Raw genomic sequence first — 243,793 nt, forward strand, 5'->3', positions numbered from 1 at the left:
AGTGGTGTTACAAGAACTGTAGTGGAAAGACTGAGGAAAAACCTTGAGACACTGGAATAGCATTTTGTAAGGCTGAAATGCTTCTGTTCAGCTCTTTTGGAATGTGAACGCCTCAACTGTTGTGCAATACTTGTAATTTCTTAAAAAAGCTGTTTTGAAATCTGGACCCTTTTTTTAACATTAGCATGTCTGTTCTGGTTTTTAGTTCTCCTCATAAAATTTGGATATGCAAAACTGGACTAAAAATTGATTGATTTTAGACAAAATTTGGAGGTGATTGTTGTTGTTTTGGGCTTTTTTTTTCTTTAAAAAAATTTAAAGGGAATGATGCAACAGGAGAACTGACTTTCACATTAATGTTTCTGTTGCAAGGTCAGGAATAAGGTTTTGTGCTTTAGAGTATTTTTTTAGTGTGCTGATAGGAACTGGCTGAAAGCAGTGCTAACACCATGTTATTTGCTTATTCTGTTTACCTCTTGATAATTTAGGCTAGCAGAGTTCTTTCTAAATAACATACTTGCCTACCAGATTTTTTTTTCTTTTTAGTTTAGTTCACTTGCCTGGAAAAAAAAAGTTTATATTATTTGTTGCCTGCAAGAAACCTCTGTGTGGATGGGTCATTTCACAACAGCAGGAAATAATCTTCACTGCATCAACCATTTGATGCAGTGAGTACAATGTATTTTAATCAAAGAAGATGCTTGTAAATAGCAGTGTGCTGGAATGTTTCTTCCCTCACTTTATGTCAGTTTCTCTGTTAGCAGCCTGGCACATGGGAACTTTGTGCCTAAAAGAGCTGACATCATCTTCCGATGTATATTTGATTAAATGAAAGCAGTATGATGCAACTATGTCTCTATGATTTGAGACTGAGTGTTCACCTTTAAAACTCATGATAAAATATCATAGTATGAGTGGGTTTAATAGAGAGGATACAAAGGCAATTAATTCTAGTAACGCACATAGGGGAAAGGGAAGGCTAAACCATGTTATAATAAGATCATTGTAAAACAAGGAAGGAATGAAAGTAAATGTTCTTCTTTAGAAAAGCAAAGTAAAGCAAAAGCATCATGTCAGATTATTATATTAAGAAAGAGTTCAGCTTCAGCTAGTTAAGAAAATACTGAATGTTGTTATCTTATCCTAAATACTGTCATGCAGTTTAATAATGCCAAATCTTAATGGAGAAAATTTTGTACAAAAGTTTTCTAAAATGTGAGGGACAAATTATAATCCTGCAAACTTGTGAAATTCTATCTTGTCATGTCAAGCTTTTACCATGGTTCCTTCTCAATTCAGTTATGCCTGATTGCAGTTAAGACTCTACAGCATAGTTCTGTTTTGGTTCTTACAAATGAGTTATGTGAAGCATGGATCATGGAGCCCTGGATTGCAATATATAGTTACACTGCTTGGAGCCAGTTGTCCATGTGAGTGCAGGACTCAAGTGGTGTGAGCTTGTGTGGTAGTTTTGTTTGTCTATTCAGACACTGCTTTTCCCATAATATCTTCTCAAATTTAGAAACAGGTTATTGGTTTTGTCTATTTTTTACCTGTTTGGCAACCTGACATTTTTCAGTCGCAGACGGGATATCAGCAGTGCCTGTGTAAAGGCTGTGAGGGGATTGTCTGCCTTTCAGGTCTCTGTACAGCTGGCCATCTTGTAAGGCATTGTGCCATCTGTTCCCAGGGCTGCCCACTTGGCTCCCCACAGGCCTTGGAGCGGAAGGAGCCTTGTTTGGAGAGCCTCAATGGAGAACAGCTGTGCTTCAAGTGGGCCGGCTGCTAGCAGCAGAATCCTGATGGGCTTTGTGTGACTGATGCAGCTGGGTAGGACTGAGCACTTACCCTGTACTGGGAGAAACTCTACAGTGCACCCCATCAGGTGTTCACTGCCTGTAGATAAAGTTTTTCCCCGTTCTTTAATCATATAATCAGATCTGTTTGAAGTTCCTGCATGATTGGACCCATCCACTTTTTCTTTTGCGGCACTTTTTTACAAAGCAATATTAGGTGAAATGTTCTCTGTAGATTTGTATGGTGTTAGTCTTTGAGAATTAATGAATATTCCCTTTTAACTTATGCCAGATGCTTTATATTCTTTGCTGACATCTTTCCCCCTTTTTGTTCTTCTGCTGCTACTGCGATTATGCTGCCCCAGTTACCAGTCCTGGATTCTGTTGTAGCACACAGTGGAAGAGAAAAGGAACAGAAACTGATCACTACCTGCTTTCTTCTGCAGATCCAAGCTCACAGAAATTCACTAGCTCACTATAACCTGTGCCATCACACTGTTAGAGCTGCTGCCTAGCTGTCCTAGAACAGAATGACTTGCATTTGCTGTCCTCTTTGCAGGTTCTGTGGCCATTACCACTCTAAATATCACTGCTGGAGTACTAAAACAGGGATGAGAAATCATAGGAAAACTCAGGAGAGACATTTACATCCTATAAGAGCTTTAAGAATGATAGGGCCATTGTTTGTGCACATTGGAGTTTTGTGTGAAGGCATTTATCAGCACAGGAGGGGACAAGGGGCTGCAAAGTATGGAATGGAGTCAATGGTGAGCTGAAAGCACACCCCAATTCTTAGGGACTTGAATTGCTTCTTGGCGTTGTAATTTCATTCTAGCTCTGTCAAAGCACTGCTTTGTCAAATATCCCAGTGAATTCAGGACCTTTTAAATTACAGGCCTGTCTGAAACTTGCATGCTACTTGCATGTTAATACTGAAAAGTGCATTGTAAGTTATACAGCCAAATTTTACACTCACAGTTGAGGCTTCTCCAGAAATTGACAGTGCAATAGTATGGACTACTGCAGAGTTCCCGTGTTCTGCTCTCAGTGGCTTTGTTAATGCAGGATTGGCTTACTATGCTTTTACAAAATAAGGGATGTGGGGTTATTTACTGAAGTACATAACCACAAGACATATCTACAAAGCACTAAAAAACACTTTCTTCCCTTCCACCCTCAGGCTGTGAATTTTATTATGGTAAAATAAAACAAAATTCCTCTGTTGAACTTAAAGGATGTTCTGTAAGTGTGTGTGTCTTCAGCCCTAGGACTGGAAAGATGGGGATTTGAGTTATCACTGGAGCACTTTCTAGCAAGTGTGGCGTGTCAGACCAGGAATTTCATCCTGAAAGACTGGTACAAGAGCTGTTGGCCTGCCACATCTGTTTCCCTCCCCTTTAGGAGGCATAAACAACTCATGGCTCTTGAGCACTTAACAACCTGCAGATATTGAAGGGGTACCAATCAGGCCTGTGATGATAGGGGCAGTGCTGTGCATCCCTTCTTCCCTGCTGTGGGTGAAAGTGGCTTAGCTGGGATGGTGCTCTGCTCTCCTGTGAGCTGCTCCTTCCTTTCCCCAGCACTCCTGCCCAGCTTTCCATCGCAGTTGGCATGCATCTTGTTGTTTTTGCCATCCTGTAGATTTTGTTATGGGGTATATGTAGGGTCAGGAAGATTGGCCACAGCAGGACCCATTGAGTTCTGAGTGTGGTACTGCAGGAGACACCATGGGAAGCCATGGAAAGACAGCAATGTGAAACCCACCTTCAAGGAAAGGGTTAAGACTGAGCTGGAGCACTGCTGTTTTCTGTGGGAAGATAACAAGAGTAATGAACAACCTGTTCATAGATTGCAAAATGAGAGCATATGACAACTGAGTAGAATGGATGTAGAGAGTATGGGAAGATCTCAGTAGAATTTGTTGGATCTGGATGTGAACAGACTAGTCCCAGGAGTAGCAACAGCATGAGTTCTCTGTTGTGTGTGAACACAAAATTGCAAAGGTCATGATGCAGCTGCTCTAGGGGAATACTGATCATTGCTCTGAGTTACTGAGGAGCTTTATGAATCTGTACCATTAAGGAGATGCATCACTATCACCTGAGATGGTGGTGAGGACAGATGTCTGCCAAGGAGGTGCTGCAAGGACAGACAGATCACGCAGCAGAGGCAGTCTGACGATCTGTGTGCATCAGAACAAGGAGCCCAGCTCATTCTTCTGTGCTCGTGGATCTCTTGTGCTTGTCCAGCCCTTCCTTGCTTGTTCAACTGACAGAAAAATGGTCTGACAAAAAAGGGAAACTTTTTGTTCCTATTTAATGGCTAAATTAACTCACTGACTTGGGATGGGTGAGAGAGAAGGATAATGGGCAGGAGAGATCTGCACTCTTTCTTTCAGTGGCAGCGAGTGGTTAAACTGTCTTATTTGTCTGCACCTTGCAATCTGTTTTTTAAACCTTTGACAGCACAGAAGTGATCCACTGAAATATTTCATTTCTTAAACATGTAACATGTTCTTCAAGTGCAAGTTTTCAGTATGTTCCAGAATTCATAACAGTGCTTGTGGATACTGTGTCAACAGAGCTGACAGCTGTTTTGAAGGAAATTAATCATTGTATGTATAGCTAACTTTGTACATTTAACAGTCAATTGTTGAGCATATCTAGCTTCCTTCATGCCTTCACTTTCAAATAAAGTATTTGATTAAAAAGAAAAAAAAAAGGAGGGGGTTTTCCTATTTGTCATCAGTCATTTCCTTTTTCTTGTAATCTCAGTGAGTCTCTTTGTAGATGTTGAAAGAAGATTGTGAAATATTTTCTGTGTAAAAAACCCTCAGATGTAATTCGTGGCTTAAAAAATGAGGGACTGTTAAGACTGCCAGTAAAATCCATCTTCTGTGCCCTTTGAATTCCCAGAAAACAGAAAAAACTAGGAACAAAGTTTTGGTAATCTGTTTAACAGTTTGAGAGTGTAAAAGACTTAGAGCTCTGAATGCTAAGAGCTAAAAGATCTAAAAGTTTGGTGGATTTTTATTTTATTATTAATATACACAATTCTTAAAATATGAGAAGGAAATGAGTGGTTTGAGGAAATTACAGGAAGACAGGATAGAATATATCCTGTGTTTATACTGTTAATCCAGTTTGTATTTTCAGTTACAGAGTTCACTTGTCTGACTAATTTGGCAATTTTAATTTCCTTTGAATAGCTAGGATTAAAGTTTTGAAGAAAAGTCAGTATAAAAACATGTTTCATAGAAGGAGCACTGAGGAAGAGATTTCACTTTGGTCTCAGTGGCCAGAGTTTTCCTACTGATATGTCAAATGGGTCTGAAGTATTTCCAAGTCACTTTGAACCAAAGTTTTCTGTGCTAGGTCTGGAACCATTCTTCTCATGATGCCAAATTCAAGCTGAATCAGACTTGGAGGTTGTTTTTCAGTTTTTGACAGTTCTGGCTACTTGGATATGGTAATTAACACCTATTGTTTCAATGATTTTTTGACATTCTTGTCATGCTTCAGAGTTTTCTGTTCCTGAACTGGGCTGTATTATGTTAGGTATTGTATATTTCACATATTTTCTGGCTGAAAATCTAGTGTTGTGTAAAAATACAAAATGAAAAGTCTTATTGTGTATTTACATTTTTAATTTATTTTAAATTCTGAGCATGTGTGACTTTTTATTGAGACATGACTCACTTTTTAACTGTTGGTTGTGAAACAATGACTCAACTGCAGAGCTAAAGAAGATGCTGAAGGTATGGAGATGTTTTCCAGAGGAAAATGGATCCTCAGAATCACCAAATCATTTAGGTTGGGAAAGACCTCTAAGATCAAGTCCAGCCTTTGACTGACCACCACCCAGCTAACTAGACCATAGCACTAAGTGCCATATCCAGGTGTTAATGAAATGAAGTTGTAATGATTTAAGGTTTCCACAGGCCAAATACAGAGCTTAACATTATTTTTAAGAGGTGTCTGAGGAAGGCAGTGTGGCAGTCATTACTTTTGGCTATGTGCAAGCAAGATGTGATTTTTGTATGTAGTTTTTTTCAGGGACAGACCTGGGACACTTAAGGTCTCATTTGCAAAGCAGCCCCTGAAATTACAAGGGAGAAATAAGAGGACAGAATGAGTGATTCGATAAATTACAGCAATTAGGGTTTGAATAAAGAAGCAAATCTCCCTTTTCTGTGAGGAGGTGTCCCATGTGTCATAATTTGGGAATCATAACCAAAGAAAAAGAATTTCTGCTGACAAAACTGAACATTCTGTAGTGTAGACTAGCTTCACTTTGAAGACCAACTGAAGTGCTTAAAAACAGAGATTTACAGAGAATCTGATTTTTACTTTTTGTGGTCTATTATTTTTCAGCTGATATGAGAGACTGCCATTATATCCGCGTGAAACCAGTGATTATTGTTATTATCTTTATTACAAAAACCCACAAACTATACATAGGGGAATGCAGATGTCATTCTTTCTCATCAATCCTCTTTACTAAAAAGAGGTGTGAAAAAACCAGACTGTTCCTTACATGAAACAAGAAAGCATATTTCTTTTCCTTTTGTCTGCTGGATAGAAAGTCTGGGAATGTGCTCTGGGCTTAGTAAGAAGTCATTCTGCCAGGACAGGACAAGAAAGTTGCAATGGTTCATGTGTTTTCTCAAACTTACATCTCTTCTGTTTGTTTTTTTTTCCAGGAAGCAATTAGGGTTGGTGTTATGATGCTGAACACCAGTGGAGAACTGCACAAAGTACAGGTTTGTCTGGTTTTTCTATTTATTCAGGGAATTAATATGCAGCAAAACAAAGTCTGCAGCAGCTGCAAGTCCATCCTTTATTCTGACATCAGTCAGTATGGAGTGTGTCCCTCTGAGAGCAGGATTGCAGCACAGGGGCAGGAAACATGCACTCATCCTGGCTGTCTTTCTTTCAGGTTCTTTTTAACATCACCTATGTTAATGGACAAGTATATCTAAATGACTTTCCTATGAAAAGCGGGGTTGCCCACATAACGTGCCAAACAATAATATGTGAGTATTCTCTTTTTTTTTAATTTTCCTCCCTCCCCTGGGGTATTTGGCTTCCCTGTTGTCCAGTAACCAAAGCTTACAATGGCTATGTGTTCTGTATTTTGTAAACCAGAGCATTGTGGAAACAAAACATTTCCCAAGGTAGAACAATTTTGGTATTAAAATGGATCAAAAAAATCTTACTGCCTTCATCTCGAGTCACATTAACAGGCTTGTGTGTAAATGGTCTAATCTGAAATCCAGACCCTGCCCATCTTTTCAAAGGCATGTTTTGCACTACAAGCTAGACAATGTAAACAGAAGGATGCAACCCCACCCTGCTAATGGCTGTGTCCCTAGGTTGGTTGGCATATATCCAGAAGGAGATTCAATAACAAAAGTATGAATTGTTGTTAGGAAGATCTTTTAAGGACATCCCTTCTCTGTTGGACAAACAAGTTTCTGCTGGATAGGATATTATAGCACAAATACTGAACTTTAATGACTGCAGTAGTTAATGATTTCAAATTGTCTTGAACCTGCTGTTTTTCCACTGATTCAATGCTAGATTTTTTTGTGAAAAGAAAGTACTGTGTGATTTTTTTGGAGATCCACAGAGCATATTGTATAATGAATTAAACAAGGATCATTATTTAAGCTTCTGTTGTATTGAGAACAATCTTCTGCTGCATGAGATGCAGTCAGTCTCTAGGTTGATACCTGAGGTCATCCTCATCAGGCTCTTAGAGAATACTAACACTTTTTCAAATTGCTTCTCTGAGCTGTGACCTTGTTGCTTGAACCCTTCTTTCCCAAGGACGATCAGTTATTAATTTGACAGTATTTCTTTTCTGGAGAGGGAGAGCAGTAATGAAATTCTCTTTTACTGGTACAAAACCATGGCAAAATGTCATTTACTTGCAAAATAACTCACTCCAGAAAAATAGGTATGATTTTATTGACTGATTCTGAGAGCTCCTGAGCACTCTTCTGTAGTTCCTATTAATTTCCCAAATCATAGTTGTAGCACTTGCAGTGACTTGTTTTGAATCTGAAACATTGAGGAAAATACTGATTGGACTTGGGAACTAGAAAACAAACTCTTTATCTCCATGTTTGGGTCTGAGTCCCCAGCACGGTACCTCTCTCTGCTACCTGTAATGTAATGTTTATACTGTTTAGTTACTAATTTATTGACGACAGATTCAGGTAGTGTTTGTAAAATGCCAAAGAAATATCAAGATATTTATAAATAGAGGGGGAAAATGCTCCTGAGTGTATATAAAAACAAAACTTGACGTTAATTGTCATGCTTTTGAATATTGGAGACCATATACTCTGACATCGTTGTCAGATCATTCTTGGCACCTGCATCCCCACTTGAAGCTCCCCCAAGTGTCAGTTTTGGAAGTGTATGTGTCACTCCTGTGAATGTAGAGGTGATTGAACAGCCTGACACATGGGAAAAGCTGGGAACACTGGGAGCTCCAGCTGCTTGGCATCTCAGAGGCTTTGGGCCTGCAGTGCATGCTTGCTGCTCCAAGTCAGAAAACATTCTGCAGCCAGGTTAGTGCCCTGGCTCACACCTGCAGGGAACTGTCCTTCTGCCACTTATTTTGGCAATGGAAGACATTACTAAATTATGCCAGAAGGTATTTTTCTATATTTTAAATAAGAAAAATGGCTTTATGAGGACAGGGATCACAGCATAAAAGTAGTGGACACACTGAGTAGTTACTGTGTGACTGAGAGACCCAAGTTGAGCCTTATCCCACATGACCTGACAGTTTCAGAGCTGCAAGTGACACACACACAGCACCAGTGGCTTAGCAGCAGGGATGGTTTGGTCTCAGTTCATGTCTCTTGCTATCTGCATGCTGGAGAGATCCCCCACCTCCACTCTTGTGCTTCAGGACTTCAGTTCTAGCATGCCCTCACCTGAAGCAGAGGTGTGGTAACTGGGAGAAGGATACTGAGACTATGCAGAAACAACCAGGGTAGAAAGGCAGTTTTGTGTGTACTTGCAGAATATTAAGTTGTTGAAATAGCTGAAAGCTTTTGGGTAGGAAGAGAGGTTGAGGTGCCACCAGTCACATGTGAAAACAGAGAGGGGGACGGAAAAATACGTAGGAGGGAACTGGCACTCATCTTGAGCAGGAGATGCAGTGTGCCTGGAAAAGACCATATTTGTTTCTGTATTCAGAGGAAGGGGAATGTTGTGCAAATGAAGATGTTTACACAGGTGGCTGGTGAGGCTGGGGCATTACTCTTATGAACTCCTTTGGACAACTGAAATAAGAATACAGCAGTAACCAAGCCAAAAAGCTCTGCTTAGAGTGCTTAAATGCAAACCTCAAAGGCAGGGATGTGAGTACAATCCCTGAGTCAGGGGATTGTACAGCTCTGCTGTGTTATGAGACCTGCTCTGGGTCTGATTTGGTGATATACTGGTAAAAAAATCATGGCACCTGTTTTAGCTGTTGCCCAGATTACTGCTGGTGGTAAAAGCAGTTATGGAAGTGTTAAGGACATCAGCATAGCACACCTGTTCTGGCATCTCTGGTGTGATGCTCGTGGTGCTCCGACTTCTCCATTCAGGTGCTGCTTGTGCAGAGGCATCTGGGTCAGAGCTGCACCTCTTTTCTCTATGGCTGGGTACTGCTTTCTAAATGAGATGGTTTCTCTTTGAAAATCATGACGTTGTGTGTTAACAGTGGAGAACAGAAGCTTGGATAACTTACCGGAGCAGCAGCACCTGGGAACCGTCAGTGTTCGAATCATGGTTCACGAGTGGCCTTTGGCATCCACTTCTGATTTGCAGCTGATTGTCATTCAGGAAGAAGTGACAGAAATTGATGGGAAACAGGTAAAAAAAGCCCTGCTACAACATTCTGCTTGTTTTTAATTTAGGAGAGGCAAGTAGTTCCCAGGGATTACAAGGTTTACATGTATCTGGTTGATGATTAGAACACAAAGTATATAATTATTGTTAACTAACACAGTACTGAGGGAGACAACAGCAGAGTTGGCAGCATAACAGTGGGGGTATCTCATGAGGAAACTTCATGTTTTAATGCTTCTTTTCATATTTTAATAATTGTCATTAACTATATCGCATGCACTTTGAATAAGTGAACTTGTGCAAGCAAAGCCAGACTCACAAGCAAGAGCTGATTTATAAAATAATGTACAAAACTAACAAAAGGGGTGTAGGCTCATTCTGCATCTTGAGGTTTTCCCCATTGTTTATTCCAAGCTAACAAAAGGTTTCAAGCAGGTAGCATGGGGAACAGCTTGCAGCAGGAAACTCTTATGGCAAGTGGGCTTACTGTGAAAGCCCACAACACCTGAGAGCTTAGTCTTAGAAGACTTTGCATGTAAGACAATTTGAATCTTGATAATGAACACGGATTTTGAGATGAACAAGCACCTCCACCCCTCTGATTCTAACTATTTGCACAAATAGCAGTCAGTGTGAGGGGCTGCAATTCTAGCTGAGGTTGAAATGTGCAGAACTGAGTTCCCAAAATCACCTGTATGGTGTAGTTGATTTACTAAATAAAGAGATTCTGTAGAAAAGATCCAGCTGCTGAAGCCAGCAACTGGCTTATTTCTGTGTCATATTTCTGTTTCTGCATGTCTGCATCTTACATGTAGCCAGGCTTTTTTGAAGGTGGCTTGTGTTCTGCTGCCTTTTTCTTTCTTTAAAGGATAATAATCATAATACCATTGATCCTTGATTAATTGCATGGTCAGCATACAGTAGTTTTTACAGGGATCTGTATCATGTCAGAATCTTAGTCTGTTAGTGGAAAGCCCCACTGAGAGGTCTTCAGCTTTTCCAGTGAGGTCTTTATGCCACTGCTGATAGTTTAAGAATTGTGGTTTGATTCAGCTGTTACACAACGATGGCATTTTGTATTTCAGGCCTCAAACTAGACACCACAGTGCAATTCAGATTTTCATAGGGACCTAGTAAAAACAAGCAGAAAGCCAATGCTGTTTTCTTGATTGTTCCTTTAAGTCAAAAGCAGTCTCACATAAGCACAGCAGAGGAGCAGAATCACCTCCCTCAACCTTCTGGCCACACTGCTCTTGCTGCAGCTCCAGGACAGAGTTTGCTTTCTGGAATGTGGGTGCACATTCCTAGGTCATGTTGAGCTTTTAATCCACCAGCATTCCCAATTCCTTTTCTCTAAGGCTGCTCTTTATTCATTTGCTGCCCAGCCTGTACTTGTGCTTGGAACTTGCCCCGTCCCACGCACAGCACCTTGCACTTGGCCTTGCTGAACTTCATGATGGGCTCACCTCTCAGGCCTGTTCAGCTGCTGCTGGATGGCTTCTCTTCCCTTCAGCAGGCTGACCACATGGTGTCATCAGCAAACTTGCTGAGGGTGCACTCAGTCTCACTGTCCGTGGTGCCAGCAAAGTTGTTACACAGCAGCAGTGCAAATACCATCCCTGAGGACACCCCTTGTCACTGATCTCCATTTGGATATTGAGCCATTGGCAGCATTTCTAGAGTGCAAGCATCCAGCCAGTGCCACACACAATGCCTGGTCCATCTGTCAAGTGCATGTCTCTTGGTTGGAGACAAGGAGTTCAAGCAGGACACTGTCAAATGCTGTGACACTTGGCTTGCACTTGTTGAAAACAAGCAATGTTCTGGCAAAAGCAGAAATGTCAGTCTTGCCTTAGCAAGAATTTCACTGTTTACAAGTGCTTTCACTACAAATCTGAGTTTTCCATGCCCTAAAATGCCTCCCTGCAAGAGGACAGTGATGTACCATGTAAGTGATTAAAAAAGCCCATGGAGTGACTACCATGTGCTTTTGCAGGGAGCAAGACCCAGTCTGTTCAGCATATTTTCTGATGTGGCATAGTCTACAGAAGCATAATATGTGAAAACAAAGAATACCAGTTCATGTTATAACAGCTCTGGGTGTACATCTTAGTGGCCTGGAGTTTTCTGGGATGTACTGTTGGCCTCTGCCAGGCTGCTTCAGTCTTGCTTTAAACTCAGTAATGTCATGTTTGCATCTTTTGTAGGTCCAGCAGGAAGAAGTAACAGAAATAGATATTTTAGTAAAGGACCTGAGAGTACTTAGACATTCCAACTACACGGTCCCTTTGAAGGAGAGCATGCTGTACTCCATGCCAAGGGACAACGACGTGTTATTTACACTGCCCACCCTCTCAGGAAAAGGTATCTCTCAGCTCTTAAGTAGCATTTTCATCCATATTCAAAGTATCACTTTACAGGGTAAGAGAGCATCATTTATCCCTTGTTCTACATAGTGAAAGAGTTTATTCATTAACAGGGATGGGTTCTAATTTATAGGTCTTGGTTTTTATTTTTTTTGAACACCTAAATTCAACTCTTCATATTAGATATATTTGTTTGTTTTCAAATCTGTTCTCCTTTGAAGTACTTGATAATTGGCAGCCTGCAATCCAGACATCTGACAGGAATAAATTTCTCTCTCAGATCTGCGATGGAAGTTTCTCTACAGCTCCCCCTTTTTCCTGAGAATGAAAGAGAAAACTGTAGAGGAAATACCTGTCTGGGTCAATTCCAAACCACAGAACAGTTTTCTGTTATTAAACTTGAACAACTTAAAAGCAATAGAAGTTACTTGATGCCTTAATTTTATTTCAGTTTTGTTTAATCAAAAACTGTCAAGGATTTAATTGGAGTAGAATATTTTAATCTAGTCCATCACCCTTTAATCTGATGACAGGTGAAATTTACAGCTAAGGGCACAGCTAAAGGCTGCATTGTAACACTGTTTCTGCTTCTTATCAAGTTCATTGCTCAAGTTAAAAAAAAAGCCTTCTGTGTTCCTGCTGTAAATGTGTGAGATCTGTACCCTCTGAGGAGAAACATGTCTCTAGCATGTCTTTATTTTCCTTCAGAGTGGGTTGAACAAAAAGCAAACTCTGCCCTAAATCTAGCTCTCCTTCTTCAGATACTCAAGATCCACTGCAGACTACCAGTCAGTACCTCATCCAGCAAGTAGAAACTACAGTGGATGAAGACACATTACCTGGCAAGTTACCAGAGACCCCTCTTAGGACAGAACCTCCATCTTCTTACAAGGTGCTTTTGCTGTTTGTTTGCTTGCTTAAATTATTAGTATAATTATTACTATATAAATACAATTATTTAAAGATAGACAACCACTAAGACCAGTGGATTTTTGCAGACAAACCCCAAATAAATCAACCACTGTCAGCAGTGACAAGTCCAGTAGGAATCCACTGGGCTTCTAAGTCTTGCCACGTTGTGACCACACAGATTCTTCACAATAGTCAGTTGTGACATTTACATTATGCCAGGCTAAGCATTTATGACAATTTCAAATATTGCTTAGCTTTGAATTCCACCATTTTCTCCTGACTCTGCCCAAGTGCTTACCCCTCTGAGAAATGGACCACTGGTCTCACCTGCTGTAGGAAACACAGTAACAGCTGGAGAAGTTCAGTTCCAGCTTAGGCAAGGCTGGATTTTATGCCCTCCTCTGTGGCCAAAACACAGTTACAACCACTCTGTTCAAGTGTCCGTCATTTTCCAAAGGGGCCTTTAATGAACAAAGACCTAAACCTTCACCTGTTTCAAACTTTGAACAATAAAGATAGCCAGTTGATTCCACCATGCTTTTACATATGTTTAAGTAAAATTATCACCATGTAATGTGATTTAGCAGTAGCTAAAAAAAAAAAAAAAACCCAAAACTCAGCAGTTGCTTTGTTTTGCCATCTTTGTGTTTTTATCTGTTTTGTAGGTGATGTGCCAGTGGGTGGAAGACTTGAGAAAAGGGTTGTGCAGATTCTGGTTTCAATCTCTACCTATCTTGTTTAGTTTCATGGAAGTTGTTGTTGTTGGAGTTGTTGGAGCAGCTCTCATTATCAAAGTCTTAAAGCTGATTCTCCCTTCATGTGAAAATAAGTAAGTAATATTTGTAATTCTTTTTTTTGCTTTGATAAAGGCAAAATATTGACTAAAAGAATCTTCCAAGAAGCAGGCTCATTCTGTAGGATAGTTGTAGCAAGAATTCAACGGGAAAGCTACTGGTAACTTTCCATTCCAAGTGCACTTCTGACACATAGGCATTTCAGAGAGACATGGGAAAGTATTTCATTGGAAATGTCTTCAGCTGAGCTGTCATACTGCCAAATTTTTATCAAGTCTTCTAAGGGCTACATTGTGAGATGCCATTAACATAGTTCCAAGAAAGGAGGGTAGAAACTAGGTCTAAACAATTCCAACATCTCCAAGTCTTTTCATACTCTTACTGTGTTGGAGTTTTACAGTACAAAGGCCTTAAATTTGGCTTTGCAGATTTGCTTGGGAATTCTCCAAGAGGGGGGGACCTACCTCTGTAGGCAGCTTCCAGGCCAGAGTGACTGGTGAGAGGCTGCATCCACTTGCTGTGTTAGCAGCAACATTAACAATTTTTGGGAGAGTAAGGTCTCAGAGCAAGGGGCAGAAAGATGAATTAGTAACTGCAAGTCACAAATCAGTGTAGATTTAGTGCTGGAATGGACAAGGACATGAACTTTAAAGCAACCTAAGTCAGCTCTGGAGGAGCTGTCCCTTGGAACTTCCTGTTCCTTGGGAAGTGACTGAGAGCGCAGTGTGCTTCATCAGCCCCAGGCACAGCTGATGGCTTCAGCTGATCAGCTGTGCCTCTGAGTGGCCCTGCATGCATTAATTTATGTATCCACTCAGGTGTTCTTGGTCCTTCTGACAGACCAGGAAAATGGAGGGTTGGAAGATCAGGAAGGTTGGAAACTGCAGTGACAAACGAGGCAGTGCTTCCCCTGGCATTTCACACTGTGCTGTCAGATGGGAGTGCCCTGGTTAGAGCAGAGACAGTGGAGAAACACTTTGTACTTTCCCCAGCAGTAAGCAGCTTACCACTGGCAGTAAGTAGCTTAGCACTGCCATGTATGAAACGGAACTAAGTGGAACCGGGAAGAAAATTCTAATCCCAAAAAACTGTTCAGCAAAGTGGATGATAACCTGTCTGTAGCAGAGGTCAGTATGGAGCAGAGGAACCAGCTTGCAGTAATTTCTCTTCCAGATGAGGAACATGGGGCTTGCTCATGCCTTGTTAAGAGTGTGTAAAGAAATTGAACTGCCCCATCCATTAAAAAAAACCAAACTAAACCCCCCCAAAAAACAACCCCTAAACCACACAGTTATTTTCTTGCTACCTGTGTAAAGTGGTCCTCTAAAGAATGGTAAAGGTTTAACTCAGGATTGTAAGCCAGTCAGAATGAGCAGAACATCTCATCTGGTGAATGATAGTTGCAGATGTGAGTTGAGACCTCATCCCAAGTCTTCAGTACCATTCTACATTACACTGATAAAACTGGAGGCTGTTTCTGAGTCCTGGAGAATCAGGTACAGGTCCTGACAGCAAACAGTTTTAGGCTACTGTGAAACTGAGCAGCTGAGCCTGCACTGCTGACATTTCAGATGTAGAAACTGGGCAAAGGGAGCCCTCAGAAACCACAGCCACCACATTCTGGAAGCATTTTTCCTTGCAGCTGCATATAACAGATATTATGAGAGTAATACTTAGTTGATGCATTGATTTAAACTAAGTTTGGGGAGTTTAAGAATAAGTCTAATTTTTAGAACACAGAATTGTTTTGTGTATTGTTTTCTAATGCCAGGTAACTTTACTTTTCAGGGGCATCCTTCTCCTGGATCAAGTTGGCTTTGTACCTGTGACTACCATCAGCCTGCCTTCAGACCTTTCAGACAGGAAAAATAATTTAGATGAGAAAGCATGTACTTAATACACTATTTACTTTGGAGTTACTGGTTTTTAAAAACACACTTTTAGTTGATCTGATATTTGGCACCTGATCTTAATACCTTGTTTTTTTCCTGCTAAGAAAACTAAGTCAGTTGATTAATTGATAAAAGGCCACTCAGGCTGAGGCCCAAAGCTGACTTCCTTGTGCCTCTCCATAACAAGCAGCCTTTTCAGAAGCTTCAAAGTAGAACAGCTGCCTTTTCAGAAGTTTCAAAATAGAGCAGCTTTCCACCCTGAGGGCTACCATTGGTTTTAACTTCTGTGAAGTCACTTTTCCACACCTCAGACAGGATGCTGGCTGCCTTCCTGCCCATAAACCAAGTCAGCTGTCCTGACTAACAAGATGATGAAATTCAGGGTGTCCTTAAGGTAGCATTCTTTTAAAAAATATGAGGAAATACTGCAAACATCAGCTGTGCCTGCAAACCTAAGTAAAGCTGCCCCACCTGGTTCCAGGTCTCATAGGGTCGAGTGTGTCTTGCCAGGAAGATACCACTACCAAACATTTGTGTTACTCAAAAGATCTGACATTTTGTATATGCAAAACAAAAATTTGAACAGAAGATTTATATTTCAAGCACTTTACATTTTTATGGTCCCTTCCACTCATAAAAATTGTCAGCAGTTGTAACCAGCTTGCTTTTTGTATCTGTGACAGCAGTACTCTATCAAGTCCCAAAAGAAAAATTAAAATTCCATTAAATTCTACAGAAATACTGGCTTACTATTGCTGAGTAGGCCCAGTCTGCTCATGCCAGTTTGTACTGTTAACATTTTTCAAATAAACATTTAAATTGTTTATTACACTGTGTTCATGTGTGCATTTCTAGTTAGGTGTAACAGTGTTTTGCCAAACATTTCAGGCTCAGGACACCGTCTGTTTCTTAGCTTTTCATTGTTCTTACTTACAGAAATGGTTTGTCAAAAGAATGAATAGGAAAAAAACCTCACATCTGTTAACTACCTGACAATAGACTGAGCACAGTTATCATCTGAGTGATCAGAATTACCTGTGTTCAGCTGGAGTTGTTAGCGTGAGGGAGAAAAGCTGGGGCTCCCCCCTGCTCCTGCCCTAAGGAAACATCGTGTGTTTAATGAGATCCAAGTTACTCAGATGCTGCTCTGTGACAGGAACAGCTCTCACTATCTCACTGAGCTGACAGCACTGCAGTGATAAAAGGAACCTTTCTAACATTGACGTTGCCTTGTAAAAACACCAAACCAAACTTCACCACCCAGCAGTGCAGTGTGGTACACACCACACCAGCTCAAGGTCACAGGAACACTGCTCAAACTTGTTTTGTTTTGGTTTTTTTTTTTGTTGTTGTTGTTGAGTGGTTTTTTTTGTTGGTTTTTTTTTTTTTTGTTTTGTTTTGTTTTTGTTTTTTGTTTTGTTTGGTTTTTTTTGTTCTAGTACTTTGTGGGTGGCGGGGGATTGCCACCCATGGCTGAGCAGGAAACTGCTAGGATTAGGATTAGCACAGGAGTGGTGACTGCGCAGAGAAGAGCAAGTATTCAAATTCAAACAGGTGTAGACAAACTTGTCTGGTTTTGATATTGCCTGGCCCCTCCATTAGCATAGTTCGAGAAGTGATGTTCAAGACAGAAATTAGCTTCTTCTGGGAAAAAAACAAATAGGACAGACAAGAAACACAGTAGTTCTCCCTTAGTGCATAAACACAGTAGGAATTATGCTGCAGATGGAAACTTGGCAGCTGTTTGCATGTGCTCTTTGCATCCCTCCTTATGAAACTGGAAACCAAGCACCTGCAACAGCCACAAGGAGATTTAGCTGCTCCTAACAGCTGCCACAAATGCATGGTTAAGCCTGAAAGTGTTGGTACTGCTTCAAAACTTGGCTGATTTCTGTAAAGTTATAAAGCAACAGGAAAGAAGTATCACCATCATGTTAATGGAATTCTACAAATAGTGCAAATCTTGAGCACAGTAACTGCCACAGTTTCTGCTGCTTTATGGAGCTGGAGTTATCAAGTCTTTAAGTTAAAGCTTTTGTGTTTCTGCTTTAGCATGCACATGGTTTTCCCAAATCACAAGTCACACACCTTTCAGAGGAGTGCTACTCTGGACTGGCACCACTCTGAACTATTTTGTAAATTGATTAAAAAAATACCTCACCCAACTAAGACAGTAAGCAAAGGGCAACTGTCCTGCATGCTGGTCATGGTACGTTTCATTTTTCCAGGACTGATGTGCCCTCTAGGGGAAGGTCTGTGAGGGGACTGGGAACTAAAAAAAAAAAAAAAAACAAAAACAAAACAACAAAACCCATCTAAAAAAAAAAAATCCCTGGTGGGATAGTGGTAGGTTCCTAGAAACAGGAACATCATCTCCTCACAAGCACCTCACTGCAGCCCTGCCTGCCCTCAGAACTGTGTATCACCACACTGTGTGCTCCAAACCAAAATGCAAAATGAACCTCTGAGCTACAAATTCAGCCTCTATCACTTTTTCTTTCCTGTACAATGCATTAGAGATGTCAGTTTTGTTCAGTCTGAGTGAACAGGGCTGGTTGAGTACTAAACTACTGCTTTCAAGTTGAGGTTTACTTTAGGAGTTCTCAAAATATATCACACTTAGTCTAAGTGGCCCCTCAATGGACTGCTGCCAAGATCCAAAGCTTGCTGACTCTCCCTGCTTATGTGGGAGACAGATTAAATGTTCTGGTTTGTTTGCAGTGAATTAGGAGAAATCTGCAACAACACCTGACAGCTACACTCTCATCCTTACATACAAACAGAAAAATCAGTAGTAAGAGTACCCACATCTTCAAAATATTGCACATTTTTAATAACTCTGACACATAAGACTATCCGAAAATAGTAAATTTGTTTTCCGTTCTGGAAATGGAAGAATATAAATGTACACATCTGTATACTCATCTCAACTTTTTCCTTTCATTTCTGGGCTCATCATGCCAGGTCCACCCAGGGATTCAGGAGCTCTCACAAGATCTCAGTGTTTTAATTGAGTCTCTCACTGTTGGAAGTCCCTTTTCAGCGTGTCCAGCTGTCACTCACAACATAGCCATGAATGTCAGGCACAGGAACAAGATGCTCACAATAATGGCATTTACACAGCTGTTCTCTGAGATGCACTTGCCTCCTACTCAGACTGCAACTCTGCATTACCATTATGAGCAGGAATTCCACAGCCAGTTTTATACAGCACGGATCTACCAGCTGGAACAAGTCCAGACCTATTTGATTCATGAAAAATAATGAAGTTTACCCATAAGCAGAGCTACAGCTGGCTGCACTGGGAGGAGCTAGCAGGAAGAAATGTTTCTCAAACAGCAGAAGATGGATAGAAATTAAAGGCGGTTTAGTTACGATTACCATTGTTCAGCACAATCTAAAGTTATTACCTGGATGGTTACTGCAGACTCAGACAATAAGTGGCATGGAGAAGCAGTTAAGTAATGACAAATGAGAATTAACACTTTAGGTCAATTGTAAAATCAGGGTTATAAACTGAAAACAAACACAACATGTGCTGCCTTACCATAATAACCATGTAAACCAGGACCCAACTCACCAGTCTAACATTTTACTTCTTGCAGTACCAGTCAGTCAAAGGAGAAACACCTATTGCAGAATTAATGCCAGAAAGCTTTTGATTTCTCAGACTAACAAGGAAACTACACATGGGACAGCGTCACTGCTGGCTGCACAGAATTAGTTTACACCAGCTGGATGTATTTTAATATTATTTAACAGCTACTGTAAACCCATGATGATCTTAACCCCTTGCTCAAATTTCACTAACTTCATTGACTGTTCCAGCATGACCATTGCCGTTCCACATCTCACCATTTGCACAGGTTCTTTAACAACAGTTTAAAGGTAGAGTTCTCCAAGATTTAAATCTGTGTAACTGCATCTTGTTTGTCCCATTTTCAAGTTCCCAGCATCCCTGACTCACTTAAAAGTGCTAGCCTGGTGGGTTTTATTGACACAAAAGCAATTTTCCAAGAGTAAATACTGATGAAAGGAGTCCGAGTATTAAAGTAATTTTAAAATATCTTGAAAATCAAATCAGATACCATCAGCATTTGAGAAAAATGGGTGACTTCTGAGCTAGTTCAAAGAGAGCTAGGCAGAACATGCATTTTAGAAAAAAAATTTATTTAGAATCTGTTGCTCTTAAATTACAAAAGTTAAAAAGAGCCCGCAGTGCACTGACATATCACCGATTACTTCTAAAGCTGTTTTAAGACATAAGGTGGTTTCTTCCAGAGAACACAACTCAACATGATCCAAACTCAACTATCCATTTCTCGTATTTCTCAATGTCCGCAGCAGAAACAGATTTAGAAACTTTCTTCAAAGCTATTTCAAAGTCTTCCATAGTTGTTGGCATGTGCATTTCATCTCGAGGAAGATTTCTGATTTCTTCTGGTGTCAAGCCTTCAATACGCCTCCTCATAGCCATCAATGATGCATCTCTGGTCAGGAGGGTGAGAAAATAAAATCATTACTCAATGCAGGATGGTGAGTTCAGTTGTTTGAAAGGCTCAACACAGCATTCCAGTTAAGCTGCTGCATTCAAAAAGATTCAATCAAGAACTGTAAACTTTTATGGGAATATCTCCAAGTGCTTGTACAAGCTACAATACCATGTTATCCATATTTTTCAAACATGGCATTATCCTTACTGGATATCTGAAGAGCTACTATTCATAGGCTAGGCAAAAGAGGTAAAGACAAACTGACTGAGGTAAAGACAAGCTGATGTCACTGCATGCCTATGATGCAGCTGCTGTTTACAGTATTTCTAAATAGGAACAAGGCAATAACAATTACACTCCTCCTAGATATAGAAGGAGTAGCTGGAGTGTTTTGAATGCTTCCTGGTTTGAACAGGAATCCCACTTCAAAGATAGGGAAGTCAACAGTATCTACCTCCAACCTCTACACTCAAAAGCTAAATGTTAAATAACAAAATCTGTTCTGTCTGTAGCTCCTCAAACTTCAGGCCCTAATGAGCACTAAGCACTTTTACAAGTGTGTCATTTTCTTTAGTGTTAGGTTTGACTAAATTTAGATTTCCAGCAGTAACTCTAGTGGCAGCAGGTGATAGCTAGTGAAGTGATAATTAGGTAACACTGGAAGGCTAAAGTTCCTGCCAATTCATTGTTACAGATCTAATAATAACAAGAAAACGCTGCTAATCTAACAGTATAAAAGATGGAGCTGTAATCTGGGTGATATCACAATGGTATATTGTGTCATGTAAGAAGGTGAGAATCCAAAGAGAGAAAAACTTAAACCTTGTCTTCCAGAAGGACTTAGAAAAATGGTTTGAGTATGTTCTGTTTCAGTACCATCCCCTCCTCCTGCTAAAAGAAACCAGAACTGTCCGACTTCAGGAATTTACTAAAGAACTCACAGAATCACAGAATATTCAAGCTGGAAGGGACCCACAAGGATCATCAAGTCTAGCTCTTAAATAAATGGCCTGTACAGGGATTGAATCCACAACCTTGATATTATTAGCACCATGCTCTGAGCTCATCTCAGTGTTAAGTAATAAATTAAAATCTCTTAATACAGGAACTAAAATTTCAGAACAACCAAAAGATTGTCTCGTTGAACTCCATCTCAACCAAGTATCACCACCCTTCACTGTTACAACATCATTTGTAAACCATAAGCTATTGTTACACAATGGGTTGAGGGGACACTCCATGCATCTAATTTGCTTGCAGACAGCAGTTAAAAAACCCAGAAAGTCCAGCAAAAACAATCCAGCCAACCAGCAACAAGCCCATCATACACCTTAACACACTGATAGAACAGAAGTGCAGCTGCCACCACTTCCCTTTGTGAAGTCATTTTATGGACAGTCATTCCAAACTGAACTCCTGGTGCTTTCTCAAATGCACTCTTGGTGCCTGAAAAAGCATCAAAACCCTATTCAAAAAACAGGCAGCCACCCACTGCCAGACACAGCAGGGACCAGTTCTGTTCTAAAGGCCTTTCAACACTGACAGTCCACCCAAAACAACCATCCAAAGTTAGTTCATACTCACAACTAATCTGCAATTTGGGTGCATTTTGTATTTCCTGGATTTTAAAATGAAGGTTCACCTTCATTTCCCCCTGGTTATATGCTGACTGCTACCAACTGTAGTGTTACCTCTGACTGGTTTTCACTCTGGCTCAGCAAACTTTGGACTTCACCTCCAATTCTTTAAGATAGGAGGGTAATTTCAGTAGACCAGAGCTCTTGGCTTGTGCCACTAGCAAGGACTGACAGCGTATACAAGTTTGAACTTTACCCTGCTTCTATCCTGAGAGCCTGAACCGCAATAAAGCACTTTTAAATCATCCACATATTTTTGTCTCAATGGAAATGAAACAATCCTATCCAAGAGCTATTGCTCCTGACACCATGAACAAAGCGTAAATACACAGTAATATGAGTACTTTCTTAGTGATTTCAAACTATGTACATCCAAATCTCAGTTCATCTGGATTTCTGCTTGCTGCCACCTCAGTCATCACTTCAGAGATGGCCACAAACAGAAGATTCAGATGTTTCCTGTGGTTTTTTTATCTGTTTGCCTTTTTTTTTTAATAGTATTTGTACAAAGGGGCTTTGGTTAAAAAAAAATCAAAATTAATTATGCACAAATACATACACACATAAATTTCACTGAAAAACATTACAAGTATTTTCATTTCTAAAATAATCATATTGATATTCAGTATAAAATTAATTACAAACAACAAACACTGAACAGACTGGAGGAGACAAACTGCAGCTAAAATGCACAAAGCAGCAGACCAAATAAATTCTCTTTCATATAACATGAACCTATTAGCACAAACTCCTTTCAAAGCAGAACCAAAGATCAAAAGAACACCAGAAATTCATCTCACAAACCTACAAAATTAAACAAATCTCCACAACACTGATTCAGAACAACTAACATACCATTCTTTTCCCAGACAGTGTGCAAGGTTTGTTCAGGAAACTCCACTGAGGCTCCAAACTTTTAGCTCAGCCTGCAGTGGCCCTGCTGACAGAGCCTTGGTGGCAGCTTTGTGTACAAGCTTTGCTTTCATCCCTGTGGCACAGCACATTCCTCTCAGCTGTGCTGACACTGTCCGCAGAGCCGCGTTTACAATCTAGGCAAGAAACGGAGCTGCGTTGGAGGGAGCAGCCAGAGGGGCTTTTACTCCAGCTCTCTCACCCTGCCCAAAGCACACACAGGTTGGGCTGGAGCAGCTGGGAGCTCAAGCCCTGCCCTGCCACACTTCAGTGCTACCTCCAAAGCCTGAGAGCAGCTTTAGACAGGTGCTCCAACAGCATCTAAGCAGCTTCAGTTCTCTGTCCCCTACTGCAGGTCTCACAGCTTGCCACTGCCACAGCTGTGCCAGTGCAAGTCTTTGCTGTAAACAGGACAGCTGACACTCATCTCTTAACAGATCAGTCCTCTCCTTCCCTTCCCTTCTATTTTCTTTGAAAAATTGGAAAGAATTAGAAGATATTTTTAGTCAATTATTTCAGGAATCTAGGCTAGAGAACTGGCCCACAAACAACCGTATGCCAACAGTACTGAGGAGACAGGGAAATGAAGGAGGTAGCAGAAAACTGTAGTCAGTCTCATCACAAAACCAATGTGCTGGGTACACAGCTCTTGTACCATCACACAAGATTGTACACCTTTTCCATATCATGAAAGAAGAAAACTCCATGGTTTTACTTTAGTTATTCCAACCTATATCACCGTTGTCTCTCACATGGATTTCTGCAGCAATCATATAGCCCAAGCAGAATGACTGCAACTCCACAAATTAACCATCCTCTGGATAATCCTCATGCATGGAATTTAGTCTACGTGAAGGAAGGTGGAATTTTACCTAAATCACAGCTTACTAGATTACTAGGTTGCAACTACTCTCCAAATGGAAATTTAGGTACATATTAATGCAGTATTTCACCCTTTAGCCATATATAAAAGACAAGTTACAGTCTATTTTTATCCAATAACTTTAATCATGTAAACTGGCCACATTACAAGCAGTTTTCCCAAAGTTTGCAGCAGTAGTAACACAAATGATGCAATGCCAGCTTACCTGCATACATTGGTAATGTCTGCACCTGAATAACCCTCCATCTTCTCAGCTATGTTTGCAAGGTCAACATCATCAGCCAGTTCCAGCTCTCGCAGATTTATTTTGAGGAGTTCCTCTCTGCCTTTGGCTAATCACAGAAAAGAAAATTGAGTCTGTACAATTTCCTTTTTGAAGATAAACAATAAATTGAAGGAGGATAAGAGGAAAGAATGAGAAAAAGGACACTGCACTTGCTACAAGGGTAAATGTTCATGTTTAGATTTCAGCTGGTCCTGAATCCATAAGTGAATTTGCATACATGTATCAATTAGATTTTTAAATCAAGTGATCAAAACTAAAGGAATGTTAATAAAGTTTAGATTTTAGAATTTTTACCATTCCTCTCCCCAATTCTTCATACCTGATGGTAAAGGAATGTAAATTCTCTTTTCTAGTCTCCGTCTTAGGGCTTCATCAATATCCCAAGGAAAATTAGTAGCAGCAAGTACCATGACCATCTTAGAAGGATCATCATTTTCAGTAGCCCCCCCAACACCTGCAGTGAAGAAAAGAGGAGGTAAAATACACATGTTTATTGAAATTTCATGTATAGAGAAAACACTTCTGCAGTACCGAAGCAGAACTGTACTCTATTGCACTTTGATGAGCCCGAGCATAACAGAATCACCAAGCACAACAGAGTTTGCTTTTCCATCTCTGTGAGAGCCTGCAAGCATGAATGGAAGCCTGGTTTGAACAGCAGCAGGGGCACAGGGCACTGCTCAGACCAGGAAGTTCCTCCTTATCATGGCCAGAATGGTTTTACAGCAGAGTTGTTTGTTTGTACTTCTGCCACAAGAGTGGTTCCATTTTCACACTGACATCTTGTAGCAGCCGGTGAGGAAACAAAGCAACGCCCAACACCATCACCACACCAAAAACCAACAAACATCCCCCACAGTATTCACCAACAGCCACACCAAGGCAGCATGATTCCCCTACAAGGTGCCTTCACTTCTCAAGGCTGGCCAAAGGTTTCACATGTACAGGTGGACTGTGCAAACTGCTGAAGCGAATGTTTAAATTTGGTGGACTAAATCACAACTTCTTAGAGAGAACACCTCAGTTTATAAACACTATGAATCTGTTACAAGGGGAAGAATGTAATTTCATTAAAGTTGCTACTCTCTATATCTACTGCTTTTGCTTAGAACAACGGGACTGGGCTGTGGGACAGCTGCTGCACCTAGTCTGCCTGACAGTCTGCATATAAAACACAATTTATTAATGCTTAAGTAAATGGATTGAAATAGTTCTTACTAATAAAATCAGATTATGTACATACTTGATATGAGAACAGTATTAGAGCTCTGCTGCTCTTTAAAGACAAAAATAAAACAGTACGAACATCAGAGAAGGAGAAATAAATATGCAAATCTTCTCACTCATGGAATTCTATCACAAAGCAGACCATAGATTAGCACTTCTCAGTAGTTCCTTTCCTTCCCTCTGCTACCCAGAATATAAAATGGAGGCTCTCTGTAGCAACTCTGCATTGTTACCTACTTTTGAACTTCGTTATTTTGTGAAATTTTAGCCACGTATTTGTAGTGAAATCAGTATTTTAAAATGAAAACTCTCCCAACCTTCTCTTCCATAAAACAGAAGATCTTCATTTGTTATTTATGTTTTTTAGGAGAAAAAGAGATCCCAAAGAAGTGAAATGTAATGCTGCCTTTGAAGTTTAAATAAAAATAGGTAACAGTTCTGTTGAAGCAGTTTTTACTTAATTTTGAAGAAGTGAGTGAAATGCCAGGCAAAGACTGAGAGAAGCAGGTTTTTTGGGGTTTTTTCTGCTGCTCTTTTGAAATCTTCTATTTTCCACTTAATCTTCCTTATTCTGAGTCACCAATACAAGATCATAGCTCAGAGGCCAAAAGATCATTAAATAATGTCACTTGTGCCTTTTAACCCCGATTTCATGTACAGCTTTTGAAAAACTGCCTCTGAAGAATGAAGTTTTGTTTTGGTTTTTTTTTTTTTTTTTTTTTCCCTGTCCCTCAAGTTTCCTGCAGTCCAGTAGTTCCCAGTGATCAGGTTATTTACCATCCATCTGAACTAGCAGTTCTGCCTTCACACGTCGGCTGGCTTCATGCTCCTCCGAAGTTCCCCTGCGGCTACAGATGGAGTCAATCTCATCAATAAATATGGTTGTTGGGGCATAAAATCGAGCCTGGAGAAAGCCAAAGATAAAGCACAAGCTGAAATAGCAGTTCACTCCCATTTAAGAAGTAGCAGCATATTCAGAGCTGAGTAATGATGTATTTTCCCCAGGTATCAAACAATCCCCACCATTCCCCCTCAGACCCCAGCCCTCAGGTACAGAGCAGCTGTGCATTCATTCAGAGCCTTTGAGGAGAAGGGCTTTTGGCAAAGTTCTGTAGTTGCTAGAGCATAAAACAAACATTTCATAAGCCATAGGCTGTTTCCCACATTAGGAGTAATATTTTAAACTGTCAAAGTCGTCACAGATTGCTTGAATAGTATTTCAGTTAAAGCCAGGATGAATGTTAAGCTGGGACATCAGGACATGGAGCCTGTCCAAGAGACAGGTCAACTGCAAAATACCTGACCTTTTTGAAAACAAGAGCATTTAAAGACAAGGATCCAGGATAATAAAAGCTATTGTATTAGAGCAGTTGAGATGCTGTTCATTGTGTTACCTGCATTTTTGAACAATCACATTAAATGAGCTGGTATCCTGCCTAACAAACTATAATGTAAAATATCTTTTATTTCTTGCCTTTTCTGACTATTGTAATTTTAACTCTGCTGTCCCCTTCAGTACTGGGCACCCTAGCAAACACTGCACACACACCTGGTAACACATGGGAAAAAAAGACAACTATTTTCTGAGTATTATTTCAAGTATTATGTGCTCCGAAGCCAACTACAGTTTGGAAGGCCACTTCTTTTAACCACAAACAAAAAACCACCCACAAAAACAACAAAGCACACAACCTAAATAGGTTCTCACTCAGAAAGCAATTAATTCCATCCCTAAATTTCCATTAAGTCTGTTCTACAGCACTCACCAGCTTATAGTGAGCTACCTCTAATGTAGCAAGCTAACCCTGAAAATAAAAGACTACTTATTTTTCAGCTTTTATAAATCCATTTAGGAATAATCTTGAAATGCAAATGGGCAAATCAGAAATGCCTCCAAGCATTCCCAGCTTGGGGAGCTGTTTATATATGCTGTAAGTTTGAAACCTTGGTAAGGTTTCACTGTTCCAAAGGTGAATCTACTTCATTATCTCCCTGTTCATGTTCAGAAACTTAAATCACCATTTCAAACAGCAGACGAACAAGTTTCTCAGATTCTCCTCTGTATTTTGAGGTAAGTGTGGAAGAAGAAACATTGAAAAAAGTTGTCTTGCATTCAGTGGCTACAGCTTTTGCTAGGAGGGTCTTTCCAGTACCAGGAGGACCAACCATCAGCACACCCTATTAAAATAAAAAAGAACCACGTTTAGGACAAGAATCAAACCAGAGAATTTTACAGTTTGTTTAGTGTAATAGTAAACTACTGGATGTAAGTTTTCCCTTGAAAAGTTATTCAGAGGTAAGTAATTAATGTCATTGCTCACTAGCAAACACCTAGCTGAAGACAGTGTGCAGGTATCTGACTGACATCTTTATTTTGTTATTACTTACAATAAATTTTGTAACTCAAACACAAGAGGAATTTATTTAAACTGTGAAACATTTGAAATTTCTTTTTCTGCCAAGATCCAATCTCAAAATCCTACTTATGATCACAGGAGCACATTTTTTCATACCTTCCACGGTCTTCTAATCCCCTTGAAGAACTCTGGCATCCACATTGGTAAAACTACAGCTTCCTTAAGCAGCTTTTTGGCTTCTACTAAATCAGCAATGTCATCCCTGACAAGAAATAGAAAGTTGTTTGACAGATTCAGACAGCAGGCAAAAGAATCACTCCACAGCTCAAAAAACCACACAATTAAACTTATTACACATTGGTTCTCCCATAAACCTAATTCATTTTCCTGAATTATTTATGTTCTAAAGGCAAAAGCCTGTAACAGCTACAACTGGCATCTGCCTGGCAGACTCTGGATGGATGCAAAAGCAAAAGCAACTGTGAACTATTTCATTAGAGCAACATTGTTAGTATTCAGAGAAAGACAAGCAGAAGAAAGCAGGTTGGTAAAACCTAGGCTAACTACCAATTATGCTTTCTTGTTTTGCTGAGAGGTTAGATGTCCCTGAAACTTAAATACCATCTTTCATTGTTACAAGAACAACTTGCTGAAGATGGAGCAGAATTAAACATGATTTTTAGAATTATTTTTCAGAGTTACAAAAGTATGAATTCTTAGATACCTTATAGGCTGGTCTTATTTCCTTGAAAATAACTTCCAGGGCATTCCTCCTATCAGCATGTGCCCAAGTAACATTTTGGTTTCAAAACACATCTATATGAAGAACTAGTTTAAAATCTGAAGTAGTAACTTAAGATTCAGTATAAAAACTGAAACATATATTTAAATATTAAACTGAAATACAAGGCAGTTGCATGCACAAAAAGTGTTTTGTGGGACTGTTGGATTTTTTTTAAAGCCTACTTTATTTGCCAGAAGAATTTTGCTCATTTAATCCTCCTAAGCTTGGAAACATTTGGAACACAAAGCAACCTTTATATAAGGTTTATATAAGGTTTAATATTTAACACATTTATGTAAAGGTACTGGCACAGGGTTATATTTTATACTAGTGGCCACATTGCATCCAGCAACATTTCAAAGGGTTCCTATATTGACATAACTTATTTGTTAATCAGTTTTCTGTCTTGATATGCCCCAGAGTAGCAAAACAGATTTCAAATAAAGATACTCTTTTTCAGTGTAAAAGTTTCTAATTTCTGTCAGTGTATCACAAAAACTGATCTTAGGACTCTTTTTGAGAAGCTTTGTATGGCCAAGTTGGACAAGACTTTAGGCAACCTGATTTAGAGAAAGATGTCCCTGCTATGGCAGGGGACTGCTTTAGCTGATCTTTAAAGGTCCGTCCAGCCCAAACTATTATATGAATATAAATGGGGAAAAAAGTTTTTTGAGTTCTAGAAGTATTCAACTACATAAAAAGTTTAGTTGCCTGTTTAAAGGCAATAAGGAAAACCTGTATGTACCTTTTTATATGTAAGTATCTGTTAAAATGCTTAATTCTTGTCATATCACATGAGAGGAAACAGAAACAGCTCAAGAGATTAGCAGCAGTACTCAAACTTACCATCGGATGTTGGGATTCTGAGAAATGATATCTCTTTCCAAAGCTTCTACTAAATCTTTGTCATATCCAGTACTATCAAATTTCTTTGGTTCAGACTCTGAAATCTCAGATGTGGATTTGCTCTACATATAAAGGATATAACAATGTAAATACATAACAAAGGTCATGCTACTAATGAATTTTTACCATAAGTCCACAATAGCATCGTATTTTTAGGTGGCAACATAAACCAGCATGAAAATGATGAAGCATCTGTACTACAGCTACACTGCAGGATGGATCTGCGTGTTTCACCCAGATTTCTGTACTGCCCTGGTTCCATTTCCTTCTCCCCAAAGCCAGCAGGTTGTACTGATGCAGTTTCTTTGTTTTGGTACCTCATCAAAACTCCATACACCTATCCCAGTGTAACAATTTCTGCCTCTTCTCCCACAGAAATCTGAAACTATCTGAGACACAGTAAGGGAGAATTATGTGTAAGACTGGACCAAACTGTCACACTGAGAGTATCTCAAATTCTCAAAGTGTAACAAATATGTATGTGTGTCCCACAAATATGGGACACAAAAAAAAAAAAAAAAAAAAAAAAAAAAAAAAAAAAAATTAAGCATGATTTCCACATGTAGAATGAGCAACGGTGAGACCAGAGGGGTAAAACCAGAGCTAATTAACTGATACAGAAGCATGGACATGAACAGCAGAGAAGCAGCTCTGCAGCAGAGTCAAAGCAAAGAAGCTACATAGTAGAAAGGGCTCAAACAGCAGAGACCATGCAACTGAAAGCAAATAAAATTCACTAGACATACCCTGGTTTTATACATTTAACAGCAAGCACTGGTGATGACAGAACAACTGTAAAAGAGAAAAAGAGACCTATCCTGTCTCTCTGCGGTTATATTTGATGGGGAGAGGATTATCACTCAGAGGCAATCTAATTTAGCTCCTAATAAAGGTAGTAGCTTACACAGCTAAACAACTCCACCCTTGTAGACTATATTTTCTCCACAGGCCATGCACCTTGCCACAGCTTAAGGCTGCTGAAGGCAACAAACTATTGCATGGATATCTGATTTATTTAGACCCTGGAAAGCAATGAATCTACTGTTTCCTGTATGGTCTCTTACCTTGGTCATCTGCTAAATTTATGGTGACCAGAGCACAAAAATTAAAGCACTCTGCCAAGAACAGATCATAATTCAAGAATACTGGTGTTTTGTTCATTTACAACTAAGAGAGCTAGCAATGTATCTCAAAAGAAAAAAAAAAAAAGAAATAAAATCTCTCATTTAGAGATTAAGTTAATCTTGATATGCTTTGGAAGAGGCAAATCAATCTTGGTTTAAATTATACTCAAAGCAATTATGCCACAAAGACATTCCATGTGAATGATCTCCACCAGGCTCAACTTCAGAAATTCAGTGATACAATTTTAAACAACTGCCTTTAAGCTGCAGTAAAGATGTCACAGAAGCACAGAATGGGTCAGGCTGGAAGAAGCCGCAGTGGGTCATCTGGTCCAACCTCCCTCCTCAAAGAGCATCATCCCAGAGCACGTGGCACAGGATTGTGTCTGGACAGTTCCTAGTATCCCCAGTGAGGGAGACTCCACAACCCCTCTGGACAACCTCTCTGTTCCAGTGTGTGGTTACCCACACAGTAGAAAAGTGCTTTCTCATGTTCAGGTAGAGCTTCCAGTTCCTGCTGGCTGCCTCTTGTCCTGTTGCTTGGCACCACCAAGAAGAGCCTGAAAATACCCTCTTGGCACCCACCTTCAGATACATTTACCAGATCCCAACTTCCCAGAGTGATTGTTTGTTTTTAATTAATCCATAACCAGCACTGTGCACAAAGAAAAGACACCTTACAAGGTGAGATTCAAATCAGCACACTGACACGAAGAGAAGAAACATTTTATAGGCATTTTACAATACAGTCAGTAGTAAGAACGCACAACTGAGCTTCTCAACGCCACAAAGTTAATTTTCAAGCTTACCTTTTCCTCTTTTCCTTTGTTTTGCTGGTCCTTCTTCTCCCGGCTGCGGACTGCCTTCCCTTTGTCGCTGGGGTTGCGAGAGGCCGGGCGGTGGGAGGCCCTGGCAGCTGCACCCGCGCGGTTGCTGTGCCCTCTGCAGTCGCTGCACGGGGCCGACTGACGCTTCCTGGGCCCGGGCGAAGCTCTGGTTAGTTGTAACATATGCAAAAGCCTCAGTGTAAAGCCACTGGTGAGCACCACATAACCAAATCAGCTGGCTACAAACTGAAAAGCCACATGGCTCAAGATAAAAATCTGTACGTCAGAAACAAGACGGGCATTTTTAGACAGTGACTGAGAATCCATTTTCCTTGTGCTACAAGCTCAGGGTTCACCTGGTTAAAACAAGTGCCTTGCTTTGCATATTTCATCAGTAGAAGTAATATGGAGATTAAAAAACATTAACCAGCAAACAATGATTTGTCAATACAGCTAAAGTAATCTAACAACCACTTTCTGTCAAAATGCACAGGTTCTGTGTCTGCTTTGCACATACTCTTGTCTCCTCCTTCATGCTACCACTGGCATGTGTTAGAACTTCTAGTGAACCAAGTCAGATAGCTACTCACAAAAAAAGGCAAAAAAACCAAACAAAAACCACTAGACACACAGAACAATCTCTTTAGCATCCTGAACCAGCTAATTAACACCAACAGAGAGAAAAGTGAAATAAAAACTCAAAACCAAAAACCAAACAACTCAGGGAACAGTGTGAGGGGGGAAGAACCTTGACATTAGCCAGGACTATGTAAGATAAAACCCTCAGAACATCCACCTGACACCTCCTTCACCACAAATGGTGTCAAGCTACTGGTGCGAGTGTTACACACCTAAGCTCAAGAACAAGAATTACACCACAACAGGCTGAAGTCCAAGCACACTTTGTCCTGATAAATATTAATTTAGGTCTCCAGGTTTCCTCTTACCTACGTTCAGCAGGTACTGGCAAAGACCACACTTCTGCATCCTGAGCTGGTAATTCTTGTTGTGAGGCTTTCAATGGAGTATTGTCTAGTTTAAAACTCTCCAGTGTTTTCATTATATCTTTCACATGCTTAGCTTCCACACTTATCTCCTGCCAAACCTAATTTAAAAAAAAAAAAAGGTAGATGAAGCAGATTGGAAATAAGTTTGTAACAGTCCTCTGTTCAAGCCCATGAAATGCCTGGATGGATTCCACAGGGTTTAATGAGCTACCTAATTCTACTTCAATAAACAAGAAATATGCACATTAGATATTAAGGAGGCTTTTCTGTCTTCCTCAGCACATTTAAAGAACAAACGAAGAGATTTTGGATTTAATATCAAAGAGACTTTCGACAAATTTTGCAGACTAAATAGGTATGACAGAACCTAACAGACTGAATATCAATCAAAAGTATCAACCTAATAGGCAGAATATCAGTAAAAACAAAAGAGGGTTTTTGTTGAGGAGAAATTATCAACTTGCTGTTAAGGACCTTAGTCCCACTAAAACATTGAGGGAAATAAGACCCTAAAGAGATCAGGCTAAAATCTTGAGCATAGCAGGGGTACTCATCAGCATAGCTGTCAGGGCAGACAGTGCACAGAGCCATGTTCCACTGACTGTTCTGCCACTGTCAGACAAAGAAGTCATTAAGATGACTTAAACAAGTCTATATAACAAAAAAGAAGCCTATATATAACAACACTAGTATATGAAAGAATGGGGTAAGTATTTTTACATTTTTGTTTGCAGTAAGATAGGCAATTCCTGCTACTTCAATGCTTTTCCCTCAAAATGCCCCAGAAAAGTGCTATTTACCTGCTGCCACTTCTGTTGCAGATAGGTATCTCTCACAGAGTACAGATACTTATTCATTTGGTCGAGAACTCCCTGGTAGTAGACCATGGCAGAGTCGTAATTTCCCAGTAAGGCATATTCACGGGCCAACTTCACATTCTCAATGATCATAACAAGGCTCATGTTCAACATGAAGCTGAAAAAAAATAGGAAATATTAAAGAAGTAAAAACCAACTGAGGACTGAAACAATTTTTTGCAAGTATTTTCATATGCTTATTACCTCATTTGGTATATCAAAACATAGAAGATGAGAAAACACTGTTTACAAAAAAAGATCTAAAATTAATGTCATACATATAAAATGCTAATTGATGTTCTATTAGTAGAAATTAAGCTTTTCACATCACAGCTTTGTTTCTTGTCATGGAGATTCTGTCAAAAAGCCCATGTAAGATATACAGATTTAAATATATTATTACAAGTCACAGTTGCATACTCTCCTTATCTCTTTATTCCACTGTAAGGTAAACTAGTATTTTACTGTGTCTGGCCTGTCTTGTGTGGTTTAAAAAAAAAACACCAATCAAGCAGTAAATAAAAGCCCTTCCTCCTAATGCATTATGTTTTGTTAATTTTTTTTGCCTTAACATTCTGTGCATGTGAGTTTTAATAGTCTGATTTTGCCTTGTGAAAAACACTATTCTTCTATTAGCTTGATTTTACAATTCTGCATTTTTATTTAATGTTTCTCTGAACAAATATCCACCTTCCATGCCCAGCTTGCACCTTCCTATCACCTTCCTTCTTATACCTACAAAGAAATCCCTGAAAAACATCAAGGCTGTTTAAGTTATCATTGAAAGGTAAGTAAAAGCCACAATTAAACATTTAGTGTGCAACCACCCATTCTATTTAACACACTGTTCAAACCATGCTGTTTTTCCCTGTCGGTGATGCTTGTTTGTGGTTTTTTGGAGCAAACATCATAGACTGTGACTACTTCCACTTTACAGCACTAACAGAATCTGCACTTTTAGATTAGAATAGTACAGAAATATTATTTATACAAGTACAGTGTAAGCAGAAGCAGCAGAAGTAGACTCATTCTTTACAGTGCCATTGTCCCTGTGGGAACAGTTGTCCCACATTACTGTCAGTTTCTTACATACCCCAGCCCCTTCTTCTCCAACACACTCCTGCTGTCTCCACTTTTCTTGTCTCTTACACACCAAGCATTTCCCCACTCTCCTCATAATTTCCTAACCAGGCACAGAAAACATTAAAATCGGCAAAAAAACACGCCTGCAAGAGAGTCATCCTGCTCTCAGTTTGGTACCTGTACCCAGTGCCAGGAAGAAGCAACTGCAGACAAGCAACTCCAGCTAAGCCCCGGGATGAAGCATACTTGATACAGATCAACTATTTAAAGAATGTAAGAGGCACTAAATTCACATGCGCAATGAACAGACTTAGGCTGAATATATTTCAGGACCAGGTCAGGGTCAAGATTGGACATTTTATCAGAGGTTTCAGAAGCCACCCTTTGCACACACCTGCCAACCATCCTATTGCTAAAATGTGAGCTCTCCACTGTAAAGAGGGGCTGCTAAGTACAAATCAAACATTTTAGAGCTCTCACTCCTTTTCCTGTCCCTTCCCAAGTAGTTTCACACACAGAAACATAGCTCAGGCATTCCTGAGCCACCATCCTCTTCTTTATTTGCTTCCTTCCTCTTCCTTCCCCAGCTTCCATGACAGCAAATAGCTGCTGTCAAAATTTTCAGTCCAGAGCAGCAAAAGTGACAGCAGCAGAGCTGAAGAGGGGCCTCTGAGAGCCCCCAGCCATCCCTGCAGAGGGGACCCGTGGGCTGAGAGGGAACCTGCTATCACAGAACCTGCACGCTGTAATCTCACCCCAGCCACACACTCGCCCAGCTGGCCATGATGCCTACAAGCTGATACAGTAAATGTGACCACCAACTACAAAGATTAACGTGTCCCAAGCTAATTAGGCTTTGGAGACCCAGTTTGGCTTGGGAGTTTTGTTGGTTTTAACCTCAGGAGAAAGAGCCTGAGGATGTTTGCCAACTGCTGTATGGATATCACACAGATGTCAAAGTCTTCCCTGCTGTATTTAGGAGCGAGCTTTTCCACTCCTGCTCATCCTACCAGATACACCTGTTTGCCTGTGCCGAGAACTCAAACCGATGACTAACACTGCTGAAATCACAAGTTGAGCAAGATGCTAATAGACATTTTAAAAATCAAGTAATAGCAAGTTACTAAAACCAAACTAGACTTTTAAATACAGAGGGAAGTCATAGGTAACTTTTTTCACTGAATGCTGTAGGAGCAATCCAAGCAGAACAGCAACTTTATATATACAGAAAAAGAATAAAAAAGTTTATATAAGAATAGTTTTCATCTGGAAATGTGAAAGTAACTAGAATTAGGAAAAAGGTAACAACAAAACTAAAGAGGTTAAGTCAGAAAGCTTGGGACCAAAAGGATAGCACTGCACATAATGCAAGAGTCAAGGACATTTTCAGGTTAGAAAGCACAGAGAACGTAAGGACAGAAAGCAGAAACAGAAATGTAAGCACACTAAACTAGCAACTTGTGGGAAGAAAAAAAAGAAAAAAGAAGGTGCTCACTCAAGCTTATAGTGCTATTGGAATCTACCTGTGTCATTAGTACTATTGAAAATGCAAGATAATTTGGTTTAAACTAGAAAACCAATTTAATTTGTTGCTTCATCTTGACTCATAAGAGCAAAAGAGCTTGAAGTGGCTTCCAAACACAAGGCTCTTGAGTACAAGAGAGGCAGAAAAAGCTGCTGGCTCTGCTTATGTCTGGACACGCCACTGCTGCTGCCACAACTTCAGGCAGTGTCAGATCTGATACGCCAATGAGAGTCCATGGGTCTGCTGCACTTGTAAGTGAAGATGGTGAAGCAGCTCTAAGGAGGAAAAAGAAGAGTTACAGTACTAGTCTGAAAGCAGACTGAAGTTTGTGGCAGAAGGTGACAATACACTGGGGTAGCTCAGCAGGGTGGAGGACATGGGAGAGGCATGACTACACACGAATCCAGAGTTAAACCAGAACTGAAGGGATTAAAACTCTCACAAAACTAATCCTGCACTACTTAATAATCTTTAAAGTATTTACAAATACTTAGCAGTATCACACGTGTTTACAAATACTTGGTGCTATCACGTAACAGGATGTCAAAGCAGCACTTATCAGCCACAACCTTCCCATGAATCATGACTAGTGAAATTATCTATGTTCCAACAGCCACTGAAACAGACAAGAGCCCATAAAGTTTACAGTGAACAGGATATAAGGAAAATAACCTAAGCACTTGGTCTTGCAAGTTTAATTCTTCACTGTGAACAAACACACAGACTTCACAAGAATAATCGCTCTTCACACCAGCTGTGGGTATATAAGGTTCCCTGAAATTAACCTACCTCTAGTTACAAAATACATTTTATCATTTGCTCCAAGGACCTAAAATATTTCCAGAGTATAGAACAGCCAAGTCCAGCAAGGGTTGAGCCTAACAAAAGTTCAAGATCTCTTCAGCTTTGTTAGGTTGAAAGTAACAAAAAGCTCGAGATCCCTACAGCTTGTGAGAATGAGGTTTTGGAACTTATTTTTGTATTTCATTTGAAAGATACCAGCCATTATCAAGAACCATTATAACCATTATCAAGAAAACCCTGGGGACACTTCACGTTATCCATATTAACTTCAAGAAATCATCAGTGGAAATGACTGCAAGTAATTTCTGCTCACAGTCACACGTTAGAATCCAGAAACATTGCATCAATCTCGTAACACAAAGAAGTCCCCCAAACTTTAAAAAAGAAAAGAAGAGATTGACTGATAGTGTGTCAATTACCGTGGTGGACCTGCTGACTGGAAGGCACGAACCATACATGGAAAATACTTTCAAGGAGTTCTTCGCTCCAACCTTAATGTGTGCACTAAGCCAGAGCCTGAATTTTGGCAGAGCGCTCATGTTTCCATTATTTCATCCTGCTATACAGGCTCTGACATCAAAGCAACCCTGTAGTATTTGCAAAGTTCTCTTGGCAAGCCAGATGAGAAAAAAACACCCCAAAGTAACAGCTTTCAGGAATCAGTTTTTGCTGATGACACGATAGCCTGCATCACCTCTGAGATCCCTTCCACCTTTAATACTCTTGGTCATAACATCCACGGCATGCAACATTTGGTGTCAACAAGTGACTGTGTTGATTCCTTGGGAAGGAGAGCTGCCAGACTTAGTGGATACTAAACAAAATGGTTCTCACCCAGTTGCTGTATTTAACAGTAACGGTTGGCAGAAGAACAACCAGCAGCCACAAACATAAGCGTGGCTGGCTGGCAGTTTGCGGAAAACAAAAAACATTACAAAAATCAATCAACAGATAGAGATACATGGGCGGCATGTGATTTTATGTTTTCCAGGCTAAACCTTTCAGAAGGCTTTACTAAACAGGCTTCTCCTCACTTCATGGGGGCTGGCATTCTTTTTGACGATCAGTGTTAAATTAACAAATTTCTCTGGCAGTTTAGAGAGGTTCGCGGGTGAACAGATAGCAGAAATCGCTGCCTGCGATTTCAGCTCCGCAGAGAGCTTCTCTCTCTCTGGAGAGAAAACTTGCATCATCGCAGATTACTGCACATTAACAAAAAACTCCCAAACAACACAGCAGGTGGAGGGTGAAGGGAGACATAGGAAGCAGAGCTCCGCGCCCGGGCCAGTGCCAGCAGCCCCCGGAGCCCGGGCGGGCGGGCTGCGGGGCCGGGAGCGCCGGCCGCACCTGCGGGCAGCGGCAGCCCCCGACGGCGCCGAGCACGTGTGAGCCACAGCCCCGGCACAACGAGCTCCGTGCTCACGGCTGTGGGGTCAGCAACCCCCGTGGCCCCTGGCCCTCCGGCCGCGGGGCAGAGCAGCCGGAGCCCGCCCGTGCCCGGGAACTCTCGGGGTGCCCCGCCACACGGGGCGCGGCTGTGGCCCCCCCGTCCCGGACCCACCTGTCCCTGCGGCCCGGCCGGACCCGCGGGCCCGTCCCGCTCACTTACTCCTCTCCGGAGCTGGCACTCGCGGCGGCGGCAGCAGCTCACGGCGGCAGCAGCCACGACCCCTCCAGTTCTTCCGCCCCCTTCCTCCCGCAGCGGCGCTGGCCCCGCCCCGGCCCTGCCCGCCGCCTCCTCTCGCCGCCGCCGGCAATTTTTGAAGGCAAATCCGGCTGCGTCACTTCCAGCCTGGTGGGACGGGGGAGAAGGTCCGCGCAGCCGGACCGACAAAGAGTTGGTGTCTCTTTGAGCGTTATGACTAAAAGCGAAGAGCTGGTTTGGTTTTAAATGTCAACAGCGGGGGAAAAAAAAAAAAATTAACAAGGCGGCGAGAAAAGAGCGGCTGCATTGGCCGGGAATCGAACCCGGGCCTCCCGCGTGGCAGGCGAGAATTCTACCACTGAACCACCAATGCTTCTGCCGATAAAACTGTTTACTTCCGCAACTCGAAGGTGATAAATGCGAATTTCTTTGTCCCATTGCACTCGCCTAGAATTCCGTCCTGATGATCGAACGCGTTTCTTTGGCTATTTCTTTTCCGTAACAAATGTGAGTTATGCCAAGTGAATAGTAAGCACCCACTTTTATCTACGTGTTCTTTGCTTGTGACTTGTCTGCACCTCTTCAAGCTTTCATAGATGGTGTTGTTCTGGGGAAGAAAACGTGTCTGAGCGTGCTAAGGAAAACCTGCAGCCGAGCGGAGTCAGACCAGGAAACTGCCCTTAAGTGTCCCTGATGCAGCAGTACCTCGTCACCTGTCTAAATAGACTCAGCTGCTTAGCAACAAATAGGATCTAAAGGTTCGGCACAAGGCAGGAGGTTTATGATAGTCCTTCAGGTGAACTCCAAACCCCCACAGCAGTATGGCATCCTTTAATTAAGCTTATCACATCCATTCTTACTCGTCTTGTTACTCTATTTCTACCCATTCTTAAAGTGGAAGTTTTAGTCTATCCCTTTAACAAATGTCTATGTTTAAAACAGCCATTCCTACGTCGCTTCAGCTATAAAGACACAGAAAGCTGCTGATGAGTTTCTAAAATTTTAAGTGTATCACATCACTTGATTGATGATAGCTGGAGGAATTTTTCCCCCCTTTTTAGGTGGGCTAATGAATAAAGAATGGTGCTGTACTTCCACAACCTCCTCCCCAAGCGCGGAAGGATTAGGATATAACTCAGTCTCTCTAATAAAGCAGAAACCAATAAAACATTAGTTTCTGCTTTAGCACTTTGAGATGGGCAGGGATTTTCACAAAGACAAATACAGATGAAAGCTGTGATACATTGCCCTCTTAAGGAACAGCTTCACAGTACATAATGTATGCATAATAAATAATAAAAATAATAACAGTAATTAATAAGATTTACTTATTTTGATGAAAGAGGGAGCAGAGGACATGGAAAGAGCACCAAAAAGTTGAACTCTTGAACATCAACATGTCTCCTGAGAACAGGTTACAAACATGAGGTGACAGCCAAGTACAATAGCATTCCTGCTCTTACACTTGTGCCATTTTACTGTTAAACAGAAGAGCTGCTGCAGCATAATCGGGACTTGTGGAGGAGGGATGTGAAGGAGAAAAGAAAAATAAATGCAATTGGGCAACTAATGTTTATATTTCATGTCTGAATAGCCAAAATAACAATGTGATTTTCACTTCTTATAAAGATCCAGTGTGGGATTTATTATTCCATCAAGTGTTACCCTACAAACACCAATTGTGTGTTTTCCTGAGAAAACAGGAACAGTTTCAGTAACTCAGGAATGTCACCAACTACCAGTAGCTGATAATTCAGTCAGGCTGCTCATGAGAGCTGGAATTCCTTCTCTTATTCTAAAATAACTTTTAAGAAGGTGTCAATGCAACCACCCACTCACATCCTGTCCCCAGATCAAACACACATGCTGTGTGTTCAGTCAGCAGGGGCAAGGAATTCTCCACTGCTCAACTGCTGGGCCCTGACAAACTGGAAACCTGGCACTCCTGGATGAAGTGGATGAATGCTCCAGTGTACCTACTGGAAAAGTCAGCAAAGATGCACATTCCTTTCATATGAACATCAGGAGCCTTGGAGATCATGGTCCAAGTCAGCACCCCGTAAGCCCCTAAGACCCAAAAGTGCAATGGCCATTCAGAGATCATACGGCACACATGTAGCTGGATTGCAGGAATGCAGAGACCTGGCAAGAGGGGATGCCCACGTCAGGTTGAGACAAGTAAAGAATACTCAAAAAAAAGGTGAATAACTTACTATGGCCATGAGATAATGTGAAATTGTTACGTTTACCAGCTAGACACAGAATAAATGAATGATCCGCTTAAGCAGAATTGTGGGATGGTTTTTAATAGGAGAATCCAAAGGAACTGACAGTCTTATAATACAAAAAGGACATTATATATACATATACACACAGAGTATGTCTATATATATCTATAGAGATATATATATAAATCAGTAAACTTGAATAGTGCCTTTATCATGACCATCTTAAGGCATTCAAAACATTTTACTATGACATTGACCCAATTCATTATCTTTTTTGCTTTGGCTGAAATAAAGCAAACAGATTTAAAGGTCTGATCTGAAACACTCACAACATCTGAAACAAAAGCCTAATAGTATCTTCAGTGACAGCAGCATAATCTAAGAACCCACCCACTGCACTGCCTATCAGCTGAATAATATTAAAAGGAGTCTAAATAAATCATTCCCACTCACAGTTTTTGCAACAGCGGAAGATACATCAGTCTCAAAGAGACGTTCTAGCTATAAATTCTATAGATTCTATGACAAATTGAGGATAGAAAAGATACAGCAAGAGGGCCTGCCCAAGGATAGAATGCCACTGAATAACAAATAGTATTTACAATACAAGTTATAGGGTTATAGAACATTTTATAAATACAATTAATATGTATACAAGGGAACATAAAAGAGAAACTTGTTTTCATGTTTTACAAAGTAAAGGTAACCTGAACTAAAACTTACTGCAGAATTCTACAGCTGCTGGCTGGGAGCCTCTCTTCTCCACTGCCTGTACAAACCAATCCCCATTGTAGGTCACCAGTGAAACACCCATGTTTTAAGCAGCAACTACGAAGAATCTCAACAGACTCTGAATCTATGTATGAAACGTCAAGTTTCAAAACATGGGTAAGGCAGAGTGTGCTGGAGAGTTGTGACAACAATTGTGTGTAACTAACTTTCTCAGAGGAGAACCTGGACTGTAATGAACTGCACTTTTTGCAAGGAAATACATAATACTGCAGCATATAGGTGTGAAATTCAAACAAGGAACATTACAACTTCTAACACATGATATTAGAAAATGCCAGAAGCATCTACCAAATTTTAAAGTTGTAAGCACTTCCCGTATTTGTTTAAAAAAGGCAAAAGAGTATTTAAGATTTCAGTACTTGTACATGTCCTTAAAATAATCAATTATTTCCTTTAATAAAAGCAATTGGTTTTTCTTTTTAGAATAATGGTGCCTTTGCAGGACACTTATTTATTGTTTTTTAGAATTATTTTTAAATTGCCTAGGATCAGTAATAATATTAAACAGGAATACACCATAGTATAGTGCAGGCAGAGGAGAGATATACTCAGATGAAAAAGCAATTTTAAGAGTCACTTTAATGAATTGATATTATTTTCTCTGCACACTTCAAAAATGGTGAGGCAGGCTTGATTAAATTACCTTTAACCAGCAATATATTACACTTTGCTCCAAGACAAGTAGACCAGTTTTACTGGGATACTTACTATGAAGGAGGATAATCTTTAAAGTTTATTTACATGAAAAGCAATCTTTTTTACATAATATATAAAATGGAGTAGTTATGCACTGCAGCCATTTTACAATAATTAAGCTAAATGAAATTAATCTTAAAAGCTACTCTATTTCAACAGCTGTGGGAAAGGCAGAGCAGTGATTGTTTTATTAAACTGCAAACTCATTTTCATTATAGTAAGCAACTAACTAACTACTTGTTTGACAAAACAACTTCTCATAACCATCTTCTAACCATTATAAACACTTCAGAGCAGAGGGGTGAACTTCCACAAACATTTTCTTCTGAGCCAAAGTATGTTTAAGAAGCTTCCTCACTGCCAACCTGCTGCAGTTCCCTCAGTTATGTCAATAAAAATCATTTTTGGACCACACCAGAAGCTGGATAGCTCAAATGACCACACTCACAAGAAAGGAAACTCCAAATGACAACCAACAAGCACTTTCTTCAGTGATCAGTATTTAGGACAGCACTAGAGACAGTTGCACTGGCACAAACAGAGACACGGACCGGAGCACAGAAAGACAACAAATGGCCATAAGCAAACACACCAGCCTGGTGAGAAAAGTAAACTGGTAACTGATGTTGGCTGCAAGAACAGCTATGAACACCAGTTTCATGATGTTTAGATAGTTGCAATGGCACAAATAATAATTTAGGAAAGCAGTAATGCTTACATGCATGTTATTAGATTATCCATTGGAATTAAATTCCAATGAAGAAGTGTTTCAAAAGACATTAAGTTTACTAAAAATAGTGCATTCTTTTTTTTTACCACTGCTTTTATTTTAGGAAAAAAGAAGGATAGTGGCAAAACCATAATTCTTTCTGCCTTTCAACACTTAACTCCTGGTCTTGTCTCAGTGAAGCTGCTTAGAGTGATGCTCCCATCCCTGCTCCAGATAACCTCAACAGGCTCAGTACCCTCCATGAGACCCTAAGAGACACCTGAGCATCTACTGCTGGAAATTAGGGAAACTAATGCAGAAGGCACAGTTGTAAGTTCCTAATTCTGTTCTGAACCAGGCTGTGAAAGACAGAGCATTGAAACTGTACTGCCAGCTCAGACAGACCCATGCACAGCCCTTCTCCTCAGTGCCTGTGTAACCAGGAGCAAACTCTTCCTGCCAAGGCAAATGGGTCTCCACAACAAGTCTCAAAAGTCATAATTTAGAATATTTTCCCATTACTATCTCAAATTTATCATAAAGACACTACTCTAAAATTTATTTTTTAAACTAAAAATTCCAACTAAAGCAGCACTGTACACATTTTACAGTTTGGTTGTAGTCAGAAAATTGAACTAGATTTCAGAAAGTGTTGTTTCTAAGGCTTCTTTTCCTCTTCCATCTATAGGAGAACTGATGACAAGAGACAATCAAGTTGTTTCTGAGTGAGCAGTCCTGCTTTGAGAGTACCAGTCACATGCTACAGTGTTACTAATATCAAATCCAATTACTATTTAACAAAACACTAGTTCTAATGTTTTATTATCTTACAATCATACTATAGCTAAAACTGACACTTTCTTGTTTCAAAGCTTAGAACTAGGCCACTCCCACAGCAGCTGGAAACATTTCACCAGGTACATGACTGTTTTTCCAACACTGTGAATAGTAAGGCTAAATACAGTGAGAAGTGAGGGTAGCAGCCTTTTTTTTTCCTCTTCAGAAATGTATCAGAGAATATTATTAGTGTAAAGTTTTATATTTGGTCAATGCATGGAAAAACTGTGATTAAAAATTCTGAAGCACAGATTTGTTCTCTAAAATTATTCACTATATGTATAAATAGATACCAGGCATCTCAGGGAAAAAAATCACTATTTCCTATTTTGAGTACTTAGAGTACAGAGGACCAATATCAATATTCAAGTGATTTAATATTCAAGTGATTTTTTTTTAAACCTAACATCAAATCTCTTCTAAATTAAACAATTAACATCACTGGAATAAATTAATTCTCAAGAAGCATTTCCCTGTATTCTAGGGAAACAAAATATACAGAGAGGGAAAGTGAAGAAAAAGAAGTGTGCACATATTTACCCTAGCAATCTTCTTTCAGTTCTCTTAAAGGAAGAGACTTTTCAAAATCTAAAGCTGCAGAATTGATTATTTCATTTTTGACCTTTATTGCTCTACTAAACATAAACCAGATCACGACTCTGAACTCCTCTACTTGCCTGTTGATCATCATCATCATCTGACTGCTGTTCTGAGTTTTGGGAATTACCATACTCATACTCAATGGGCTTTGGATTGTTGTATGGGTAGCCATTGTCATCAAAAAACCTTCGGAAGGTGAACTCATAAAAAGCGTGCTCAGGATGTTTTCCGTTTTTGTACCACCCATTGAGGGTATCATTTCTGTTCCCCTCCTTATCATCATCACTCCACAATTTATCTGGATCAACCGGATCAAAGTTGGATGTGTCCGTGGGATGAGCAATTTTGGGAATGTAGAAAGCAGACTGTCGCCGCAGATCGCTGGAAAAATCAATTGTTTTGAAAAATGGATGAGCTTTAATTTCATCTGCGCCGTTTTTGCCCAAACGATCTTCTGGCCCTCGGCAGAGCTTAATAATGAGGTCAGAGGCCTCGGGAGTCAATTTAGCCTGAGGTGGAATATGAAGTGCAGTTTGCCAGTTGATAACCTTAAAAGCAAAAAGATGTGTTATTTATTTATAATTAAAAAAAAAAAAAAAAAGGAAAAATACATTAAAACGACAAAACAAAAGACCACAAAGAAATAATTCAGTATGTCTAAGGTTTTTCACAGTAGAGGGGAAAACATGAAACTGCTCTTTCAGAAAGACAAGGAATATTTTGTCTGGAAATCTGGCAAAATGCAGGCAAAGTTTATTCATGTTCCAAATCTAAACTAGAATCTGGCATGGAAGAGACAGCTATAAACCAACAAAGATACCATAAAATCCAGCACCTGGTACCTGAGATTAGGCACATGGCTTACAATCCTAAAAAGATGAGGCAGATGAGTTTTGAGTTATTTGATGTACTGTAAAGCCTAAGAGATTTCAAGTTAAAAAAACAAAAAAAATAACACTGCCTACATTTGAGCCACCTGAATGCAATTTTGCAAAAAATGACACCTGCAGAAGACTGCCTTGATGCTTTCTCTGAAACAGTAGGGGCTCAGGAAGGAAAGGACCAAAGGCTCTGAGCTGTCAGCGGCCCTGAGCAGGCAATCATCTGCTGCTCCTCCACTTTCCTATGCTAAACACCTCCAGGTACATCACCAGAGGAAATCCTCTGCAGGCAAACAAGCACGGAAGTCAAGAGGTGAGAAAAGAACACATAAATACTGGAAGAGGGAAGGGGAACAACAACTGGAACAGATACAAACAGTGAAAGGCTGAGATGAGATGCTGTTTTTAGTTTGCATGTTTACTGTACGACCAGGTAAAGTTACAAATGTGATTCTAGAAGTTTCTTTATAAATCAAGTGCACCTCCAAAATAACAAAGTTGAAAATCTTCAGTTTATAACATGCTTGGATAGGCAGTGCCCTCAAACATCACCTTTCTTTTCACTACAAATTAGTAAGACTATGTAAGTTTCAATCCTTTTTCAGACTGTTAATACCAGATTTTAAAGTTACCTTCATTTGTGTTTCCAGTGGTGTCTGTGCCAGGAATGGAGGCTGCCCCACCAGCATCTCAAAGAGAATTACTCCAACACTCCACCAGTCACACAACTGTGTGTAACCTGAAATAAAGTTCAAACAAGGTAGTCAAGTCTTTGTACAGTTCTAATCTTGAATTTCTAAGAACTAAAAAGTTCAGCAGATAATTCAATGTTTAAAATTTCCATATTAACAAATATATTTTTTTTTGTTAAAGTATCACATCCTGGGGAGAAGAGAAGCAGGACACCTGAGTAGCAGCCACTCTGCAGTGAGACTGCAGCACAAAAGCACACTGGTTACCTGTCCGTAACAACACTTCAGGTGCAATGTAGTTGGGAGTGCCCACCAGGGAGTGGGCCAGGCAGCGCTGGTGCTGCCGCGCCGCCCTGCGCTCCAGCGGCTTCAGCCGATCCCCACACCTGCAGTTGGCCGGGTCACCCCACTCGCTGCTGAAATCCATACTGTCCTGACGGGCGTGGTCACCTGCCAGGGAGGGACAAGGATGCCAAAACTGAGTATGGTTACTTTAGCTCTTCTCTAGTATGAAATTTGCTTTATCCATTAACATTCTGTGTTACAAGACAGAATCTGTTTCAGTTTCAATACTGAAGCTGAGAGTTAAAACAGAAATCAACATCAAGGTGTTGATTTTTGTTTAGGATATAAAATACTAACCTCTGAGGACACAATTTTTTAAAGCAAATTTTTGACATAACTATGAGGAAATACCAATCTCAATACTTTTCAGATTTTTCCTAACATCGCTACATTGTGTGTATAAGGTGTATATTGTTTTAACACTTCCGTAAACATAAACCTCTAACATATAAATCGCAAAAAAATTTACAAAATCAGATTTTAAATCTTGATCTTCTCACCAAAGACTGTGTAACAGTCTGGGCTAAGGTATGTAACATTTTGAGAAAAACTAATCAGAAGTAATTTCAATCTTGTTTTTGAAGGTATGTTTTTATTTTTGGAAACTCACATAATCTGTATTTTACCACTCTCAAAACTGTGACTTCTCTTTAACTCCACCTTTTTCTTTAGCTGTTGCTTCAAGTAATCAAGTAGGATTTTGAAAAGCCTACTTAAACCTTTTCATAAAGGAAACAGCATAGTCATCTTTCTACTCATTTATAATTTAATTCCTTGTAAAGGATACTTGTATCTCTCTTACCGCTCTGGTAGTACTTGGAGTCATGGGTCCACCGAAAGCCAGTACAGAGCCCGAAGTCAGTCAGTTTGATATGACCATCACGGTCTATCAAGATATTGTCAGGTTTAATATCCCTGTGGATGAAGCCCATTTTATGAACACTCTCAACTGCACACGTCAGTTCTGCTGTGTAGAACCGTGCCAGATTTTCTGGGAAGACACCCATTCTAATTAGGAGACTCATCATATCACCTCCTGGAATGTAGTCCATTACAAAGTACAAATTGTCCTTATCTTGGAATGAATAGTACAGTCGAACTACCCATTCATTATCAGCTTCTGCAAGGATATCCCGCTCAGCTTTAACATGAGCAACTTGATTTCTAAGCAAGACATCTTTTTTCCTCAGAGTCTTTGTTGCATATAGAGCATTAGTATCCACCTTCCTTGCTAGGCAAACTTCTCCAAATGCACCAACTCCCAGGGTTTTAATTTTTACAAACATTGACTTGTCCATTTTAGCTCTTCTTAGCCGAATGTAATTTGACTCTTTCTGGCACAACATTTTCCTCATTTGATCCCGGGCCTCTGGTGACAATCCAACCTGTGCAGCAAACAGAGTTAAGTCTGAAGAGTGAACAGTATTCTAAATTCTTGGTGATCTTCTCATAATTAATTACAAGGCTTAGGCAAAGCAAACCAAATACTTATACACAGCACAAGAAATACTACTTAAAGGGATTTGGTTTTGTTTTAATTTACACATTAGGATTCTATAAAAACATATAGGAGTGATAAAAAACTGAAATGTGATAATTTTCAACAGCAAAATGCACAAGGTGCCATGCACCAGGAGGTTCTAGAGAAGGGACTACATTCTTAAGAATGGTAATTTACAAATTACTGATAAAAACCACTGCAAATAATATTATCTGAGTAAGAGTGTGCATCAGCTGCCTCCCTGATTCTCTTTACAGCGTTAAAGAAAGCCAAGACATGTCTAGGATCTGTAAGTTGCTGAGGGCTAAGGAGCTGCCATGGGAAAAGCAGACTAACTGGAGCAGAAGTCACTGAACTTCCTGACCATGCTCTACAATTTCAGCTGCAGGAGGGAGTATGCACTCCCTCTCACTCTCTCACTTCCATGTGTAGCCACCCAAAACAGACCCTACTGGCACTGCTTCCCACTGCTTGCCAACACCTCTGCAACATGCCTGAACCAACTGATATTCCCTCTTATCACACAACACACCCCCTTCTAGCACTCTCACCACTGCTCTCCACTCTGCCTAAGAACCAGCTGAGCAGAGACCCTCCTTCTGAAGTGGCTCACTCCTCCCAACAGAATCTTTTCTTGGCGCCTATCTGCGTGCATATCCCTATCTTGACTGAACATCCCTGCTGTTCCAGCCAATGCCACCAACATTCTGACAGCTGAAACACTCACAGACCACACACAACTCATCACCTACAGCGTGGAAACCCTTATCTACAAGAACCACATTGATCACTCTCATTGTGCTCCAACCTGCGTGACCCCCAGTATATTTTTGCTGGTTTCAATTCCCTTAAGAATCCCATTCAATTCTGCTGCCATTTTTCTTGGCAAATTTCACAGCCTGGAATCACAATAATCCTTCTTTGCTTTAATGTGAATAGAATCCGTCTTCAATTTTTTAAATTTTTTTCTCTGTGACACTATCACTACGTAACATGACATTCATTCCCCTTCTTTTGTTTTCTGACAGCATTTTCAAATTACTATATGCTACCTTTCTCACAGCATCCCAATTATTTTATCTGCCTACCTGGCTTGAAATCACCATCCCACACCAATGATTTCCAAGTTCAACCTATAGCATACTTCCTTATTTTTTCATGGACATGTTGATCATAAACTCAAACATGGCCACACTGAGCCCCTGCAGACATCTCAACTGTACTCAAGCACTATTCTAAAAGCTTTCCATTTCTTACTGTAACATGTTACTGATTCTTGATACCAAGTCTTGCTGCTTCCATCTCTTTAAAGCTTCAAATATGTGAGATACTGTCGGCATAGCAGTATTCAGAACCATCAATAGGACTAAGTAACTAGTTTAGGCCTGTATAGACTGTATGTTAATAGATGACTTTGGCCTTGCCTGACTTGCAACACACCTTGAAACAAAATATAAGAGATGCGACTGACAAAAAAGGCAAAAAAATTCAATTAGATATCATTCAGTATCTTAAAAATGCTTTCACAAGTTACTATATGCCACCTATTAAAGAAAATACTGTTAGAAAACATAAAACTTCTTACAGGCATCATAGCAAAAATGGATCCAAAGGAGATGCAATTAGGAAAAGGCATACAATATGCTCATCTACCCAAATGAATTTCACAAGTTATACAAATTTGGTAGGACTGAAATGGGGAAGGCTGTCTCAAATTTGAGACAAAATTTTTTGTAGACATCAGATAGACAGTAGTTAGGACTGGTTAGCTGCAGTTTCAAGACTGGTGTGGGTAATAGGTTCAACTGCATGTTTTGAATCAAAAAATTGTCTTATTGTAGGAACATGCGTGTACTGTCTCCCAAGACAGAAGCATTCTCCGCTCTCGGCCTGTTGTCTCTGCCCGGTTAGGCATAGGATGGCCTTGGGACAGCCCGCGCTCCAAAGGACGAGTGCACTCTTCAGATTTTTCGGTCTTCAATATTGTTTATTAATTCTTATCTCTAAAGTCATCTCCCAGCCTGACAGAGGTCTGCCCAGCAAGACAGCCATGGGCACACTGACCTCCCACTGGAAGGTCGTCTATTTTTATGCTAAAAACTACGTATAAGATATTTACCTTTATCTTCCAATACCTTTTACTCTTATTAACAAGTGCAGATTTAGTGTGAACCAATCCCAAAGTGCCAGCACCACCATCAAAGATGGATGACAAGAAGAAGAGAAGGACAGGGCACACCCTAACTCCTCCATCTTGCCTCCTAAGAACCCCCCTGTACCAAAATCCCAAAACCTGTGTTTTCACCCTGTCAATAATCAATTCCTTCACCACTTATCCCCAAGTGATCCTCTTGTCCTCATATAGGTGGCACATCCCGTGCAGGGTCAAAATCCAACCACCAAGCACTTCTGGCAACATTCCAGGATTTCTGAGCCCCCCCAAGGGTTACCTTGGCAACTCTGGACATCAGGAGTGATGTGCTGAGTTCCCACAAAACATCTGAAGTTTTCCACGAATGAACAGACTTAAGGCACACTTCAACACAGAAGGAAGGATTTTTTTAAGACTTATAAATGTCAAGAAGACAGCTGAAGACCTGAGCCTGATAAAGTTCAGACAATGGTAGGTCACCTTCTTAAGGCCCACCTGAATCCTAAAGCTCCTGAACCCCACCAATCATCGACAAAACTGGCAAAGAATAAAACCTACATAGCAACACCCCCTAGGAGTGAGAGTCAATACAGTGATTAATCACTGCAAGACATACAAAGAGTGTCCAAAACCCTGGTTTTGGAAAGCTTTGCTTTCTTCTACCTGCTCTCTAGCTCTTGCATCTGAACCGTTTTACAGTAAAAAAAAGTAGCCCAAGTACTGCAATTTGTCATCTCTTCCCTCAACCCACCTTCATTTTTCCCTGTCATCCACTAAACCAAATGTTAACTACAAACTTTCTGTCTGAATTGTTGTATTTTCCCTAGAACTCTCCTCAGTTTCAGCATTTACCAAAAATTACCAAACTGTCAGCTGCACAAACCTTTCTGCACATGTATCTCCAATTATTTCACGAAGATGTCAGACACCAACACTTTCCTGACTGGCTCTCTATCATCACACAGTTTGCTCTCATTCTGCTTCCTTCTCATCTTGCTGTGCCTTAAAGGACGACTTAAGCTTCTCTTTGCAGGAAAGACACCTATTGTAACTCTTGGCCAAACTCACACATCTAAATTAAACACTTTTGAGACCACTGAGGTCCTAGGAGACCTGACACCATAGAAATATGTCACATATGCTAGAAATACAGCATCTGGTATTTTCACAGGTGCATTCTGAGGTTTTTTCTTTCAAAATTCAAAGGGCAGAAAAGAAGGGATTCAATACTTGCTTAATCTTCTTAAAACTTTCTGAAAATAAATAATTTCCCTTTCTCCTTCTCATGAAGGCCCAAAATATACTTTAGTGTTATGGCATTCCTCTCCTGTGTGCTTATGAAAAAGGTCTGCTGCAGCACAATAACCCATCTTCCACCCTTCAACCTGTAATTAAACATCCCAGCTTTAAATCCAGCATAAATTATTAGAACTCTAGCATTAATATTATAAATATTATAAAACACCCCTACTAAGGTGCTTTAAAAGCACAAGAAAAATATCAAGAAAAGTTATATCAGTGCCTTTATATAAGTAATACTTATTCTGAGATGCTACAGAACACAACACAGTAAGAAGGGAAAGTGAAGTTTGCAAATCAACATTAATTATAATCTTACATTTAAGTACTCAAAAATAGCCAAAATAAATTCATGCTTAATTTTGATGCAGGGTTGCATGCAAAGCCCTCTAAAAAGAGATCATGCTATTCTTAAGAAACACTGTTGCTTCAGAATCTTACTTGTCTACACAGGGATGGAGGCTACAGAGTTCAGGAAAGCTTCCCACACCTTAACAGTTTAAATCAGCTGTTAGTGAAGTGAAAAAGGAAAGAGAAAAGACTAAGAATAAAGATCTAGTAAGAGTTCCAGGATGAAATCTTGCTAACATTTACATATTTGTGATTAAACAAACACTTACAAAAGACTACAGCTTACAGTAAGAATTTTCAAAGAGTAAGAAAAAACAGATTTAAAAAACAGCAAGAAAGTGGTATAAGCCAAATACATACTCTCATAGAATAAATAAAAAAGAACATCATACTAATGTCAAACTTTCAACTACAATCATTAGGAAATATATTTGTGTGACTCATCTCAATTTCACCTTTCTGCAAATCTTAGTTTTAGTACCTCTCACTGTTTTCTCTTTTGAAATGATATATGTTTGTCAGCTCCAGTTTTTACCCTTTTGATTTGGTTTAACAGAACACTGAAATACTAGAAATAGACCTGCCTGACTCCATGCAGGCACAAAAAAGTTGATTTTGCATGTATTTGTTTTATAATTATGCCCTTCAATTGCTCTTGTTTAAAATACATTTACAGTACAGATTACAAAATAATTAGACAAAAGATACCATCTCTTTCATTCTAAAAGAACCAAAACTAACCTTTAATTTCTTTTTTTCATTTGAACTTTAAAAAACTATCCATACTGGTAACAAACTGCAGAATGTAAAAAATATCACTGTGTGCATATCTATATAAGAACACTAGCTAGCCTGGAACTTGTCCCCAGTTTGCTTGTACCTTCAGTACTTATTTTTAAAACAGTGAAGTATTTTTATAAATCATTAAATATTGCCTATAACTCAAAAATCAGGATTAAGTAGAACCCATAACAAAAAGCTATGAGCCATGTAGCTACATCTCAGTTCATGTAACAATTGTTTTGCTTCTGCCACCTTACTGTATGCAGGCCATACAAATTACCTTTAGATATCCAAAGAAACTTACTTAAAAATCAATTCCTAAGAAGAAAATTAAATATATAAACAAGACAAAGAAGAAACTTGCCACATCTCAAATACAAAGATTAAAAACAGATTTCAATACTAAAGTTCTAAACATTCTACTTATGTGTACTATTTAATTCTACAATTAAGACATATCCTATAAAAGTAATACAAGAACAGTTCAGTTATAGATTCAGAAAGAAGGAAGAGTTTACCCGCATCATTTCATTCTCTAGCTGTTTTTTCCGGTGCAAACGTTGCTGGTGTGACTTGAGTATATTCTCCACATGCTGCTCCATGAAGAATTTAAAGGCTTGAGGGGAATAACTCTGAATGCGAGACTCTCTTCTTTCTTCATCTTTCTTGTTTTTTCTAACAGGAACAGGCGAGGTTGTAATTTGCTTCTTTTCTTTATCTGTTGAATCAACACATTCGTAATTCTTTTCATTCTCATCCTCCCTGGCTAAAGGAGGTGGCTCCTCCTTGCTGAGCTTGGGTCCTGCCTCATACAGATTGACAGAAGGGTTCTGATGTAACAAGTGTTTGGGGTAAGGTGGTGGGGGACCCTGGTAATTTGGAGCTTCCACAACAGGAGGCATAACTGCCATATTGGTAGAGGGACTGTCGGAGAAGGGAATGGTCTGAACGGTTTGCACGGGCTGCGGCATCCAGGAAGGGTGAGTGGGGGCCAGGGCAGTCTGCAGCTCTGGTTTCAACACGCGCATGCTTTTCACTGGCTGCTGAATGGGAGCGGGCGTTATGGCTGTCACCGTGGTGGCCGAAGGCTGCGAGCTGCCCGAGTGACTCTGCCTGCTGCCGTGATGGTTGTTGAAGGAGTTGGAGCGCACGGGAATACTGGGCTGCCACGCGGGCATGTCGTGCCCATTGCCCGGCGACGCCTGCGGCTGCACGGGGGAAGGCTGAGACCAGGATGCAGGTATTCCAGCCACGCTGGTGTTGTAAAGCTCCAGGTTGTGGCTGTTTCTGTTTGGCACCATTATTGCCTGAGGAATATTCCCATTGGTGTATGCCGAAGGAGGAGCAGATCCTCCTGCCTGCATCTGTAGTGCTGTGGGACTCTGCCTGTTGGTTGGATTCATTGGATATGGGGGTGGCTGGCGACTCACCGAATTTCCAGACACCACATTCTGGTGAACTATGAATTCTGCCTGACAATTGCCATTTTGCATTCCAGCTCTTCCTGAGGGAAAACTAAATTTGCTGTTGGCAGAACTCTGCATGATTATCGGTTGCCTGCCAATGGGAACAGCACTCATGCCTCTCTGCCCCTGTGCGGATGAATTCATAGGAGGAGGATTCATAGGTGGAGGTGGATAACCATCCTGCCATGCTCCTGGTGGCACTGGAGAAATACGGGAGATCACATACTCCATGTTTCCAGAGTACCGCTTCGTTTGAGAATTTGGCTCCCAGGAAGGAGGTGGAGGAGTAGTTCCCCTTGGAGGGGGTGTCTGGCCCCGAGGAGGTGGAGGAGGAGGTGTGACACTCCTTATCTGCGGCAGAGGTGGGGGATTCACTCTTTGTCCATTGGCAGGATGGGCCTGAGCAAACGCCGCAATGCCAGATCCAGATAACGGCCTTCCGACATCAGGCTGTGAGCTGGGACTTTCCGAGCGATAAACCACACCCTCTGCCAGGGAAGGGCCGTGCCGCTGAGGAACCAGGGACTCCTTAGAACCCTTCCAGCTCTGCTTGCGGTTCACCGACTGCTGCACAGCCCCTGCTTCCACAAGAAGAAAACACAGCATTTACATTGTTGGAAATTATTCCTATTGACTGCTTTGAATATTTTGTTCTTCTGTGTTAATTACTACAGAAACAGGACTTGAATTCTCTGACACAATATAATCCACTGTACTTCATATGGAAACTTTTTCTAGTAATATACAGCACTGCATGCTAATATGCTCAGTGTTCATATAACAGGGAAAAAACTCCTCACACTGAAACTATAAAACTATAATACCAGAAAGTGATTTTTCAGAAATCACTTTTCTGAAAATGTATTTTGCTTCAGTAAAAATGTAAAATTTAATTGAAAAAAATGGTAACGTGCAAAATTATTAGTCACACAATGTATTTTTAATCATGTGTACAAGAAGCTCTCAGAATGTTCAGCACAAATGCAATAAAAAGTAATAGCATGGAAAAATATGTTATGTTGCTATGTTCCAATTAACATTTGCAAAACACTTAGTGTTCTTAAATTAAATTTAACTGAATGCTGTAAAATCAAGGCTTGCACCCTTATATGCATACAGATCATTCAGACTTGTTATATTCCCATAAGACAGAATCTGACTAAGTACTTTAATTTTAAAAGTTGGATCTTTTTGAGTAGAAGTGTTGTAGATAGAGAGGCAAAAATTAAAACTGTATGAATGCAAAATTTACAGAGCAAAACCCTACTATATATTTACTTTGCAGATGCTATTTTGCATCATATAAACAAAATATACAAGGAACTGATGGTGCAGGCAGTCTTACTGTGGTTTTTATAATGCTAACACTAAAATATGTGTAAACACATGCAGTACTTTAATTGCTGAAAATCACCCTGTCCTCACTTAAAGAACATGTTAATTACTCTATTTTTGCAGGTAACAATGAAAACGATGTCTAAATGGTGGAATTTACCTATGAACTTCATACAAGCACCAACTAATCCTGCTTAACAGACTAAAGGAAAATGACACTGTTCTTTGCAACTCCTGACTAATTTTTCCTCCTATCTATATTGTTGATTTAAAATCTAACTCCAGTGCTAGCAGCTCAGCACCCAACTTTAGTCTAATAAAAGTTCAGCATTTCTGCTGCTTTAAGTTACTCTTTTTTTAGGTGTATGCTACTAAAAAGGCATCAAGTCATATTAAAAAAATGTGCTAGCATCTGTTCAGAAAGCAATAATAGCAAGTGGCAAAATTCTGACTCTGCTAATAAAGACACAGTCCCTCTTCTAACATCTCTTAAGAACATTGAACATGCCTTAAAAACTATAGAAACAAAAGCTGGAACAAAGCAGGAAATTAAGCAGAGAGGGATCCTGAAACATCACATCCTAAAATACAAATACCATAGTTATATGATATATAAATACACACACAGAAAAATACATACACAAAAATACACATACAGAATGCTGTTGTGTGGGAGTGTGTGTGAAGAAAGACAAAAAATTTAAAGAAGAATTCAATGCTCAGCACTTATTTCTAAGTGGTGCCTGACACAAAACAAAACACAGGCACCACATCAGCAAGGTAACAGAAACTACCAAAATGAGATCTGAATACCATTCCTTGTATAAAATGTTTTGCACAGTAATAAAACCATGCAGTTATAAAATCATGCTTAAGAAACTCAAGTCAAACGGGCCTATCTCTCAGAAGGATTACATCAGATCTGTAAAATGCTGTTTTTAAAGGCAAAAAAACCCCGGTATCTCAGCATTTCTGTTCTACTGCGGGCACATGAAGGCAAAATTTACTATGTTCTGTGTTTCACCTATAAGAATACTCAGTGAGTTACTGAGTCACCATGGATACACCTACCTGGTGGTTTCATACCTGCGTTTACAGGTCTTGCTGCTGCTGCAACCATCTGTTCCCGACGAGGATCCTGGTAGCTCATTTTACTTATAAATTCAATGGCAGCCTCTATACTACGGTTGTTAGTTTGTCTGAGAGCTTGTATAACCATATCCTAAAGAGAAAATTATATACAAAAAATTATTTATAAGAAATACCAAAAATCATGGTTATTTAGCTAAATATCCTCCACTAATTTCACCAAAGTAATTTTACAAATATTGATTTCTCTCAAGTGTTTTAGAACTACTTTTAAAATGTCTTCTCCAGAAGAGATCATCCAAAATAGTACTGCAATCTGGATGTTCAGAAGAAAAGTTAACCAGTTTAAGCACTGCAGTCTGATGTAAATCATGTTATTTAGATAGAACAGTGTGGTCATACAACCCTTAAAAAAGGATTTTATAATTAAAAAGCCTATACAATAAAGTTGCCACAATCTTTAGGGACTAGTTGATATTAGAAAAAGCAGACATAACATTTTCAGCTCAAAAATCTGGTCACCTATGTGATATGAAGCAGTCAATGTCTTAAAGAATATCACCATACACAGAACATATAAGGATTTAACTTGAACCGTAGTAAGCAAAAGAGATTTTCTGTAGATATTTAGGATAAAAAAACCCCAAATGCAATGAATAGCAACCTACCCTGATTATTATACATATATATATGTATATATCTGTATACACACACCTGATACTTATTGATTTCTATCTGTTCCACTTCACCCCTTAATGCTACCTACTACCTGAGAGGTGGGGAGAAATAACAAGAACGTTTGTTGATATTTCATTTGGAAAAAAAATTCAATACATTTTGAATCTTCTTGACCAAGAAAAATGCTTTCCTACTTCAGCTGCATCTGTTCCTAGGGACACACGTGGATCAGTGCCATATGGCCTATTGTGGCAACACAACTGTAGGTTAACACATGGCAGAAAGGGCTTATGCTGGCACTGTGCCTGAAAAAAGCCCCATATAATCACAAGTGTCATGGGAATTTGCAGTTGTATCCAAGAACAAAGGGTAGAAGCAAAAGGCTTCAAGATACAAAGGATCCAACAAAAATACCAACTTAAGCTACCTTTCTAATTTATTGTCCAGCCACATACCACAGCCTTCAGTCTGCAAAACCAGCTGCAGGTTCAAATCTGTAAAAACGGAGCTGCGAACCAATCTACTTTGAAAAAACGAATGCACACCCCTCCTTGCCCCAAAATCCCACACAACAGCAGCAACAAAACTCCCTCAACCTCAGCAATGAATCACAAAGCTGGAGCAAATGATTACAAAAATCATTTATCATTATAAAATCCTTCCATTCTTCCTGACACACAGTCTGGACTGTGTATTTGATCAAGTAAAAGGAACATGAAAAGTCACTATCAGTACTTGACACTGGGATGCTGCTGAAGAAAAGCCAGTTGGTAGTTTTGGAGAAGCTCACTCGTGGTAGGGGTAGATCTCTGTAAATATCAAAGCATCACAGACAGCAGAACTCATGAGCTGGTCACTATTGCAAGCAGTGCACGCCTGAAAAGTTAATCCCTGTTGTGGTACTGTGCCTTTTTCCTTTGGCAAGATGAGTGGTTTGCTAGCTCTTTTTAAACATGCTTTTGTACCCAGGTTTACAAAGAAGGCATGAAAATAAGTGTGATTTATGTGATGTGCAGGTCTCAGTAAAAACACAGGAGATGTTAAGTGTATTCATTTTTCCTTCCTGGAAATCACATTTCAGATTATTTTCCAAAATAATTGGTATTGCCTTTCAATTTACAATCGCCATGTTTTATCAACCTATTTTAACTGAGCACAACCCAAAATTACTTTGAGTATCAGAGGCAAAATCCATGTTCTAGAGAGTCCAGTTCTCTCTGCCTAAAACTATATAAATAATTAAAACAACCTACCACATAAGAACAATCTGGACAAGATGCTTAAAAAAACAAAGCCAAGTCTCTCTAAATCCTTCTAGTCCTCTTTTACAACCCCCACTATTACCAGTTTCATGTCTTAATCAGAAAGCTACCAGATTTTGAAGCTTTTTGCTTATCATGCTGTTCAAACATTCTCTGACCAACACCCCCTCCAACATGCACTAATAGCCTATAGCTAGCAGAACACCAAATCCTTAAAATAAAACACTTCACCTCATCAAAGCCAGCAGCTTGCAAATCTTGCAGCATCTGTCGATTAACTTCTGATGTTCCTTTGACAGCTGAGGTTGCTTCATTTGCAAAAGGCAGAAGTGAGTTTCTTATCTCCTGCAAAACCTTGTGATATGTTACAAATTTAGGGGGATTTCGGCCTTGTCTAGGATCTTCAGGTAACATTTTGCCCATGCTGTGATCAGCTTTAGCAGCATCTGAGGGTTTAGGCAAATTCCTGAGGCTCTCTCGTATTTCCTGTAGCATCTGCTGGCTGCTGCCAGTATAATTACTGGCAGGAAAAGTTTTAGGCCTCATTTGTCTATAACCTTCTGGCTTCTCACTTCTCTTCATGAAAACATGTATATATGCAACCTCCACCAAGGACTCGCACACACCAGAATTCAAGGAAGACTGGCTGATGTCAGAACTTGTGAAAGCAGTGGCTCTTCGCTTGGAAACCTTGGTTCCTGAAGTGCTGGACTTTGTCACAACCCAAAACTGCTATTCTGTTAACAAAACAAAACAAATCACATTTAACAGAGCAGTAAAAAAATCACAATGTAGCACTGGAGTAGCGAAACATTCACACGCAGCACTGCCTTCAGATACTGAAAGCATGCGAAGCGAATTCTTCAGGCAGTCTTTACTCAAACTAATTTACACACCATGTTGGGTTTTAACTGTCTGTTAACAACTAATGTTTTAGGTGCCTCAAGTCTACACAGTCCTGAATTGCAAAGCATGTGGGCATAGTAAAAAGCTCTGAGTGGCGGACAAAGCTTGCAAAAGCAGATAAGAACCACTGGTGTGTGCCAGCACTGCTTCTTTGCCTGCCCCCTCTCCTGTGTCCATTTGTCACCTATGTTCTCCCCAACAACACCTTTGTAGCCAGAAGAGCCAACTCTGCTGCCCAGTCAGCCAGGATACAGATCAAATAACCTTGCTGTTCAATGATTCTGACATCCAGCTCCAGCAAAAGATGGGAGTGAGAAGTACACCAGTAAGAGCAATTAATTACAGTGATTTTATCCGTTCTCTAGCAGTCACATTTGCTAAAACTAAACATTTGCCTGGCTCATCACATGCAACTTTATGATTTCTTGTATCATCTGCTACTTGCATCTGTTTGAGGGTTCACATTCTGAGGCTTTCACAGTCTCTTAGCTCAAGTCTCCTTGAACCAGGCTTCATCAATAGTTAAGTAATTTTTACATTTATTTTACATAAGGGAAAATGAGAGCAGGAAGAGAAACAAAGAAAATTTTGATCAGATTTTTTTTTTACTGTAAAATTGTTTAACAACTCAAGCATCAAATTCACTGAGAGCATAGCTATGACATTTGGTAAGGGAAACAGAATTTTCTGCCAAAAGCCAAATAAAAAACGTTTGCATTTTGAAGGCGCTGACTCATCAGGGAAAGAGCCCCGTGTCTGCAGAGAACTCAAATCTCTGTGTTCAGGCTGGGCACTAATTATTACTGCAACTGCATGGCAAAGGATAAAGCAACCTCAGTGAAACACAAGAAACTGCAGAGCATTTGCCTCTTCAGAGTATCATGAAATTCAACTTTGTCAGTCTCTACTGCTTCACAGAGGAAGATCAGTTACTAAGACAGTGCAAGATAAACTAAATGTTTCAGCTCTGTCTTTTCTTCAAAAGCAACAAAAATGTTGAAGCCCAACTCACAGAGCTCCTTTACTACTGTGTTGCTAAGCGTTTCTCATTGTAGACATAAATTAAACAAGAATCCAAATTTTACACAGTCTACAAAAAAGTCACTCTTTCTTCATTCAGGCTTCATTTCTGTAATACTTGCACTGTCACAAACCAATTAGTGATTCAGCAAATGAGGAAAAATATGACAAGTTAATAGGAAAAAGAATTCCCTGGAACACATGCAAATTATATGAATTAAATACTCGTGCTATCCATATATGAATAAAACCTGAAAGCTGGGAAGTAATACATAAATGAGGACTGCAAAAAGAAACACTTAAGGGATATCCACTTAATCCCATTCTCCTTGGAGAACCATTTTAAAAATAACAGAAGTTCTCTTATGAAACTTGCTAAATCTTAAGGGGTATAACTGCATTCACAATCCTTCTTTGCACTGTGATAGCTTTGAAACCTTAAATGATTGTAGCTGGGTAATTATACGTCTAATACAGTCTGATAGCATATAGTTCTTCAGTGAAATTTTGCCCAAAGTATTAAGAAATCCAGAAATCAGCAGAAAGTACAGCATGAGAGCAATTAAAATGTAATTTCATTTTGGCCACTTTCAAAATAATTTTCCAAACATGCGGTATTTAAGACCACATTGAAAATACTTTTTCCAAAGAAAACTTTTTCCAAAGAAAATGAAGTAAGAACTTGACAAAATACCCCTACTTATGTTTTTAACAAATTCCAAAGGCCTGGAATTCAGGAGAAAACGGGTTTTGCACCTACATATTTTACAAATTTCATCTGGTATGGCAGCATTCACTTCATGGTTACACCTCGGGTAGTTGGAATAGGTAAATCTAACACCCCCTAAGAGAAATCAAGGTTACATTAACAGGAGACCAAAATCATAAATCAGCAGCACTCTTGGAAAATAAAGCTGCACTCTAAAATTTTAGCAGCAGTTTAGGTTTAGGAGTGTAAACCATCCAGTCCACTTATCTCCCAGCACTTACCACAGACAGTGTAACTGTTTGTCAGGCCACACAGCATAAACCAAGCTAAGGAACCTACCCAAATAAGTAACTTTTTTCTGGTGGGTTGTTCCTTTTGGCAGCACTGAGGGGTACCAGCATGTACGTGTTAAACTAAGTCTTAATTCTTAGAAAACAAATTAAATTAGTCCTCCAGAAAACACAAATTACTACAGCTCACCTTGCTTTAAATATGAATCTCAAAATTCACAAGTCACTTCTGCTTATAGACACTGGCACACATTTTAAAGAAAGAGAGTGTTGACTGCTGAGTAGGAAATAGATCTCAACTTTGTACTTCTAACTACCAAACACCAACTGTATCCATGGGAACTGATGTCTATTCCCTCCTGTAGTTTTGTGTCCTTAAATAATCTGTTTGTTAATGCAGCTGTTTTTGCTGATTAAATTCTCTTCCCTAAAGGAGTTGAAGAAAATAATGTTTCACCTCTATTCAAAGTATAGGAATACAGTATTTGCTTTTACAGGTCAAACTGTAAGGGAAAAAAAAAGCCCACTGCATTTTTTTTTACATTATAATCACAAAAGATTGGACTTATATAAATAAGAGCTCGAATGAAAGCTCAGAAGTGTTCAAGGCCAGGCCTGATGAGGCTTGGAACAACCTGGTCTAGTGGCAGGGAGCTGGAACTGGATTATCTCTAAGGTCCCTGCCAACCCAAACCAGTCTGTGATGCTCTGAATGGCAACATGCAACTGTCAATGACTCCCATGATTTTCTGAGGGAAAAAAATACACAGCTTTTAAATCTAACTTTAAAATTCCTTATAAAAATACTTTCAATGTCCGTATTTCCAACTGAGTAGTGAACATCGCATATTGATGTATCGTGGTACCCTCCCTCATGTATCTATTCTAACAGCTCATTTTATACATGATCACAATGCTTCACTGTTAGAGATAAAGAAACTAACAGAGACTTCACAAGTCATAAAATTAAGTTTGTAAGGACTTGGTTCAGACCAATTAAAGGAGGCTTTTCTTTCAGGTAACAAGTCATTGAGCTGCAACAGCAATTTCCCAAAGGAGGCTAAAAGTTTTCATAGGATGAGGAGAAAACTGGACCCTGAAATCAGCACATAAGCACAACTACATATGGTCAGAGAAGCCAGAGCTGGAAAGAACCAGAGGCCATCTGAACACGAGGAACGTTGTGTATTCGCTCGGTTTGCTTCCATTCTTACGCTCTGCTATCTCCTTTAGCAGGATACAGCTCCTCTCCGTACACATACACGTATTCCCGGGAGCAGCAGGAGTCATTCCAGACGCACCTCGGAGCGATCTCCAGGGCTCGCAACTGCAGGGCAGCCACAGCCCCGCTGCACTGCTCGGGCCGGCACGGATTGTGCAGGACAGCGGGACCCGGCCTCCCGGGACACGCAGGCCAGGAGGGTTTCACGGCCGGGCGGAGTATCCCGAACGTGCCCCGCTGGGACACCTGCGCTTCTGTCGCCTCGCCGGCCCCAGGCCGTGACCTGAGGTGGCTCCTGCCCCGGTTGTGTCCCGCAGCGGGCCCAGGACGCCGGGCCGAGCCGGAGCGGGCCCGTTACCGCCCCGACCCCCCTCCGGCCCCGCGCACGGCGGACTCTACCTGAGGCGAGAAGGCGGCGGCGGCGGCAGCGCCCCGGGCGCTCGGAGCTCGGCCCCGCCCGCACGGCGCCGACCGGCCGCGGCCCTTCCCTTCCCTCCTCCGCCCCTCGGCGATGCCGGCAGCGCCCGCTCGGTCCCTCCGCCAGCGCCCGCCGCCGCCTCGGGCCGTTCAGTTCGGCGCCGCCATTTTGTCAGTGTCCCCGCCGCGGAGCCGCCCGGATATGGGCAGATCCCGGCCTGCCACGCGCGGCTCCCGCCGCTCCCGGATGGAGCAGCGGCGGCTCCCGCCCGCCCCGGCGGGGAGCGGCAGCGCCCTGTAACCCCTGCGCGCCCGGGCCGGGCAGCCACACCGCACTGCACAGCACTGCTCGGCACGGAACTGCGCTGCCGGACACGGCTGGCTTCTCCCGGCCCAGTGCCGGGCACCACGGACAAATTCCCATTTTCTGATTTTCCGATTTTCTTTTTTGGGGATGGGGGGGGGGGGGAGAAAGCTCCGCTGAGCCTCGTGTTTCAGCTGATGCCCGAAGGATGGACTCGTTACAGACCAACAGTAAGGAAAACCCACCGGTTAGTACTCGGAGTGATCCATTTCATTTCCATCTTTTGCATTTTAAATAAATTTCAAATAAGCCGCTCTAAGGAGCTCATCGGCAACTCAGTACACCTTGCCCTGCACAAGGACGACTGCCTTGTCCCCAGTGCCCCATCCATCTCCAGACACACGGAATGTGCATCAGGTGAGCTGTTCCTGCCACAGCACACCCCGGGCACTCACGCCGACGTGATTAAAGTACACTCTAGAGGGGTTATGGTGGAAATACCATGTAACACCTCATAACTAACCTGTTCCTGCCCAAATACACAGGTTTTTCCATCCTTCAGGTTCAATACCCAGGCCCAATCCAAATAAGTTCCCACAAACACATCTAGTTGATTTATTTTAGTAAGTCAGACCACTACTCTTGTGCAAAACTTTTTAATAAAAAGAGAAAGGGTTCTCTGTAAAAGAAAGCAGGTACAATGCTAATAATAAAATTTAAAACTTTTCAAAGATTTCAACAAACCAGACGTGAATTTGTGACAAAGACTATGTCTCAAGTTTAGAAACTCTCATTCTTACACCTGAAAACACAGCCAACACATCTGTCAGTTATGACTTCTTAATTACAAACCCCATTTTTCTGTTGGGAGATTTACTGGTGCATTATCAAGTTTTAACATGTAGCATCCATGATGAAGCTGTGAATAATTCAAAATAATGTTGCTAGAATGCTTAGATTCCTATAGAACCTTTCACATATCATAGCTTTAACAGTTTTCCTTCCAGCTCATGAACTAACATTAACAGTTATGTTCCCCTATATAAAAAACTCAGCTTAAAAAAACCCCATCTCTTTCAGGTGACATAAAAAGAATTTCCACAAAGCCCACAGTTTCGCTTTAGAAATGATACTTGAAAAATACCTTTACAGGGAAAAATAAAAATTCAGCGTTTACCTTTTCCTCTGTTTTTATGTGTGTATTATGGACATCACTTTACAGCAAGGATTTTGCCCTTAGTGACTACTTTCCTGCTTGTCAAAACCAAGCAGGCAGCAGGGAAGAAATGGCATGTAAGCTTGCTCAGTTACCCATCCTGGAGCATCAAGTGACAGCTGTCAGAATGTGAAGCACCTGACTTCTTCCACAGCACCAGGACCAAGGTGAGGCTGCTCCCACACATGCCAATAACAGACTAGTGAGTAGCATTAGGAATGAACCTGACATTTCCCAGTGGTTCAAGCTGGTCAATGCTTCAAAGGGATACCACAGTCACTTCATGCAAAAAGTTGTCTGTTCACATAAATAGCCTCTGCATCAGTACCATATACCAGGCATGGTCCTAGAACATCTAAGCTATTCACAGACAAAGTCTGGTTTGGAATGAGGTTGGTGATTTCCATGCGGTCTTTGGTCGGATCATTGCTTAGCCAGGCACTCACTACAGACTGGTTCATGGTGCTGTGGGAAAGATAGGCAGTGCTTCTTCCTCCTGAAAGAAGGAACACAAAGAAGTAAGTTTCAAATTTGTTTATATATTCTCAGAATTTGGAGAAACACAGTAGATATGGGTCAGACATAACGGAAATAAAATTTTACATTTAAGTCAGTTTTCAGAGTAGTTGAGATGTCATTTCTTTGGTAAATTAAGGAGAAAATAGCTTAAAAATCAAGTACTTGAAATAATTACAAAAATTATCTACCAGCTCTACCCTCAGTTAAGACAAATACATCACAGCAGCTATTAACTCATCTCACCGGACAGTGTAAGTACCTGCAAGTTTCTCTAGCCAGATACTAAAGCAGGGGTACAAGAACACAAGTCTGTTTATAGAGTGTCTTGCTCTATTTGGGGTTTTCAGCTTTGCTTCAATAACACTTATTCTCTACTGCTCCTCCTCCCCACTTTGCAGCAAGTGATACACCTATCTTTGAGTTTTTTCCACCTAACACTTTATGTTCAAACTGAAGTCTCACACTCTAAGAACCATCATTCAGCATAAGATTAGCAGGTGTCAGAAGGGATGCTAAAGGATTTATACTTCATATACTTGCAAACATGCAGAGCCCAACTTGAATTAGTAATCCTATAATTTCCATAGATGAAACTTAACTTTGAATGACAACTTTGAGGCCAAAGGCAGCAGGTGACATCTGAAAGTTTCCCCATTATTGTCTAATGTGGCAAGCACTTAGCAGTGATTAGAATGTGAAAATGAATGCTTATATTAAGTCAGTATCATAACTTTAAAATCCTGCCACCATGCAAAAGGATCCAGTTTCATTTATTGAAAGTTTCAATTATTACCCCAAATTGTAAATTCATAATTCTACTATCTCATTAACCTATCAATTATTTTTGTATTCTAAGTTAGTGCAACTCCCTCAGAGACTCAATAAGGTCAGTCAGGCTGCCTCTATTTCTTTTCTACAGATGATTTTTAAGTGAATACAGTCCATCTTTGAAATCACAGATGTGTCCTTCACACACTGGTCAGAGGGTCGCAGATTAAAAACACCCAAACCAGACCATGAACAACCCTGCACAACTGTTTGCCATATAAGTAGTTTTTCTCAAGTGCTTATCTAAGAAAAGTGCTTATCTAAGATTGCTTTCTAAGAAAAGAAAGCTGCTTTTAATTTTCTGTATTAAGATTGTGTTATTAATTGGGTCATGTGAGAACACTGACTGTAATGATGTTACCAACTGACAAATTCAGTGCAGATGGACTTCAAACATCCTTACCTTGATGAAGAAAAGATGGTTTTTCAGATACATTTGTGGAAGTATCCCAGTGCCAAAGAGATCCATCTTCAGAACACGTGAATAAATGATCAGGGTCAGAGGGATGGAAGTGAACTTCCCACACTGCAAGTATCAAACAAAATCATTTCAAAACAAGTTCTCAAGTACTTCAATCAAAGCATTTGGATAGCATGATATAGACATGTATTTACAAGAACCTATGCCTCCATCAAAACTTTCATTTTTAATTTTGTGGGGGTAGGAAACCCAAAGCCCCATCCTAAGTTATATACTGCAGTTTTCCCTCTGCTGGCAGAGGGAAAAGGGGGTAAGAAAACAGAAGGAAAAAAAAGAAAAAGACTCTGTTTTGTTGCATTTTCAATACTGTGAAAATTGTTGAAGTCTTATCTGAATTCAAGCAATCTGCATGTCATCTTCCCTGCAGTTAAGTTTAAATCTGCACATAGCATGCATTCCTTCCCAGGACACGCATTACTTTGTGTCTAAATACCACAACTGCAGAAGACATTTAAGTCAGTAAAATGTAATATCAACAAATATTTTTACTCCTTTAATTTAAATGTAGCATCAAATCACAAAATTTTCAGCATAAAATGAATTGCTGTCTTGTTCACATAGTTGCCAGGAAAGTGAGCTATTTCAGCACTGCGGAGACACCAAATGAATGTTCAATCTCTCCTTCTTCCTCATGTTTTCAAGTTTGTTAGTATCTGCATTCTTCTTTACTTTATCTGCACTAGCTTCCATGGCTATTTATCATCTACCCTCCTAGAAACAGCCATTCGGATCAAATGCATCTAATAACTCACTGAAGAATAGCTTACTAAGTCTACTTTTAGTTTAGAGAGAGTTCACTTTTATCTAAAAGCAGTCTCCTATAGAGAGAAGGAAGCCACATTTTCCAGATGAAAACATGGAGCAGTAGTAGGCATCCTAGGAAGAGTAGAGAGATGAAGGTTAGGGATACAGAGTGAGGAAGGCCAAGGAGAAGCTGGACCCGAAGCTGGCAAAGGATGAAATGAACAACAGGAAGGGCTTCTACAGGTATGTCAGCCAGAAAAGGAAGGTCCAAGAAGGTGTATGTCCCCCAATAATCCATGCTGGAAAACTGATAATACTGGACAGGGACAAGGTTGAGCTACTCAACAACTTTCTTGTGTCAGTCTTCAATGGCAACCTCTCTTCCCACACCTCTCCAGTGGGTGGGCTACAAGACAGGGTGTGGGGAAGAAAAGACCTTCTCACTGTACAAGAAGTTCAGGTTCATGACCACCTAAGGAACCTGAATGTACATAAATCTATGAGATTCATCCCAGAGTCCTGAAGGAATTGGATGATGTAGTTGCCAAGCTACTCTCCGTGTCTGAAAGGCTATGGCAGTCAGGGGAAGTACTAGGGGACTGGAAAAAGGGAAAGATGGGCACAAAGCCCTGCTTAAAAAGAGTAGAAAGGAAGACCCTGAGAACTACCAACTTGTCAGCCTCAGCTCTGGTCCTGGGAAAAACATGGAACAAATCCTCCTAGAAGCTATACTAAAACACATGAAGGACAGGGGCATGTAGTGATAGGACAAAGGGGAATGGCTTAAAACTCACTGTAGGTTTAGATTAGGTTCTTAGGAAGAAATTCTTTACTGTGTGGGTGGTGAGGCACTGGAACAGGTTTTCCAGAGAAGCTGTGAGTGCCTCATCCCTGGAAATGTTCAAGGCTAGGTTGGATGGGCCTCTGAACAACCTGGTCAAGTGGAAAGTGCACCTACCCTTGGCAAGGGAGGCTGGAAGTAAATGAGCTTTAAGATCTCTTCTAACCCAAACCATTCTATGATTCAATTAAGTGGCAAGTATGTGATTGTTTTCTATTACAGTTACAACAACTTATTTTTACAGTAATCAGAAACTTCCCTAAAATGCCACCTTCTTCCCCCCCCTCCATTTCAGATACTTACTTTCTGCTTCATGAGCATTTAGCAGGGACACTGGCATAGTACCCTGCCTGATGTCCCATATACTCAGCATTCCATCCTGGCCCCCTGTGGCCACAATATGCTGCTGATTGGGATGCCTATCCACACAGTGCAGTGGAACTCTGTCACCTGCCCTGCAAAGAGGAAAAAACAAAACAACCAAATAACCCAAACAAGAATTTTTTATTTAGCTTCTCTTTTCCCCTTCCTAATTCCTAATTCAGCATCATGAGCATTGACAAGTGAGGTACCTGTATTGACAGGACCTTCAGTTCCTGTAACTCTGACCACCCCAGGCTGAAGGCACATGACATCTACTGGAAACCAGAGGTATGGCAGTAACATGAAGCTACAATCGGGTTCTGTGCCCTATGGAACATCTACACAGCATCTGACAGCTTTATAGGAGTGAGAAGCCATGCAGGCAAATAATACTCTATACATACCTATAATAATATTATTCTGATGCATGATATAATTATAGGTTTAGTATATACTAAGAGTTAAAAAGGGAGATCAGGCACTAACAAAATCAGGTACCTAAACCACAATCTAGCAACAGCAATGGGAATTATTACACAGACAACAACAGGATTGAAATTTAGCCCATTTTCTTTTTTCACAGTACCTTATAAGGCACAAAGTTACCATTCAAATACATTCCAAATGCCAGAAACCTTACATTAGGCCTGTGAAGAAAATCAAATATAAACAGGTAAAGAGTTTGGGGTTGAGGATTGAAAGTATTTTTTCTCAAACAAGAGAAGTGCACAGGTATAATAGTCCTTCAAAAGTTAAATCATAAAATGCACCTGCTAAGCACAATGCTGAGTCACAACAGTGGTCCAGCCATTAAGCAGTCTGCCTTTTGCTTATTTAAGTACCAAAGAAGTTGGTATCCTTTAAAATCCTTTAAAAAATAAATCAGTAATTTATCATCCTGTTGTTAGGAAGCAATTACGAAAGATTTGAATGAGATTATATAAAGTAGCACATGATTTTCAGTAAATAAGTAAAAAAGTGGAGGTCTTACAAAGAAAATATTTGAGATGGCTCATTTCTTTGCTGTCTGAGGTCCCATATTTTTAACTGTCCAATTGAGTTTACTGTCAAGATCTCAGTTGTGCGAAGGAAAGTCACGGCATGGAGTGTACTGCTGTCTGCATTGTCTGCAAGAGATGAGGAAAGTGTTCAGGTAAACCTGAGGAATGCTAGTCTCCATTTCATTGCAACAAAGTAACTCTTAATAGAGAACAGAACACAGCTGCTTAAACATGTGCATAACCTCTGCAGTGGCAGGGTCAGAGACCCTCTAGTATCTGCAAATACCCTGTGAAAAAGGAGCCATTCCTTGCTTACTGTATGAAACACTACTGAGACAAATCTGTAAGCAGATGTATTAAATTAGCTCTGGTGATTACAAAACTACTTGTTGATTTATAAGATTTCTTTTTGTAGTTCCTAGAAGGGGAATTAATTCATCCAAGCTTGTGGTTCTCAAAAGCTAGCACTTATTGACAGAAAGCAGCTATGAAGCTTTTCATAATGGAGTTCTAAACCCAAGAAACAGTAACTCTGGCTGATGGCATTAAGCAGTTTTATACAGAAACACTTAATTTACCAACTTCTAGACCTTTACTGAATTGCCAATGTGGTATCAAGTTAAACTCAAATTATGCTGTGCTTGTTAATAACTAAATAACAAGGCCTTTTTTTTCCAGGTCCTTTCTCCAGTGCCTCTTTTTGTTAGGGTAATTTACAATGTCAAACAAGCTTTGAGGAGAAATTTTTCACAGCTTTGAGGTGAAATTTTTGAGGCCTTCTGAAAAAAGAGACACTATTTTCTTGTATTTTATTTCTGTTACTATAAACTTTTCATCTTAATTACAATGGGGTAACTTTGTTAAGTCTACTTTCACCTCAAGTATTTTAAAATTCTTTGGGTAAGCCCATACTGAAAATATAGGCAGATTATTATCTTTCTGCATAAGATGGAAACATTTTCTGATATCAAGACAAAAAAGTTACACTGATGCCTATTTACAGATATTTGAGTGAGTTTTCTGCCTACTGTTTAAATGAAAGCAGAGGGGAAGAAACAACTCACTAAAACATCATTAAAAAGAAATGTTGGATTATGAATATTGAGGTTCTAGAGGATTTAAAGTTTTATGACAGACTAACACTAAGTAGTTTAGCAATTATACACCTTCATGGCTCCAAAAGACTTTTACATAATCTCTAACTTTTGAGATTTCTTTCTTCTTACCTTAACTGACTACAAACCTATGCACTTTGTACTGTGCTCTTAAATCCACTAAACAATAACAAAAACAGCAAGGCATTCATTTGCAACTACTGAACGAGGTACAAGAGTCTATCTTCATGCTAAGGATTCAGCTTAGTGCCTGGGAAATGTCAAGGTGTCATTGAATTGGGAACCAGCAAAACAGATTGCTTACAACATAGAACTCCATTCTGAAGAACCTGAGTGCATCTTCCAAGATGTTCTGTCTCCTCCCTCTCCAACTTTTACTGTAAAACCATGAACTTAAAAATACCTAAGTGAATACAGAAGTGCATCTGAAATATGCTACAAGTATTTGAATTCTGGAGGAATATAGGATTAATCTGCAACAAACATGTTCAACCTGGAATACTGAAATCAATACTCAATTAACTTTTTTGTTTTGTTATAATAACCTGAAAACCCCCTCCAAACTAGACTAATTTAAAAACCCAGGTATTTCACATACCTATAGTTCTTACTGCATCTTTTTGGTCAGCCCTGAAGAGATTTATTCTACCATCTTCTCCAACAGTGACAATTTCTGGGTTGTTGCAGACGACTCCTGTACAGGCTGCTCCACCACAAGATGTGTCTTGATCCACGTGATAATGAGCTTTTGCCCACCGGTGGTCAGCTGATAATGTCTAAGTAGTAACCAGACATGAAATTATGGTCTTAAATAATGAACATGATTAAAAAAAAGCTTCCAGAATACTCATGAAACCAGAAACAAGCTCCAGGAAAGCCACACTATTTCATGGGAATGAGATCCCCCTATATAAATAAAAATCAAGAGATCTAAGTTTTCATCAACTCTTAAGCACAAAACCCTTCTATGACACGTTAATTATTTCTTCTCTGAACCACCATGTTCACATGACCTAGCAAATAGAAATAACACTATGGACTGTAAAATGATGTTCACTAGGCTGATGTCTTCAATCTTTCCCCAGGACAGGGGAAAAGAACTGACGCACTTAGAAAATAAAAGGTCAGATTCAGATCTTGATTGCAAGGAACTTAATTTATTTTAGGTACCACACCAAATTATAAACTGACATTCACCTTTACTGTGTCACTATGAACATACATAAAAAGGTAATTAGCATTTATTTCCAGTGATTTATAATCAAAGCAAAAGGCTACCGAGTTTTACACATCTTCTTCCTTCACAGGACACACACGAGAATTCATTCATAATTTGTTAGAATTGAAAAGGAGTTGTTTGGTTCAAGAACGCAAAAACTCCGATAAGGCAGGCAGAAGTCCATTAATATCTACTGCCCCAAAACACTCTAATGTCTTGAGGAATGTTTTCAATGAATGGGCTTTTTGGATAGAGACGAGGCGATACCCCAGTCTGTCTCGCTCTGGAATCTAGTTTACGTAGCATGTGCGTAAAACGCTATTTTCTTTCCTCATATGTGTCAAATCAAACCTTTTTTTAACAGACTTCAAAAAGAAATTCATTTTGGTAGCCATATGCTTTTTATACTAAGATCAAAGTAACCTGTATTACAGAGAATAGCGTCTTAAAGCCAGTGCATGTCACATACCTGGTTATTTTGATGATGACGGAATATAGTTACAGATCCTGTTGACGAGGCAACCACAATTCTTTCTTGATCCAAAAACTAGAGAGAGTTAACAAGAATGCTATTAGCCAATGTTAGCATCAAGGTGATCATTTTGATTTTAGAATAACCTAAATTATTGGTAGGTGGAGGGGAAAAAACCCAAACCCACAAAAACCACAGCAATATTGACTGGCTTTGTTCTTTTTCTTTGTAAGAATTTTTTGGCCAATCTCAGCATTTTGACAGTTCACTCTCGCTGAACTCCTCCTAAGTGACCAGCCCTTAAAAAATACGGGTCTATTCAACACAGCTATTTTACCTGCATATCCATAACATCACCGTTGTGCTGGATGTCACACAGCAAATGAGGTTCTCCATGATATTCACCATTGAGGCCCGCATTTCCAAGGTCGCCAGCAGACCAAATGGAGATCCTGTTATCCTGAACGGAAACGATACCACATTTACTCGAGCACGCTTTCGAAAGCACCGAGCAGTAAGGCTCAGCCAGGGAGAGCAAAGTGCTGCGGGCTGCGCACAGCTCCACAGGAAGCCGCCCCGGCCGGAGGGGAGCGCTTGCCCAGGGGGATAACGCTGCCGGGCGCGGGGGCGGCCCCGCGGCTTCCTTGGGGAGCGAGCAGGGCACGGCCAAGCGCAGGGCGGGAGTGCCGAGCCGGGCAGCGCTCACGGGCGGCTCCGGCCGCGCTCTCCCGCGCCCAGCGGCGGAGGCGCGGGGGACCGAGGTGGCGTGGGGCGCCGCCGCCACCCGCGCCGCGCTCCGGCGGGAAGGTCGCGCCGCGCCTCCGGGCCCCCCCGGCAGGTACCTCGTTGTCCCAGGAGCCGGTGGCGAAGACGTCGGGGGGCTGGAGCGCGGCGGCGGGCAGGGGCCGCCAGCGCGTCCGGCTGATCTTCTGCGACACGAACTTGGCGCTCACGTCCTCCATGGCCGCGCCCGCCCCGCGCCCGCTCCCGCCCGCCCCGCGCCGCGCGCGCTGATTGGCTGCGGCGCGACGGCGAGCGCGGAGGGACAGGCCGGGGGCGCGGCGGGAGCGCGGCCGGGCCGGGCCGGGAGGGGAGCGGCGCTGAGGCGGCCCCGCCGTTTGTAGGAGCCGGGCGGCGCCTGCTGCCCGAGGTTACCGGGACGGGCCGGGGCGGCGCTGCGCTCTGCCTGGCCCCTGCGAGCCGCTGCACCGGCGCGTGTCGGCTCGGCGTCGGTTGCGGGTCCGGTCGGGAGTGGAAGAAAGAGGAAGACGCGATGGTGCCGCTGTGTTCCCTGTCTGCTCGGCTGGGCCGCCTCCACCGGAACGCTGTGTCCGTGTGTCACCTTTGCAGGACATGCACCGAGTCCCGTTCTCTCAAAATGAGTGACTTACACAACGACTAAGCATTTCTGGTCTAAGATCTGCTTTAAGTATGCCCTGCTTCCAGCTGGGGCAGAGTTAATTTTCTTCCGAGTAGCAGCCACAGCGCTGTGTTTCGGATTTAATGTGGCATAATGGTGAAAACACTGCTGCGTCACTTGTCGCTGAGTGGCGCTTACCCCAAACCGAGATCTTTCCAGCCCTCGCTCTGCCGGTGAGCAGGTGGGTGAGAAGCCAGGAGGGAGCATGGCCAGGAGAGCTGACCCAAACTGGCCAGAGGGATATCCCACACCACAGAATATGCACACACTGTATAAACTGGGGGATGTTGGCCAGGAGGGACCAATTACTGCCTAGGGACAGGCTATTTATCTTCTTTGACTTGAATTATTAAAGGTATTAAGAGATAAGTTATTATTATCTCGACCCATGTTTTTTACATTGGTTTTATTCCAATTGTCTTCCCCGTTCCCCCTGGGGTGGGCTAGAGTGGATTTGTGGGGCTTATGTGACCAAATATTTGTTTGGTACTCGCTGGCTGGGGTTAAACCATGATAATGTACTTCCAAGTGATACTCTCATTGCTCTGACAGATTCCTACCCGTACAGAAATAAACAGAATATTTTTTGTCCTAAATGGTATGTTAAATCAAAGAGGAGCACACATGTACTTCCTTTGTAGTATTTCACTTGAGACCTAAACATCTATGCAATAAAATGTTCAGAGGTTAGTTGTAAAATTAAAGGCTGACACAGTTGTGTTGTCAGTTGTCGTTTCAGAGGATGAGACTATTGGTCCAGTCACTGGAGTCCAGTAAGGCACTTTCTCAAAGATTTTTACAGCTTCATTTTCTGCTGCATGTTTTTCCAAAACTGATGCTGCCAGGTGTTAGAGGTTCTATCAGATGGACTTAACAGCAGCTTGGACAAATTTTCCACTGTGTATTGCAGTTTTTCTGCTAAAGGCATCTGTCAGGTTTCTTCTATACAGCATTTTTGAGTTCTTCATTAAGTCTGCTATGCTGTTTTGTAATCCCTCAGGTGTGATACCAAACCAGTGATATTTTATGTGCTTCGTGCATCTTTTGAACTTCATTTAACTTTTTCCTCCTTAATTACATTCAGCAGAATCCAACACTGAATATATTCCAAAAGCTGGATGCTATAGTAGTCTGCCATACTGCAAACATACCTTTAAAAAATCTTTGTTGCATGTGGCAGTAGCATTGTTATTCTGCAGTGGCAAATGCTTCTGGCACCCTTTATTAAGCTGCTTACAGCAGTTCTGCAAGTCACTGTTGACTCCAAGGGTATTTTCTGCTAATTTTTATAACACTTTTGAGAAATATCAATAGGCACCCTCAGAATATGTAAGACACTAGACCAGACAGCTAAAAGCTGAATAGAAAACACTTTGGGATTATTGAAAAGTTTTATTAGGCAAATATTTTTGTTGGCTAGTTTATGATTTCTGTGTGTATTATTTTACCTGGTGCTTTTGGATAATTTCTTTCTTTGCTCAGGATTGCTTGTTCAAAAGCATTTGGGAAGTATTAAGGGAAGTAAGTTGGACATACAGGCTTATTTTCACTTAGAGGAAAAGAAGAGTCACAGTTTTTCTTTCCTGTCCTACATTTCTTAAAGAAATTGTTGGCAGTATGTTATATGACAGAAGTGAGAGCTGTGACAGATTTAGGGCTGCTTTGCAAACCTTTAAATATATTCTCTGTGCTTGATCCCTGTGAAAGATGTGTAAAGCATTTCAGTGTAATGGCAGATTTACATAAACATATAAAAGGTGGAAATCAGCACCAGGAGAAAATATGCCTTATCTAGTATTTCTGTGGTTTTCAAGAAGGATGTTAAGTCTGGATGAAGCTGCCTTAAGCCTTGGGTCCAAACATACCAGCTAAGACAACAAGGAGCATCTATGTACAACCCTTAAATATGGCTAAAGCTGGGAGGGAAAGGGAAGAGAACTGAAAGCATGCCTGTCTCTGAGAGAAAGTAGGGAGCCTGAGAACAAAGGCACTTACTGGATCAGTGATTGTACTAGGGCACAATAAAGCTAATTCTGAACTGGATTTGCTTATAATCTGCTTTTCTCCATCATCATTGAACAATATTTAAAGTTATTCGGAGATGCCAAAACAATGTGTACAGCTGGTAAGAACTCCTGGAGCTGTGCCCAGTTCATTCTCTTGAGCGAGTACAGTTACAGAGCAGTGTCCTGCAGAGCAGATGCAAGAGCAGAGGGCCCAGCCCTGAGTGCAGTCATAAGCCCTTGGCTGGGGCTCCCATCTGGGCTGGGACCTGCAGCTCTTGGCCTGAGCTCTGCTGTAGGAGGGCCTGTGCTCAGCCATGCTGCCCAAACTTGGTGCCTGGCTTGACCTGGGGCCTGCCTTCAGCTGATGGCAAAGCCTTTTCTGTCCCAGCCCTGCTCTGCTTGCTCTGCTTAGATGCTGTGGGATGGTGTGTCATCTGGAAAGTCTCTGGAAGGATGGTCCTCCTTCAGGAAGGGTCCCAGTTCTGCTGCTCCTAATAGGAAAGTCACTGATGTGACTGAGTCCTTCTCACCTCATCTTTGAGTGCAGAGCTGGTAAAACATGTATGTAGAGTTCAAAATAATGTAACCTTCTGAAATGGTAATAAAAAGGGAAGGTACACATCAAACTGGCTTGAGCTTCTAGGAAAAGAAATGAGATGAAGGAGAGTGATTAAGTGAAAAAGCAGAATGGAGTCAAGAAGAGGAGGGAGTGTAGGTGTAGGAGCCAATTAGCGTAGGGTTTGGGACATAACTGCGGAAATGTACAGCAGGAACATTTCACAAGGAAATTTCTGCTTCTGGTATACAAGCAGATGGGAGCAGACAGTGATGAGCAATTTTTCAAATTCTTCCTAAATTCAAAGACTTAAAAAAAAATCTAATGGGCTTATGTGGTGGGAGGGAAGGAATGAAACAGAAATAGTAGTTTGGAGGGGTTTATATATAAATGTATGTAAGTACAGCTAGAGGATTGGGATGTGGGTGCAGCAAAGGAAGAAGAGATGATGTGCTTACAGTTAGTGGGATCTTCATGTCAGAACAATCATATGGGGGCCCACTCTGGCTGCTGGCATTCCTGTGCCTTTTCTCTAAGAGGAGCGTCCATGCAGCAGCTCCCTGCAGAGTCTAGGGAAATGGCTCTACATGTGGAAAATGCAGGTGCCTGCAATTGACAGTGGGCATCCAGAGACCAAGGTGCTCACACTGATTTGGACAAGTCAGGGAGGCATAGAATACAGAAATCCTGGGTATCAGAGCAAATTGAGAGGTTCCACATGAATGGTGATGGCCAGAAAATAATTTTTTTTGTTATTTCTGCTCATATCTTTCACTGGTAAATAATGTCCATGTTGCTTTTAGTTTAGTCTCAATGGATGCGCACCTGATAGGTTTTTAAAATGTATTCATGGCCTGGGATTGTGGAACTGAAAGAGTTAGGGACTCCTGCATTTGTTTACTGCATAAATGGGTGCATCCTGCCACTATTGGTGCATGTTAGTTTCCCAGGGCCCTTGGAGGCAACTTGGCTTGTCTGAGAGCTCCTGGAAGCCTGCCAAGCCAAGTGCTGTTTCCTTCACACATGCCTGGTATCCACCCAAGACACCCCAGATATTGTTAAGGAAGGCCCACGCTTGTTTTCATTCTCTGAATACCCATGTCAAGAGCATGGGAAATAGGTACACTCAGCCAGAAAGAGACTGGGCAAGACTGCAAACTCCTAAGAGAGAAATTAAAAAAAAAAAAAAGGCTCCATGACAAGCCTAAGCCTAATTCAAGCTGGTCCTGGTAAGCAGCATCAGCTTGTATGTAAATGGCTTCTGTTGTGCTTTTGGTCTCCCAAGGGGGTAAGTATCCCTGGAATGCTTTTAAACATGGGCCAGCTATTTTCTTGGCAGCAATCTCTCTATGTGAGAGCAATGCAGTTTGCTTGCATCTGACAACAGAAAATGTCTTTTGCATTTAAAACAATTAAGTATTTCTGTGCTGTACTTTTACAATGCCTGTCTGTTCTCTGTACTCGCTGCTCTTTGGGAATTCCTCTCACTCCATGGCTTCTTTCCTTCTCTCTCAGCCCACTGGGTGTATCAGGGAGCCCTTTTATATTCTGGGACAGGCTGGGAGCCTCACATGAACTGCAATTGCCAGATCATGCTTAGGAGAAGTTAGATGGAGAGCACAGAATGAAGCAGATCTGTCTCCAGGATTAAAAGAACCTGATGGGAAGTCTACGGATGGGATTGGTATATGCATTGAGCGACTGCCACATTTGCCCTGGACTGACTGCAAAGTAGAGAAGCAAATTCCCACCTTCACCTCTTCACCTGAACCAGCAATGATTGCATGAAATAGATGTGTTGTGTGGAGCTGAAACAGGTTTAACACTCCCAGCCAAGATGGGCTCTCTCACAGAAGATAAAACCTGTGTAATCTCCCATGGTGGTGTCTTAGGCTGTGTATCTGCTGGATGACACCTTATTTTCCCCAATGTTTATACAATATACAATTCATAGGGCCAACCTATCCACAGTTTTGTATCACCATACTCATGTTTTAAAAGCCAAGCACTGAAAATTGCTGTCTGGTCCCATGTAGATGAAATACCTGTGCCAGTGTGCCTGGTTAGGAAAGGAAGTGCTGCAAAACTATTCCCATTTGCAGGGACCAGAAGGCAGCACAAATACAGAAGTCACAGCACTGACAGTAGGTTCCCAAAATTGCAAAGATGGTATATTCTTTCCCTTTAAACAACAGAAACGTGTATAAATAACAGGTGGCAAATTAATATTGGCGGCAAAATTAATCATAAAGGACTTTCAGACCAGAGAGAAATACTACATTATGGTAAAAAGTGAATTCTCTGCTTTTCCTCGTTATGTTACAGGCTGTGGGAGGATCCGAAGGTGCAAAAACTTTCCCCTTAAGATTGCTACTTCATCATGGGCATATGCTGGCACACAATAAAGGCCCACTGGCATTTACTAAATTCTGAGCTATTGTCCTGGACGCCTCTTAAAAGGAGTTTTGATTTGTAACTTTGTCCTACGCCACCGGCATTGCACCGGTAGATGCTCCTGTGAACCATCGGTGCTTTGGCCGCCTTTATCCAATGCAGGGCTGTGCCAGCTCTCCACGTCCTTCCCCGCCGCCGCCATTCCCGCGCTGTTTCCCGGGCGCGGGTCGCACCGCCCTGCCCCTGCCCCTGCCCCTGCCCCGTCCCCGCCGCGGACACGCACGGGACACGCGGCTCCCGCGCGCCCTGACCAATCGCAGCCTCCAACACGTAGGCCTGGCCCGCGCGGGCTGGCCGTGGCCAATAGGCGCGCCCCATGCAAAACACCGCGCCGGGAGACGCCGCTAATTGGCTCCGTCGCAAGGGCGGCGGGTCGCGCGCTGGGCCGGAGCCCGGAGCTGGCGGCGCAGCCACCGTGATGGGGCTCGCCCGCCCCGACACCGCCGGCTCCGGTACCCGGCGTGTACCGACTTGTGTCTCGGGAGTGGCGAAGGCCGGGGCAGAGGGGAAAGCGAAACGGCACCTCGGTGCGCACGCACTATCTCATTCATTAACAGAGCTCTTAAGTTCACATACCCGCGCCCCCAGACCCGTTCCGCCCCGCCGCAGTTTCTGAGGGGGGGGCAGGACCGGGGTCTCGCCGCCAGCGTGGGATCCAGGGCCCCGGCAACAAAACGCGCGGGCCGGGAGCAGCCGCTGTGCATCCCCGCCCAGGCGTGCGAGGATCCCCCACGCGTGCCCCTAGGCGCGGTGGGCGCGCATGCGCGGGGGAGGGGGCACCGCGCCGGCCGGCGGAGCGACGGCGGCAGCGGCCGGGGCATGTCGGGCGCGCGGGGCGGTGGGCGCGTGGCCCCTCCCCTCGGCGAGCGCGCGGCAGCCGCAGCGGCGGCGGCCGCGGGAGGAGGCGGCGAGGAGGCGGCGCCTGTGTCGGCGCTGGAGGTTGTGTCCTTCCTGGGGAAGCTGCTGTGCGCAGTCGCGGCGCTGAAGGCGGCTCTGTACCTGCTCCGCAGAGTGTGCCTAGCGATGGCCTGGAAGTCGGGCGGCGCCAGCCACTCCGAGCTCATCCACAACCTCCGCAGTGAGTCTCGGGGCGGGGGCGCGGGCGGGCGGGGCTCCAGGGCTGCGGGGCGGCCGTTACCGGCCGCCCGGTGACCGTTAGCGACCGCGCGCTCCCGCCGCGCCCTCCCGACCCGCCGCCAACTGTCACGGGGAGCGGCACCGGCGCCCGGGCCGCGCGTGTCCGTGTTGTCCGTCCGTGTCTGTTTGTGCGTGTGTCTGCGTCCGACCGGGGGTGTGTCCGTGCGTGCCCGGCTGCTCGGGCGGGGGGTGTGTGTCCGGGCGGCGGCCGGTGTCGCAGGGCGGGCCGGGCTGTTGTTGCGGGAGGCGATGCGGCGGGCGGGGTGGCGCCGATGGCGGTCCCGGAGGGGAAGCGCCGTGCGGCGGCCGTGGCTGTTCCCTGCTCGCCGCGTCCCCCCCTCGCCGGCCCCGTTCCCGCTGCCTCGTTCCCGTCTGCCGTGTGCGAGCTGAGGCGGGGCCGCGGCGGCAGTGCCGGAGGGCCCGTGATCCCCGCACGCACCGGGATCGGCGCCCGTCTGGTCTGGTCCGCTCCGGCCGGCCGGACTGGCGGTGTCGGCGGGCGCCCTCCGGGCTTTCAGGCCCGGGCTGAGCAACGCAGCGGGAGCCGCCCGGGTTCGGGAGTCGCGCCGAAGAGGCCGCGGCTGCTTGTGTTGGTGAAAGGGGTGTGTGGCGGCAGTCCCTCGGCCCCTCCCCGGCGGGGTCCCGAGTGGCTCCGCTCGAAGGGCTGGGCTGGGACCCAAGGGGAGAGGAGAGGAGCGGAGCGGAGCGGAGCTGTCGGGTTGCGGACTCGTGCTGTGACAGCCGAGCTTTGCGTGGCTGCCCGGCACCGGGCGCTCCCTTGTGCTCGCCCGGGGTTTGTGCTGTCCCCGTGCTGAACGGGGAAGGTGTTGGGCGGGCGCTTCTTCGCCGATGTGCTTCACTACATCCTGAAGTCTGCAGGTCCTGAGATACAACACCTTCTTGCATTCGAAGCTTGCATTTTTCATATTAGAATAGAATTATCCTCTCTTATATATACTTACAGTATTCTTCGTCTCTGCTCCTGGTCTTTTCCCTTTCTCTTCTCAAGTTCGCGTCCTAGATGTAAAAGGATGTAGATCTGGAGCCTGTATGATGACAGTTGTCTCCTATTTTAGTGATACTACAATACCACAGACAAGGCGGCCTGCTTGGTATTCTGGTGTCATAGGAGAATCACCCTTGTTGTCTTCTCCTTTTCTCTGCTTATGTTAGATCATCTGATTCTGTGGGGTTTCTCAGTATTTTCTTTTGAAAACTATCACATCCAGCAGAATAATACATGCTGAAGTGACTTTCAGCTTCCATGTAAAAACTACTAATTGTTGTAGAGTTTCATTGTGAAAATTCTCTTTAATAAATTGATATTTACTTCTCTAGTTACAACTGTTGCAATACATTTGTTTTGTTCTGCAACTGAAAGGGCTAGACATACTGTTTTAGTGAAATACTGTTCTCTTACACAGCAGGGAAAAATTTTTGATGTAAAAATCAATGTTAAACTCCAAAATACATCCAAAAAGCAATTACTGCCAGAATAGTCTATGACACTCAGAACCTGAAGGCAAAATCAGTTTCTTTGTTGCAGAAGACAATGACAGTTTTTCAACACATGGAAACTGTTTAGGGCGTTGCAAATGATGACAAAGCTGAAAACCATTGTAGTTAGTGTACAGCAATAGCTGTATAGGAAAAGGAAAGTAAAATAGAAGCGGTCAATATTGTAATCTCAAAGCATGCACTGATGGTAATTTCCCCCTCTCTGTTTTGCATATGCATGCCAAAATATTTTGAGGGGTGTTAAAAAGAGAAATAGTGGATTGGCAGTAAAATATTGTGGAAGCAAAGAGGCTTTTGGTCTTGCAGGGAGACTGTGTTGTCAGCTTCAATGGGACTCTGCTCATGTTGTGGGGCTTTATCAGTGCAGAGCAGCTGCTGAATTAAGGCCGTAACTTTCAAGTTAGAGTTCCTCAGGTTAGATGATACCTTGTTGCTAAAGTTGGAAACAGATTTAGAAGAAAGTACTATTTAATGTGATACAGTTCTCTCAGATACGTTTCAACCAACTTAAAAATTATTGGTTACAGAAAGACTACAATGTTCCATAGAATTCTTTTGGAGTAGTAGATCCTTCACAGTATTTTCCCCTCTCTAAAAACAGCTACATAGCATTTACAGCATTTTATGCTTAAAAGTGAAAACGCAAATTGGATATGGTTAATTTGATGCTGTCCACTGTTTGTCTTGTGTGGAACTTAGTAAATGTGTGTGTAATGTAATGTATATTTTGCATAACTTAAAATAGTGCAGTATGCTTTCTTCTGCAGCGAATCCTGGTAGAGAGGTTCTTGCCCCTGCCCTTATGCCACAATTCTTCTCTTGACTGTTCTGATAGAATTGCTTGTGAGGGAGGGAGTGCTGTAAGACTGGGTCACTTTCTCATGGCTTGTGAAACATCAACATTTAAGCTCATCAATGTCTGTAAGCTGTTGTACTATTATGGTTAGAGAAGCAGTGAACTTGGTTCTGCATAAATGAGGGCTGGGGAGAGTGGGAACTTATTAAAGTGGTTTTGCTTCCAAATAAAAACATCATTGGAAGATTCCTGTATCCTACGTGTTCTTTTCCTTTAAAACAGAACAGCTATAAAAATTATTCTCAATTATAGGCTGTTGTTGAGAGTTGCTAGTGCTTCTGTTTTGTGGCAATAAAATTCTCCATTTTGTGACATTTGCTTTACTGCTCATTTTACTGTTGCCTTAATTATAGAACTAACTTTTCTGTAATGTAGCAATCATTGTGTTAGGCCAGTGACAAGTGATTTTACAGTGCAAATTTAGGCAATTATTCTTTATAGGCTGCATCTTTGCTGTCCTGTCTTAAAGTGGACAAAACTAATAAGGAGGATCCCAGAACTTTGCATGTTTTTCAGCACATGCTTAGGGACAAGTGACTGAAGTATGTTACAGTAGATTGTTTTGTTGTTTTGATTTTTAACTTCTTGTTGCATTGTAAACATGTTTTTGTGCTGTTAATTTGAGGCATCATAGATGCACAATTTGACATATGCAAAATAAACTTGTTTAAAACATGCCCTTCACAACAAAAGTGCTGTCCTTGAATCTGCTGTTGCTATGAGGTGTTCAGCTGCTTTGTTTCAGTGATTCTTGAAAGTACTTCTCATTTTTTAAAAATGCCTTATTTAAATCTGAATGATTCTTTCTTCATTAAAGCCTTAAAACAAATATTTTTCACCTTCACAGAATAATTATTAAAATATTTGCTTCTTCCTAACTGAAAATAGTTGAACATGTTCCTTCAAACTTGAGTCAACTTCTTCCTAAAATATATTTAAAGTAAGATCTTTTAGCAGACAGCATTTCTAGGAAGCTCTCTAAATGCAGGTTACAGTAGGGTTAGAAATCATACTAAACACAGAAATAATTATCTGTATTTAAATAACTCTGACAGGAGATTTTTTTGAAATTATGAATCTGTCATATAGAGGTGCTGAGGAAGGAGGGAAAGAATTGGTGAGTTATTTACTGTTGTCTTGCTTACTGTTTTGATTCTAAGTCTGTAAATTTTTTCCCCTCTCTGTATTTTCAGCTCTCTGCTGATAGGTTACTACTAGGTCATTTCATCTGTCTTTCATACTTGGGCTTTTGCCAAGTCCTGCTACTTTACATGCCAGCATCTTAGAAATCAGCTTTTCTTTCCCAGCTGAAGGACACAACACTTGGTTCCCTGTCCAATTCACAAGCAATCGAAGTTCATTAAGTTTCCTTGTTGTACCTTTTTCCTCCAGTCAATGTCGTGCTGCCATAGGACAAACTTGCTTTGCTTATTTCTCTGAGCATCTTGTGTCAATGGTGTTTTCATCACATATACCTGCTCTTGAATCCACAGTTCTTAGAGAGAGGGAAGGTGAGTTAACTTGGCTGTGGCAGAAGTTGTTAACCATCTGTGGATTTGTTTCTTGTGACATTCTTTTACCTTCCTCACCTAATAAACTTGTGTTGCAAAAGTTAGCAACTCCAATTTACAAGATTCCATAGAATTTTGCACCTCACATAAGATCAGGGTCTTAATTTTTGAGTGTGAATGATGCTTGAAATGATTATATATTCAAATATTATCAGGGTCTGAGAATTCTATTTTTAAATATGCTAAATGTATTTCTCAACGTGTTTTAATTATTTAGATTTTAAATAATTAAAAATGGTATCTTAGCATGCTTCGTCATGATGAAGGCTTATCTGCAATAAATCTGCACCTTTGGTGCAAGTTTCTGGCTGCTGAGGACAAATCTCTGGGAAATGCCATGAATGGGAAAGCATTGCATAGAGTAAGCATAAGCTAGGTTCAGCAAGCAGTAAACATTGGTTTTATTTTGTTCATTTTCCTCTCTCATGTCTTTTCCCTTGGTTTATCAAAATCTCTTCTATCTCTGTCTAATTTTGCTTGAGGAAGAGTAATATAACTTGGATGAACGTGAGGAAGGGAAATAATAATGGAAAATTAAACCAAATGTAATGACTCCCCTGTATGAGCACTTTTTCTGCCTGTTGTGTGCATTCAGTGACCATTCCTTCCTTCATCATGAGTGTATTGAGGCTTCAGTGACTAAGCATTGTAACTTATGACCAGGTAGCAAAGTGGTTAGAAAGTGAACTATTTTTTTCAATTAAAAATTAACACATCCACTGATAAGTTAATTTAAGAATATCTAAAATTTCTTAAATTTAGTTCATGTCTCAGGTGCCAGGCTTGAAATCTGTGATGCTATTTTTTGGAGCACTGAGATTTTAAAAAAATTTTGTTAGCAAGTAATTTGAATAATCGCCTAAAGGAGTTTCTGTGAAACTTTTTTCTTTTTAAGTAAGATTTAAATATTTGCTAATGATTTGCCCATATCAGTGAAATGTGTTGAAGGAATTTCTGTACCCTTGATCTTTTAAGAGGCAGGCCTTCAAGTAAATCAAGACAAATAGAATCCCAAATAATAGGAAATGAAAACAGAAAGAAAAAAAAACAATCTAAATTTAATAACATCATGTTTTATTGGTGTGTAAATTAAGATTGTGTTCTTAACTGGTTTTTTGTTGTTGGCATGTTTTTTGCACTTAATGTTAGACAGGCTGTCAATGTAATGTTAAAAACATACCCATACTTTCCCAGAAACTTCCAAAATTCAGTGCATCAAAATCCAAGTCCTCGATCATTCAAGAAAAAACGAGGGCATTTTTTGCTGATTATTTACATGACAAATCTTTATAACTCCTAATAAATAATTTTAATTAAAAATATTTTGTTATTTTGCTTGATTGGAGAAATATTCACATGTAAAAATAAAAATATGCCACATATGATTTTTTCCTGGTGGTCTGAAGCTGCCTGGTAATCCATAGCAACATGGAAATGATACTGCATGTGTCCGAAACAGGTCATTACTGCTGCATGTAGGCATTTTAAAAAGAGGGAATCCTCCATGGTTTAGCTTTAGTACAGCTCTAAGCTTTTCTTTTAATGCTAGTGTTTCTTTCATCCTGACGTAGTATCAAGAGATCACCAAGAGCTACTGGAAAGCCTAGAAAGAAATGTGTAATATTCATTTCTTTTGAGTTCTTTTGAGTGATTGTTGATGTGAATGTTATCCCTTAATGCCACAAAGTCATGTTCTTTAGTGCTACGTAACACTTTAAGTAAATTATTTTATTAATTTTTTATTAGGATAATTGTATTAATGTTTTAATTTTTAATTTAAATTATCAATATTTGGCAGAAACTGAGTGAACTCTTTTAATGCTTGAGATCAGTAAACTGTGGACTTCTCTTGGACTGGCTGACTTGTGAGTTACATTTTAAGACTTCAGAACTTGAATACTTTAATAGTGGACTTGAAGACAAAATAGTTCTAAATGCTTGCACTGTTGAAATACAGCTTCAGAAATCCTTCCTAATTTCTGCTAGTAGGACATTTCTTTGTCCTTTTGTCACAAGAGTCAGAGTTATATTTTGCTGATCTTCTGATCTTCCTCAGCTTTCATGCAGTATTAGTGCCTGTCTTAATGAAACCACCTTCATAATGACCAACTTCATGTGGTCTAGCTGCTGTCTTAGCAGCATTGGCTTTTCTGGAAGCTGCAGAGTGGTGCGTGGCATCTGCTCAGTTAGGTGTGAGATGTGCACCATCTGCTTCTTTACAGATCTGCTAAAGCTGGAAGTAGTTTTGCTGCAAGCCTTACTGTGAAAAGAGTTCCTGTCTATCTGTCTGATCCAGCTAACTTTATCTTGACCTTTGCAACACTTTTTCATTATTACTGATGGTTGTTGTCAGTTTGTACTGAACTCTTTAGTTTTGACTTCCCTTGTGACGTGTAAGTGAAGTTCAGCCTTCTCAAATGTTGAGGGATTGAGGAGTCCTTGGAGGATAAAGTCTCCCTCATCCACACATGGGTGTTAAACTTCATTGGAAAATGAGGTTCTATGTTTTTGCATGCTGAAACCAACCCTAAAGTTACTTTTTTATTTCATGTACTCCTCAAAGTTTCTTCATTCAGCTGCTGATACAGATTTAGATAAAATCATTATGATAAATCTGAGTACATGACAGAGAACAACTGTATAAATCTGTGTGCTAGAAGGCTGTGTTTAGCAGGCCTTTCTCCTCCCCCAGAGAAGAAAATGGTTAATACCAACTTGGCAGCCCTGCCCTATGGTAGGAGGGAGCAATACAGCTGTGGTTAAATTGTCTAAATTAGTTAACTGTAGCCTTTCATATCCATGAAAATGAATAGAAAACTCTTACCCGTTACACCAAAGTGGATGGGTTGTTTTTGAAGGTGATCCTTATTAAATAGGGAAGGAATACTACCTTAAAGTAAAAGTGAAATGTTCACAGATGAGTTTGTATTTAATTGAAGCTTGAGGCTGTATGCTAGTTTGTGTTGAGCCCAGCTTATGATTCCTGTTTTATGTCTGCAGGTTTTGAGTAGCATTTAAATGGTAATTGAATATTTATTATTATTGCTCCAATTTTTTAAAAATTTCTGTCACTTTGGAATTTTCATGGGACTTAATATTTGTGTTTCATTTCTGGGCTGTAAAATTAACTCTGATGGACTTGTCTTTGTCAGTCAGCTTTCCTCAGTCTTAGTGTGGTTGTGTCCCTGAATGATAGACTCTCAAGTGATTCCTTCCTGTGAGCTGCATGCAACCTCCTGTTTGGATATTGTGAATCCAAATCACAGTGAAAATAGATGGACAGCTGAATGTTTGAGGCAGATAGCTGTTAAATTGTCAGCAAAGCACAAGAAATTTGCATGTATGAGTGGTATAAGAAACACTTGTTTACAAACACCTACTTTCAATTTATTTAGCACAAAGAGCTTTGTATGGTTTGGGTCAGTGTCTGTTACTGGATTTTAGGGTGCTGATGCATCACTTCTTGTTCTAAGTGCTTTCTTTGTGTTTATGCTTTACAGTGAAATCTTCCTATGCTCATTGCTAAATAAAATTCTATTAACTGAACCACATTCTTTCCCATATTTATTCTTCCTCTGCGCTAACAAAAAGACCCGGACTTCAAAAATGTTGGTTGGTCAGGTGCTTAAAGCCAACAATCTTCATATTGCTTGCAAATCATGCTGTGGTTCTGTTCCAGCCCATTCTCCTCTGGAAAGCTGCTAGCTGGTTTTCATGGGTCAGGTGGAGACTGTCACTTGACAGTGTCCTGCACTATATCCATATCTTTAAAAGTGCATGGATTAGACGGGTGCACCACTTGTTAGATAAGGCTGGCTGGTAGCACTGAAAATAGTTGTGGTCCAAAGCTCTATGTTCAGGTGTAGGCTGTGATGAGTGGTATTCCTCAGGGGTTGGCACTTGGACTGGTGTTGTTTAACATCCTTGTCATTGACATTGACAGTGGGATCAAGTGCACTCTCTGCAAGTTTGTGGAGAGCAAACTGTCCTGCATCAGAAGTGTCATGGCCAGCAGGGCAAGGGAGGCAATTCTACTCCTCTGCTCTGCCCTGGTGGGACCCCACCTGGAGTGCTGCATCTAGTTCTGGGGCCCCTAACATAAGAAGGAACTAGTTGACCTTGAAGGATTCTAACCCAAACCATTCTTTGATTTGTCACATCAGTAATTTCTGTCTACATGAATGAATCTTTTGTAGCATAAAGCTGTATGTGCTTTGCATCATGCCTTAAGATCTCTGTATGATTTCAAAATATCACTGTTTCACTGAAAATTCATCTTCCTAAGCAAAGTATTCTGCAGTGGTTATGGAGAAAGTAACCTTAGAAGCTGAACTATGTGGATGCTGAAGTAGTTGCACTACTTGTGAATCTTGAAGTAGTAAATGGTTTTGGGATCTGCAGTCAGCCACAGGAGGAGTTTGAGTAGGTGTTGTGGTTTGTATAGTAAGCTTGTGTGCTGGATCATGTGGCAGTGACACATCCTCTTTTCTGATCTGGAAGCCGGTGTTGGGTAAATGTTGACTGCGAGTATTTTATGGCTTGGTTAGAAACGTGTTTGGTCAACAGTCAGGATACTGTCAGTGAGGTAGGTGATTCTTTGAAACATAAGCACTTCAGTAGTGCATTTGTTGCTAAATAAAAGACAAAATAAAAGGATAGGTTGTTTACTTGTTGGAAGTCCATGGTGCCTTTTCAGACTCTTCTTTCCTTGCTCTCTGACAGCCAACTGCCCAGTTTCCCAGGTTACGTTCAGTGTTATATTCCCACCTTCAAGTCCAAGGACTGCTCTGAGCTCTTTTCCTGTTTTCATGGTGTTATTTGTGGAAAAGAGGCAGACCAGAGAGAGTTTTCAAAACATGCTCCAATTATGTCAAGTTGTCATTGCCACAGCCTCTGCACAGCGTAACTCTTGAACTTGGCAGGCAGTGCTCCACTGTTAAGGACTTACTTTTCAGCTTCAGCCCTTTGAAGCTTGGAAGTTGTGCTGATATAACTCTGTTTTATTTGAGTTTACTTTTTATTTCAAGCCGTCTGTGTGTTTGTGCATTATCTTTGCTTGTAAACACTTGAATATCTGATTTGTTTGCAGTACAAACTGATTACCATTCTTGAAACCCAACAGTCTCCTCAAGGAGAGACTTCTGTACATGTTATAATTGGAAAGGATATTCTACTATGCATTTAATTGGGAATTATTTTCTTGCAATATACAGCTTCGCTTTAAGATTTAGAAAATTGTTTTAGTTAACATCTTATTAATTTTTTTATTGTTTTGGTTTTTTGGTAGAGATGGCATGAAATTAGAATGTCTTCTTTGCAATATAAGCTTCTATTATTGGCTTCTTTAGGGGATATACTTGTTTTCTGGCCTTAATTGAGAATTTGATAGAGACACGTTTCAGGTAGAATTAAGATCCTGGCTGCTGGTCATCTTGGGACTGACTATTGCAGGAAAGAAAGGACTTTTTTGGAGATTGGTACTTTACAGTTGTTATGTTTCTCTATATTCAGCTGTGAGACTGAGGAAAAAAATCTTGTTGTTATCAACACAATAAAAATGTTAACTAAGTCAATATTGACTTTTTTGTTTAGGGCTTGATTGTTTTTCTTGATTCCCACCTAAAATTTGATGAAGTTTCCATTGTATAATAAGCAAATTTGAAAAGCAGACTTAATCTGTGGCGGGGTAGCTGAGAGAGAGTTGGTTTTTTTGAGGATGGAGCATTATTCAATAATTGAAATAAATAGCTGACAGCAGATTCAGCTTCTTCCACAGGTTCTGAGTATGGGTAACTTTCTTCAATTCTTATTTACTGAGGAAAAGATTACAATAATGAAAGGCAATACAAGAGTCAGCAAGTCTCATGATTGTTTGCTGAATGAGAGCAGCCTGAATGCTCAAATCTGTAAAATATTTGTAGTTTCTGTTTTCAGGGCTTTTTTGTAATTTGCCTGTCAATGCAAGCGTTTTATTTGGTAGTTTTATGTACTTTGACTGGACCTAAGTTTTGTGAAATTAGAGAAGGTTCTTGGCCTTATCATAGGGCCCTGCAGTTGCACTTCCAAGATGTTCTTTTTGTTCTTTGCATGCTTATTCCAAAAGGCACAAAAGGAAAGAGCTGGTGGCTGCCTATAGTTCTAGAATATGTGCACTTATCTGCATGTAAAGAAATAAATCACTATTTTAGACCTTTTGTGAGTGCTTCTCAGCTATTGCTTTTGACATTTCTTCAGCCTCCTAGAGCCTTTATCTCCTCACTTCTGTTATAATTAGACTTACTTATTCTTCTTTTTTTAAAGTATATTTCATTTGGAGATACTAACCTCTTAGTGATTCCTAATGAGACTCAAAGAGTAAAAGTTTGATTTTTGTATCTAAGCTTTGTTCACAGAACTGCTTTACAACTAATCCAATTAATTTCTAGAGGTCAGGGAAAGCATTTTCTTCCTTAGTAGTCTCTGTTGTTAGTGCCAATGTATTAATGGATTGATTTGTTTGTTTTCTTTTGGGTACAATTTTGCTCAGCAAGTAAACTTATGAACTGCTGCAAATGCCTGCTGGCTCAGATACTAGAACTGCTGCAGTCTTCAGTTCAAAATGAAGTCAAAGAACAGGATATATCTAATGTGTGGGGACTGTGAGTGGAGTGTATGCTTTTTCTGGGACTTAGCAGATACAGAAATATTTCTAAAAAAATAATATATTTTAAAATAAGGAATTGCTTTCCTTAAAATTTTCCTTAGTAATAGTATATTTGTTTTGCAGTTCTATGTGATACTTTGTCTTCAGACCAAAAAGGAATATGATCTGAGGAGTTATTTTCCTTTCTGAATTCAAGTCTGTGTTATATAGGATAATTAATTCTGGACACAGATAGTAGATAAGAAAAGAAGACAGGAAAATCCCTTGATTAATAGGTGCAGTTGGGAGCATCCAGTAAACAGTCAGTAAAGTCTCTGCAGAAGTTAGCCCATTCCTGGGGTGTATTTTTTCAAAAAAACCCACTGGTGCAACTTCAGGACAGTCTTACACAAGTTCCATAATCTGATTTTCATGTTTTGGGTTAGATATTAATAGTGCTTAAATGAACTCTTTTTTTCCCTTTTAACGTATAATTTTGCAAATAAATCCTTATTTAAGGAAAGGAGTTAATGAAGCAATCCATCATTGGAATGTCTGTTATTTGTAGTTTATATAGTCTATTAATAAAAGTTAATTAGTTAATTTTTTCCACTTGTTTTCCAGAGTTTTCTGTTATTCATTAATGGCTCTTGAGAACTTCAAAAAAATAGAATTAACAATGTTTTAAAAAACTTCAATAAAACAGCAAGAAAAAATGGTTGCTTCTGACATTTTACATGCACGTGCATTTATATTTTATTTTGAAAAGTGAAAAAAGATTGAGAGTGTTTTGATATAAAAACTTTTTGGCCTTAGTCTGCACCAGCATAAGAATTCAGATTCTGTGGGAGTTTCTTAACAAAAGGATTTTTTTTCTTTGCTAACACAAGACAAACAGATCTGGAAACTAAAGTACTGAGCAATGATGCTTCAACTTAACATTTCTAACTTGCTTTTGTATATCTTTCAATAATTACTTGTATGGCTTCTTAGAAATATGAAGTCTATCTTGTTTGGTGTGTATAGTAGCACTGATTTCTTACTGACTGTATTTTCAGGATTTATCAAAGGTGTGCATGAAGTTGAGTTTTTCTAGGGGGAGATCTCTGCAAGTGATTTCAGGAAAGCATTTGTAACTGCTGGGAGAGTCTTGTTCACCGATCACTGGCTTAAGCATCATTTGGTCTCTGGGCTCCAGATTGAATTTTAGTATCACAGAAGGGTTTGGGCTGGAAGGGACCTTTAAGGATGAGGTAGTCCAACCCTTGCCATGGCCAGTATGATGAGGGCAAGATCTGTGTAAGGCCCATGATTTCTCACAATGCTGTGTATATGTTAACACATTTCACAGACTTCTACACTGCAGAAGAAACAATGCCTTCATTTTTATATATTTGTTTGTTTATAGAAAATGGAATAATCAAAACAGACAAGGTATTTGAAGTAATGCTGGCTACGGACCGCTGCCACTATGCAAAATACAACCCCTACATGGACTCCCCACAGTCTATAGGTAAGAGCATCTTGCAAAAGTGATTGAGATTGTTTTCATTTGTGCAACTGTGGCTGCTTTTGTCATTTATGTGTTAAGAATGTGAAAATATTTTTTTTAGTTTGGAAGGTTGTTTAGTTCTTCATCAATTTATTGCATACCTTTTAACTAAGCTTCAATTTCCTGTGGAATGCAGTTGGCATATTTGGATACATCAGGTAGAGAGGTAAATATGTGTTTGTTTTTCAAACCACAGCAATTTGTGATGGTGCAACTGATGAAAATACAAAAATAATTTGCATCCAGTTTATGGTAGAAACCTTCCCTATCTTTACAGAAATTCTTCAGTTGGGACTAATGCAAAGTTTCTTAAACCATTATGTGAAATCTTTAAAAATAGGCTTTGAATTGGCAGGTCTACTGATACAACAGTAATTTAATTTCCCATCCAGGCCCCAGTTTTATCTTTCCAAGACAAGAGAATGAGCTATGTAAATGTATTAATTTCTTTTTTCTTGATCTTCTCCCTGCCTTTAATTGTATGTAATGAGTGAATTTTATTAGGATTTTGTTAGTTATATAGAAAAATTAAAAAATATTTTGCGATACATACTCAAAAGCTTACATATCTTTACAGAAACAAATATAGGTGAGTGTTCCTCCCATTCTTGTAGGTGTTTGTTCTCATTTGTTGTTTGCAAAACACACAAGGTTGTTCTCCAGATGTTCTATGGTCTCCACTACATGAAACTCAAACAAACAAATTCAGGTTCGTACATAGGGGCTGACTAAAAAGGAGTTACATTATTTGGGGAGACACTACTCTTCTGAATTAAGCCTACTTGCTCAGTATGAGATATTCATTCAATGTGTAGTGACAAAATGGAAATTGTAACTGAGATCAAGGATAAAACCTTTTTTTTTTTCCTGTCCAGAATGGACACAACGTAGCTTTCAGCTGAGGTACTATAACTCAGTTCTGATGTAGAGTACCTGTGTAACTGCAGAGTGTGGATGTTGTACCCTGAGTGAGGGTGACAGTGTAGGTGTTGCACTTCACAGTCAAGGTAATAAAGATTGTAAGGTTGCTGTCTGAAAAACAATGAACATCTTCCATTCTCTTGTTTTACAGGTTTCCAAGCAACAATCAGTGCTCCACACATGGTAAGCTTTAAACTAGGTGATTAGTATAGTGATTTTATAAACATCCAGGTGCTTTTGAAATAAAATATTTACCCTAGTAAATTTAATGAGCAGTTGATTGCAGTGACACTTTGGTGAACTGCTTACTGTGAGGAAGTAGAAGAGATTGATCAAGACTTTTCTTGCAGATGTACAGTAATAGGATGAGGGGTAGTGGGGAAAAAAATGTAACATAGGAAATTCTGATTAGTTTCTTGATTAAAAAAAAAACTATGAGGGTAGTTAAGCACTGAAACAGGCTTTGCAGCTTGTGGAAATTTGTTCTTTCATATGCAAAGAAGCTGACGGAACAGGGTTCTAATCAGCTTAATTTAAAATGCCCATGTATTGAAATAGGACTGGACCAGAAGATATCCAGAGATCTTTCCATTAGAAATTACTTTTTAATATATAAAATCAGAACTCAGGAGTGAATGACAGTGATTCCTATAGTATGGTACTGCGGTAATGCCTTAAAATCTTTGGACAGGAAAAAAGATACATTGTGCTGAGTTGCAGGGCTTTTTTTTGCCAAGTGGTTTGTGACCAGGGTGAGTGTTCCAGTTGGGATTTCAGTGCATGCATCTAACCCAGATATAATTTTTCTGTCTTTCTTTATTTGAGATGAAAAGTGACTAGAAGCAAGTATTTTGTTTTTGCAGTGTTTGGAAGGTGTCAAATCATAGTAAAAGTCTGCTTCTCTTGACTAAAAACTGTGTAGTTGGCTTAGAATTTACCTAGTTATCAATATTAAAAAACAGGAATTTTGTATAGAGATGCTAACAATATTATTCAAGAAAAGACCAAAAAAGGTCTTTTGCTAAGAGGAAAAATAAATAATAATTATGCTTCAAAATCAAGTCCCTTAAGTCATTATTTTTCCAATGCTTAGCACTAGTAGTGTATGGAGTGTTAGAGCAAAAAGGTAATATATCCTCTAAACAAATATTAACAAAGAATCTTCTATCAGAGAATATTCTAATTATTTATATTTTCTGGGTGGGATGGATTAAGCTGAAAGAGTGTCATAATGGCTGTCTCTGAAACACGAAAGAACAAATTAGTTTTTTAATGTGCAGCCTACTCTTAGTTTGTGTACTGCTCTACCACGCAACAAAAGTTATCAAGTGTGTCTATAGACTACTTCAGTTCATCCATGAACCTGGCCTTTGTAAGAGATGACTGCTTTTTCCTATTCTTTGATTCAGCAAGTGTGCAGGTAATACAGGAGGTAGTTTTAATAGCCATTTTCCTTGATGCTCTAGAACTGCCTTCTTCCTAGCTAGCTTTTGTACCAGGATATTCCAATGCATATAGCATAATGATAAACTAAATTCTTTATTGGCCATATACTGCCAGAATATTAAGAGTCGCCAGACCTGAGGAGAAATAAACTGATTTATAGTGTCTTTCCTAATATATAAATAGAGTCTATGCTAGAAGCATAAATGGTCAGATGAGGCTTTGTATATGAATACTAACAAAAAAAAATACACTCATGAAATTCATTGAAGCCAATGAAATAAAAAATTATATAATATAGTTAACTCCTTTCCCGCCCCCATTTTTTGTAATAGAAATAATTCTGAAATTTCTTAGACCAATGCTCAGGGCATTTCCCAAAATCTCTGAAGAAATTAACATATATTGAGTAAAACAGACACTTAAAATAATTTGACATTTTCTCTCTCTGTGTTCTCTTAGCATGCATACGCACTTGAACTTCTATCTGATCAGCTGCATGAAGGAGCCAAAGCACTTGATGTAGGATCTGGAAGTGGAATTCTTACAGCGTGCTTTTCGCGAATGGTGAGTTGTTCAGTTTAATCATTGACCATCAGAACTGCTTGGACTCAAGTGTAACTCTGAATTACAGAGCAAAAAAAAGCATCCTTCATAATCCACTGAAGTATACTGTACAGAAAATAATTTACTCTCCTGGGTGTGGTTGGTACCCATTTCTTATGGTAGCTGATAGTAGATGTTCAAGTTAAGTAGCCCAATAAATTGTGTGATGGTGAAGAAACCCCCTAGTGAGGAAGTTTAGGGTTTTTGGATTGTTTTGGGTTTTTTTAAATGATTGAATTTTAGTTGTTGCTTTATATCTTGAAGGAAGAAGATGTTTGTGTTGAACAGTTCAAAATTTTATTATCTTGTGTGGCTGTGCATGTTCTCACTGTGATAAATTGTCATGGATTCCTGTTACAATGAGAGCTTAGTGAGGCATAAAAGAATCTTATTTCCACAGGAAAATATCTTGTGTCTATAATAAATTGTCTTTTAATTTAATTGCTTTATTTTCTTGTTATATTGCACAAGCATTACTGTCCATTTCACCTTTTTAAAGTTAGATATTAATTTGAATTTTACATCTTTGCCAAGTAACTTAATCTCAGTTGTGTTATTCAACCTGTACCTAAGGAATTTTCTGTGTTTTTCCCTATCTTACATTGGGAAAAAAAAGATGGAAAAAAAATAGATTAAAAAGTTTGGATTTTAGTGGCTGTAGCTATTGTATTCTTAGACTGATTCATGAAAAGGAATATAATCAGTTCTTCTTTCTCTGTTCCAGGGCTTTATAATTGCTTTATGATTAGTAGAGACCTTCATTAAACTGCCAACTAGATTTTTTGTTTTGTCTTTCTGCAAAGTTAATTTGAAATGTGTTGATACATATGATAATTTCTCATTTAGGTTTCTTTGCTACTTAATTTTCTGTTTTGAAGCACCGATCTGAGTCTGCAATCATTTCTGTTTCCCAGTGTTAAGAGTTAGCTGAGCGTGTTTAGGACTGGGCCATGCACTTGCTAAAGTATTTAGGTTTCTAAGTGTTAGCTGCAAAATCTGGAGAAAAAAAAAAGTAGTTGAAATAAGTTAACCAAACTGCAGTTTAGAGGAAATCTTAAATGGCACTTAATTCAACTTGCTGCCTATTATTTTTGATCTGTGAAGTCAGTAATCAAATGGTAGCATGGGAATGCCAATCCTACAAGCATTAAAGCTTCTGTCCAGAAAAATATGTATTTCTCACTGAAGTTATGAATGAATAAAGGAATAGCCATTTTCAATAGGACGTGCTAAATTGTAGTTGTCCACTTTTTTCTACTAAAACAAGCTGTGGAAAAGTCAGAATCAGCACAAAAAGAAAATCTCTTACCTAATTTCCTGAAATTAATCCTGCTATCTTTTTATTGCCATATGAATGTTATATGCCTCTTAAGAATCCTCCTTGGTTGTTTGCATTGGAATGGCTTACAGATGTGTGTCATGAAAAATTGAGTAAATGCTTTCATTCTGCTTGAAAGTTTTGTTAGCACTACTGTTAGCACTGCTAACAGTAACAAAAGCTTGAAAGAAGTTACAGATGATTGGGAATACAAGCATCATAAAGTCACTCCAGGACAAAGTATATTATGGGAATTAATGGTAGAGTGTTTTGCCACAAAAATTCAGTTGGAGATGTGCTTTTTGTGACTGCTGATGTTGCTTCTCAGTCTAACTGAGATCTAGAATTAGTAGCTCACATTTGTGGCACAAGCACCTCAGTGCTCATAGATGACAACTTTACTCTTGTGATGATAATCTCATTTGTGGTACCTCTGGGAAAGCTTTATGTTTACTTAGATTGGTAAAGTATCTTGAAGATTGCTGTTTAGATTTTTGTGTTAAGCTTCTGGAATAATTTTGCAAGCTATGTAGATAAGTTTAAGTTTATTTACTTTTGAAGGTTGCTGGCAAATTAAATGAATTACAGTTTTCATCCTGTCAGTACTGGATTAATGAAAAAAGTGGGTATATTTTTATTCCTAACATAGAGATCCAAAAATTGTGCCTCTTTGTGTTGTCTCAATTGCATGTGCTTCACAGTTCCAGGGTAATAGAGGAAATTGATGAGAACTCAGAAATAGCATAATGGGCTGTCACATGCAGCAGGAGGTTCTCTTACTTTATCAGCCTATTTAATGCTCTGACCATTTTGCTAAATTTTCATTTCTGTGATGTTATTGTTTGGAATATACTGGATTTTTTTGCCAGCTTATGGTAGAGCTGACTGCCAGTCATTCCTCCAAACAGCAACCCATGGCTGTCATAGTGAAAACTTGCTCTGTGTCTTGCTTTGTTTCAAAGGCTGGGGTGGTGGTCTTCCACTCAAACAAGAAAAGCTAACACTGCTTTTTAATGTTTTTAACATAGGACTTGTTCATAATAAAACCAAAAAAATTCCCCAGGATAACTAGCTACTAATTTTCCATGTCTTAACGATATTAAAATGTAAGATACAGAAACATAAACAATGTGTTTAGATGTGTCCAAAGACAGTTGTTAGGTTGTTAGGCAACATGGGCTCTGCTAGGACATACTCTGCTATTGTATTCTTTGAGCTGGATCCTGTTAAAAGTGGTCAGAGATTTGAAGATTTGGATTGGTTTTGAATGTTTTTTCTGAACTAAAGACAAAATTCTGGAAGAAATACTTGTAATGGAGAAGCTTTTGTTAGTAGATCTTCTTCCTCCTCTCAGAGTACAGAGATTTTGTGACTATTTTTGAGTTAAGAGCTCTCAGAAGTTCCACTCTTCCTGTGGAGGAGAGCTGTAAATCTGAGAGCAGATTTATGAGTGCAAGGATGAGTGGAAGGTAATTTGTCCATGACTGGTAATTGCAGAATTTGCTTCTGAAAGAATAGGACTCTTGAGATGATTTTGAATAAAAATCATTATTTAATCCTTGATGTAAGGTCTTCTCTTAAAAGAACCTTAATCCTTAGTAAGTTTTATTCAGTGTGAAAGGAGATAAGTTCTAGTCTTTTTCCTTGATGTTGTTACTTTTTGTTGCTGGTAATGAAAACAAACATGATCAAATTTAACTTCTAAAAGTTCCAAGAAGAAATCTCCACTAACAATATAACACAACTGAATCACATCTCAGAAAGATCACTATAGCAACTATTTATAAAAGTGTGCAGACACACTTTAATTATCAGGTGCTTCTAGCAGTCAGAATTTGTCATTTCTAACAGTAGTTTTAATAACATTGGGAAAATATACTCACACTTTCCTGTTTTTGTTTTTATTTTAGAGAAATGAGTTCGGGAATTATAAGTACTCATTCTGTAAATAAACCTAGCAGAAATTGTTCATCTCTATATTTTTATTCCAGGTTGGTCCCAAAGGACAAGTTGTAGGAATTGATCATATCAAAGAACTAGTAGATGACTCAATAAATAATGTCAAAAAAGACGATCCCACATTGCTGTCTTCAGGAAGAGTGAAACTGATTGGTGAGCATCAGACTGATGTACTTACTAATTAAACTGATATTCTTTCCAGCAGCTGGTTGAAAATGGCTGAATTGGATGTTATTAAAAGTTTGAATTCAGTAAGCTAAACCCAAGAAAGAGATGCCAAATGACAACTTTAAAATTTAAATTGTCTTTAAGCCTTTGAAAATCAGTATCTTACCCCAGTTTTCAGAATATGACTTCTGGTGATCTCAAAGACGATGTGTAATCATTCCACTACAAAAGGGGAGTGGTTTTTTGGTGAAAATACATGCTGAAGGTGTGTCATGTTATATTTGCTGTTTCAAATTGGGGTTGAATTCACAATTGTTCTTGAATAAATACCCTGTGATCTGAATTTGAGTGTTTTAACAAAGCCTTCACGCTTCTGATAGGGTAGTTGAGAAAGCTGCATGTGAAGATTCAAGTGGAAAAAGTACTAGATTGGCAGTATGCAGCACTGATGTTTATTTCAGTTGCTTTTAAAATTGACAGTAGTTGGATGTTAGGGAAGTGATTGACACCAAAGTACTTTAATTCAGTTAGAGTAACTGAGAGGAAATAATGCCCAAACAATAGAAGGACAGTGAATTATTTTACATAATGGTTATTAAAAAAAAAATTGGTTTTTTTCCTTTGTTTGTTTGGGATTTTTTGTTTTCTTAGTATTTGTTTTTCTTAGAAGATGCAAGGCTGGCAAGAGGCAAGTGTCATTCTATTCACTACGTTTAAAAAAGAAGTCGAAGGTCTGGATGTTCTTTGAGGCTTCTTACAAAAACACTTAGAAAAATTATTATTATGTGAAGTTTGCCTCTTAACTACTATTTTGATTCTTGGTCTTTTCTTGTAAATGAGGGACTTTTCTAAATGTTTTTTAAATGAGTTTATCAACACATACACATTTATAAAATGCAATGTACCTCACTGAGAACACTGTCTCAGAACTTCTTGGAAAAGAAGTTAGACTGCTGGGGCTGTAGAGGGGGAATGAAGGAAGAATTTCCATTGATGCTGTACAAAAGCAATTTTGACTTATGCTTCTGGTTGTTCTTGGAAGAAACTCTGGTGCTCTTGCAAGTCTAGAATTCTAAGTAAACATCATTATCTATATTATTTTTGACTATGTAGACTAAGAGACTTGTGGATAGTTTTGTTGTGAGGTACATTTTAAAGAATAGATGGGCAAGTAATACTTCTGTGAATTAGGTTGAGAAGAATGTTTCAACTGTGTTGGATTCCTGGGAGCTCTTTGATGTGGAGCAAGAATCCAGACAGCTTTTAATTTAAAACAAAAAGACAGCAACAGAAAACCTCACTCAAAACCCCCCATCTGAAACACACAAACAAAAAAAGTTGTGAAAACCAGTTGATTGATGATGGGAGCTGTATGAAATAAGACCAGGTGTGTCAGTTGCTGCCTTTTCATAGTGTGCTTCACACATTCTACTCTGCTTTGTCATGTCTCATATGTACCATAACTGCATTTCAGGAACAGCAAAATTATTTTGGGGTGTCCCAGTAGAACTGCACGGCGAAGTTTGGAATAGGTGTACTTGGATTAACATGTCTTTTTGTTAGTTTGTAGGTTGTAGGGGGGATAGAATATAAGAAAATAAAGATAGTGTAGAAAGTAATCTTACCCCTAAGGAGCTGCAGCTGGGCCAGTTATCAAAGATTAGGAACAGGCCTGACTTTAAGAGGCCACAGCTGTAACCAATGAGAAGCAGAGTGCTATAAAAGAGTGGGGTGGCTGGTTGAGAAGGGAGCTGGAGTCAGTTGGCTGCTTTGTGAAGAAGAAAGAGTCAGTGCTCTGAGGAGCTGTCCATGAGAAACACCAAGAAAGTATGGAACTTTTGTGATAAGGAGACAACAGTATGGAACCCCTGCAGTGAGGTGACAACAGTAGGTCTTTTGGCTTTTTTTTTTTTAATAGCTTAATTTTTATTTTGTTTTCTCTTAATATCAGGAGAAAGCCTTTGAGGTGAATCTCTCAAATGCTTCTACTTACCACTCTTTGGCTCACATGAGAGTACTCCTGGAAAGCACAAAATTTGGTTCCTTTTGGATGAAATGAGACAATATTATGTGTTAAAAGAAGCAGCCAAATATGTTTGATATGTGCGTATTCAGACAATAAGACTTAGATCTAGACTGCAGCAATTATCCTGAAATGCATATATTGCATGGATGCCAGGTTCTCAGCAAAAACTTTTTGCTGCACAGATCTGCTTCTATTGTACTGCACTATTTGCTGATGCAGCCATAGCCAGCAGGGATGAGGGATTCTAAATGACTGAGGGAAGTAATTTTCTCCTGTTTCTGTGCTTATGCTACAGCTCTGTGTGAAACAGGTCTGCATAGTGGGAGTGAAGGCTTGGGTACTATGATCAGCAGATCAGGTCTAGATTTATAATCAAGCTGTAGAACCCTCTTATACCAAAATGTCCTGACGTTTTTTCCTCATCAGCACCTGCCACCCTCCACCACAATTACTTTGCTAACAGGCTGCATGTAACTGGAGATGAGCGTAGGAAGGGGACATTATTCAGGATGTAAACACAAGCTGAAAATTTGGGCTGCTCTTTCCCCTTGGACATTGAATAATATAATAATTTGAATGACATTGAATATATGAATGCCAACTTAACGATTTTTAAAATGTTCTTGATATCTAAAACTGTTGCTGTTGTGGGTGGATATATTTCTTCTGTAACTGTAAGAATTTTTGTGGATTTTAAAAGGGAAGAGCCATGCTGTGCGTGATGCATATGAAGGAACATGATTTTTTTTTCCCCTTTGGTTGGATGTGTGCTCTTTTTGAAGATGTTAGCTATTGATTCTGAAAGGAAAGGTATTACTTGTTTTTGGGTCTGTTTTACTGCTGTCAGTACAGTGATAAGATGTGTGGAAGTCACATTCCAGCTTCTCTGGAGCGTGCACTAGGGACATTGATGTCTCAGAATACATATGTTCTTCAGAAGTGACAGCAGTTTCTTTCGCAGCTGCTTCTTCCACTTGGCAATCATTTATTTTGCCAGCAGTACTGGAGACCGCTGCTTCTAATGGCTGCTGTGCACCCGGGGAATGAGGATCTGCCTCCTTGTGAAACTAACATAATTTTTAGCAATATCTGTATGAGTAAGCTAAAGAAGCCTTTCTCCATTGCCATCTCTGATGGAACAGCAGCTTGATTCAGTAACACATTATTGCTGCTTCTTTAGAAGAGTTCTACAGTGCTATTAAGATATAAGTATAAATTATATGCTTGGCTGCATTGATTGTTCCAGTAGGATCCACTTTGGCAGTCAGAGGGATTGCACCTTGGAAATAACTGGAACTTTCATTGCTGGTGATCTCTGTTGCCATCTGACTTAGTGGAAATGGTAATCAATAGGGATGAGTTCTCTTGAAGCACTGGTACTTCTTGCTTGGCAGCTTTTGCTTGTGGCCCTTGGTTGGAGCTTGTGCTGGTCAGAGTTGATTGTATTTGTCATTATTTATGATTGTATTTATCTGGTATTTATGTCACTGACCTCTAAGAGGCTTCTCGGCTTCTGAGGAAATGTGCTTTCATAAAGCCATGGACGCTAAAGGTCCTGGCCAGGGTCATCTTTCACGACCTTATAAGGAAGATGACAAACACTTCAGTGTTAATTGTTTTGAGGAGGTGTCCAGGTCTTCCCGTACTGTCTTGGATACACCTAAGGGTGCTCTTATTGGCCAGATGGCCCTCCTTATCATAGAGGTCAAAATGAAACCTGCTGGGGTGACCATGTTTTTTTCCTGCTTTGTGAGTTTTTGGAAGGCAAAAAGTTAACAGATTTTCAGCCTCTGACTGGGGTGTAGCACTTCTTTTGACTCTTTCAGTTTTAATTAACCTGTGATAGTGATGTTTGTACAGAAGTCAAAGCTCAGCCTGAAGATGGGAAACCCCAAACTACTTGTGCTGATCAGAGGACTAACCATTGTTTTTTATTCTTGACTAATTATTGGAACTTCTGTAAACACGTAGTATGAGTTTATGAATGTTTCAGCCTCATTTATACCAATTGTTCTAAATAACTCCAGAGAGAGCCTGTGTAACTTGCTCTGATTTCCTGTTGCTTTCCTATAAATTCTGTGGATGCCATATTCACATTGTCTTTTTTCAAAACTTAAGGTCCAGTTTAGTTTGTCTCATTTCATTGGCTTAAAACCCCCAAACTGTTACTCTTTGCTTCCCCTGGGATGGTATGAGACATCTGTGACAGAGTGCTTCTCCATGAGTTCTCCACCAAAGCTCAAGCAGCACTGGTAACCTCTGAAAACCTTCATTACTCCTAGCATCTTCTAAGCAGCCTCCTGGAGCTTTAGCCATGAATCTCACCTGGCTCTCTGTGTTAGCAGTGATTGTCTGCAGGAAGAATAGATGAGGCCCATCTGCTGGAATGTGGGGTGTGCAGAGGTTACTGCAGTGCTGCATTAATGTTTGCATATGGCTGTGGGCTTTTGTTCCACTGGTAGTGCAGTTGTAGGCATATAGTCCATGGGAACACTTCCTTTGTATTTTCCTCACCTTTGGCATCTTCTGATATGTGCTTCTGACATTTAATGCTTTGGATTTATGATTTGCATTATGTTTAGGAATGTTTATGTGCATGAAGACAAGGCAAAGCAAAGTCTATGTTCTAAGAGGGTAAATGAGGGAGGAAACTCACCTGCACTGGAGTTGGTAGGGCACATAAATACCTTAGTCTCTTTTCTTGGTGGACCATGTTTCCAAGAACTTCTATTATAAACCCATGCTTTCAAATGCTTCAGTAGTATTAGTATATTTTATAAGCATGTGTATACACACATAAAGGTATGCAAGGTTTTGTTGCATTTATTTTACAAATGTGTTAATTTTTTACATGTAGATATGGGAAACCATCTGTTTTCTCCCATCCTTTTGAAAATGTTTTAAAAAATGGTGTTTTCTTGCAGTGGGAGATGGACGAATGGGATATGCAGAAGAAGCTCCTTATGATGCAATCCATGTTGGAGCTGCAGCCCCAGTTGTGCCCCAAGCAGTAAGCCTTTATGTTGTCTGTGTGTGTTTGTGTAATACCTTAGCTGTAGAGAATGCTTTGGATACATCTATGTGTAAAATACTTGGTAGCTTGCACTGCTGGGAGTATCAGTGGGCAGTGTGGTATTACTGTATGGTGTGGGGCTTTTGTCTCTCTTACAACTGGGCTTCCTGTTGGTTTGATAAAGCTGTATGTTCTAATAACTGTGCTCTAAATAAACATATTTTAAAATGACATGTGTGCAACCCTCAATTATAACAATGAACTGGAGCATTTTATTTAATAAGGTAATTAAATTTTATCAAACAACAAGTTACAAAATTTAAGTGCATTTCCCAAGTTCCAAAGCACTGAGTCTGTTGAAAGTAAAATGCTCAGCTGGAAGTACAAACAGTGCCATTTGCTTGAAGGTTTCAGAATGGATACAGGGCACTTCTTACTAGAGAAGCTGAAGAGTAACTAGGGGCTTTAGAGTGTGCATACATATAGTCCATTTTTACTAAGATTTTTTTTTTTCTCTTCCTTTCATCAGGCACATGGTAATACATAGCATGGTTTTTATATGCTAGGTGCCAGTTAAGGTTTTTAAATCTTAGTGAGGGATAGTGAAAGACTGGGCTTTGAGGTGTTATAGATAGATTGGACATTTCCAAACAATGACCAGTGGTGGGGCTTTTTTTTTTTTTTAAAGTAGGTTGTGCTTTTAGTTTGAGGGGATTTATTTGTTTGGATTTTGTTGTTTCATGTTATTTTGTTGGGGTTTTTTTTTTTTGATTTTTTGGTGGGAGTGTGCCGGGAGGGTGTTCCCAGCAAAATGTTGACAGATGACAATTAAAAAAGCAATTGAAAGTTTATTTGTAAATGAAACAGTTTGTAATTGTAACTTTTGTTAGGAATTGGGATTAAGTGTTTTTTTTTTTTCATGATGTCTGGGAAGTATGAAATTTTCCTTGAGACTACTGTGATTAGCCTCCTTTAACTATGGGGAAAAAAATGCAAGCATTTCTCATATACTATATTTATGTGTCACTTATCTTAGTCATATTCATATATTTTAGACTAGTTTCAGAAAAGGCTGTTCCATTCACAGAATGAAGGAGGAGCTGCTAGGTAGTGAGTTTGTTGTAGACAAAATTTTTCCAGGAAGAAAAATAATGAAAAGTCACCATTCTCAAATCTTATTCTGAGGGCTTAAGGGGAGATCACTTACCCCCAGAATTTTTCACAATGGGCCTGTACTGATGCACAATAACTATTGCAGCATTAAACAGTTTCAAAAGATTGAATCTGCTGTAAAAATAATTTGTGATTTACATGTTTCCCCCACATCTATAGAAAATAAAACTGCAACCTACCCAGTTAATTAAATTATTTTACTGTAATTCCAGTTGTTTTACCATGTTGCCGTGATACTCTCATTTTCAGTGCACTTTTTATTTTTCCTAATGGAAGTAGTTATCTACTGCATAAAAGTAGATGGATACATAATGGCAAAGCTATTAATCTACTGTAACAAACTTTGGATCCAGCTTCTCTGAGGTGGCTGGTTACATTCTAATTTCTGTGTTGTGTTCTAGCTTATAGACCAGTTAAAACCTGGCGGAAGATTGATATTACCAGTTGGCCCTGCTGGGGGAAACCAGATGCTCGAACAGTATGACAAACTAGAAGATGGCAGTGTCAAAATGAAGCCTCTGATGGGAGTGATATATGTGCCTTTAACAGATAAAGAGAAGCAGTGGTCCAGGTGGAAGTGATTTTCTGTTCCACTTACTTCTTCCACACACATGCAAGGTGAAAGGGTGTGAATTTTAAGCAGATAGACTGCAAGGCCTGCCTTTGCTGCTGTCATTGCTTTCTGCTCCTCCATACCATGAAAAGTGACTCAGTCTGCATTACTACATCACCCAAAGGAGGTTATGCTAAGTTTGAGTTAAATTAAAAGCAGAAGAAAAATATTGCATGGGTTGCACTTTGTCTTTTTTGGACATGTTTTCTTTAGTCTTTGGTGTTTTGAAGACTCTTATTTGTTGTTTTAAACACAGTATTTTCTAAGTTTAAACTTCACTTTTAATGAATTTTTTATAACTATTTTGCCCAATAATTAGGGTGAAGTGTAAAATTTTACTTAATAAATACTGTTTTGTCCTTTAAGTTAGTGGTAATTGGGTGTTCATTTTTTATTTTTCTGAAACACTACAAATGAAGAAAAATCTTTGCAAAATCCTTTGTGGAAAATGTAGATGATCTTGCAAGCACTTTTCCTTTAGCCTCCAAGTAGCAAAAAGTAGAAAAGATAATTCTTTCTTCCCTGAAGTATATATGTAGTTGAGTAGTGTTTAGAAAATTTTCCCAGACATGTTATTAGAAGTCTGTCATCTGTCTCTGATGGGGTAGTATTTGTGTTTGCCAATACAGCAAATTCTAAATGCCTTTCTAGAAGTAGGAAACCTTCCAGTTTGCTGAATTGAACAGCCAGTAATAAATGAATAAATAAATAGACTTAATGCAGCTGTCAGCTTAAGCCATGCTAGTGTGTGAATGAACAAAGCAGCATTGCTGTTTTGCTTCCTGGCAAAAAGTGCTTGTTGAGTGTATTATTGAGCTCTGAAAACAACTCTTGAGTTTTATAACCTAAATTTAGATTTTTGGCTTTTTTCCCCTTAATATTTTGGAGTATAGCTTGTGATTTGAATACAGGAATACTCAGTCTAACCTATCAAAATATCATAATAAGTACAAATAAAGCACTTTGCTTACTGTTGCTTAGCGAAGCCTCATTTCAGTGTTTCTTGGATTACTATATAGCCACCACGTACAAATTACTCTTAAAACAACTTCAGTGAGATACTGCTTAGTTCAAAGCTTGTGAAGCGTGCTTGTTATTCAAATGTGTTGTATTTGTTATGCAAATGAATGCTTTGGCCTCAAATATTGCCAGTATTCCCTCAGTGTGGTACTCAGGGATTTCCTGCCTCTTGTAAGGCTTTGGAAGCTTTCCTTTGTGGTTGGTTTCCTCCTTTGGCAAGTGTTTAATTTAAGTTTGGAATCCATGCTTTGCTTGCTCTAAAAAAGAGTAGTTGTCTTCTTAAACCTTCCTTCTCTCAGAGTTTTCATAGATTTTTTTTCTATTTCCACCTAATCTGATTATAGTAGCAACTGGGATTTTTTTGGTATGCCAAAACAAGTATAACAGTGTGTGTTCATAAAACACTTTAAGAAGGGTTTCTTGAATGACAGTGTTTATCCCTTCCTATAAGTGAAGGTGGGGTACTGTGTTAAGGACTAGTATTCTGAGTTTTTAGCATCTCTTTGGTGCAGTTTGGTGTTTCATTTTGTATTCTAGCTTGGAAAGAGCTAATAGCTTGTCTTTGGGCCTTCTTCAGTCATGCATACTGGAGGATTATTTTCCCCAGAAATTTGTACTAGTTTCTGGGCTCTTCTGAAACACTTCTTGATTTTTTAAATTTATTTTTAATTTAAGAATTTACAGTGGTGTTATCAGAAAATATAAGTGCTTAGCCTGAAGGGTTCATCTGCAACAGCATAGAGGCTGTATCTTGCTATGCGCATTTAAATTTCGTTCAGTCTTGGAACTCTCTGTTAAAGAAAATCTCAGAAGTCCACTTCTTGTAACATTTGCTATTTCTTTAATTGTCCTTTTTGTGATTTGAAGAAAATTCCCATTCCGTTTTCTAGGATAACTGTCAGTCTACTGCTGACCTTACAGGAGGTCACATCTTTTCTTTGTTTTTCCTTGTTGGTGGCTATGAAGTATATGGTCAGGCAGCTGCTGCTAAGGAAATTCCTAATTATAAGTCAGCATTTGCTATCTATGCTGGCATCAAAGATGAAAGAGCTGTTTTTTCTTCGCTTCCTGGATTTCATTTTTTCTTTTCTAAATTGCTCAAGATCTGTGAGCAGAGTTCATTTAGAGACTCCTCTGAAAAAGCATCTCTAAGTGTTTCTGTAATAGAAATCTGTAGTGTTTGAGAGACTAGTTGATGTAAATCTCAAATTTATTAAACAACAATCATTTTAAGATCAGCTCAATTCTGTGTGTTTAGTTTGTCATTCTTTTAGTTTATATTATGTGATTTGATTCCTAATGCAGGTAACTCTTTCATCACATTGAGTGAAGAACGGGTGTCCCTTCAGAGGACACAATTGATAGACCAGCAGCATTTTCCTAGGGTAGCAGACCCTCCAGTTGGCAGGAAAGAAGCTATTACATTTTTGCTGAGCCACTCACTCTTTAATGGGGCTGTAAGGTGCTTTACAAAGCAGCACAACACTATTTAAGTGGTGTTTGAAGTCAACCCCATCTTCAGGTATTTTGTATCATGCTTCACTATGTAAAACTTGTAGCGAAAGAAGTCTGGACTAGCTGGAAAGAAAAGATTCCTTGGATTTCCGTACATTGCTAAATAAAGCATCTTATTTGTGAATACTGTTAAATTTCTTTAAATTTAGGCCATGACTTTGTAGCTTTGGCTCAGTTGCAGTAGTATTTTTTTAAGTTCCCAATATTAGTGGGAATCCTCTCAAATGTGACTCCCTGGGATACTCAGAAGTAGAATATATGCAGGAACTCTATCTCTGGTACAAAACAATGCAGTGTGCCAGAAATCCAGCAGTCAATGCCCAGTTATGTGATTATACTGATAAAGGGTATCCTTTGACATAAAACTTCTGTTGTTCTGGGTTTTTTACTGAAAAAATAGGATGGATAGAGGGCCTCGTGTTGCACAGTTGGGAACATGGCTTAATGGCTGTCTTATTGGCAGATCTTGTATAAATTACGATTTCTCTGGTTTTATTTCTCTGTGAAATAAAACTACTTCACTTACTACTTAGGTGGAAAGACAATTTTAAGTGTCACAGAATCATGGTATTATTTAGGGTTGAAAACAGGTTTAAGGTAATTGAGTCTGACTGTTAACCTGGTGCTGCCAAGTCCACCACTAAACCATATTCCTAAGGGCCACTTCAAGTCATCTTTTAAACACTTACAGGGAATACCTTGTCCTGCTGGCCTCACTACTGCTGATACAGAGGCATAAGAGAATAACAATGTAAGTAACAGCAGTGAGTCTGTTGCATTTTGGATTTGATTTCCAGACAGGCAGCTTTTAAAAAATTGTAACAACTACTTTTGTCTTACATATTGCTAGTAGAAATTATTTATAAATGTCATGCTGAATTTATAATTGCTGGTAAAATACAGAATTATAATGACAGTATGACCTTTCTGAACAAAAACTTCAATGACTAAACTGGGGCTGTTACTGTATCCCACTTATCTGTACATAAACCATGATTAACACTCTTTTGGAAAATGTATTTATTAGGATACATTTTAATATGTTTCTGCTTAGAAACTCTTATTCAGTGTTTCAAGTGCCCCTGGTGAGCTAGTTGACCAAATTAGTTTGACATTAGCAGGTACTGTTTGCTGCAACTTCTCAGGCCATGCAGAGTAATGATTATGGTTTAAGTTTTTATTTTATTTTGGCAAAAAGAATCTGCACAAAATATTTTAGGTTAAATTTAAGAATTATGAATTATGTATCAGGGTAGTTTGACCCTGACTGAATTCCAGGTGCTCACCAAAGCTGCTCCCTCCACAACTGGACAGAGGAGAGAGAACACAACAGAAGGCTCCGTTGTGAGTTAAGGACAGGCAGAGATCACTCACCAGTTACCACCATGGGTACAACAGGCTTGAGTTGGGGATATTAATTGAAATTATTGCCAAGCAAAATCAAAGCAGGGTAATGAGAGGTAAAACATACCTTAAGAACACCTTTTCTGCACCCTGTCTCCCTCCTTCCTAGCTCTACAACCTGCCCCCCAGCAGTGCAAGGAGGTAAGGAATGAGGTTTACAATCAGTCAGTTTGTCACATATTCTTCCTGCTGCTGTCAGAGAGAGGGGTCCTTCCTCTGCTCCTGTGGGGGGTCCCTCCCACAGGACACAGTTCTCCACAAACTTCTCTAGCAGGAGTCCTTCCTATGGGCTACAGTTCTTCATGAACTGCTGCAAGGTGGGTCACTGTTCTTGGATGCAGTCCTGCAGGCACAGCCTGCTCCAGTGTAGGTTCTGTACAGGGTGACAGGTCCCGCCAGGAAACCTGTTCCAGTGTGGGCTCCTCTATCCATGGGCCTGCAGGCCCCTGCCTGGAGCCTGCTCCCGCACATTCCCACAGGGTCACAGCCTCCCCTCAGGCATCCACCTGCTCCAGCTTGGGCTCCTCCACAGGCTGCAGGTGGATCTCTGCATCCCTGTGATCCTCCATGGGCTGCAGGGGCACAGCTGCCCCACCATGGTCTGCAGCGGAATCTCAGCTCCAGTACCCAGAGCAGCTCCTGCCCCTCCTCCCCTGATCTGGGTGTCTGCAGGGCTGCTCCTCTCACATGTTCTCACACTGCTCTTCTCTGCACAATAACTTTTTTCTTTCTTGAATGTGTTTCCACAGAGGTGTTGCTTCCATTGCTGACTGGCTCAGTGTTGGCCAGTGGAGGGTCTGTATAGAAGCCAGCTGGTGTTGGCTCTATAGAACCTGGAGGAAGCTTCTGGCAGCTTCTCACAGAAGCCACCCCTGCAGCACCACCCCCCCCACCACTACCAAAACCTTGCCAGGCAAACCCAACACAATTATGTAAAAGTGTATGTGATATATCTGATACAGTAGGTTACTGAAAAAATTCCTTTATCATTTCAATTTATTCTCAATTTTATGATTGATCATAGCAAATAATAAATATTTTATAATAGCACCTTTCCAGATTAAAATGCTGGAAGTCTTCATATTGCATCTTTAAAGTCATAAAGTGAGAAATAATGGGCTGCTGAAACACTGAGTATATGCTGTATTTCTAATTCATAAAAGGCTACACTCTGAATTTCACTTTCAGTAATGACAACATATTTTTCATAGATGAATGATGTATTGAGAAGGGAAAGTCATATGCTGCCTAATGACAAGAAAATTGAAGTGGAGCTAAAAGAGTGAGATACAGATTTCAGATAGATTTATAAATGTTTGTTCAAATATTTGAATGCCTTTCCCTAAAGTGACAGTGAGGGATCACGAAGCTGCGTGACTTGTATCCCAGACTTATTGTTGATAAGATTATTGGTCTTTATAGTTTATAATTTACCTGAAAAGCTGCATATTAGATTTTTTTCTGAGAATGTTTCTTGTTTTTTTTATTGAATATTCATGATGGGAATTGTAGAGTATTCATGTATATGTTTTCCCTCATATACATGAAGGGAGGCAAGCGAAAATTTTTCAAACTTTCTTACATTTTTTTCAAGAATAGTAACTTTGAGCTAATGACTTCTGAAATTTGCTTTAACTTGAGCTTACAAATTTGCTTTGATGCCTCAGTTGATAGATGAGTGGTTCTCTTGCTGCAGTTCCAAAAGCCTGAGAAGGACTTCTGTGGTGACTTAAACCCTAAATATATATATTGCTTGCTAAGCAGGAGCTGGTAAGCAGATTGGAAGGAGTGCATATATGAAGGTGGAGAGCAAAAAAATTACGTGAGTTGTGTAAGAGTCACAGTAAATAGTGGGGGCCAGAAAGAATACAAATTAGTAGGTCTTTCCTGTTGCTCTAGAGGACAACAGGATAGTTTTAACAAGGAAAGAGCAATCTTTTGAGTCGCCTTTTAAGTTCTGTGGCAGGATAGATTTTGTTATACCACTGGGAAGATAGAATAATGTATTCTGATTCTTACCAGTCACTGAAACCTGGTGGATTTCCTAGCTTGGCAGCTTCCAATCCATACAGGATCAGCTCAGGTCAGCTGATGCTGGTTTGCAGTATGTATTTATGTCTGCAAGCTGTGCTACATTAGGGAGAAAGCTGACAGCTGTTACTTATCAGGTGATCTGAGACTTTTCTGGCACTTTCTAATACATCCACTCCAATAATGCACATATAAATTCAACTTCAATCTGTAGAAAATAAATGCTGTATAATTTTAACACTTATATTGGAGGTTAGTTTGAGCTGGCATGCTGTTGTTAGATTAATGAGTAGTGAAGAGCAAGTGAAAAACCTCTTGAGGAAAGCTGATCCCCTTAATATACAGTAAATGTTCTAAAAAATAAAATATGAAAATCCTTATTTTGAATGTCACATACAGGATGTAGTGGTCAGGAATGTTAAAGCAATGAAAAATACCAACAATTAAAACATTGCCATGCTAATATAATTTATTTTAAATGATACATTTATATAATACTTATATGTTTTAAGTAGAAATATAATTTCGGAAAATAAAACAGGCCCATACTTTAAATACATTAGGTACATTAGCAACATTATGCAAAAGCCCTGCTAACATTTGTGGCTGGGTAGAATCATTGTGTGTTTAATAGTTCCCAAGTTAATACAGAATGTTTTTTAGGCTTACAGTTTCTTGAGGATCTGCCTTGTATTTGAAGGATTACGAATTGCTTGTCACAGTAAAAGACCAGGGTTTTACAAAGCTGTGAGTGTGTGGTAGGAATCAGGATTAAAATCACACCCACAATTAGGTGTATGAGACTAAGCCAGCAACAGCAGTAGTCATTACTTATATATACTTCTTGAAGATGTAAAAATGAACTGATGATGCAGCTCCTGGAAGTGTTAGGGATGAATGAAGCACTTGTCCTGAATTCACTGGCACTGCATTTTAAATTGGGTATCAGATGTTAATTTCTTTTTATCTGTTTAAAATAAGCAAATACCCATTCTGTGAGATAGGCAAATACGGAGAGCTTCCAAACCTTTAGCTATAAACAGATTTTTCTTTATCTCTGCCATGATGTGTTCTTCTGCCTCCTGCTTTTTTCTGCTGTGTGTAATTACTGCAGTGCTCTAAAGCTGTGTGATTAGTACTTTACTATTAGGAGGCAGTGCAAAGTGCAAAGAATGCAAATATTATCACTTACAAATCACAACGTTTGCATCCCAACTGCATTAGATAGAAAACTAGTCATTTAAGCACTAGTTTCTACAGCCTTTTCAGTTGCTTTTACAATGTTTTGCATGCTGCCATTCCATGCTTTATGATTCCTGGAGCATAATAATGTCTTTGGAACTTAAAGGTTTTGTATGTGTGCATGTAGAACTATATTTTTGTGGATTAGTTTGCATGATAGCTGGAAATGCTATTGTGTATTGAGCCAGCAATCACATTACTGAGCTTTTTTTCTAATTCAGACACTGTTTGCTTCAGTTAAGGAGACTGATGCACCTACTAAAAGAAAAATTGCAGCAAATTAATTCTGAATTTTTAGATTGCTTGTGCCTTGTCAAAAAAAAAGAGACAAAACTCTTCTCTTTGAGTTTTCCAGTGCTCAGAGTGGCACAGCTTTCAGATTTGATGGGTGCTTTGCATTAAAATTAATGCTTTAGAAATACTTAAACAAATCACTACTGTATGATAACTTTATGGTTGGAATATAGGCTCTATGGGTTTCTCGTTTCAATGTGTTTTAAATGTCCTACAGGAAACAAATCTCTGCATTTTCTAGATTCTTTTCAGTGATTTAGAGAGACTTCTTGATTCATCCTTTCTCCTCACTAGATCTCCTTTTAGCTCACACACACACACACTGCCCTGCCCCCAGCCTTTCCACAACCTACTCCTGATTTATCATAGATCCTTCAGGAGCTAATTGAGTTCCTCTGAGAAATAAATAAACTAAGTGGTAAAAACTACATCATAGGGATGCAAGACTGTGTTCCCACTTTCTTGAGAGACTGCAGCTGAAGCTAAACTTGCCTTTTTGGCAGCTACAGAGGGTGGTTTTTGCCAATACTCTGTCTAGTAAGTTGGCTCAGTTGCTTGCCAGTGTGTAGCCAGCAGAATACGGATGGCAGGTAGCTGTGCAATGTGGGGGGTTTCCTTAAAGCAAGTGATCCATTAAATGTAAAATAGAGGGACCCATATTTCACAATAAGTCACATAATAGTATGAGGTGATATGGGATTGCTGTTGCCTTTCCTTTGGTGTTTGTTTTTTTCTCAAATGCTTGAAGAGATTTCTAAAGTTTTGCTGATGTGTGTGAGCACTTAAATGTAACCTGATTCAATATCAAAACTTCTCAAATACCATTTCCAAGGGGAGAAGAAACATAACTGCATGTGTTTTCTTTCTACAGGGATGAATTGTAAAAGCTACATCATCTTGACCCAAACATAGTGTTACAGTGGACTGCTCATCTCCCGTTCTAAAAGCTTTTTGAAAACCAACAGCATTGCAGCTTGTTTTGGACTTTGTTATACTGTTGTTATCAGCATGGAACAGCGTGGTGTTTGTTTTATTTTTTTAGATGCTCAAGGCAAATCTGATAAAGAGATGGTGGAAAGTTTTATGCGGGCATTGTTTTATTTAACATGCCTTTATTTCACTTTCATCTGTTCAAAGTGAATTTCTGCAAAACTGCAGATAAAGACCTGTAGCTTGTGAACTCTAATTTTGATGGGGGAACTTGAACACTCACTTCTCTTGGCTCCTGTGTCCCTTGGTCAAACTGCTTCTGTGCACCTTACGACACTACATAGGTAATACCAGGTTTTCTGTGTTCCAACGTCTGCTAGATGCTACTAAAAGGAGATGAACTTCCTTTCTAAGCTTTTGACATGGTGTCATAGACTAGCATGTAGTAGATACAATCAGCTGCTTTTTTACCTTAAAACCAGGCATTTGTATATATTAAATTTCATGACATCAGAGGTAGGTGGCCGCTCTTATCAAACATTGCTGTTCAAGCTGGACATAATAGACATGGTTTTCCCTTTCCTTCTAAAATTGATTATTGTAATCTTGAAATTCTGTTGTGGTTTATAGCTCAGTGCTGGTGTGGTACACATGGAGGTAACTCCATAAATGTGAGGTGAGGTGTGTTCCAATCACTGAACAATTTATGCAATGCTGCTTTGCCAAATAAAGTTAAAAGCAAAAGGGGAGTTTTGTGCTTGTGTGGAAGATTAGGATGGGTAGGTAATCTGATATATGGATTGCTAGGTTCTTTATTAAATGCCAAAACTCCCTTTGGTTCTAAAAGAAAGTTGCTTTTGGTAAAGCCATTTGCTGTATTAACATTGTTGTTTTTATAACTCTGGGCACCCAGGAAAAATTCTGGCTTTTTAGAAAGTGAATTCTAAATTGCTGCAAAAGGAACACATCGGAAAGAATCCTGGACTCTTAAGTACACATAGATGCTTCTCGTTCAGTTTTCATATAGAAGAATTGTTGGAAGACTATAAACCTTTTTTTCTGACATAATTTTTGTGTTCTAGTACTGTAAAATGTCAACAGCAAATTGCAAAGCAGCCTAGTAAGGTGGGCTGCTTTGGGAAAGGGGGAAAGGGTGTCTTCTTGCTCATATTTGAGCAACCCGGAATTAAAGTAAACAGCATATTCTCCTTATTTTTTTAATGATAGGAAGGATTATGGAATGAAACAACCTACAGTGATCTCTGGGAAAAAAAACCTAAAACAACTTCCTATGGTGGAAGAGCAATAATTTTGTGATAGGATTAATCCCTGAAAGCATAAAGGTTATAATTCAAAGGCCTCTGCATATGTAAAAGGAACAAAGGCCAGCCCCATTTTGTTCTTCTGTGAAAGATACTATAGGACTTAATTTATTTAGGTGTTTGGAAGTTAATGTACCACCTCCTGATTTGACTGCAGCCTGGAAGCACATGCACAAGATTAATCTTATAAAGAAATTAATATAGTACATATTCTAGAAAATACAATCCAGAAAAATCCACTTGCGTCTGACAAATTTGTACTAATCCACAATCAACTGTGACTCTAGTTCTTGGTGTTGAAGTGAAATAACTGATGCATGCTAACGTTCAACCTTTTGGTCGCTGTATCTTTCAGTTTGAGTTCAGCTTTATTTACATCTTCTCACTAATTTAATCAGTTAAATGAAAGATATGAGCTCAACTGTATCCAAATTCCTGTCTCTGGACACAGTGTAATAAGCTAGCCTGACTTGGAAGTGGTGTTAAAGCTGAGACCCTACGACAACTTCCTGGGGGAGAACCGCTTCAGGAGGTGTAAAGCTTCAGGGACCAAGGCTGGTGGGAATGGTGCACCCACTCCACTGAAGGGGTTGATGACAGTCAAGGTACTCGGACAGAAAGGAGTATCCAGGAGTAGCATTTAGGAGTCGAAAATGGAAACTCCTCCATGATGGAGCAATGGTTCTGAAGTAAAAACTTGGAGACAAGGGCAAGTTGAAATGCAGAAGACTTGAAGAGTTTGAATAAATGCTGTGTGAACTGTCTGAATTGCTACTTTGCCAAATAAAACAATTTGAGAAGAAGCTGTATCTAGGTGTCTGCCTGATTTTGTGGTTGGTTTTGTTGTTTTTTAACCTTGAACAGGATTTTACATATCCAAAAGAAAACATGTATAAAAATACTGGTTTGCTAACTGACCAGAACTATGTGTCCATTTTCAGTCAATTAATGTATTGCATCACTTAGAAAGCCTGTTAATACTACCTGGAATGTAAGTGGGGTTTTTGGTGTCTGTTTGGAATTTTTGAAACACACATCTCTGTGTTTTGGTGAACAGGCTCTGTGCACAGTTCTGTCTGCTGTCCATAGCTGAATCCAGCCACCTTGGAGAGTGTGATTTGACACTTGGAAGGATTAAAGCTTTCCCTCTTTATAAGAGGTGCAGTCATGTTTCACTGGGCTGTTACTGTCACCTCTAAGTCAAAACAGCTTGGGAGAACGGATTCAACTCTGAGTTGCTTATCCGGTTGTGTCTGGGACCCAGACAGTAGAAGACTTAGAAAGCCAATACCTCTGTCTTGAAAACCCACCAGGAGTTGTGGGCTCTCCACAGAGGAGTTTGATGTGCTGTAGGGATGCTTTCTGTTTATGTAGCAGGAATGACCTGTGTACTTTTTCTGTTCAGACTGGTCAGCTGGCTTGAGGCCACAGAGCCCACAACATGACTTTTTCTGGAGGGAAACCAGCACACAGCATGTGTGCACCAGTGCTGCTGATGAAGCCACCTGGATGATTCCTGAAATGTTTTGTAGTCATTGAGTTTGAAATGGGCAATAATGCCTGGAGCCAGGGGGGCTGTGCGTGGTAGGCTCTGGAGCTTGCAGCTGGCAGCAGTTCTTTCCACGTGTGCAGTGTTTTTGTGACAGGATGACAAGCTACAGAATTTTTGAGTGTGGAGAGACTGTGTAATTAACCCATCAGCACAAAGAAGTGAAGTAAAGTAAAATACTCAGAGGAAAATTCTGAACTAGTACTCTCTGCCAGGAAGAAGGGTGTTAACCAATTCTTACAGTAGCAGTGTTTTCTTCCTTCTACTCATTAATATGCCCAAGGTTGTGCTGCTTTTGATTAAAATGCAGTTCAGAGAAAGAAGACATGAGACAATTCCTTCTGAACTTTGACACAATACAAAAGATGAGTAACACAAACCATGCTCATGATTTGTAACTTTGGTTCTATTCAGCTGATTTTAAACATACTAGGATGCAGTTCAAAAGATGAATAGTTACCTTTATGGAACCTTGATCCCTGTCCCAAGCAATGTGGAAGAGGTATTCTGCTGAAGTGAATGAGGGGTGGTCCTGGTTCAGAAAAAAGGCAGATGGTGAGGTCACACATGCCCATTGTGCAGAACCAAACAAAAAAATTCATAGGGGAAATGTTGCCTCACAGATGGCACAGGGAGACGCAGGAGATGATGAGGTCTGACATTGGTCTTTTGCATTTCAGGATGTTCAGACTTCATAGATCAGGAAGAGTAAGTGAGAGTTTAAGTACTGTGGTATACAATAGATGGTTTCAAGCATGGGGTTTAAGTTAGTTTTGTGGGCTCATACGTTTTGCCTTTGTTGAATCTATTTGAGTTTTGTCCATCTGATTTTAACTGTGAAAGGTTGTGAACTGCAGACCAGTTGTGGTAAGTCACAGACACTTTTAAGGTATTATAACTCCCCTTTGCCTTTACTGTAAATAACACACGCTTGTGTGCTCAGACCCCCCAGCTGGCAAGGTTTGGGGTTCCATGCCTCAGCCTGGTCTGAGGAAATAAGCATGGACTAAAACCTGGCCTTATGTTGGCAGAGGTGATGTAAACTTCCCTCTGCCTGGCCTATTTACCTCCCACACTTCATCCTTGACAAACAGGGCTGCTTTCTGTTCCAGGTAGTCGTTTATTACACAGCACAAATTCATGCTGCAGCTGATGCACTCTGAATTTTCCTATGAAAGGCTTATCCGGTTGTTCTCTCATGCTCTTGGCAGGGTGTTAATGAGATGCTCAGCAGGATGTGCTCAGAAACTAGAATTGTATTTCTTTAAATTATGAATTGAGTGGACATAGCTATTGCTGAAATATGTATGGAGGAGATCCAGCTGCCCATTGAGAATTGCCTGAAAGCTTCAGAAGGAGAAATGAAGCAAAACTTTTTTAGCAACAAGAGACCATTTTCATAAAGACTGTTGTTGGAGTTACTCTGAAATCTCACTTTGATTCTCTAAGGTTTCTTTTAGTCCAGCCATTTTCATCATATGCTTCTGAGCAACTCACCTGGTAGACGCTCTTGAGAACATTCCCTAATGCTTCTGAGAAGCTGAAGTCCTTTTCTCAGCCATGGTTGGGCTTATGTTTGCATTTTATGTGTTTGTACTATTAACAAGCCACGTGTCTTGTTTATTATGCTCTGCCAAATCCTTTTTCAGCTATAATGTAGAAGTGGCATCAGATAAATCAGTAACTTTTATTGCAGGTGCCTTATGGACCAGGAGGACACTCTCGAACACCTCTGGTTAGGAAAATGGGTGATTCAGAGCATCTGCCAAGGCTACTGCTCTGATCAGAGCTCTAGAGAAGCTCCTCTCCTCTGGATATAGAGGCAGTCTCAGGACAGTTATCTCTTGGGCACGGAATTAGCCTTCAGGGATGCTTACCCTATGGGTCCAGTCTTCCACTGGGCTGCCTGCTTTCAAGTCCTGTACAGTCCTGCACTCCTCCAAGTTCCCTGTTCTCTCTATATCTGTGTTGTCCAGGCATTTCATTTGAATGTAGAAATCTTAAATTCATCTCTTTAATGCATTAGGACCTGCTAGTTTTAAGAGCTATGTTAAAATGTCTTGCTCTGCCCTCTTTAGAACAGGATTATACATTTCTGTTGGCCAATTAAGTGGCAACTCTCAGTTGTTCACTGAACCTTTCTGCCGTGTCTGGTTTCTGCAAGCTTGCTCAAAATACATTTTTCACTGATTTATGAGTGGTTCAGAACTGTCAGCCAGGAGTCTTATAACTGCAAAAATTAAAATTTTAGCAGGTGTATTTAAAAACTTGCTTCTGAAGTGTGCTGATCCAGTTGTTCTAGATTTCTCTTTGTGTTTCAGGACTACAGTGCAGAGTGCAGCTCACTTTTTCATTTGTTTTAAGTAACTATTATTTGAAAAATATAGAGCAGAGTTACTTATACACAATTTTTCCCCCTTTAAATATTCCTTGTTTACAGCATGTTTCCCTGTCACTCAGCTGAGACCAATTGTGTCATGGGCTCTTTTTCATATTAATTACTCTGTGTTTATTGCCTCTGTCTGGTCTTTATGCCCATCAGCACACTCTGAATCTTCTATAGGCTTTTAGCTTTTGCCATTAGAAACTGAAAAATCCCAATTCCTGATGCACATGAAAATAGCCAGCCCAGACCTCAGTGATGCATGACTGTGGATTCTGTTAGGGCTTACTAGAAAGGCTCTCCCTTTGTTTTGGGGTGGCGTGTTTGTGTTGCTATTGGTTCATGCCTCTGGCTGGCTCTGTGCAGTTTGGGATTGAAACTTATCCTTTATCTAGGATTTGAAAAGCAAATGGAGCATCACACTGACCTATTTCAGCCTTTTTGTTTTGCAAATGTGCTCTTGGATCTGCCCCTGCTATTATCCTAGTGCTATGGAATGATTACAGCGAGATGTTCAGGCTAGCATCCCCTGCAAAAGTGGGCAGCAAGCAGCCCATATTATGGAAAAAAACCCCCTTACTTCTAAATATGGATCAAAGCTAGGTAAGTATTGTATTGTTTGCTATTCTGAAGTAATTTGTATGCTTAAGCTGTCTGAAGGGCAAAACAGCTTAAAAAAAATAGTCTAAGTGAAATAAGAATCTTGATCAGCATTAAAATACACTGACAAAATAAATTTTAATGACCTCTCCTAATACACAGAGGAGCAACTTCCACAGGGCTATGCAGTCAGGGTAGTCAATATTCTCTACTTACCTAAGATACTGACAAGAATAGGTGGAATAATCATATTCACAGATATGTGGATAGACAAACATTAGTGTTTAGGACCGAAGAAACAGATCTGACAGACTTCAAATAGTGACGACTTTCACACAGTGTGTCTCACGTCTTCTACAGGATAAACACTCATAGGTCCCTTTTGACACAGAATATTCTGTGACTGTGTAAAACTCCCCAGCTCTGGGGTCTGCATGAGAGCCCACGAATGCAGTTTTAGTAAAGCAGCCCTGAGCTGCTTTTAGTAAAGTGCTCTGAGCACTCCTTTGACATCAGAGGGAGAGCCCCAACCTAGGGAGTGGCTGGGGAGGGGCTACGGAATTGGTGTCAGCAGGAGGCAGTGACTGCGAGCTGCCTGGGGAGAAGGGGAAAAACATCCTGAGTAGGTTGACAGTATTTTCTGCCAGTCCCAGGTGTGCTCTAGCTCAATAGTTCAGTATGACTTACTTAAAATGAAATAGCATGAAAAACATTAAATGCAAGCACATGGTATCGAGACCAGTGTGTGTTTTAATTGCAGGAGCTGCCAAGCCAATCTGTTACTTTGCCAACTTTGTCTTGCTCACCATCCAACTGACAATGCCCCCAGGCTCTCTGGTAAGGTGAAAACTATTTTATTTCACTCCAGCCGTGGAGTTTGCTGTCACCTGGGAAGTATCAGGCCTTAAGCTGGAGGCCCGGAGGGCAGCAATTGTCACCATCTCCCGTCCCAGAAAAAAAGAGAAGACTGGCCACTCTAGGGCAGCACCAGCCAGACTCCTGTACCTTGCTTGCTGTCTGCTGCTCTCTGCTTGCAGGAGTTCATTCTCAGCTGTCATATGCAAAATCCATGAAGGTTTATTCACTAGCAGCAGCACAGAAACAAAGCCTGCTGTTGGGGAGAGTGACTGGAAAGCTGAGCAGCTGAGCACTGGCTGGCTTGTGCTTTGTGCCAGATCTTGCTGTTGTCCTGCCCAGCAGAACAAAACCAAACCCTTTGTACTGCTGCTGGCTGTGTGCCAGGGTAATGGATTTTGGTAATAGGAGCACGGTGGGCACAGGGAGAAAAGACCACTTTTCTTCTGCTTTGGTAAGGTGGTGAAGGACATTTAGTTATTTAATTAAAACCCAATGCAAATTTCTATAATGGAAAATAGGACCCCAACCAAATGGGCAGTGAGTCTTCCCTAGAAGGCTGTATTTAAAATGTGGCCTTTTGGGTCTTGTGCTATTTGCCATGTCTTCTGGGGGCTGGGATGAAAGAGAGACTGTACTCCAAACCGGAAATGGGCAGCATCCTCAGATGCTCTCCTGGCCCCGCTGTAACACTGAACTACAAACAACCAGACTTTGCCTCATGTGGCAGGAGCAAGGAGCACTGGCCACCAGATTCCCTGGGTGGCTGGCACAGCCAGCTCTGCAACCACTGTCCTGCTCAGCTCAAGCACTGCTCGAGAGACAGGTCACACAGGCAGATGTCCTTCCTTCTCTGGCTCCCTGAAACAGGTACCTCAACAACTTCCCCCACCATACACATTCCAGCTTCTTGTAAGGCTGTTTCACAGAAAGGAGAAAGAAATTCTGTCTGCTCTCACGATGCAGTCTTGTAGCACAGAATTTAGCTGGCAATGGAAACGAAAGACAATGCAATAAATATAAGAATAGAATCGGTTTATTAGAGCTATTTTACATAAAGTAATCAAGAACAAATTACTTGAAGAACTATTTGTATACCATGGCAATATTCTTGCTGACTCAAAGTTACTGAAGTACAAAAGACAACATACAAAACAATGCATGCCTCATTTGACTCTGGTTTTATTGAGACCCATGAGGAATGTGACGTCCTTGGGACAGCCAAACAAGACAGACATAGCACAGTGTGTGTGTATATATATGTATATATAACATGTACTGTACACATTTTACTGGTAACACATCTGCAGTTCACTCACACATATCAATTACTTGCTCTAATTCTATGAGAATTTTTCTGGGGTGAGGGCAGATCACCGAAGCTTTCAAGCTTTGCAGGGAGCTATGGGATAACCAGCAGGAATCCTACATTCCATCATCTTGGGTAGAAACTGCTGTGTGCTGTTCTCGCACTGTGTGAGGGTGGTGGGCTGCATGTGGAAAAGGCTGAACAAGCCCTGAGCTCCAGGGAGAGACATTGCTCTGGGATTGCACATGGAATCACAGAGGGGTTTGGGTTTGAAAGGACCTTAAAGATCATTTAGCTCCAAGCCCCCTGCCAGGGCAGGGACACCTTCCACTGGACCAGGTTGCTCAGGGCTCCATCCAGCCTGGCCTTGAACATTGCCAGCGATGGGGCACCCACAGCTTCTTCAGGCAGCAGTACATGACTGCGGTTGAGCACTGGGAAGTCCAAGCTCATCCACTGAGGAGCTGCATTTTTTCATTTCAGCATTTAGCAAGCATGGCTGGCTGCTAGCAGCACAGAGATTTAAACCAAGTGGAAATAACATGCTTTCTTCCTTAAATCCCAATTTTCTTTGCAAAAGCTGGTGCCTGGATAGCCACTGCTTTTAATTAACAAAGCAAGACATATTCTTTAATGAAAATACTCCCAGTGCATCAGGTGGAAAGAACACAACTGGTCTCTGCAGGACGGTGAAGGATCGTGCTGGCTGGAGCATCCGGGTCCCCACAGTGGTGGCAGCACTGAGAAGAGCAGGATGGCACAGGCTTCCTCCCGCTCCTTGGCCAACACAGCCGGGCTGTGGAGCCTTGGCTGCCCCAGTGCACGGGCCCTGGGGTGCACTCAGCCCTGGCTGAGACCCCATCTGCTGTGGGGAGGGCATGGGCACCCCACATCCAGTTTGGGGTCTCCCCACCTTTCAATGTCTTCTGCACATCAATCAACTAGAGCTACTCTCCAGAGCCTGAACGTTTCTTATTTTCTGAGCAACGTCATCTACCCACTTTTTATATTATCACCAAAGGGGAAGAGTATGTTCTTCATCTCATAGGCTTCTTCTACACTTGAAAATAAACTAAGGATTTTGGTCCTTTTATAGAGGCAGAGATTCATGGACACAGGAGAAAGGGGAGAGAACAACTGACCCAAATCCAGGTTTTAGAGATACATCCCATTGATGAGGTAATCGGACTCTTCAGATGTAATGGGTCGGGCTTTTTTGAGCTTCTGTTTCACTAAGCGCAGTCTGCAAGCAACCATAAGCAGCAGCAAAGCAGTGATTGCCAAGCCTAAGGCTAAGGGTAACACAGCACCTACAATGAGGTCAAGAGAAATTACATTTTATTTGACACAGTGAGACACTGGTAGAGAAAACCTGAAATTTTTCTTTAAAAATACAGCTAGTCTACCACTTAGATGTTAGTGATTGGAACATACTATGAAACTAAACTGCAAGATCCTGTTAGGGACAGCTCAGAATATGTAAGTACATTATTCAATTCTTGACCACTTTATCTGTATCTATACCACCTGACTGAAAAACTGATGTAATTCAAAATTAATTCACAGGGTTGGTCTTACCTGTTTCTGGGACTGGGCGACCGCCTCCAAGCTGATCTCTCTTTGGCATCATTATGCCATCCCCATTTTTATCATCTGTTCTTTTCCCTGAGGAACTGTTATCTGCACAAAATCAGGCAAGATAAAGAAATACTGCAGTTCAGCAACTAGGAAATCTTATCCACAGGATACTAGTATTAAATAATGTGAAGTGCTTAAACTTATGGGAAAAAAAACAAACAAAAGAACAGTTTGAGAACTTCTGACTTCAACTGTATGACTTGAATTTTTGAAATAATGTGAAACTGAAGCTAAAATTTAAATTCAATTTTACATCCCAAACCACAGTGCATCTCAACTAAAAGCAAGGACACTTTGACTGTGCTGTGATACATTTGCTGGCAGCCTTGAGAACTGTTACAGAGCTAGCAGAAACACACTATGCTGCAAAATCTGTAGAATATGGATGTGAAATGTTGTAATTGGAATTACATGTAGTGGTGGGTGCTAAGGAAGTGTTCAAGTCAATTAGCTAGGAACATGCACTGTGTGTAAGTCCCACCCACCAGCACCAGCTCTGAAGATCTGCAGAAGGTGTCCCTGGCAGTGGCAGCAGCAGATGCACATGACTGCTTATTAAAGCCTAAATTGTTTCATTGATACTGTCAGGAAAGTCCATGCTAATGCTCCCACTCCAAGGCAGAAGGCAGCCCCCCAGGCTGTGGCTTTACTGCCCTGCCATTTTGGCTGGGGTGCATAAACACTGACTTGATCCACAGGGAATGCTGCAGAAAAAGCCACGGCCCTCTCCTTGCTGGGCTCCTGATGTTGTCCTGGCATGTGAAGTGGGCTTGGAAAAATCCTAACAGTGAATGTACTGGCCTTAAAATACCCAAATGGTATCAGAAATGCGCGGGACCACCTGAGTGTTAACTGACACCAAAACCAGCAGCTGTTTTTCCTGAATTAATAAGTATTTGTCTTTGTTTTGGAAATACCCAGAAGACATCAGCTCTTTTTAAGAGCTGCTCCAGCCTGCATCTAAATGCCTGTTTTAGAAAATTGTTTCCCTGCCATTTAAATAAAGGGAATATTTAAGTCAACTGCTTGTAAAGAAATTTGGCAAATATGGAGAAAAGTTTAGTGGGAAATTTTTGGAAGAGTAGAAGAATTGAATCCTTTCAATAAAGCGTGCAGGACTTGTGCTGTTTTGCTAGGGCTTGTGGCTGTTCTTACATGACTGGAGAGACTATCAATGCTGCTCAATATCTTATCTGTTATCTCTAGAACACAAAGAGCAATTTCCCCAAAGAAGTTTAGGAGCCTGGCATAAAGTATTTTACAAGGCTTTAATTTGGTTTTCACTTCCTCTTGATTTTCTAGTCTACTCTGAGGAAATTGCCACTTACAGCCCTTTCCAATTACCCTAAATTACAGAGCTAGGCTACGGCTACTGCTGTGGGTGCCTCTGCAGTAAAAACATGACTAAGGCTTGGGCACTCAGTCAAATGTTGTAATGCCAGCCTCAAACAGCACTGCACGGGCAGCCTGGGACAGACAGAGGCCCTGTGCCAGGGGAATGCAAAGCTGTTATGGTGATTTATACACTTGGCTTGGCTGTGCTGGGGAGTGCAAATCTTCAGGCTGCTCACGGATTCAACCCATCCGCACAACTGTGTTTGCTACTGGCCACTGCTAAGAAACCAGCCCCCTGCTCACTCCAGAGTGCTGTGCTGCTACTGAATGTTTGCTATATTCATCTGCAAGATCAGGACTGCCAGAATATGCAGCTAGGCTTGAGAACTCCCCTGGAGAAGGACACTGGGGCTATTTGGAGGCAGCCATGCAGAAATGCTGCGCTGGCCTTTGCAGGAGATGCAGTTTGGGTAACTTTACTGCCATGGAAACATGACTGCAGAGAGAGAAAAGACTCTTTCATTGGCGTCAAATGCCTTTTCCTCCATCCACTCTCGACTTTTGAAAGAAAATGTTTGGCCTTTCAGCTTGGGCAAAAGTAGACCATGGGTCTGTTGCAGAAGACTCAGTGCCCTGAGTGCCTGAGGGGGTTATCCCAAAGTCAGACTTGGTGTTCCCCTGGACTTGCCCTGCTGTAGAGGAATCCCACTGAAAAGGCAGGAGTGAAAAAAAAAAGATTTATCCATTGTAAACAACCAATGATTTTTGGGTTTTGTATTGGTTGGTTGTAGGTTTTTTTCACTTTACTTTGAATAGATCCCCTGTTAGGTCAGGCAGAAGTTTTAAACAGTCCTTAACTTGGACTAGCATATTTTCACACTTCAGTGTAAATCCTTAAAAAGCTTGAATCAAGTCAGAGCTAAGCATGAAGGGCCACTGTAAGGAAGGTTAAAAGAAATTTGGAACAGACAATCTATTAAAAGAAAATGGGTTCTAGAAGGAATTTCCCTTAAGTATCACCCTCATAAGTAGAAAGCTCCTATATCTGCTACCAGGAACTATCTCACAGTCCAAAACATTACAACTTAGTCCAGCTCCTTTGGAGAAAAGGACAAAAGATAAATTTGCTGTCTCTAGTAGGTAAAACCTTCACTTTGCCTGCAGTCACCTAATTTAAGAGCATCACATTTTCCTTTCCATGGATTCTATTTCCATGATGATCTGAAACTGTCAGCTGAGAATTAAGAAAAATGTGGCCCTGAATGGAACACTTGCAAGTGAAAAGCCAGAACCTGTAAAGCCATATCCTCATATATGTATCTTAAGTAGACAGCTTTTCACCACAGTGACATTAAAACCACTAAAGCTTATTTTCAAAATTTATGTAAAATAGTGTCTAAGAAGCCAGGATGTTTGCAATGTCAGCTCCAGGCCAACAAGAACGTGATTGCCTCAGTGCAACAAAGACCTTTACAGTGATTCAGAGGCAGAGGTTCTACCTTGGCACCAGCAGCAGGAGACAATCCCTCCCAGAACAGGATTTGGATTTCTGCCAGTGGAATTGCTGAACTTTTGAGCCTGCTGGTATGATTTCTGCTCAGCATTGCTTACCTCTTCTCAAAAATGCATCTCGCATTACTGCCCTCCTGGACACATTTCCAGACGAGCTTTATGGAGCTGCTCCAGTATTTCTGTGCCTCTCATTTTTGTATCACATAATTATTAGATTTGGTCTGTAACCTCCCTGAGATGGCAGTGGGGGAGGGAAGTCTAATTAATGGATCTGGGTGGATTTTAAGGAATAGGTTAGATGCCTGTCTTTCCAACTTCATAAAGGCTGTGGTGCTTCCCAGTGGGGCAGGACTTGAGCCTCTCTGGACCTCTGTAATCATTAATGCACAGCATGGGACTCTATGAAGTTTCAGTGTCTGCAGGAGAATACAGCAGCTCAGAGCAGGGTTTGGCAGAGCAGTTTTTGGCACTTTCTGCCTTTCAGACCCATCTAGCACCTCTTCATGTCTCACCCCATGCACCCTAACTGGAATTGATCCGTAGACAATTTTAAACCTCCCTGAGCTGTTTGATGCTTTTTGTGGTTAGAAGTATTGGGCTTCTGGTCAGTAAAGACTGGATCCTTTTATTCCACATGGAAATAATTAAGAATCTAATATTAAATTTTGACTGAGCCCTGCCAAAAAAAATAAAAAATTAAACCCACATGAATTAAAACAGCTTGAAATCTTGCTTGTTGAAAATTAGAGGATTACAACAGGTACTGGTAGTACACTAATCACCGAAGCCCCATCACACTTCTTTATTTACTAAGCATCTTCTTCTTTGCTTGTGTACTGCTGTGCAAAAGGCTACCTTTAGAGCAAAACTGGTGCAAGCAAATTACTGTGCAATGGGTAAACACAGAAAATGATTATGCCAAAATGCTTCTGCATTGTACTTCCCTTGATTATCAATTGCTGAAGGCGGTGACCTCAGTTCTGGTTTTATGCCTGGATTCACAAGCCAAATGATTTTTGAGACCTACTTAGCAGCTGACTTCCCACTGGAGCCTGCAAATCCCTTTGGAAGTTTGATGTTCAGTTAGGGTGGTCCCATATCAGGTGTCACTCAAGACTATGTGAGTGAGAAGGGTTTGAAGCAGACTTCAGAATTTTAGTCAGCAGTGAGGAGTCATCTAGAGGTCATCTATATTGCCAGAAAAGGGGAAAACATTTGGGACAGGATTTTGCTGTCAGTCCCCACCCCACAAATTCACTGAGGCCATCAAATTCCTGACAGCATTGTTTTCACTCCCTTTGCCGAGTGTTCACAGAGTGTTCCCTTTGTGGAGTTTTCACTCCTCCTGCACTCCACAGATGAAGTACAAGTACCCTGAAGGGAACACCCAGGTGCCAGCCAGGGCAGTGCCCTTTTCCAGAGCCGACAGCAGAGGGCACTGAGCACTGCTCTGTTGCAGCTGGAAAATAAAGCTGTGTCTTGGGGCACATGAATCACTCTAAACTATAAAGAAATAAAAGTGGGGGGTTTGTACAGATTCGAGGCTCTGTGCACACAGTTTTGCTTTCATATAATTGCCATTTCAGATAATTTTAATTCATCAGCATGAACCTTAAAAGACACATCAATTTCATTGCAGCTTCTGAAGGTTTACCAAGGCCGGGGCTGGGGCTGTGTCTGTAACATCACACAGTGACTCACTACAGGCTTGCAGCCATTGTGCAGAACAATACTGAGGACCTGTACACGGGCACCTCAGGTAGCTTGTTACCAAAGCCTGAGAATTTTCTACAATGATGAAAGACTGATCCTGCCCTGGAGACAGAGTTTAGAAACAAAAAAGCCCATAATAGTAAAGATATTAGTTCAGGGAAAAAAAAAAAGAGAGGGAGAAATAATACTTAGCACCAGGCGAAAAGCAATTACTCCCACCCAAGCTGAACAGTACTTTATTATGTGCTCCTGAAGTACTCCCCTAGAGATTTAAAGAGCCTTAATACATCAGCCTACACAGCTGAACCTGTAGCAGAATATTTGTTTAGTTCACTGCACATTTTGTTCCTTAGACTTATTTTGTATTATTTCTCTAGCATTCCTACATTTCAACTTTCTTTTTGCACCTAGTATAAAACAAACTTAACAATAATAAATCAAAACCTACTTAGAACTTCATTATTACAGGTTTCTTTTTTATTTATTTCTATTTGAATTTTTTTTCCTCTTAGCTAGACACCAAAAGACAAATTAAATTTAAGGTGCAAGACACTTCCTTTCTTTAAGGAGAAGGGTTTATTGAAACAGATTCAATTCTTACCTGGCACAAATCCACTGATTTGTTTCTTTGGTCCCTGAGAAAGCGATTGGTTAGACATGTCTGTATCCACTAAGAGAAGTGGTTGGTTTTTGGCAGTGGCTTTCAGGGTGTTCACTGCAGAGTTTTCCTCTGTGTTTTCAGTCAGTCCTGCAGTCCTTTGCTGGGTAGTGCCAAGAGCTGCATGTGTCACCGTCTTCCGACCCGAGCTTACTGTTAACAGAAACAAAAGTTTTTGTACAATGTACAAAAAAAACGTTTGTACAACAAGGGAATGGCAGTGTTCTTAAAGAAATCTGTCCAAGATGGGCCTTGAGGCAGAGTGAACAACTTCCTCAGGTTCACAGATATGATGAAATGTGAGTCACAGATACCTAACACTTGCTTGCAAGAGTACACTCACGACCCCTACAGTGAAATCCAGCAACTAAAATACTATGAAAGAGTGGTTAGCCATTGTGCCCATTCACCCTCTGGTGGGTTTGGCTCACTTAGCTGAGCCTGGATGACTAACAAAAGCAAATAGCATGATGGTGAATCAATTGGTTCCCATGTGTGTCCACAGTGTTTTTCAGATTCTTGCAAGGTGTCTAACAGCACAGTGAAGGGTATGCCTGAGACACCTTTTCACACAGAGACCAAAGTTCTTGTCTCCAGAATCACCACACAAGTGCAAAGCCAATCTTTTAACTGGTGAACACAAAACCTGTCACTTAAGGACCTTTGACAGTTTTAATAGGCTTTGAATAAAATTTCCGAGCACCTGAGTATGCAAATATTAAAGCTTCCCATGTGCTAAGTCCAATGAAAGACTGGGAGCAAACTGCTTGCTCACAGGGAGAGAGGCCCCAGAAGTGGCATTGTCCCCCTTTGGTCACTGAGGCTGTGGTTACTCTCACAGTCTGCTGTGCCACTGTGGCCTGGCACACTTACGGTTCTGGCAGAAAGTCTCGTCTGATCCATCAGGACACTGCCTCACACCATCGCACGCAAACGTGATGTCAATGCAGCAGCCATCATCACAGATGAACTGGTAGCGAGAGCAAACCCCAACACAGGCTGTTGAGAAACAATTCCCAAATTACCAAAAGAGAAATCCAAGGAGTAAATACTGAGTCAGTGACTAAACTCTGCAGCATGGAGGAAAAAGCAAAACCACGCTATATCAAGAAGCACCATGAACAAGGCACAAAGTCCAGACTCAGCTGTGTGACATCGTATTGACTCAGAAGCAAATACAGGCAATAGCTGTTCCTGGCACCTTCATCACTAGCCTGGTAATCTGGTTGTTACAGGAATACTCAACCTGGAGCCTGTTGCACCTTACACCTTGTGCAGCACCCTTACAGTGCTTTGAATTCTGCTGGCCTAAGCTGAAAGGAGATCTTCCTAGGCTTAAAGGATGCAGAACCAGTCCTGAAAATGAATAAATGAAATCTCTGTGGCTGTAACTGCATCCCTCCAACACATAATTCCTACTACATATCCATTCAACACCAATACATTGCTTTATATGCACACATTTGGGCCATATGGGATCTTATGGCATATTTTTTGCAACGTAATTAAAATACTCAAAGAATGCTCATCATTTATTGACATCAGCATCCAGTGACTTCAATACAGCACAGACCAAAATAGGACTAGGTCACATTCTCACAAATTACTTTCACCAGAAAGAACTGACTGCTGCCTGCTGTAACATTTAGATTCTCCTGGAAATGGACAATACATCCATCCCTGGATGTCCCATTTTGTGTACTCAAAGCTTTCCTGAAACCCATTCTGATTCTGTAACTATCAATTGTTTACATCTGTGCTTGTCTTTCCAAAAGCAGCGCAGTTCATCACTTTGTAAAGCACTATCAAGTTCAGTGCTTGATTAGTGTTGTAAGAGCAAATCAATTTGCACAAGGGAGCACAGCCTTTGGTTGTTACCCTGCTATGTACCAAACCATGCACCAGGCTAAGGGAACAATGCCAGGAATGCAGACAACCGTTTAAAGCCCCTAAAATCTGAAAATGCATCTCCTGAACTTCAGCACTAGTAATAGCACCGATCTTGCAGGTATTAAGGCATCAAGAACTGGTCTGGCTACAGCAGTAGCACTTGAATTGCTAATGTAGCTGGGGAGTTAGAAAAATAAAGAAGACAGCAAATCCCCTATGTGGTCCATACAAAAGATACCCCAGATACCCACAGCAGCAAATAAACAAAGCAGCAAACCTCTCTGGCTGCTTTAGCTGAATTAAATATTAATGAACACAACTCTATCATCCATTACTGGAACACAGGCATTATTAAGCAGATTTTTTCTTAATAACAGCTTATTGCCACAGGGATTACCCTCTCACATATATTGTGCTGAGGCAGAGCAAGATTTTCACTGGTTCTGCTAAACATGGCGATAATGCTATTTAACTTTGTGCCAGAGCAGCAGATCTGCACTAGCAACTTATTAATTACAATGTAATTAGAAGTTATTACATTTAAGAGCAGGACTGACAGCCACTGAAATCTAACTTACTTTCTACCTTTTATTCTTTTCACATGTTTCTGAAGCTCAGAGTTCAGAAATGATGGGTCAGTTCCAGTTTCAGCTTCCCCAGTAGCCTAAGGCTTCAATAACAACCATCAGAAAGAAAAACTTAAATGCATTAAAACAAAAAACCATGTCAACTTTCAGACTACATATGCAGGTTATTGCTATTCTTAGTCTGCCTCAAACATACTATTAAGTAATTTCAGCTGGGTCTTCCCTATAGCACAAGCCCTGTCACGATGCCAAAACCATCTGACTGTTACAATGCACATGATGCCTGTGTCAATATTTCACTCTTCCAATCCTGAATGCTTATTAGCAGTAGAGGGATAAATACTCAGCACCTGAAAGTATTATTGCTCTAACAGGCAAGTGATGCTTGCTTGTTTTCTCACTTTGAAAGAGAGATACAAAGCTGAAAGAGATGTCATTATGTAATGAGCAAGGGCAAATAAAACACTGAAAATGGAGAATAACATTTTTACCTTTACAAGACCCTTGCTCTGCTCTGAGTACCATACCCTGGGTGTCACAGAGGAGGCAACAGCCCCAGCCATTTTCTCACCTGCCGCAGAATGAACCATGGGCAGGACGGTCACAGAGACGTTGTCAGAGCTCCGCTGACCTGCAGTGTCTGTCACGGTTAGCTGGAAAATGTACCCTCCTTCCTGAATGTGGGACAGTTTCAGTGTTCCTGGCTGTGGCACCTGAGTAAAAAACCATATTGGCACAATGGATCCATCCATGACCTTCCAGGAATAAGATTAAATACTTCCTGCAGTCTAGTCAGCCTATTCAAGCATGTATTTCAGCATGTAACATTTCATCTATTTCTTTTTTTTTTTTTGCATCCATTTGTAAAAAAACCCACAATGTTCAGTTTATGTTGTCATGATCTACTCAGTTACCTGGAGCAGTGAATCTCAACACACAAATGGAGAACAAATGGTCACGTACATTTAAATCATTTTTTGAGTAATTAGAAATGTAACTTTAGAGGATAGACAGTAAAATATTGGCCTTTTGCTCTTTATCAAGTTAGTCTGTAGACAATATAACCTGGATCCACAGAAATAAATTTTGTTGCCTGAAAGAGAACAAGAATTTTTGATTAATATGGCCAGAGTCCTAGACCTTCTATTATATAGACCTTCCAAATGTGCATTGATAAACACATTTTTTTCTCTCAATGAGGAAATTTCCTACCTGAAATTTCTTTTACATGAATGCACTCAGTTCTCTGATCAGACTGTTGAGTACCTCCTGATGGAGTGTATGACCCCTTACAGTTCCATTCTTTAATGCATTAAAGAAATTATTATGCTCTAAAAACCACCTGCTGTTGTTCACTGTGACTGTTTGGAGAGCAAATGTGGTATTTAAAACTCATGAGCCACGGAGCCCAAGTCTCTTCCCAGTGCAGAGACAGAAATGCCACTGACTTCTGAATAAGAAGTCCTCCACTCCTCCTGGTGGCCTCTGTGCTTTCTTTTTTATTCTCATGCTGCCTTGAAGAATGCTGGCCTGTATCTGCTTACACAGAAACTTTGGCTCAAAATAGATAATCAGCATAAAAAAAAAACCAACCAAACCCAAGCCATTACTGTCCCCAAGTGTCCAGGAGCTGTGCAGCTACAGAGTAGGGGTAGCAATCAGAGAAGCAAATTACCTAAAAAAGCAATAATCAGTCACAACATGAGGAAAAAAAAAGGCTTCCTTCTACAATATGATACGATCTCTTTATAGCAGTCCTTTCTCCTCCTCTGCCTTCTATTTATTCTTTGCTACATAAAAGCAATCAACAGCTGCCTTTTATCTTATTTAAACACACTCCCATCTCCCTTGTAGCTATGGATTCATACATTATTCTCAAAGAATAAATGACACAAAATCCAGTAACTTCAGGGCAGTAACCAAAGCACTAAAGACATCAACTGAAGAATGCATGAAAAAAAATCACAGCTATTAATTCAACTCTAAAATTTAAATTATCATGGTTAATCACTGGGGTACATATCTGTAGGAGAAATCCCTGCTCATTTGAACACAATGGAAAAGTATTTATTTAAGCACAAATGTGTGTCAAATTCATTTTCTGTTAACAAATACAAAAAAGCCACCAAGGTTAATGTGAATTTTACAGCTTTGAATGGATATATGACTTGTCTGTATTTTATAAAGTCACTTTGAGTAATATTAAAAATATAAACTTTAAATGTTTTTATTAAATTCTAATTTTTGTTTTACTCTATGTCACTATATCACAGATTAGTTTTAAAAGTATTTAATTGCTCTTTAAAGAAAATAACGCTGCAATGGGTCCAATAAACAAGTTTTTGATAATAAAGATGATATCTAGCAACTAGTCTTAAAGCTTCATTTTGCTTCACACTCTCTCACCTCTACATATCCTTCCTGCTCTAGGTGGAGTTCCCAGTGTGTCCTGGATGTTGTGGGCTGTGAAGAGACTAAGAGTAGAGTCTGTGGACTTGAAACATTTATTCTTTCTTTTTCTGCTGATCCTACAGCACTCACAAAAAAGACTAAACTGAAGAACTGCTCTCTTCATGGGTAATTTGAAATCCAAGTGCAGTAGAAAATGCATGGATAAAATATTTCATAAGGTTTTCATCATGCTTCTTTGTAGCTTCTCCATAAGCACTGACAGCAGACTGTTGGTGAAAATCCCTTATTATTTTTAGTAACTGAATTACTGAGGGGTCTCTAACTGGGGTGACAGAAGCTGAAGTGCAGCAAGCACAAATATAGCAGAGCTCAAATCCAGTGGAATATTATTATCTACTTGTTTGCTGCTGGCTGTCCCATGCCATCCAGGAAAGGGATTAACTGTGTAAGCCACTAGAAATAATCACTGGAACTACCCAGGGACACAGTGTGGTCTCCTTCACTGGAGGTCTTCAGGATGGGATTGGACAGATAAAATAATCTCATTGAGGCTCCTTGTCCCACAAACAGTTGGACCAGATGATCTTTTGAGGTCCCTTCCAACGTGGGCTGCTCTACATTTCTGCGAAATAAATGTTCAGGTAGTAAAGATATCCTAATTTTGGTGCCTGGCAGACAGATTCCAATATATTTAATACTTTTAGCTGTACATTTAAAACTTGAACACACCAATCTGGAAGAAAGCGGCCACAAGGGGGGCTGCAGATGTACCTGCATTTCAACGGCTGAGTCGCCCTGCAGCAGCGTCCACTCGTAGTGCACAATTCCATGGTCATCGGAGCTCTCCCGGCCATCCAAAAGCACCCAGTCCACAGGTGACTGCAGCACAATGTCCTGGCCAGCCTGACACTGTGGGGGCTCATCAAATTCTTCTTCTTCAGCAAAAAAAGAGAAGATCAGTAATTTATGAGGGGAGGCTGAGTATTATTTATATAAAGCACCGTTCTTTCTTGGTTAAGGTATTGTTTCACCTCTGTGCAACTTCCTGAAAGAGGAACATGTTCATTAGTGCACATTTTGTTGAGCAAAGTAATATCTGCTTCTATTTTAGTTAATTTCCTATGATGTCTTCAGGAATTAACATCAGAAGCACATGGCATAGAAAACCTCTCTAGGTACCTGGATGTTTCAGAAATACAACAAACAGGATTATTAGCATCAGTATATACTTTTTTAATCTGAACTAAGGAAAATAGGTTTAAATATGACTTACATACAGATGGCAGTTACAGCACCTTTTTTATACCTTTTATTGTACTCTGCTTAATTCAAAAGGCTTCTAGTCCCTATTTATAATACATCATTATAGGAATGAAAGACTGATTTAGCATAAGGGGGCACCCTGATGAAGCACTGCACTTGATGATTAAAATTCATCAGACACCACCAATTTTAAGTGCCTCATTTAAGACACCACAAGCTTGATTTTCAGATTATTTAGGATTGTCAGAGTATTTATTTATTCTATTTTGCTATATTCAAAGTACAATCTTTATTGATTGAAACTGTGAGAACTAAGTACTTTTGCCAATCAGACCACAAGATTTTGGGTTAGACTAACAAAAGTCGAACCCAAAGATTGTATCTTTCTACAGTTCCCTACTCAAGTGTCATTCCTTCTCTGGGTACCCTGAAGTGCCAGGGTGCCCTCTGCTCTTCAACCTCTGCAAAGAATACCCTGTAAAGGACACTGATGTTATGCTCAGAAGAGCAGTTACTGAAATCAAGGTTGTAACTGCACTCCATGTGGGCAGAGCTGCACAAGGAAAGGTGCTTTCCCATCACTGTGGGGAATCTTCCTTGCACGTGCTCTTCAACAGAGTATGCTTGAAACCTTGGAGCTCATGGGAGCAGTGGGACAACTGTTTATCTCTGACTAAACAGCAAAATTCTTATTTCTTAGTTTTTTCACCAGTAGGTCAGACATAGAAAATTTCAAGGTAAATGTCTAAAGTTAGGAAAACATACAATAACTACTCTCTATAATAACAGAAAGTATGAAACACTTCTTACTCATCCGATGACAAAGGCAGCTTTGTCTAATTTGTATACACTCAGCTCTCAAAATGAACTTTGTTATAAAAAAACCATCCAGGTGCAAAAAAACCCCCAAAACTCATTGTTAATAAAACCTCAAAATAAACCCCAAAAAACCCATCATTATGGTGCCAAGGCAACTTTTATTTGATATAAATGAGTTACGTACAGTCTTCACACAGTTACTTAGTTTACAAATAACTGTGGAAAAGAAACTGACCTAGGGCACAAACAGCACAGCCCAGTCCCCTGCTTCTACCTTGGAAAGGGGTTTCATGTCACTTGTCTGGTTTAAATGACTTGGTCAATGCCCTGTAGGGGCAGAGACAAGCCCCACTTCCCCTAAGCAGTAAGGATACTCTCTTCCTGCACTAACTTTATACTCCAGCAGCATGAGTTGCATTGAGTCAGTCACAGAAGTTCATGCCCTCTGTTAAAGATGAGTGAGGGACCACACAAACCTCTGGTCCCAAAGGATGGAGGCACCACCCTTGGCTTGTAACCTCCATCATCTTCAGAAAGGTAAATCAATGGCAGAAAGGAAAATTTTGCTTGATAGAGACATTTGGCATGGGAGGAGACAGCCTATTGAGCTGAAGATTCTTTTGCCACAGCAAAGTTTTAAGCAATGGAATACATGATCCTTAGTGACACACCTCCAAATCTGGGGAATAAGAAGTCAGCATTAAAAACCAAGGAGACAAACTCACTGGAGGCATACTCCAAGGAGGCACTTGCAACCACCGCTCGTGGGAATAAAACACTATCAGCCACAAGGCAGCAGAAAAATCATCTCCTTACTTCTGCTTTCAACTTGCATGTAAGTTGAATGTAAATAAGCAGTATGGAACTGAAATACCAGGTCAACCCTCTGAGATGCTGGAATTGGCTGCTTTCTAGAAAAAGGGGTGAAACACTTTTTTCTTAGGGAGCCAATACAACAGGCTTTTTTTTTTCATTCCTGCTTTTTATTTATTCTGCTCCCTCCATCCATACAGACTAGTCCTGCCAATAATGAAGTTTCAAACTAATTTTCTGAATGAAGGTTTTGTTATAAAAGGTTATTTCACTGCCAACTCCTGAATGTGTTTGGTATTAGTTTACCTTGATACTGAATCCTCCCATTGCTCACCACTAGTGATCTTAGGGATCACTGTATCCCAATGCACAGAAATATTTTGGAATTATGAGGGCACCACATCTGTGGGTAAACGTTGGTTTGGTATTATCAGAAAGAAAACACTGGAAGACTCAAGAAAAAAGTACTCTGAAAGAAAAGAAAAAGGAGCAGCTAAAATGTTATCCCCTCATGGAAAAAAAATCTTGAAATGAAAAGTTCTTTCCTAAATTTTTTAAACTCATTCATGGAGTGACAGAAGGGAAAAAAGATGTGCCTTCATCATCCTGTTGTCCAGATTGTTTTTCAATGTAATTCAAGAATGCACCAGTAACAAAACACTAGAGCAAAATAATTCAATCTTAATTTTATCTCTTCTGGTCTATGTCACATCTGACAGATGTTTAAGTAAAAGTTCATGCTCTTTTGTGGCTTTGTTTCAGCTCCAGTTTAATTGCATTAAGAAATCATAATCCCCTGTTTCCAATACCACCATCACCCACAAGGCAGACTTTTAAATAAAACCAACAGGACACAGAGCAATTTGCAGACAAGGAACTGAAATTGCCTTGCAAGTCCAGTGATGATAGTCAGAAAAGCTGCCAAAAAGCCAAAGCATTTAAGAACTCCAGAATTCAAGAACTCAAGGAATTCAAGAAATTTAAGATTTCTAGTTGAAAGAGCATCATTTGTACAATATACTATTTATATTCTGCCATAACTGCACCCTAAATTAGTTCCTAATAGGTTTTAACAGAATTAAGGCAGTTCAAAATGAAGCCTAATTCTGTGTGACTTTGATGTAAAATCTCATCTTAAGCCTTATATCATGCAACTGCATACAGGCTTATGAAATACAACTACCACAAAGCTGCTACATAAATAATACTGTGGAATAATACTCCTCCTATGGAAAATGTTAAAATCATACCTTAGGTTTTTCTGGTACCTTAAGCTTGCCTCATCTCTATTGCTAAGGGATCCTTCCTTGCAGCTCTCTAATCTACCTGCCCATCCATGCACTTTGCAAAAAATGTTTAAGAATCATAATGCCTCTACAAATCAAGCCCCTGCTCTCTCGTATTTCCAGGGGATTCACGTTGACATTTTCATGAAATGTGCAGGTCTAAACGGACCTCAAGCCTGATGTGTCCCCTCCCAAGAGAGCAGTAACAGCAGGCACATCTGGGCACTGTTCTCACCCACACCAACACCAGGTCTTCCTCCTGTTGCATGCAGTGACTAATTTACTTCAGATGAGATCTATCGCTGAGTAAGATGCAGATGACATTTGGGAAAGTAGTGTCCACAGAGATAATGAAATTAAGTCAAAATTAGTTAGGAGGAGACTGTTTAACAACAGGAGGTGGGGGAAGGCAAAGAAATTCTTTGAATCGGGTGCTAGGAAACAGACTCCAAATTTAGAAATCCAGATTTGTTTTCATCTACAGCTGCTTGCTCTGGATAATATTGCTCTTAAATATGCTTCAGAGTTGAACTAACAGCTGCTTTTGATGTGGCCTAGTTTCCAGTGCTTGTCAAGAATGTCCATGCTGTGTCTGGACTACTGGTGAGGTATCCTTGTCTTCTTCAGTCTAGCTCTTGAGTTCTTAAGCATGAAAAATCTTGATTGAAATGAGTAAGAAGCTGTCTTAGGCAATGACATTTGGATAGCACCCCCAAGAACAGCATGTGCTTGCTCTCAGGTCATGGCATAGCTGGGAAAAAAGGCACTTCATGTTTTTGAAGGTGCCCAATATGCAGAATTCTCGGGGAGCTGGGACTTCTCTGGTTCCCCAGGGAGTGTGGGGCCCGGGAACATGCCCATCCCACTGCCTGGCTCCCAGCCACCGGCTGGCTGGCACAATGCCCCCCCAAGGGCTCTGCGGAGGCAGAGATGTTGAGGGACGGGTTTCCCCAAGCTCAAACACCCCCAAAGCCCTCACAGGTCAGAAGGGACCACAGTGGGTCATTTGATCCAACCTCCCAGCTCAAGCAGGGTTGTCCTAGAGCACATGGCACAGGATTGTGTCCAGAAGGCTCTTGAGTATCTCCGGTGACGGAGACTCCACACTCGCTCTGGGCAACCTGTTCCAGTGCGTGGCTACCCGCACAGTAAAGTTGTTCTTCCTCATGTGCAGCAGGATCTTCCTGTGCATCAGTTTCAGCCCGCTGCCTCTTGTCCTACTGCTGGGCACCACAAGGAGAGCCTGGAGGCATCCTATTGAGCCCCCTCCCCTTAAGGTATTTATACACGTTGGTAAGGTTCCCTCGGGCACGGCCGGGCGGCCTCTCCCGGCCCAGGGAACCCCTCCGAACGGCATGGCACGGCGCAGCCCGGCTCTCCTCGCCCCGTCCTCCCACCGGCGGCGCCCCACCGCCCGGGAGCGGCTTCCCGGCGCCGGGGCAGCCTCACGGACGGCGCCCGCTCCCCGCGGGCGGCTCCGCGGCCCTGCCGCCCCCACGCCGAGCGCCGCCATCTCCCCGCCGCCGTTCCCGCCGCGCAAGCCGCTTACCCGTGGGCGGCGGGGCGACACCGGCGGTCCGGCGGCTGTAGGAGCTGTAGCCGCGGTGCGGGGCGAAGCGGCAGACGGGCCGGCCGCGGTGCGTGCAGTTGAAGAGGTAGCAGCCCGGCTCGGCCGCCGTGCCCCGCGGGCGGGCGGGCCCCTGCACCACGGCCAGCGTGCAGCGCGGCTCGGCGCAGCAGGCGTCCAGGCACTGCCGCCAGCCCGACACGGCCCCGGGCGCCCGCAGGAAGGTGGCGCCGGCCGCGATGGAGTCCTTGGTGCGGATGATGGAGTCGGGCCTGGCCGAGAAGCCGCCGCTTCCGCCGCACGGCTCCCCGCCGCCCCCTCCGCCGCCCGCTGTCGCCGGCGGTCCCGGCTCCTCCTGCTGCAGCTGCCGGCGGAACTCCTCCAGCAGCGTCTCCACGCCCGAGATCTGCGAGCGCAGGTCGGCCAGCGGCGCCGCGCAGCGCCCGCCCGGCAGCAGGGCCCGCCCGCCCAGCGCCGCCAGCAGCACCAGCACCAGCAGCGCCGCCATGGCCCCGGGCGGCGGCGGGAGCGGCGGGAGCGGCTCCCCCCGGGGCACCCCCAGCGAGCGCGGCGCGGGGAGGCGCCGGCCCCGCCCGGCTGCACCAGGCGGAGCGGCCGCGCTCAGCACCCGCCGCCCCGAACAGCTCCGGCGGGCCCCGCCCCGGGACCGCCCCCAGAGCGGCATTACTTCAGCAGCCGCAGCGATAGGAGAAGGAGCCGGGGGATCAAACTGTAAGAGGGGAAATTTAAGATGTATGGTAGAAAGAAATTCTTTACTGTGAGGGTGGTGAGGCGCTGGAGCAGGTTGCCCAGAGAAGCTGTGAATGCCCCATCCCTGAAAGTGCTCAAGGCCAGATTGGATAAGGCCTTGCGCAATCTAGTCTACTTGAAGGTGTCCCTACCCATGGCAGGGGGATTGGGATTTGATGACCTTTAGGGTCCCTTCCATTCTGTGGAAGCCCTTCACATTCTGTGATTCGACGGTTCTATGACTCCCCACGGGGAGATGACACGTGCAAATAATCAGGGTTGGGTAGGGGTCACTTAAACTGCTGGTGGTTCTGTGAACCTGAGGAAACAAAAACGAAATTGCAGAAGACTCCATCCCAGGCATGGCATTTCTGTTCAGAAATTACAAAAAAAGAAAGCCAGTAGTCAAAAACATAATGTGCAAAGCTGGGACCTCCTGACCTGCGAAAAAAATCCAAGATAGGATCTAAACCACATAAAACAATGGTGAAGAACTCCCCATGCAAGTTTTTGAAGTCTTTGCTAAATGAGTTTCAGAGAAATATGTGCAATTAAATTAATCAGTTTTACATCTGTCACAACAACATCTGTTTTATCATGAAAATATTGCTGATTCTGTAACACAAATTAATAACTATTATCCCTGAAAATCAGCAATCCTTCAAAACAGCTGCTGTGTTATTTTTTGTCAGATGCATGGAGCCTCAAAGTGCTAGAATGGCACATTGAGACCTGTCTACGAGCACTGAAAAACATAAGCCTGCCTGTAAATGTAGAAAGGTGGTGATGGATTTTGAGCTGTGTACTAAGGGATGCTGTAACAGGTCAAGTGATAGCTCTGTGTTTTCATTTTCATTTGGGTCATTCTTCCAAGCATCTTCAAGCAGACTTCTTTTATTTAATTACTGGGGAAAGCTTAGTAGCTGCATCAAAAATATCATTATGTCAGGATGCTTAAAATAAGTAGCAAAAAAAGACATATTAGGAATGGTTTTAAGACATCTTTGTACTCGTTCATATTTTTGGCTTGTTTTAGTCCATGTTCCCAGCATAACTCAGAATTGCCTCCAAAACAAATCCACTTTAATATTCTGCTACCATGGAGCCTTGGGTGTTGCCCAGGAAATTGACACGCAGCTTGTAGTTTGGATTATGATTTCTCTTTCTCCTCTCCCAAACCACAGAACTGTAGTTCAGTGATTCATTGAAGCATGCTGGCCTGTCAGCAGTGCAACTGTTGAAGATTGATTTTTTTCTGGCTATGTGCTCTATGGGTTTTCTAAATTTCTATAAATTATATTTTTGACGCTTTCAATTTCCCATCAATTTTAGTCAAAACTGATCAATACATTCAAAGATTACAGGAAGATGGAGGAGCTAGACAGTCAGATGATATAATCCTCATTTGCTTTGAAAATCAGGCCAAAATGCCACAGTTTTATTTTTAGGAATATTTTGGAGAGGTGATCAATCTATTCATAACAGAGGTACTGACTGTGATGCACTGATTTCCTAGAGATGACACTGGTTTGCTGCTGCTCTGCTGTTGTACCCTCTGACAGTACTTTAGCTTCTGGAATATAAACCAAAATAAAGCTCACACCAGCATGGTGCACATTGAAGGAGTATTTGGTGGAGGCAGAGGAATAAAATGCACCAAGTCATCCCTTCTCAGAATCATCCAATATTTGAAATATTTGAGCAGAAGGTCCCTGCTCTGGATTAGCAGCTTTGGCTAGTGGGGGCCCATTTACAGGGCACAGAGGGTTGGTCACTCATCCCACTATCCTTGTTGCAATCAGTTTTATCAGATAGTTGATCCCTGGTTGTCAGAGGTGGTGACACTGAAGTAGCAGGTTCTTGCAGAAAACACAAAGAAAAATGTTCACTTTCTAACACTTCATAGTGAGGAAGCTGTGATTGGAAGGTCTCTCCAAGGAGAGCAGACTCTTGTTCAAGCAGGTGAGTATTTGAAAGATAAAGAAGGATTTGGGAGGTCACAGTCCTGTTGTCTTCCTGTAGTGTCACATTTACCAGTTTGAAACTTAGTAGGATCCTTATTCTAAGTTAGGATAAGGATGGCATGCTTACATTTTTCCATGGAACTGTTGACACCACTCTCTGATTAGCTTCTCGAGCAAGAATTTCTAAGTGCAGCAGATTTTTTTTTTTTTGTATTGATGCTGGCGGAGAACTTGTTTTGTTGCCCAGTTTTCTTGGCTCAGAATGTGTATGTTGTTATTCTGGCCTTGTGAGAAAGATGGCATTTGTAGTCATGCTGAGCTTTTTTCAGAAGGTGGCAGCAGCTTATTACTTATATAAAACAGATTGCTGCTAATCATCAATGTCTGCCTAAGGGAAATCACAGATTCATAACTACTTATACTTAATTTTGCATTTCTTTACTGGATCATTGTTGTGAGTGCCTCAGCTTTTCTTTGGGTTTTGGAGTTGCAGATCAAAACTAATGGTTAGCTTATAGTAACACGAAAAATATTTTATTCCTGCCTCTCATGAAGTTGAATTTTTGGGATGGCTAATTTTCATGCAGAGGGCCTTAGAAATTCATAAAGATATTTGCCAGGTTTTACCTTTTTTCTTGTTCCTTTTCAAAGGATTCAGGCATGTACCACAGTTTATTGTCCAAAATGTCCACTTCATCAGGCATGGGACAGCTGAAAAGACTGCTAGATTTCTTTTCCAAAAGTGGAGATTAGACTACACATATATTCTTTACATCCAAACAATACCTGGCAAAGTAATACAGGATTTGAGAAATAATGAATATTCATGTTTCCAACCATCTGTTGATTATTTTGAATCTCTATTCATATTCAAAATTCATAAAATAGCTGAAACTATGGGAATAGAGTCTGAGTGCATCTGCTTTTCTCTTCCTTTAGTTGATTTTTTCCAAAATAACAGAATAACAGGAATTAAAAAAACAAGGGACAGAAAGGTAATGGAGTAGGATGAAAATAAATGGAAAATGTGGAAAGGAAGCAGGAAGAAAAGGCAAAGTTATATCTAGGCTTCCTCATGTGAAGTGCTTTCCTATGGAGTCATGGTTTTTTTTTTTTTGGTTGTTGCTGTTTGGGGTTTTTTTGGTTGGAAGATGTGCTCAGAAAAAGAAACATATCTTCCTTTCCATTTGATGTCTTCCAGACGCTCTGCAAACAGTAAACACGTAATGCAAATGTTATCTGCAGAGAAGGTGTTGTCGGCATGATGTTATCATTAGACACATTTTCTGTGCTCCAGTTTGCTTGTGAGAATCTGTCGAGTAAACACCCGTGATAGATACAAATCAGCTCAGATGCTGGAGTGGACTGCTGATTGACAGCTAAGTTTGAGCAATTTGCCCACGAATGAATTGAAGTGATAACCTTTTCTTTACAGCTTGACAATTCAGGTTTCTGGCTGTGAGAGTAAGAGGAGTTCTGCATAAATAACAGAAGATAGAGTTTTAAATGTTAGAGTGGAGGCAGAGGAATTAACTCAGGTATTTAACTCAGGTTTTTTGTTTTGTCTTTTTATAATATTTCACATCCCTCTCGAGCAAAATTGTGTAATGCTGTGGTACCAGTGCTATGAAAACATCAGGAGGAATAATTTTTCAAATTCCAGATTGAAAAATGTAAATGTGATCCTGAAGATGCTTTATATAATATTGATTTTATGAACAGCCCATTATGATGCATATTATAAAGGTATGACTGGTTCCAGCTTGAGATGGTTTTAGTCCAAGTGTGGTAAACCTGTTTTTTCCTTGCCCTTTTAAAGGAGAGAAAAATAGCCATTCCCTGTCTTTGGAATGTGTATGAGTGTGTATAATTGTGCTTGTCCTTCTACTGCTGTATTAAATACCAGCGTAGTAAAAATGAGAGCTCTCCTGATTGATAAAGTGGAATATTATTAACAACCCCCCTCCTTTCTATATGCCTGACTGCATTTGTGCCTAACACAAAGAGAGTATTTTACTACAAAACTGGGAAGGAGGCAGAGAATGAAAAAAAAGGGAGGAGATTGCATTTTAGAAACCCTTCCCCACGAGCAGCAGAGGAAAGGATGGGGCTGAGGCATCAGGTGATTGCTTTAACGTTACGTTCATACGTGCTGCGCTTGCTTCTCTGCCCAGATACTGCATAATTGACTGCACAGCATCAGCCAGGCACCACGTGGTATCAGCACACATACTCTGACTGCAAAGGCACTGAGGTTCTGATACTGAGATAAATAGTCCTAAAAAATAACAAAAACCCCTCCTTGTACAGAACGAGGATGGGCAGGGGTGAGAAGAGGGGAGCCATTTCTGTAAAGTGAAGTTAGTAGTGTTTATTAATTGGTGTAAGGTGAAATTCCCTCTGAGGTCATGTAATCATCATGCTCCTTGCTGCCTTCTCCTAAGTCATTACTGGGGTGAGCTGACTGTTTCACCAAAATCAAAATCAGACAGTGTAAAAAGAGAGATAGGGTAAAGCTAAGCAAAAAAATCCTGGTATTGCTAACAGAATAATACCACTCTTACCACATATCTTTGCTGGATCTTTGAAAAACACATTTCTTTTCAACTGGAATCCACCAAATACTCCTTCAGTATCCTTCTGGTCAGTGCAACAGCAGTGGCAGCTGCTTCTTGGGGCATTAAACCTGTAAAAACACATTTTGAGGGATGAAGGACAGTTATTTAAAAAAAACCCACGTACTTCTCTGGGAAAGGGTTAGTTAGGATTAGAGCTGCAGATTTTAACCCAGAATTTCAGCCAGTTCTATAAAAATAGGTTACCAATGACTTACAAACAGCAAAAACCTAATTTAACAGCCAGAGCCCAAGTTAAGCTAGGAGCAGAAAATTTAATTTGCCTTGTAAACAACATCATTAAGAGGGCAACAGCTGAGAGAAGAAAGATGAATCAATAATATGCAATTTTTTACAGTCAGCGTAATATAACCTTTGAAGACATTGTCTCTGTCTGTATTTGTACTGTAGCAGAATAACTTGTGCTCCAAGGTGTTAGCCAAACAAAGATTTGTATAAGCTGTGTCCACCAGTCATTGAAAAAAAATCCTAATTCATATTGAAATTGTGGAAAACTATTTCATGTGCTGTCTGAATATACAGAACTGACAGCCCAAACCCTTTATGGTTGTGTTTTTTGAGGGTTTTTTTTTTTTTTTTGAAATGCATGAAGTTTTGATATGCATAAAACTACAAAGGATCACTTCCCAGAAGAGAAATATCTAGCTGAAAAAATTACTCATTGCTATTTCAGCCATGGATTCTTCTGCAGCACAGCATGATGATAAAAATCAGTTGGGTAATATGCTCATGATTAGTGAGTCAATGGGAGCTGGTGGCAGCCCTGACATTGATCAATAATGTCAAGATTTTGAAACGGGTTGCAAAATAATAGCGGGCTCTGCAGATGCCACTGAATTAGCAAATATATTGGATGTAACTACCAACACACCCTTTTCTGTAAGTGATCCCTCATGATTTTCATAGAAAGGACAAAAAGAAGCCAAAGAGTTGGTCACTGGGAGCAGTTTTATATGGAATTCTTCATTTGTGCACTCTGTCATTTAGTATGCTCCTCTTACATGAATAGTTTTGAACTTCTGAGCACTTCTTCCTTTTTGGCAGTTTCCAAACTCTTCGAGAATGTTTTGCAATGCCAGCAGAGCCTTTGTATCTTGATTTCACAGGAAAACAGAAATATAATGATAATAATGCTTACTTTACTGGCAACAGTAAAAATCATGAGCTGACTGGACAGCTTGATCTATATGAAAGGAGTCAGCTTCCTTTTAACCTCCATTGCAAAAGACCAAAACTCCTTGTAAGCTCAAATATACTTCCCTTTTCTTCCAGACTCCTCTGTTTTCTGCTGTTTTCTTGGGAATGTTAAATAATGGTAATGAGTATAGCAATCATTGCATATAATTTTAACCCACTGTGTTACAGCTGATAGATCTCTCAGGAACATTTCTAAAGCAATTTCTTGGATACAGCTTTGTCTCTTAACACTGAGAATGCATTGGCTGGTTTCATACATCAACTAGCACTGGGAAAATGTGCAGTTTGGTTCTGTCAGTCACCTGAGTTGATGCTTTCCTGCCCTTCTGCTGTCCTAAGTGCATGCAAACATGATTATGTGGAAAGATGATAAAATTCATGTAAAGGAATTCTAAACCTTGTTGTTCAAAAATAGTAGAAAGTTATTTTTTAGGTTTTCACTTAATTTTTAAAAATTGAAGTGATAGTTTATCACTTGGCCTTGCCATGTTTGTTTGCCTAGCTAGTATTTTGTCAAAGAAGTAGGACCCAATGTATTTTTCTGTTGCAGGCATAAAAAATGAACCCATGATAGCTGGAAGCACAGGTTTTTCTTAGTCTGAAAGTATACAAAAAAGATGGGTAGATCCTTTCTGTGTCTTGGAGAGCAGTTCATGTAGCTTGTCCTCCCAGCTCTGACAAAAGTCTTCTGCTGGCTTTAGTTGTCTTTGGGTCAGATTCAAAGCCTGCATCTCTTATATGCAAATTGGAAATACTAATAGATATATATAAATGGAGAGTTGCAATAGAAAAATTAATTAATATTAATAACACACTTTGAGGTAATTGCATTGAATAATTAAGTGATGAAACTGAAAATATTGTTGTCTGCTTTCTCACTCAGTACAATTCAGTTCTTCTTTTGCTGTTGATCTGACTGTGTTTGCTTTGATTTCTGTGTTTGGATATCTTAAACACCCTGACTGTACAATTCTAGCAGTTGCATTGTAGGTCACATACACACAAATCTGATTTCTCTCCAGATGAAATCAGTGGTGTGGTGTAGTGGTGTTTCTGCTTTGCTACCAGTGGAGAAATGGGTTTTAGGTTTTTGTCATAACTGGCATGTTAATTGGAGCACTTTTATGAGTTTTATCCCAAGCATTTTACTTCTATCCTCATTAAAAAAGTCTTTCTGGACTTCAAAGCAAGATGGCTGTTAAATTAACTTAGACAGATGAGAGAGTGGGATTTTCTTTAAATTGGGCTGCAAATCACAGATTTTGTATTGAAGCTCGAGGCAAAATGACTTGAATGTAAATAATCCTCCAATGTTCTTCCTACTGTTCTCCAGTGTGTGCCTCCAAGGATGCATATGTTTCCTCACAGGTGACAGACTTGGCTAGGCAAATAACACATAGGGTGTCAGCATAAAAAAATCCCACAGTAATTTTATCTCAGTCATCTGTAATTTAAGTGTTCTCACAGCATGTACACTGTGGTGGGAGAATATCTGCATTTTGATACAGATTACCCAGGGTTATTGTGCAATGAAGATCACTGGTTGCATTAACCAAAAAAGGTCCTACATGTGATATAGACTTTGTTTCAGAGAGTGTAAGTTTCAAAGTTTTCCCAACACTTCAAATTTCATTATTATTTTACAAGAACCCATAGCTTGAATACATATGCAACCTATTGCATATTACAATTTCCAGAACTGGCTGGTAATATTATTGAAAGATATGTTTTAAATGCACATGAATACTTTTTATTACTTCAAATGAGGACTTGAAATATTGGGATAACAACCATTTTCTCAGAGTTTCTGCACTTCCTATCTGAGCTAATCTGGAAACTGTTTATTTCAGACCCCCAGAAACAACTCCCCTGAAGCTCAGTTATGTCAGGACATGAAGGTTCCAGCAGGTTCATGGTTTGACCAAACCACTTTGTCCCTTCTTGTGTTTCTTTTAGAGAGAGAAAAAGAAAATACTTGGACTTGAGCAATACTGACTTTTCATGTTTGTGTGTGTGTGTGTATATATATATATAATGTATCTCCTGGGCTGCATCAAAAGAGTGTGGCTGGCAAGTCGTCAAGGGAGATAATTTTGTCCCTTGATTATGCTCTCATGAAACCTCACCTGCAGCAGTTCATCCAGCTCCGGTGCCCCCAGCATAAGAAAGACATGGAATTGTTGGAGCAAATCCATAGGAGGGCCACAAAGTTGATAAGGGCACCAGTGCAACTCCTCTCTGATGCCAGGCTGAGAAACTTGGGGCTATTCAGACTGGAGAAGAGAATGGAAACCCCATAGCAGCCTTCAGTATCTGAAGGGGCCCTACAGGGAAGATGGAGAAGGACCTCCCTCCATCAGGAATGGCAGTGATAGGATGAGGAGTAATGGGTTCACACTGAAAGGGGAAATTTAGGTTGGATATTAGACAGAAATTCCTTACTGTGAGGTTGGTGAAGCACTGGAACAGGTTTCCCAGAGAACTTACTGATGCACCATCCCTGGCAGTTTTCAAGGCCAGTTGGATAGGACTTTGAGCAACCTCGTCTGTGGAAATTCTCCCATGGCAGGGAGTTTGGAACCAGATGAACTTCAGGGTCCTTTCCAACCCAAACCATTCTATGATTCTATGATTCTATGATTCTATGATTCTGTTTCATGAAGATACTACATTCCTACTTAAACCAGGCAGTGCTTTAGCCAGTGTAAAGGGCTGTGACAGAGCACAGTTTAAATGCATTAGGCAATATACTTTTCACTTAGGTGGTTTTCCCATTGCTAATGTTGTACAGAAGTTATTTATACCTGAAACTGGGAAACTGTGATTAGAAGTGTTGCAAGTCACAGTAAGAGTGTATTGGATTTGAATCATGAAGCCATTTTAAAAGGCTTTCCCTGCACAGTCAAGTTTTTGTGTAGTGCATATGTGCTTGGCACTTCTGGAGTTGAAAGCCTGCCCATATTTTTACATCTCCCGCAGCTGCAGAAAAACCAAAGGACTAATCCTGAGCCTGTGTCACTGGTGTAATGTTAGCTTTCTGAGTGAGATGTCTTTTGCTGGTAACTCATATTCCTGACTGGAACTTATATCATATTCAGCAGAATTACTGAGGTTTTGCTATAGGATATTATGGAGCTACTTGACTGAGGAACATCCTCATTATTATTGTTTGATTGTAAAGCATCCACACACTGCAATAGCTCATTTTGATAAAATTACTGAATTTATTTGTTTTTCTAATCTAAGTAAGTGTTGCAGAATAGATTTTGCTGTATCTCTTCCAGCCTGGCCAGACCTCAACCTCTTGCTCTCTGCCAATATACAGTCTACAAGTGTTCAGATTGCTAATACTTAGATAAATACTGGAATGCATACTTTTTCTTTTCCATTCTCATTTCTCTGTATAAAAAGTGACAGTCTTCTCCAAAGGCTAAGAAATTTGGCTATGTGTGGAACAGTATTCAAATGTGTTGCTTAGTTAGATCAACCTCACAAATCACACTGTTGGGTCCATCCAGACTGGAATCTGAGGAATTTTCTCAGGTTCTGTATAAACTTCCTGCCAGATGGTATGGAAAGTTTGGATAGTGTGTGGGATTGACAGTTTATTTGAGAGGTAGATTAAAGTGATAATGGTATGTGCTGTAGGGTTTTCTGGTATTTTTTAGCAGCTCTCAGGAATTTTATAAGCTTCATTTAATGTTGTTAAAAAAACCTCTCCTCTAATTCCTTAGCTTTACCATTTTTATAATCTACTTTTTCAATCCAGAGGAGGCAACAATGTGTTTACCCTTTTTTTTTTTTTTAAGAAAAGGGGCAGAAACATAATGTAATTTAATGCTTACATGAATTAGCAATTTAACCATAGTGTCATAATATTTTATTTATGTAATTGTTACTCAATTCCTATTTTCAAGAAAAAACAAGGTGAAATATGTTTAGGTAATTTCCATACTTCATAGAAAAGTTTTTAAGCTCCTGTATTTCCTCCCCTTAGTGGAAATACAATTTTTGTGAGTAAGCACCCTCCTCAAAAATAATAATAATACTGTAATATTTTTTCCAGAATGGTGCCATTAGCCAGTTAATGTTTTAGTTACAGCATGCATGGCAAAGAGGGAAAGACTTTAGTCCTGTTTTGTCAGCTATGGTATTAATAGGACATTTCAGATTTGCTTACTCACTTTTCACGAGCTGTTGTTGAAACTTCAAGTCTGAGGATCATTTCTTTGGTGTTACTCCATACTCAGTATGTCATAAGATGGAATATCATGTCAAGGTAAAGACTGTTTAAACTCTGGGATCTGACTCCATGATGTCTGGGTCTTCCATGGCCTCTGGATTTTCTCTCTCTCTCCATTGGTCTGACACAGAAAGGAATGGCAGATGTGTTGCACATTTAAAAATTGCTTAAGCACCTGTAGGCTGTTCATTGACTGTAACACACCTATCCATGGGCTGGCATTGCCTTTGGTCAGGATACCACTTAGTCATGCACCTATTCTTAATGGAGTTTGGGATCCGGCCTTCTTTTGCACCATGTGTCCCTTGATTACTGCAATTTCATCCTCCTATTCCTTTAAGCTGTTTCAATTATTTTTTAATCTATGTATTGCTTTAAAGAGCTTAGCAATAGCCTGCATGAATAAATACCCAGTATAATTTTCTCCTGTAACAAAGCTGCCAAATTCTTACAATTTATTGCCCAACCATCACCCTGTTGTGTCCCAGCTAGCTCATGGCCTTTCAACATCCAGGCAGCCGTGCTAATCTGGGCTGCCTTTCCAAAACCAGAGGCACTGGGATCAAGCCTACACAACACTTTCAGCTTTAGAATTTGAGAAATAGCACATTAGTTTTTTCTTTATTTATCTGAGGGGATGTTATTACTTTGGCATTATGGGATATAACACTTGTTAGACAAGAAGAATAAAGGGAACATCTGCTTAAACAACTTTCACATTCAACAGTTTTTGAAAAATGGCATGACTCTCTCTCTAAGTGAATTCCTTCCATACCTTTGACATCCTGGAGAAAATCCTCAGTGCTGTTCTTGCACTTATTTCCCTAGGATATCCCAGTTCTGGATCAGGGCACTGAGTAAGCAGAGCTTGATCTGTTGGAAGAGTCTGACCCTGGACTTTGAGAAGGAGCTTTAATTTGTATTAGAAATAAATTTGCATTCCTTACACCCCAGGTTTGTATAATGAATAGTCTTGTGCCCTGTCTCTCTTAAAAAGGCCACAGCCCTTATGAGTTTTCTCTCATTCACTATACTAGCCAGCATCATGCCTCACTTCTCCCAAGCAGGACATAACCACTCTACTCCCTTTTCCTCTGCCCTGCCTTCCAAAATCTTCTACAGCACATGCCACAAACAGGACAGACCTTTTCAGCCCTTTTCCTTCCTCTGCACTTTGGGACCAGCTCTCCCAACCAGACCTCTGTGCTTGTATCCCTCTATTCTCCCTTTCCGGCCCGTAACTTTCTCCCAGCTAAATGTGATCTGGGTTTAATTCTATTAAAAAACCCCAACCCCTTATTTGATTTATTCTGGTTATGCAAAAAGAGGAGAGAGACTTCTGGATGTAAGGCCTTTATTATACACCGTACAGTAGAAAGTAAAGGAACACATTCACGAAGGTCATGAAAAGACTGTATTTTGCCTCCTTCCCCCAGGAAGGTCCCAGGGCTGTTGCACTATTTCTTATCTAGCTAAGCCAAGTCTGTGCATCCTTCTGAATTTTGACTACATTAAAACAATGGAATAAGAATTTAGTAATTTTGTTTGATAGTTTTCCATAGCTTTTATTGAAAAAAATCTTGTGATTCATTTTGGGAATGACAATATGATGCTTTTATCCTGGTCTGCTCTAGGAAGACATAGATTGAGATCAGAGTTTTCTGCATCCCTTTTGCTGAATTGTTTGTGGATCAAGCTTGCCATGGTGTGGAGAGTTGCTCAAGAAGACTTCAGTTAAGCCAGACCATCTCCAGCTGTCAAGCTGAAGGAAAGGAGCTGAAGAAGCTTAATCAGGTCTTGAGTCTTTGTGCTCTATTTTTTTTCTGCCAACCCATTTGCACACAGGTTACCCCCTCTCTGAGGGAATGAGGGAAATGAGTGAACTCTCTCAGGGTGGAAAATCTTGTGGTCTCCATGCTTCCTCAATTTGAGTGATGCAAATAATCTACATGTTTGTGACATGGTGAAGCACATTGTCATTGTCACCCCAGCATGTTGTTACCTGAAGCCTGCAGGCAGCCTGGAGCTCTAGCTCAGGGTTGTGCCCATGTTTCTGTTCTTACAAGGGTGTTCTCTCTTACACATTCAGTGATTCTGGCACATGGAGAGTGAGTGCTCCATTATGCTCCACGTGGCTTTTCATTTCACTTTCTTCATAGCAATATCCAAGTACAAGTCTGAAGTGATGGATCTGCTGTTTGCCACTAACAGCTCAGCTCATGGCTCTCTTGGGGAAAATTGTGCATTTGGAGCAATGCTTTTTTAAAATAGGTTTTGGTTTTCTTTTAATAGGATCTTGTTTCTGTTCTATGCATAAATAAACCAAATATGTGTATATTTGTATGTATAAACCTGTGTAAATGTAATTAAAGATTTGGTGTTTTTTTTTTTTTACAGAGAAGGCAAGGCTCAAGAGGAATGTCTCTTTTGAAAGGCAGGGAGGATAATGTTTAAGGTGGTTCTTGGTGGATGCAAGAGTTCATTCTTTAGCCTGAGGCTCTGTCCTAAAGATGATATTGTTAGGTGGGCTTTATCCTCACAGTGGAAATTGTCACTTTATCTTAGGAATGGAGTTTTAACGGCATTCTTTATGTCTTATACAAATGCATGAGTAACTGTTTTATTCTTCCCACCTGCTTTTCAACATCAAAATCCCAGAATTACTGTTAAAAGGTCTAGGCCCTTGATAACCATCATCAGCTGGGATGCTGCCAGTGGTAAAAAAGTTATCAGCAAGCTCCATCAGTAAGCTGGAATTGACTTCAATATCAGTTGAATGAATTCCTAAAAAAAAAAACCAAAAAACCCCCCCAAACAATAGGTTTTCATTTGAGGCATAAAGTACCTAGGAGTGAGAAAAGATTACTGTAAATCTTAAAAGAATAGTTTCCTATCTGCCCTCATACATTGTAATTAACCTGTATGAGGCCAGAACTATGTATTATACATGAGCTAAGAGCATCCAAGCTCTCTGTGGACTAGGCCACTTACCTACTTGTGTTAGCACAGTGCTGTGGTTTGGATTTGTGCTGAACACAGGGTTGATAATACTGGGATGTTTTTGTTATTGCTGAGCAGGGCTCACACAGAGCCAAGGCCTTTTCTGCTTTTCTTACTGCCATGCTGGCAAGGATGCTGGGGGGGAAAGGGAGATTAGAAAGAGAAACAGCCGGGACAGGGGACCCAAACTGACCACAGGGATATTCCAGACCATATCACATCATGCTCAGAATATAAAGTGGAGGCAAGAAGGAGGAAGGAGAGACATTTGGGGTGATGGAGTTTGTCTTCCCAAGTAACCATTGCAGGTGATGGGGCCCTGCTCTCCTGGAGATGGCTGAACACCTGCCTGCCCATGGGAAGCAGGGAATTGATGCTTTGTTTTGCTTTGCTTGTTTGCAGTGCTTTTGCTTTCCTATTAACCTGTCTCTATCACAACCTATGAGTTTTCAAGCTTTTAAACTTCTGATTTTCTCCTGAATCCAGCTGGTGGGGGAGTGAATGAGCAGCTGCCTGGGGCTTGGTTGCTGGCTGGGCTTAAACCACAACACTGCAGTCATGCAGCATCTCTAAATATAGACTTTAAAGTCCTTCACTTTAAACAATAGTCTCGCAATCTGCAATTGCAATATACTGCTGTAAAATATCTTTACCATGCTCTGTATTACCTCTGTGGCCACTCATTCCTCAGTAGGCTCTGAAAGGATAATTCAAACAAGTTTTGTTTAGTTTTGCTTCATACTTCTTCAGCACAATATGCCTTGTTACCAGGTTAGCAAGCACTCCCTGCTCTTCTGGTATTAATAACAATCCCTATTCAATTCCAGTTATCTCTGTCAATCTCCAGCTTTTTGATCACACTCAGAGACTTTTTCATAATTCCTGTCTGGGGCACTGCTTTCAATTCCCTCCCCATTGAATTTATACTGTATGCATAGGATTCTGTGACACAAGATGTTAACACTTTTATCTGCACCGTAGATAAAACTGCAGATCTGACACAGATCAGGTATAATAACTATAAAATTGTTAAAATTGCTTATCATTGTTTACAAAAGGAAGTGTGTGATTACAGGATTCATAATTCACATTACATGAGGACATACAAAGTAGATGCAGTGTGAAATAATCAGGTTTTATTCCTTTATGCTTAATAAATATGTTTTAGAAATACTTTGACTTTTAGGTAGGCCATTTTGTGTACTGTGTTTAGGACAAGTGAATGAAAATCAAAAGGTGGCATCTCTGCATCTCTGAAGTTCTGAGGGGAAATGATATGGAGAACACTCTTCTAGCTTGGGTAAGTTTCCATTACTTGGATACTCGGTCTTGATAGGAATTAGGATACAAACTGATGTGAAAGAGACATGCAGAGTGCCTTTGTATCTGCTTATCTATCCCTCTGTAAAATTCCTTTTTCCTGACACTACCTCCCTTAAACCCCAAGCCATGCTCACAAGTTCCATGCCAATGTGTTCCCAGACTGCATTGCCCCAGGGTTGATGGGGTTTGGGAACAGGAGGTTGCAACCAGAGCCCGCCAGCTTACTCCTACAGTAGCACACAGGCAATTCCTAAAAAGATTAATAAACATGCAGTTTTCTCTGGCTCTTAGTAGAGTGCATGGAAGTGAACAAAGAAGAACTAAAGTCACAGAGGTAGATGTAGCTCTACAGAGGTAGATGTAGCTCTGTACAGAAAAGGGAGTAGATGAACGGTGAAGCCCTTTCATTCATAGGGGATGGTTCTCCTTGGACACACAAAATACAGACTATACTTACTATTCCAGACTGAGCAGTGCCATGCTGAGGTCTGAGGCCAACTTCAGCTCCCTGTTTTATTGTAAAAAACTGTGATTGTGTGGTATCAGCTGGCACTGTCCCCTCTAGATGTGTGTATGCACAGAGCATGCAGAGATGGTTTAGGCTGCATCCCCCAAAGGGACAGGTACTGCACAGACTCCTGTGTCAGCAGATGTCAAAGGATTCTGATGTTTCTAGGAATACATTTGGGGCCAGACAGGGGCCATGAAACCTCTGCCCAGCCCAGAACACCTTTATGTTAGGAAAGAGCAGAAGGCTGCTGTGCTGTGGGGGAGAGCAGAGCTTGCTGGAGATGCTTTACAACTCTCCCAGGATGTTTCTGTGATTTCAACAAATCTAGCTGCCCCCAGCATAGCCCCACTGCATCCAGCTGCACATTTGCATGCTGGACCACAACAAGATGAACCACATTTTTATGTTTTCCTTGAGTTATCCAGTGTTCTTAAACCCATTTGGATTTTGGAAAAGGCCATGGACTTCCTGGAGATCTGGAATAAGGAAACAGCCCAATTATGCCTTAACCACAGATTTTCATAACTGCTAAACACTCAGGTGTAGATCAAAGAGATTGAAAGAGAGGCAGCAGACATTTGCCAGTGCCAAAAAAGGGAAAAAATGGGGAAAGGCAGTGCAGACAAAAACTTGCCTCTGTCAGTGCATCTCCTATCAGTACCTGCCTTCACAAGCTGGGCAGATCCTGCATATAAACCACTTGAGGAAATTAATGTCTGGCTTTGAGGGTGTGTCCTTAGCACAGGCAGCCATACCTCCCTCCACTGTCTGGGATGTCAGGCAAAAACACACTGGGCCTCTCCCATGGACAGACACACGGCCCTCCTTCCAGGCAGCACCCAAAGAAAAGCACAGATGGGACAGCCAAGGGGGCCTGGTTTGCATAGACCAGTCAAGGAAACAATGAGTAAAAGAGTCAGCACCTTCCACTGGTGAGTCCCAAAGTAAAAGGTAAGCCTAAGTTAGGGCTTTGGGTGCTTGTTTGCACCTGCTTGGTAAATGATGCCCTAGATATGGAGGACAAAGTAAGGGACCCTTCTGTTTTCTCCCCCTTTGAAAGTGAGGAGTTCAGCACGGCATATCAAGGGGCTGAGTCATGAATCAGAAGACTTAAGCAGCAGAGTACAGCAATAAAACATAAAATCAAGCACTTGCCATCTCTGAAACAGGGACTTTTCAGAATGGTTGGGAGTCTTCATTATTTATGCTGCACAATTAAATATTCACCATTTCCTGCTAAATTTAAGTTTGTTAAAGTAAACAATGATGCATAAGGGCTGAACTGGACAATTCCATTTTTAGGTATTAATAATTCAGAACCATATTTGAAAACAACAGAGGGATATGTACAATACATCACAGTGGTTTTTATTATATCCACCCACTACTTACCCACCCACACAGAGATCTGGGTACTGTTTCTACTTGGAAACAATATAGCATCATCATATCTTAGGCTTCTTTTAGTGTACAGATATACAGGATACATTTACAAGAATGCAGTGTTTTTTGCTCAGCAGGATGACTCATTCTTTTTTCCTGCAACCAAATCAGCCTCTTATTACTTAAAGTTAGTATTGACAAACATTCATGCTTAGGATAACAGAAACTATGTTTATCAAATTACATGAAAATAGAGAAAACTGTTCTCTGAATGTGGAAAATATTATTATGGAATAAAGCTCTGACAGGGAGTTCTCAGTTTTAGTGTTACCTTCAAAATCTGAACACTTTTGTTTATCACATTGTCATTATTTATTTTGCTGTCACTTAAGGGCATGTAAAAATTTTATTGCTTTGGGACATGTCTGATAAATTCCTTATGCAACACTGGCTGTTATCTGTGTGATCTGCCACTGACACCAGTACAGCCACAACACAAAGAGCTATGTGGGTGCGTGGAAAGGGCCAGGGAAGGAAAGGAGAGACAGTGGATGCATCTTTTATGTGTTTTTACTGCAGGGTAGAGTTGGAGTTTTGTTTAAAGACCGATACCTTTGCCGCTGTTCAACAGCTTCAGGATTGATTTAGCTTAACTTAAGAAAGTTTCAGACTTTCTGCTTGCCCATGCAATGCCTGCAGAGACATGAGTATCACTCCTGCCTCATCAGCCTCAGGATCTCTTCATCCCAGCTGCCACCCCCAGGATGCACAGGGCTGAGGAGAAATTCATATAAGACTGATTTCAGCTTTCTGGTGGTCAGTCTAGATAATGCTCCATAGACAACTGTATAAGAGATTCAGCAAGAGATTTAAAAACAGAAGGACTCAAATTCAAGCTGGAGAAAGAAGATGAATTTCCAGCAAGTAAATCCCAGCATGAATCCAAATTAAGCAAAGACAAAAGATACACCTCAAGTGAAAGAGGTAAACAGCTGGGTCCTTTTGATGAAATTATTTCAGGTTTATTTAGGTGAAATGAAGATAAGAACTTGCCTGGAAGGAGCTTGCTTTATTTTATAGCTATCTGGTTATTTTTTCTGCTGCCCAGACCATCTGTTCCATTGGTGGGTATGTCATCATTCGCACACCCACTGAATGCCAAATTAATCCAAGTCACACAGCTTACACCTCCCTTCTGACTTAGACCAAACTATATTTTATTCCAGCATAAAATAGGCATCAGAGCTAAGTTTGCCTCACTCACTCACTCACTTCCAAGGAGGAAACTTTGGGACTTACTGTGATCCTTTAAGGGAACAACCATAAAACACCAGAACTTTTATAGCGGGTCCACCACAGCTCATCAGTACTGGGCAATAATGGAGGCACAGCAGAAAAAGGGATGGACAGACAGAGCAAGGACACAGCCATGCTGCCAGATCCCTCTTTCCCAGAGTCTGCATCTTTGGAAAACTCTGAGTCTCCATGTCCAGGAATTCTCAACAGATTCCCTTTTTGTGAGTCTTTTAAGCCGACAAAGATTTCTTTTTGTGCCCACAGCCTCCTGTGGCAATGAGTTACACAGCTGAACTGTAGTTTGAGAAGTTACCTCTTTTTACTTGATTTGAAACTACCTCTACTGATTCCATTTAATGCTATATTGGAAGACAGTGAACATTTTTTGTCCATCTGCTTCCTTCTAGGTACTTAAGATTATTTAGACGTTTATCATGTGCCCTCCCTGGTTTCCTCTTCTTCCAGACAAAGGTTTCTGATCTTGTTGACCATTTCTTACGCCAAAACTGTTCCAGATTTTGCAGCATCTTTGTTTTTTTTCCCCACAAACTTCTTTGAGCTGGGAGGATGGGGACAGAAGATCCCACACTATTTAAGTGCAGTCACACAGTAAACCTGTACAGCAACTTCATGCCATTTTCTGATTTGGTGTTAGTTTCTTTCCTAATATTTGGTTTGCTTTTTTAAATGCTACTGAGCACTGAGCTGACATTTTCATAGGCCTCTCTGTAATAACCTCAAGATTGCTTTCCACGGTAGTAACAGCTACTTTGGTGACTATCACTGCATTTGTATAGTTGGGCTTTTCCTCCCATGTGCATTACTTTACATTTATCAATATTGAATTCAACTGCATTTTTATTTCCAAGTCATTCTGCATTATGATATCCCTCTGCAGCTCTCAGCAGTTGGCTCTAAATTTACTTCTTTGAATAACTCCTTATTATCAGCAAACTTTGTTCCTTTATCTCATCCCACTTTCCTGGTCACTTAGGACTAGATCAATCAGCGCATTCCTGTGGGAATACACTGTATATAATGTATAATAATAACAACATGTAGTACAGCCTCGTGGGAGTCCACTGGTGATCTTCTCCAAGGACTTTTGTCCTTTGTGTCCTATCCTTTAATCATTTATGTCTCCATGAGAGTACATCCTTTTTATCTCATTGCAGCATAAGTTCTTTACTTTCAGGTAAGCTTTGTCCCACTGAAAATGCAGCTTAATGATTTTGAAAGGAATTTGAACCTTAGTTGTATCCAAAAGCAACAGACTGATACTCTATGGAGACAAAACCAAACTCACTCCTTTTTGTGACAACTCAAAAAATTTTATCTCTCCCAGTGATCATGAAAGGGTGCCTGAGACAAACTTCTGCTGCACATGCAAGACACAAGGACATTCACACTCCAACTGAAGATGTGCATACACATCTACAGAAACAAAGATTGAACCTGTTGGCAAAGATCTAGGTTTGTTCCACATTTGATTCACTGGGATGTGCTAGAGCTTCCTGGCAGTAGAGCAGTATAATTATCTGTGCTTTAGGGGGTGGATTTGTTGATCTGAGTTATGTCAAGTATGAGAGAGACTGTGGCCTGCAGAGATGAGGTCACTGAAATGTGTGGCTGGGAGACAACTTCGGGAGCTGCTGGCAGATTTGCAGACCTGGGAGGCAAACAGTAATGATGGCCTCGGGAAGAAAGGGCAGTGGGGACAATTGCTGAGTGAGACTTTTCACAAGGCATTTCTGCACTGAATGCCAGAGCAGCAATGATTTAGTGTTTGCGGAGGTCAAACTAATAGCAACAAAATATATTTAAAAATAGGGAATTGTGAAACTAAAGGGCAAATACATAACTGCCACATAGCACTGCTTGTTACAAGATATTGCCAAAATGACAGTTTCATTAGAGTTCAGATTCAGCGTGGACTAAATCAACTGTGGAGTGGCAGGTCTGTCTTTTGAACTCTGCTACAGATGCTGTGAAACAGCTTTCTCTAGTGATTATTCCCATCCACCCACCCCGTGTCTCCTTGCCTAGTCCTAACCACATTTTTCATGTGCCTATTCCTTTGCTGAAGTCTATATTCATTTCCAATGGCTTTTTTTTTAACCTTTTCTTGACAAAAAGATGTTCTATATCTGATTTCATCTTTTACTTTGAAAAATGGGGAATATTTCATGCTTTCAATTGTTCGAGATCCTCAGCAGAATAGGCTTCATCTCCTTGATCCCTAGATGTATCAAAGTTGGCCTTTTAGCTGGGAAGAACCTTAACTTCTCCTCTCTTTCTGTCTAACTTAAAAGTAAGTCCTTCCACTCAAAATATTGATGCACTTAAAATAAAATGTCATCAGAGCATGACAGGATTGAAGAATCCCTGAACTGGAGCATGAGTCAGGGAGGGTTAACAGTGAATAAAGCTGGTGAAGGCTAACCCACTTCTTGTAAATGAGCCAGCATCTGGAAGAAGCTGTTGTAACCTGTAGTAGAAAATTTTGACTAAAAAAACTTGATGGCTGAAAAGTGGGTTGTAAAGCAGAGACAGCCCAGTGCTGAGGCAGGGAGCTGTGGCATGGCTGTGAAATGGCCTCCTAGGTCATGGCAGCTCAGGGGCACGGGGGGCAGAAAGGAAGCCACAGCTGTTGTCCCTCGGGTGCAGCACTGAAAGGGCAGTGACTACTGCTTCTGAACCCAGGGTAAGGGGATTTTCTTCATTCAGAGTCTGTGCTTCACAAGGGAGGTAGTCAGAAGGAAGCTGGAAGCCTGTGGAGGGAAAGGTGGGGAATTCCTGTTGCTGAGCTGCAGGCATGATGCAATGCACTTCCCCACTGTGGCACCAGTCTCTCCAAAGGCAGGACTGGGGGGCTGTGCAATAAGGCAGCCCAACACGGGTGTCTCAAAGAGATGGCTGCTTTGGTGCCACTAGTGAGCAAGTGTGATCCACAGCGAGTTCCTAAAGCCAAGCAACGTCAGGGAGTGCTGAGGGAGAGGGAGCAAAAGACCATCAACATGTCCAGATGAGAGAAAAGTCTCTGAGAACAGAAATTTGACCAAAAAATCTGGTGGCAGGGCCCCAGGGGCACCTACAGCCCTGACTGTGCCTGCCAGCCCCCAGGGGCTGCCCACAGCCCAACACCCCATATCAGCCCCCAGGGCTCTCAGCCTCTGTCCCAGCCATGCTGCAGCTGCCCACAGCCCTGCCATGGGCCCCACCAAACCCTGCCCTGTCCCCATCACCTGGGAGATGCCCAGGGCTGGGGCTGCTCCTGGCTGGGGGTGGGATGGAACCCAATGGAGAGCAGAGCTCCTGGCCAGATGTTTTCTGAAGGAGGATTCATTTCTGGTCAAGCAGCTGTCTCAGCACACCCCAAGCAGGGCTGGGAGAACAATTGTGTAGCATCTGGGCATTGTGACCATGGCAGTGGTGATTCATTGCCTGTATCACTGTTCTCAAGCAGAAGACAGCTGTGGTTTTGTGCCAAGCCAAAACACGTTGGGTTGATTCCTGTGAGCATTAAAGCTTACGGCTGCATCCATGTACCTCATCTCCCTGTTGCTCCCGAGGAGAACCTTTCCTGCTCCTCACGCCACCGCAGCTTGTGTCTGGTGAATGCCAGCGTCTCTCTCCACACTTGGGAAATTTGGTCCCCTCTGGGGATTTGTGGGGGATACACACACAGGTGGCATCTCACTCTGCAGGAGCTGCAGGGATAAGCAGTCCTCTCTGATAACCCATATAGTGTGTAGGCAATACCACAGAGCTCTCCCAGGACTACTGGAGCTGGGATAACAGTGCAGAAGTTCTCCAGCCTGAAAATCTGGCTGCAAGACACTATAATATAGTCACAGGATGATGCTTCAAGAGCAATTGTGTCAGGAGCTGCCTGTCTCCACTCCAAGCATTAGACTGAACAGGACTTTTTTGGCAATAACACACAGGTGTTCAGTGGTCTAGGCCTTTCATACAAAAAAAATATTTGCAATTATTTCATGCTTAACCTATTTGTGTTTAACTAGCGAGATGTGTTAGACAGAGAAGTTTCTTGGGGTAGACTTTTTGTCAGACCTTTCTGAACAAAACACAACATGAAATAATTTCCCACTGAAAATGGCCCAGAGTATTTTTTGTCATCTTTATTTCCTCTCAGGTATCAGCAGTGTTCTTTGCTGGCTGAAAGATTTGAGGAGCAGATTGACACAGTGGAAATTCAGTCAAGCCAGATGAACATGCTTGCAAGAGAGGTCATGAATTCTGTGTTACAAGGATAAATGAGGTCAGGATTCATAAAAGACAACCAGGTACCATTGAGCCATGGACATGCTGGTCCTGTTGCCTTCTCCTTTAGCCTGAAGATGGCTGTGTGGTTGCTCCAGCCTGGACCAACTTCCACTGCAGGTTTCTGGAGGCATGGGGAGATAATCTGTATCTTAGATTTTGTAGTGAGTGCCTGTTCTTGGAAACCTGTTTGCATCTTCTCATTTTCTTAATTTCAGTGAATCTGGATGCTACTTAAGGTTGATAATCTCTATATCTTCAGTGGGAAGCTAGACACTCTTTTTTGAAGGATACCTGCACTTCCTACAGAACAAAGCTGCATGGATAATGACTATTTCTCCAAGATGATTTCTGTGATTTGAAAGAGGAATTTACAGACATATTCAAGAACAACATCCAAAAAGGGATCAAGACTTTCATATGATCGGTGCCGTAATCTAAGTATTAGGCGGTCACTTCAGGAGGCTGCAGGCATTTGGGTTGTGTCTCCTTGAAGAAGTCATTTTTATATATCAGGGATTCCTTGAGGGGAGAAAAAAAAAAGAGAAAATGCTTGTGCACAGAGAACTCTAAGCCAGGAATCTTCAAGCTTTATTAAACAAAGGCTTTCCATGGCCAGAGTATGTGGCAGCTGGGCATATAACAGTGTCCAGTCTTTATGATCTATAGATGTAACATTGAAAATGGACTTTGGGAAAGGTAGCATGTAAGGTCTCCCAGGGGTATATGGTCCTAAGGATTAATATTCTCTTTATTTTCTGTTGATGTATTTCAAAATGGCTAACTGTAGGTTTCATCCTTAGCAGTGCTGGACCACTGAAAGCAAGTAGTTCTTTTGTGAGTCTTATTTTATCAGAAATCTTGTGCTTTTGGACAGATTGAAAATGGAAAGAGAATTGCAAATCTTTTTTTATAATAAATGTTTTGCAGCTCTCAAGCTGATTCTCAGTGGGTGGAGACAGGTAGCAGTGCAGAAAATAATCTCTTACTGGTAACTGAGCAAATGTAAATATAGATGTGGAGTGTAAAAGCTTTGTGGCAAATGTAGACATGGTTCCTATGATAGAAATGGTAGCACAGCAGAGTAGGGCTCCATGCAGGTGTGCCATTTCTGACAGAAGCCCGGTATCAGCAAATTCATCTGTAGAGAGCAAACAGAATGGCTTTCTGTCCCTGCTTCAGTCTGTGTGTGGGCTATTAAGACTGAAGGGGGAATTATGCGATTCAGGCACAATATGGAGCTGCCTGACAGATTGCAGACAGATGTAAGCTTGCTTTGCCTGAGCTCTGCACTGACTGAAGCTCAGCTAATATATTCTGTTTCTCTGTCAGGCTTACTGCATCAAGCTCAGCATTATGCTGATAATGCAGTCACGTGGCTCTGCATCCAAACTGGCTCTCTTCCCACCAGCTTGAAGCAAACTTGCATCTGTCTTCAAAATAGGATGTAGACATAACCTTTGAACAGGCCAGCACTTCTCAGCCCGCGTACTGTGGAGCTGGGACATGCTCAAAGCAGAAGGGAGAGGATCAGAGGTTGTTGGAACTCTTTGAAGTAGAAGGGATTTGAAGCTATATGGGGGTACATAGGAACCTGGAGGGGTTACAGGGAGTAGGAGCAGATGGTGGCTTGACTGACAAGTGGAGATGCAGAGTGTCTAAGTATACCAAACTAAGTGGGTCCCTGGAAGCAGGAAATTGAGCAGAATATGTTTCACACAAGCTTGTTACTATAGCTATTCCCTGACTAGCAGATTCCACCTGTGTGTGAATGTCCCTCTTTATTTCTCTGATGTGTTCCCTACTTGTGATACAGAGCAACCAAGCAATTTGATTACTGCCATGCTGATACAGATGCTTTGGGAGATTTCATTTGCACACAAGATGTCATTTTGTCATAAAAATGGAAATATTGATTACTCCACAAATTAAGCTGATTATAAAGCAGAGCATAGCAGGGACTAGTGAGATGGCTAGAGAATGTCAGAAAGAATGCACCTACTTGCTTCTGAGCAGGAAAAAATATAACCCTTTTATTTACAGTATCAGTCATTAATCCTATATGTACTCATGGTTGGTTAACTTAACTGCTTTTTGCTTTAAATTTGAAACTTCAAGTAGGAGCTCCTTTTTTTTAAACTTTATTTTAAAAACCCCAGTGAAATAGAGACTAAGATTCTAATGGGCTCTAAGTGCCCTATTCTGCTATAAGTTCCATTTTGTTTATATTTGGAAGAACAGCAGTTACCATAAAGACAAATATACTGTGCAGACTCAAATTTCCCTTTTTTCCTAAACAGTCCACATTACTCCTTTAAAATGCAAATGGATTTTTAAAATATTATTATTGTCCTAATGTGAAAAATATGTGAAAAATATATATTCTTTCCTGTATAATGGAGATGTTTTCCAAGCTTAGGCAAATTTTGTTCAGTGGCAAAATGTGTGTGTCCATCAATTTCAGCTAATTTTCCAGAGAAAAGGATGTAAAAAGTGAAAGCATTTATATTCCTTGCAATTGATGGAAATGGAAACAGTAATTCCTCCAATAGAAGTGTATGTATGTACAACCTAACCACCAGTGAAAATATTATATTATTCACTTGAATTTGTATCATAAGAAAGAATGACACAATTTAGAAATAATTTTATTTTTATAATGTTAATATAAAGTTGCAAATATAGTTATTTAGAAGGCCCTATATTTAATCCTGTGTCTAGTTTGCCATTTACTGTTTAAAATTAATACCCTTTATGCCTCAAAAAGTTTGTACACAATTAAGCTTTCTCCACTTATTAACAAAATATCCCTGTCCTGCTTTCCACTGTAGCAGGACTGGCTCCCATGTCTTTTGCTATTCTGACAGTTCTAGTGTTGAGAATGTTTTTACCTCCAGGTGACATCTGTAACCTCATGTGTTGTTTAAACAAAGGACCTTTTCAGTGAATAAAAGACTGTATCAGTGCTATTAAGTTAACACTGGTGGTTTGGGACTGAGGAGAGCATTCTAATAATGAAACTCTTGGGTGCTCTATGCGATTGCTAATTATATTAACCATTCTTCTTGTTTCAGTTTTTATGAAAAACTTGAAGATCTAACTTGAGACAACTACTCTGAAAAGCCAGAAAGACTTCTGATGGTTTAACATTTTATTTATACAGCAAAAACTTGCTTTTCATTTGTTTTAGTTTCCTCAAGGCTCTGATGTGGTGTCTCATGCTCAGTAGAGTGTGAATATGTAGCTTCAAGACTTCAAAACCACAGAATAATTAGCAATGTTTACTAATCAGCTGAGCGAGCCACTTCCCACCTGAATACTGGAACAATTTTCTCCACTTTAGAAAAAGAGTGAAAGGTCCATAGTTTGGCCCCACAGAACCAGTAAATGGAAAGAGAGCCTGGCCTGCTCAGCAATGGTCAATTTGTTGTGCTGAAGACACCTTCTGTGCCTGCCTCAGGAGGTCCTGTCAAAGGCAGCTGCCTTTCTGAGTGGTGAGAGATGGATGCCATGGAGATACACATTTAAACTGTTAATAATCTCATGTCAAGACCCCTATAAAAGCAGTGGATTTATCCCTTATTACTTCAGTTAAGTACTCCACTACTTCCCCAGTGGATATTCCAGTCTTGAACTGCCATTAACCATTAGAAAGATTTTCCAGAAGGTCATCTGAAATCTCTCATGCTGTAGCACAAACCATTGCTTTTTTCCCTGTCTTCAGTCACATGGGAATTTATTCATTCAGGTTATTTTGCAATATGTTTTAAATATCAAAAGGCTTCTCACATCCCCCATTTTCTAGACTAAACAACCCCATTTTTCTCACAACTCCTCTTCTTGCCTACCCTGGGCTTTTTCCAGATGGTCTGCATCTTTCCTAAAGCATGTGATATAAACAACTGCATGCAGAACTCCAGTTGGGTGCTGATATCCACCACCCCTGTCTCTAAGAGACTGTCTTTGTTCCTGAAATATTCAGCTCTGAAGCTACAGAGTCAGTAAAATACATACCTACAGAGCATAATGTAGCATATATAACAAAATATATGTAGGAGAGTAAAGTAAGGATGTGTAGGGATCTAGGGTACAAACTGGCTTTGGTGGAAAAGTGGTGCTGAGCAAAACATGGCAGCAGGTTTGAGGTGTTTTGTAAGACCCTGGGGCAGGTATAAGGAAGTAGAATGTGATGAAATGACACTAATTAAAGGACTTAGAGAATTAATATGCCTACCTATTTAGTACTCACCCCTTTCTGAGCACCCTGGGTGATTACCTTCCACTGCATGAAAAATTAAATCTGTTATTCTTAGCAAAACTTAAACAGCTATCAGTGAACTGACTGTGTTTTCAATAGCTTCAAAGTGGGAGTATCTAAATACTCAGGACCTCAGCCTTGCTTGCTGACCAATAGCAGAGCTGAGGTGTAGACAATGAGCCTTACACTTGCCTTGCAGTGAGTATTTACTCCTTGAGCCATGTATTAGAGTAAGTGGACATCCCTGAAAGTTCAAAAGCTTCCTAGCACTTCATTTTGGTGTACGTTAGGAGGTTGTAAACTCAAGCTTTTCTGAGTCCAAATCAAGAGGAAAGATTCCTTCTCTGCCACTGAATGCTTGAAAAGAATCAGCAAATCTCAAGTACTTCTCATTTTCTTAGCTAATGAGGTGAAATCTGATCATTTGAACGAGTGACAGGAGAGAGAGAAAGTGATAATTGTGTTCATAAATGGGAAAACAGTGGTGAAAACAAGATACAGTCACTTTTCCTGGTTTGTTTTTTTTTTTTTTGGGGGGGGGGGGGGAGAGGAGGTGGTTTTGGGGGGGGGGGGAGGTGGTTTTTTTTTTCCTTGTCGTTTGGTGGTAGTTTTTTTTGTTGTTTGGTTTTGATTTTTTTTTTTTTGGTTTTTTTGGGTTTTTTTTTTTGTTTTTTTTTTTTTTTTTTTTTTTTTATGCAAAGCTATTTGTGGAACAGGGAAACATAGTCTAGAGGGACAGACTCTGACTCAACAATAGCTTGCCTGAAAGGAAGCCACTGCTTGCTTTCCCCAGTTCCCTTCTCTCACACTTTCCTGACAGCTCACACATTACTTCACTGCCATAAGAAAGAGGTCATCTCAGCAGTGCTGGAGCAAATGCAGCAGAGCAGAGCAAGGGCTTCTGAGCCTTTCCAGCTCACTCTGGGAACCAAAGGCATCCAGCTTTTCTCTTGGCACAGCTCAGTACCCATCACTTTGGGGGCACTGGTGGTTAGGGGGACAATCACTAGCTATATTAATCCCTACCACATTTAAGAGACTCACAGATCAGGAACCCTTGCTGATTTTACCCCAGCTGCCTCTCCTCCCCTTTGATTCACCCTGGATTTAGCTTCTTTACCTCCTCGAAATGGAAGCTTTAATTGCCCTTGTGTTAAACCTCATTGTGGTTACAATACATGTAATTAGATGACCTCAGGCAAAAACTGTCTCTTTCAATAAATTGGCAGTATTATTGGCTGCCAGTCTACTGACCTGCTGCTTCTCAGCTCTTGCATTTACTCCAAAAACTGAGCAATGATCTCAGTTGATCTGGTTTTGTATTTCAAGGGTGTGCCAAAGAAGTTTATGTAGACTTCTACATACTGCCCTATAAACTTTTTCTTTATTTCACGTATCCAACAGGCATATAGTAGAGTAGGCATTAAATGTAATGTTCAATACATATGGCCAAAGGAAGTGTGTTTAGAAAGCATGGCTAATAGTGTAGGGACAAATTCCATTTTGTTTCCCATAGATATTAAGGCTGACAGACTGTTAGTTGCATGATCATTAGCTAAAGTGAGCTCCACAGCAATGCTTGAGGCAAAATAATAATAATATGGTGGCAGATGAAGCAGGAACAGCACAAGTCAGCAGCACCCAGCCAGCAGTTAGCAATTCCTTTGCTTATTAGCAGAATGTTTAGAGTCCAGGCAGAATTGTTAGATTGGGGTTTTTTATTAATTTGTCTTTCTGAATCCTTCCTATCTTCAGATCTTTTTTCAGATCAAATTTTCAAAACAATACCTAGAGAATATGAATTTAATTTTCTTTGAACAAGTATATGGGTGAGGGAAGTTTTTCATGGCCTACAAGAATTGCTTTATAGCAGCATGCATTTTTCAGGTTCCTAATTACTGTTGCATTTTAAAAATAATTTATGCATGTTTATTATTAGGACCCCAAAATTATGATGTAAAAATCTGTGTTCTGATGCCTATCCCTAGGATTGGAACACAAAATTACACCAAAAATCTGCCCTTAAAAAAAAAAACCCTGCTTTTTATTGTCTTTTTTCTTGAAATTCAGAAAAACCCAGGAGCATAGTAGGGACTTAAATACATTCTTCATGATCTGTGTTTCTTACACTCACTGTTGTAACAGTTATAGATTTTAAAGGTTTGCTCAAAGTCAACCAAATGTGAAACAACCTATACAGAGTGGTGTTTGGTCCCTGAGGGACACATCCATGAAGAACCATGAAGTCATATTTCATAATGACATATCTGCAATGCATGGTTAAGCCTTCAAATTTCAGAGGCACAGCAAGTTATTGTAGTCTCATTTTATTTTTACTTTGGTTTCCAACTGAAGTCAGCCAGTTCTCCACATCACTTAAAACTTCTTCAGACAGTGTCTGGTCGCTGGCTGCCCTCTCAAGAGTGAGTCAGTTCAGCAGCACCACTCTGACCACCTCAGTGTTGTGCTGTCCTGGGAGGGACTCTAAGGCAGCCTTCAGGATGTGGTTGGAACAGGGCTACAGAGCCCAGAAAACTATTTCAGGAGGTATGTGTGCACATTGTTCAGCCTGGAGAAGGGAAAGCTGTGGGACAACCTCATTGCAGCCTTCCCATACTTATAGGGGGCTTATAAAAAAGGAGGGAGAGTGACTTCTTGCGGGGCCGACAGTGACAGGGCAAGGGGGAAGGTTTTTAAACTAGAAGAGGAGATATTTAGAAAATATGTCAGGAAGAAATTCTTTACTCAAAGAAGAGTGAGGCACTGGCCATGAGGTTGCCAAGAGTAGTTGTGGATGCCCCATCCTGGAAAGGTTCAAGGCCAGGCTGGATGGAGCCTTGAGAAACCCGGTCTAGTGGGTGGCACCCCTATCCATGGCAAGGTGGTTGGAACTAGGTCCCTTCCAATCCTAACAATTCTATGATTTAAATCAGACTTTCCCTTCAACACAGTGACTACTCCAGACATTAGAGTTACCTAATTCTTTACTAATAGATGTCTAGTCTCATAGGTGTTGAGGAATTTTTTGCACTTTTCTCTTTTAGGAGCATGTCAGAAGTCCTTTATCTTCTGATATTATCCAGGGTACCTGCAGTCTGGTCTAAAAAGAAAAAAAAATCCCAGAGCTAGACTGGATTGATTTTGAGGTAATATTTGACAGAAGTGACTAAATAATGGATGCTCCCTAATTATAGCACATGTACAAGCACTTGTGATTTCTCTCAAGATGTATTATTAGAAATTTTTTAACCACTTGTGTTTATGTTTTTATGAAGTCTCTGGGCAATAGCATGGTGTCAGTTATTTAAGCTTACTAGTCAATAAGTCATATGGCACCCAGTCTCCACCTCCACCAATCTCATTACAGTTTCAGTTCTGGGATCCCTCATGTCAATAGATGAACATAAACTGAGCCTAGAGGAAGGCTTTGAGATGGAAGCACACATTTCAATACTGCCCACAATATGGAGGGATTTACCTGCTCTCCTAAACTCAGAAATGCGTGAGCATTCCTAGCAAGAGTAATTGTTCATGCTAATGCAGACTCATTAGGCATGAATACTTGCATATGCAGCTTTGTAAGAAATGAAGTGTAAATACTGCTGTCAATCAACATTTTAATCAACCAAATGTTTGTGGAAAACCAATTCAAGATAATATGAACATGCTAAAAATGAATTCGCTCTGATATTTCAGCACTTCATTATGGAAGTATTTGCAGTACTGACCTGTCTCCACCTGGAGCTTTATCATTGCTATGATTTTTTTTTCTAGTTCTAAAATTGGTCTTGTAATAATAGAAATGTGAAATTTGCTGACAGATTTCCCAGTGAGCTACGATGGGCTGAAGATGCTATTTTAAGCACCCTTGTGAGAAAAGTGATTGGTAGTAAATGCACTGAGCCCTGATTCAGCAGGAATTGGTGCAGGATCCCTGCTTCATGTTCAAGCTACAAGAAACACTGATGAGGAACTCCACATAAATGAATGAATAGAAACACTGCAAGATGCTTGGAAAAGCAAATTAGTAATTATGCTTGTAACAGAGAGCCGAAGATTACTCACAAAAGTTCAGCTCTAGTCAGTCTCAGCTGATGAAAATGATCAGAAATTCAATTAATTCAAGGTTTATAATGATTTTACACTTCTAAATGTGAATTTATTTCATCACAGTTTAATCACAGCTTCTGTCAGTTGAATACCCTTACATCTTGTTGTCCTGCAACAAAGAAAAATCTTTCCACCTCTGTATGCTCAGCTTGAACAAACTGGTAAAGTGGTGGAACAAGCAGGTCATCTAAACCCTTTGGTAGAAGAGAAACTTCTAAAAGAGATATATTTTTTAAATTTAACATCATCTGTGCCTGGAAGTTGAAATTGATTTTAAGTGTGATCATCGAGATCATGGCATGTTAAAATAGCCTGGGAAAAGACAAAGTCTTAAAAAGGAGTGGTTAGTAGCTTTAGTTACTCTGCAGTTGAGATCTAAAGCATAGTGAGCTGAATTAGTTGCATATTTCTTTTCAGTTGAGGCTGGATTTAGCTGGGGATTATCTCCTGGCATGGCATGAAGTTAAACGTGATTTAGAAAGTCACTCTCTATAATAACTTTAGTGGTTTTGCGCTTACTTAATTTTATTTTGTCAAGATCAAATTAAGCCCATTGTAGCGCATTAGGGAGGTGTGTGCACAATGAGCCTGGGGATGTGGAAGGGAGAATGAGCCTTTGGCTGCATGGATGCCAGCCCGGACGGATTTCATACTCTCTTCCCAGGGGGGATGGAAAGAATGATGGAGCACAGGCGATTTTATCTGCATGTGATACTCACTGTTATTAAAAGGGAATTTCAGGGTGTGGAGTTAACCCTCAGGAGTCTGCAACCACCTGCACATGTCATGCAATTTGTGTCAGATAAAATCCACTCGGGGGTCCCTGGTGAGTCCTGCCCTTTGTTCTCTCTTGTAATTGCCTTTGGCCACTGGCATTCTCCCCAGTGCTATTGCAAATGGAGAAGTTTAGGCTTTCTCCACACCCCCACACTTTTCTCTGTCACTCAAGGAGCATCTCCTACAACTTCTTTCTACTCTTGTCCTGTGTCTAATTCTAGGTTTTCCCTCACCCTGACTTACATAAGAGCTGTATGTCACCAACATCTCATTGTTTCATTACTTAAAGGAGGGAAGTGCTTTCGGGTATGCAGCTGTTATAGAAAACAAGAGGGATGGAAGAGTTTAAAATGAGCAACATCCAGTCCAACACGAGATTTAGGGGTTTTTTGGTTTGGTGGATTTTGGTTTGGTTTTGGGGTTTTTGTTTGTTTGGAATTTTTTTGCTCTTGTTTGTTTGGTTTTTGTGTTTGTTTGGGGTTTTTTGGTTTTGTTTTGTTAAAAATTGTGTATTTTACACCTTGGGGTACCTCTCATGAATTAAGTCTCCAGAGATTAAAAAACCAAGAATGACTGTGTAGATAATATTCTGCAAATTTAATACAGAATAATTGAGTTTAACCTGTGAGGGTGTTTGGAGACAAGAGAAAGAGGCAGAGTTTAGTGCTTTTCCCCACTGAGTTTTTCTTGCAGTAAAACTGCCCTACTCATTCTCTCATGTTGATTTATCACATGCCCATTTTTTGCTCCAAAGTAAAGAAAACGTCTTTTCTTTTCCATAGGAAGTGTTAAAGAAAAAAACCTCAGTCTCCTTTTCCAAGCCTGCCGGCCTTTCTGGGCAGCCTGCCCACAGTAGAGGATCCTTGTTTATCCCAAGGAGGGCAAAACAGAGCAAAGAGAGGAGTCTTGTCTAACATCCTCAGCTTTCCGGGGCAGCCGCAGGCAGAGAAAATCACAGCGGCCATGGAGAAGGTGAGGGAGCAGCGTGCATCCCTGCCCACCCATGGAACATGGCAACTGTGGGAAAAACTCCAAAAAAAAGTTATGTCCTGCCTTCAATAGCACAGCATAATCCTGGGTTTCCCTGCAGTCACAGTGGGAGGAATTCCTGTCTGGGATTGCACTGGGCAGAACACGTCCACGCAGTGCAGTTTCTTCTTGAAGGCTGTGGCTTACCAGTTCAGCTAGACCCTAACTATATGTTTGATTCCACATGTTGCCTTGCCTGCCAAGAAGTAAAAATCAAACCTCCATTTCTTTGTGGGTCGTTCTTTTTTTGATCTCTGGAAACTGTACTCCTGAACTGCGTTTTCAGTAATTGCAAGATTTATTTTTGTGTTGCTGTACATTAGTCACATTGAAATATGAGGAAAGCAAAAAGAGAGAGAGAAGTGCATAATTATTGAGCAGGAAGAATAAAATCAAATCATTCATATCTAATTTTTTAAGACTCTTGAAAACAATGGTGTGGTTTGGGGAATTAAAAAAAGTAGAAGGAGCAAGCTGCCAAAAAAGTACATAAAAGCAAGTTAAAACGGCACAAAAAGGCATGATGTTTCTTTAGAAAGCTACATGTAATCACCAGGCTACCTGACTAACTGGTACTTAACATGTTCTCCTAAGCACAGTAACTCTCCCACTGAGAGAAACAACGTGAGTCAAACAAGAATATACACGCTTTGGAAATACTTTTCCAGAACTGTGACACTTGTTCCATTAGTCAACCTGGTACACTTTCAACAGGCAGAAAACTGTTGAGTCTTAAAGGAATCAGTCACACAGAAAACAGAGAAGACAGGAGCTAAGTTTCAGAAAATTGAACTTCTGCAGAAAAGAGAATATGAGGACAAACTATGATCCTGTTGGGGTCAGGTCCTGTTAGAGGCCCTCAAAATGTTGCTGTAGTCCAAGCCACAGAAATTCCCACTATTTATCAAGCAAAGATAAAACTGCTATAATCTTGCAAATAAATTAACCAAAAAGAATAAAGGAAGAACTGAAAGCTGTAACATTTAAGCTGAGAGATAAATGTTTATATCTCTCCAAATGTCTACAGGTCTGTTATGCCTGACTTACTACTGCCTTTGTGTTTTCTGAAAATTAGGTTAATTTTTCTGGATAGCATTTTGTTGTCCTTGAGGCAAAAAATAGACCATCAGCCTAAAAGCCAGCCCTGAGGAAAGGAGGGACTCCAAGTAAAGACTCAGTTTTTGCTCCCCCAATGGTCAGTGCCATCTGTAAGCAGGGTGGTGGCAGAAGGGCAAGAGTTTTGGTCCAAAGTCTCAGGGAGAGGCTAAAAATTGTCTACTCCCTCCATGTCAGGGCCCTTTGCAACATTAAGTGTGGGAGAAACAAATAAATCATGTGAAATCTCTGTTGCTCTGCAGTGTGCTCTGTGGTCACATGGATGGCATTCCACGTGGGTCTGCTGGACTGGGTGGCAGCAAGGGGCAGGTGGAGCATCTGGCACTGTCACCTGCTTGAGGTTTCAGTTCCACTGAACGGGGCTTGCTCTGTTTCAAAGCTGCAAAGTGAGCAAAATTTCCAATCTATTTCCAAATAAAATTGAATGTGTTGTTGATGGGGCCTGAAATATTGATGAACCTTCAAGGTTTTTGTTTCCTGTACTCTGATTGATTTCTGGTGCCCAGTAAGTGTAAGAAGAGCCCTACACTTGTGAAATGGTTCCCAGCTAAAATAATGGGAAAAAAATCTTACAACAACCATCAAGATCTGATGCTTCTTCTACCTAGCTGGCTATAGAAGCCAAATTTGCACCAAATCAAACCTGTGCCATTATTAATAAGAGCAAATGAAGTGCACCTGAGAAGGGAAAAAGTATTATGGAAATCAAAACATCTGCTTCCCGTGGTCTTCAGAGATTGTGTCAAGGAAAGGCATGAGTGACTAATTTGCTGAGAGAAAGTACTGCCTCAATAGAGTAGTTAAGAAGTTTCCCTAAAGCTGTCTTTGAGCTGGGCTTTCAGCTATAGATTTCAGTAAGCCTTCAGTGTTCAGGAAAGAATGGTGATTTCAAGGATGTTACTGGTGCTTGGTCTAGGTGGCTGCTTTGACTTTACACACTGCTTGCTCCTGGCCAGGCCTCGAACATGCAAGGTGTCCCCAGTGAAGCACAGGGAAAACTGCAACTATTGAAGTACATATTGCTGGCTTTAATGCTATCTTTGGCTGAGACACAAATTGCTATATCTGAATGCATTTGGCTTTTGAAATGGTGTCAGAACACCTTGACGTTGTGTTTGGGTTCACACATCTCAAAAATTACATATTTGCTCAGTGTTTTTCCCACAGACACTAAGGCTGAATGAGGAGAGCCACTTTGTAGTTCCAGGCAGCAGCTGAATTTCTTCTGCATAGGTGGAGTTTTGCTCTTGACTTTGGTGGGGCTGCCTTTCATCCTGAGGCCTCCCACCAGACACAGAAAAGAAGGAGCAGGGTTAGAATGGATAGCTGAAGAATGGGCCATGGGAAGACCTCTATCAGCCATGCTGTGACCTGCCTGAGTCTCTGCATTCTCCAGGCATGCCAGAGTGCAGTGGGCATGACTCTGGCATCACAGAGAAGTAGCAGTGGTTTGCACATCCAAAGTTGCTACTTGGCTCTACAGAGGGGACTGACATGGCATGTCCTAAACCTGCACCAGCACAGCTTTGCTGTGAACTTTCCTCCATCTGTCCTGGGAGAGAAGAAGGACCTGTTGGATGTTGCCAAAAACAAGTCAGGAATTAGCTATAAACAGAACTGCTTTTGGATTAATTAATGAAATTCAGGGCATATTTATACTTCTGGATTGTTTTATTTGCTTTCACTTGTTTTTAGCTCAACCTTTTTGCCCTGTTTCCCCACACTCTGCTTGAGGCAACCTCCAGGTCAAAGAGGTGATGATGCAGCCTTTCCCTGACACCAGGCAGGGTCCTTCTCTTACGTGAGTGCCATAAACCTACTTTTGTCTTTCTCCCTGCTATGCCCTCTGGGAAGCAAAACACAGTTCCAAAGCCCAACATGTATTAATGAAAACTATGCTTTTATAAGGATCCTCAGGACTTTTCTGTCATTTTTCTAAATTGAATGGCTACATTACCTCAGTGTGGCAATTAATGACAATTAAATATAAATTGATAATGAGTATCTGCCAACTTGATATGATGTAGTCTTACCAGGCATTTCAGGCTCTTTCCCATGGAAATAATTATTCTTCAATTACACTGTTCCATCTTTGTCAGCTAGTGTATAACCTGTGTATGTTGCTTTTCAGATTAAAGAAAAGCTTGGCATGGTAACAGGGAAGAAGCATGGCATCTGCAATAAAAATGCCAAAATCCAGGAAGCTGCTCCACAAGCCTGAGTACTGTGTGCAAAGCAGATGGTAGGAAACTGAGCACATAAGAAAATTCATGAGCTGTGTTGCATGTAACTGCATTGCTACATTTTATTAAAGTAAGTGTCCTTCAATGTGTGCAATATACTGAAATATATATTAAGCTCTCGTAATGCTCTCTGGAACAAGTGCCATTCTTAGCATTTGTGCAGTAAAATAAAGCAGTAGAGAGAGAAAGAAGATCATTGTGAACCATAAGGATGATTTGGAAAGAACTGTCTGCCTGTTCCGCAATGGGGAAAAACTCCAGCTACTTCACGGGATGCAGTTTCCAACCTTCATCCTGAGTAATGAGCTGAGCCAGGTTACACATGAGCACGAACGCTTATTTAATAAATGTTACCATAGATTTTCCAAGTGCATTGGCAATCCAGTAAAATAATTCCCATGCTTCAATTAGATATGTGTGTGTTTCCCCCCCCTATCTAATCAGGACAAGCTGAATTACATCAGACAGGGCCATCGTGCCTCCTTAGGCACGGGCTGGCAGTTGTAAGATAGCAGAGCACTGCATTCCTGGCACAGGCAGAGGATTATAACCTGTCGAGTCAAAGTCTTAATCTTTTCTCAGAGATGAGTCAGTGTTGAAATGACAGTCAGAACATGCACAGGCAGCAAGACAAAGATTTGTTGTGGCTAATGGGAGCAGTAAGGGAGAAAACACTTCATCTGACTTTATCAAAAATGTAAAGGGCTCTGCTAAGAAGAACTACATTTATTGACAGTACTCATAAGAAAATTAGAAATAAGCAACCTAAACAGGCTACGAGACAGGCTTATTTTAAACCTTCTATTAGTTTTTATAAGTACACTGTAAATGTTTTGACATAAAAAGAAACGTGTCCTGTCATGTTAATCTATGAACCGAGAGGATTCAGGACTAACAAATCCCATGGCTAATACAGGAAAGAGTGAGATCAGCTGAGTGAAAAAATTAAACAAACCCATGGTAATTTCTGAATTGCTTAATGGAAAAAACCAAAATTACTGCCATTAATACCCTATCTCTTATGAAAATAACAATATCATACAGTATAATATACCTATTCAGGCGTGGTACAATAGAGAGGACTATCAATTCAGAGTAAATTCAGAAGTAATTCCTATGTTTCCCTTCAGCAAACAAGGAACACCTGTTTTTTAATTTTCACCTTTTTTAGAAAGAGATTCCTAAAAATATAACTTACACAAGCACTGTGCCACCTTCTTTTGAAGGATGCAGGGATGTGCAGCATCTGCTATCAGGTATATCAGACTAGAGATGAAGCCAAGCATGTGTCTTTTCATTGAAGCATTTTTTTTTAAATTTGATTTTTAATTTTTTTTTTCTTTTTCCCTAAGAGACAGTAGGCCAAAATCCTATGGCCCCAAATCTGAGGGAAGAGAACTGAGAAAGCCTAGCAGGAGATACTGGCTCCATCCATGAAAGAGTGCAACACTTCACTTAAAAACTCATAGAAAGGCTGTTTAATAGTATTACTCATGATAATTGGTGGCAGAAGGTTGTTAGGGTGTGACAGGCTTACTAACTGCTCAGGAAAAGTATTTGCTTTCCACTGCCTAAAGAGCAACTCCATAGTCAAAAGGCTCGCATAGAAAGATGGAGAAGTTGACTATAGAACTGCTTCAGTCACCCTATAACTGTCTCCTTTCCTAGTGCTACAGAACTGGACTATGTATCCTAGCAGGAAAAATTTAGATGGATGAAAATAAATGTAGTGTTGCTAGAAAAAATATCAGGGTGAAGAGCACTTATATATCAAAAAGTAGTCACAGGTAGATAATTCAACAACAGGGCATCTGAGCTGAAGGACCATTTCACACAGCCACAAACCTTGGTTCAATCTTCTTCGTATCCTCTGCCTCTCTGGTTTTTTCAGACTCACCTTCCATTTTCTAGAACAGCTGCTTTAGATACAGCCTCATCATCAGAAAGCACATAACTTAGCAGGTGTATCCTATCAAATTCAATTTCTGACTGCTTTTTCTTTGATTCATTAAGCTTCCATTCTCAGGATGATCCATGGCAGATTGCAATCTTTTCCCATTTACAGCATACCAGGGACATTTAATTGTCTGTTCTGTAGAGATGAATTACTAACATACTCAGCCACAGAAGCTAGCACACATCTACATGTCATTTCTTCAAATGCCAAGGGTTTTTTTGGAGGTCAATCTAGTGAGTTTTTCAAAATCAATAGAGAGTGGTGTAGGAATAATAATCATTAGAAATGCCCTAAATGATTAATGATTAATTTAACATTAGCTGGGATGCCATATTTAAAAGTAGAAACATAAATACCAGTTTTAAGTGCAAAATATTACGAACATACCTCAATACCATGCCTTTTGCATAGGACCAAAATGTAAGTAGAATTAATAACTTTTTTCTCATAACTCACATTTTACGTTGCAGTGTGTGATGGAGGGGCATTTGCAGGCTGTAGGGTAGACAAAGACTGAACTATGTAATAAAATTCATGCATAAATTACTAATGGTGCCCTATCTAAGGCTAACATATTGACTAACCCTCCTGTGAACATCAAACAGGTCAGTGCACTAAGAGGTTACTAACTAGCTAATGCCTGTGGTGTTTTTCTTATGGGGGTTTAAAAGGAGAAGAAAATAACCCTGACTTTTTTCAGATGGTATTTTCACTGTGAGAAATATATGGGCTCATTTTGCAACACTTCTCTGAATTTCAGTTTTGGAAGCAGTTTTATGAAGTGCTGATACCCAGACTCTCAGTGGTGCTTAGAAACATGCAAAGCCAGAATGATAAAATAGCTTTAAAGTTGACTACAGTTAAAAGAGAGTAACTAGTTTTTACAGAACCTGACAGCATTTCACTCTCCTCCCATTACAATTTGGAAGTTAAATATAGGAAAAAATAGGTAAAAGCCCCAAAATCATCTCTGACCTATCCAGTTCTTTGAAGTTTGTTAAATGGAGACAATCTGGACAGACATTTAAGAGATTAACCAACATGTATATTTGTATAAGAAAAGGAAGTTTTGGAGCACTCATGTCATTGTATGAAGCTTACTAGCTGAACTTCCTGGAAAATGACTTAAGCCTAAGTGGGGGGGGAGAGGGAATACTAAATTGTGCCTTATACTAAAAATTACTTCAGACAATCTAATTTTTTTCACTTAAGAAAATGTTCTTACATGACCATGATTTTTTAACCTGTGCAGTGTTTGGGACAGGGAGTGTCTCTTGCTACAGATTTGTGAAAGTATTTAGGCTAATGGGACTTGCATCTTGGTAATAATGGAATGAATTATTATAACTATTTTGTATTCATTAACACCTCATGCATGCACATAGAATATTTCTTTTCCTACATTATTTATACAGAGCTACTAAGTGAAGCAAAATTGCATGAATGCCCCAGAGCCTGTTGTTGTACACACAAAAACTTATTCACTTTGATCGCACATATTTAGAGAGAGCTTTTGGATTCTCCTTGTTAAAAATAGCTTGGTACAGAAATACCCAGAGAAATTAGGACTGGAGGGCACTTTTAGGCTTGTCTTTACAAGAAATGGGGTCATGACCTCTTCTTTCTCCCTAAGGGTAAATACCATGGTGCAGAGGAATACTTTCCTCCCATGTATGAAAGCCTTGTCCATAGAGGATGTTGGGGACAGTCCTTGGAGATTATTTCCTCAGGTCAGTGACCAGGGCAGGGCTGAGCTCTAATGGGGACAGCCCTGGTGGCTTCGTGAGTAGCTGGATACCAGTGCTGGAGCCTTCTCCTGACCCTTGAGAGCTTAGGGGGAGAGCTGTAGCCTGAGAAACTCCTGGTTCATCTCGTTACCTTCAGGCTGAATAAACTCTTTCCGCAGAGAAATAAGTTGACAATAAATATATGCCTTTTTCTTTCTGAAAAACCTCTGAAGATATGCATTGCACAGTCTCCCTAGGCAGCATATTTTGTAATTTCTCTATCCTTACTGTTTGAAATTTTTTGAGCACATTTAATCAAAATCTCTTTCGCTTCAGGCTCTTTATTCCCTGCACTCACCACATGAGATCCAGAGCACATTATTTCCCTCAGCTTTATCAACACATCTGCATTTTATAAACAAAATATTTCTGTTTCCTTTAGTCTTTCCCTGTAGGATATTACAAAAGGGGTATGTCTTTTAGACATCCAGTCATTCCAGTTGCTTCTCTTCAATTTCTACCAAATAGGTCCAATCTCTTCTGGAATCTCACAGTCTTAACAAGTGAGAATTAAGAGCCCTTACCCACAGAATCTTGCACAGTAAAGTTACTTCATGTCTCATATGCATGACATACTTTATACATTCTACTGCAATGTAGCTTTTTTCAGCACAGCATGTTGCCGGCTGAACATGTTTTTGACTCATGTTCACCCTGCAATTCAGATCCCTTTTTGGTTCTTGTTGGTAGAACTGCTGTCAAATTCACATTTTCCAATTGTGTGTTTGTGTAGCTGATATTCCAGATGAATATGGAGTGTTTGCATTTATTTTATTGAATTGCATCCTGTGATATACATATAAAACTGATGAACTGGTTTTGTTGCAGTTCTACATATTGCTGATCTCCTGTCTTCAATCCTGCACCCTCCATGTTTTTCATTTACTAGATACTGGCATCTTGGAATATTCAACAACTTGAAAAGTGTGTTCAGCGCTCTTCTAAAAATCTTTCAGAAAGGCACCTAAGTAGTATTGCTCTACTTCTGCTCTTTGTTTTGTATTCTCTGGTCTCTAATTTCTATTCCTAGCTGATAGCTTTCCCCAGCAAGCCTTCTTGATTATTTATGCCTCCTCCTTCAAAATGGCATTTAGCTTGGAAGAGTGTGCACTGGGATGGCATCCATTACCTCATGTTTTTAACGTGCTCTTGGCATCTCTTGTTATAGCACAGAGAGCACAGGCTCTTTCTATGCTAAACAGCCCAGCAGGGCTCCTGCTTTCCCAAAAGAGTTGGGAAAGGATTTTGGAAGTTTATCATGTTTATCTTGGTTGTAAAGAACCAAGAACAGCCAGGTTTTAGCTGCCGGTTCTCAGACAATCCTGGGGTCACTATGCATACATTCTTTTGCAGAATGCATCAAGAAGTAGGGGTGAGAGGACCTGAAGGAAGGCAGGACTATTGGTATCGAAATTTCTAAGTCATTGCTGTCAGTCTAGCTTTATTTTTTTTTCTTCCCAGCTTCATTCCTAAATTCCATCACTCACCACTAATTGCCAAGCAAAATGGGTAAACCACATTATGTTCCTCCTTTACAGGCTGGCTAAGTTATGCAGAATAACAGATTATCATTCTTCATTATTTCTTGAGTGCAAGTGAAATGGATTGTGTAGCAGAGGTGACAGGTACCATTCTGGGAGATGACTGATTCTGACAATTATCAATCTAGATATTAATGTCATACTCTCTAACCCATACTATCTTTTAATATTTTTGTTTATCTCTTTTTATGAACTAGTACAAATACTTTCACTCATTTTCTCCCCTTGCATTTTACCAAAGGGTTAATACTTCTATGTAAGCAGAGTGGGATTCAAGGGCAAAACAACAATCAATATTACTAGAGGCTGTGGGATGTTAATTGTCCAGCCCTGCTTCCTGGTTTGTTTTGCTGTTGGTTTTTTTTTTTTCAAATCTTTGCCTTTATTGATTCCCTACCTCCCCACTAATCCCTTCCAGAAAAAAGGATGGCTGTCACATCTTTCTAAATAAAAGTGACAGCATGGATGGTAGTGCTCAGGTGAACAATCATAGGCCATTTGTACCAGGAATTGCTGATGTTATTGAGGGCAAGTGCAAGTAAACAGAGGTTACCCACTTGTTTAGTTGCTACCTATCCTCCACACAAAGTGCCATAACAGCACAGTCTGTGCATCCTAACATGTCTGAACAGCAGGCACCAAGCAGAGATGCTTGGAGGTGTTGTACCTGACACTTGAGAGCTCTCTAAATTTCTGACTGCTTTCTGAGACACAGCAGTGGGAGCCCAGGGTGCCTGCCTTTGCACACTGGAGCTCTTCCACAGAGACCTCCTGCTCCAAAGGACCCTGTGTCCTTTCCCACCACTGCTGCTGCAAGAGCAGCTGGGAGAGCCAGAGCGGAACATCCCCAATCCCATGTAAACTGCCTAGACAGGCAATCATAAGGTGCCTGAAGGGCAGCTTTCTGCCTTCTGAGGACACTGGCTGGGCAGCCATCAGCAGAACTGGGGGAAGGAGAGACTGCTCCTATGGACAGCTGGTATAGAGGGGTCCTAATAAGTCTTCTTGTCTGGGAGCAGCTACAGAGGTGTATCCTGTGGTCCTGCACTACTTGAGTAAGGTGAGAGTTTGGAGGAATTCCACCACAGAGATATGGCCACTGCTGGCAGATTCAGGGCATTGTGGTGTCTAGCCACTACTGGTGTAGGGTGGAAGTTAGGCTACAGTCACATTCCATGCTTGGATGTCCGCTCTGAGACAGGAAGAAATTGTCATTATGCACATTTTGTATAATGAGTGAATGTGTGGAAATTTATTTTTCCCTCTGTTTTTTCTCTCTCATGTTGTACTTACCTTGTACCTGAGTGTATCTTCACCAGTGTAACTTAAGCATATCAAACACTCTCCTCCTGAAATCCAAAACTTCCAAAGTTTCATTCAAGCTATAAACAGATAATATTATAAGCAAAAGGGACCAGAGCAAACACTTCAATATAAAAAAATATTTGCTTTGTGCCATTATTTTATCTGACTCATATTATAGAGTTACTGTTTTTACCATAGGTAAAACAGCAGCAGGTTGAGCAATGAGCCACTATTCTCTTCACAAGGAAGAACAAAGGACAAAGCAGCCCTTGGTAACAAACATTTGTATGAGCCAGACTGTGATGAGCTTTGTAATAAAGGCAAAACAAACCAAAAGAGTAGGGGTTTGGAGCATCAAAAGGATGATGAGCAAGAACAAAAAGTCAGCAGTGCTGAGAGTGATAGATTGACACAAACACAGAGTCTTTGGAGCATGGAACATCAATATTACAAACAGATGAAAAGCAATTATAAATGAAAACAAAATCATAATATATCTGGAAAGACAAGAAAGTTATCAGTCAGAGGGAGGGGCATTAATTAGGACATGCAAAGTAGGAAATCACTTAGAGACACAGAGCCCATTAGCAGCTCATAGCCCCAAGCTAAATTCAAATAGGAGACTCAAAAATGACACTTACACATGGTCTGACACACATGGGGTACTGCTGTGATGAAAGCAAAACTTAGTTCTGCAGTGGCTTATGAAGTATGTAGGATCCCCCTGAAGTGATGATGAAGCTTACTGATGAGCAGGATGGCAACACTGATCCAGACAAGGCAATGCTCAACCATGACCCCAGCGCCCACACCAGAGAGATGAGACCTCCCCCCAGCTGAATGGGATGTCAAGGCTCCTCACAGATGAAACACTTTTCTTACACAAAAATACACTTTTCCTACACATCAATTAATTCAATACACTTTTCTTACACATCAATTAACTCAGGATAGTGTCTACAGGTTCCTCAGATGCCATCACCAGGCACAAGACAGACTGTCTGGTTGATGGAAGTTTCCAATAATCATGCAAAAGAGAAGCCCTGCAACAGTGAATCTCACTGGTGAGCCTGGAGCAAAGTCTCACAGCTCACCAAGATGCCACACAAAGCTTTTGAAAGGCAGAGTTAGCCAGTAGGCAAAAACTGTCTGGCCTTGCAAAAATAATGGAGTCTATCATAACACACCTAGGAGATTCCCTGGCAACTCTTGAGTATTTTGTTAACAAGCCAAGGAATACAAGCATGAAATGACTCCTATGATTCTGAGAATATGTAAAAGCAAATGTGCATTTCAATAAGAAAATAAAATCACCAACTGGTGTGTATTTTGCAGTTTTAAACAATTCTGTGTTGTGGAAAATCTCCAGCTATGAGTCTTTCACTCAGCTCTTAATTTCTTCATGAATACCTCATCATGTGAGGTACAAAGCACTAGAACTAAATTCACATGAATCCCTGAAAGACAAATGCCTCAGGAAAATAACAAATGCTGAAAAAAAAGAAATTTTAAGATACATATTGGTTTATTTCAAAGTCCAGCGACTATTATTTCCAAGGTTGTTCAGAAAAAAAATGGAAAAACATAAGAGAAGTTGCTGTCAAACAATGGAAAACCATGGAGAAGACACAAGCTGCAGGAGTCCTTCCTTAGAGCAACCTCTGGGGAAGGAAAACCTGTGGAGAGCAGCATTACAAAAGAGTTCTTGGTTTTGGCCATTGTAGTATTTGACAACATAGGAAAATGGGAATTCAGACTATCACTGGAGATAGCAAATCTAAAGTTAATTTCCTAAACAGCAAGCTTGCCTGGAGAAGAACCTCTTAGGTACAGAAATGAGTCTATGCTGACATTTGTGGCCAGCACTGATGGGAAGTGTCAATTGTTTAGGAAGAGAATAAATGTGCTGTCATAGAGGGTTACTAAAGGTGAAAAGGCAATTAATACTCAGGGCCTTGAATCCCTAAGGGTCACTGCCTAAGCCTCCTGAAAAATTAGTCCATATGTTCTGTATTATTTTCTTTGGCTGCAAAACAGATTAGGACTGTACAATATACACATGGGAAGTGGATGCAGCCTCATGTTGCTTACATTCACAAGAGATCCCCACATCCACTCTTTGGGAAAGAAACATATGGAAGTGCAGATTATGCAAGTGTTCCTCTGCCTTTGGTGTTTCCTATTTCATGTTGTCTGTTCTTTACTCATCCTGCCACCTTATACAATGCCCTTGTGAGAGAGATCTAGACATAATCACACTGAAAGAGCACAAAATTTCAGAAGTGTAGTATTTTATCTCCCCTTTGACTTTATTGATCAGTCATTAACTTTAGACTAAATGCTGCACTGTGATTTTTGATTCAGCTGCTGAAAAATCCTCATCTATGAAGCCTAATCTCTTATGCACTGAATTCATTCCTTAAGGTATGTCTAAAACTAAGACTGAAGTTTTGGGAAGGATTGTCTTTCTCCTGCCACATTTACTCTTGTATTTGTTATGGGTGTAACCATTAATGGTTCCATTGTGGTATGGAGAAGTATTTGTGAGGAAACTTCTGTCTCCAAGAAATGCTCTCATATGCCTCCAGCCACTCAGGAGTAAAGCAGAGATTGTGCCCACACTGTACTGCAGTGCTCATTCCCAGGATATTAGCAGACCTAAACGTTTTTGCTCAACTTTGACTTTTAAACAACCAGTTCTTTCTTTCAAATGAAGCAAAATCACTGCAGAAAAGATTCTTGGCAGCAGTTTTTGCTCTGGCTTCCTGAGGAATGCGCTCTCTTCAAAAACTGAATGAAAAACCAATGGCACATAAAACTGCCTCATGACAATGCTGGCAGTTCTACCAGTTTCTCATCCACCCACACTTACCAAGCACTATGCATTATGTTAGAATTGTAACTTTGAAATTATAACCTCTGAGGACATGCTTTTTAATCACCAGTATTTCCTTTTCTACTTTCAGAGTGTTGTGGAAGTGTTATTTGAATAGCGGGTACCAGATTTTGAATGTCTGCAGTGCTTACAATATCCTGTTAGTGATAGTATCAGAAAAGTCCTTCAGCTGAGACCTCTTGGATTCTCACACTCAAAGAAAATATTTTAGCCCTCTGTTCACCTGATATTTGCTACAGCAGAGAAGAAAAAGCTCGGTATTTTCTAGTCAGCTTAGGTCCAGTGTGGAACACCTCAGTGTTCTTTTGGCTCCAGAAAACATCCTATTATGGCGAAAGTTTGGGTATTCCTGCTTTATATCTCATAGAATATATCCAAGTATGATGCCTAATATGACTTCTAAAAGCCTCTTAAGTAATATTGATCTTCTTTCACATTAATCAATTTTTTTTCTCAGCAACTGTAAACATCAACCAGTCTATAAAGATGAAAATGTTCTTGCTCTGAACAAGAAAGTTTCAAGTTTTGTGGCTGAGTACGTCAGCACCAGACTTCCAACATGACATGCAGAGCTGTACACCCAAATTATAGGCCACTCCAAACACAAAAGTTTAAAAAACAGCCACTCCCCTCTTTCAAAAACTCTTTTGTATTCTTTTTGGTTTCTCTAAGAACACGTTGTTGATGATGGTATTTTCCTACTGCATTTACACAAGCCTAGAGTTATAAAAGCCAGCCAGGCAGCACTATCCATCTGGAAGTTGATATTCACTTGTGTAATGGCTGCCCTGTGAATAGGGGAGATTGCATAAACTCAGATTTGTGGGATATGATTTTTCTCAAGCTCTGCTTGCAGCCCAAGCTTCAAGTGTGACCTACACTGGTACCTAGTTGCAATTGCTCAGTATCTCTGAAAATCATGTGGTCCCCACACACCGATAAGGAGCTTAACTCCATATGCTTTGCTTTGAAAAACTAGTGCTTTTTTTAGATGAAAATCTAAAAGCTATCATAGCATTTCAGACCAGTAATAAGATTTTATCAGATTATGATCCCTTTAGTGGCACAATGTGTGTTTTACCTAAATAGCCTGATGAGGCTCAAATGCCTCATGCTAGCCTCTTTCTGAGTGCTGTGTCACATGCTGAGAGCAGAAAAAGCTGGAATGTCACTGCTACCACGTGGCCATGCCAAACAAGGATCTGACTGAGGCAGATACACCCAGGCAGATGTGGCCAGCTATCCATGCCTCCTTCCCCTCCTTCCCTGGTGACTTAAGACATTCACCCCCAGGGCAGTGTGGACAGTAGATAATTCCCTCAGCCATACCCAAACTTGGGACACCGAGCTCTTCCAGTCCCAGCTCTGCACATGCAAGAGGTCAACTTCTGCCCCTTGTCACAGGCGAACCTCTTTGCTAATGGGGATGGTTTGGCATCCCTACCCAGTGCCTGTGCTATGTTGGCTGCTTGCTTGCAGTCATAGGCACATTATGGTGTGTAGGATGGGCCATCAGTGATTTCACTCAGTGTCTCCTGAGAGACGAGAGGCTGCTGAAAGCACTGATCCTAACCTGAGCGTTTTCGAAAGCCATCTCCACGTGGCTTATTGTTACACTGATTGCTGATAGCTTGAAACATCAGCTCTTGGGATTCACTATCCTGAAACCATTCACGCTCACCCACGCCCGCACACACCACGAAGAGAAGTGAACGGTCGCATTCAGCGTTTTAGTGCTGCAGGTATGCAATGTATATAAACGTAGTGTGCGTGACGGGGCAATACTGCATTTCCTTACAGAAAAAAAGAAGTATAAACCACCCAGCGAGCGTATGCTCCCCGGGAGCGCCCTGCCGCGGGCGCAGCCGTTCCGCCTCCGCCGGCGGCGAGCAGCGGCCGCCCACGTTTCGCCGGCACGGGGCAGCCCCGCGGCGCTCTCGGGGTGCTCCACGCTCCGCTCGAGCTGCTCACGCCCGGCACGCTGACCCGTGCCGTGCCAACCCGAGCCGAGCCGCGCCGCTCCGAGCCACACAGCCCCGCCTCTGTCCCCGCCCCGGCCGGTCCGGGCCCACCCCCGGCGGCGGGGCCGCTGCGCCGCCGAGCCGTGCGAGGCTTTAAGCGGCAGGTGCGGGGGAGCGGAGCACACGCGTGAGCGGCGGCTGCTGCGGCCCGGCGGTAGCGGCGGCGGGCGCCTTTCGGCTCGGCGGGAGCCGCGGCGGAGCGGAGCATGTCGGTGGCGACCGGGGGCAGCGAGGCGGCGGCAGCAGCGGGCGGAGGCGGCGGGAACCGCGTTTTCTTCCAGAGCCCCCGCGGCGGCGGCGGGAGCGGCGGCTCCTCCGGCAGCTCCTCCCGCGAGGACTCGGTGTCGGCAGCGGCGGCAGTGGTGCAGGTCCAGCAGCGGCGCCACCAGCAGGGGAAAGTGACGGTGAAATACGATCGGAAGGAGCTGCGGAAGCGGCTGGTGTTGGAGGAGTGGATCGTGGAGCAGCTGGGGCAGCTCTACGGCTGCGAGGTGCGGGGCCGGGGTCGCGGGGTCCCCGGCGCGGTTGCTGTCGCCTCAGTCCCCTCGCCCCCGGCATCCTCCTTCTGCTCCCAGTCGCATTTCGGCGCTGGGCAGAGGAGCGCTGTCACCGCCACCTCCAAATGACATTCCCGGTCCACCGCCTCCACCCTGCCGCTGCCCCGCGCCTCAGTGGTGCCTCGGCTCAGGGAATGGTGAAAGGTGCCCATGTCCTATAGAAAGGGTGTCCCCCGTGCCCTCCCGAGGGGAATAGGACGGGACTGCCCTTTGGGGACGGGCGGTGGCTGCCGCACGGAAGGGTCCTTTTCCCCCGTGGGGGCCCCGGCGTCTGCGGCAGGTCCGGGAATGCCAGGAGGTTCGTTCGCCCGCGGCTGTGGTGGCCGGGAGCCGCTGTCCCCGCAGCCTTCCCGGGCAGGGCGGACCGGGGCTCCGAGGCGCCTTCCTTCGGCTGGGCGGGCGTCGGTCTCCGTTAGACGCGAGCTGGCCCAGCGGCGGAGCCCGGCGGGTCCGGGAGCAGAGCGGTGTGCTGGGCACAGGGAGCAGGAGGAGGGAGCGGGACCTGCGCGGGGGATGTGCGGAGGCGGCTGGTGTGGAGGAGAGACTCCGGTGCGGGTACGGTCCCCTCTGGATCGTGGGTTTGCGTTATCCCGATCTACAAGAGCGGGGTAGATACTGGCCAGGAAATTTCAGTGAGCAATTCGGAGATCATTAGGACGAGAATCGAAAACGCTGGGGGCTTGTATGTACGTGATTTGTACGTATCAAATCTGTTTTTCTCTTACTCTGGGCAAAGAGCGAGTGTTGCCAGAATGAATTCTCTTCTGTAGAGGACAGATGAGCAGGAGGATGTTTCAAGATTGTTCAAAGAAATGGCAAATGTTGTCTTCCTTGTGGAGATAACGATGTTGTAAACCTAATCCCCAATGGATCCTATCTCCCTTCCACTTCGGGTATTTACTCTTACCAAAACGTTAGGGCTAAACTGAGGTTCACACATACTTTTCCCATCAGTCGTCTAATTCACTTTTATTATGGACTTCTGAAGTGAGATTTGTTGAAGCCAGATATAAATTTTGCAGCTAGCATGTCCAGGAGCCAACATCTCACTCCTGAGCATGCTGGAGCTAGGAAGACAAGAACTTGACAGCCATTGAGGTGTGGATGTCTTTGGTGGATGTGAAAATATAAATAACCTGGATGGAATATCTAGCGCACACATAATACAAATGTTTAAAGAAACTCCTTTAATCTCAAAAGTGATTTATTGGCAAATTTGTTAGAACGACACATAAAAAATGTGCATGTGTCAAGTTAAACCTCCTTAACTGTTCACAACAACGAGCTGTTGGAAGGAAAGATACAAATGAAAACTCCAGTTAGAAATAATAAAAATAAGCAGTTCTTAGTCTTCATCTTGGTGTGACTTGCCTTTCCAGTCTCATGACTTGTTTGGCCACATGGCCACATTTCTGTGGCAGGAAGTGTTTACAGTTGTTTGTGTGAACCGATGATTCTGTGCCTGTGCAGGCTGATAACGGAGTTAGTGTCTGGCCTGCTGGATCCGTCCTCTGGTTTGACTCTCACTGCCCAAAAACACCAGGCCTGTTTGGGCTGAGTGCTTTTGACATACTGGTAAACTACTTCTGTTCATAAGAAAGGATGTGGTATATAGGAGCAAAGCCCAATGGAATTGTTGCTGCTCTTCACAGTATTCAAATCACAGGCTTGTTGCACAAAAATAATTCATTCTTTTCCTTGCTATAGTTATTGCTTCCAACCTAAGTAGAAGGATGTATGCTTTAGAAGGTCTGTGTTAAGGTGGAGACCATATATAGCTGAATAAAAATAACTTGCTAGAGGGTTTGGTTTCTGAAGTGACTTTTAGGGGGAAAAGTGGTTTAGAATAACAGAACAAAATGCTTTTAGATTTGAAGGCCAAGGGCAAAATATTTAAGTAATTTTCTGCTCTTCTTTGCTATTATGCATCAACTCTATCCAGAGTCAGCACAGATGATGGTAGTGAAAAGGTCAAGCTATTAATATACTATCAGAATAAAGTTGAAGATGTATGATGAGTGTAGTGATTAAAGACAATAGCAATTTAATGCAAGATGCTTTGCTTGAATCTGCTTGAATTACTTCTAGGCTTAGAGATGTAGCTCTCAGGCTGAAATTTAATCACCTATGCAGACAGTTAATAACCCTGTCTGAGGGCAGGTTGGGAGGGGGTTGGGAATTGCTCACTTCAACTTCTATGGAAGATCTACAATAACTTCTCAATGAAATGACATTTACATTCTGTAATGATCTAAAATCTTCCAGATTGTCAGAAATAGCCATTGAATTTTTAATCCTGGAAGAGCTAACCAATGTCAGTGTTTCATTGTTATTCTGATTCAGAGCTCTATTTCTAAGGAGCAGTGCACTTCATTTCTGAGAAGAACAGAAATAAGTAGAGGGTGCTTGCAATGTGGTGCACTGAAAGTCTGTAAGAAGACTTGCATGTCACTTTGTTAGACTGCATAAATGTAGTGCCTGCTCACTGTTTTCCATTTAAATAATGTTTGCTATTATGCTAAGATTCATCAGTAAGTGGATACTTACAGAAAGAGTCCCTTTATTTAAAACTAAACATGTACTCAGTCTCTCAAGTACTTGCAAGTTAAGTCAGCTCTAAGCCTGTCTTGGCATGGCAACAGAGTTTAGGAGATGAGGTTGGGAAATAACGAGACAGGTTTGTTTGTGTTCTTTTTCTAGTGGATCTTGTCTTTACTGGTACATTTCTAGTTTTAAAAATTGTATGCCAAGCAATATAATGGTGTTGGGAGTGTGACTTAGGAGGAGACTATTTTTAATGCAGACCTCAGTTATATGACACAGAGTTTAGCTTTAGAAAGGTTACTTCCACATGATGCAGACTCTAGGGATAAAAGACCCTTTACCTGAATGGTAAAGGTTATCAAGGTAGAAAACTTTAATAGGACCAGAGAGACTTAAGCAGGATTTGTTTGGCACCAGAACCTTCCAGGCTAACATACTCAGGTCAGGTGCTGCAGGTGATGTTGGTCTGGCTGCCTGCTTCTGGGACTGCTTCGTTAAAAAAAAAAAAAGTTTTATAACCTGTTTGTTCTGGTTTCTGTGAGTGGTGAAACTGAGGTTATGGTTGCAGGTTAGTATATTGAAAATGCAATGCTTTAGTTGCAGGACTTGAACTGGCTTCAGTGTTGACCTTTATTAGGTATCTTGGTACTAAAAATAGTTTCTCCACAGATGCTTTGTGTTTTGGGCTAAGTCCATTATTGGTTAAGAATTGCAAAATAATGCTGCATAAGTGCGACTTACACCATCACTATTCATTCCCTGATGGCTTGCAACTTGTAGCTGAACATGAAAGTGGTGACAGACCAGTTTTCCAAATGTATGATCTATGTTGTGTGCACCTGCCAAACTTGTATGACTTTGTATATGAAAAACAGAGACCACTGGACTTGTCCCCAGAAACCATTCAGTTTTGCAGGTGAATTTCTGTGCTCTGGGGTCCTGTCTATCCAGAGTTATAGCATTTGCTATAAATGGTACACAGATTTTTGCACAATAATGAAGAAAGGATTTGCTTGTGCTATGGATTTGTTGCTGACTATTTTTTAATGTAGAGATTTACATGTGCAAATCAAATGAGCCCCTAGACTTTGCACTCTAAAAGCTAAATACAAGACTTGCCTTCTGAGATATTGCTGAGCTTAGCTGAGTAATCAACTATTTTATTAGAGTATGTCTAGTGATATATGGAAGTCAGTGCTTGGCAGGGCGTATGATGTTGGTCTGGAAGTACCAGAGTGTTGTGTCCAAGCTTATATTTTTCCATTCCAGGAATGGCAATATGCTGAGATTGTGTGTAAAAATTCACTGTACAATAAAATGCAGTTGGAAGAGCTGCCCATAAAGGCCCTTCAGGCATTTCCATTAAGAGTACAAATCCATGTCAGACTGAGAATTGTTTTGTGTAAGATTTTCTTCCATCTTCTGGTATAGATACTGCAATGACAAGAGTGGTATGAAGCACTGAAATGGGCAGGGATTTCATGTTGGCAATGGAGTATGGGAGGGAAAGGAGCAGTTTAGCTCATTCCTGTACAGATCAAGAGCTCCCTTTGCCTGGTTGCTCAGTGACTGTGGAGATCACCCTCTTTGTCTGTCTTCCTGAAGCTGCTGGGATATGCTGACATTTCCCTCCACACACTGTCTTTTCCAAAACAGCCTGGTCAGCATGCTGCTAAGGCTGCCATGTGGTGATGTGGACCTGATGGTATGATCAGGTACTACTTATGCCTCAGGCTCTAGTGAGGTAATGTTTGAAATTTATTATTCATTTCTCAGAAAGGCGTTTGGTAAGAAAATCCACTGAATAAAATGCCACAGAAGCAAACTTTTGCCTACAGTCTCACTCTTTGAATAGACTTCTAACTTGGACTAAGATCTCAGAAATGGTAATTGCGTGTGGATTCCTTTCTCAATGGATTAGAAGTGGAAAGAGGATGAGAAGGATCTGAGAACTAGAGAGAGTGTCACTCCTTTAAAAAGATGCAAGTTAGTAGGAGGCATAATAAAGGATTTCTTTCTTTAGGAGATTGAATGTTGCAGTTCAGATGCATTGGAGTAAAGAACTCGTAGATCCACAGAGGTGCTTAGAAAATTATTTGAATTTATTTTGGACAGCTCTCACAGATCTCCATGTTGTACAGCACAAACTTTGGTGTACTCTCTTGAGGGCAAGGAATACTGGGCAACATACTTGTGTCAGTTGAAGAGTTTCTGTGATCAGAGATCTGTAAAGGACACAGGCTAGACAGGTGTAGCAAAGGCTTATTCTATCATGTAGCAACCACACAAGGCATTTGAATCCCAAGAGCAGAAAATGGGAAACCTAAGAAATGCACGTTGTCTTAAAACATACTTTGTAAAATGCATGCAGTTCTTTTTGGAGGAGTGGGCTTAAGGATCTGTGAGGGTGGCAAACACTTGATTGTGATAAAGCCAGAGCCTTTTGTTTCTAAATGAACTTAAGATCTTGCCCTAAGTTCTAAAGACCCTACTCTAGCAGGAAGTGTACTAGTATTCAGCTACTGAACTTGCCTTCTTTTTGCATGCAACAGTGCAAAGGAATTCAAGGAGAGAAATTCATCACAGTCTGGTGCAAGGTTCTGCACATGGGTCAAAGCAGTCCTGACCACAAATACAAGTGGGGTGGAGAATGGATTGAAAGCAACCCTCAGCAGAAAACTTGGGGATGTTGGTTGACAAGAGCCTCAACGTGAGCTGGCAATGTGCACTTGCAGCCCTGAAAGCCAATTGCATCCTGGGCCTCATTAAAAGCAGCGTGACCAGCAGGTCAAGGGAGACAGTTCTTCAGCATTTGCTTCACTCTTGTGAAACCCCACCTGGAGTACTGCATCCAGCTCTGGGGCCTCCAGCACAAGAAGTACATGGACACTTTGGAGTGAGTCCAGAGGGGGGCCACAAAGATGATTGGGGGCTGCAGCACCTCTCCTGTGAAAGCCAAGAGCTGGGATTGTTCAGCCTGGAGAAGAGAAGACTTCAGGGAGACTTAGAGAGGGCCTGAAAGATAGTTTGAGAGGGGCATGTAGTGAGAGGACAAGGAGGAATGGCCTCAAACTGACAGAGGACAGGCTCAGATGAGGTAATAAGGAATAAATTCTTCACTGTGATGGTGGTGAGGCGCTAGAACAGGCTGCCTAGAGAAGTCGTGAACTTTGCATCCCTTGAAGTGTCGTTGAAGTTGGATGTGGCTGGCCTAGTGGAAGATGTCCCTGCCGATGGTGGAGGGATTGAAACTAGATGAGCATTAAGATCCCTTCCAACCCAAACCTTTTTATGATAGCAAGAAAATTATTTTTCCTACTATTTGATCTTTCTTTAGTCTAGATGTCATTTCTGTGCTGGTCATGGTTCATTGTTGTATCTGAATTAGCAGCAATATTCTTGACTTCCAATTTAAGGCTTCACAACACAGATTATTGCTCAGCAGCTTTCCATAGCAATTTTTTTGTCCTTTTCCTCTCTGTTCAAGATTCAACTGGTTTCTTTGCTGAAGCAGTAGGTGTGGTTGTTTTATAACAAGGTGAATAAATAATTGATTGCTTACATCACTTAAGATTTTATAATTGTACTTCTTATTAACAGTAGCTTCCAATGTTTGTGGCTACAAAGACTCTTGTGCCTTTAGGCAAATTGTTTTACACAGAGCTGGTTCTTGATTATCCAGGGTTACAAAAGAGAGGAGGGGGTAGGTGGGAGAATAAGGATACAATGGAAAAACTGTGGATAAAAAAATAAATGGTAAAGTCTGCCACAAATCATACAGTGAATGTACAGCTGAAGGGGAAGAGGGGGAACTGGTCATTAATCTGCCCCTTTTAATCATTCAGGTTTATAACAAAAATTCATTATATTGCTTTTGGGCTTGAGTGTAGCTTGGATGTGTTTGTACTTGTAGCACAATTAAACTACAACATGGATGATCCATCCCCAGGTTGTTCTTTGTTGAAGGTGCTGGGCTGACTTGAGCACTGTTGGTTCCTTGTGTTATGACAGTCTCTCCTTATTCTCTGTGCTTTGCATTAGCTGATCTAACCTGTGCTGTCAAAGCAAATGCCTGAAACAAAAATAACCCTGTTTAAATGAGGAAAATACCTATTTCATGGAATGTTTGACTCCTCTTATAAGGCATAGGGAATATTTCTAAATAGGTCCTGAATGTAAATAAAAAGATGTGAAGTTAAGTCTTACTTCAACCAGAACAAGTAGTGTGATAGTTGACTCTCATGACCACCCTAAACTCATTCTCTTTTGATTCATACCTTGCAAAGACTGGCTGAGCATGTTGCATTCTCACATTTCTCACTTTAGAACAGGTTATCAGCCACTTGAAAACACTGTAATGGGACTTAAACCCAACCAAAACAGCCTATGTGGTTTGTAGAGCATACTACTGTACATAATGTGTACATACTTTACATAATATTTTGACAGTGCAGGAGATACCAATGGGGGAGAAAAAGCTATCCCATCTCTAACCTGATTCAGTCTGAGTTATGGTCCCCTTGTCTCTTGTCACTACAGGTGATAAAGCGGCAGCACCAATATCAAAACATTCTTCCAGTCTTCTCTTGCCTGCAGTATTCAAAAGCCAAGCTCTCATTTTTCCCTGCCTTACATCTAACTCCAGAAACTTCTATTTGACAGCACAAATTGAGCAGGTTAGATGTGGCCATCCATCTTTGTTACCGCAGCTTTTGGCTGCCTGTTGTAAAACATGAGCAGCTTCTTTTGCTGTTCTCCCATGTGACACATGGAATTATGGAAGTCAAGATTTCTAGAACTTATTAATGCTGGAGAAGGGGGTATAAAATCTTAATTGTATGCAGTCCCTACAGCAGCAGTACAACTTTATTTCAAAGGATAGAATAAATTTAGCCTGTTAAAGATCTTCTTGGAACAAGGAATTGCTTGGGCAGAGGTACACACTGAAACAAATCAAATCTTCTTTGAAGTGATAAGTATTTAATTCTGAGGATCACATTTCATTAGCAGAACTGTTACCTCCCTTCCCCACCACTCCCTCCCACCCTGGAAGCATGATATCTATTCTAGGAACCAGTTTAGCATGGCATCTTAAATTATTTTCAGGGAACACACAGATTGCAGCCCCAGAAGGCATCTTGTATATTTTCAATCCATGTGATTATTTATCAGTAGCATAGATCTGGTGCATCTAAATATAGAGAAAAATCATAACATGTTACTATAGGTCTTTAATTATTAGAACACTTGTAGATTTTTTAATTCAGTGCAATACTGTTCAGCCTGTAAAGCAAAGGTAGTATAGAAGAGAGCATTAATGAAGAGGCCTAATGGTAAGTAAGTGAATGGCTAGTGTGTGTAGTGGTGCTAGTCTAGAGATGACACTTCTAGTGGTGACTCAGAAGAGTTCACCATTCCAAATATGCTGCCAACAAGAGGATCAGACACACTTCAGTCCTCTGTGTTGGACTTCATGAAGTGCAAATGATGGCACAATCAATGCCTAATGAAAATCCTCTTACCAGACTCTCTTAATAGGATTACTTTCCAGAACACAGAACTGGGAAGGATCTCCTAGGTCACATGGTCTGCCTTCTTATTTGCAGATAAGCTCTTTGCATTTGATGTAATTTTTTAATGGAGTAACTTGGCTACATGGTGTTTCTTTCCACATTATTTTATGTATTTAAATATTACTTTTAAATCCTTTAGGCACTAGGATCTTTCCCATCCTTTCCATAAAATGTAGAAAGACATAAATGAAAGACCAGTACTTGCTTGGAATGTGCTTGCTTGGACTTTCACTCTGGGGTGAAGTTTAAACAGATTGTAAATGTGCTTTACTGCCTCTTCTTACTCTGGGCATCATCAGACTCAAGTGATGACCACAGCTAAGGGGCAGAAGTATTACGACAGTGATTCTCCTGTAGGTCACTTACTACCTTTTAACAAAATCCATCTTTTGAGTACATCTGCAGATTCTGGGAGAAATATGCTTACTAATATTTCATGGAATTCATTTAGCACTCTGTAGAAAATATGTTAGTGGCTTAGGATCCTAACTTAATTTAGCACTTGAATGATAAATTTTTTGAAGTAGATATCTAAATTAACTCTAGCACGATACAAGTGATTAGGTCTACTTTAGGTGACTGGTATATAACATTTTGACATACTTTAAACACAAAGAATAAGCCTTTACAGTTGGTTGGTTTACATTTTAAAAGAGTACCTGAAGCATGTAGTGCACTTTTTTTTTGTCAGAAGAGAATTCCAGATGTTCAGAAATAAACTATTGTCTTTTTATTTTTGTTATGCTATCATGCCATTTTAGGTTTATAGTAAAATTTTGTACTCCTGTTTTAGGTGTGTTGAGGTAAAACTGCATACATAGTCTTCTTTCTTAAAACATTAACAAAGCTCCCTTGAATTTGGATAATGTTGATATCGAAAACTGAATCCTTTGAGTGCAGAGACTGGTGAGGGGAAGGAGTGCTGGTGGTAACTAGCTCACTGGCAGCCAGAAACATTCCAGCTCTTCAGCTCTTGCTGCAGTACTGCCTAGTCTGCTTAGCTACAGATTTAATCAACTTGCTTATAGCTAGCCAACTACTTTTTGTTTATTAAATCCAAACTCTTAGGCAGAAGATTTGGTTTAGTGTCATGAAGTAATTGTGATAAGCAGAGAATTCATTTATAAGAGGAAGCAAATCCTTCACTGTATAATCTGGAGACTGTCTTGTCTCAGGTTGGGGGCAACAGAGGCTTCCAGGACTCGTTTTGTAAAAATCAACACCTAAACAACATCTCTGCCTTTTTTCCCCCAGTATGTCTCTGAATACTTTTTATCTTCTTTATTTTAGGTTCTTATCAGATTTCACCTTAAAATATGTAATGATTACATTGGAATTGTTAACTCTTGCTCTTAGTAGTTTGCGGTGCATTTAATGTAGGAAGTGGAAGGAGGTGGGATTGTGTGCCAAAATACTTTTCTGAGAATCTGACAGTAAGAAGAAGCTCTGGAATCAAACAGGGGTCCTGTATAGTCTTTAGCTCCCTTCTCTTTTTGTCATCCTTGGTGGGATAGTCACAGCAGGTTATGCCACCTCCTGGATCTGGTGTTGTTTGTGAATTCATTTTAAAGATCCCTCAGGCACTTTTCCATGTTTTGCAGTTCAGGGACTTGCCCGTGTAGCCAAGTGGTGTCTCTGGCCCCCAGGGAAGAGGAGTGTCTGCTTTAAAGCATGTTAGAACTCCTGCTGATATTTCTTGACACCGGTGGACCAGAGCCAAGATGCATTGACTGCCAGTCCCTGGCCTGCCTGCTGCTCCAAATGAGTATCTGGGGGGAGGGAGAGTCGTCACTGTGTAGAGCACACTGCTATGCCCAGGCACCTCTTGGAGGAGTGACTTTCTACAAAGCATGAGAAAATCTCTGTATCTCTTGCATGCATGAATTTCTTCAAAAAGATTACATTGCTTCTAGATTCTGCAGGAATGTAAGTGCACTTGTTTTGTTACCACTGAATAAAACATTCCTTCCCCCCACCTCAGAAAACAGACTTCTTGTCTCTCGTGTTAAATCTTAAAAGACCTAACACTTCTGGCTAAAGAAATAATAATGATTGAAAACTGTCTCCTGTTCCAATCAGTAACACTTTAATTGGCTGGTAAGATAAAAATGTGGTGAGAAGACTATGATTGTGTCAGATGCTTGATGTACCCATACTGTATGACTTCTATTGCAGAAGTCAATTTACATGCAGCTTCTCAGTGTAAAGAAAATCAATACCGGAGACTAACAGATTGTTTTTACAGGGCTGCTGAAACTGAGATGAGGAGAGCCATTTAGAAGGCCTCATTATATCACGTGCTCTTTCCTTGTGTTCTTTCAAACAATCTGATGGAGTAATTAATCCTTGAAGTGCCCCAAGAGGCAAACGTACTTAATTGCACTGCTGTTTAGCCTAAATTCCCAGACTGCAAAGGACCTGGTGTTGATACTGTTTGATCAAAATTTTTACATGGAGCATACATTCCTTAGGTTTTTTCCATCTTCTCTCAGAAAAAAGCTATCAATCTGTCAAATTTGACCTAGTGTGGCATGGTCCTAGTCGTTATTTCATTGTTGCTGTAGGCAGAATTATGTACAAATTGCAGGGAAGCAGTCAGCTGTGCCTGTTGTTGCTTGGAGATGGAGACTGACCTGCTCTTGTGAATCGCAGAAGGGAGGTATGTCCTGTGACTACTATGTGGAAAATCATTCCACTTGCATAGTCATCAAGGCAGCAACATTTAAGCCTGGTGGCCTAAGCTCTGTGCCTCTCAAGAGTGGCTAGGTAACAGTGGTTTGGTGTACAACCTGTATTTGCTAAACTATTTGCCAAACTATTTCTGCTTGATGTGAAAGTGGATGATGACAAAAAACCATGATGTGGTGTTTTGTTTAGCATAAGTGACATCTAGGCATAGACTTAGCACATCCTATTTTTGTATTGAGAACACAAAGCATTTGTTTTGGAGACAGCCCTTGATTTTCAACAAATGTCTTGTTGAGATTGAATCTATGTTATGGGTATGGTTAGGATGTGTTGAATGCTTCTCTTCCACTGCTCAGTATAGTCTGTGATCAATGCCTCTTCTTCATTTAGCAATTTCACACTCTGGTGATTCCTTTAGACTTCTGTAGAGATGCACAAATTAGACAACAATTCCTTAACCAGCATGTTCTGGCTGTATTTGGATAAGTTGTTTTGACAGTTCAGTTATGAAAACAGCAAAATAGTGGTGTCAGTACTGAAGAAGATTAAATGAAGTCTGTGACTGGGTATCAGTTTCTTCTCTATGCTTACTAGTGACACTGAAGCTGCAGAGTGCAAGGTTCTTTGAATAATGAACACAGATTTAAATTTTTTAAAAAAAATTAACCAGCAGAATTGGACAAATGGAATACCTGATGTGCTCTACTATGACTAGCAGTTCCTTCTTGGAAAAACAGGCATTTTGATATAGTAAAATCTTTTCCCTTAATCACATCATCTCACCAATGATTTTTTTCTGTATTGTGCTAAAGATGATAGAGCTGCAGCCATTGTAGCAGGGGATTCACTTTATTTATTGAAGTTATGGGCACAATGAGGTGGAGAGTTCTCAAAATTGTATTTCATGTGATACTTGTTTTTCATCATTTAGTAGCAATGGCATGAATCCCAGAGAACTGCTGTGCCTTGTGTCTTGCCCACACCCCCACCTGCTGGCTATAACCCCGTGTTCACTGCCCGTGGTGGATGATTTATCCTCTTAGGATGCATACCACAAGGACACATCTCCTGCCTTGAGAACGGCTCTGAAATATAAGTGCTTGAGAAGTTGGAGTAATTGGTAACTTTTAAAAAAATCTTTGTCCTAGCAAGTCATAGCTGTCCTAGCTGTCAAAAACACCATGCCTTTTACTAGTGGAGAACAAATACACCTCTCTCCTCTAGAGCTTGTTTCTGTGTCTGCACTAGGCAGCAGAAGGATTTCCACTGCCTCTGAATGGGAAGTGCTGGGTTGTCAGGGCCAGGTGGGAAGAGATTGGAGAGGAAAGTTCTGCCTCTCCAGGAACAACTTTCCACTAAGGTAGAGATGGCAGTAAGCATGTGTAAAGTGTGTAGTAGGCTGCCTGCCTCGTTTCCTCGTTTTTCTTTCACACTAGCATGTACTTCAGATCCAGGTGTGTAGGTGTTTGTCTCTTTGGCCAAATTCAGCTGGCTGGCTTGTGCCAGTTTGATAAATATAAGTCATTTTTCTTCTGGATTGCTTTCTTCCTGTGCTCTCAAGTCTCTGATCAAACTGGTCCCCTGTGTCTTTCTCTACTAAAGACTCACAGAAATATTCACGGTAGTGAAAGAGAGAGCTACAGAAGTCAGGGGTTGTAAGGACAAACGGGATTGACAGTAGTTTGCTATAAGCTTGCTTCTCTTCCTCTAGATGTTGCTCTTTGGACAAACAGGAGCTGGAATTTCTGAAGACTTGTTTGAATAATGTTTGAAGCAGTGCCACTACTGGAGAGCCCATTGGAGGCAGGTTAGAGGTTGAAGTAATATGGTTGCTATCAACAACTGCTAGTATTTTCTACAATTAGTAAGGATGTCTGTACATTTAACTCTGAAGACATATGATGTACTGAAATGCTTCTAAAGCATTTGTCCCGTGGTTTTTGTAATTTGTACATCAGATCTGGGCAAATGTCTTCAGGTACACTTGTACAGTTACCCCATCACTCCAAGCCTATTGCCAACAGATGAAATGGTCTTTGTAGGTGGCTCTTTCTCAGATAGTTCTGGGATGATAAGTGTTCAATAAGATAAGTTGTTAATGGCCTTAGGATTTTTTTATGGATCAGGAACCAGGTCTAAAGGTTTGAGGTGCTGGCTGCAGCAAAAATGAAATAATAGGTTTGAATTCGTTCTGCACTCTGTCCCTTTTAAAGGCATGTTATGAGGCAAATTTTTAATAGAGGAGATTTGCCACTCATGAAACTCAGCTAAACACTTACTTAATTTTAGTATTCCACCTCTGATACAGTGGTTAGTGTTAGAAAATTGCAGCCTTCCACATATTATTGTTGAAGTGACCTGTTCACCCTGTCACATTATGGCATCTGCTTCTGTTACAGAATACCACTATTTTCTCATTCTTTTGACTTTTAATATTTTTTTATAAAAAGGCAAAACCTGAACAATATATGCAATTATTTCTGTAGCACTCAACAGGAGAATTAGGGATGTATTTTGGAAGCATTGTAACAGACTGGCTGGCTATGCCTTGAAAAAGCATATTTCTTCCTTTTTCATTTTCACAGCTGCAGTGTTAAGCATAAAAGCAGTGAAGTTAGGGTATGTCTGACTCTGTCCTCCCACACTGGCTTGTTTTTCATGTCATATGTTTGTTACTTTTAGGAGTCATCCATGTTTATGTGGGTTTTGGTTTTTGCTTTGATTTTCAAATGGTCAGTTGGCAAATCAACATTAAGAAAGTTGCATGAAAGCCTAACCTGGGAGTTTCTTGCCCTGGAAGAGAAAATACATTGACATATATATATAGACAAGGCAAAAGAAGGGAAGCCATCTGTGCGTTAGCAAAGACTGACTTACAGGGTAGCTGTGTGCAGAGCAGTTGGCTCTCAGCTCTGCTGCTGTAGATGAGGAGTCTTTGCTTGCTGTAGTCTAAGGAGAAGGGGAAGAATAATAGCAAGTGGAGGCTGTGTGTTACTGGAGAGGAACTAATATATGCAAATATATTCTCGTTTGGCATTACTCTGACATTGTGTTGGAGATATTGCAGGAAATGAGACATGGAGTGGAAGCTGGAAGAAAAGGAGTGTGACTTCTTGTCTCCTCTCTTCTGATATACAAATTCTCCCCTCTCAAATCTTGTAATGCTCAGTGTAGAACAGCAGTGATGCTGGAGCTGACTTCTGATAAAAATGCAGCTGTAGAGCAGTGGTGTTGCTGGTGAGGTTGTCTGGCAGTGAGGGAAGAAAAACCTTAGCATCCTTGGGAAAGGAGGATGGTTGTGGAATCATAGAATTGTTTAGGTTGGAAAAGACCTTTAAGATCATTAAGTCCTAACATTAACCTAGCACTGCCAAGTCTGCCACTAAACCATGTCCCTATGTGCCACATCTACATGTCTTCTAAATACTATAGGTATGTGTGGGTATAGTGACTCAACCAATTCCTTGGACAGCCTGTTTCAATGAATGGCAACCCTTTCCATGAAGAAATTTTTCCTAATATTCAATCTAAAACTCCCCTGGCATGGCTTGAGGCTGTTTGCTTTTGCCCAGTCAGTTGTTACTTGGAAAGAGAGACCAACACTTCCTTTCAGATACTTGTAGGGAGCAATAAAGTCTCACTGAGCCTCCTTTTCTCCAAGCTAAACAGCCCCAGCTCCCTCGGCTGCTCCCTGTAGACTTGTGCTCCAGACCCTTCACCAGTTCTGTTGCGCTTCTCTGGACATGCTGCAGCACCTCAATATCTTGTAGTGAGAGGCCTAAAACTGAACATAGGATTTGAAGTGTGAAGTGAAGGGCTCAGTACAAGGTGATGATTGCTCCCTTGCCCTGCTGGCCACGCTATTTCTGCTACAGGCCGGGATGCCATTGGCCTTCTTGGCCACTTGAGCACATGCTGGCTTGGGTTCAGCTGCTGTTGACCAGCACCCCCACCTCCTCTTTTAATCAGCAGCTTTCTAGCCACTCTTCCACAAGCTTGTAGAGCTGCATGGGACTATTGTGACCCAAGTGCAGAACCCAGTACTTGGTCTTGTTGAGCCTTAGTCCAACAATCCTGCCTGCCCAGATCCCTCTGCAGACCCTCCACCAGATCAACATTCCTTCCCAACTTCATGTCATCTGCAAACTGACTGAAGGTGCACTCAATCCCCTGATCCAGATCTTCAGTAAAGATATTGAGCAGGACTGATCCCAATACTGAGCCCTGAGGGACACTACTTGTGACTGGCCAGTGGTCACCAGCAGTGGCAGCCCTGTGTCTGGCTCCCAAGAGCTGGGTAGGAGGTGTTCTTTGCATGAGCTCAGCTCAGGATGCCTCTGCCAAAAATGACTACAAAAATGGTATTTGGTGGAAGATCTGCTCTTCAGTGTTGGTTTATGCAGTGGTCTGGCCGTGCTCACTGCAGTATGCAGCCCTGGGCCTGGCTGCAGGTCATCCACCTGCCACTCCTGTTCCATGGGCATTGCCTGGAGCAGGCAGCCAGCCAAGGGCATAGGGGGCATCTCCCTGGGCCAGGGGCAGGCTGGGGTGTGGGTCTGGCTCAGCAGGGCTGGTGGCTGGGCAGGGCTGTGGCACCTGGCCCTGCTGGGACGTGGCTGGGCAAGGACTCATGGCCCCAGGAGCTGACATGGCGGACGGTGGGGACGGCCCTGTGGCCCAGGCTCTCAGTTTGGCTGCCTGGTCTGGCTTGCCTGTGGGCAGAGCTTGTTTTAGGATACATTTTTATAGGAACCTTTGGGCCTGGGTGTTTCTTAAGGCTGTTGGGGGCAAATAGAGGTAGTTTGTCCTTGAAGGGAGTGCTCCAGGTCTGGATTGCAGGCTGTGGGTTGTGTTAACGTGTGTCATGACTGAGAGTTTGAAGAGGTCATGAAGAGGTCTGAAGAACTGCAGACCCAGTTAAGTTATCATAATCAAAGTGGCCATATGAACCCTGATGAGAAAGTGTGTGTGGCACCATTACTTTAGTTTTTATGTAAAGACCTGTTTTTTGAAGTGCCTTTGTTCAGCCATGAAGCCCATTTAAATGTCAATTTCTGAAACTGCGTTTCTTATTTTAATTTCGTCACATCACAACAGTTTGATATGCTGAAAGATTTTGCTTGCTACAGAGTCTTTGTTGCTGAGGCTGAAATAGCTGTAAAAGGCAGAGCAGGAGACAGGAAGGGAGAAGAGGGGCAGGCTAAGCCCAGAGCCCATCAATGCTGCTTGGAGGCCCTGCAGTCCTGTCAGGACTAGGGGCTGGCTGAAGGTGTTAAAAGGAGAAAAGAAGGTAGGGGCATGAGTACTATACCTGATCCACTGAAGCTGGCCATGCACTCTCCTCCCATCACTGTCATGCAAGTGCAGTGGTAGATAACACAGGATTAAAGGAAGTACAGGAGCTGATTAATTTTCTGGTTGTATCTTCATAACATTTAGAACTACCTGACCTGCAAAGATTTCTGTAGATAATAAAAGGACTAAATTTGCTGGATAATAGTTTCTTTGCAGCAGTGTAAGCTGGTCTTGACTGCTGCTGTCTTAATGGTGCCTTAAAGAAAGCTATCAGCAGGCTAATGGCAGCTTTGGAAACTTAACCCTGCTTCATCCTATTCATATCCAAAGAGATGTACATTTCCAATCCTAGTGATCCATTTAACTGCCAAGATTAAACACAATAAAAAATTATATGCAATTAAAAAGGAAGAAGCATGTTAACACAACATTGAGGCTGTGTGATTGAGGACAGTCAAGCAACTGGAAGACAATCTTTAAAACTGAGGTTAGTTTTCATTTGGCTCTTAGAGAATTTTATTCTTCCTGTTTCCCAGATAAATATTTACATTGCTTTAATTCTGAAGCACAGTCTGAAGCACTCAAAGGTTAATGAACAAAGCTTCAGCATTAAGGGCTAGCTAAGTATTTCCTCCATGTCGGAGATGGAAACAATCACTTTATGACACACATACTTGATGGTGAGATACCACTGGAAGGTTGTTGGAATGATTCATCTGTTTAAGCTGCATTTAATTTAGGACCACCTCCATTTACTGTTTGTAATTCCTGTTTCCTAGGAGTGGAGCTCCTCACTCACTTCAGAAACACAGTTCCTTGTGAATTGCAGACTTCTGCAGGGTAGCAAACTTGTAGTGTACAAGCATGCCTCTTTAGTGTGCAAGACAGCCTTGCATGTAAACAGCCAGATGCAGAGCAGGTGCACTGACCTGGGCTCCTGGATCCAGTGCACTTGTGAGCAGCATGGATCACTGTGTACTTAGCCACTTCAGTCCCATGTGCCTGTTGCTAGGACTGCTGGTGTCTTATTCCCATGGGGTTTTTTCTGCATTAAACTGATCTGCTTTTTATTTCCTGGGGAATTGTGGGAACTTGTCTGTTCTTGAGGCATGTTTTGAAGGGGATGGGAAGAAGATATTGTGGGAAAGCATCAAATAACTGAATTTGCTTTAGGGCTGAAATCAAAGGGCTATAATCATCAAAAGGTGGAAGAGAACTAGCCCACAAGAAAGCAGTACTGAAGGTTTTGCCTGTAACTCCAAATAGGCCAGGGTGGCTGGGAGTGGAGCACTGAATGCAAGGTGCAGTGACTGCTTATGTGAGTGAGTGCTCATTTGGAGCAGTGCATGAGTAAAGGCCAAAGCTGACTTGCAGTAAAACAAAATGTTACAAGAAGGCCAGAATAGTTTCTTGTGAATGAAAAAGTTGAATGAGACAGCTACTGTTGCCTTGGCTACTAGGGCAACATGAAGATGCTTTGATGTAAAACTTTGGCCTACTGCTCTTCTCACCTAAGCCAGATTGAATGTGTAGATAACATAAACCACCAAGCTGCTCTTACTGAGAGACTGGTAATTTTTTACTGCAGCTTGTTTCTCTGTACATTTGGAGTCTTGTAGATTGGAAGCTCAACCAGCTATTATTTCTCCTTTGGCTCTATCTGCAGTGTTTCAGGGCTTCATATGAATATTCCCTACTTGAGTATATATATATGGATTTTCAGTTATGAAAAGTAGGGTTTTTTTCTTTGTGTATACTTTGTTTGTTTGTTGAAACTTAAAAATTAACCTGTATTGCTTAGTGCATTTTCATAAATAGTTACCCAGCTCTACAGCAGAAACCACTGCAGGAAATGAGTTCTGGTCTGTGTAGAAACAAGGTGAAACTGATGTCCTAATTTTTCTAATTAACTACATAATTGTTTAATCCCTTTGGAAAATGGTGGTGTAAATGTGCGTACTTTGGTTTTGAATATTTTTGTTTTACAAAATATCTTATGCCTTGGCTTGTCTTTATTCAGGGGTAGATGCCAAAGGCATTATATGAAGCATCTTAAGCATTTTTAAAGTGGAATAAATAAAGAAGTACTCTTGGCACAGCTATCTCCTTCTTACAGCTGAAGGTAATGGAGATTTTAAACAAAGGTGTATTGGGTATGTTTGATTTCAGTGATTGGCAATGGGTTCTGCTACCTTCTTTTAACTCTGTGTTCCACAGGCCAGTTAGAAAGCTTGTTTGCCTCTTTTTTGGTTACACAATCCATCCTGGTTGCCTGTATTTTGCACTGCTGAAATGACGAGGCAAGGACTGCTACAACCATTCCATGTTCAGTGGATTTTACCCTGTGAACTCCTGTTATGGAAGGCAGCACTGTTTATTATGAATGTAGGATTTATTAGTGTCCTGACTTCTGTGCTTGGCACTGTGTATGCAGAACTGAACCATTTGTGCTTTATCTAAGGTACCTGCCTGTGGGAGGAATATGGGTACAGTGTCTTTTACACAGATCTTCTACAAGCTGTGAAGATGCATTTGAGGGGGCTGTTCCATCTTCTATCTTCCAAACCATCTGGGTTTGGAAGAATATGAGAAGGATTAAAAGTAGATATTTGGCAGCTTTGGGCAGTAATGAGAAAGTGGGGTCCTCAAACAGTGTCCAAATGTAGCTTCTTTAGAAACATCTCAATCTTTTTTGTCTTCTTTATCTTCAGAAACCAGTTCTCACTCCTCTAATCCTGTATGTTGTCTTTGAACCAGCAGATAGGGACCTCATAAATGGCCCAAGCTTTCTAAGCCCTCCACCAGAGGAGTCAGACATTTTGTAAGCTGTTGCTTTGACAGTGAAGTTCAGAAAACAGGGGCATGCAGGGATGGAAAGTGCTTGCTGCGCTGGAGGAATTCCTCGTGTTTAGACGTGCTCATGGTGGAGGCATTCTGAAAGTGATGAGGTGAACTTTAAACTCTGCTTGCATCGGCCATTTGAAGGATTAAGAGGACTGGCACCAAGTGAAGGTCAGTGGGAAGGAGCTGATGATACCACTTGTGCTGACTTGTAGGTCCCTGTGCCAGCCACTGCCTTCTCTGAGCTAAGTTTCAAATGCTTTGATTTGGTTAGCTGAAGCAAAGCTTGCCTGTGGAGGCTGCATATGTGTGCAGCCCAGCTCTGCTTAGTTGGAACAAAAAGTCTATCCAGGAGCTTGGATTCAGGCCAATTACTGCATGAGAAAATTCTCATTCTGCTCCTGTATTTTCACATGCTCACTCAGCCTGACCAGCTCTTGGAAAAGAACTGGTGTTTCTTTAGAATTTGAGGGTGTCAGTCGGCTCATCCAAACTTTATAATTTGAAACCGGGTATTCTATTATTAGCTGTAGCCTGAAGTGGTTTTCAGAATCCACCTGTCATTTTGATTATGCTTACTCTTTATTTGTTTTGTTTCCTTGTTCATTGATATGAGAAAATATTAAAGAAATGTGCATCCCTTGCAGCTTGTGGCTTATGTGGTATGCTAGCGTGTTTTAGAATGCCTGAAAAGAGTTTTAAAGGAATCTGGTAATGTGGGTTGGACAGAGTGATTACATTCAACCATGACTATGCATGGGAGTTGTCTACAGCTCAGGCTTTTGAGTTGAGAGGAGGGAAAAGAGAGTTTGGAGATAACTGAACACCGATTTACCACTACCAGGTATTTAAAAGCTGAGCAAGAGTGTTTTCCCCCTCGCCCCTTTAAAATGGGCATAAACACTTTTTCTGAGCTCGGGACAGTTTGCTGAACTCCCTCAAATACAAATCCTGAAAGCTTCTTCTCTGGCCTGTATGAGTTTGGATTGTAACTAGATCAGGGTTGGCTGCATTTTGAAGGAATAAAGTTTTTTTTTTTTTCCATTATCAAGCTAAAATGATGTGTTAGAAATGTTAGACAGAAATTTTTGTCTGTGTGTCTTCTGCCACGCTCTTATCACCCTAGCTTGAAATTGGCAAAAGAGATAATGATATTATAGCACAATGATACCTGTAGGATTAAGCTGCTTATTTTCACAAAATTCACACCACCTTTGAGTATCTTCACTAAAGTGAAGAACTTCATGCTTTTTTTAGTTGGCAGTGAATCCACACAGGTAAGTTGTTATAGCTTCATTTATATTCTTGAAAAGGAAAAGGCTTTATTTGGGCACCTGAGAATCAAGACATGAATTACAGGAAACCCACACTTCCTTAGCACTGGTGCTTCCCAATCTATGTCATTGTTTCTGCTCCATGTGAGAACAGACAGGAGGAATTCAAACACAGATGTGATACACAGCCTTCTTTTGAGTAGTTCCTTTGTTGGATACTGACAGACTAATCATGGCAGATTTCTCTTTGTTTGTTTTTTGTTTGTTTTGTTTATGGAAGACCATTCACTCTAAAGTGTATGTTTTATTGAAGAAAATTACCTGCTAGCAACAAGTCCCACACTGATGTGGAGCATTGTCAAGCTACCAGTCATTTTCTGGATCTCCTTTGTTGATGTGCCACTTCATTGCTCTTTGGTGAGCCACAGTGGAAAAAAAGCAAATCACAAACAAATACCAGAACAAAATGATCCACCTGTAAATATACCACCTCACTTCCCCAAGCCCCAGTGATCCTGGATGGTACTCTGGGAGTACCAGCTATCTTGTGGAAGTCAGTTCTTTTTGTATGCATTGGATGTAGTTTGCGTGAAAACTCCTTTGACAACTGAAATCTTTTAAAGTGGAAAACAACAGAAACATGAGACAGTAGCAGCGCGGAACTTCCTCTCTTATCTTTTTTTCCCAGGGAGGGAAAGGGAGTGCCTGACTTTGATCTTATTACTTTCCTTCCACCTGATTCTCTGTGCATGTTCATGCAGTTTCATGTCTGGAGACTTGATTATCCTTTCTGGTGTTCCTGAAATATCTCCCATTTGAGAAAATCTGTAGGTGGAGATAGAAAACCCTGTGAGAATTTGGAGGAGCAAAGATTATAGGAATCTTCTTCATTAACATATTTGTGTCCAGACTGATCTCTACAAGGGCTTCAAACCTTAAGACTTTGTATATTTATAAAAAAAGTAGCCAGTTAAAAATAACTTTATTGCTTGTTTCACAGAGTATTATACTTCGAATTCAAAGTTCATTTGAGCTGGAAATTCTGTATCAGACGTAGAGTGGCACGAAGCTGGTACTTTAAAAATGCACAGGAGTGCTTCTGGATTCCTTTGATGGCAGCAGTTCGGTAACCATGACTATAAGGTCAGGCTCAGTGTTTGCAGAAGGCGTGCCATGCTTATGCCTATCATTTTGTCCCTAGAATGGAAATGGGCTGCTGCAGGTATTTGATTTATATGCAGATGTTTTGTAGGTGTGGCCCAAATTAAGAAGGAGCTCTACTGAAGGACTGTATTTTGGATTCCTTGAAATTAGTTCCTCAGCTATGCCCTGTAGGGTAATGATGTTATGTTTCTTACATGTACTTCACTGGCACTTGAAACTCTGGGTTTCAGACTATATGCTAAGTACAGTGTCAGTGAGAACACTGCTGTCCTTTACACCTACCATTTTATCTTAAGTTGCAGTGTTTACCTGCTTGAAGTTTTCTTCTCCTGCATTTCCAATCCTATCTTTTATTTCAAAGTTGAATGTTTGACTTGAGAAGGGTTGAGGTTATGGTTTGTTTCTTTGGGTGTTGGTGGTGTTTGTTTGGGGTTTTTTGTGTGTGGTTTTTTTTTTTTTTTTTTTTTTTTTTGTTTTTTTTTTTTTTTGTTCCTTTTTTTTTGTGGGTATTTTTGTGGGGTTTTTTTTGGTCACTGAAATTACCATTTTTTGGTGCTCAGGGTAACCAGCTGGTAGTGTCCATATTCAGAACTTGTGGTGTGGTAGAAAAATAATTAGTCTTAAGATACAGTGTAACAGATGGAAAAGGCAAATTACATTAGTTGTGATTTATAATATGTGTCTTTTGGTCAAGCATTATGAGCAACACAATCAGCCTTTGACAGTCTGTGCTTAGTCCCATGTCCTGACCCAACCTTTATCATGGTACACTGGTTAACTTTATCAAGGTCTGAAGGAAAAGACTGTGTCCAGATTTTCTGGGCTAGGATGATGCTCTGTGTTGCCTTCAGGATCAAAAATAGCAGCAGTGAACTTCAGCTACTCCTATAACAGGAGGATGTAGGTCTTTGATGTGGTTATATGAGAGAGACCATTGCTAAGATTTATCTGCTGGGAGACAGACCTCTGTGCTGTAGTGCTTGATGCTCCCTTCCCAGTCCCCTGTTGTTTACTGCAGATGGATGGTTGCTCAGCCATAGAATCATTGAGTGGGTTGGAAGGGACCTTAGAGACCATCCAGTTCTAACCCCTCTGCTGTGGGCAGGGTTGCTCAAAGTGCCATCCAGCCTAGCCTGGAATACTCCAGGAATGAGGCATGATACTATTTCTATGGTAGACATAGAAAGCCTGTGAAGACATGGAAAGCCAGGTGAGAGAAATCCCAACTTGTGAGCCCTGGGCCTTCGTTAAAAAAAAATCAATTTGTAGCTTAGCTTTAAAATATTGTCCAACATAAATGATTTTGACCAGATGAAATTCTCCTTCTGGAAGATGTCTGCTCCTGAGTTAGATATGACTCTTTACATATGAAGTGGCTTAGTGTGTATGGATTTTAGTTGTCATGTGATGAATGTGTGTATTAGATAGCAGGGAAGGTGAAGAATGGAGAAGGCTAACCTCCAAGTGTTTCCAAGAAGCAAGATAGTTAAAGAAAAATGAGACTCAGGAATGAGCAGCTGAAGTGTGAATCCAGGTAAATCCCTTGAATGGTGCCTTGAGAGTGTGCCAGAGGCTAGAAACTAGCTAGCATTGTCCAGAAGGATGACACACGTTAGTCTCACCTGATGGCTTGTTCAAGCTGTTCTGGCTCCTTGGTGTAAATGTATTGTATTGGCTGAGTTCCAGATCCAGAAATTTTGAGCCCATATTAGAGAAATCATGAAGTAATTTAGAGAAACAAAGTTGGTCTGTCTCTTTACTCGTAATTGTTCTTGCCAGCAACTTTTGAATGATGCCCAAAACCTTATTAAAAAGGCTTTGGCAGTTGTTACAGGTCCTTTTGGAGGACAGAGTTACCATTATTAGAGCCCTACTGTGAGAGGCACTTAGTCGTAAATGCAAATGAGATTTAGTGCCTGCCTGAGACTGCCTGAAGAATGTCTAGTGATGGTGACTGCAATGCACCCAAGTGAGATGGTGTTCAATCCATCCAAAACTGTTGGTAGTCTGCAGCTCTCATCTGAGGTGGCTGGCCTCAAAATAGGATATTAAAGATGAGCACCATTTTGGACCATGAAAAGATTCTGGGAAGCAGAAGACTGAACTAATAATACTTTGTGAACACAAAGGTTGCTTTCTAGAAGAACACTTCAAAAGGACACTTGCCTTTCATGAGCTTGCAGAGACAGGGGAATCAGCTCACTGGACATCATTTCAAGGCTGTATAGTAAAATTCCCAGTTTGTCTGTTAAGTAAAAAACTGCATTTTAACTTCTAATCACAGTATTTTTTCTGATGCAATTTCATGTGTTCTGGGGCCTGAAAGACACGTTTAAGCTTTTAACATCTCCTCGTGGGGATTTTCAGAAATTTGGGCTCAAGACTTCTTAACCCTAAGCACATTTTAGCCCTGGTAGCTAGGTCTAGTGCTGAAGCAGGATGTGTGTTGTTTTTAGGCACTATCTGGCCAGGCAGCAGTACACATGGGCATGGCCTGGCTTCCTTGTGGCCCTGTGAGCAAAGCAGGATGGAATTTTAAAGAATTGTTAAAACACTTAGCTCTGGAGATGGCTCAGAATGAGGCCCCTACACAATGAGTAGGCAGAGGCTACTGTAGCACAAACAGATGGATTTTAGCAGAACAAAACAAGATGTCGCTGTATGCACTACCAGTAACACATCTCTAATCTGGCAAAGCTTGTGCTCTTTGCTGAACCAGACTTCAACTCTGTTTGGTTATTTGTTTGGAGCATCTGCCTTTGTTATGAGGATCAAAGTACTATCTGGAGGTACATGTGAGGTAAAGTGTCTGAGATTGTTTCAGAGTTTATATGACAACAACATTTTTCATGAAGAGAAGAATGTATTTTGAAATTTGACTTGTTAAGCACTCCTTTTAATAAGACTTATGCTGTGTTGGTTTTCCTGTTTGGAATTCAAAGGCTGAGGAGTTAATATTAAATTTCAATCCCAGCTCTCCTGATTTACTTGCTACACATTTTAAATTTTTGTATTTTTTTAAGATGCAAACCACAAGGTTTCTTGGCGTAGTGCAGATGATACTGGCTGTTTTCACGTTTTTGTGGCTTTTAATGAACTTGAGCATCTCTTAGCATTGTGCCTGGCATGCTCTGAATGTCAGGATTGGAGCCTTGAGAAAGTTACTAGTTTAACCTTGACTCTTGATGACAGCTCTTCTAGGAGGAGAAACTGAGCTGAGGCTGCTGAGATTTAGCTTAAAAATTTTGGAACTAGCAGAGAGCTGTTTTGTGTCTCTTCATAATAGCTGGCCCTGACAGTTTAACAGAGCTTATTGACCATCTGCTTTGTCTAGTTTGCCACATGGCAGAGTAACAACTAAGCCAAAATATGGCGGGGCAGTGTATTAATTAAACAAGTTTCTTGTGAACACTATCAAGATACTAATTTGATTGATGCTATACATTTAACTTGAAGAGTTTTGTTCTTTCTCTTGCTATAGTTGCTGGTATTGAGCTGAAGAGCGCAGGATAGTTGGTGGGGAAGGAGAAGTTTGACTGTATGTTAGAGTCCCTATTTGTCTCCTTGCCCTCTGTCTTCTGTTAACCCACTCTCAACAGATGGGGTCCGGACAGTATTACAAGTCTTGCTCCCCTGCTGCTACTTCTGACTGCTGTTCTTTGCCTCTCACAAAGCTGGCAAAGCAACAGCTGTTTCATAATTTCTCTGTTTGAAGGGAGAAACATAGCAATGGGGTGCAAGGGGAGAGACTGAAAGACCAGTCATCTTGCTTGCATAAGACTAGAGAGAAATATCATTCCTGTCTCTTTTTAGAGAGCCGGTAACTCCTCTGTGAACAGATTTCCTGTTCTCCAGTGTTTGTGTTCCTGGAAATACAATGCATCTTTCTCCAAGGTGAGAGGAGAAGTTGAGAGCTTTAAGCAAATAGCACTGGTTCTGTCTGCATGTACTTAGCTGGAGGAACCTGACTGTGGGCTCCTTGTTAGTGTGACTAATTCTGCTCAAAGGCACAGCCCCCTGGGAAGGCAGATTTTAAATCCACACTGTGCTGGTGGCAGAGATGCGTAACATGCTCTCTAAAAGGGATGTGGTAAGACTTTGGCAATATCCAACAACTGTCTGCTTGATCAAGGGACGTGCTGTAGGTAGCATCTCTGCATCTAGAAGATGAATCCTGTTGAGCTTGTTATAATGAACAGATGGCTTGTTAATATGTTCTGCTGTGCTATGGCAAGTCATGCTTCTTCAAGGCATTGCTAGCTACACTTTCATTGCAGAAATTTATGTACATTCTCTTTCTTCTGATAATTTTCTGTAACGATGGGTAACTGTTCATGCATATGTGGATGTAGGTGTATATTTCTGGTCTGTTAACACGGTCCTGAAGGGTTAGTGTTTATTTATGTGTGCACTGTGTATATAGTATGCGCTTGGATGGTGTAATGTGAAACAGTATTGCAATTCAGTGCAACATCAGTCTCAATGAAGCTACTGTTTGGTTCTATATTTAATATATCTAAGCTGCTGGAAAGGCTTTGCAAAGTATGGAAAGAACTTCAGGAGCAAACTGAAAGACCACTGTGCTCATTTGGGCTCTGTCTGAAAAGCTGTGTGTAGCTGGCTGCAGACAAAGCCTCTGATAACACACCCATGTTTTGGCCTCTGGAAACTCAGTGCTAACCAGAAACATTGCTCTGATTGTGTTCAGGACTCCCAGGAGCTGCAAGACTGCACCCAGGTAGCCTTGGTGTGTGCCTTGCCCTACAGAACCAGGAAACTATTTAAGAAACGAGATCTTGAGTATGTATGTGAGTTCTCTCCTTTCTGGGAATCTTTGGTATTCCTGATAACTGAAAGTGGTGCCTTCTGGTATTTAAGGTATACTTGAGAAAATTACATTCCTCTTAAAATCTTTTTGTCCTCCTCACATATTTTTCTTTTTTGTTGTTTTTGGGTTTTTTTTTCCTTATCCCCCTTATGTGTTAATTAAGATACTTAACAGTAATCTTTCACTCTTTTGTTAACTTGATAACATGAGGGTTATAGTCCCTCTACTGGGGCACCAGCCCTGGAAATGAAGGGCTAGGCTTGATACAGCTTGAAAAAAGCAGTATTATCCTGGAGCTGTAGTTCACTCATAGGAAACGGTTTAAGAAGTTGTTTTCTTTAGCACATTCAAGGGAGTGGCACTGCTAGGAAGAAAGGGTGGGGGGAATAAGTTCTCACCCTTCAGCAGTCTGTTGGAGTGCTCTCTCCTCAGTTCAGCCCGATTGTATTGTCTCTGTTTTTGCTATTGCCAGTCTGCAAAGTCATCTATTTTAGGGGCTCTCATCAGCCCTGGACTTTCTTTGTTTGCCTACATCATCTTTCTGCTACAGTGATTTGTGAGGACTAGCAGCTGTTGCATGAGCATCTGGAATTTTTATGGTTGTGCTGGAAAATAATGCCTGTTTGTGTGTCAGAGGAGCAGAGGGACACCTCAGTGCTTTGGCCCCATTCTGTTTTGGGCTTGCTAACACTGCCATGATCATGTATCTCACTGCAGTTTTTCATTATCCAATATGAAAAGGTCTGTCATGTGTTTGCTGCTGGTGAGAGAGTATGTTGTGGAAGATGATAGGCTCTTCAGCATTTAAAAAGTAAAGCTGTAAGTAAATTAGAAGCTTCAGGAATTGCTTTGGTTTTCTACTTCTATACAAAGCCAAAACAACAAATATCTTGCCTTACATTATACTTTTCTCCTTCTGTATGTCTTAAATTACTTCTCAGGCTATGGTTATGGAACTAAAAAGCCTTTATTTCTTAAAAAAATTAAAATATATGCATATCATCATACTTACTTCTTTTGGAATGCCATATGGAAGAAAAACACACCTTTTTTTTCAGCCTGACAATTTCCGAAAATGAATGTGATTAGAGATTGCTGACAATTCCTGACTTTGCATGTTTGTGTCTCTGAAAAATGGATGCAAATATTTTCACATATATTTGACATATTCTTAACAAAGATAAATCTTGAAGTGAAGTAGGAGAAGAGAACAAATTTTAGGCTGACTACAGCAAAGTGAGAGTTCAGTTGAAAAAGTGTGCTGTTTAGGGATCAAGGGAGCTGAAATGGGAGTTCCTGGTGCTGTGGGCTGTCTTGGAAGGCAGTTGGGCTGATATCTGTTCTTAAAACAGTTGTTGCAGATCATCTGCAGGCCCTGCCAAGGGACACTTGCTCAGTCTGCATTTTCAAGATGGCAACGCAATTTATAAGGTTTGCTGGCTGTTCAGAGTGCAATTCTTTGGCAGTGAGCAAAGGTTAGCTTCTCTGGGGTAAGTAAATGTGCCCATAGGGGCCTTTAGAGTGAAATAGGTGCAGGAATGTGGGAGGGGCTGGGCGTCAGAAGGGTTTGCTGGAAGCCTTTGTTTTACCTGGGCTTTGGACTTGTTCGCTATGAATTCTTCTCTTGCATTTGTCCTCAGGTGGCAAGGATGTGCTCTTGATGTGGAAATAAGAGTGTCTCCTTTTGGAGACTCTCAGGAAAGTGTGAATGTGTGTACTTGAAACCAAATGAATGGCAAGGCATTTTGACAGACTCCTGAGAGTTTTTAAATTGAGGTATCCTAAAATGGTAACTAAAACTTAAATTCCTTTCAAGCATGCTACATTTGGATATAATAAAAGGATTTTGGAAAGAGAGTGGTTCAAAGCTTGCTGGCAATTAGATATTGACTAAAACAAGATAAAAATGACACAGAAGCATGAGCGCAGATGTCAGGCTGTGAAATGTGTGAAGGAAGGGTGGTTCTGCATGATGGAAATCCCAGTTAACAAACCAGCTGGGAACATAACACTCCAGTGCAAGAAAGAGATCTGAATGATTCCATTGAAAATCCCTATTTTGAAAGGAATTAATGCAACATTACAATGGCATAGAATATAGTCTGAACTTTGCTGGAAGGTGAAGCTGAACATCTCTTGTTTTCTCTATCTTCCAGTGATACAAAATTTTCAGATGAGACATTTATTAAATTGTGAAGTGGTAATGAAGTGGAGCTTTCTTTATATGTTTCTTACTGGCTTGGCGTATTTTGTCTGCAGAGAAATGTTGGGCAAAGCTGTTTTTTTCCGACTTAATAGAAGCATCTGCATTGGCATCATGATGACTCTTCCTTGGAGATTAGGCAAGAATTTCCCAGCCAGGAGAGGAAAGCACAAAGAGGTGTTCTGCATGTTAAAGAGAAGTGGCCATGTTTCTGTTGTACTGGGTAGTTGCATCAGTGTCACAGTCAAAACCATCTGATTTTTAAGGGCTGTCACAATTTTTGAAGTTGTCAAATACATGATAAAAGAGAGTAAATAAGTTGTATCTGATTCTCAACTTCCATTTCCTAAAAAAACTGATAAAAGTATTTAAATGAATGATGGGGCCGTGAACCAAGCAGCTCTTGCCAAACTGTGTTTTGTTGGCCAGCTAGGGATCCCTATAAGCTGTTCCATTCCAAGTCAGAGCCAATTTTGGCTACTCAGTGTTGGATGCTTTATGGCAGGGGCTCTGAGCAAGTGCTTCCTAAACAGCTGCTTATACAAGAACTACTGTAAATGGACAGAGCAGGGTCAGCACTGCAAGTGTGTGACCCCTGACTAGTGTTTCAGTCACTCATTCAAGCAACAGATAAATACCAAACTAAAAATAGCATGCCCAGGGCCCAGGATAAGTATTTTCAGTTACAGACATAATAGGCTCTTTTGAAAGTTGTTAAAACACAGGATACCAAGAAACTGATTTGATTAAAAAACCCTAAGTAGTGTGTGCATGCATTTGTTTTACCTTTAGAAAATTCCATTTAGCAGTTAATTGGAGGAAAAATTACTCCTATTGATTCTTTGCAAATTACTTCCTTAGCTTCCATATAATAAGAATAAATAAATTAAAAAAAAAAAAAACTGAGAGGGGAAAAAATCTTGAACAGAAGCAGGGGAAAGAAAAGTAAAAGGATCTGTTATTTAAAGTAAAAGGATCTGTTATTTATCTTTCTTGGCCAAGGCACCTGCACAAGCTGCCAATACTGTTCATGGAGTTGCAGGCTGCATCCAACACTGTATGAGTTACCTCCCTGCTGCTGATGGGAGAATGCAGCCAGTGAATTGTGGCAGGCAGCCCAGGCATCTAAATAAAGGGGCATGGTCTTCTGAAAGGGCACAGAAAGCCTTCCGTCCAGCAAGAAAACTTGATGGGTGTGCTGGTGGCCAACAGTAGGCAGTGTGTCTGCTAGGCAAGCGTGGCCTCAGCTGAGTTGGCAGAGTTCAAAGTGCAATAAAACTTAGTTTTTCTCCTAGCACATTTGTCTTTCAATAGCAGCTTTGTGGCCCTGCTAGCAAGCAGGTTGGAGAGCAGTGGAAAGAGAGGACCCAAGATTTCTTCTTCTGCAGAGGCACTCCAGAGTATTTGACTGAGGTCACCATGTCACCATTTTCATATGGTCTATATAAACATAAGGGCAACTCTGACAGTAGTGGTCACATTGGTGCAGAAATGTAATGTGAATTTTAATTAAAGAGAGCCCTTGATCTCTGTTTGAAAAATCCCATTGCCACCAGTTCTGGGTGTAGGTAGGCCTGAATCTACATTGAAACAGCTTGCAGAAATGATGATGTTTCATCTGTTGCAAGCTGCTAATGTTATAAAGCTCTACCTATGAATGTTTTTTAAACTACTCGCTCTATTGTTGTTTGGGAAGTGGTACCATGTTTTGTTTGAAGCTTTGTGTTGCCATAACTGTGTGGCACTGAGGCAGTTTGGGTGTGATGGGCAACATCTGTCTGTTATGCAGTGGAACACAGTAGCAGGGGAGTGGTCCAGATTTTCCATTGTTCTCATTTGGAAAACCCAGAGTTGCATAGCTTCTATATATTGAGTTGTTCTCAAAACCAGGCCCTGCCTCCCCTTCCCTGAGTAACTTCAGTAGGGGTTTTGGCAGTGCTTGTACCTGTCTCACTGTGCTTTAGCTTAACTTCCCCTTTCCCCTCCTCCAGCTGACCTTTTGACACAGTTGGCTGTCTTATTTTTCCCCTCACTCTTTATGCAGGTTAAAATGTAGTGCTAACCATGTTGTGATTTAGGACTTAACAGCTGACTTGAATTGAGTGCCTGCAACTGTAAGGGGTTTGAGGGGAACCATGGTGTGTTGCCATCATTTTTCTGCCCTCTAACCTTCTAATTGAAGGAAAGGCAAAACTGCAGTGGCATCTGCAAAGGCAGCAGCTGACTCTGTGTTGAATGTCAGTGCAGGAAGGCTTGTGTTCTGGGGGAGGGTGAAGATATTCAGGGAGGCTGGGTGGGGGGACTTGTGCTCTGGATGTGGATGTCCTTTCCCTGTCCTCTTTCACAAAGACTTGCCCATAAAGGGAGCTTTCACAGGAATTGTATTGAGAGATTGGTGTCCTTATCTCTGCCCAAAACCCTGATCCCTCCTTGCTGATAGAGGGACCCCACCTGGAATAAGGGCACAAGAGACTTATGTCCTTCTGTATCACCTGAGTGCCAGGATTGTGCTGTTTCCATTTTTGTGTATTTACATGTGATTTTACAGTAAAAACTTTGGGGTGCATTTGCTGCTTTAAAGGGGCTGGTTCTTTGAATTAGACTTTTAATTGGAATAGCATCTGTCTGTTTCCTCTGCTCTGCTGTCACTTGAGAGCCAAGAGGAGAGGCTGATCTAAGATAGTGCCAGCTTGAGACAAACAATGGTTTACAGTGACTGAGGCAAGAAAAAGAGCCCACTTGGGTAATGAGATGGAAGAACTTGGCTTGAGTGGATGATCCTCCCCTGATTATTAAAAATATTAGTTGTTAATTGCTTTAATGAGGTTCACAACTAGAATGTGTTTTGTGTGTACTGTATATCCATCCAAAGTTAATTTATTTTTCACTTCCACTTGAAGTCTGAAGTTGCAGCTGTACCTAACTGCTGGCATGTACATGGGCATTAAGATGCCTTTATACTTAAGGGATTTGCAGAAATTTTCAAGTGTTTTACACCATGTTTTTTATTTGTAATTGTTTCTAAGTAAGGAAGTTTGAGCTGTTCTTGACTATTGTTAAGTAACATTAACATATTAATGGATTAGTGTTCCAGTTTGCTTAGGGTGATATCCTTATACAGGGTTTGTCCTGCTTGAGATCATTCTGATCTGAATTCCTTCCTCCTTCCCACCACTCAAACTCAAACCCCACAAATCTGTGACCGTCATGACTTACTCTTTGTAGGCAACTTGCAAAAGTATTGATTGACAGTCAATGTCAGGTATGTGAGATATGTCAGGTAACATATCTCACAGAGTGAGCATGTCCCTGTTGTTTGACTCTAAATCTCTAAATTTGTCATTTTGTAGGCTGATTACATTAAAAATGATGTCCCTCTTCTTTCTCTAAGGAACATACTGCTCAATCTGGTCTCCTAACTATGACAGGAAAAGATGGTTATGGAGGAGGCCAAGAATTCCTAAAGTGCTCTTTCAGGGAAGGCTGACTAGGCTGTGGGATAGGCATGCTTTTTCAATTATCCAAGGAGCATGGTGGTATCCTTTTGACATATAACCCTATGCTTTTTCTTATAGTGTGTCTCTGGCTGGGAGCAGCACACACCTAACTTTCATACTGGCCTGGATCTGGGATACTGTTAGGTTATGCTTTGGATCTTGGAGCTTGAGAGTGCTTCTTGTTCCCTGGGTTCAGACATGAATTTCCAACAGATTTCTTGGTTGAGATTTCCTTGTAATATTATGTGCACTTCCTAATATAAGCTTGGGGCTCTTTCCCACTTATCTACTAACCAACATAGGGTAAATTGGCAGATGCAGACAAGGCTTTTTACAAGCAGTTTCTTTCTTCTCCGAGCCAGGTGGTTGTGGGTAAGCTTTGGTCTGGAAATCTAATTGCTGTGTTAATAAACTATGGCACTTGAATATAAATGCTCTGCCAACAGGGTTTGTTCTCTTGGTCTGAAAGCTGCCCTAATGCAGCTATGTTTTTTGGACCATGCAGTTTGTGCACACTGGCTGAGCAAACTGTGGTCCAGCAGTGCCTGCCTGTGTAAACAGCATCACTGTGTGTTTAAGTGTCTGTCCATCTTCTCACCTTTTCTGCAGCTTTGTTTCATCCTCTACATTGCTAGACTTTGCAAATTCCTGGGTAATCTCCCCTTCTGCTTCACAGCAAGGTTTGTAGTTCTCCATGCAGAGCTCTGTAAGCATTGTTCTTGGCATTACTCTTGATTTAACAACTGGCAAACACACTTAAAATGTTCAACTTGTCCAAATTGAAATAATCTGAGCTAAGGAGGTTCACAGTATGTGCCTGCCTCAGCTGGAATATCTTGAAAAGCTTTTTAGGTAAGATTTCAGTTATTTCTGATGTTGAGATTAAAATAAGGAAGAAAAAAAAGTGGTTTTCCGCATTGCTTGAGGACTTTCAACAGCTAAGTGGAAACTCTGGTGTGTGTAATCTTGGAAATTTTGGAGGGACCAGATTTGCTGTGTGTCAGAGATGCCTGTGGCCAGTTTATGAAAGTGTTCTCACTTTAATCAAGCAACTCCCCTCCTCTTTCACTTGTGCTTGTCATGTGCCTGAACTTGTTAAAGTTTGGCAATAAGCTCAAGGATTGGCATATGTGAACAAGCTTGCTCTGTGGGTAACTAGAAGGGGCTGGGCTCTTGTAGTTTCATCTTGGCAGGGAGCCCTCATCACGGTGCCTGGGAGCTGAGTTGCTCCTTTTTCTGCTTCCAGCAGTCCTTTCTGTGGCCCTCAGATGCAGAGAAGGGGTACAAAGGATGGATGCAGAAGCAAATACCTGATAAGATAGGACGTGGTAGGATTTTGCAGGAAGCGACATGTTAAAGTAAAAGCTGCAGACTATGTTTTTAAGAACAGGAGCGGGGACAATGTGTGCTGTAATAAAATTAGACTTGTTCTCCAGACCAAGAACTGCATGTAGGGCTCAGAAGACCTTTCTGTGCTTTACCAGCAGCTCCAGGGGCCCTTGGTGTTTGCAAAGTGTTACCTCCCTCTAGTGGTGTGTGCACAAGGCTGTGGACTGCTGGCTCCTGGGTGAGGCTATGCCAGGTCTGCACCATATCGATAAAACACCGTGGCCTTGACTTTTATCCAGCCCTTCATACCATGTTATGTAGATGGAGATGCATTTGGTGCACCAGTGAGATACTGGGCAGCTTGCATAAGCCTTCTGTTGCCAGGGGTGCACTTTGTGTCCCTCCTTTGTTGTGTATTTAACTGGATCCATGTGATGTCAGACTTGAGGACAGGCTCAGCACAGAGAAGGTTTAACACAGAGAGTGTTAAAGAGCCACACTGCCACAGATAAATTATGATTATTCATAAAGAGTAGAATTATTGACTCAAAATGAGTGAAGAAATCTGGTAACTTTGCCTTGAATGTCTCTGCGCTTTTATTCAATAAACAAGAGTGACAGAGGAAGGTAGACTTGCTGTTGGTGGAAGAGGCTGCTCTGGTTAGAACAGTGTTGGGTACAACACAGGGTTTTTTACCTCTTAGTTGGAGCCAAGACGGAATGGCATGTGCTCAGGAGTGTGGGGCTTCTGTCTCTGTGGTGCCTTTGAGATTTCACATTCAATGACTGGTTGCAAATGAGATAAGTGCCTGATGGAGGAGAAAATAACATGTAACTGCATGCTAAGGATTGTATCATACTGGGAGCAGTGTCCTAAATGTGTTCACTGATTATCAGCAGTGCAAACTAATATTCACTGTTGCATGAACTACTTCACCTGGACAAAAAAAAAAAAAAAAAGAGCTGATTTTTTTTTTCATGTTCAACATTAGATCATCATGTCTGCTATGGCATTACTACTCTTAATATTTTAGGATTGGAGAAAACATGCTGTCATTTAGTAATTGGGTTTTATGACTGAGGATTCTTGTTCTTACTGCAAATTTCATGAACCCTGGCACTTTTGAGTACCTCCTTGCTGTCTTCAGCATCCTTTCCTAATCTTCTTTTCCTCATACCAATCAATAGACAGAGTAGTCTTTTTGTCTTGCAAATAGCTTTATTTTAGCTGTGTGTTTTGACTCTGCACTTAACTAGGATTGGCTTTAAACAAAAAAGAGCTTTCTTTAATTCTGGATTAATAATTTTTGATCACTTAAACTATTTTTTTTTTGTTTTCACTTTTATCCACTTTTCCCCTCATGCTTAAGCCCCCCAAAACAACTGATTGCTTTGAAATGAGAAGCACATAAGTTTTTCTTTTGAGTTTTCTAAGAATTACTGTTTGGTCATATTCATTTATGTGGACTAAGTGCAATCCATTCATAATCCCACCAGGCTGCATATGCAACCAATGATTTCTAGTTCTGATAATTTGTGTGTTTTTTTATTTATCATTCTGAGACATGCACCCCTGTCTTGCAGTGCCATCCATGCCTGCAGATGAACTGGTTTAGAGCTGCCTTTATTAGATACCCAGCAGATGCCTGTTCTAAAATGAATACATATTTTAATATATTGAATGGATATTTCCAGAAAAACTGGTCCTATTTTCTACTTTGATTTTGATCACTTATTGGCAATCTTCCAGAACTCTGAGAGAAATCCCTGATTAGTACAATCTGAAACTTTCATATGTCTGAATTATAAAGTCATCTTTCCTTCCTTCCTTTTCCTTAATTTTTCTCTTGTTATCCTTTCCTGATGTTTCCTAGCTCATTATACAAATGATGACCTTAACTTTTCTTGCTGTGTTTAACTTTTTTCCCAGATTTAAAATCTAAAAACAAAAATCAAGCAAACCTATTTAATTATTTCCCAGCACTGCAAATGTGATGATGCACAGTGAATGACAGTGAGGGTGTGGGATCATGGATTAATTTGCCAGTTGGATTTATAGTGGGAAGTTATCCATAGGGCAACCATTGCCCTTTAAATTTTAAAGCCTCCAATAATTGTTTAATTAGTAGATACTTGGAATGAGACCTGCTTTTGCTATGTTGGAGGTGCTCTCCTCAGGGTCAGCAGAGTGGTGTATGCAAGTGTTCTTCAAGATGCCCCTGCAAAATCCAGCCCTTTGGCTTAAGCTGCTGTGGGAGCTGATTTTGAAGATCTTTTTCTGGTCTCACTAATGGATGTTCACCTGTTTCTGTTTCATTCACCAGTACCAGCTGGAGAGGTTGTCTTAAACTACAGCTATTTACTGCTTAATGCACATCTGTCCCCAAGGTCTTTTGCCAGTAGCCTGCAAAGAATTCAGGCAATCTAAAGAGTAATGGGGCTGTCTTTCAATGCAAGGTTGAATTTAAGTTTTATTAAATATCATGCAAGCTGTCTTTGATGTTTTCTGACTTTTGAATGATTAAGCAGAAATCAGCTCAAGTTCTGCCTACATAGGCAATGCAGACTGAAGAGGGTGCTTAAAAGGAGAGTGTCCATCCTGCTCTCCCTCAGGAGTCTCAGTTGATAGATGTTTGCACCCAAAACCCCCACACCCCTGTTTTAGCTTTTCTGGAGGCTGCTCCCTGTCAGCATGCTGCTAGGGGTTCCTTGTCCCCCCATCTGCTATTTGCATCACTTTGTCTCCCTCTTACTGGAGCAGAACTGGTGGCAGTGTTTGTTTTTTTTGCACAGCCTCATGACAGTAACAAGACCCTTAAAATACCATCCTTTGGCTATGCACAGACCCTTTCAGGCTTGGCCCAGCCCAATCTGTATCTAGCTGCTGAATTGTAATTGGAGCAACCAGACTAATGTCACCAATAAAATCTGTCAAACAGAAGGCATGACTTTGTCTTTCCTCCCTCTGTCATTACAGCTGTTATGGAGTGGTCAGGCTCCTGACCTCAGGGCATGTTTTTCATGCCTTACATAAAACTCTTCAGATCGTGCAGGCGCAGTAGTTCAGATGGAGAAAAGGTGTTTTGATTGCTTGTTCATTCAGCCAAAAATAAGAGCAAGAGTTATCTTTTTGGGCTTCCCTCTCCATTTGTGTTATGTATCAGAGTTCAAATCTGCTGTGAAGTGAAGAAAATACACATGATATTTTACAGAAAATATAATTTAATTGAATGCCATTGTCAGATACAATTATAGTTCCTTGTTTCAGAAACATTTGTAATTTATTTTGTTATCACTTTTTGTGATGTACAGGAACTGTGTTACCTCTTATACTGAAATTTCAGTGAACTGCTGGTGCAGTTGCCCTCTGAATTGATGGCACTGTGAACTTTGAAGATGTAGGAGAAAGTTGATTTGAAAAAGAGGGAAGAAGCAAGGATTTCTTCCATTTGACTGGTACCATTCAGAGTAAAACTGACCTTTCAGGAGCACTCAACTTCGATGAAGTGTGATCACAAAAAGCATTATATACCTTTAGGCAATTTCCCCTCACTGCTGCTTTTCAACATTGTTTCAGTTTGCTATAATGCTGCTCCAAGGGACAAGAGTTCAAAATGTGTATCTGACAAAATACTCAATGTGCTGAACAGCACTTCTGAATGCAAACATATGCACAATTGCTATTTACACAGTTCAGTGGATGTGTATTTTGATAAGTTTACAATATTAGCAGTAACTCCAGGCACCCTGTCTTAACAGTATTTAGGCTGAGCTGCTTAGATTAAATGTTCAGGAGATTTACTACCTATGTGGGGAGTTTCTGGTTCTTGGTGAGATATGCGAATTAGTATAGAGTTGGGATTATAAACTACTAAGTAAATGTACCACTGTTATGGATTATTCTTTATCCTTTCCAATTCTGATGGCTTTTACTGAATATATACCCTATGGAAGACTTCTCCTCATCTTGTTTAAATTGCTAGTGAATCTGTTACATTGAGTTAAAAACTCCCATATTGCCAGATTGTGTTACAGTAATTGGTATTTTTACTTCATCTCAGCAAATGTCCACACTTCCTTTCTGACCGGGCTGACTGGGCAAAGGGTGTGCCTTGTGTATTTTTGTTCACTGGGTCTAACTGCCTGCATGACTGCCCTGTAGTGTCCCTGCACACTTTCCTTCAGAGATGAGGAATGAGGAACTTAATCATCCAACTTCTGCCCTTCCTTCTCACACTCAAAACAATGTTGAATAGTTGGCATTTTAGCTGGAGTTTAATACAGTTAGTTGTTTGCCACTTTGGTGCTTAATTTCTCTTAGATTAACTTGAACTAACTTACCTTTGTTGGTAATGTTTAGACTGTCTCTTACCCAGTAGAAGAATAATTTGGTATTACCTGAAGCAGTTGCTATTGGAGCTGTTAAATTATTTCATGATTGTTGAAACTTCTGCAACTTGCTAGAACCACCACGTTTTTGTAAAAATGCTTCTTTAAAGGATCTTGAGAAGTGTTGGTGGGTACAAGAAGGGAGCGGCTGCTGCTGTGATCTTTTTGCTTCATCCTGACTCTTAAATACACCCTCTGCTTTGGAGACCTTCAGGTCCCTGTTTTCATTAGGTTGTGCCAAAGTGATGCCACATCAGTGAGTCAACTGATGGCAGTGCACTTGTGGGAGAGGAGAGTCTTGCAGTGCCCATGTGTTGGCTTAGATGGAGGAGGGGCAACAGAGGAGCTGTGTGCCACGGCGCTGAGGCCACTGTCAAGGCTGGACTTGGTGAGGGAGAATGGCTGAGACCAGAGTTTTGTATGTGCAGCAGGGAGCTGCATAACAATTTTGATGAGAAAATGTATAAAGCGGCCAGCAGAATGTTTTTTGCATAACTGAAAATGCAATACATGGTGATATCTGTGGATAATGAATTCTCATTGAGATTCTAGAGCTCAGAGGTCCTTCAAAATGTATGGACTGCTGCTCTGGCTCAGAGAACAAGGCATCTGATGTGTTGGTGATGCAGAGAGAAGTGTGTGGGTGGAGGAGGTTTAAGGAAAATTCTCTAAAATACTCTATGCCTTAGACTTTGTGCTTCACTGCAGGTCCTGAAGATCAGAGTTCTTCTGATGGAGCATGTGTGTCATCCTTGTAAGCCAACTTTTATGCAAGGGAGATCTTTCACAGTGTTATCAAGAAAAGCAGTCCAATCAAAAATGCTTTCAAAACAATTTTGTGGCTTGCTGCAGTTGTTATCACTTCCTCTTCCTTCTACTTTTTCTTCTTCATCCTCTTGCCCAGTACTGTGAGAGTACTTGTGCTGCTGGCCATGAGTTAGTAACATATCCTGGCTGAGAGCAAAGGATTTCTTAAGACCTGTCACCTTCTGTGAGGCTGGGACTTGGCCTGATGCTGGCCTGGGAGCAAGGAATCAAGCCACCATCCCCTATTGATTTCCTTGTCTGGCTCCAGGAAGATGGGTTTGTGTGCTATCACTAGGCTGCTTTTGGGGCTAGTTAAAAGATAGCTCTATGGACTAAATGGGTCTTTTTGCATTTCAGGAAGAAGAAATGCCAGAGGTAGAAATTGACATTGATGACCTTCTTGATGCAGCCAATGAAGAGGAGAGAGCTCTCAAATTACAGGTAATATTATTTTATAATGTTAAATCAGAAGGTGGCTGAAGTAATGCATCTGGATCGATATCTTGTGTTTGATTGAATCCACTGTAAATGTCATGGAGAGATTCTTAGATCCACTCTAGTATAGTCTACCAGACTGTTCAAAGTTAATAAAAATCCTTTTAGATAAATCCTTTTAGAAGGTAGGTGATAACACTAGTAAATAAAAGTTCAAAGAACCCAGTAATAGCAGGAAATATGCTAAGCCAAATTAGCCTCATTCTGAATTGTACAAGTATATAAAATAAAGAGCACAAAACATAGGAAAATGAAGAACAGCATATGGAAAAAGCTATATGACTGAGAGTCAGTTATGATGACCAGATAGTTTCTGTGATTCACTTCAGTAGTAGAAATATGTATACAGACCAGAAATCTTCCCTTGTGCTTAGACTACTGGCAATTATTTCTTTCTATACCAGAAAGAAATTGGAACCCATGAAAAAGTTCAAAGAAAGGGTAAGACGGTCAGGAACAGGAATTAGTTGGGAAATTCAAAAGCTATCTGCTGAAATTAAACAGTTTAAACCAGCTCTCTAAACTTTTGAATCTTGTGTGAGGTAGGAATTAATGAATGGAAGAATGAGGGGGAAAAGAAATATCATTGCCTTAATATAAATCTCTCTCTAAATCAATATATAAAACCAATAGGAAATGTCTCCATTTATAATCTTTTCAGATGCACTAAGAAAAGGCAGAGTGTTCTAGAGTCATGGCTTGCCCTCAGCTTGCTCCTGGGAGGTGACTAATGTGGTGCTTCGATGCAGCACATCTCATTTTGGTGCCTGTTAGCAGCCTTTTCTCAGTGCCCGCTGGCCAGCCACAGAGAGTGGGGCATGGCCCCAGGCTGTTTGCTCAGCGTTCATAAATAGCTTTGCTGCTTCTGCCTGAACTGGCCGCAGCAGTGCTAGGAATTACTAACGTCTCTATTTCTGCCTTGCAAAGACACTCATGTCCTCACAGAAAGCTGCTTTTTACATGTCTGTTCCTGGGAGAAATGTTCTTGGATTCTCCTCCTCTTCTCAGTTTTCCTTGGAGACAGGGGTTTTGTAACTTCCTACAGGGAGAAAGAAGCCATTCTTTCTCTCCTGGTACAAATCATTCTGATCCACATAGGGAGCAAAGGTGACTTGTATAACTTTGGGGTTTCACTAACATCTTCATTCAGTGATTTCTGTTCTTATTTTCTTTCTCCCCTCCCTTCCCAGGTTTCATACCATGACTTGTTTATGTTCACTGTTACTCTGTATGGATACTGACACTTTCATATTTTGCTTCTAGGAAACTCTTGTAGATTGCTACAAACCAACAGAGGTAAAAGACTTTTTTAAAATGCTACTAACCTGTGGAAACTGTAGTTATGTTCAAGATAAAGTAACTTTATTTTTATTCTTATAATAAAGTAATTAGATTAATATTAATGGCTAGCTGGAATACTTGGAGCTTTATATACTAAAAATGCTTATGCCTGTCACTTAGCTACAGTAGGAATGTAATTGTACCCTGTGGAGGAACTGCTGGTCATTCCCACTGAACTGTCAATATTGGTTGCTGTAATGTCCTTCTGGCTATACTGACTTTTAAAGCTGCTATATTACAATAAAACTAAATATAGTTATCATCAGATGGCAAAAATATTTGCATGTTGGACTGTGCTCTTGACTGTGAAATCATTTAATTTTATCTAGGACAACAATAAAATTAATTCTGAGAACTTTTATGCAGATATACCTGAGCTGCAGATATGCAGCTCAGGTAATTGTTTGTGTGAATGGACTTGAATAAAATTGTGGGATAACCTGTACTAGCAGGATTTAGTTACTCAGCTTTCAATTTTTGTGTATCTCTTGATGTGTCCAGTGCCATTATAGCCTGCTTTTCATACAGTAATGTGTGCTTACTAGGAAGAGTAAATAACCCCTTTGACTCATTGTAAAAATCAAAAGTCTGGGTGATGGGTCACTTAGTTCCATTTATAGACTCAGTTCTTTCCCAGAAGTGGCTGCTGCACAGGGTTTAATAGAGGGGTTGCCTTACAGGATTCCTCTTGTCACAGACCTTTCAGCTGTGCATGATTAGAAGCCAGGTGTTTGGTTTTGAAATAAGGCTGGAAATAGGTTGGTTCTGCTGTAATATCTGCAGCTGTAGCCACATAAACTGGTGGGGCTCAAGGATGGTCAGACTATCAGGAAGAACTGCTGGTATGGTTGAATCTGCACTTCACAGTCCATGACATATTTTCTTCAAGCTTTTCCATTTTTATTGATTCCTATGGTAAATTGGGAAGATTCTCCAGAATTGCTATTATAGTTGCTGGTACAAACATTTTGACAGTGGGGAATTGACCCAGAAAGACTCAGCTGATAACACCTGTAGAGTTTGTTGTGTGCTGTATCTCTGTTGCCTTGCAGCAGGTAACACACATCTTCCATTATGGAGATGCGGTAATGCCAAGTCTTCAGCTGCCTCACTGTAGTAATGCCACACTACAAATGACCCTGACAGCCTTCTCTAAGCAAGTGCCATTGAACCTTGGTGCTTCTTCTTAAGATAGGTGTGAAGATGGATGCAGCATATGAAGCCTGGCATAGTAAGAGAAAGCTGAAGTCATGACTAGCTGAGAGGAACAGGTTGCCAGGGGCTTAGTAGTCAGTCATGTGCTGACCTCTTATCTCTGTGCTATCTGAAGGCAGAGGAAGAAGGCAGAGATCCCGTGATTACTCTTCTTCCTTCTTCCTTCTTGCCATATGAATGATTTTCTTTTTAGCTGTGAAGTTTGACACAATGCAAGGACAAATTTCAGAGAGCTGATAAGGATACATGACAGATGGCAGTGAGTGTTCCACTGGAAACCTTGGTTCTAGAACTGCAGGGGAGCTTTGTGCCATACTGGTAAATTGAGTTGGTGTGGCAGTTCTCAGGAAACAACATCCTGGACACATCCTTGTCTGCCCTCAAGGCACCTGGATCAAGGTGAGATTTTAGTACTGAACTGGTGACCTGTGTCTTCAATCCTTTGTGGATGGGATGGAGGTAGCTCCCTTATCTGTGAGAATTTTCATCTTCCTTGACAATCTATAGAGATAGCCAAGTTGAGACCACTCACTCTCTACAACTAGCTGAAAGGAGGTTGTAGACCGATGGTGTTGGCCTCTTCTCCCAGGAACTAGTGATAGGAGAAGAGGACATAGCCTCAAGCTATGGCAGGGGAGTTTAGGTTAGAAGTTAGGAAGAAATTCTTCACAAAAGGGTTGGTAGGTATTGGAATGGCTGCCAAGAGATGGATCCACCACCATGGACGTGTTCAAGAAAAGATACTTTGTGCCATGGTTTAGTTGACAAGGTGGTGTTTGGTCGTAGTTTGGACTCATTTTAGAGGCCTTTTCCAACTTAATTGATTCCCTGATTCTGTGAGGTAGTTTCTAAAATGAGTAGCATCCCAGGACTATTTTACAACAGCAACTTTTCTTCATCTATGGCATGGTGAGCTCAGTAGTACTGCATAACTGCTGGCTTAGGCCACTTAAAAATGCTGATTTTTATCCTGCCATATGTGGACTAAAGAGCCTTTTAGTTGACTTAAACTTGCTATATAAGGATCCACATCTTGTCTAGAAAATCTGCAATCTTTTTATATTTGCAGACCATTCAAAACTATTGAGGTAGTTGGCTTGTGGAAGGATTTTTAGAAGATTTGTGGAGAATGGATATGAACTAATGGAATTTCTCCTGACCGATGAAATACAATCTGTCAAGTGCACTAGGGGTTTTATCATCAAGAGTTATACAATTTGCAAAAGATAGTGATCCCTAACTGGGGGAGAAGTTATGTAATATGATGTCCCTGCTATTCAGAATATCAAAAGAAATAGTACAGGCAAAAAGGTTAATAACTCAAAGCTCTTACCCAGCTGTGGAAAAAACCTTCTAAATCTGCAAGTGTATATCTTAAATCAGTTTTGCTCAGTATCTTCCATTTAGACTAAAGTTTAAGGAAAGACTGAGGAATGTTTATATGTGTCCTGCATTGACTTTTCATCAAGAAGCTGAGTTATCCAAGTCACTTAAAACATGGAAAGAGTTCCCAACTTCTTTAATAATTTGGCCAAAGATAGTATCTGACAGTAACTAATGAGGAACTGCTACAAAACTTTTCTTCTAATGGAAATACCACTAGACTGTTGAACGTGCTTTAAAATATTAAAAGCTTTTCTTAGGTAGCAGTTTTGGCTGTTTTAATTCGTATGGAAATATGCTTAATGTGGGACCTTTATGTAAAGAATTACTATGTACGCAAAGGATTTAGTATCTGCTAAATCAGTGCCATAATCAAATATTGGGTCTGAACTTTTGTGATTGAAGAGGAGCAGGGAGCAGCATCCTCTTCCTGCATCATCTGTGTGCCAGTCAATTCTTCAAACAGTTCCCACATGTCACTTGTGGAAAGTCCCACTCTGACCTTTGTTGACTTGCTGTCGCAGCGCTGTCTGATGTTCTCTGTCATCACCTGATGGTGGAGAATCTTAATGTTCTCAGTGACTATAACAGATTTAAATATAATCTGCAATCTTGATGATCTTTAGATGATACTTCACAATATATTCTTATTTAGGACAGGAAGACAGTTGTGATTGTGAAATCCTTGAGGTTTTTTCAAGACACATATTTTGAAGAAGGCTGACTAAATCTGTATTGCTGTTATCTCTGCTACTGGTAACAGCAAGGCCACTTATTTAGACTGGGCATTGCAGAAAATTTGAAGTATTTATGGCTGATGTGAATTAGAGCTTCCAGTAGTGGGAAAGTCAAAGTGATGACAGGAAAAATGACAAGGAAACTTTTAAACTGCTATGGGAGAGACATCCAATGAGTGGGCAATTTTTTTTGCTCACTGGCTCCAAAAGATGCAGCTGAGCAACACAAGGTCTGTAGATAATGAGTGTTTGAAGAGAACTGAATAAATTATATTTGCAGTTTATTTACTTCTTTCTTTTCTTATAGAAATATACAAAGCTTAAGATGAATGAGCTGGAGATCTCTCCCATTTAGGCAGGATTAAATCTATTTTGTTAGTACAATTCTTCACTTAGTGCAAAATGGGAGAAAAAGGAGATGAAATTGCATCATAAAAGGAAGTTGCATAGCTGGAAGCTTCTAGTAATAATTTTTAATATGGTTTGCAAACAAACTGTGTTGAATTGTTGTGCATATTTTCTGGAGAATTTTGGCAGAGATTTGATTACTGACTACTCAATTACTCCAGTGGTTGGACTATTTCAGCAGCTTCTAACACTTTTCAAAAAGGTAGAGATGCATTTGCTTAACTGTATGTTTCTCCAAGTTGAATTCCTAGTTGGAGCAAATGACAGGCTTGTGATTAAACTTTTTAGAGTTGTCTAGATACTGTGGTTTGAAAGATAAAAACTGTTTTGTGTATGTATTGACATATTGTACGTATTTAGTATAAAGGCATGAATAGAAAGCTCAATGCTTCTGAAACAGAACCCCATAACCCCAAACCATAAGGTTTGAAGGACCTTATGTTTATTTTGCTCCTAATATGTTATCAATTATTTCCAGTTAATGTTACTGTTTGTTTTTTCTATTGCAAGGGAACAATATGTAGGATACCCACAAGAAGCAATAGTCACTGCAGATGTGTCCTAAAGCCTCAGTGCAGTGTGCTGCCTTACATCTGGGCAAGCCAGGGCAGCTGATAGGTGGTAAATTATTAAGTCACAGCAAATGTATTTTATGTCCATATTACTTGAAATGAAATAGGAGAATTTGTAGAGAAAAAAAGGTTAGAAAACATGCTTGTTTAAGAGCAATGCAGGCAGTTGCATTTCAAGTAAAACATGATTTCTTGTTCATCCATTTGACCACTGAATTCAGTGAACTAAAACTTTTTATGTGTCTGCTGAGATCTGCCCTATATTGTACTACAGCGTTGGAGGGAATTAAGGTTGCATGTTTTCATTTCTGCAAGTAATCATGAACACAATTAATAAATACCCATAGCAATATCAGAAGGGAAGAGCAAGTGGTGATTTGACAAGAATAAGCTGTGCTTGTTTACGTGCTGCCGAATTGGAGAATCATTGGGCTGCAAGTCTTGACTGTAGCTAAGCTTTGTGGTATGTAGTTAGTGCCTCATACAGAGCTCACCAAAAAGCTAAAGTGCTGCAAAAATGTTGTGCTCTGGACACTGATGGTGCTGTGGCCTCCCTGGAGAGGGCATGTTGAGGGCATCATTCAGTGAGGCTACAGAGATGCTGTGCTGGTTCTTGCTATAGAAGGAATCTTCTGGCCCTGTTCTCCCAAAGCAGGGAGAACACTTCCCTTTTCTCTGTACAATTGGCTTTAGGGGGGGTTTGAGCCTGTGTGGAAGAGGTGTTTGGCAGTAAGATGGGTTATTATTTAGGTTCTTTCCCAACCAGCTATGGGATTGCTCTCCAGGCTGACTTTAGTTTTTGCATCCAACTAATAAAGCCATCTCCAAGAAATAGCCTTGGGCAAACAGTTAATCTTGGTTTTTGACCTGGCTACAGGGAAGTAAAGCTGTGAGGGAAAGCTGACTTAGGATTCATTTCATGCTCTAGGGAAGCAGGAGGACTAGAAACTCTAAATTTTAGTTTAAAAACTAGTCCTACTACCTGTGTATTGTTTGAGGAAGAGAAATCTGGAGAGGCAGAGTCTAATTAGTCTCCAGAATTAATTGGAAGATTTGAATAGGAAGCCTGGAATTCATTGTCTGTCAAATGACCTCATTAATACAACGAGTCACACCACCAAAGCAGAGAGGTGAAGTGATTTCCTCCCCTTTCCTGAATTATCATTTCACCTTTGTTTTTTGCCTTGATTATTTTTTTGCCTAAGGCTGAATATAGATGAGTTCAAATGAACTATAGATTTTGTCTGCCTCTCATTAAAATTTGCCTTTAGAATTAGAAAGATGTCTTCTAGAAACAATGATTTAGTATTACAAATTTAAAAGAGCCTCAATACTTTTAATAAGGGTGCTTTCTTGCAGAAAATCTGAAAAAAAAAAACTAAGTCTGCATACATTTTTGCACTTTGTAAAAACTTTGTTTTTTATTTTATTTACCAAGGCACAAAGTGCTGGTGTGAGATTTTTCTTGCATTAGAAGTGTGTGTAGCCTGTGTATTCCTGGCTATAACCCTTCAAGGAATAACGAATAGGTTTTTGAATCCTTAGCTGAATTATTCTTGTTTTTGAACTCCATGAATTACATCAGTGTATATAGGTAGATAATTCAAGCTGTATTATGGAAGTGCTTTTAACATAGATTAGTACATGATCAGCTTTCAAATGTCTGATGCTGAATTTCAGCATATCTTGTTAGGGAGGATTTCAGTAAAATGCTCTGTGTAAAATGATTTTTGTGTACAAGGGTGGATATTAAGTCTTGATTCAAATGGCCACAAGGAGCAACACTGCAATTTTTGAGTGACAGCTTAAGAAAACAAAAACAAAATTGGTATTGCTGACATCCACCTGTTTTGGTTAGTTATAAGGTGAAGGTTTACTGAAATGCTGTGAAGTCTCCTTTCCTGCTTCCATGAGGGAAAATGTGCATCTTTTCTAGAACGCTGATTTTCCTTCATGGGGAAGGAAAAGCAAAGCAAGAAAGGCGCAAGCACCAGAGCACAACTGTGTTGATGACAGCCAGCTCCATGTGAGTGTCAGATGCAAAGTGATACTTAAATCAGAAATGTGCTGAACCAGTGCTGTGGTTTGGGTGTCTATGGAAGTGCACAACAGCGCAACTGCATTATGCAAAATGTCTGCCACACGCAAAATGCTCTTGTTGGATTTTACTCTTTGGTTACTGCAGACCCTTATTTCAAGGGGAAAAAAAGTTTCTGGGGGATAAAGCCTTGAAAATTTTTATATGTACTTCTTCAAATGAATGCCTTCTCTGCCTTAAGAATACTTGCAGTTGCTTCAGATCTCTTTTAGGAGGTTGACCCTACACTTTGGTTTATTTTGGCAATATTAAGTTTCTGGATAGTGTTAAACTTGCCTGAAAACTTCAAGCGAATATCTTGTTTTTCAAAAGAAGGCGCTTTTGATAACTCTAAGTTAAGGGGAGGAATGCCTCACTTTTGCTATAATGTCATATTAAAAAGCAACTGACCCTTGGCTACATTTGATATCTAAGAGAAATTTGCTTCAGACTCTACTGAGTTTTGGGAGAATGGGCAGAGGAATGGCAGGTTGGGATGTCCCTAATGACTGCAGAGTACCATAGGTATTCCTGTCTGCAGATGTCCCTTCCCATAAGGCTTTTACTTCAGTGAAGCTGCTGGAGAGTTTCCAGGTGCAGTGTCTTCTTGCAGAATATTTGTGGCTTGAACAGACAATTTAAAAAGTTTTTCTAAGTGAAGAACTGCACTTCAGCCCATTCTTCTCCAAAGCTGTCTTAATCTGATGGGACTGTTTTTTAAATGGAAAAACTTGCTGAGAGGAATACAAATGACACTAATCCCAAGTAAAAATCAAAGATTGCTTTATTTCTTTAATGATTGTACTGCAGGGCTTTATGTAAGTTTGATAGTAAAAAATCCTGAAGTGTGTTTATATGCTTCAAGCAGCACCATGCCATATAGTTTTGCGTTATGTAACAGATCCTTACAGTGATGATAGGATGACACAGAATTAATGCAAAGTTTGTTGAAAGCTGTGAATTTTTACAGTAAGCATGTCTTCCTCCTTCTGATTTTTCAGTGGAGAAACACTGGACTGTGACAAGTTTAAAGTTGATATTGTTCCAGTGGTGGCTTGTGCCTTTGTGAAGTAAGACAGCCTCAAGAGGATGGAGGGAGAGGATTTGGGGGTCTAAAGAAACTGTTTTTCTGATCATGTGATTAGGCTGTCTGTCCAGATGGGAGGCATGATATTGATATGCATAGATGTATTCCTGAAGTGGCCTTGGCTTAGTTCTGGGTGGAGACTTCAAGCACTCATCCAGGAAATCATGCTTTTAGTTTTTTCATGGAATCATAGAATAGTTTGGGTTGGAAGGGACCTTAAAGATCACCTAATTTGACTGCCAAGGGCGGGACACCATTCACTAGGCTCAAAGCCCTGTCCAACCTGGCTTTTCACATCAACTTAACTGAATAATTACATTCATATTTGCAGATAGCTGATTTCATAAGAACCTTTTTGTATGTTCATACACAGTACTGTGGATAAACATTGTTTTCCCAGTGTGACAGTAAGGAGGTCTTTAGCTTTTAATCCACCTGCAAGAAGTTGTATACCAAAAGAATTTCCAAGAATGATGCAAATCTATAAGCTTCTGTTCTCACATAGTTTAAAAAGAGGAAATCTGCTGAAACTGTGGAAAATATCACTGTGAATAAAGGCCTTTAGTTCGTTTGTTATGTTCTGGGTTTTTTTTTTTTTTTTTTTCTGGGGGGCATGGGGGTTTGGCATTTGTTTGTTTTCAAAGTAGTGTCATTCACTTAGTTCTGCAACCAGTTTAACCCATGATAAGCCAGTGGTGCTACCTCTGGCTCCTTGTTCCTGCCTTGCCTTGCACTGACACAAGTGTTAGTGTGGGCTGAGGGGTGGGCTGGGTCAGAGAGCTGAGCCAGCTTGGGAAGTAGCAGGAGAAGAGGAGAAAAAGCCAAATCAGCTTTAGCTGACTTTCTTTAGCCAGATCAGCTTTCTTGTACAGCTCACTATGCAGCCAACCAAAATACTAGCTCCAGCATGGAGAGTGGCAAGAGAAACACCTCTTTTGGCAAGAGTGCTGGTTTCTGTGCAGGCTTAAGCTGTGCAAGTCTGCTTTGACTGCATTGTATCCAGCCATAGGTTCTGCTTCATTCAGTAGTTGGTATAGGGCCCTGTGCAGTAAATGCCTGAAAGATGGGTTATAAGTGAACCAGCATAATCACAAGGAAAAGCTCATTGTTCACACTTCTGCTGGATGGGAAGGAGATGTATAAGGCTCCTGGTGATCAGGGCAGAGAAATTCCAGCTTAGCAATAAAATGTGTCATTTGTGTTTTTAAAAGAACTTGATTATAACATTATGAGATCATTAAAATTGCTCTTTTTTTTTCCCTAGGAATTTATCAAAGAGCTGCTAACTCGGATAAGAGGAATGAGGAAACTCAGTCCCCCTCAAAAGAAGAGTATATAAATAACTCAAAGTAATAGCACTCCCTAAAAGACATGGCAAGGGAAATGGGACTTTGAATACAAGACCTTTATTAAAATAATTGTCTTTCTCCACAACTTTTTTGATTTTATTCAGTTTTGACTCAAGGAAATTTTTTTGTGTGTTTTGAGGGTTCTTTTTTAAGTGTCAATTATTTTTTATCAAAAATATCAACAATTTGGATGCTGCTCAACTTTCACCTGGAGGATTACTGAAGCAAGTGAAGAATCCAAGAGTTAGAGATGAGGGGCAGCAAGCATATGTGGTGAACCAGAAGATCTTGTAAATTTACAGAGCTAGGAGACTTCTCCTTGCAACTAGTTGGATAACTTTCTTAAGTTGGTTGTACATTTAACTCATGGATGTCAAGTTTCTTGTGCTTGTCTGTACATAAATTTTAAAGTGGGTTGTGAATACTGTTTCACATGGATGGAAGGAGAAGTTTGTTATAGTAAATTATTTAAATGGTGGTTATTGCAAATTTGCTACCAAAAGGTACCAATTTAGATTGCTAAAATGAATGCTGCCATTTTTCTAAATACCCTTAAAGCAGCCCAGTGAAGAATCTCATCATATCTCCTTGTTTAGATCGCAGCATATGAAAATTGGGAGTTTTAAGGGCTTAATTTGTAGACTTAAAAGTTATTTGATTGACTTTGATGCTTTGCCAGGATCACTTCCTCTCCACCTCATGGTGTCTTGGAGCTGTGCTGCCCTGTACTGAAAATGGGCCTGGAGTGATATCTAGAGAAATGTCCATGAGCATTTAAAAGCTGGTTCATGCTGGAGGAAAGGCAGTGATACCAAAATGAATTGCAAGTACTGTATTGCATTTAATGATGTGGTCTTAATCAAATGCAGATTCCTCTCCTATAAAGGTAGGCAAAGAGTAATACAGCCTTTGTTTATGGCTCTGCCCTGAGAAGTGGGAGACTTCTTAACTTGGGCTCTCTTACTTGTAAGAGCAAGAGCAGAGATCCCTGCTCCCTTCTGGAAAATGTCCTAACTAGAATGTTTGACAAGCTACCATTTACTGGTAGGTGACATTAGTCAGGCATTTTATATCAAGGGTGCTCTGAACATATTTTATTTTTCAAAAGAAGTACATGTTTGTGAATTTTATGTATACTGGCAAGCTTTTTTAATGTATTTAATTTTGTAATGTTTACTGATGATTTTATTTACCAGATATTTACTCAAATAAATGGAACAACTTGTGACTTGTTACATGTACACTTTACAAGACTACTGTTGCTGAGTAGGTTTGTAAATGGAATTGCTTTTCAAAAAGAGAAGCCTCTAAGGTGGTAAGTACATGGGAACTCAGCTGTGCTGACCCTAACTGGCTTTTAGTGTACCCAGCATCACTCAACCCTTCCCCAGTATCACTCACACTCCTGAAACCTGGTGCACATTTGAAGGTCTCCTCCAGATGAGGCTTTCCTTCCCTGTGCCTTAGGGAATTTAACAAAGGGTGGGGAAAAAAAGCTCAGAAGTTCTTTGAGATAAATGCTGACAAATTCAGGTTTTTTTTTTTTTGTCCACCAGAGATGGACTGTAGGGGAAGGCTTACACTGGGTGGCTCTCAGTTTCCTAGTGAAGGTGTAGCAGAAGGGGATCTTTCAGAAGGAGACACTCTACCTTTTTTCTTTTAGGCACCTTTTTGGATCCTCAAGAAATTCCAGCACTCTTGAGAAAATACTCACCTGCAGCCTTTTAAATTTAAATCTTGTATCTTGCTGAAGTTGCAATTTATCTCTGGTTTGGACTTGCTGGCAATTCTCATGTTCTCCTTTGAGATGGAGTCTGAAACAAGGCACAGTTTGAACAATAAGGGTTCTAGTAATTTTCACATTCACTTGAGCATTTTGAGACTGCACTGACAATTTCAAATATCACTTTTTTTTCCTTTATAATAACAGTGTGCCAAATCAGATGTCAATTAATGGCAACTATACCAGATCTCTCATTACCTACATCAAAAAATGCTATCCACAAATATTTTTTCTTTCATGTTGTTTGGCTAAAAGCTGTCCACTTAACTGTACTCATGACATACTTTTATCCCATTCATCTTGCACTGAGTAGCTGTGGAAAGTAGCAGTGTACCCCTTCTAAAACTAATAGGTTTGGTGGTGCACTTAGAAATGGTGAAGGCTAGGATGGTCCTTACTGTTGTTGCCTCCTGGAGATGGGTTAAGTCACTTCTGAGAAGAATTTCCTCCAACACCACAGGTTTTGCTGTCTTAGAACTGTCAGGGAGCAAAACCAAGCTCTAAATAGCTTTTGTTTGCAGCTGGCCTGATTTTCCTGGGGATTGTGGGGTCTCATTCTTGCTAATTTTTCCTTAATGGAGCTACTCTTGGCCTTGGTGTTACTGAGAGGGGAATTGACCCATTCACTAAAGATTTAATTGTGCTTTATGTCTTTATACTGCGTGGGTGTTCTTGGCTCTGGGGAAATACTCAAGGAGCATATAAATAGCACTCTGTTACTGAAACAACTTGAAATTAAATCTTACAGCCCAGTCTCTTTACTGTCTTGGCTGGACAGCTTTCCTGAGAAGGGCCAAGTTGTTGCAATGAGAGCTTCCTCTGGGCTTTTTAAGTGGCTAATGAAAGAAACTGAAGTTCCTTCTCATAAATACAGAGTGAAGCTGAGGTTTTTGTTTTGGAATTGAAGTGCCCTTGCAGTGTTAAAAAATTGCCTTCAAGAGCATGTGTTTCTGGAATCTGCTTCATGACATAATTAGCTTTTGCATGTTTTACAGCAGGACCTGGCAGTTGGCTTAGAAAGAAAAGCAAAGTGCTTGTGTAATCATACTGAGTGTGCCTCAGGAGGCTGCAGTGACAGAGTGCTGTATTCCTGTGACACAGAAGAAAGGACATGAGCCATTTGCCTGCCAGCCTTATTTTTGTTCCTTCCCCCCCAACAATGGGGTTTACTCCTGAAGTTGCCATTCATGCAGGGAACATCATGCAAAATGTGGAAGGGAGAGTTTTTCTATTCTCGGACAACATGGCCAAGAAAAGCAGGAGCAAAATATCTGCCCTGTTTGTGCACTTGAAACTCTTCTACGCAGAATCTTAGTAAGAATTCTTAGTAAGAATTCTTAGCTGGTAGGTAAAATAGCATAAGTGAAATTGAAATTACTCAGCAATTTATTTCTAAATGGTTTTTCAGATTCAAGACAGTCTTAATGTAAACATGCAGCTCCACAGTATAAAAAAAAATTGCTAGCCACATCAACAGAGACTTATTTGAGTGGAAGCTAGAAGAAAATGCAGGTCTTATTCTGAACAAACAGTATTTTGAACTGAAAACTCAGGTGAAGTGCTGTAACAAAAGGAAAAATTGCTTCTTGGCTGCATAAGATTTGTCATTGTATACTGCACAGGTTGTTTACAGGTACTGAGTAACTGCATGCAATACTTTGCAAAAGGTGTTGAGATTTAGGGAGGAAGCCAGAAAAGAAATCGGATGTCGGGAAGTCCAGGAAAAAACATCACTCAGAAAATTTCCTGTTAGGAAAACAGAAGAGTCTTGTATTACTGCATATATTTCTGTATGGAAATAAAATGAGAGATGTCAATGCTTTCATGTGTTGGAGAAAAGCATGAAGAGGAGAAATGCCTGGAAGATAAAGGAAGGAAACTTGAAGTGTTGAAGAAAATAGAGCATCCTGATGGTGATGAGCCCTTTGAGCTTGCTACTGTGGGAATAGGTGAGATTGACATTTATTAGTATCTCCAAATCGAAATCAGATGCTTTTCTAGATAAGAGGTCATTGGACGGTTACTCAGTTTCAGTCAAGGTAATCAAGGGCCTTAAAACTCTAGACTTCTGCTTTGTGGGGTTTTGCTTGTTTGGTGGGTTTTTTCTGTGATTGTTTTTTGTTTTGTTTTGGGTTTTTTGTTTTGTTTTGGTTTTTGGTTGGTTCTAGAGTTTATGTTAAAGCAGAGGAAACTAATAGGAAACTGATTTCTATGTATTATGGCAATGTAATGACATGCTTATGTAGTGATTAAATCTGATTACTAATACTAGCTACACATTTTATATATAACTCAACTACTTTTTACTTGACTTTCGTGGTACTACTTTTATTTTTTCTGGAAGTAAGAAAATAAGAATTGTGAATGTAATTAAAGTTGCTGTTGAAAGCCAGAGAGAAATTGAAATGAAGAAGAGAAAATGTGACAAGTACTTACTGCAGCAAATTTTATTTTTGCCACTGGAGGATTCTGTCATCAGTGTGTAAATAGAGTGTTTCTGAAGTTTTGAAATTGCTATTTGTAATAATCAAACCTCAAGCTGATGGGGTTTTAATTGTTTTGTGGTTTTTTAGGTGGAAGTAATAACCAAATTCTATGAACTTACACTGTTTACAGACTTTACTGTTTTCCAACAAAAACTGACATCATTTTTTTAATCAAAGTGAGCTATTTAAAAAGTTATCCTAAAAAATGTATAGAAGACTGAAAAAATCTTTTGGAGGTGCAGCTAACAGGTTTTGTTTGGTAGCATTGAATTGGCCTTATTGAATTGGTATTTTAGTTAAACTTTTTATCTTCCATGATCAAAATCAAAAATATTCTGTGGTAGCCCTTAGCAGAGGTTTCAGTCTGCCTGACTGTATATTGCTGGGTCAGACTTGAAGCCCATCATTACTTGGCAAAAAATGTAGCAGCTGATCCTCTTCAAGGACAGAGAGTTGTTTTACCACCCCTTGTAGGGCCAAAGGGGATGAGAGCACAAGAGGCTTTCCTGCCTTCCTAAAGGAGGATCCTACAGTCAATGTCAGCAAGGCTTTGGCTCTTGCAACAGTTTTGTGCCCAGTTTCTGCCACTAACTCGACAAACTGCATATTTTCTGTTGTGTCTTTCCAGACTTAATTTCAAGCCTGCCAAAGCAAAAGTTACTAAGTCAGTTTTGGTGCCCATGGTCTCCTGTACCTCATGATGTGTTTGCCAACAGTCTGCATTATTTTTCCCCATTCCTTCAAGTTTGACAGCTCAATTATTGCTCTTAGGAGAAAGACTTACTACTATATGGAAATGGAAATGTGTCTGCTGTGTTTCTGCTGTCAGTACCAAATCAATCCAAAATACTAGAAAGGATGCTGTAAATTTTAGTGTCTTCTGATTTATGGCCTTATACTTCTGGAGTTTACTCATTTTTTGTATTATTACTTTATTTCCTTGGGTAAGTTTTCATCAGAGTGTGTATGCAACTCAGCCGCAGACTATAGAAGGAGAACAAAGCTCCTAGGAGTAATCAGTTTCTCTTAAATTCTGAGAAAGCATTATAAATGTGGTGTTTATTTTTTTCCCCCAAATATCTGGACGATGCATTTGCAGTGCCACAGAAATGTTCTTGCTTAGAAACCTCAGGGTGTAGTGTAAGTGATGAAACTAGGGCTGAATGGTGCAGACACACAAACTCACCAAATGGACACATTCCTTGTGTCCTTTAGGGAAAGAAAAAATAAAACCAGATTCATGTCTCCTGAGCTCAGTGCTTGTCAGAGAATAACCTGCTTTTCTTAGGCTCTGCTGGGCTTTGTGCTGCTCCAGGCAGGGGCCCTGTGGTGATGAGTACTGGTCCTTGAAGAGTACTGCAGATATGAGCACATTTCTGTAATTGCAGACCAGCTAAATTGCTTAATCCTGAATCCAGTGTTTGGGCTGTTGAGAAGGCAGTGTTTCAGGCAGTGTTGGTAGGATGTGTCATCTCCCTTTTCCATTTTGCAGTGACTTGTGATGTGCACAGTCTCTGGTGCCACTGCCACTAAGGAATACTGCAGTTTTTCAGGCATTAAATCAGGAAAGAGCATGTTTTCATTTGGGAAATGCAGTAGTTTGTTACCAGCCCACACATACCAATGACTTTGTTCCTCTGATGTAGATACCTAAAAAACATGCCTTTCAAATGGGTATGGCTGTAAATACACTGTTACTAACTGGCAGTGTCTGGTTCTGTGAGAAAATGAAGCTGTTCAATGTTCTTTTTTCTGAACTAATTTAATTTATGCCTCCTAAACTCCAGTTAACCTTTTAATATATGTTTCATCATCATAAGAAAAGCTTTAGCACCTTTGGAGAATTTTTCTCGTGCTGGTTTAGATCTAGAACCAGGTACAAAATGATCTGATATTGGAAAAAGGCTATAACTAGTTTGTAAGATTCCCTTCTTTAGAGTTGTCTCAAAGGTGTTTCTGTTTCCATATCAACAATGTACCACAGTAGTGCTCGTTTTATAATGGTAAATCCTTAGAATTTTAATAATTTACCTCACGTGTCGGCTCTTTCTTTTGTCCTCTGATGTGCCTTGGCCAAGAGCTGATATTTAAAGTATTGATTATTTCTTCATCTATGAAGTTGTATGTTCAGCTCAGCACTGAATCAGTCTGAGGCTGGGTTTTTTGTGCTTGGCACAAGGACGACGTGTTTAAAAATATGTCAACTTCTCAAAAATAAAAGTTTTAATGCCAGGGTTGAGTGAAATTATAATTTTCCTCTCTTGGTTACCTTTGAAACCTGGAAAACCTGAGTGCTTCCTGAAATTTGCATGATTTTTTCAGTCCTAATCTTGTTAGATGCTTCCTAATTAATTTAGTACTTGTATTTCTTACAGTTCTTATTTATAGTAGCATTTAGTATCTGCTCTAACAACTTTTCACCCTCCCTCAGAATCTTCCTCTTTTGCTCTTGTCCTTTTGCAACAGAAATTCAGGTATGTCAAAATTATGCCACACCAGCAAAGATAACTAGGCAGGGATTCAAGAGAGATCAAATAAATCAGATTAACCCACAGTATTGCTGTGTTTTCTTTGCTGGAGAAAGTTAGGCTATCATGCCCAGCCCACTCCTGAATTTCACATCTCCTTCTCACACAAGCAGACTCTTCCCTAGGAAAGTGTGTTTATTTTAGTTGTTTAAGCACCCAAATTGAAGCACTTAAAACTCTGAGATTTGGTTCAAAAATCTCAGATGGAACTAATTTTTGAGGTTGGCTTTAAAAAAAAATAAGTTTGGGGTTGTCCTTTGTATCCAACCACTCGGTCTTGTTAATTAGAAATGGTGGAGCAACTGTCAAATATCCAGGGGGGCAGGGACCCCGGATCAAGCAGCAGGCAAAGAATATGCTGCCCTTTCACTTGTTTCAAAGCTCCCTCACTGTCTGAACCTTGCTCATCTCAAATGCTCAGGAATGACAAGACAAGTAAAACAGGCACTCTGAGGCTGGAGTCCTGAATCTTTTATAATGCTTTGATTGTTCCTTGAGTTGCTTTCTCAGGGACCACTTGTAATTTGTTCGTACTGTTGATGGGGGACTGAAACTTCCTTTCCCAGCTTCAGTAATTTCAGGAGCAGGAATTCTCAGAAAGATGCTGGGCTTGTGATAAAAGCATTAAAGTCAGAAACAATCAGGGAAATAACATCTGTAGATGCTGGAGCTGATATTACTCCTGATCTGCTACAGTGCCCTTCTGGATGCAGCTCATGTAGCCCATGGAGCTCCCCCTGTGCTGGTAGAAGCTCAGGCCTGCTTGTGCACAAAACCCTACGAGGCAGACAAGCTAGGTAAAATTAAAATATCCTGGTGTTGCTTGGCATCAGATGGTTTACTCTTTATCCATTTTAGTGGTTTACTCTTTATCCATTTCAATGCAGGCTGCTCATTTCATTAGCTGGAAAGCAACCTGCCTTTAAAGAAGGTTGGTGATGGGGGCTTTTATATATCACTTCATCCCTGCTTTACTGCAGTACACAGGGACCCTGGTGGAAAAAAAAAAGCAGCTCTTCAGTGAGTACTAGAAACAACCAGCTCTCTCTTTTTGGTATAAATAGTTGAGGACAGAGAGAAGCAAGCTCATTTTTAATATGTGTTTAGATTGAAAGTGAGTTGCAATGGAGCCTAGCTAACACCCCAAGCAATTATACTTCCAAATTTTGCCCTTTGGGGAGAGAAGAAGGCTGTCAAATGCTGGGCTCCATACAAATCAAAAAAGTCTTTTGAGTTCTCTCCATTTTTAAAAGGGTCACTTACTGAGAGCAAACTATAATAAATGAATAGTAGTTGATGCTTAAAACTTGGCAGAAGGTTTCAGAGCTGTGTAATGAGAGATGGGTACACAGCTTTTTATGCCACATTTGTGGGGAGCTCTATAGGGGCAGCAAACTGAAATGACAATATTTTCATTTTATCCTTTTTCTGTAAATGACAAAAATTTAGGTGTGGGGTTCAGTTATCCACAGATCTTTCCCTCATGATCTGGGACCGCAGC

At 40.8% G+C, this 243,793-nt stretch overlaps 7 protein-coding genes, 1 long non-coding RNA gene and 1 other non-coding gene across 16 annotated transcripts in view; 4 read left to right on the forward strand and 5 right to left on the reverse strand.

Annotated features, from left to right (window-relative positions):
• Positions 1-16,445, forward strand: part of GINM1 (glycosylated integral membrane protein 1) — an 18,616-nt gene extending 2,171 nt beyond the window's left edge. The window contains exons 2-8 of the mRNA XM_063151256.1: positions 6,499-6,558; positions 6,735-6,831; positions 9,525-9,676; positions 11,860-12,016; positions 12,780-12,910; positions 13,596-13,759; positions 15,513-16,445. Of these exons, the coding sequence (XP_063007326.1) occupies positions 6,499-6,558; positions 6,735-6,831; positions 9,525-9,676; positions 11,860-12,016; positions 12,780-12,910; positions 13,596-13,759; positions 15,513-15,621 (870 nt within the window). The 3' untranslated portion in view covers positions 15,622-16,445. The remainder of the gene's footprint in view (positions 1-6,498; positions 6,559-6,734; positions 6,832-9,524; positions 9,677-11,859; positions 12,017-12,779; positions 12,911-13,595; positions 13,760-15,512) is intronic.
• Positions 16,446-19,765: 3,320 nt separating this feature from the next.
• KATNA1 (katanin catalytic subunit A1) lies at positions 19,766-38,035 on the reverse strand. Of its 4 annotated transcripts, none has more exons than XM_063151259.1 (11): positions 37,938-38,035; positions 32,860-33,034; positions 32,000-32,157; positions 31,035-31,200; positions 29,042-29,163; positions 27,568-27,673; positions 27,074-27,232; positions 25,832-25,958; positions 24,147-24,281; positions 23,747-23,873; positions 19,766-20,106 (listed from the first exon to the last, which is right to left on the reverse strand). In XM_063151259.1, the coding sequence occupies exons 2-11, from the start codon at positions 33,028-33,030 to the stop codon at positions 19,908-19,910; spliced, it is 1,470 nt and encodes a 489-aa protein (XP_063007329.1). In that variant the 5' UTR covers positions 33,031-33,034; positions 37,938-38,035; the 3' UTR covers positions 19,766-19,907. The 4 variants fall into 4 exon arrangements, with proteins under 4 accessions (XP_063007329.1, XP_063007327.1, XP_063007328.1 ...); XM_063151257.1 differs by having other exon boundaries at positions 31,035-31,218; XM_063151258.1 differs by having other exon boundaries at positions 31,035-31,218; positions 37,890-37,975.
• A 51-nt stretch (positions 38,036-38,086) lies between these two features.
• On the forward strand, positions 38,087-45,721 carry LOC134415657 (uncharacterized). The gene is made up of 3 exons (XR_010027106.1): positions 38,087-38,657; positions 45,367-45,476; positions 45,590-45,721. It is a non-coding gene; the product is annotated as an uncharacterized LOC134415657 (long non-coding RNA).
• TRNAG-GCC (transfer RNA glycine (anticodon GCC)) lies at positions 38,276-38,346 on the reverse strand. Its single transcript has one exon. It is a non-coding gene; the product is annotated as a tRNA-Gly (tRNA).
• LATS1 (large tumor suppressor kinase 1) lies at positions 40,254-62,263 on the reverse strand. 4 transcript variants are annotated; one of them, XM_063151265.1, is made up of 8 exons: positions 62,216-62,263; positions 57,901-58,406; positions 55,727-55,862; positions 52,358-53,883; positions 46,556-47,138; positions 45,676-45,858; positions 45,349-45,455; positions 40,254-44,383 (listed from the first exon to the last, which is right to left on the reverse strand). In XM_063151265.1, the coding sequence occupies exons 2-8, from the start codon at positions 58,249-58,251 to the stop codon at positions 43,871-43,873; spliced, it is 3,399 nt and encodes a 1,132-aa protein (XP_063007335.1). In that variant the 5' UTR covers positions 58,252-58,406; positions 62,216-62,263; the 3' UTR covers positions 40,254-43,870. The 4 variants fall into 4 exon arrangements, with proteins under 4 accessions (XP_063007335.1, XP_063007334.1, XP_063007333.1 ...); XM_063151264.1 differs by having other exon boundaries at positions 52,358-53,886; XM_063151263.1 differs by having other exon boundaries at positions 55,712-55,862.
• Positions 62,264-63,177: 914 nt separating this feature from the next.
• On the reverse strand, positions 63,178-72,312 carry NUP43 (nucleoporin 43). Its single transcript, XM_063151266.1, has 8 exons — positions 72,179-72,312; positions 71,674-71,796; positions 71,334-71,411; positions 70,244-70,421; positions 68,521-68,656; positions 67,470-67,621; positions 65,504-65,626; positions 63,178-64,249 (listed from the first exon to the last, which is right to left on the reverse strand). Exons 1-8 carry the CDS (start codon positions 72,296-72,298, stop codon positions 64,035-64,037), a joined length of 1,125 nt encoding a protein of 374 aa, XP_063007336.1. The 5' UTR covers positions 72,299-72,312; the 3' UTR covers positions 63,178-64,034.
• A 6,279-nt stretch (positions 72,313-78,591) lies between these two features.
• On the forward strand, positions 78,592-114,835 carry PCMT1 (protein-L-isoaspartate (D-aspartate) O-methyltransferase). Of its 2 annotated transcripts, none has more exons than XM_063151268.1 (8): positions 78,592-78,850; positions 90,885-90,989; positions 92,101-92,132; positions 93,855-93,959; positions 97,308-97,428; positions 102,394-102,479; positions 104,057-104,273; positions 112,646-114,835. In XM_063151268.1, the coding sequence occupies exons 1-7, from the start codon at positions 78,592-78,594 to the stop codon at positions 104,234-104,236; spliced, it is 888 nt and encodes a 295-aa protein (XP_063007338.1). In that variant the 3' UTR covers positions 104,237-104,273; positions 112,646-114,835. The 2 variants fall into 2 exon arrangements, with proteins under 2 accessions (XP_063007338.1, XP_063007337.1); XM_063151267.1 differs by having other exon boundaries at positions 104,057-104,226.
• Positions 114,836-120,433: 5,598 nt separating this feature from the next.
• LRP11 (LDL receptor related protein 11) lies at positions 120,434-186,050 on the reverse strand. Its single transcript, XM_063153344.1, has 8 exons — positions 185,643-186,050; positions 138,198-138,945; positions 133,239-133,402; positions 130,627-130,768; positions 128,452-128,577; positions 127,522-127,731; positions 122,301-122,402; positions 120,434-122,032 (listed from the first exon to the last, which is right to left on the reverse strand). Exons 1-8 carry the CDS (start codon positions 186,048-186,050, stop codon positions 121,878-121,880), a joined length of 2,055 nt encoding a protein of 684 aa, XP_063009414.1. The 3' UTR covers positions 120,434-121,877.
• PPP1R14C (protein phosphatase 1 regulatory inhibitor subunit 14C) lies at positions 186,030-236,736 on the forward strand. The gene is made up of 4 exons (XM_063151269.1): positions 186,030-186,333; positions 225,189-225,272; positions 226,590-226,622; positions 235,411-236,736. The coding sequence occupies exons 1-4, from the start codon at positions 186,049-186,051 to the stop codon at positions 235,483-235,485; spliced, it is 477 nt and encodes a 158-aa protein (XP_063007339.1). The 5' UTR covers positions 186,030-186,048; the 3' UTR covers positions 235,486-236,736.
• The last annotated feature ends 7,057 nt before the right edge of the window (positions 236,737-243,793 follow it).

Source organism: Melospiza melodia, chromosome 3 (genome assembly GCF_035770615.1).
Source record: "Melospiza melodia melodia isolate bMelMel2 chromosome 3, bMelMel2.pri, whole genome shotgun sequence".
NCBI lineage: Eukaryota > Metazoa > Chordata > Aves > Passeriformes > Passerellidae > Melospiza > Melospiza melodia.

What these genes read in the sequence shown, in the direction of transcription:
- PCMT1 (XM_063151267.1), top strand. Translation starts at nt 78,592, where the DNA reads ATGTCGGGCGCGCGGGGCGGTGGGCGCGTGGCCCCTCCCCTCGGCGAG. An exon ending in GCTCATCCACAACCTCCGCA is followed by an intron (nt 78,851 to 90,884) that starts GTGAGTCTCGGG and finishes GTTTGTTTATAG; the next exon opens with AAAATGGAATAATCAAAACA. An exon ending in CAGCGTGCTTTTCGCGAATG is followed by an intron (nt 93,960 to 97,307) that starts GTGAGTTGTTCA and finishes TTTTTATTCCAG; the next exon opens with GTTGGTCCCAAAGGACAAGT.
- LRP11 (XM_063153344.1), bottom strand. Translation starts at nt 186,050, where the DNA reads ATGCTCCGCTCCGCCGCGGCTCCCGCCGAGCCGAAAGGCGCCCGCCGC. An exon ending in CATGGTTCATTCTGCGGCAG is followed by an intron (nt 128,578 to 130,626) that starts GTGAGAAAATGG and finishes GTTTCTCAACAG; the next exon opens with CCTGTGTTGGGGTTTGCTCT. An exon ending in TCGCCCAGTCCCAGAAACAG is followed by an intron (nt 122,033 to 122,300) that starts GTAAGACCAACC and finishes ACCTCATTGTAG; the next exon opens with GTGCTGTGTTACCCTTAGCC.
- PPP1R14C (XM_063151269.1), top strand. Translation starts at nt 186,049, where the DNA reads ATGTCGGTGGCGACCGGGGGCAGCGAGGCGGCGGCAGCAGCGGGCGGA. An exon ending in AGAGAGCTCTCAAATTACAG is followed by an intron (nt 225,273 to 226,589) that starts GTAATATTATTT and finishes TTTTGCTTCTAG; the next exon opens with GAAACTCTTGTAGATTGCTA. An exon ending in ATTGCTACAAACCAACAGAG is followed by an intron (nt 226,623 to 235,410) that starts GTAAAAGACTTT and finishes TTTTTTCCCTAG; the next exon opens with GAATTTATCAAAGAGCTGCT.
- KATNA1 (XM_063151257.1), bottom strand. Translation starts at nt 33,030, where the DNA reads ATGTTGAACATGAGCCTTGTTATGATCATTGAGAATGTGAAGTTGGCC. An exon ending in TTACATTCCTTTACCATCAG is followed by an intron (nt 23,874 to 24,146) that starts GTATGAAGAATT and finishes TTCTGTGATTAG; the next exon opens with CCAAAGGCAGAGAGGAACTC. An exon ending in GACATTACCAATGTATGCAG is followed by an intron (nt 20,107 to 23,746) that starts GTAAGCTGGCAT and finishes CCTCCTGACCAG; the next exon opens with AGATGCATCATTGATGGCTA.
- NUP43 (XM_063151266.1), bottom strand. Translation starts at nt 72,298, where the DNA reads ATGGAGGACGTGAGCGCCAAGTTCGTGTCGCAGAAGATCAGCCGGACG. An exon ending in GTGATGTTATGGATATGCAG is followed by an intron (nt 71,412 to 71,673) that starts GTAAAATAGCTG and finishes AACTCTCTCTAG; the next exon opens with TTTTTGGATCAAGAAAGAAT. An exon ending in GTCATCATCAAAATAACCAG is followed by an intron (nt 70,422 to 71,333) that starts GTATGTGACATG and finishes GTTACTACTTAG; the next exon opens with ACATTATCAGCTGACCACCG.
- LATS1 (XM_063151261.1), bottom strand. Translation starts at nt 58,251, where the DNA reads ATGAAGAGAAGTGAGAAGCCAGAAGGTTATAGACAAATGAGGCCTAAA. An exon ending in CGCAGGTATGAAACCACCAG is followed by an intron (nt 53,887 to 55,711) that starts GTAGGTGTATCC and finishes TTCTTGTGGAAG; the next exon opens with CAGGGGCTGTGCAGCAGTCG. An exon ending in TGAAGTGTTGTTACGGACAG is followed by an intron (nt 45,456 to 45,675) that starts GTAACCAGTGTG and finishes ACTTTATTTCAG; the next exon opens with GTTACACACAGTTGTGTGAC.